This window comes from Chaetodon trifascialis, chromosome 14 (genome assembly GCF_039877785.1).
Source record: "Chaetodon trifascialis isolate fChaTrf1 chromosome 14, fChaTrf1.hap1, whole genome shotgun sequence".
Lineage (NCBI taxonomy): Eukaryota > Metazoa > Chordata > Actinopteri > Chaetodontiformes > Chaetodontidae > Chaetodon > Chaetodon trifascialis.
The window spans coordinates 17,983,433-18,226,175 of record NC_092069.1 but is presented as its reverse complement, the minus strand read 5'-3'; the positions used below and the strand labels follow the sequence as shown (position 1 = coordinate 18,226,175).

Below are 242,743 nucleotides of genomic sequence, written 5' to 3'. Positions count from 1 at the left end.
TTGCTCGGCAGTGTGTGATGCAGAGAGTGCCCACGCAGAGCTCTTAAAAGCACCATACAAGACCCCAAGTGTCAGAGCACATCACCACAGCCTTTTAGAGCCACAAAACCCTCTGACAGGACCAAAATGGCTTCTCTTGCTTTTTTTGTGCTCCAGTCGGCTTCTTATAAATGACCACATTCAACCCCTGTATGGCACTTGACAGGCCGATGGATTCTTCTTCCTGAAAGGCCTGATGCGAAAAAAACACACATTGCGTTAGGGTGCAGTGGGAGGGCAGTCTGTAAGTGCGTTTAGACTTTGTATGAACAACTTAAATGGTTTTCAGCTTGATGGTAAGTTCTGTTTTGGATGTCAAAGAGAGTTGAAAAAAGGTTAAATTGGAACTGGTGGTGGGCAGCTCAGAAGTTGCCAAAACATTATGGCAGACTGTATGATTAATCCAAGCGATTAAGACTGGAACGTTTTCAGTGGCGATACTATATAAAAGTCCTTGAAGATCAAATGTCTGGCCAAAGGCAACAATAAGGTTTGCGTAATGGTTTCCCTAATTACATTAAAGCTCTATTTGTAGTCCGGCAACACATGAAATCTTCATTGTCATTTAAGCCTGACCTGCTGTTTTTTGGTACTCTGGATCTCTGGAGATCTCTCCAGTAGAAGAATGAGGGGAGCAGAAAAGGAGAGGCGGATCAGATGACTGTGGCGATAATGTGTGAGTTTGCCAGTCAGGTCTGTCTTCCATAGCAGAGGGGAGTCCCAGAGAGAATTAGCCATGCTGAGCTTGACACAGAATACCCACCCAGATAAATGGCAAGGTTCTGGCAGGACATATTTTTGGGATTAACTCGCTGACCCAAAAAAGTGATGTCCACAAAATGAGACCACCGGGGACAGCGGAAGAGAGGCAGCCATTTCTTCAGCTGTTAGAGCCAATGTCAACCAGTGAACCTCGATCTTTCAATTACGGTCGTTTAGCTCTCAAAGAGAAGAGGTCCACTTGGGATTATATGTCCAATGTGAAGCTGCCAATTCATACATAAGGCAAGCCAAAGCAAAGGTATGGATAAACCATCTCCATTCTAGCAAAACTAGCTATTCCATTAGCATATAGCACTCATGAACCACTTTAAAGGAGCAAAGTGAGGTCTATTCACTGTCGATGAACCCGAAAGCCGTAAATGGAATGGCCACATCTTCTGGTGTCCCGCTTCTTAAATACGATTTTCATTTGGAAAGACCACCGCTGATGTTGCCATGAAATGCTTCTCTCTTATTCATTGTATCTCTCTCCCTTGCACTCTCACTCTCTGTGGTAACATTCAAACATCACACATTGCAAATGCCCGCATGCTCTCTGTTTCTTTGAGTGTTGTGTTGTCAGTGTTTCATGACTTATTCACACATTTAAGCCCACTAAGGGCATCAATATTTAATAGGGGTGGAAGCCTGTTTTCCCAGGGCTTCAACAAGGATATGGTGTGCATGCACAACACACACACGCACAGTATGCCGATGCATATGTGAGCGTGTTGTCTGCAGCGGTATAACAGCTTGTATTCTCTGCCGTCTCTTCCTGTGGTGAAGAACAAACAGTGTCTTCAGAGTCGAAGCAGCACAAGGGAAACACACGCCACTTCTGCAGTAACCAATACAAATTTTACTCAAATTAGCCGTTTCAATTGTCATTAGATGCAGCATTTTACACATTAACAGATTAACTGTGATTGTGAAGTTTTGTGGATGAGCTCACCCACAGCTGCTCAAGATCTATCACTGTGGTCACGTTTTTGAAACGGGTCAAAATATATATTTCACTGCACTGGCGACCTCCTCTTTCACCACCATCAAAATCCAGCCATAACTTATGAACGATTCCATCTGCGTTTGATCTAACGCTGGGTTTAGCCAGGTAAATCGATTGGTCTAACCTTATGCATTTAAAGGGCAAACATGACTGCATTAACATACTCTGTTACTTGATTAGCTACCGATCGGTACAGACCTACAGCTATATCAATTCCACAGTTAACACTCATCAAATCTAATCTCGGCTGGAAATCCCCATGCAGCTCGCTGTCATATCCTGTTGGCAGGTTGCATCTAAACTGATTTGGCAACCTTTTGTCTTCTCTAATCTGGTCAAATCAATAGAAATATTCGCCCTTGATCCGGCATGGGGGGCTCAGATCAATATGAATATTGATCAATAAGTGGTATTGGATGTGCGGGGAGGTCAGCCAGTCCTAGTAGGGTCGGGGCTAATCAGTTTAAGCTGCCCGCAGGCAGTCAAATGAGGGCTAAGCGAAGTTTAAGAAGTGACCTGGCCTGCAGAGAGAGTCCTTGGCTCCTTCTGTGTCCTGAAAGCTCCCACAGAGAAAGAGAGAGGACTGAAAAAAGCAAACTTTTATTTAACATGTCAGATCGTTGAACGGATTTATGAAACAGTGGCAGTGACTGTCACGCTGCAGTTTCATTTTCGGCCTCACCTGCGCCAAAACAGACTGTTGCATCAACATCTCACTTTTGGTGAGCTAAGAAAAGCAGGGCTGCTTTTTAGCTTTCTGGAAATGCATTTTTCAGGTATTTTCTCAAATATTTTTCAATGGGCTCTCTCTGAATTACTGAGTTTAAGATGTAGGAACATTTCCTCAACCCATGGAGTAACACTTACTCCCTCAGTAACCCTTCCTGAAAAATGCAAATTCACCAAAGCTAACATATTATTTTGTCACAAAAAAGACCTTAAGAAAAACACATAGAAGAGTTTTCTGCTCTGACTCCCCTCTGAGCTGCCAAAAGTGTTCCAAATCATTGTCGAAAAGTAAGTTTGTTTGATGATCTGACAACGCTCTGGTTTGGTTTTGATTAGGTTTAGGCACAAAAACGACTGAGTTAAGATTAGATTATGACTTTGTTAAGGTTAAGGGACTTTTCTCATCATTGTTACAATGATAAACATGTGCTTAAACTTAGATAACAATCATGAGTCATTATGTAAAGAGACCAACGTTGACATGAGTCAAAACACCAGTTTCTCTTTTTAAAGTCCGATGTTTTGTTGACCCCGTCCATCCATCCATCCATCCATCCATCCATCCATCCATCCATCCATCCATCCATCCATCCATCCATCCATCCATCCATCCATCCTGACCTTTTATATTTGGAGGAACATGAGGCAAATTTAAAGTCTTATGTGGGTAAAAGAGGACATGGTGGCGACTGTTAAATCTGACAGATTACACATGGCTCTGATAAATGAGACACGGTGTCAACACACACAGAGACGCACTCATACACAAGCCTTTGGGGGGTAATTAACACCGGGCCAGTGTGTCTAACCCCAAAACCTGTTCCTCTCCTGACATCTTTTCGCAAATTTGCTGAGTTTATGCATTACTTTTCTATTCAACTTTTTCTTTCATGTGCTGAATCTTTGCCTTCCTCCTTCGCCCTTTATCCATCTCCTTTTCTCTCACTCCAGGATGTATGTCCTGACGCCTGACCAAGGTCAAGGATACACAGGATTGTTAGAACAGAAGATACACACAAGAAGGACAAATGAGCCCTCCAAGGGTCACATGACATGAATGATAACGTACCATGTTGTGTGCAGTTAAAACACAAAGACCTTATAAAATAAGAAGAAGAAAGAAAAGAGAGGGAGCGGCAAAGGATACAGACAAGGAGGTACGGGAGAAGAGGAAAACAGGAACATGGTGAGTCGTGGCGGAGTCGGGGCAATAGATGACCTTTTCAGAGAAAGCCCCTTACGCAGTCTTGGGCCAAGGTACACTTTTATTTATAGAAGGTATTTATAGAAGCGATTTTCCCGAGGTTATCCTGAGCAAAATGCCAGTTCTCATTACCAGCCGGGTCCTGCCTGTGCCTCATTTTACGGCTGGATGAGCCCAGGCAGCGGGGGACCCAGCATGCAGCCCAGGGTCACCTATTAAATCCTCATGTCCAAGAGAGCACCGTCATGCACTTCTTGTTCTACACTGGGTGGGGCTATGGAGCAGCAAGAACAGAGTGAGTAAAGGGGTGGCCAGGTGTATCTACACACTCGACTGTGTGTGTGTGTGTGTGTGTGTGTGTGTTTGTGCTTGCTATTGTGTGGAGAGTGATTTATTAGCACGAGTAGTGCTGGAGTTTGCCATTTTACGTCCCTCCTGTTGTTTCAGGTTGTGATGATGGCATTTTAAAGCCTAAGTCTCTCTCCATTTGGGAAAAAAAGACACAAAATAGTTTATAGCACAGTATAAAAACTAATGTTAGCATTTCTGTATGTGGTTCACAACGAGCATCCAGCTTCTTAAAAAAAAGACTTTACACAGTGGACACGTGTGTTTGTGTCTGTGTACATGGGCCTTATGTGCTTATGTGAGTTTTTTGTGTATCTACATGACAGTCCATGAGTGTGCCTGTGTGTATGAATGTGTCTGTGATCAGAGCAGCCATAAGTCACCCTGATGAAGCACCTCAGGCCCTTCTGGCGGGGCCCTGGAGCCCCAGCATGGGGTCATCACAGCCCAGGGACATACAGACAGCGTGGAATGTCAACTCAAAGACATAACCAGACATGTACACAGTCCAGGAAAGGAAAAAAACCCTCTGTCCTCCACTAATGATGGCAAAGAGGGAAGGCTAAATTAGATCCATTTCTGCTGCTAACACACAGGGCACACCTTGTTAAAATAAAGCCATGATGCAATGAATATGACTACGTTGATTACCATCGTGGATGGCTCTGCCAGCAAAACAAACTTCATATTTCTCAACAAGCTTGTTTTTCTGACACTGGAAAAATAGATGATGAGGCAAAAAAAAAATGTAACACACCTGCACATTCCTCTACTTATCTGTCTCTGAGCAGCAGCAGAGGAGCGGGGAAGGTACAGGCTGGACAGATACAGTATGGTACAGGGACAATGGAAACCCAGGGGAATTGCACCCTATTCAGACAGTGCAGCACTATTCCTATTTGTCTCTCATCAAAGAATCTTCTGTTCCTACTTTTTAGTCTTGAGGGAGTCCAAGAGTTATAGCCACAGAGCTGGATGAATAAAGCAAATTGCTCGAAAATTCAGACAGCAAAATGACCTGCTTACCATAATGGCTATTCCTTAAGACATGGCTGCTGCATATGCACCGCATAACACAGCAATCGCACTGGCATGCCAGCTACTGACGACATTTCTCTCTGTAAGTAGCATCTCGACAATGAATTTGATAGTTTGTCACTTCATTGAAAAACAGAACAGGGTTTTCTATTGATTGTATTCTCCCCTCCTTTCCTATTTTCCAACAGGGGATCCTTGTATTCTTCCCCTGCTCTCCCCCTCCTCCGCCTCCTGTTCCTACAGTGCGCTGCTTGTTTGGTGCAAGGTTGTGAGGCTGTCAGGTGAGACACCATTAGACTGGGTCCTGACAGGTTGCAGTAATGACGGCCAATGCAGAGGAGAGGGCAAACACACATGCACGCACGCACGCACGCACGCACGCACGCACGCACACACGTGTGCTATGGCTACAGATGTTTGCCGGACAAGAGTCCAGTTAGTTTCAGGCTTCTCACTATCTGCAGTTATGCTAACTCCTCTGGTCATTTGTATGTGTGTGTGCGTGTGTGTGTGTGTGTGTGTGTGTGTGTGTGTGTGTGTGTGTGTGTGTGTGTGTGTGTGTGTGAGTGTGTGTGCGTGCGTGCGTGCGTGCGTGTGTGTGTGTGGTGGGATGACAGAGAGAGACAGAGAGAAAGAAAGAAAAAAATCTGGCCTGCAGCTGACATATATTTCAAAGCTTTATACAGATTACAGTAGAAGATGTCTAATCTGTCGGTTGCCATTTCCTCCCACTGAGGAAGAAATTTTCCTGGATCAAATTTTTTTTTCTTTTTTTATGTGGGGGGGGGTTCTACCACAGGTTTGACATAATCTTTATCTTACTCCTTGGCCTCATCATCTCACCAGCAGGACTAGATTGGTGCTTGTCAGAGCTTGGCTGTTTCCCCGTACCCCCGTAACAACCCCCCAATGTCTGATTGGCTTATGGGCTCTACTATAGGGCTGTAATTCTTTCCATCCCACAAGGCTCTGTAACACTTAGCACGGACGGAGCAATTCCAGGGGAAAGATAGCTGATGTGAACTTGGCATTGCAGAGTTTTGTTCCTTACAGGCAAATTTAGCCATCCAACATTTATGTGAATATAAAAGGGAGCAAGGACAAAGAAGAAGAAGGAAAGACTCATCTGGTACAAACTGTACTCTGAGCAGTTCTGATGGAAATAACTCTTTGTTAATTCACACAAGGCCAAGCAATAACACAAGTTTGCTACACACGGTAGTTAAGTAGAGATCAGCTGTCAGTAAATACTTACATCCAACCAGAGACCCACTGACAAAGCCATCTCTAGCTTGCTAATATATGAACTGTTTAGACTGAAAAGTGAAAGAAGCATTTTGAATAATGGTGGACATATCTGACCTGACACATTCTAGGATCTGACCTTTAGGAGGCTCAGCCCCTAATGGGAATGTGACATGCATACAGTGCCTTAAAGCCACTGCTAAATCACTCATTTCATCAAATAACAATAATTATTATTTTTCCATGGAAATATATTTAATTTACAAGAAAAATGTTTGCAACAGTATCCATCCCCTTTCACTTTGGCAAACCTCAAATGAATTAACACAGTGCTACCCTTAGAAGCACCCTTATTAGTTGGTGGCCTATTGTTGTATAATATAATGTTTGAGAATGAGCAATCACAGGTTTCAATATAATACACCTGTGTTAGAAAGGACCCACAGTTAGTTAGTGAAACCTGGGGCAAAGATTCAATCATAATGGCCAGAACTTTCCAAAGTAATAAAAGATCAATGCAGATAGGAGGAATGTATAAAACATTATTTCAGTGTTTGAAGCACGTGGGGACTGTCCACCATATCATCAAGCAATGAAGGAAAGTCTGATGTTCTCTCAGCACTTGCTTCCCCCAATTCAGTCCTTACAAATCAGCACAAATAAAAACTGCTATACTGTCAGGCCTGCACACAAAATCAAGACAACCAACAGCCCTCAAATTTCCAAATATTAGAGCTGATTACATATGCGCAGTTCTCTGAGTGCTATTTGATAGCTACAATGATCTTGATAAATTGGCCAACACATTGAATCAACTGCAGAGACATATTGATTAGATGGTGTGTTCTCGATCAGAATGTTCAGCAATTTTATTTCCTAACGTTTCAACTTGGGCTACTTTCTGTGCCATGAAATCCTACATTCACATTACTGAGCTATACCAAAGAGCTCAGTTTGAAAGTGGAGGTGCTGATTTTCAATTTCAGCCCTCAGAGAAGTTCGCAAAATCTAAAATTAAAGAGGGCTAATAGCGATTTCAGAAAATACTAATATTCAATAACAATAATAATTAGGCCTATCATTATTATTTTTTGGGTGCTAAGATGAAATTTAGGTGTGTTTGAGCACCCATAAAAATAGTCTAAAATTGCCAATGCTGACACTTAAAATTACATTTAATAATAAGACAACGTATTTAAATCAGAAAATGTTATGCTGATAAGGTCAGAGTGGATGACTGAAGAGCTTAATTGGATATTTCCCATTCACTGCAAACTGCATGATTACTCCTAACACTGACATTTCCATATGCATACATCTAGATTTACAAAATAATTAATAATGATACTTAAGAATAAGTTAAGTTTAATATACTGCAAGGCCCCCTCAATCTATTTTTTCCACATTTTGTTACAGCTTGTGATGCTACAGTTGATTGCTTTTGATTGGATCATGCTACAGATGTTTCACAGCAACTAGTTTAAACATTATTGTAAACTGGTTGCTGTGAAGTCTAAAGATGTTTTATTAAATAACTAACTATTAAATTACTAAATAACTAGTTTATGCTATTAGTTAAATGTGAGTAAATAAAAAAAAAAGTTCTTGGATTTCCCCCGCCCAAAAAGCCAGGTCTGAAAAGGACAGAAATAGTTTTTCTTAAACCGAAATTATTCCACACATGCCAGTCATTACTAATTCTAACTATCGGTTAATCTATTCATCAAGAATGCCATTGGATGGAGCTTATTTTCCTTTCTTTCCTGGAGTGGTAAAAAGGACAAGAGGAAAAATGGCTGCACGGTGCAAATTTAATCACAGACACATGGTCTGAGAATCTGGCTGCCGGGTCCCACAATGCACTGCACTGGCAAAGCATGACATCTTCATTCCAGTGATCCTCCCTTGTGAGTCTCCCTAAATTAGCTAAAATCTCATCAGCCATCAACATCACACACAGTTTCGACCATCGAGTCCAGGCCCTAAAGGTGAGACCCCCCGCCTTCCCGCCTGTGCGCCCAGCTACCTTTCCAAAGCCACATAATTCCCGGCGTTCCGGTGTTTGGAAGTGAGGGAGCAAGGTCTGTCCCCCAGGGCTGTTTTCCTGCCTGTCTGACATCATAGACTGCGGCATCTTCTGATCCGCCGGCACAGAGAGACGATCTGACAGGCTTAATTTACAATGTCAGGCCTTTCAAAACCATTTCCCCCTCATGCTGACAGCAATCCTGCATTTATAAATTAGCAGAAACATTAACCTTTAGACTGATTATAACGTGTTCTGAGGGAGGCAAATTAACTTCCATTTGTTAATGTCAGATTTTGGGTTCAAATGGTACCAAAGAAAATGAAGTGAGGAGATTGAGAAGATAATGTGATGTATCGTGTGTCCTAAAATGAAATGTTTTGTCAGGTTTTGATGATGAATATGATATTGTTTTTGAGGTAATGTGAAGCGCGTTGCACAGCAGGTGAAGCTCTGTAATTGCAGTCGTGCACCCATCACATGCAGCACAAAGGTCCTATTGTCTTTAGAAAACATGGTAATATGTAGTCATTTTCCATTTCACAACATGTGACCTTATAATAGTGCATACTGAAAATGCAGAAAATTAGAAATACACAGATAATGCTTACAAAATGCAATTAAAAGAAAAGTACAATATTTCCGATGTGATTTATTACATGGGGAAAATGCCAAATGAGATAAATACAAGGTCTCCTCGTTGTTATTAAAATGCAGAATTGCTGTTCAGTTACATCAGTGCAATTGCTAACTTGTGCCTATCAAACCCAGAAAAGTCTTCACACATTGGCATGTAACAGCTTGTCATGAGGAACTGTTGCCGTAATATTTGTGGCTATTACCCTAATTAGAGGAAAGCACACAGATGGTGTTGTTTCACAAACTCACAGGCTGAGAATCAAAATGTCATCACTGCCAAAATTAGTGATGGTCTGAGAAAATAACCTAAAAAAAAACCTTTTTCACAGCCTAGTTTTCATTTTCAAAACTTCTTTCTTCTCTGCAAGTGAAACTGACATTAAATAGCCTTTCTTCCTTGATGAAAAAACAGGGCCTTTAGTGGTGAAACAATGGTACTTGGGTACCATATGCTGCATTTAAACGCTGTAAGACAGCTGTGAAGCCTGAGTGTTCCTGGATGTGGGCCAGCTCCCAGAAGAAGCCTTCCACTGGTTGGAAAATGTTTCCAGCGAGAGCAGGAAGAAGCCACTTTTCATGGAGCAACTTCCAGATGCAGGACACAGAGGATGAGATGAGTGCATCTTTGTGTCTGAGTGTGTATTTTTCCACATGTATGCCATTACTGTAGCACGTTTGTAGTCAAGCACAATCTATGTCGATATCTCTAATGAAGGACTTAAAAAGGTGAGGTTTCCTACAGGTGGACATTATGATTGGTCTACTTTTACTTGTCGTCCTCTGTCATGATTTTATTCCTTTTGGCTGCAAAAAAAATTTGCAAAGAGTCTATTTCCAGGCTGCACTTTGCCTGTGATTATTTATCCAAAGTTTTTTTTTTTTTTACTTTTTATCAAGAAATGTGCATTTTTACCTTTTTACAAGCAAAAGCTGAAAGAGAATATCTTGTATTTTTGTTCCGCCACACAGCAGGTGAAAGGTGGATATGCAGCTGCACTGTTTCTGACTCTGACTTATTACTTACCCCCATAGAAACTGTCTGTCAATCACATCATGCTTCTTCACAGACTAGCCCAAGGGTAGAGTGCTTGTGCACCATCTCAACAATGTAACATTGTTCACTACATATAGCATATCTACCACAGAGAGGCAGAGGATTCAATAAGGAGACCATAAGGTAAGGCGATCCCTTTTGTGGAAAAGAATGCTGAGGATTTTATATTGCTGAGGTTAGCTTTTATGTGATGCTTGAACATGGTTATGATGAGGTGAGAAGTTTCCAATAACTGTATTTTGCCTTCAGCAGGGATTAAACTGAATCTATGCCCAGTGCTGGAATCTCAGATTACAAATCTGGATCCTGCCAAAGGGGGGTTTAACTCATCTTTGTCATTCCACAGTAATCTCCTCACATAATACCTGTTTTGCAGTGATTTTATGTCTTCAACATAAATATGGGGTTTTTAACACGCTGCAGAGACTTGCTCGTTGTTTTGGGGTTTGAGAAAGAAGAGCTTGGTTTGTGCTAGATCCTACCTAGCGCCGATAATTCCCCTTATCCTGTTTGGAAGGGATTTGTTTACGTTTGTTAGACAATAAAAGCGATGGATGAGGCGCTGTTACCACCTATGAACAGAAGGCCTAAGGTCTGCTGCAGGTTGACAGAGAATGAGAGAGAGACAGAAAGAGAATGATATTTTCAAGGGGAAGCAGGTTGGCATCAGATTCACTCCTCGGAGCTTTAATAAAACGTGCTCAGTTAGCCCCTACTCATTACTATACTATGAGTATTGACTTTGGCCTAGAGTCATGACCAGATAAAATGGTGTAAGGGCTTGTCCTAAGTGATTACTCCGAATTACAAATCTGACTGCATGTAACCCAATACAGCCTGTCTGCCGAGCGCTTCACAAAGAACACTTAAACCACACACGCATAAACACTCACAATTTGAACACACTAAGCATGGGTGAATATTTTAAAGCATGCACGGGCATGAGCGCCTCACATACACCTTATGACAATGGAATGAATGCATACTGTACACAAACAAGGAGGCCAGGGAGTGGGGGGGGGGGTCTATTCATCAACTAATGATTGCAAGAAGGCATGAACACCCTTAACACACACACACACACACACACACACACACACACACACACACACACACACACTTCCTCGCTCTTTCTCTGCTATCTCACAGTCACACTCAGTCAACCAGTGTTGGTATAGTGTCTGGTCCTGACAGCTGAGTTTTAATTGGCCAGGGTGGTGCGGCATGGGCCGCTGTCATGCGGCTGGCAGTTTGAGGGGTTGTGGGACAGGCCCCACCGTGGGGGCTGTCAAACGGCCCACGGTCTCCACAGGAACCCCCACCGTGGGTGTCCCGCCTCATTTAGGAGTGCACAGACAAAGCACCAATTAAGGAGGGCTTTAAACAATCAAACAGAGTTCCTCAGGGCCCACAGACACTCCACAGGGCACTAAGAAAGACAGACAGACAGAGACACACACACATACATATCCGTGCCTGATAGTACACATGCGTGCAGACACACGGACGCACACAGACAAAGACAGAAAGGTAAAAATAGACTGATCATGGCTTGATCTGAAGACATAATTAATGCTTGTTCAGAGGACTGCATGGGTGAACTTGTGTGCAGGCATCCCTCAGAATTAAAGTGGAAATTAAAGGTGACTGACAACAACACAGCACTGAATCAATACTAAAATGCTCAGAATAGAAAACACAGGTCCCATATTGCTGTAGTTATTTTCTGCTGAGGCTCATTGGGATTATTCATTGCTTTATACAAATTCTTACAGTTCCCAGATCTGGTAAAAAAAAAACTGCAAACAATTACTGCAGCCATAACTTAAAAAGGGATCAAAAAGGAAACTTGCTGCAATCATGAAAGGACAGCCTGCTGCATCTGCCTGTGTTTGTCTGCCTCCAGTTCCACGGAAGGAAGCGCCACTGACTGATACTCCCCACTAAACTGATGAACCTTGCATTTTTAAGAGCAAAGCAGTGTCTTTAATGTATATCTCTGTCACTCCCCTCCTTTTGCCCCATCTTCTACTATGAGCTTCCATATGCCACTTCCATATGGCCCTGCACCCTCTCCTGACAAGCCCATGGCTAAGGCCCATCCATCATTCCAGGGAGTGCACTCACTTGTTATCAGCTCAGGCTGGCGCTGGGGAGTAGGGAACACAGATGAGAACGGGGCTGGGAATAACAGAATTCAGGCAAATTGCCCAGGTCCCTCCTAGAACTATTTTGTCAAAGAACAGAGCATCGTTTGGCTGTCGGATATTTTATTTTGGATTTCCCCCCCCCCCCCCCGGGTGATTTAAGTGACAGATTTCAGAATCTGCGGCTGGAGATGGAGATGTGCCTCTTCTGCTCTCTCCAGCCTCAGTGCTGAGGGAGAATGGGACTATAATGCTTGTTGTCCTGGAGGGGGAGATACAGGCATGCAATCGAGCTGGAGCACTAAGAAACACTACACCACACTATGGTGGAGAAACGAGCAGAGACATGATCTACACCTCAGCAGAGCAAAGCCTGCTCATGTATACTCTTGGAAAAGGGAAATAATAATAATAATAATCATGAATGTGGCCATTCAAAGCTGGTAAATGAATATATACTGCAACATACTGCATGTGCCAAACGATTCTTAGGGAATGAACATGAACAAGCAGAAATATTGCAACAGAAAGGAATCCGGGGAAAATATATCATCTCTCTCATACAGTAGAAAAATAAACACTGTCCTTAAGACCAGATGCTGGCTGAATTCATGATGTTTATCAATGCAAGTATAAACACGGACCACAGACAGTTTACATTTCAATTAGAGGGTATGTTCTGTGCTCTCTCAGTATTAGAAGAAAAATATATTTTCAAGTATAAGTGGGTGGAAATGGAGGACTGTGCTTGTATTATATTTCAATTGCAAAAACATTTCTATGAAAGTCACAAGAGCATCTACAAGGGAGGGATATTTTTGAAAAGCACAGAGTCAACACACAGCGCGGCTCTATATCTTTACATGCCTGAGCAGTATTTCCTTACATGAGTCAAGTAGGGCTATCAGTCCGCTGAATGCATCTGCTTGAACAGAGTGAAATCAATTCAGAAGGATGATAAACAAAATACACCTCGAGAACGATAGCCTCGGTGGCCGCAGGTGTAATGACATTCAAACACTGATAGAAATCAGTAAACGCTCAGGAGCATGAAAATGAAAAGCAGACAAACGCTTTATTTGTTTTCCGCTGGTCTAAAACAGCCACCTCGAAACATGAGAAAAGGTGTGGGAGAGACGTCCACCTTGAAACGAGGGAAAAGGTGAGGAAGACGATGCGTCTGGAGATAAGGAACACGACAAGGACGAAGTGGAAGTGGAGGCATTGTGGCCATTTTGTGGTATCGCTGGTGCCAGATATTCTATCTGGAGGGACATGTAGCCTCCATGTGCTTGTATGCCACAGTGGTCACACTAGTAGTCGGCTGGGGAGCAGAGGATGAGTAATTTTAAACCCCATTAACAATCACCATATTTATTTATGAGGCTGGGGTTGGCTTGGTATGTATTGTTGCCCGCACTTCCTTACTTACAATGAGTTCAGAGGACAGATGATCCTTGTCTGAGGCTTCCTGGGAGGAAGAGAGGCCTCACTTCCTTGTAGACACTCTGATAGCATGAATTATTGAGAGGGTGTAAGAAAAAGAAGCAACTTAAATGTAATATGTGGCCTTGTTATTGGCTCCCACCTTTGGTAACCTTTCAGCTTTAATTAACGCTGTGGGATAAAGCGGGGGCTGGGGTGGAGGGTGGAGGTTGGTGGATCCAGTAGCTGTGTTACGGATGCAAAAAGCGTGTGTGTCTATGTGTGTGTCCATGAGGTGCAATGGTGCTTTTGTGTTCATGAGAAAATAGCTGTCAATAAGCACGCATTTGGGGGATATTTTCTCCACATTTCCTGCATTTTCCTGTCACTGCTTATTGTTGCGAATACAGTCAACAAGAGCGTGGATTAACACACATCTTTATGACAGGCAAAGGATGGTTCTGATTCATTTCAAATATCTCTGCGGCACCCATTGCATCAAATCAAAAAACCACAGGGCAGCTGTGTGCTCATCCTTCTCTGCCATTACGCTCAGAAAACTCTCCCTGATCAAACACACTGTGTCTGATTCTGCCCATGTGTCTTGAACAACAAGTGCTGCAAATATGGCCGCCTCTCTTCACGCTCCCCGGGCGGGACACGGCATCACCGCAATGACTTCAAAGACCCCACGGCGCGCACAACTGACGGACAGGCGAGGAGGTTGCCCGATGTAAATAAACACTCAAGCATTTTACCATCAAAGGGGTCGAGCCATTGTTGTGGTCAGCGTTGTCTCACACGTGTCATGTTGGATGATGTGGCAGGGAGTGTGTTGGCTGTTTTGATGTACAGTGGTGCTTTTCATGACCTCTTAAAGGGTTGTGGGGAAGGGGGCGTGTGTTCAACCACAGCGCTGAACCTCCATCGATCAAAGTCAAGTGTCAAAACAGACAATTGGATGATATGGTATCAGAGGAGTTTTCTCTTTAAAACAATGGAGAAGGGGCGACGTGTCTGTGGGATTTTAAAGATCTTCTGGCTTTTGCTCTGAGACACAAAGACACGCACCGTACAAATATCTTTGACTTATTTACCGAAGACGCTCAGCTATGAAACAGGGAGGCTTTAACGGGATTATAAAGTATTAAAAAATACCAGATAAAAGAAACAAAAAAGTAAAGATATGTTGACTTGGATCTTGACTCTAGTATTAGACAAACACAAAATCCATTCTTCTACATTCAGGCTCTAAAAACAAGGTTTATGTTTCATGCTTTAGGTCTCCAGGCTGTCATTCAAAGGGTTCGTATTGTAAGCAATTTTTCTTTTGCCCTCTTCCACTTTTCTTTGTGTGCCACTGGCGACCATCATATTAAAACACCTTTGTTTATGTTTTCTCTCCCGAAACGGCCTCTTCTCCCTTTTGCCCAGTTTCTTCAAAAGATGTGTCATCTTTTTACATGATAGGTCTGGACCTGCAGGAAAGCCCTCCCTTGTCCAGCTGTTTTGTTCTGAGGGTAAAGTCTGGGGAGAGTGATGGGGGGTCAATACGGGGGAGAGAGGGGAGGAGGCGGGGGGGAGTGGAGAGCAGCGCTCAAAGGGGAAAATGAGCAGAGGGCTTCTTCTCATCCTTGTTCCGACCATGTTAACCATAAAGACGTGTGTGTGTGTCTGTGTGTATGGGAGAGAGACACAGAGAGTGAGAGCCGGGGCCTGGATATTTCCACCCAGTCCTCAAAGCAAAGGCATTTCCATAGCAGGTGGTCTGGCTCAGCCGCCATCTGGAGGCCTCGATGGCGAGATAACCTTCGCTATTTACAAACCCAAAACTTTGTTTAGACAAACCCTCTAAAAGCCATGTGACGGCCAAAAAAAACCCCGGGCTCACTTTTGTTTTTAACCATCGAGACCTGGGAAAAGGGAAAGTCACGCTGAATTTCCCCAAAACCACAAAGAGAATACTTCTGCTGGGAATACGTAAATAAATAGTGAATCAGAGTAAGATTGTGCAAATTCATGGGCCTGCATATGAAGTAGTTTCCTTTTATATCCCTCCCAAAAACTAAAAATAGTCATTTAATTTACATGATGGGAATATATGAGCGTTTTGTAGCGTGGGAAATGATTTGACAGAGAAGTGCAATGTCTGAGACTATTAAACAGTGCAAAGATAGTTGACATCATGTCAATACCAGATGTTTTTCTTCATTCAGAATTACATTCTGTCTTATTTGCATTTTTTTTTTTTTAGGATTATCTTCATCGTTCCAAATTAGTATTTCCAATTTTCTCATTTTCAGTTCACCTCCAGAACTCCATGTGCAACATCCTTTTTAATAGGCTACAGCAGGTGAGAAGCTGGTTCAGGAGTTTTGTTGGAAACTAGGTCATTTAAATTGGAGATACACCTGAGTTCAACACTCTTTGAATGTTGTTTGAACATCCTTTTCCCTATGCAGCTTCTCAGCTTCTCAGTGATTGGAAGCGTAATACAGGCCGACTGCATTAAAGCCATTTCCGCTAAGTGAAATATGTGTCCCGTCAGTGCGGCTCATTCATTATTTATCCGTTTGCTCACATCTGAAACAAACCTGAAAAAAAAAACAAAGCTGTTTATGGCCCTGTGGGTTGGAGGAGCACTCGCTGATGTCATCCAAGGGATGTGCCGCACGTTGATTTATTCTGAATGTTATTAACCTTTCCCTCCCCGGAAGGCTCCACTCACCTCTGAGGGAGAGAGAAAGGTAGGGGGGGTGCATGACTGAAAAGGGAAAAGTGTATCAAGGATTGGGTTGCTTCACGTTTGTTCGGGTCAATCTGGGCAAACCCTGTTCCTCCAAGTTCAAAGCAGATAGCATGTGGTTTTTCACTGTCCTGTGAGTAATTATGAATGGTAAAATAAAGTCACTATGATATTGCCATAACTGAGCAAGCTCACTGTGGATGATTTCCAGATGTCCCTTACGCAGTAATGCATTTGCTACAGCAATAAAAATACTTTCGATTATATTTTCATTTCAAGAATAGCTGGAGCTATCATTGCAACTGGAACAAAAGCACATGAAAAGGCAAAGGAAGATCAGAGGGAGATGATGAGAGGGTGGGATTCCAGGAAAATAGCATTATTGATAGAATTTTACTATGGGGTGAGAGAAAGGGAAAAGATCAAGAGAAGAGATGGACCACGGCGCTCAGTATGCAAGTAGCACAGAATTTATCGTCTCGTTGCAGGGGCAAGCGAGGAAATTAAGTGATAAGAAAATCAATTGCATACTCCTGGATCCATATAAATGTTGCTAATGTTTAAAATTCCCAGTAAATGTGCAGAGAATGCAGCATGGGGGAACGTAGGAGGGTGAAGTAAGGGGTTGCAAGAGAGGACGTGGAGGGGGGGGGTCGAGGGGCGTGGAAGAGAGGGTCATCAATCACGTCTGGGTGACACACAATGAAATCTGACCGCAGCCCAAGATGTTTTAATACGGCATCCATTAGAGCCCTCAAATAAATTGCAATTTGGAAAACAGAACATAATACCAGCCAAGTTTTCCTCATCCATCTTGCAGTGTGTCATGTAATGTAATTGCGTTGTTAATTTATCCAAGAATTTCCTTGGTACACCATTTCATCCGCATTGGTTAATTTCCCTGTAGAGTATATTTTCTCCCTTTCCCTCAGCCAGCCCTCCCCTCCTCTAGTTGTATAGCTAGCGGGGGCAGAGTAATGTTTCTGCTTAGCATGGCATTAGTCGAAGGGCTAATCAAAGCACTGAAGTCTGTGACACTTTATCAATGCCTGGCTGTGTTGGCTGTGCGCCGGCCGACCTCGCTGTAGTGCAGATCCAATCAGGCCTCCACCGCCTGTCATTATGTCTCTGTGACAGCAGGATCACTCAAAAATGCCTGTGGATTACATCAATATTATTGACAGAGTTTGGGGGCATTTAAAGCTGGGCAGCAGCACCAAATGCATAGCCGAGGACAGACGCTTCCTGCGCTCGGACCGAGGCATTACAGCAAGCCTGGGAGAAGATGAGAATGGAAGAGATGTATGGGCACAACCAGGGTAAATGCAAAAATCAATACACCGCCTAAAATAAAACAGAGGAGTAAAACAAAGAGATGGAGTGCAGGCATGGGCTTTACTTTGATGCGTGAAAATCAAACTTTGCAAACACGTATGTTTAATATTTTAGCCACTGTTTCAACACAATAAAGACAAAAACCTGGGTGGTTTAGTTGTCAGGGATAATGGGCTAAGGACCTGTAATGCAACAATAACACCCTAGAAATTTTGTTCATTCCTCAAATGGCTATGTCTTGATGGGATTGGCACGTTTTGACATCCCCCTACAGACTCATGGCATGATATCCACAGGTGCTGACCCCAGTCTTGGTTAGAGGAATACCACTGACAGTGCATGGAGGGGGGCTGATATGGCCCCTGCTGGAGAATGCTCTCAAACCAGAAGTGTTTTCTTACTTTCTGTCACCTGACTGGGGATCTCGGGGGGGGGGTTGGGGTTGGGGTTGAGGGCAGGAATGGCCCTGCGGGGGGAAAGAGAGGAGGTGAACGGGATACTTTGGTCTCTCCTGGCGCAGTCCTGAACGCGTCTTCTCTCCCATCAGACCCATGAGGGTAGACCGAGAGTGAGGAAGAGAGCAAGAAGCCTGACATGATCAAAGGATGACAGGAGAGCTAGAGGAGGAGAGTCGACCAAAACAAAGGCTCATTCTAAGGTTCCCTCGTGTGGAGTTCCTTACCAGCTGACAGAGAGGGAGAGACATGGACTCCACCCCTCAGCCAGTGCTCATTTCTGCCAGTGGACACATCAGAGGCAACAAACGTGCTCCTCTTAGTGGATTTATCCATCTATTTTACATACAAGGGATATTCAACATACAGTTTGTGTGCATATGCCTGCTGGATGATTTCACAGTCCCATGAAGTCGGGAAATAGTCATTAGAAAAATGAAGGTTAACTCAGTCCTGTTCTTGCTATCGGAAATATAAATGTTTGCACTACACGCACAGGCGTTTAGAAGATCAGGGTTCCTTTACTCAAGTAATAAATAGTAATATCAGTATAAAAATATTCTGAAAGCATTCAAAAATTGTCAGTATTATGATCTCAGTGTACTTAAAGGTGCTATAATCAATATTTATATATTAACAACGAATCATATGACTAGTTGTATATGAAAGGTGTGGCTAGAGTAACGAACCAGCAGAGAGTTATCACCCAATTCTGCAGCTTCTTTTAGCATTTTGCAACTTATTGTTTTGGTTTTTCGGCCCACAACTTCAGCGTTTTGGTTCACTCTCACTACTCTCAGAGCATTATTTTCTGTTTTTAGCAAAAAAGCTCCAAAAAACAACTGTCGCTACCCGCCCAGCACCAAACAGCAGTCAAGGTTAGGGACTGTAGCTGGTGAACATAGTGGAGCATTTAGCAGCTAAAGGGCCATTTAATTTACTTGCAAAGTAATAAGTAAATACAGCTGAAAAGTACATTTCCCTATGAATCCCTATCAGTTATAGTATAAGTAGAATAAAATGTAAATAATCAAGTAAAGTACAGTTACCTCAAAAATGTACCCTTCATCAAGTACAGCTCTTCAGTAAATGTACTTAGTTAGAGTGAAAGACTGTATGATTCACTTGGCCTTCATTTGAAGCTGGTCTGTGATGCCACTGATGTCCATTTAGCTTACAATTAGAAGTCTGTTTCAGAAGACACCACATGGCACCGAGCTGTTGCCATGAGTCCAGCTGAGCTGTCTTCCCTGTGTTCTACAAATCTATCATTAAAACTTCAGTGGTTTACAGAGAGGAAGTATCGCTACTTCCAGATAAATCAGTGAAATAAAGACAAAACCTTTCATGCATGTCCAAAAAGCAGCGGCCCTCCAACCTCACAAACCTCAAAGCCAAGGCTGCAGAAAGACATATTTATTTTCATGGTTTTTAGAGGTATAATCTGATGTCATTATGTGGATTTGGCTGAGCTGAACATCTAAATCTGAGTGGGATGGCTATAGTTTTGAAATCAGCACCTAAAAAGACTCCGGCACATGCAGCCCTTGTATCAGGGAGTATCTGTAGTCTTTAACAGATAATCATGCACTTCAGTTTTTTATTTTGCATTGAACAAATTTGTTTGAGGATTAGATTTCACACATTTTAGGAGACCATATGCTACTTCCTGAAGGATGTGGGTGATCTGGAGGATTGACAAAAAGCACTCAACATTCTCAGCGGAACACTATCATTTACTGATTTAGAGAGTTGCATGAAAACGGTGTTGAATACAGTTTCGGGTTTGGTTTTCTGCCTGCCTGACTAAGACTGAACATGTAATCTTTCTTGAGATGGACCTGCGTTTTCCTGATCTGAACTTAAAGCCAACACCTCCTACCCCCAACCATTAATACCACCTCCACCCACCAGGCTTTCTCTACCCTTCTCCTTTATAGAACTAAATGATGTCTCAAGAGGAAGAAAACAAGGAAGAAGCGCTTGCTTCCTCAAATCCCACCACCTCACATGCAGCACAGCTATACCATGAAGATGTGGGGGGTCCTTGAAATGTGCACTCCGTCTATTTCCTCCATGCAGCCTGTCATGGCCAATGCAGCTGAAGACGACAGGAAGGGCAAACAAGCACTTGTACGTCCGTCACCGTTCTGACAGGTGAAGTAAAAGGTTGACAGGACTGAAATCTAGCTTGGCCCCACAGACGTGGCCCCCTGAGCTCTTAGTCCAGACTGGGGAAAGGTGAGAAATAAATTAGTAATAACATTTTACCCGTCAACAACACAGGCACTCCTGGCTATCAACCCACTTGTGTGCTTAGAGAGTGCAACTCAAACACATTTAACTACAGTCCTAAAGATAGCAATGCACTCAAGAAAAGGCTTCAAAATCATGAAAGTTTGATCCCCATACAGGCAACACAAAGTTGGAGAAGAGTGGAATCAATAGCGTTTGCTATCCTCTCATTAGTCACCATTGAGGTGACCTAGAGCAAGGCATGAGGTATATCACCAGTGAGCGATAATGTCACTTTGACAAGAGTAAAACAGCATGTATTCACAGCTTTCGTCAAGAAAGCAAGGTCTGCAAGTTCTGCCATACAATTTATAAAACTACTCTATGTCTTGAAGTAACTTGCAGTAATGTCAATGTGTGTGTGTGTGTGTGTGTGTGTGTGTATGTCTGCTACAGGGAAGCACTTCCAATGATGATATTTACAAGCAAATTCTGTCTAGAGATAGCAGACACTTCAGGAATAATCAAGACTGGTCCAGGTAACTGAAAGCATTAGTTAGCCGCACAGCTTTTTAAATTACATAGTACCATTTAAAACTAAAGGCTTTTCATTTAGTAGCCTAATCCATAGGAAAACCTCCAAGCTTCAGGTGTATCAGATATCAGCCAGCCCCTGGAATGAGCAAAGGAATCTGCCTAATTGAATTTGCAATCAACTTAGGTTTCGGCTCTGTCTACTTCCATTTGTGTTCCTTGTAGCGCTACTAATAAGTGTGTCCATGTTCATCTTAAAATAATACTTTCTGGCCAGAGTCTTAATTGGTATGATCTGAAGAAAAAAAATATTTTCTCTAAACATCTCTAGTTTCAAGCCACCAGCAATCAGCATTACTGAACGGATAGATGGAGCTCTTTGTCATGCAGCATTCTTGGCGCATTTCGTTGGCCTTTCACAGGACGCTCTCCAAGCCTCTGTTTTTAACCATCAGACTTTCATGACCCCTTAAATCTTTCTGTGGGATTCTACAGGCTGGTAAAATGGTTATGACCTATTTATCTGTTTTATGGACTCCCCGGCCATTTCAGATGGTCAAAAATCAATGTCATTTTTGACTGAAATCAATTGAATTTACTGGTGGTAATTTGAACATGCGGCGGAATAAGGGGACAAGGGAATTGTGGGCTAGAAAACTACTGACAGGGAGATTTCTACCCTGTCAATAAATACAATGGTTGAATATGAGATTGAAGATATAGAAAATAGCAAGAATGGGAGTGAATTTGTCTTAATGTTTTGTTTTAATTCCACAGTTTCTGCATACTTCAGTTTCATGTGAATGCATTTTAGCACATGCCTTCATAGAAACAGGGATACAGCATCCTTTATATGACAAGACAAAGACATCATTGATCATTTTGTTGTGAAAGCCACATCTTGGTAATCCCTCTCTTCCTCTTGCCGCCGCTGCACTGTCTAATGATGCACAGATTGACACTGTGGCCCCTCCTCCTTTGCTTTCCTCTTCTCTGCCCATCTGTGTGAAAGATCCTAGCGTACAATACTGCTTCTGCATGTTCCCTTAGATGTGCCTCCCAGCCTGGGAGAATAAGGGATTAATGAGATAGATTTATCTTTTCTGGTAATACACCCGCCATTGTTTTCTCCATGCATGTCCTAAATGCATCCCAGAGTGCCTTGGGAGAGGGCTGCATCATTGAGCCCCATAGATCAGTGGTGCAGCTTTCTATTCTACATTTCCCTTCAGAGGAAAGCAAGACATGTATGCATAAGTGTATTATTCACAGAGCATTTCAGCACTTTAACAAGTATCTTATTCTGAGTTTAGAAATGAATATTACAAGCGTGAATTTGTAAATGCACAGCTCATGAACATGAATATTACAATGAAGGATGCTTATGCTTGGATACATATCTATAATAAACAAATTATGCGGTTTTATGTATCTAGTTGATGATATTGTCATCTTATTAATGCGTCATATGCTCTCAAACTGATTTTCTCTTTGTTAAATCACTTAAAAAACTTAATTGATTCAAAAAAACTGAACCTAACAGAGAAATCAGTTGTTAAATGCTCTGCTGATTACCCTGCAATCCATATCAATACAAACCATGATTGTACAATCACTAAAACTGCATACATGAACTCATCAAAGAGCAATCTGAAACAACCTGGAGCTACTCATATACAGGGATAGACAATTATGGTTTCCTTAGGAGAGTAGTTAAAAAAGGCTAAGAGTCAATAATGACTTACATGTTCTTATTTGGTATTGTCAATGCTTTTGCCCTCACTGGGAAATTGTTTTGCTGCACTGCCTCAAGGATGATGTAAATTAGCCAAGATTTTACATTACTGCCATGCAGATGAATATGTGAACGCTCCATCTTGGAGGACAATTACGCCATTTATGCAGATTGTCAGCGCAGCACCCATTTACACTTAGATTAATTGGTTATAGCAAAATTTGAAATGAATTGTTGATGGAAATAAAGATTATCTTTACAAGTATTGTTTCATAAAATGCAATTAAAATCATCTCGAAGGAAATTTATGCTTTGCTTAAACTGCATAGTACATCTTGAGAAACACACAAATCCCTGTCAGGGCATATCTCCATCGCATCTGTTTGAAGAGTCAGCTGCTAAAAATGAGAGGACACACACTGTAATTATCAGAGCATGAATCACACACACTAACCTCCCATTGCCATGCATTCCTGCCTGGGTGGCAAACCAGAGAAAAATACACAGTGACCCCTGAGAGTCGGGTGTTCTGCTAACAAGTGAAGAACCAGCTTTCAGCACGCCAGAGATCAAGTTTCTGAAGAAACCCGGTGAGAGTGCGAGCGCATTGATGACTGTTGCACGTTCAAAGTGTGCAAGTGTGTGTATGCATGTGCGTTTTTCTCCAATCACAACAGCCTAGAGCTACTAGAGCACACATCTACCCCCAAAGTCCCTGACCTCCCAGCGTGAGTGGCAAGTGTTTTGGAAATTTACAGCGGGAGTGATTAGCTCATATTTAAATGCAGCTTAACAGCCAACTTCCTGAAAATCTCACAGGGGTGAAGTAGTTGCTGGTATTAAGCCATCCCAGTGGTAGCAAGTCTTCCCGAGCGAGCGGCTAAGGGCTTCCGTAATTACAGATTTAGAACCTTTTCTCTGACCCGTGTGAGACTTCAAGGTGGATAGAATCGGATCACATCAAAAAAAAACATCTGGAAATAAAGTTCAGATGAAACTTTAGCAAGGTGTCCACCCTTCCAGCGGGCCAGATGTGCAGTGGTCTGAGAGTCATGATACATACATACCTTAAAAATCACATCCTAAAAGCTCAGAGTTGAGAGCCACATCCTTGCCCAAACCCTTTTCTTAGGTTTGAAGGCGAAGAGAGAAGAAGAGGCTAAACCTGCAGAACCAGCAGCTTCCAGAGAAACAAATGAGTGATTGCCCCGCTGGAAGACTTTAGCCCCGGTGTCACGGTAATGCACGTGGCTGTCTTAACTTGAAATGGCGAAGCAACTGAAGAGGGCTTCCTCCCCTGAATCCCTCGCTCCTCTTCACACATGCACAGCCATCAGCAGGTTAATTAACTGTGAAAGCTGCTCACTTGAAACCTTAAATCACTCATTCAGCGTTCTGTCACGAGCCGCCAGCTTAACCACGCTGACGAGGGTTCCGCCTTGTTTACCCAACACAGGAGACAGCGGCGGTGGAGGTGGGGAGGGTTGGGGATTTAGGTGGTGTGGTGAAGTACCACGCGGGGGGCATCGAATTTGGACTACGAGGATGGAAGGAAAATGTCAGTGAGTGATCTAAAACCACATGAAGAAATATACCCCTGGGTGTCACTATAAATGGCTATAAATGGTGTGGCTGCTCTTTCTCCTATCTCTGTGATTGCAGACTGACATTCTTTGTGCTGTGTGGAACATAATCTGTCGATTCAGACTGTTTGGATAATAACAGGTGGATTGGATATGAGGGTCTTGGGTGTTTTGGAGGTGAACCAATCCCACCCACTCTACTGATATCCTCCCCGAGCACATGTACACCCAGACACCTCTTTCTTTGTCTGATGTAAATTCTATGCATGTAAAGGCGGTATTCATCCCTCCCTATCTCCCACGCCATCCTCCCTGCTACAGGGTAAGATGGCGAGGAATTCCCAGCATTCCACAGCAAAGGTGGCATGGACTTCTTGGGTGACATCTGTCTGCCGAGAAGCCAGCCCCAAGCTGAGCTCCTCCACACCGTTCAGGGCTTGTATTATTCCTGCCTCCATAGGTCATCCATAATATCCAAATGTGTTTGCTTAGGGAGAAGTGTGACGTTTGCCTGTTTGCCCTCATTAGTCGAAAGGCTGCGGCGGCGTATAGGCCTCTCTTTCAGAGCAAGACCCAACAGAGAGGTTGTGCTCATGTCTGCTCATTTCTCCTTTTAACAGGTCGGACATCTCAGAGGCGCAGGTTCATTTTGTTCTCACTGCAGGGGTATTGACCAGTAATGGCACCCTAGAGAGGACTGGGCTAATATGTAAGAGCTTTCAACAACGGCAAATATGTGGAACACAAATTTGGATTCACTTATGTTGTGAAATAATCTGTTCATTAAAAAAGGATGAGATGAAACATTTTGAGACGTGGCTTGAAAATGGGGTTTTCTCTTTGACTGCTTAAATGCGTACAATATTGACCATAAACAAAATGACCGGCCCTGTTGTGAGAAAGTCCCCCCCCCCCGCCTCCCGCTCTGTCCTTCCTTTGAAACATAGCCTTGAATATCACATCCATAAATCACCTCGCATCCAAATAATCTCATAAACTTTTTTACAGTGTAATTCATGCTCATCAGCATTCTTTGTTTAACATTTGTGTTTATTGATAAATGAAGATAGGTTTAAATAATTCAGAACAAACATTAGCTGTGAGCAAGGAGATTAATAATTGATGGGGTGTGTGAAGGGCTGGGCCACTCTGGGAATAGATAATATTAGCTTAATGCAGGGCTGTGTGAACAGGGGAAGTGTAATGGACCCCACCGCCTTTAACTGATGATGGTTATTGTGGCCTGAAAGTTGTTACAAAAGGGAAGAAAAAGGGTCTGAGTCGTGCAGAGGGGGGAGGGGGTTGTAGTGCGGTCATAGATTTGGCTCATAGGAGCTGACAGTGCAAATTGTGGTTTTAATAGCAGGAGGTTTACACATTCTACAGAGAGGCCCTAATGGCCAGGCCTGTGCTTAGCGTAAAGGGAGAAAAATGGCCCTGTGCTATTAAAATGAAACTTGAGAAGGACCTTGCTCTTAGTTTGGTGTTTTCCTTTTTTCCCAGTCGAACTCTGTCTCTCCATCACTCATTTTGATCCCCTCCTGTCCATTTCCTGCTCGGGGTCTCACTTAAAGTTTGCCCACACACCCTCAACATAGCGGCTCGCAAAGTGATCCAGTGCAATGACCCTGTGTGTGGCAGGCAAGCTCATTTTACACAGAAAACTGGAGGACACGACCGGGTCACTGAGATAGTCTGAGCCTGTGCAGCAGATAATATTCTGAGGATAATCTATTAAATATGAATATATGAAGAGCCTGAAACCTGAACTGGAAGCATTCTTAAGCCATCTAAGGCCAAACTGTTATCCAGACTTACAGGAGTGCACAGTACTGTGCGTAGAACAAAGCCATGTTATCGAGGCGTCATTATTCCTTGTACACAAAAGCAGAAGGCAGCGATGTTAGATATTACCCATATGCTTATGTTAATGGTTGCTCAGTGCCTGCAGGTCAGCCTGCAACAAAAGGGCCTCATTTACTCTCCAAGGGATACTATTCTTGTTGTGCCAGACTAGTAAAAAAGATGCAGAGGGATAATGTGCATCAAAGGCAGAGGAGGACCCCTTCATACTATATTGCTATCACAGCAGCATATTAGCATCTAAACAAAGGAAGCAGAATCCCCTGCAGCGCAGCAGCGTTTCAAGTGGTCACTCACAGCCTTTATTTATTTCTCAATCCGACACATTTTATGCTGAGTAGCAGAATTCAGCGCACTACCCCTCCCCCCCCAAATAAAAATCCTCCTGTGTCTTCAGCACAAAAGTGTCGAAGTTGCTGCTTCTTCTCTTTTTTGCCTCTCCGTCTCTCTGCTCTCTCTTCCTCTCTTTTGTTTGACTTTATCACAGAGCTATGACAGCTGTCATCACTCCTCAGCAGGCCTCAGATCTGCATTTCAAGGTTTGCAGGTTCACCGGTTCACAAGGTTCTGCATGGGCAGACAACACAGGCAGCTCGTCTCAACCCCATCTTCTGATGAGTTCCTCTCATAAACAATAGGTCACACATACATGGACAGCCCCGGCAAACATGTGACACTTCAGGAACATTAGTGTCACCTTAAAGTAAAGAGCTACGTGTGGAACTCATTATTAACAATACACCTTCCATAATATTTCATTTGACAGTAATAGCAGTGCTGTTCTAGTAATGCTACATAAAGTTCATATGTCACGAGACTTAACCTTGTAATCTATTAATTATGAGCATGCAATGCCATTTATTGATGACACATCTGAGGTTTCAAAGGCTTTGGGCTATGCAGAAGAATGTAAACAAGGACATAATAAAGAGTCAGCCTGAAACAAGGGAAAAGGAAGAGAGCAGATCATCTTAAGTGGAGTAAGACGTGATGGAGATGAGTTATTGGTAACCAATTGATGTCTCAATAGCACCAATTAAAGCAACAGTTATATTAATATCTGGAGAAATCCTCCTTTTTATTCCATACATTCTTCCGCTATGTCCAAACCTGGCACCCACAGTGCAACTCCAGTGCAGACAAGAGATTCAGGTGTGTTGTGCTAGTAGCGGCTAATGTAGCCTCGAGCCGCTAGCAGGCTGAGGAGGTCTGGTAAGCTCACATCTTACTCCAAACCCCCAGATTTCTTTCAATTTCATACTGGTAGTCTTCAGCCTTAACCAATGCTGACTCGAGTGACATCACCTGAGGCAGTTTATTCCCTGCCACACGGCTGCCTCTAGACCTTGTTCACATATGCAGTAGCCTGTGAACAGAGTTTTCCTTTAAGTGTGAAGCTGGAGCCAGGAGATGCTTAGCTAATCTTAGCATAATTCCCCATAAACAACATGTCATTTCCACACTTTAGTTTGTACGCAGATTAAACAAATATGAATGAATGTGCTGATTTGTGAGCTTTAGAGGTGCTGATGAGCAGATTTTCTTTAACCTTGGTGTTGAGCCAGGCTTGATGTTTGCCCCATTTTTCTAGTTTTTATGAACTGCCAGGCCAAGTGTTTTCTGGCTGTAGCTTCATATTTAGCATAAATGCATGAGAGTGGTATCAATCTTCTCATGTAACTCCTGGCAAGAAATCAAACACGTTTATCTCCCAAAATGTTGAACTATCCCTTTAACATGATGTGGAAATATGTTAGCCCTGGTAAGCCTCTAATAGGTGAAATACTTCTGCTCATGTGCCACACTGCTCATACTTCTCCTCTAACTTTACGACTCTGACATTTAAAGATTGACAGCTATTACAAACAAGTGCAGTCGATCATTTTCACAGAAATCTTTACAGTTTTCTTTTTCTTTCTGTGCAGTTGAGGGAGCAATCAGGGGCAGGCAAGATTCCACACTCTTGTTACAGCCCTGACAGACAGACTTGTTTGGCTTTGACCCCGGCCGCTCCCCTCTAATGCTGTCACTGTCAGAAATGAAATGCCTTTTAAGACAGGTGTTTGACTGGTCAGCTGGTGACCTGCCTCACAGCTCACAGCTCCTGGATGGATGGACAACATGCTAAGACCGACCCCGCAATTTGGCAGATCTAACTTTGACAGCACATTGAAAAGGATCAATAATAACCTGTCAGGAGGAGGCAGCCATTCCCTCTCATTTAGTGATAAAGGTGAGTTTGTGTTTGACGAGTTGCGAGCAGACAGATGGGAGGAAGAAAGAAAGAACAAAAACTTGCTGGACAAAGAAGTTGTTGGGGAATTTCCACTACACTGGTATTAAAAATACAATGAATAAACCAAAACAGGTCCTTTTCGGTTATGTTTCCGTGTTAATTCTGTTGTCCGAACAAAAGCACAGAATGTCTGAGTGATGTCACCATTGTCTTTAGGTTGGTTTATGACCTCTGGGCACGAGGAGACCTCTGCATATGTAACCAGGCTAATTTACACAGCGCTCTGAGCAAGCTTTACTCCATAATTCACAGGCTTGGTTCGTTTGAACCCTCTTTCTCCCCATCAGACAGCACTAGGTCTGCGGCCGCGCACGACTTCAACTCCCTGACTCATCTGGGTTGCTGGAGGCCTTGTCCCAGACAGATAATAGACCAAAGGTACAAAGGCACACATATCTCAATACATGCATGAGAGGAAAGTGCAGGGTCGTTATGGTAGTCCGGGATGGTCCCAGCCCCATCACTTTCTCTGATGTGTGTGTACAAGGGTGACATGTCATTGTCCTCGTTCTCGGGCCTAAAGCGAAGCCCCTTTGTTATTGTCTCTGAATGCATAAACCCTTCTTGTCTGGACCTAAAAACAGAGGACAGGGCAATTACAGACAAAACACCAGCATGTCTTGAAGTCATCTTGAAACAATCTTCTGTTCAATTTTTTCCAGTTCCTATTTAAAATATGAGCCAGAATCACTGCATGGAACAAGTACATTGATGGATATTTTCAGATATAAATTATCTTTGAAATAACTAAAACACATGCTTTACAAATCATTGAAATTAAAACAAAAACTTGGATTCGAAGGTGCCTGTTAAACAAAATCTTGGTGTAAAACAACCAACAGACATGAAAATTGTTTATTTGCTCCCTCAGCTACAAATGGGCGAATAGCTTTGAGAATATCTTGACATGCTATTCCAGACTAAAGGCAAACTCAAATTTCAGATCATGTGCAGCTCTTTGGCGAGCCTTCAAAACAAACCTCAAATTTCAGATATGTTAGCATGGTTCCCCTGTTCCTCTGTGAGAGTGTGATGACGAGCCGTTCTCCCAGTTCAGAGCGCTAATGGTGTCTGTGGAAGGCATGCAGCACCGAGTTCCAGGCTGGCAGGGACGTGCTTAGAGCGGTACACTTGTCACAGCCCATCATATGAGCGCTCCTCTGAACTACAGCCGTGAATAATTTCTTCAAGATCCAAAAGTCTTTCTTTCTCTTTTTTTTTTCCCACACACTATCTTTACAGAACCAACCATCAAGTCCTTGTAACTATTTCAACACTTGCAGTGGAGAAAGCAAAGAGATGGAATACAGTAGTAGTCTGTCTTTGTTTAACTGAAGAAAGTTTGCAAAACTGGGCTCAGAACTTGACATTAAAAGAGGAGCTTATGCGAGCAGTCAGGCAGAGAGAACACCAGGGCGGCAGGCTCTGAAAGGGATTGTGGGTAGGAGTTAGCTTATCTAATTGTAAACGAGCACACAAGTGTGTGGACACTCATCATGCACTTGTCAAAACATGGCTGCCTGTGATTTTGCTCTGCTGTGGTTCTGCTGTTCGCTAAAGTTTGTTTACATTCAGGCAGGCCTTTCATAATTCCACTTTTGAGAGTACAATTGTAGCAATTACTCCGAGATAGGTGCTGCACAGCTGGAGAAACAACACAATGAAAGGATTTATCGCATGCATCCCTTACAATTATTGCCTCATTCTTAGGCCTTATTTTCCGTCTTTGTGCATCATCTTTGAACAAAGATTTGCAGATACGCACTTTCACCACTGCGGTTTCAGATGTAAACCGCAAAAGCTGAACTGTTCTTCATTTGTTTGCCAAATCTGTAAGTTTGTACTGTATAGCGAAGATGAAGAAGGTTGTTAAAAGTGAAGTGTCATTCATGTAATATGACGAATGAAAGATCCTTTCTGGGTCTGTTTTAAAGATCGTCAACATGAAGGTCGTTCATTAGTGATGTAATCATAAACACAACAAGGACCACAATGGAAATAAAGTCCTGTGACTTTCTTATCCTTGATGTTCTTTTAACTGTGCATATATATCATGCAATTGTCTGTTTAAAACAAATTGTGAAACAAACATAAATAACAAAACAACTTAAGCATTCACAGACTACACTTGCGTATACGGTTACAGTGGAGCTGTGTGTCAGTAAATAATAATATATCTTCTGAGAACAGTGAATGTACTGGAGTATACACCAAATTTCATCTCACAAGCAGAGGGACCTTGGGTGAAATTAAGAGAAAATGTGGGAATGAACTTAAAGAAGAGTCTGCAGCCACGTAAGACTTTGATATGAATCCTTCCATCAGTATGCTAACATACTCACAATGACAACGCTAACATGCTGACTGTTTAGCATATATATTATTTACAGTTTTTATCACCGTAGCGTATTAGCATGCTAATGTTTGCAAATTACCGCTAAACAGGAAGTACAGCTAAGGCTGGTGAAAATCTCGTTAGTTTTGACCAGATGATAGTGCTGATGAATGGTCAGAGGATCACCAAACTTATTACAATCCAAAGTCAGGATCAGCAGTGGGATTATATTTCATCCTCTGGGCATTGATATCTTCACCAAATTTCATGGCAATCCATGAAGTAGTTCTCAAGACAACCTGTTGGTGGTGCTAGAGGAAAAGTCAGCATCACTGTAGTCAGCAGAATTCATCCTCTGAGGAACATGAACATCTGTACAGTCTTATGGCACTCCATCCAAATGTTTTTGATATCTGCCTGGGCCATGGTGGCGCTAGAATGTCTGAAATTAGCTTCCAGGTCTGCACAAAGCTATTTCATGTAAAGGAACTCTACTGGTAATGAGAGGAGGAATGACCCCATGAAGCAGAGCCAGGGAACAGGCAGATGGGCGCAAGCACTGGTTTGAAGTTCGTCTTGATTTCACAGAGGTTGGGGGGGGGGAGCTTCCTCACACAGATGTTCACAAGCTGCTGTCAGAAGAACATCAACATCTCCTCTTAACGAAGACACTCTGTCTAAGCCTGAGAACACCACGAGAGTACACATCTTGTGGTTTTCCAAATATACAGAACATTTGAAGGAGACACGTCCTTCTGCAGTCACTGGAACATCCTCGCTTACCAGGTGTCACTGGTTGAACTGGGGTCAAAGTTGAAGGAAGGAAGAGGCAATTTTGTTTTTCAGCACGGAGCCTGAAACTGCTGATGGATGCACTTCCTAAGTCTTTGCATCCACACACAAGCTGGAACAAATGGTGTAATTGTATGCTAATGTTCTTGCTTGTAGCCATGCATTATCTGCTCAACAGAGCAAAAGATTAAAAACAACCACTGATCGCTTCTGTTTTGAAGAAAAAATATTTGTTCAACAGCGTTTTGCACTCCTCTTTTAAGGCCACAGGGCATTACTGTCAAGTAATGAGTCAGACTAATCCCTCATTGGTTTCTGTGGCTTTGAGCATTAAAACTTGATGCGTCTCCTCACTTTGCTGTAAATGCCTGTGGACCTCTTAATGTGCACGCCAAATGCCCTGCTGGGTTGGAATGACCGTAATGGAGTTGGTCCAACGACAGATATCCAGCTCTCATAAATTGATTTGATCTCTGAGGACACAGAATGAGAGATGATTTTAACAACTGAGACATCAATGGAACGTAGACCACAATAGAGGAGATGGAGAAAGTCAATCCATGCTAAACTGGCACTGGAAAAATCAAACATGTTACTCCAGCAACTGGTAATGGTAATGACTGTATCTCTGAACTCCTTTTATCTTATTTTGTGAGGTTGCAGATTTGCTTAATAGATTCAGTAAATCCGGGACTAATTTAAACCACAAAGAATTTATTTGGAGCCGATACTAAAACTAGCGGGTGAAGTTTCTTCTTGCTTTAATATAAAATTGTTGCTGGAATGCTTTACCTTTGACTTGAGACACTGTGCAAATACAATTATGTCTTCTTATCAACATGTTTTAGGGTTCAAGCTCTGTAATCTATCACATGGTCTATTTTTAAAATCAGTCACTCAGCCAGACAGAGTCTGATAGCTCATAAATTCAGCATCGAATAAAGTGATCAGATTACATTTAATGCATTTTTTTTTCTTTTTTTTGGATCCGCAGGCCTCTGCCATAAATTAAAACCATCTGAAAGCGTCTGGAGTGCATTTCATTTTGTCTTGATTCATGTGCTGTAACATAACCCCTCTCCGATTCCCTGTGTGGCACAGGACAGTGAGGGGAGTGAGCCGAGTGCGTCAGGAGATTAAAACCTAACCACGAGATTGGACTCAGGATGTAGGCATCAGATAATATAGTAGGGATATAATGAAAGTGTAAACAAAAACCTTGCACAAGAGAAAACGCCTGCTCATAAAATCTCCACTCTCACTATTGTCTTTCTTGACAAAAGAGATTCCACAAGCCTGGCGCCCTGCAAGTTATTAACAGTTGACTGAATTACATACTTCAAAACTTGAGGTGAGGTTTGCCCGAGCTTTTCCATTGTTGGGTAGCATGTGTGGGCGTCCATACAAGGGCTGAGGAAACAAGGAGCACTTTGTATGGAAGTGATACAATGAATGTGCTGTTGGGAATCCTTCCAAAAATCACAGTGTAATTGCAAAACTGACCCGCGAATATAATGAAGACGTCAAAATATTCCGTCAGTTTCCCTTCTAGATAGACAAGCCAATTAAATCACTTTAGCACATGCAAGTCTATGAGGACAGATCATGATGTGTAAAGCCCTGTCAGCACACTGCTGAGCCACTCTCCTCTGCAGGCTGGGTTTACACCTTTGTGTCCTTGTGTGCCCGGCTGCTGTAGTGATAGATTGGTCGTCGCTTTTGCGTTGGGAGCAGCTCTGAATGAGACGCCTGCTGGACAGCTGTGCTGGCACAGCCTGCGATCCTTGCTGCCAAGTCACAGAGCCTTTTTACCCCCGCTGCTCCCTGAGCACTGCTCAGTGCTTACCGTCAGCCTCTTCCCTGTCGTGCTTCAATGACAAAACACACGTCAGGCTTTAACAGCTCACTTTGCACTGGCTTGGCGGGCCCAGTCCAGCTTTTGTGTTATTGGCAGGGTCAGTGTCTGAGGTGTGTGCCATGCCAGTGCAGCATACGAGGTCATATTTGGTCTCTATTGCCCATGTTAATATATTGAATTAATCAAGAAGCAGAAAGTGCAGAAACTCATAGACTGCATAACATGGTCAACACTAATTTCCCCTGGCTGGCTGGTGAGAGCTGTTACCATTTTATTTCAAGTCTAAAACAACTCACATTAAACACCCAGCTGGGAGAGGCATCACGGCGCACTTCTGAGATATTGCCATCGGGTTTCGAAGACCTTGAATTAAGATGTACTTTTAGCAGCAGTAATTGAAGGAGTTAACATGAGAAATGTAGAGAGGTGTAATATATGATTAGCATTTTGCTGTGGCACCAGACTGCATTAATAAGAGATGATGAAAAATCAATAGCAGTCATTACACCACTACGCAAGATAAAATATTAACTAGTTTGGAAACTGACCTGAGGAGATTCCTTTTCCTCCAGTGGTAAAGGCTTGATATGGTTATTGGTAATAAACACCTACAATGGTGCAACTGCTAGCTGGGGAAATATCAGATTTACCTAAGAGAGGGAAGATGTGCAGTTAACCTTCAGTATAATTAGGACAACCTGCTTTCTTGTATGTTCTGTCAGTCTAGTGCAGACAGATGAAGGTGTTTGAGCAGAGAACATGTTGGGTAGTACAAACCCTGGGAAATTCAGTTCCTACATTGTATAAGCTTGTATTGACCCCACACCCCCAAACCTCAACAGACATATCTGAAGTATCACGGCTTTGTGCAAACATCTGTCAGCGTCATATCATATGGCACCACATGAATCAAGTTACTTTGATCACTACGAGCTACTTCAAGTGTGGATGCAAAAATCTGTTTCCGTGGCATGTTATGATTGTCTGTATGAAAAGCATAAGTCTGAAACAGGAAGAAAATGATGTCATTAACTTGATTCTCCATACACTGTTCCCATTCTCACTGCAGCAATCCATCCAGCCAAGTCCTCCCTTCACTATCTTTTGTGAATGGATTCCCAGTGGAAGGATCGACATGGATTTCACAAACAATTTATCCTAAATTGCAGGAAAATTGGCTGCAGATCTTAGAGAGAGGACGGGGGGAAAAAAGTAGAACGAGGTTAAGATGATCCACAGGGCATTTATTCACTAAGGCTCTCATGGTCGTTCCTCAGGGTTCTCCCCTTTCAAAATTACCCACAGCCCCCCTTTCCAACCCCTCAATAGCCCCCCCTTTCATTCGCCGTTTCAAATGTATTAATGGGCCGGAACCTTCCTGGATGATCTTGGCCCTCTCCCTAATGAAAACGCTCTGCGGCTGGATCCCAGCGCAGTAATCAGGCTCTGGCCTCCAGAGCACTGGGGCATGCAACATGCAGAGCAGGAAGAGCCTCGGTGTGACCCCCACACTGTGTCCTTCAGTCACCCCATGTTGCCCTGTGCCCCCTCTGGCCTGGGCCCCCTCTCCTCTGAAGCCCTCTGTGCCAGAGGCCACAAGCCTGGACCTCTACAGAGTGAGGAGGAAAAGCCAGCGGTCTGATGGACTAGAAACATCAACCTTTAACAAATTTACTGTTTATGGGATGTCAATGATGTGTAGCACTCCACAGTATCACAGTTTCGTGTTTTTGCAGGCAATTAGAGCTCAAAGAAATTCAAAAGAGTGTGTTTGGATACACTAATATCCTCTTGTTTCAGTTACATTCTGAGACGACATGTCAGCCAGTGTTTACTTTGACATGTATTTAAACGAATCTTATCTCAATGAAGCGAAGTTACTGTTGCATATTTCAAACCATGACATCATCTTGAACTGTGAAGGCTGTGTATACTCTGTGCTTGCCTTTCGGTATCTCAGATGCATCATCACATCAGTACCCTCGGCCACCGTAAACAGAAGCTAGCCACACATTGTAAACACTGAAATAAAAGCCATCCACTTCCCTGCGAGGTGTCATCTTGAAAGGCTGATGGGGACAAAACAGAAGCAGAGACCATGTCTTGGGTCCTCTCTGCGTTAAGCCTGTCGGTAGCCAGCAAGCCTTTGTTTGGTCTGCTCTGACAGGTCTCCTTTAGTCTCCACTGTCTGTCCCCCCAGGCCCCAGCCTTCAGCCTGGAGGTAAGCCCGGCCAGATGTGGCGACCCAGGGTTCTTTGCAGCTGCATGCGTAGCGGAGCACTAAAATGATGGGGCGGTCACCGGGACGTGCATCATCTGTTTTAACTTGTCTGTCTTCCCTGACAGACCCGCTGAGTGCTGTTTTCACTCCCCTTGGATAATATCTTTTACAGTTTCGCAAAACTGTCAGTGAACCTAAAGCGCTCAGCCCCACCTGCCTGCACTGTTGCCCATCACCCCTAATGACAACCAGACACCCTCAAAGACAGGGCACTAAGGTGCTAAGTACCCCACAGAGTTATATGTAGCACACATTTGCTAGCTCACATTTTCCAATTGGGATAGTAATGGGCAGATTTTCTCAGATCATTTTAGGCAGTTCAAGCTCAGTTTCTTGCTTGGGGAAAATTTCACTTTCAGGTAAGTGTAACTCTTTGAATTCACTTTTTTTTTTCCTGCAAGTAAACATGCACCACTTTCCACGCTGGGCTTTGAAAAAAATCTTTCAGACTTTCAGATATTTCTAGAAAACACCGGCTGTGTAATAATCTAATGGAGCGGTGATGTCACTCAAACTCAACGACATAAGATAAACTCCGAGGACCATTTTCTCAAATCATGAAAAATGCCTCTCTGACTTCAGTTTATGCAGGACACATTTATGTGTGAGCACTTTTTCAGGGCAATTTATTTGAGAACAAAAGAAGAGTCAGCCTTCACATGTGTTAGTGGAGCGTGTGACAACTACACTATGGTCTGCATTTGTTTTTCTTGGGCACTTCCATTCTCTCTCTCTGACCTTGGGGGAACAAGGACCGGCGGGCAATTATCTGGTGTCTCGAATACTTAAGTCAGACATTTCGCTGCTCTACAAAGAACTGCAGCCCCTCTAACTACTGAAGAAATTATGGAGAAAAGATAATGAAAGAAAATCTGTCAGATATGAAGAAGTCTCAGCTTTTTAGTGTCAGTGCTCAGCCAGGCATAAAATGCTCCATTTAGACCCCTTTCCAGAAACAAAGCTTTCTGGCACAGGCTCACAGTGATTGTCTTGAGAATGTAGGGAAAGATTTCCATTTCTTCCCAGCCCCCTCCTTCCCCCCCTACACATCTAACCTTTTTTCTCCCCAGCCCTCCCTCTCCTCCTCATATGAGACTGTAACGTTCAGCAGCTCAGCCTGGAGTTGAGAAGCAAACTTGGTGAAAAGCAGCAGGAGATGAATCTCTTTAAGTCCCCTTGAACAACATAAAACAGTCTGAGCTTCCATTATTCAGGGGTCTGTGCTGCTTGTTTACAGTGGAGTGGGCCCGCTGCACCTGCACTCCGGATGGCCTGACAGCTTGATGGGCCCTTTAATGGTGATTCACTGGCCAGATCTATGTGGATAAAAATGGAATTCTGGGAGAGCAATCTAATAAGAAAATAAAGCGCTGAATGGTTGCCATGGCTGTTGGATGGGCTTGTTGGGCCCTGTTCACTGGGCCATGCTGGCTGGAAATCAAATCCAAACTTTGATCTTGGGGCTTTATTACATGCTATCACCTCAGCTATGGGTCCTTTCAAATGGAGTGTCACAGGGTCAAGTAGATGGTACTTTAGTTTTGCTTTTTAAAACTTGGGCTTTAACCTTGATGCTCTGTAAACTGTAAAAATTCAATCCCAGCACTGAAGATTATTTGGATGTCTTTGGCAGTGCGCCTACAGTGAACTGTATATCGTATATAGAGCGAGAATAAAATATTGCACTGATATGTCAACACTATTTCTAAACCACACATCCCATTGTAAATACAATACATTGGATTTACACGACTTTGCTGCACATATTGCATTGAATATAAAGGAGAAGAGACCACATTAGCATTTTACTGATGGTTGCTGTCCACAGAAAACCACCTATCCCCGATTACATGTTCTTTTATGGGAAAATATCATACTTCTTCAGATATATAAACAATTTAAAAACCCATTGACTTATCTGAAATATGCATTTACAAAAAGTCATTGTCATACAAAAAATAGTGTGGTTATAATTTGCCTCATATCAATTTGTAATACTAATAATAATTATTACTTTTGGAGAGTATGAAAGAAAGACAAAAACATTATATATATATATATATATATATATATATATATATATATATATATATATATATATATATATATATATATATATATATATATATATATATATATATATATATATATATAACTCATGGAATTAGCTGCCATGACCTCCAAAGGCATCCCAACCTGCTATTCCCAGCCTCCCTTCCATGAGGTGTAACATATCCAGAGGCAGTCCAGTCTCTATGATGTTCAACAGCATGTACCCATTAAAGGCAGTGCATGGAGTAGCACGTGCACACACATACACACACACACACACAACACAAATGCATGCACACATGGATACATACAAATGCTCGCGTGCACACACACAAACACACAGATCCAGTGCTCTAACTCTCAGTCTGCATTGATCTCCCCTGTCATATATCATTAATGAGGGTATTAAATCCATGTTTAGGAAGCAGAAGGCTGGCTTTAAGTGGGGTTTGCTGAAGCAGCTCATAACGCAAAAGACCCTCACTGCAATCCCCCCCAAGGAAGGGCCACTCTCTGGCTCTCTTTGACTGAGGAGCACATTAATGGAGTGATGTCATGGTGGCTCATATCACTGCTACTGTCCTGGGACAGTCGTGGGAGAAAATTCAAGTCTGTGAACCATAAACTGACCCCAAACCAGCTAATGGTGATGGACAGAAATCAGCAAAAGCATAACTAAATATTTTATAAAAAAAAAAAACAACAAAAAACTGCAACCAAGTACTACAATAATTTCTTTTTAGCTCATATTTGTTTATGACATTTAAAACAGCAAGTAGCAAAATAATGGTCATACAAATCTTGTCACACTGTACACCAGCTGTATTGATCAGTCTAAAATTCTCCCCTATGCGCCTAACCCCTGGGTTATCATCGCATCATTACCATCCGGAGTTTGGGGTGACGCTACAGTATGATACTGTATGGCAAATGGACTTGCTATTGATTTTGTCAGAGAGAACGAAAATGGCAGATGGAGTGGAAGTCAAAAGGGAACATCTGGAAAGGGGACAGGGGTGTGTGGAGGGTGTTAGACGATACAGGAGGAGAGTGCAAGCAACACACACGACACTCCTGTCGAAGGGAAAGTAGAGGCAAGAGGACAAGTTGAAATCTGTGCTGGACCGAAAATAAGCACAATGTGTCTTTCCGCATCCTGTTTGCTCTCATTACACATAATCAAAAAAGACAAACTGTCCATTTTTATCTGGAGGCTGTAGCACTTTCCACTACATTAGAAAAAAGCAACTTTGCTCTGACTAATCCCATTATAAGAGGGAGTTTTTGCTTTGGAGTGCAGCAGAGGTGTTAATGTGATGAGCAGCGTGAGAGTTGAAAAAAAAAACATAAAATGGGGCAATCCTTCCTTTCGGGAAAGGGATATCCTGAGGCACGGCTATATAGACCTTAAGTGCTGACAAAGAAGATATTGTGTTTTTCCAGTAATCCTTTTAAACACCGCAGGGCAGAGGCATACAGTTCATTTCAGAGTAATGCTGTTAAATTTCATTGAAGAAAGACTCTTTTTGTGATCTTATCATTCATTTATTACAAACCAGATGGAACAAGGTGAATATGCACACGCTCACTTGTCACAGTGTGCTTTCACAAAGAAAACATTTTGAGAAAGTGCAATAAAAGAAGCAGTTCTTTCAGAATCAGGCAATCCACGCACACCAAAAGGCCAATATTTTTTCTTCCTTTCTTCCCACTGGCTTGGTTTATTTTGTTCTGCTTGATTAACCAAGAATGCTGGAAACTGTATGTATTGTTTCCGCCACATGAGCAGTGTCTAAAATATTTGCTGTGTATTAAATACTTTAGCAGACAATCAAAATCCTTTCAGCACTCCCCATTACTGTGAATAGGCTTAAGGGAAAATAATGTGCTGGGCATGCCAGTTTCGGAAAACATGTCAACAATTCATCGTCTGTGGAGTTTCTCACTGTCAGGTGGAGCTTACTAGGGGCTACGATTAGCGCGGATTTGTGTGATGCACCATAACCTTGACACTGAACTGTGAAAAAGCTTCACGCAACATTCCAAAGCACCTGTCAATCAGCTCACACCTACAAGGATAAATACCCATCTGCTAAGGCGGTGATTTAAAAGAGGCGGCACAATGAGTTCTGTGTGGCTGTTTTAGTTACATCAGGAATATGTTTGGATTCACATTATCGGCTGTGTTTTGTGCTCTTGCATCACAACTGACATTGTGGCGCGCAAAAGTCAACATTACTGACAAATTGACCCTCACAGTTGTCTGTAGGGATTGAGTTTAGGGATTGTGGTTGACTTTAACGGATATCGTGGAGGAATAAAGTATTAAATATCTAATGCTGCTTGCCCTCAGGGCTTCGCTTTCTCAGTGTGGACCTTGAGAAGTTACAGCCAGCTGCATCGGATGTTGGCAGGGCTGTCTCATCGTCGCCAGACTTTCTGACTAGACTGTCTTTTCATTACCGCCAGCGCAGGTGGATCCTCACTCAGGCCTGCTCTGTCTGAGCTTTGCCTGCTATGAGAGCGTCACCAACAGCAGAGGTTATGTGAAATGTGAGGGAGGGAGGAAACACATTTTTCAATACGTTAATTTTCGGGAAGCATCTTTCACAAATGTCTCCGTTATTAGCTGACCTGCGGGAAGGGGTTGAATGAGTTTCACCCAGCGTTCAAGGTAGGATAGCAGCGTTTAGGAAGGGCGTGGGTCAGAGAGCATTCGTTTTCGTAAAACTGGCTTTAATCACTCCTGTGCCACTTATGTTTTGCTTGAACTGTGATATGTGTGTGTGTGCATGAGTGTTTAAGATCAATAAAAAGACTACGTTTTCCTCTGCTTCCGCTTAAATCCACTTCAAAGCACGGCCCTCTTCTTTAACATTTCCAGCGGATATATAGGATGCAAAGTCAGACTAACTACAGTAGCCAAAAGGAAAACAAAAAGAGCATAAACCAATTAACAGTCAGACATCTGCTTGAATTTATTGCAGTTTTTTTTTTTTTTTTTTAAACTGGACCTTTTCCCTGCCGACAACTGCACATACTGTATGCAATATCTCATGGCTGAGAAATACAGGAAGTCTGGCTGCTTTGCCAGGGGAAACCGGAGGTGTCACTGGGGGCACCCCACTGAGAGGAAAGATGGGCCGAGGTGTGGTGGAGGAGTCAGAGCACCTCACAGGGGACCAGAGAGGATTTCACACCAGTTGTGGCCAATTGTTTGGGCTTATCCCAGAATTTATCCCTGGTTATTAACAACTCCACCTCACTGGCAGGAGTATGGAGGTAACAGAGCAACAGACCTACACTAGGCACTTTAATGTGAAGCTTACACTCACATGAAAATTATAATTATAATAAGTGTAGAATGCTTTTGTGCGCCTCTGTTGTTATTAAGCGAACGCTCGCAGGATTAATACCCAGCCTCGCCTCCCGCCATTCCTGCTGGATTAAGGGTTTGGCAGGGCGGTGAGGCTGTCAGTCAGCAGCATGTCTGGACTCATCATCCACTAATCATCAGAGTTTATAAAAGTCCCTCACCTCTGACAGGTTAGGATGACTGATACCTCACAGCAGCAGGCCCCACTGCCTCAACATGCACTTTAGATCCCATCAGAAGCCTCCAAATCAAAACAGGATGAAATGGCCACACTCCTATCACTGAGTGTTTGGGAATAATTCCCCCATGGGCAGATTAAAGGGTATTTTTTCTGGCTTGTGCCTTGATGGAATTCAACATGTAGGGTTTGACAAAGGCTGGCATTCTCTTTGACGTCTCTTCATTTGGTGCTCTGTGCCATCGGGGCTCTGGAGGGTGGGAGATGAGTGGCATGGTGAGATTCACATTTGCCTGCTGGTGTGACGTAAGGGCAGTGTTTATGCGACATCATAAATATGCATGTTGCTTCGTTCTATACAGGGACATGCGTGACAGTGGAGTGACAGTGTTTGCACTTTCGGAGGTCATTTACCTGTCATCCACTGTGACAGTAGGGATGAACAAGGCAGAGGACAACCACACATCACTTATACGGGACAGGATGATTTTAAAGGCTTTGAGTGGCTGAGGGATCTAAGAAAATTTTAATTTACCAATTTGAAACCAACATACTGCTTTGAATGCTGTCACAAGTAACTTTTCAAATTTTGGGGGATTTCTTTAGATAGTTGTGGCTATTCATAATATGAATGAAATGGCTAAAAGGTAATCTCATGGTTTAGGAATGATCAAGATGTAGTGGCCAGAGAAGAGGGAGGACATGCAAATGGTAAAAAAGATTTAAAAAATTTTTAAAAGTAGTGAAAGAAAAGAGCGTTGTGTTCCTCACACTGTTAACCCTTCTTTCTTTCCACAATGTTATGCATAACCTGATTGGGGTCAGTACACTGGACAACAGCACAGAACTGCACTTCTGTTCCACATTATGTTCCTTACTTTGGGACAGTATGGTGCTACTCTGGAGTATACACGAGCCTTCGCCTCAAAATAATATTTCCCAGACCTAAAGAGCAGCTACAGCATGTGGTATCACTCTGATGGAGGAGTAGTGAGGCTGATATCATCAAACCTTGTGACCTGAAGCTTGTCCTATGGACGTATGAAACTGTTATAAAGATGTCTGGCCTATGACGTGCCTGTTCACCTTCCATGAACCGTGAAGCCAGCAAAGAAGTAAGCATTGCTTTGAATTAATAACCTCTGAATACATAAAGCATAAGCAGGTACGGACTAGACGTTTTGAGCGCTGCAGAATTAGGGAGAGTTGTTAATAAAAATGCTTTACGTACATTAATTAAGACTCTGAAGACATTTAGCATTTTACGGAATAAATTCAACAAACTAATGCAGACAATGTCAAAAATTAGTGGACAAACAAAAAAGGAACTGAACAGAAAACATCAAATATGGCAGGTGATGTCATCTAAGTGGAGGCACAGATGGATGAGTCTTCTCCTTGGTCAACATGAGGTCGGTTTGAGGAGGTGCTGATCAGCCAGAATGAGTTCTGCACATCAATGTACGCGAGCTGTGCCCCCCCCCCCCCCCCCGTCCCCCCCCCCCGTCCCCCCCCCGTCCTGCCTTGGACAGATCATGTGATGTGCAGAGCTATGACCAAACGAACACAGGTGCTTTGATTCGTCCTGCATGTTCCAGCACAAATCCAGGCATCCAGGGAGCTGCGCTACCCCTCCCAAAAGACCATCTGCCCCGGGGAGACACTGATCCCATGGATCTAATGTCAACACCGAGGGGATGTTTGGGAGCAATGGTGGAATCTAAAGTATTGAGTCAGAGGTATGGGCGTGTGTGCAAAAGCCGGCAGGGTAGGGGTGGACTAACCTGGGATAGGTTTTCTTTGCAATCACCGTAAAGGTATTTCACCCATTTTTTTTTCATGTAGAAAAAAAAAACAAGAAAAATAAACAATGTATGCTTAAAGATAGGAAAGGTTTGACAAACAGTGTTCAATTTTTTTGTTTTATATATCCCATCACTACATGTTATCAATGGATAAAAAATGACTGTATTAAGTTACAGTGTAACACATTAAATAATAGAGGCGGATCGGACAAAAAACAGCATAAAGCTATAGAGAGACTACCAATCACATGTGTCAGTAAGTTGAGAAAATGAAAAAGCCCACCAAAACCCAACCCTGCTGTGCGGAGACTCACAATAGCTCACTGTTTCCCTTCTTGGATACAAGTCTCAACAATCTCCTCTTGCTGGGTCAAAGTGTTACATGGCACAAGCCCAAACACAGGCCTACAGTAAATAGAGAGTGCTTCAGAGGGCTCAGAGCCCTGCTGCGGAGGGACAGTGTTTGGATAGGCCCTCCCTGTCTCATCCACATGGGCTGAAATCTTGAATTAATGAGCTCATGTGCGGCATGTTAGATTTATCTCACAGTGCTGCTCCGTCTCCCCAGCCCGACGCTCTCCATCATGCCGTGGGTCTCTCACAAGATGCAACTACTCGCTGATAACTTTGAAGTTTATATGCAAAAGCAAACAACTGCTGGGGCACTTGAACCTTACTCCATGACAGGCGGAAACATTTATATGAGGTTGTCTTTTTGTGTCAGTTTTCTCCTTGTTTACTGAGCTGGGAGGTAGGAAGTCGTAGCCTCGGGCTTTTGCTTGGAGTTAGTCCATTGTCAGTGTGTTATGAGCTAAAAGGATTAGTGTGCGTGCGTGCATTGGAGTATTTGCGTCGCTGTATGTTGAGGGTAAATTGTTTTGGAAAAAATTCAAGTAGTGACAATGCCCGCGGGAGAATGAAGTAATACTTATGTATAGTGTATATATTTACTGTAAAGAAAAACTGAGCAGGGAGGAGGTGGATGCTGAAAAACAATTTCCCCATTCCTCTCACTGCCTGGGGCTGGGGCTGATCTGTCCCTGGCATGGGCCCCAGGCACTGAGAGTGGAGATACACTCCCTAAAATTATCGGCCTGGAGACTAAATACAAGTCTATCATCGCTCAGCTGAAAGACTCATTAGGGCGAGAAGGACAGGGGAAAGACGGAGGAGTCGGAGGATGGTGCAAGTTTGTTTGCGTATGAATGTGTGTTCGAGCAGGATTGGGGAGAGTATGATCAAAAGCGAGGGGGAGGCAGGAAATGATGCAAGCACGGCTGCAAAAAAGACAAACTGCTGGTGGTGCTTATTTTCACTGCGTTCACCACTAAAAATGGGCCGAGGTCTGAGGCCCTGAAAGGTTGGGGCTGATGCCTCGGAAGTGACCCGGCACTAAAAATAGCCCCCCTGCCCAGTTCAAACGTCATTGTTTGAGTTCCGTCTGGAATACAGATAGTTCCTCTGGGGTCAGGATCCCAGGAGATGGATATTTCCCTCATGTCCATATCTACAGAGGAAAGGAAATATTAAACAACTCCACCACACATTGATATTTCTGCCCACCGGTGCTCAGAGGGTTTCCTGACTGAAATCATTCAGACCCAGGAAACACACTGTAGCCTAAAGATGCAGAGCCAGCTATACCCATCTGTTCAGTCTCTATTTAAACAAAAAAAACAGACAGAAATAGAAAGTGATAAAGAAAGAGGCAAAGTGAAAAAGTTAAACAAATAAATACAGAGGTAGCTACACTCTAAAACAGGAAGGTACAAGAGGCGGCGAGCAGACATCAAACTGTCAGTGTCAGTCTATATGCGGCATCTCCATAAACTGCTGCATGCAGACAGGCCCAGCATGAGGCCAGTCTGCAGAGCGTCCCAGTATAGTGAGCCCAGGGGAGTCCTGGGCCAGGTAAAGTACTATCCCAGCCACAGCTCTGTGTTTTGCAACGAGAATCACAACCCGCCTAACGGAGGAGACAGAGCACTTCCACCACTGTCTCTCAGAGTCATTAACAACCTTCACTCAAAAAGATTTATAACCTCATGATAAATGCGTGTGTGACTAAGTACAGTAAAGACACTTCCAAGGATAACAGTTTATTTTTGTTCCAGGACTGGCTTGACTGTGCCTTGCTCTCTGCAACATCGAACAAAAATCCCACTGTTTCATCAGATTTCAGACAAAGCCAACTCATGTGCATCATTTTCCATTTCAAACCAAGTCCTTATACGGCATTTATTTAAAGGGTTGGCTCACCAAAATTGCAAGAGTCATTGGTTTTGCAACATTCGTCTCTGATATTTCTGCCACAGGCCCAAAACAATAAAGACTAATGAATTTTAGTTTGTGTTGCTCACATCATTTAAATATTCAACAGTAAAGATTCTGCATGGCTTGACACCATTAGAGATAAATGAGAAAAGTGCTCTTATTTGAGTATATTTAATTCAACCTTTGCTGAATGCTAATATGTATATATAAAATATATGAGCTGCACTGCTGAACTACGATACGAATGGAAACCCATAAAGTGCATGATGTGCAGCATTCATGTCCAATTTTTAGTAATCTGATAATGACCTCAGCTGGAGCAAACCTGCAGCAAACATACAGCATGCACACAGACACACAGCACTATCTGGTAAAGAACACAGTAGGTAATCTGAAGCAGTTCCAGGAGTTAGTGCTGCTTAGATGGCTCCATGCCTTGAGGGCCTGCTAAACACTGCTCCCTCGGCTTAAGCCCCCAAGAGGGAGAATGAAGGAGAAATCAGTGGCTGAGCTCATCCAGGCCTGCGGCACAGAGCTAACACTAAAGCTAACCCTCACCTGTCCATGAAGATCCCTTTACCTCCATGTGTGCAGTGTGTGTGAGTGTACATGTACTTTGTGTACGAGGGGATGAGGAGCATGTGTGCGCTCGTGAGCGCCAAGAAAGTCCTTGCCAAAAGCACAGCTGCCTTCATTCTGACGCATGGTTCCATTCCATCTGATCTATCTATCCAGAAAATGAACAACCCACTTTTCGTTCTTTTTTCCCCCGTGGTTTCTCTCTCTGACACCACCCCTCCTTCACCTTTCTCTCTCTCTCTCTCTCTTTCAATTCTCTTTATCTCATAATTTCTTCCAGTCCTGCTGTCTGACTCTTCCCTCCAGTCTCAAACTGTGCCGGGACACAACCTGGAGCTCCAGCCCTCCTCTTGGAATGCCATTAATCCCGACATTCCCATCTCCGTCTAAAGTGAGATCATTAGACCGCTTGCCGGCTGTGGAGTTAAGAGACATATTCTGATGAAAACATCCTGCTGCCTGCTCCTCCTTTCTCCTCCCTCTGTGTTTGTTGCTGGTGTGAGCCAGAGGTTCAGAATGGACGGAGAGGCGGGAGAAGGAAAAGAAAGTGCAGTCTGTACCAACACCACTCTTTATATTCACCAAACAACTGCGGGAAAAGCTACTGCTAATACCAACTGAAACAAAATTTGAGTTGTTGTTTTGGCACTGATTACATTTCTAATGATTTTCTCTGCACTGTGTGCAACTCAGTAAATATGTTTGCATTTGCTGGATAAAAAAAGAATACTGAAACTGCAGTGTGTAAAACTGTGGATGGCTCAGAATCCCTCTGGGTGTATTAATTGCAGTGTTTGGTACATCGCATTTGATTGACCACAAACTCAGAAAGGGAAATATATAAACAAAATCTGCATGGCCTCCCAGAGTCGACATTGTTTTTGTATCATCTACTATAAAGAGAGGATGTGATAAAGAGAAAGGTGGAGACAGTGAGTACAGATGAATGTCCCTTAAACAAACCAGATTACTTCAGCTCCCACATGGAGACCGTGGGCAATACAGGGCAGCGAGTGTCTGATAGATCAGACTCCCTGCTTATTGATGAGAGCGAATGATTGAAGGGGGAGCTGGAAGACTGCAGTGTAATAGCCGGAGACCTTGAGGTCCCCCTTTACTCTACAAATGAACTCCCACATTTGCTGAGCTGTCGTCAGCAAGGGTTTTGAGTACAGATGAGAGCGAGTTTCCAGTGACAGCTGCTTGTGCATGTATATTTTGCACTATTGAAGGACATTTCATTTTAGCCACAGCAATGCACTTGCATTGAGATTGCAAACATGCTCTGCACAGTAGTTTCTATTCTTCTTCTGATGCACTTTGTCTCTCTCCCTATCTCTGCCCTTATAATCAATAACTGGCCTGTCATTTTCACTTTTGTGAACATACCTAAATTAAATTCTGCATTCAAAAGACTTCATTAAATGCATTCATTGAAACTAAACAGGATTCCTACTTTCTGACTTTAGGTTTTCAAGCAATCTGATCCTGACCAAATGAACAAATAAAGGCCTTTTACAGAGCACTGCGACTCAATTAGGCCTTTTAACCGAACCACAGCAAATAAATCACTTCGTTGATCAATGTCTTCAATAATTAAATGCTGGGCAATAGCTTTTCTGTTTTGCTGCTGTCAATACTGCTGAAATTTATTTCTCTCTGGCTGTACAGGAAGTCAATTTTTACAACCCTTCGATTTTCGACTGTGAAAGCAAATAATTTGAATGCAGCAGTGAGGGGGGAATTAAACAGTCTGCTGTGTAACCGCAGACGGTGATGTCTTTACAGGGGCTTTGGTTTTTGTTTTTTCTGCAGCAGCGTTAATCAATAGCTGAATTTAGATATACCCTGCAGTCCTAAACCCTGTGCACTACCCTCGAGGAATGTTGGCACACAATGCTGTGAGACTCTGCACCAGGATATGAATATGATATAACCATCCAGCAGTGGTGCTATCCACAGTAGTAATCTAACATGATGAAATACATCCTCTGAAAGCATTTCAGAAAGTTTTCTGCAAGGGTCTGATTGTGTCTCATGCTGTAGTCTCCCTCTGGACAGGACTGTATATCATTATTTTCTCCTAACCTCGGGCTATTTACTGCACTTTACACTGACGAAATAACTTACTTTCAATCGGCAACCCTTGCCCTCTTTGTAAGGTAATTTCCCTTGCTGAGAACGGAGCAACCAGAGGAGGAAGCAAAGGGACAAATTATCCTCAGTGTCTAGACGGGTACACGGGCAACAACAAAGACTAACCTCTACAGAGAGGAGATCTGAAGAAAAGACAGGCACACAGTCAAATCTCTTGGCTGCAACCCAAGGTTTACACAGAGTCGACGCAATATACAGTATCTGTAACTGCGCTAAAGCAAATAATCACAACAAACAGAAATAAATAATGAAGTTGTCAGGCAATGGAAGGAAGAGTACATGAGGAACATAAATCACACAAGTATCACAATGCAGAACCTCCTTCAACGAGATTCCCTGGGGAAGGGTCTGGGCAGACATAGATCCTGGACTCTCTCACAGCTATGTAAATCATACCTGCCCTACTAGACCCTCCACCAGACCCCAACAGCCCCCTCCAGACACTACTCACAGCTCCCCTGCTAAACTGTTAATTCAACCCAGAAATTGCTACAGCCACAGAGCCCGTGGCTCCGAGCTAAGTCTCAGAGGAAGCTCTCTAACCCCAGCCACAAAGCTCCAGACCTCTAACCTCAGCTCGTACGCTGCAGCCCCGAGCCCTTAGCTGGAGTCACAGTTGTGAGGCTGTAGCGGTGGGGTCTTAGTAGCATCTACCTCAAAAATCCCACATTAATCATGAGTCCAAGATCCAGCCCTTCAGTCTCAGTTTCAGTCCCCTTTCAAAACTCAAAGCACAGTGTGATAAAGTGACGCCGTCATGTTGATTTCGGCTCTCTGCGACTGAAAAGACCAAGAATAAATACACAGGTCAGATGAAAAAATTAAGGGTGGGTAGGCGGAGAGGGAAAGGAGAGTTAAAAGTTTAGCTTCAGAGGCCATATTTGATCCTTCCAGACACTTCATTGGGAGCCCAGCAGGAGGAAAAAAAAAGAGCTGTTGATGGAATGCAGCCATTTGGTTGACCCTGTGGCCGTCTCGGGGAGGAAGGCCGGAGACAGGTAGATATATGGCCAGTTTGTTATTGTGAATTCCAGATCCTGTGATTATCTCCAACTCTCAACCTTCTGCAGTTTTTTAATCTGGGGATTCCAGATCACTGGCAGTGGCTGACGTTGCTTCTTGCTCACCTTTCTCTGACCCCCCTCTTGACTACACTGACGCCGCGCACACACACACACACACACACACACACACACACACACACACACACACACACACACACACACACACACACACACACACACACACACACACACACACACACACACACAAGCTGCAGGATTCCCTGTTTCGGAAAAAAAGAAAAGAAGGAGGAAAAAAGCAGTACCTTACAAATTCCAGGGCCAGGGTCAGGTTTCGTTTTAATGTCCGTTTGCATGTGGATGGGGGGCTGTGGGAGCGGCTGGCTGGGGGAAGAACTGGGGTTAGTGTGGAAGGGTGTGGGGTTAGCGGGAGTTCCCCATGGCAGCCGTCCATTCTACACATACAAACCCCCTGATGTCACACACGGCTACTTGCAAGCCGGATGACGAGAAGCAGCTTTTTTACTGCCACTGAAGTCGCTCTCCTCACCGCTGATGGAGAATTTAAAATACCGTTAGCTGTAAAAGATGGTGATGGACAAGACAAACAGGAGACCCCTGATAGCAGAGACTTCTAGACAAAAGGAATCAAGTTTCTGCACCTTGCTCCAAACGAGAGGCGGCTGATTGAAACCAGATAAGGTTCAAATGGAACTGTTAGGTCCAGTAATGAGATTCCCCGAGTGTATGTTTGGATTAGGTGATTACAGACCTCGCCTTCCTCCTCACAGTCACTCTCACATGCACGCTGACACACATACGAACTCATACGTGCATGCAGGCACACACACCAGCGGTGAAACGTTGAGCGTAAGGCTATTGTAAGGGTAAGAGTTCATGAAAATGGTGAAATACAACTCTGTCTTCCTGTCTCTGTACTTTTATAGGGAGGTGTAGCAGAACAAAAGGAAAATGGGTTATGAAAATAGACACAGCTGGCAGAGCCTAAACAATGGGCCAGCTGGTTCTTTTTGAAAGTAATGATCCTCACGGCTTCTCACAGACGTGACAGAGTCTGCACAGTTACTAATAAAAGTACAGCAAAGATTAAAAGAAGAGTAAAACTCAATAACAGAGCCTGCATGTCAGACAGACACCTGCTCTCATGGAGGTTAATGTCAGGCTCAGTGCAAACCGGGGACAAAATCACATTTTTTTTTTGTCTATCCCTGCAAAAGTATTATTGAATTAACAGTATTTTATTTGAATTCTTTTTTTCTGAATTGAATCTGTTTTTGCGCAACCTGAATCTCGGCTGTAAATCTTTTATTCTACCAATGTGCCTTTGCACCCGGGCGCTCTGAAAGTATATTGACATACGTTGAAAGTTTGTAGGCTTAAGCATTCCGAGAAAAAATATGGCGTGCATAATTAGGTGATGTTTCCATTTTTTAACTGCTGGGACAACACTGTCAGAGGCTTGCAGCAGCTCACTTCAATAACGGTGTGTGTGTGCATTGTTCTTTTGAAAAGTTTGTCACAGTGACAGCGTCACCGGGGTTTTTGACATCGCCTGTCATGCTGAAGATCTCTGCTGCCTCTGTTGCTGTCACTCCTTATCAGCACTCATTTCTTAAGTTTATGCTTGCAAATATTCAAAAACCATATTACCATACCTACCGCTGCCAGGGGGGCAGAAATGAAAGGAGGCAATAATCTCTCTCTTTCTTTATCTGCGAGCTATCCTTCAGCAAAGTATTCAGAGCTAGGAATTTTCAGCAGGCTTATATGAGTGAGAAGGATATTAATGTTTTGATAGTCATCTTTTTTTTTCTGAAATGATCCAGCTTGTGTTCTCCATGGCAAACACTCTAAAGTTATTCTTTTAATACTCTGCTAAATTATTCTATTTTACCTCAGGTTAAATGGCAATGTCACAAAAGAGCGTATATAAAATTATTAAATACAGCACACAATAGTTTGGGGAGTGTGGGGGCGGCTTACATGCACATTTAATTGCATTACAAGACAAACACTTAGCACCATAATGCAGAATCACAGCAGTACAATTTCACAGTGCTTCCGCACAAAAACATGCTGCCTGGCATGCATTTTGGCATATCCATCACAATACTCCTATCTGCAAGGTGCAGGGTAACCTGATTTAAGGGCAACTTATTGGATTTGTGGGAGGGACTGAGAGGGGTGGAAGGGAGAAAAGAAAAACAAAAGGGAAGGATTAATCACGACGCAGCGGCATGACAGTGCCTACAAAGGCGGCCATGAAACAGTTGCTTGACGAGAGAATGATTGCAGGATCTGCAAGTAACTGGCTGCCACCGGCGATGTTCTTCCTCCAACTCAACTTGTCAGGTGTAATCATTTTGTTAAGCTTAATGTTTTATGCAAATGCACTTGGGGAGAGTTTTGTCAGGGGGCTGGTTGTTGTTTGTTTTTTTTTGTTTCTCTGTTGTGTGATGTATGTGTGGGTATGTATTGTGGTTAAATGTGTGTACGATGCTCTGTGTGTGTGTGTGTGACGATGATGGGGGGGGTAGTATTTGGCGGAGTGGTGTGCGTGTGTGTGGTATTGTTTTTTAAGCACTCTGAAAATATTTGCATTCCTCTGAACCCTGCCTGTGTTGCCCTGATTATTTCCTGTATGCATCAGGGTTTTCTCTCATGGAGATCACACGGCTCAAGTCACATCACACGCCGCCTGAAGAGGAGGGAGCTGGTGCTCACTAGAGCCTGCCTTCTCCAGTCTGCACTCTTGCAACAGGGAGGAGAGGATAAAAGAATCAATGAGGAGAGGAGGGGAGAGGAGAGGTCCGATATGTTGCTGTTGTTTCTTGGCTGCAGATAGCGGTTGATTTTCCACTATATATTGAAACAAAACTCAATGTATCGGCATGGTCTCATTATGATATATGAAGGCATCTATTTGTGTGTTTGACTGAATCCAGAGTGGACTTTCAAGGTGACCAAGGAAACTCCGCCAACCGTCTCATTTGTCCTTTCAATCGGTGTGTCAATATCAGTCGGTTTTCCAATTCTGTCCCCACTCATATGTTACACTAGGTTTTTTCCAGTGCTATTTATGATGGCAGTGATGACAACCACACTACATTATCCCAGTTTCTAACAGATAACAGGCCATAGATCTTTAGTAATGGCAAGAGAAAACCCACTCTGTTGGAGCCTTATAAGCGCCAGCAGACACAAACATCCAGCCACACTTACTCCCTCAAATCAAAAAAATGTTTCATCCATAAATATCCAAGGTAATCATCTCTAAAAGCCAGCAGAGGGAGAAGAAATGCATTGGCACGGACCAAACCTAACATGGCCCTCAGGTCCTCTTTATGAACTCGCGCCTTTTTGTACTTTTATTGAGCTATATCATTTTTTATGGTTCATCATCATCATCAGAGGATCTCATGTGAGAATCAAAGCCTAATGTCAGTGTTGAGGGAAGAAAGCAGCCAGGCTGAATGCGGTCTTAGCCTCAGGTTTCATTTTCAATCGTCCTTTTTTCCCCCCCTGCACGTGCCTTAATTCGCTGCCAGATGCGATAAAACGGATGTAGCCTGTGGAAAGCGGGGTGGCTGTCTTATCTACAGGATGATATTCACTGCCTTGCCTTTTTTTTATCACCTTTAAAACTCCTCATACTCACACTTTTACACAGCCACCTGAATTATATAGAGCAGGTTCACTCATCTGCACTCTCCTATTTCAGTCAATCTAAGGAGACAGATTGAAATCCTTCTACGCTTTGAATGAAATTTGACAAATTGCTCATTTTTAATTCCCCAAAGAGTATATGCCCCGAAGCTTTCACTCCATAAGTTTAGGTTACATCTTTTTCATCATTGTCTTGGATTGAAACAGCTTTGGATAGGAAGTCGAATGTTGATGATTCGTGACTTTGAAAATTATTTTTGCGTCCAAAAAGGGAAAAAGCTGTATGACCTTTAACCCCCGGTTCTGTTGTGCATCTCCCATGTGAATACAAGTCATGGTGAAAATATTTGTTTAAACTGACATGACCTACAAAGGGGGAATAATAGTGCAGAGAGGAAGAGGGAGGGAGAAATCTCGAAGCCTGTTTTAGTTTATGTTTAACTATTTTCACCCCTTTTTCTTCAGAGACCTATTTTCTCTATCAAAGGGACTCTTGAACTTATCGACATGTGTAATCTGAAGCTTACAATGCTAATCAGAAAAATCGCTCTATTACAGAGCCTATTTGCTGTGCTGTGCGACTAAATCACTCGGTGCTTCAGAAATTATGACTGTCTCAAGCCATTAAACCGCTGGACCAAAAGCTACTGTAAGTCTAAACATGGGTGGTGCCAGAGGTACAGTACACACTGCTCTGTTTCTTATCTGAGAAAGGGTTGTTATGAAGGAAAGGCCACCTCTCAACCGCACATGGCCGCCACGTGCCGTCTGTCCGTCCATTCGTCTTGTCAGCATGGTTCAGTGGGACAGTTATTCAGAGACTATGCCCGAGGAAAACAGTTCAGCAGAGGAAATGATATTCAGTGAATGCCTACTGCTTCTCTGTGCTCTTTGTGTAATCTGTGATTTAACTCTATTTGCATAAATTTTACACATCAAAAGTGTTAGGGAGCACTACCGCACGTGTGAAAACAATTGTCAGATGCCTCTTCTGGATCCAGAGGGAGGTACACAAAATTTGCTAAACTGCCTCAAATGATGTCACTTGTGCCAGCCTCATCTGGAGGCTATGAGTTTGTAATGCAAAGAAAAAAATCTGCAGCTGTGGAGTTAAGAAGAAGTGATCTTACCCTACCTCTGTAGCCCACTCCTCATCTCTGCTCCAGGCTACATTAGCGGCTACTAGCATAACACACCTGAATGTCCGACAAACTGTCGGCTGTCAAGTTCCATTCTGAGCCATGTAGATGCCAGGGTTTGACAAGGAAGACGAATGCATGCATGCTTTTTTTTTGTCCATCAACAGTCCAACAATGTTCTACGAGTGCAATGCTAAAAAGGTGTCATACTCTTTTAATGTCACACATACGGCGGTGTTGAGAATCTGAAAATGTTGAGTAGCAATGACAGTATTGGGGAAAATCCATATAGAAATCCACTTTATAACAGCGATATGCAAAAGTTCCTGTTATTCTGGAACAGGCTGAGATTCAGAGGAGAAACAGCCTCAGGCATAAAGCACTGAGGCAAACTCAAAATCAACACATGCACAAATGCACACAAACAGTCCTTCTGTCCTTGCTCTGCCACACTGCTGTGTACTGGGGTTAATATTCATCCTTTGTGCTAGGTGGTTCTGATGTCCCTCCACCCATAAGTAAGCAATGAATAAACTGCAGCCTCCAATAAACGCTGGGTGGTGTGCGAAGTGGAGCTGAAATATGCTAATGAGAGTGTGTGCGCATATGCACGCACTCAGCTTCGACTGGACCACCAAACCAGACCAGAGAGGACAAGCAATGTTGCAAATGACAACAAAGGACTTCAATACCACTGCACAGGCAACAATAAAATGGCATCCATGGGTGCAATTACAGAATTACTAGAGTGGTGTAGTGGCTCTTTCTCATTAGAATATTACCTCTGGCTCCCAACAGCAAGTTGAACCCCATTAAGATGACCTTCACTGGTGTAGCGCTCATTAAAGAACGCTGAAATGCTCTTTTTCATCTGTGGCCGTAATGAGGGGACCAGTGTACATATCAATATGGAATTTTATCAAGAAAGGCCCAGGCTGCAATTATAACGACCTTTTGGAAAAGTTCACTTCTATTATGTCCCTCTACCACTGGTAATGACATTGCGGCCACACTGGCTACCCCAGTAAGTTAATATCAAATATGAAACCAGATATCAGTGGCCCCAGAGACCGTGTGTATGTGTGTGTGTGTATGTGTGTGTACACGTGTCTGCATGTAAGCGCTACCACAGTGTAAGCAGGCGCGTCCTTCATCACATTGTGTCTTTAATCTTTTGATATTACAAGCCATTCATCATTTCATCCTGACACCTTCATAAAATAAAACATACAGTAATTAATTTTGTTAGACGCAGAGAGAGAGAGAGAGAGAGAGAGAGAGAGAGAGAGAGAGAGAGAGAGAGAGAGCGAGAGGAGAGGACTGTGGAAAGAAGATTTGGGGGGCCTAAATTAAGATTAAATTTATTGATATTTCATGTGTGAAATCTCATACAAATTTACTTTATTTTCAAATTCCAGATGTGTCAAAGAGCAAGCACGCCAATGGAGTCGAACATGAATATAATCTACTGACTGCACGCTTGAAGTCCTAAAATACATCCGATTTCTCATTTACCAATATGAATACTTCAGATTATAATACTGTAGAACTGACAGATTCAACCGCTGATAATGTAAAAGTCAGTTCAGGATATAGATACAGTAAAATCCATTACATTACTGTACTGTATATTATGCTCACCTACACATGTTTCAGGTTTCTTAACAACTGGTTTGTAAGTATCTAAAGTATATTGTGTCATATTATCAGCAAATATTAATCATTCTCTCTGAAGCACAACTTCTGAAATTTCCTGCAGCATATTGTCTGGATATCAGACTCAAGAGCATGTTTTTTGGAAACCACTTGATGTAGAATAGAATATAGAAAATGTGCAGTGAGGACTGTGTTTACAGTATTAAGTATACCTACAGTATACTTTTTTTTCCACCAGATCATTACTCCATCTCAACCCGCTTCTCCCTGTCAGTTGTGGGCAACACATCAGCCTGTTTCACACCGCTTTGCTCTGAACCCTCTAACGGTGCTGCAGACAGCGGAGATGGATGCTTACACTGTGGAAAGTATGAAATTAAAAGGAAGAGTCTGATAAATTGACAGCAGGCACCTCAGGATAGAGAAGCAGGAGATGGAATGATCAACCTGACTTGAGGGTGGAGCGCTGGGCCGCTGAGGAGAGGCTGATGGATATACAGCAGGGTAAGATGCTTGGCTGCAAGAATGTGTGCTGTATTGTGTGTTCTTTGTTTCATTTGGGATTTGCATGTTTATACTGTGTTCATGCTTTTTCATAGGCAGACAATATTCAAAAACCAATAAAACTGAGGTGCATGCACGAATTGCCTTCATACAGTACAACTTTTTTTGTTACAACACAGAAATTAATCATTTATTTATTGATACATGTACATATAAAGAGCACATTTTCCCATGAATGCTACCTTTTTAATGAAAGTTGTTAAAGTTATGATCCCTTCACCTGAAGAAAAACAAGTTTTATAAGCTACTGACATTGCTAAAATGTTACATGTTTCTAATCAAAATATCTTAAAGCCATGCAAGCCAAAAAAAAAAAAAAAAAAAAAGTCAGAATACACATCAAGTGGAGAAAAAATATGAAAATATTCCTCAGTGTAGAGATTGTCTGAAATGCTGCCACAGGCTTATGGATGCCAGAAGCACTGTACTTTTTCCATGTGGCTGTAGGTACTCCTGGAACCTGCTACTACATACAGAGAGAGACTAAAGCCAAAAATAGGTCCTACAACTGTCACAGCAGAGCCAAATCTTTCCTCAAATATTATGATACGGGAAAAGAATGCCTTTGTTTAAATTTCTGACATCAGAAAATGTTGGAGGATAGATAGTATCGGTGCAAAAATACCATCGGGGGACGTAGCTGAATATTGAAGTCATATTTCTGACTCCAGCTTTCCACTGTGCTTTCTCCACCATACCAAAAGCTATAATTCTGATGGTTTCTGCTAATGTATCTGTATATGCCTGAAGCCTCTCAGGTTGAGCCTAAGGCTTGGGCTCTGCACTGCCAGCACATGTGTGTTAAAATTTAAGGGGCAGCAGTCAAGACATTACTGTAACTAATTTCCTTAGACCTCCACTTCTCAGCAGCAAATAGCAAGGATGTAGCGGCCTTTCAAACTGGCTTTTATACCTCCCTCTTGCCTTCCCTTCCTTTTCAAACAGTGGTAAACCCCCCACCCTCCTCCTCAATGTACTGGCCGGCTGCTCACCCCAGCACAGGTGTTTCCCATTGCCAGTCACAGTCCCTCTCGCCCCAACACCAACATTGTTTTAAGGCAGAGGACTCTGGGCTCCTTCCACAGGCTTCTGACAAGCCATCGGGCCCATGTTTATCTGCATGCATAAAACTGCATGCATCACGGTGTCCACTCGCTCAGCCTCTTGGGACAACACATGGTTTTAACATTAGTTCATCCCTTTGAATAGAGTGAGAGAGAATCTGCGAGGCCTTTTGCCATCACAGGGGAGAGCAGATAAATAGGACAGAGGATGAAAAACTGCTAGCCCGCATCATCCACTGTATGAAGTAGCTACTTCACAAATACTACACAGAGCAAGTGCAGTGTGATTAGGCTGTTACCATACCTGAGTTAATGGGAGCAGCATGCATGCAGTCATCTTGATAATTTAATTTGAGTGTGCCCCGAGGTGGAGCAATCTTTATTTCATCAGCTCAGAGCAGTTTATTTCATTAAAATGTCTACTTGTCCATCAGTAAGAACCTGTTCCTTTTGAGATAAGCTGGCGGAGTTCATCATAATTGCAAATGTTTGCCCATAATGTAAAGACCTTGTGGGGTCTAGTATTCTTTGAGATGAAAAAGGTTGTCATGCATACAAATCAGAGCAAGTGACAGTAATTCCCGCCAACATTTTTCGATTAGTGGCAATTCATAAAGAAGTGTCAGAGTTGCTCGGACCTGCAGGGCATTATAATGTGGCCCCACGGTCTGTTTTAAATCTCTGCTTTTAAAAGTATTCCAAACATATGCTCTCCTCCAAAAATACTAAAATGAATTCTTATTTCTGCTTTTGCTTTTGAGTGATGCACATGTCAACAATTTTGCTGGACTTTAATGGCGTGAAAATTAGCCCTCTCCCGCCTTCACTTTTCATTTGCGACTTGTACTTCTCCTGTCTCACACACATTTACAGTACGTACATTATATACGCGCACTGAGGATCACGCATGTACGCACCCACGCAGATGCGCACGTCTACACCCCACTCCCACGCACGTCTCACGGCGTAACGCCTGAGAGGGGACTAACTGACAGAGATTGCTGGGTAATTCAAGCCAACATGATTGACTTTATGATCACTTTAAAGCCCCAACTAGTCTTTATGCTTTCAAGAAATGCCAAAAGTTTCCAGCGAAAAAGTGGCAGGGTATCAGGCATGAAGGGCACAAGAGGTAGAAAAGCCCTACAACTGCTTTCACTTCAGAGCCCACCTCCCTCCCTTCCTTCTTCCCTCAATGTTTCCCCCTTGGCACTTTTAATGGCATGAAATTATGGGCCTGCAAGAGCGACAACAACTGTCTAGGTTTAAAACATAATAAGTTGACAGGACTGACACAGCCATTTTCTCCTCCTCCATTAGCGTTGAGATGTGGCCACCTCCTTTTGCTCTTACAGAACCAACCACAGTGGCAGGCCATAGCTGTCAGACGTCACTTCCTCTGTCATTACCCACTGACACGCTGACTGCTTTCATACTGACACACAGGGAAAAAATATCAAGGAGTCGAGAAGTATTTCAAAAGTGGCTCTCCTTATTGCTGCGTTAATGCACATTAATCTCTAGAAGGACGTGAACATTGGGAATCCGCAGTAAGTCTCAGAACAGATGTTAAATATTTGGGGTCTTGGGTGAGAGCTTAAGTGTCAGACTGAACAGAAAGAAAACGAATTCTTCATGGCATTATTATCAAATGTCGTGTGACTTCATATCTCACCCATCTTGGTAAAAAATGTATCATTTTGTCAAGCATATGCCAAATATTTGCATCCAAAATATGAGTGCTTATCAGATTTTCACTGGTTGCTAAATGAACACCTTTTGGGTTTTGAATGTCACCTTGTGCTTTGGGAAATTATGATGAGCACTTTTTCACTATTCTCTAACATTTCATGGACTAACCAATTGGGTGGATTAATTGAAAAACATAATACATAGATATGCAATATGCTAGCTGCAAGCTAAAATTAAAAATAAATCAACTTACCTTTCAGACTGACATTAACAGGCAGCTGGTGACTGCAGTTATAAAATTAAAAACTTCTTTTCACTTTGCATCAAAGTGTCAGATATATGTTAAACCCAGACAGAGACACACTTTAATGTCTGAGCACCGTAGCCATCAGGAACACTGACCTCTGTTATCATGGCTGCTGTAGAGAAAAACATTTTTGACTGAACTTTGTTTTACTGGTGTTCAAGGTGTAAGGTGACGAGTGCCAGGGATGTAAAGTCACCAAGGGGGGTCTAGGGGCACGTCCCCAGTAGAAAATCTTTCTAAAATGGTGCAGTTTGATGCTTTCTGGCCGTGCCTTTTAACCCCGAAACATGCACAAATCAATGAATCATAAAGTATGCTACCAGTGATGTCCAATTCCTTCCTTACTGAACTAAAAACTATCAAACTACATTTTAGAATAAAAATAACCCAAATATCTGCATTTATCTTCATCAACTTTAAAGGCAACCACACTCTACATCAGTCAATGAAAGTAAAGTTGATATTCTTGTCACTGTCATAATAAATATGTGACTGCACACTGTCTCTTACTCTGTTGATAAACTGACAATCTTTCAGATAACAACCTTCAGTCTATTGCTTTTTCATAATTTGACAGAGAAATAAATGCACATTAAATCAAACTGCCATACTTTGGATTATTTTGGAGAAAACAGAAATCAATGCACGTACAACCGTAGGTGTGGTGTCATTTGTTTAGGCACTGCAGCGCACCTGTGATGTGTGCATGGCCATGGAAGCTCGTTTTGAAGGTTACGCAGAAGTTTACACGAGACAACTATAACTGTGACGAAATATCAGCCCTAATGACACCGTAAATGTTGTGTTGACTGACCTCCTCCCATACCCTGCAGGATCCTAGGCCCAGTCCAAACTGTGTCTCAGCCCTGGTGCGGTGACAATCCAGAGCATGAAATCCATCCCGCAGTGCAAGGGCCTCAGTTTCTGAAACTGTAGCTCTGTCTGTTAGCTAAACATGTCGACTACATTCTGTGCCGGTTGCTTCTGCGGCCTAAGAGAGAGGGAGAGGGATTTATAATACAAACAAACAGGAAGAGGAGAATCACTCATAAGCTGCATTAAAACTTCAGTGGAGAACGTTGGGTTTGTTGACACCATAAATAAACAAGAGCTTTGCAAAGTTCTGGTGTCAGGTTGTCTCTGCTTAATAGGTGTGTTTTTGTTGCTCTAACTATGCTCTCCCTTACATGCTGTGTTGTCCCAGCAGCACACTGTGGCAGAGCCAAAGCCTTTGTTTAGCTAATGTCCTGTGGTGGCTTCTGATTGGTCTAAATGACCTGTGACACCTCATTAGCTCCTCAAGTTGGCCTCTCTGCATCATATTATTAATGGCGACATTGAAAACAGACGCCATATAAAGCACCTCATACTTAATGGTGTTGGTTTTGATTAACATCACCAACACTAAAATGACAGTGAGGTTAATGGGAACTTTGAACAGGACCCCCTAATACACACACATGCTGTAAGTATGCAGGCTTGCACACACACAAACACACACACATTAACATCTCCCCAATCTTGGCTGATATCATCTTACCAGGGATTTGGGTGGTTATCATAGTGAGCATGAAAAATAAGACTGAATGGCCCAGGAAGCCTCCACTGACTTGTCTATATGGAGCCTCATTAGGGACATTGATGGATGGGCTATTGCCACCACCAGGCTCTCCCATGAAAAGCTCTGGGTATTATTAGTGTTTGTGTGTTTATAAACTGACACTTAATTACAGGTGCAAAATCATACCACATACATTAACGAGTTGCGGCCCATTGAGTATAATGCAGCCTGGAAGAGCTGGAATTACAGCACTGTGACCAAGAATTGGTCAACGTTTGATGATTTAATGCTCAAATGACAAAAGGGGAGACATAAATAACGTGTTTGGGGATTTATTAAACCTTTATTGGGCTTTACTGCGGGAAATGTACATTTTGAGGCAGCCAAAATTAGAAACCATTTCTGTTGGGAAAATAAATAAAATAAAACCCTTTGAAAGTTGAACTACAGGAAGTGGAGTAGAGTATTGGTATTCACTCTTTTTATTTCCAGTTGTGGGAAGTTCAGATTTCTTCGTCGTCTTGTCAGAAGTTTTAAACAACCTTTCAAAAACCTGAGAAAATGGTAAAGGTTATATTTCCTGTGAGCCTTTTTTTAAATCATCACTTTCCCTGGTAAATCTAAATAAATCTTCTTCAGCATAAAAGAGCAGAAATCCCAAATGTAATGCACGGCCACTATTTATCCCCACTTATCCTCCGAGTTGCAGCCGTTCAGCTTGAGACCAGATGCAAACACTGCGTCTTCACATTGAGAAAGCTGAAACTGAAAGCTACATCAACGATCAGAAACAGACCTGAAGCTAGTGCTCTTTAAAAAACCTTTCACTCTCAGAAATCTGCAATACTTCTAGTCTCATATGCATCAACAAAACACATTTCTAACATCTTCATTCGAATTTACTGCAAGAAACAGATGATCTTTATTTTATGAGGGAGCTCCATGTCATAGAGAACTCACTTCCCCTCCTCTTCACACACACTACTGTAGTTGTGTATCAGATTTACAGCTGATAGTTTACTTTTATACCAGAGGAGGTCATATGATATGATATTTTCTGTTTCCCAAAATGGCCTCAGCCGAGGGCCCAGACGTATAAAACATACTCCTGACAGCGATACATTTCATGTGATGACACTACTCTGAAACAATCTCGATATTGCCTTTCCCTGTCATAAACAAAACCTGACCACAGTTCTGTTCGCCGCGGTGCATGTGTGTGTGTATTGCTGTCCATTTGTCTATCCAGTTTGTATGTGACAGGGGGAAAGAGACAGGAGGAAGAACGGTGGAGGGACACGGACGTGAAAACTCTCTTATTCTCAGAGGTAGGGGGAGTAAGTAGATGGGTCGACTCTGGGGAGAGCAGTGGGAACGGCTGTAAAATGCACAACTCCATGGCAACTGAAGGAGATGTGGCTCTGCTGAGAAAAGAAACAAAGCGAGGGGGAGACAGGAAGGAGCGAGGAAGGAGAGAGAGCTGAGAAAGGGAGGAGGAAGGAAGAGTGAAAGAAAGAAAGTGAGGGGAAGGGAGGCGAGCAGACAGACAGAAAGGGATGGAACAGACATGGGGGAACTCTGGCAGGTGCTTCATCATCTGCTAAGGCATTGTCGGGCCGCCCGTAAACAGTCATTGGGCTTCTCGAGGGAGCAACCTTCTCCATAACTAGCACAGGTATAAATCTGCCTCTTAGCCACTAAATTAGACACATTCTTGAGAGAGTCTCGCTCTGCAAGTGCTGCACAAACCTGAGGGAAAAAGGAAGACTAGAAAATTAAGCGAATCCACCGAGAGTAGTAAAGGAGGTGCATGAATAAGGTATAGCCTGTGTGAATTTAACCAGATGGCCACTTTGATCCCGATGAAAAATTGTTAATGTTTTTTCGCGCAAAGCTGTTATGAATAGTTTCTTTACACCCCGCAAGAATTAATTCCCCCGCCATCTCAAAGAGCTGTCATTGCATCATGTGTGAGCGCCTGCTGCGGCTCAAAACTGAGGGCCAAGTCCAAGGTCTGCGCTCCGTCACCTCGTCACAGTGTTTATCCTTCATTACGACACGGAAAACAGCAACACACCCATGATTTTTTTTTTTTTTTTTTCCTCAGTGAGATTTTCTAACCTATATGTGGAGTGGTGACACTGTGCGACGACATGACACTTAGATATTGTTTTAACACTTGCAGGGGTTGGCGAAGGGAGGAAAGGCTGGGGTAAAATACACCAAGAGGAGTGATCTTTAGCGTTCTGACCACGTAAAGTTTGTCATGCATGTGTGTATATGTGTAGCCAGGTTTGCATATATGACTGTAAAAGTCAAGCCTGTGAAGAACATTTAATTCCTAAGATAGCAGGACGACATGTCTGTTTTATGAAAGGCAATGTAAAAAAATGTCTATATAAAAACCCTACAAGAAGACACACACACGTATACATTAAATCCCTAAAAATACATGCAGACTATTGCACAGCACATACCTCAATGAAAAAGTCACGTAAGGTAACACAAATCAAAAATGATCCTTGATAAATAAGGAAAGAACTGTTTACATGGCGTATGTTTACATGCCATATCTGCCCCGCTGAATGCTATCTGCTGCTTTGAACAACTTTTCTGAGGTCGGAGGTCAAATTTGTCATCGAAAAGCCCTGCAAACATGACACTGAAGTGCGCTGCTATGTGTTGTAACAGGATGCTAATCTCCTAAACACTCCATCTGTATTTGCTAAAACATTGCCTCACTCACGAGCTGTTTGCTTAAATGGCACTTTACTTGCTCTTATTTTGAAAAGGTATCCTGTGGGTCAAAGGAGGGAAAAAAGGAGGTTCGTGTGGAGGCATTTCATAGTGTTTTACGTAAAAAGCTGCACTGACAAACTTTATGATGAGGCTGTTGTGAAGCAAAAGAAAGTGGGTGATCGCACAAATGAAGACCACCATTTTCATGTATTACTCATGGACAACATCCTTAATCCTTAATATTCTTAAAAAGTTAAATACTATTTGAAATATATCACGCATGATGTTATTCATACTTACAGTGGAATTTGCACATGGACAGCATGTTTGCAGTCTCAGCCAAGGCTTTGTCAGTGCTCCAGTTTAGCATGACTATTTTACTGGTTCCCCTCTCAGAGAGTCTCTCTAAAAAAAATCCCCTCAGGACTTTTTAACATTCCAATAAAAAGATTTTACAGAGTGGTGTGAGTGTGAATTTTGGGGATGATGCCACGGAAAAAAGAAAAAGAGGTGAGCATGAGATTGTTAGTGAGGGACATGGATAATAAAGGCAAGGTGGTGAGCATATTTGTCTCATAAATCAAGAAGACACCAACTCCTTATCATACATGCTAAGTTGGTTTGATCAGGCTGTGTAATAACAAAATGACGCCCAAAATCACATCAGTGCTCAGTAAGTTCATGCTGCTGTGAAAGTTTTAAACAACCTTTCAACTAAAATAAAATCTTATCCCACAAAGCAAAAATTATAAAATCACATTCGTAGTTATTTTGGAAAGTTTCATTAGATTTTTTTTTTTTTTTTTTGAGTGATCACATGCACAATAGTGCATACTAAATCAACCAAGCCATAATCAACCTTTGATACAATAAGCCTACCGCTGACAGAAATAATCCACTGGCCACCTTCTTAATGAATAATTGATGCCCATCTTAACAGCCTAATGAATGAATGTGGTTTGGGTTTGAGTGATAGCCCTCTCGTTGGAGAGCTATCCCAGGAGGGACGGGGCACCGGAGACGGAGGTGCCATCTTCTATAACCTGTATAATTAGTCATTTGACGTGTGTGACTTGACTGTGTGTGTCCGTGCACCGCCAGCGGAGACTGACCCTTTTACCCTGTTGTTTATTAGCACTGTTCCAGGTTATCACACCAATTAGGGCTGGAATAACAGCGCTCAGGAAAGGGAAACAAAACAGTACAAAAATGCATACTATTAGCTGAGGGAATGGAGGATCAGCTCAGCGATGGCAAGAATAAGAGAGTAATCTTTTGCCCTTACTAAAAATATTCTCAAAAGAATAAATAATCGAGGTGTAATTATAGGAGGGCATGAAAAGAGTCGCAAGATGCAAAAAGGTTTTCTTTCAGAAAAGTGCATGCTGTGTATCTCAGCTATAAAAAACAATAAAAGAATAAAAAAATTGGAAAAAAAAATAAATAAAACACAGTGTGGAGAGGTGACACAGCTCCAAGCTGTTCCCTCTGTGCATCTGTGCTGGGCTTGTCCAAACAATCATACTTACATTTTAGCACTATTATGCACACACCCGTTTTTCCACAGGTCTGATAACATTCTCGCTGCAGTTTCGGTGTGGCACTCTGACTAAACAATACCTTATTGACACGAGCTCTGGCCTCACAATAGCCACAAAACATCAGGGTTCCTGTTTTTGTTGACACTGTTTGAGGCTGCCATTGAAGGCAAAGCCACTGTGGACACAGCAATGCATAATTGGAGCGCTCTGTCATACAATACAACAAATCAAGCCTTTAAATGTTTGAGCATGATAAGGCAGAGAGAAGGCGCACAGAGGGGGAGCGGGACAAAGACAGGGGGAAGTCAGGTGAATGGAGGAGTGGAAAGTTGATGGAAATGGAGAGTGAGGAGAGACTGTGGAGTCGAGCACCACTAGGGGACAGTAGTAAGTCACGGACGGCGGCAGGAGCAGTGCGCGTGTATGTGTGTGTGTGTGTGTGTGTGTGTGTTTGTGTATGCATGTGAATGTGTGTGCGGCAAACAGTGAACAAAAGACTTTCTTTGTTGCACTCTCAGATAATAAAAGAATTCAGAAATAGCTACTTGACTGCTTTAGAAAAGATCTTGACAATGCATTGGCCCGTAATGCACAGGAACAGCTCCAGATTTACATAATCATATGTAATGTAAACCACTACGAAGCTCCACAGCCAACAAACAAACTGAGTGGGGAGAGGCTGACAGAGGGAGAGGGATCCGCTTCCCCCGACAGACTTTATATACTTACTAAAAGTACATTTTGCCTCATCTGCTCACAACAATAGGACAACGTTTGCAAATTCTGTGGGCTTGTGTGCTGATGATTCAACAGAAAATAAGCTTCTCAGGTGTTACACCTAAATATACTTCAAGAGCAGAATGAGAAGCACCAGTTTTGAATTTTTTTTTTTATTTGCTTGAAAGTGATTTATAGCTTTAATCACTGCAGTTTCTTAAAGAGGAGTGGACAATTTTGACACTGATTCCACAGTGGCAACGGTTAAAACAGCAGAAATTATATGAAATAAGGGAGCCTGTGTGTTAATGAGACACAAAAATACAGGGACCTTTTCTCTGACCACAGATCAAGATGAATGGCCAGAGGATTTCACGCTGCTGCTTGAGGCATTGCTACTTATATCTGTTCTCTTTGTGTTGTACGTTAAAAAGGGTCATTTGTTTGGTAACTGGTTAAACCAGAGAAGTTAACACCTCCACGTACCTCTGACGTTAGATAGAACTGTCAGGAGGGAGCCAGTGTTTCTTTTTTTTGCTATGGTAACTGAGGACGTATATTCAAAACACCCTGCCTCCTCCTCCTCCTCCTCCTCCTCCTCCTCCAGCAATTAAAAGCAGAACAATAACAATATTCACCAATGACAGCGGCGTGTGTACAGTAGTTATGCCCTTCGTTAGTTTCACAATGTTCCTCATGAATTAGTTAAGTCTGTTAATTGCACATTTATTACACTCAAGGCCACAGAGACATACACTAAATGGCTGCGGAATAAAATAGCACTTGAACACGTATAGGAATCATGAAAAATAAATTAAGCTTTTACATTACAGCTTAACCTTGTGTGGCAAAAAGAAGGCAGATAAATTCTATTTACTTTATTTTGTCTTTTCAGAGGAAAATGACAAATTCTTAACCTTAATCATTTTATTGGGGGTAAGAAATGCTAAATTCCACATTGTGCTTTAGTTTAAAAGTATTGTTACCAATGAGTGCGCTTGTGCAAGACTGGGTGACAAATCAGACAGTAATAAGTCAAATTTAATTTCAGGAACTTTCTTTTCAAGAAAAAAATAAATAAAACTAACAGTCCTAATTATTCCAATATTTACATTTGCAAAACAACAACACTGTTACGATCATATTTATTCAGAGACAAGAAAATAAGGCAAATATCAAAATGATCCGGCTGCATAATCTCTTTGTGTTTACACTTTATCATCGCCTTTTCTGATCTCCGGCGTGTTTCATTATGGAGTGACGTTTGAGTGACACCGCGCCGGCTGTCACAGCCATGTGCTGAGGTTCCCTCTCATTTCCAGCACCAACAATAATAATGACTGTTCTAGTGCTAGCCCCACTATTTGTGTTATTGTTGTGGGGTGTCAGACACAGGCCCTGACGTTTGCTATGCTATCAGCAGGAGTGTACAAATACAAACACATTTGCCTGAGTTATTGACCTTTATCTCCCCACTTTCTTGACAGCCTTCTCCAGTTATTGACAATACAAACACATGGGACGACGCATAACCTTTCATTTACAGAGCACTCTCTCTCTCTTTTTGTCTCTCTCCCTCTCCCTCGCTCGTTCTTTCCCTCAGTCTGTGTCTCCCTGCTCCTGCAATCTGTTTAAATAAAATGGGGCAGACAATGGTACTGCTCATTTCTGCCATTTTTCTTTCACTCCAAATTTCAGAGGATAATATCATTAGACCGATACAATGGCTGCTATTCAGCCTTAGATACACAGATATTTCAAGTATTCAATATAGTTTTGACATGCTGACATTAGGGGAGAGTGTTGTTTCCCTATTTGTTTGCTTACAATGTCGATTCCATCATAAATCTTGGATTCCTACGGCATGATGTTAGTCTTTATAATGTTCATATTACCACAGAAATATACACACGATTGGTGCAATCAAAACACGAATAATATGCAAAAGATGCACAGATAAAAAAAAAACATTTTGAAATACTAAAAATCGCCACTGTTGAAAAATAAATATTTACAGTGCATTGTAGCGTTTACATTTATGTTTAAATACATGGAAAAGTATATAGAGTGTAGTTTTATTTATGCAGAATGAGAAGCAACATAATTATTCTGAAAATGGGACTGAATCCATAAACCCATAATAAACAGAATAATTTACTGCATCTCAATACAGCATTGAATAACAATGGTCATAAAAACCACTAGTATTCCACTAATGATTCTCCTCCAGGATTTATTGTGTTTTTCAATGTGTGTCCTCTTGCATTTCAGCGTGAAAAATAGCATACATAAAACACGGGTGTCCCCACCAGTAAGCCCCTCTGCAGGTACTTCAGAGCCCCAAAATTAAATTTTAAACAATCCAGACCAGTGTTTGGTGACCATGGTTAATCATCAAGAAACAAAGACATCAAACAATATTTGATAATGAGAAAAATGCCTCCAGGATATTAGGGGATGGGGGGAGAGCACAGCGTGAGCCTCGGCAGCAGGGCTAGGTAGAGAGGCCAGACCAGACACAAGCCGCATTCACATGTCTGTGTGCGGTGATGGTGGGTGTCTGTGTGTGAGTGTGTGTGTGTGTGTGTGTGTGTGTGTGTGTGTGTGTGTGTCTGACACACAGAACCCCACACACGCATGCACACATGCATCAACTTCTATCTCATGCACATAAACACATGCATGTACGTACACACACACACCCCCACTCCTCTTACAGAGTTACAAAGCCATTAAAACATTGGCTCTTTTTTTAAAGTTCATGACGAGATAATTAGAATTCAGCGTATGGAGCCAGTGCTGAGATTACAGCTTTGTGAAATTGTGCCACATTTTGAACTTCACTGCATCACACCTCAACCCAATTATCTGCAGTTAAAACGGCTTAGTGAGGCTCCAAACTGTGGCTGCCAAAAAATAAAGACAAACCGGAAAAGTTTTCTTTGTAGATAAAAGTGATCATTTTCCTCAAATTTCCTAAAAGGCTAAAAAGCCAGACTTCTAATTGATGTATTGTTCAAACCAAATATTACCACATTTGGGTGATATTTTAAAAGTGTATTCATACACTGTAAAATGAAATATCTAAATTGAAATGTTCAAGGATTTCAAACCACGTAATTCTTAAAAAAAAAAAAAAAAAAAAAAAGATTTCAAATTTTTACTCTCAGTAATAAATGTAGGAGAATGGTTTCATTTTTCATCAGCCAGTGTAATTAGTGCTAACTAAAATAAGAAGTTGGGCAGACGGGGGAAGCAGGGAGGGGAGGGGGTGTTGGGTAATGAGGAGAAAATGTTTTTTCCCTCTTCCTCTGTCATACTGTTACTGGGTTATCCTTGATTGACGCAGCGTTAACGGTCTGGCCAAATCAAGGCAGATCCAGAAACCTAGTCCGAGCGGCAGCATGTGCAGCCACCTCGGACATGCAAATTGCACCCGGGCAACCCGTTGACTATGATTAATGAGCCTGGGCTGCAGCCTTTGTTTCCGCGTGCAGCCGTTTAGAGTGAAATACAATCCCAAAATATTATCAATCCCCTATTAATCCACTAAATTTGTTCACATTGCACATGTTGTTTTGAGCAATTTACGGCCAAATGTGTGCATGTGTGTCTGCATGTGTGTGTTGGGGGGGTGAGCACAATCGCATTTAATTACATGTCCTCTAATTAAATTCATTAGAGGACAATAAAATAAATGGAACAAACAGCTTTGAAAGCTAGGGTGAAACACATGTGTCTTGTCTTCCATGATGTAAAATATGGATGTGGGATTTTCAGGGGCAGTCATGCTGTTCAGGGGGGAAGGCATGAATCCGATACCTTGCTAATACTACAGGCATTTCCTGGTTACGGCTTGCCTCATGTTTAAACTGTGAATTTTAGAGCCGAGATCTCAGACTCCCTGAAGATTGGAGAGCAATTCTGTGGTGCAGAGGAGTGAAGTCACTTCATAAATGGAAAAAAAGAGAAACATTATGACAGTAATGCTGACAATCTAGTGTAACAAAATGCTCTGTCTGTATGGCGAGTAATATCACTGGATATGGTTAGGAGGTACTAATGTGCAAGACATGGGAGGACTTGCAATTTCCTTAAACTGTGTGATGAGTAAAGGAAATTATACAACCTCACAAATCTTAGATTCATTGACTGAAGATGCTGTTGATAAAAAAAAACACATGCACACACACACACACACACACACACACACACACACACACACACACACACACACACACACACACACACACACTTTCTCCCCTGCACAGCCACACACTTTCCCTCTGCTGCAAGCAAAATGTAAATGTTTTCCAGGCATTAAGGTATATAAGTGCCATTAGTGGCACAGTGCTTAGCACTACAATGGTGCGCCGAGAGCAGTGGAGCAGAGATCAGTGCAGCATCTCCTGGATATCAGAGGGAGACATCCTTTGTAAATTCATCTCCCACTGTGAGCAGGCTTCACAGCTGGTTAACGGCACTGTGTGTACCACTGCCCTGTTTACACGCAGCCTCCAAAGCACTCGTCTTTCCCCCTGCATCCTTTCCATGTATCCTCTCCATCGCCTCGCTCTCTCCTTCAGCTCTCATCACAGCCCACTGTGGCTCTCATAGCCATCAAAGATGCACACAAACTGATTTGTGTGTGCGCACGCAGGGGCACGCACACACACGAGCAGACACCTACACACAACAAAATCTCTGATCCCCTCGCTTTTGGGGCCATTACAGTACACTGCCTTCCAACCCCCTCTCTGATTTTTATCTTTTTATACCATCGCATTACACTGATCCTTTTATACCTATTACACACGCTGCTCCCCACCAAACCCCCTGATCCTCTGATACCTAGATGAGTAAACTGCTCCTCCTGCCCCTGACCTCAGCCCTTTGTAGCAATCAGACCAGACTTCCTCAGAGGCCCTGATCTTATCTGGCCATACCAATCCCACTACACAGCTCCCTTTTGTAGCCACCACAGAGCACTGAGCCCTTTCAGACCCAGGGACTGCGCTGGTGAACACACAGCCCGAGACCTCAGCTCATCTCAGACATCATACTACACTGCCCAACAACAATGAGCTCTATTTTCTGATGCACCACAGGTCAGATAGAGCCTTTCTGCTCACTGATGCATTGTTCACCCACAACGGAGGAAACCAGCAATGTTCATGTCAAAAGAATAGACCATAGAATTATTTGGTATCGTCAGAGGCTGTCAGACAATCATGTCAATTTGAGTCGAGATCTTTGCGCGTTTTCAGGCTAACTATTTGAGGGGACAATATGGATAAAATAATAAAACAAAGCAAACAAACAAAAAAAATATGAAACTCACCATAAAATGTCTTTGAGGCTTCCTTGCATCTGTGTGTAAAGAGAGAGGGTTAGAGAGAAAATCTATTAGACTGAGGGAGTTTTAGTGCTGTTCAGAGACTAATTAGACAATAATGCCTTTGTAAAATTATATTGTTCTCAAGGGATTTATTTGACAAATAAGGTCTTTAAGATTTTAGTCCTATCTTGGTGTTATCTAAAATCAACACTCAAGAACATGAAGCAATCACATGGTTCAGAGGGAAATAAAGAAACAAAATAAATACTTAATTGACTTTTGACTACTTTTCATCAAATATCAGTTTGCATTTCTCACCACTAGATAGCTCTTTCCATTGAAACGCACGCACTTTGGACTACAGGCAAAGCAAACATTTATCCTTTAAATTTAACATTATTCTGGAATTTTTCACAAGTCTTTTCTACAGCAGTTCTTTACAGTACATCACCATCTTCAGTCTGATTTACATATTTCATTCTGGAGGCCCACAGCTGGGGTTGGCCCACAGAAATTTCTGCAGGTTTTAGGAAATAATTAAGAAAAGCCCAGCCAATATTCTCTCAGGAGGTGGGGGGCAGAACTTCTGTCTATGCCCCAGATTTAACAAATGCAAATGTTAAAGAATACCGTACACTATATGCACATTAATGATGTGTCACTGCAGTGGAATTTGTAAAGGAACAGTCAATACGTCACTGGTTTTATCATCAGCTTAACAAGTTGTATTTTGAAGGTGTAATATAATAAAATTAAATGAATGTTGTCTAAACTGTTAAGGGTGCACTTGCACAGAGCTAATGTGTCGTTAAAAACTGACATTAGTGACGGAAACTGTAGTGAGCAGCTGTACGTGTACTCTGCTTTACATACGCATTCAGAAAGGCGCTCCTTTCACTCTCCTTCCCTATGCTTCTACGTCTCTGTCACTCTCTCAAACAGCTCTCCCCGTCCGTACAGTTTCATAATTTTCATTATTTTTCTTTACTCTGTCGGACTTTTCGACGACCACTGCAGAGGAGCCCGCATCTATTCATTTGAGGTACCTGCCTTTGTATCGCATTCGTATTTGTATTTGCATTCGACGAGAATCCCGTGACGCTTAGGAGAAGCAGCGCGTGAGCAGCATGTCTTAACTGGACACCGCCCTCATGCTGCCAAGTAACCAACCACATGCTGATATACTCAGCCCTATGGATGAATTGACCAATCAACGCGCTGCTCACACAAAAGTCACCTCTTCAACTTCCTAGCGGGAAGCCGCTACCGGGAACTATCCACAGGCAGCAGGCATCAATGGTAAACAACCCTTTAACATGCTATTTATTGTCCTAGAGTTATGTCTGACAATGTGTTGCATCCTATAGTCATTCAGCAGTCCTTCGAAGAAAAGACAAACTCTTTTATTTTATGATACGCGTTTAGTTTGTCGCGTTAGCCGTAACATTAAGCTAAGTTTGGTTAGCAATACAAGTACAGATGTTTTTGACAGCTGTCAGATCAGATTGCCACCGCAGCATCCGTTAATCAAACTCTCACTCTCTGCTTGCACAGATACATACAGTAACTAATGAAAGAAAGATGAGACTCTCCCGAGCTGAATATAAGGAGATAGTGAGATGGACCGAACATCTGAGACCCACACGCCAGTGCATGAAGATGTTGAAGGAAAGATTTCCAAAGTAAGTGGTTCCACACGGGACTCTATATCATGTTAGCTTCCTTACATGTGCTAATGTATTGTGTATAGCTGTAGGTGTGAGCGTTTATGTATGACAGTGGGTGAACGCTATTCTGCTGTGCATAAACATGTTTTACCATATTTTGGACATTATCAATAAATGATTAATGTCTGAAATGCACAAAACTAAATGTGCTTAGATAATCATTTATTTACATGAGAGCTAATTAAGGTAAATTCAGTGATGATGTTATCATCTGTCTGTCCATCAACTCCCTATAGCAGGCTCATGTATCCCTGTGTCTATTTTTATTTTTTTTTGTCTGATATTATTGTTTGTAACATCATTTAATTCACTTCTTATGATCACTAATTAATTCCATGCAGCTTTCTGTATAGGCTCCCACCACAGCTTCAGCCAATGTTTTGCCATGCAGCGCCTCCACATCCAGAAATCGAAGCGAGAGGTTAATGGTTGTGTTTGCCTTTCTCCTTGACACTGAGGGCCCTCACTTTATTGAACGTAACATGTGTAATCCCCCAAGGCCACCAGGACACTACGGCTGATCCCGTCGAGGTCACTTACAAAGTCGTATGTATTTGGAGCTTCCTACTTCCATTGTGCCCTAATCACCAATCTAGAAGAAGGTATCAGGTCCCCAAAGGGGGCACAGGGGAGCTTGAGCTTGCCTTTGTTCTTCGCTGTCAGCATTTTACAGAATATGTCATGCATATAAAGTTCATCCAATATCCTGTATGTTTAGGCACCAACACCAGGAGGTCCTACTCATGTTTATTTTCAGTTTCCTTTCCCCGTTTGGTTTCCTAATCCAAACTGTCTTTAACAAACACTCCAAATGCCAGTTTTTTCAAAACGAGGCACTGGTGGGTGTAATAATTAAAGGAAAACATTGGACGGTTTTCATTCCAATAATTCTGCACGATCTCTCTCTCCCGGAGGTGCTTGCTCTTTTGTTTAGTCTTGCTGGTTATTGTTATTATTTCGTTCACCATAACCAATCTTGGGGAGGCCCTTGCTCTTTAAAATCCCTGAGTCTCGTCACAGGGCCTGACAGACAGGCACGGCAGCAGTGTTTTCACAGCCTGCGAAATTATTCTGGTTGTCCAATCAGCTGAGCTGGGCTCTGGAGGGTTAGTGATTGGACTGGCAGGAAATCAGGCTCTTAAGACATAACATATCGACTAGGCCATCCATCATCTCTTAGCATGCGCTCAGGCACGGCAGTCAGCCACCCCCGCCCCACACCCCTCCTGTCCCCTCGGACTGTGTGGGAGCCCTGCCACTGCGTAAATATTGGCCAGGCTGGCGCTGGCAGGGGAGGTGTTGGAGGGGGGGTTAGCGGTTTGTTGTGGACAAGCCAGCGCTCAGGGGGTGGGCAAAAGATCGGTTGGGTTATAATAGTGAGAGAGATAGAAAAGGCAGGTATCTGGATATCAAATCATTTCACATCGTGAGTGATTTCCAAATGATGCAAGCAATGTTAAGTGAACTGTAGATTCTTGTGTTCTCTACCAGGGTCATGGCGGACACTGTGGTATTTTTCAGGGGCATGTGCCATGTTTTTATTGCAGAGGACACGCTTGTTGTTTTTTTTTAAGTGACAATTTTATCATATAATACTGTTTCTGGTATTATTGTGCAAACTTTGTCCAGTCACTGTTTGGAAATGTTCACCAGGGAATGCATGCTGATGGTAATTGGTTGCAATTAATTATCTGTTATTGACTTAAAGTGAAATCATGCTGTGGTGATATCATGGTACAGTGTTATCATTTTAGAAATTGCTCTGACTTAATTAATGTTTCTGAGCAAATTGTAATTAAAAAGTAATACAGAAAGGACTTAAAATATTTTTTTATACTGATTATTATTTGTTATGATTGTTATTATATTATATGTGTGATTATATGTGCAAAGATTCTGCAGCGCAGAACAGTGGAACATATTACATCACTGTGCTGAACATCATTTGTATTATTTTACATGCAACTGCATTTTCCACATCTTAATATCAATTGATATCAGAAAATAAGATTCTAATTAATATCAGTTTTAGCTGTTTCGCTGTCTTTTTTGGAATAAGAACCTTAGATCTGAGTTCCAATGATGCAGATGTATAGGAATATCCTTTGTCCTCAATTCTCTGAATGCTGTATTGAGTTCAAAACCATTTCATTATCATTGCTTTTGATTGGGGACTTAAAGGGAGGAAAATTTAAAGTTTGAACAAAATGATTGCTATAAGCCATTTCAAGGTAATTTCCACGGAAGGTCTGTCATTCTTTCTGTTGTAGTTTGAGTGTGGGTAGTGGGAGGAGAGAGGGAGTGTCCCATAGACAGACAGAAAGAGAGAGATTGCGATGTGGAGTCCCTCATCTGTAACGGCTGCATAACACAGATGTTGGGAGTCATCTGTCAGCCTGGCCTCTCTTGCCGGGCCCGAGCTGCTCTGGGGGGAAAAGAATTGGACATGGTGCTGTCACTTTTTACCCCCACTCACAATGGAGGGACATGCAAATATCAACCCCCATTCCTGCCCTCTCTTCCTTGCCGTCCCCTTAGCCAGCCGTGGTGTCCTGCCTTGTATCTGGACCGCGGCGAGCCACTGAGGGGGGTGGGAGGGCACGTTGCAGGCCGGTGTGGGGGGGAAATGTGACATCAGTCCCATCACGTCCTTCTCTTGCCACGTATTAGAATTGGAAATGATGGGCTGCTCTCTGAGGCTTTGCCTGGCTTCCCTTGGGTCTAGAGGGGACCCCAGTCCTTCCACCCATTGTCCCCAGAGAGAGTCTGTGTAAGACGGGCGAGAAAAAGTGGGAGGGAATGTGAGAGTCCTCTGTGTCCTTCTGTGCCATATTATGAATGAATTTGGATGTAATGATTACCCCCCTCTTTAAAATGCCATTCAGCTCACTCCTCATATGGCTTTCACGGTCACAAAAGTAGGAGGGTGTGCAGAAAGGGGCAGATGCCTCTGTTTTGGAAAATGCTTAAAAAGTGAAGTGTGAAGCATCCCTCCCCTCTAAACACAACCACTGCCTCTCTCTGTCTATTTTACTCACACACACACACACACACACACACACACACACACACACACAAACACACACACACAAAGCTCCCTGGTGAGGAGTCCCTGAACGTTTTTCGAATCGGGCCCTAATGTGCCGTTTTCATCAGCACTGAGGCGGGCTGCAATATGGTGCTGGGGCTCGCTCTGGGAATATGAATGTTGATTAAGCATGCGTTCAGCCTTTTGAAATTCTGAAGAAGTGTCAGAATAATGGATGTTGAGCAAATGTCAAGCATTTGTTAATTTCTCTGTTATTTGGGGTTTATCTAGCATGATCTTTGGAGGGAAAGCGCAGGACAGGGTTGTTGTGGCATGTGCCATTGATATGGTGATTTCTTGGCAGCAGACACTTTGTTTTTGATGGTAATATCTAGGCTCAGGACGAAGCTCAGGGACTGGCTCATTGATTATTTATTGTGGCTGTAGTGTTTATCCCCTTTTTTTTTACATGCTGGTTAAGGGTTTGGTAACAGGCGTGATGCATTAAACTTGCAAGCTCTTTATATGTTTAGTTTAAAGGTGCAATTTGTAAGAATTTGATTTTAAAACATTCAAAAATTAACTAAAACTATGAACAGATTGTGAGGAAATAACAGTCTTGGCATCAACATAGTGCATATATTATATGCACTGTGTTACAGCGATATCTACTGAAGTTAGCATGCTAACCAGCTAGCCCTGTCTCGTAATATCACTTTGGACCTCAAGAGGCAATAGTCCGATAATATCGATTAATCCTCTGGAGGTGGCTGTTGACGATAACGATGCCGGGCTGATTGATGCCCGACCTCGCACTCGCTCCTCTCCCACTTCACGCCTCTCTTGTCCCCACCTGAAGCCACTGTGTCTTCATGGTCCCCGATGTCAGAGTCTTGGTTGGAGCTGCTGTAAATCACCTTGCTACTGTATTCCCTGTTGTCACACTGGCCTCCGTTGGTCTCAGAGGCTGTCCTCCCTGTCCCAGGACTGAAAGCCTCCTCCTCTAAGTGTTCGAAAGCTCCTGTGGTAGTGGTGTAAACACCAACACTCTCCCGGTTCTCTAAACTCCCAGTCCAGGTCTGAGTCAGCTGGACCACTAGCTGCATGGCTAACTGAGCTAACTAACAGCAGCTACAGTCAGCAGAAGTTATTGGTTTGTATTTTTTAAGTACGTATTACACCTTTTAACTTTATAACTCTAAAACTCAGCAAAAGTTGTGAGAGATTGGGAATTACTGTCAACTGAAGTAAAATCAATGTATTTCTGAAAATCTGTTTTTATTCCCTTATGTCATCTTATATTTTGGAGTTTAGGTCATAGTTTTAGGAAACTATTTAAGGTTATTTCTTTATAAGTTTTAAATATATAAAATGTATATGTAAGCATTGCCCAGGCCATATGTCTCAGTTGGAGTGTTTCTACATTTAACTGTGATTTCCACTATTGTCCCTGTGGAGTCAGCTGAGTTGCTCTGTTGTAGCTCTTGAGGAGGTAGAATTCTACCGCTATGTTGTCGCCTGGAAGTGGCAGTGACATTACCCAGAGACTGATCTAGTGCAGAGCCTGTGGGGGCAGCCCCGACGGCCTTCAGTGCACGGCCTCACACTTCTGGCTGCCCATATTGAACAAAACACAAACTGGCAGTTGGGGCTTTGGGGTACAACCCTTAAAGGTTGAGAGGCTGGCAAAATAATTCCACAGCTCTATGTGGTTAGATGAGCAGTGGAAGGGTGAAGGGATGAATGAAGTGTAAGCAGAGAAGAGAGACGTAGAAAGAAGAGAAGCTGTGCTGAGTTTACAACTTCATGTCAGGCTAAGGAGTTCATGAATAATAGATGCAATCAATTACTTGATTAGGAAGCACAGGAATGACTACTTCCTCTTGATATCTAAGGGACGTTGTCCAAGCACGCTCTATACATTGTCAAGGCTTTTCGGCTCATTGGGCTAAAAACACTGAGGTAAGCAGCCTGTTGCTTAAGTAAGGTATAGCAATTATAAGGGTCAGGATAAAAAGTGTGGTTATTGGATTAGACAGAAGAAGATGTTAGTATAAGTATCTGCACCGCAATAAAGGCTGTTGCAAGACCAGCGTCTTGTGCCTTGCGCTGGGCGGTAGCACCAGTGTTGTCCGTCAAACCCCGAAGCCATAACAGCATAGAGTACCACAGTTCGGCTGCCCAGCTATGGTAGAGTCTCTTGCCCCAGGTTTTCTTTGCATACTTGGATCAATTGCAAAAGAAGAATGAAACAAATTGCCCAGAATGGTACAAGTTCCCCAGCCACGCTTGGGGGAGTAGGCAATTGGTCAGCGTAATGTGTTTCTTTGCCAGAGCAGTGGACGCTCGCCATTTGACAGATAACATGGGCCTCATTTTCAATTTCCATGAGCGTTTGCAGAAGCAGCAATGACAATAATTACACTACAACAATGGCAACGCGCCGTAATAGTTATAACATGCTTTGTCACAGGCAGAGTCATGAAGATCCCTATCTTTCAAGAGGAATCACAATTAGGTGGTGATTGTGGGATCTTTCTCGCTCTTTTTGCCACCGTTATATAACAGTTTTGACATCTCAGGGCACCTCAGCAGACAGAAATTTTAAAGGTTGTAATAAAGTGAAGTGGGCTGTGTAGGGGTCATATTTTTCATCTATTAGGACAATAGTAGGCAGTGAGATGCCCTGTTGTGCTTCTGCTAAAGCCATTTCTGTGCACAGTCCCCCGCAGGCTTGTACTTTTGTACGGCCTTCTGCAGAGAGACAGTGGGGGGTCACTATCAGTAAATGTAGTGGAATGTGCTCTGAGTCAGGCTTTTGGCAAAGCTTTCTTTAGTTATGGGGGGAAAAAGCTTGAAAAATGTAGCAAAACTGTTGATTTGTCATATTTTACATACAAATAAAAGAATTAAAAAAACTAGAAACTGAGTGATACATTTGTACAACTACAGTAAGTAAGATACGTGACTGTTGTTGCATTGATTGTAATGGGAAGAAGACTTTACAGCTGTTTTGCAGGAGAAAAAAAAAAAGTAAAACAAATTTGAACTGTAAACACGTGTGCTCCTTGTGCAAGTATTTGTTTGACGCTGCATGACGCACCGAGATTTGTGTTTGTTTCTATCTCTTGTCAAAATATATCACATTTATACATTAACGTGTAAAGATTTTTTTCCTACACATTTGTTTGGCTGCTGCTGACGGTAGGCTTAGCTCAGAAACAGATGTTAGCATTTTGCCTATCAGCATGTGTAATTAGCAGCATTTGCATATCCAGAGTGTTTAACCCACATTCAACTGTTTTTTTCCACTTTATAAAATATTGATCTATAGGAAAGTAAATGCTTAATACATTACTGTCAGCACTTTCGCTTCCTTAGACAAGATATAGATCCTAACTATCCTAGGAAAGTATTAGCTAGTAATTATAGGATAGATGTATGAATAACAATAGAAAACAGTGTTAAAGCTAAGCAGTATTTCCATGCACTTTATGAGTGAATCATTTCATCCATGTCATTCCCTTTTCTTCACTGCCATTAGTAAAAATATGTGCTATGCCTCAATTAGCCAGATCCATGCCCTGAAGAGTCGCACCATGCAACACTCTCTGCATGCAGATCCACCAAATGCTCAGTACTGTCACAGCATATGATACCAATGCCATTAGCCAGGTGGCTTTCATTACCTAAATTATAGCTATTGTTTATAATTAATTATTTGTAAATAGGAAGATTCTGAATATAATTGATAGCTCGAATTCCCCGCATCTCCTATTAATTAGGTTGATGGGAATTTCTCTGCGTTTCGCTGCTGTTTTTCTGCTGTATGCTTAAGACGCTGATGCGCTGTGAACGCACAAGGAGATAAAGCAATTGAACACTCAAACACGAATTTGTCAGATTCATAACCAGTGGATAGCTTAGCTTAATAGAGCCTAAAGCACTGACCAGACAGGCATACCAGCTCAATGACGAAGTGAAAGTCCCTAATTGTTTTTAATTTAATCTGCTGCTTTACTATTTTGGGTGCCAGTGCATATTAATGCTCTGTCTTATGTTGTAAGGAAGGGTAATTAGGTTGAGAGTGAATGATTCCCAAACCACTCTTCTGTCTCCCAACCGTCTGTTTCCCCATGTTCCAAATTATATCCAAGAGGGAGGGATTTTTTTGTTTTTTGTCGTCTTTCATAAAGGTCAGTGTACGGATGTGCTGCAGTTCCACACACTCTTTTTTTTAAATGAATTATCAAACATGCACGTTTGATAACGTTCAACATTTGCTTTAATACATTTTTATAACCAAACTTTCAAACCTTTCTGTAATTCAGAAAATACAATCAAGTAGGCTAAGGAAGCAGGACATATTGACAGATGCACTGAAAAATCATCTGTGCTCAGATACAGTTAGAATTCAGGTTTGCTCAGCTGCCTGCTATCACCAGAGGGTTGTTTTAGGATTAATCCTGAGACGAAATCAAACTAATCGAACATTTAAATAAGTTCAATCAATATAAAAAACTGTTACTTTATGTTATATATCATAATCCTTCTGCCGTGTTCATCATGTGCAGAAATCCAAATACAATACTGCACATTCGCCTTGTTAAAAGCCAAAAATGACAAAGAAAAATGAATGTGGTTTTGGAATATATTTCTTGTATCAGTTTACTTCTTTTTTAGAACCACTGAGATAGGACACAGTCCCTCAAATGCTGGTATTATGAGGTGGGGTGGAGGGGTGGATGTATTACAGTGAAAATGTAACGCTACTGTGCAGCAGGACAGATCCGATCCCCATTGTGAGACTGCACTTGGCTCCATATTTTAGCATGAAGTGAGCATACAGTGCCCAGGAGAGTACATGTTGGATATACATTAATGTAAACCTCGCAATAACTTACTATTAATGTCTGTTAAATGGAAAAAGGGCATAATGCAATATGAGCGCAGTGTAAAACTTGACAGACTCTATAAAACGCAGACAACTCTTGGTTTGGATCCAGATATCTGCCCTCATCTCTTTACATTGCTATCATTATTTTTAGCTTTTTTCAAGTCTTACAGTGTTTTGGTGCTGCAATTATTTTCAGCGCTTTTGATGCTTTTGTCCAGTTTAAAAACTGATTCAGGTGAAAAAGAAAAAAGTCCCCAAAGCTCTTAGTGTTTTTGAAACAGATATGTTTTCCCAGATATTTAGAGCAGTTATGTCCCTTTAAAGTTAACAGGGTATAGATTTAGCAATTAAGCAGTAATCATGTTCATTATAGAGAGTAATCCATTTAAAACCTAACAGATGTCTGTTCCAACAGGGGGATCGTGATGGTCCCATGCCAACAATAAGGCTGTAATGTTGTTGAATGCTCAGGTGCAAGGTTGAAGTGTGGAAGAAATTTTTTGCCTCACTTAAGCGTCCACATGTTGACAGTTGACCATTTAATGGCCCACTTAATTGCAGTTGCCCCTCCGTCCCCAAGCATCATTGTAAATTAATACTGAGGTGGCAGTGTTTTTTCGTAGAGTTTCCGTCCTCTCCTTTTTTTCAAACATTTGTAACTTTGTGGTTGACGAGACTCATCTGTGCAATGCGTCGAGCCCCAGAGAGTTTGAATAGTTGAGAATTAGCCGTTCACCAGAGCTGTAAAACTGTTTGAAACTGGCATCTGGAGAACCCAAGATGACGTCTTTGGTGGGGTAAGTCATTATAAACTGCTGAACTATTCCAGTGGTTGAAATACTTTTCTTAAGATATGGTCACAGCCTGAGACTCCAGACGGAAATCAATGTTCGAGATTCCTTTGGCTTTGTTTACATGTCACATGGTTATTTCATGGTTTATAGTGATTGATGTCGAAGGCCTATGTGGACTCAATATTTCAATGCAGATTGCAAGCTTCGGCTTCTCGTTGGTATTTACATACCACTCTCAGGTGACTTGTAACGAAAAGTCCATTAAATTTAACAATCGAGTGTACTGAGAGTGGTATATGTAGACACAAAGCCGCTGGAGAGCGGTTTGTATGTGTATGTCTGTGTGTACATGCTTCTGCTGCATTTGTGTGGGGGTTTTTTTGTTGTTGATATGCAGGTTGGAGGTATGCATCATCCAATTAGAATAATATCTGTCACCGCTTTAAATATCTTCAACTCAGAGGATGCTGTGGGGGCTGGGGAGGCGTATTGAAGGGGCTGTGAGTCCCTGTTGGAGCTGCCTGTTTTCCAGGTTTGCCTCTCTGCCAGGTGTTTGACATTGACTGGAGCTGGAGATGAATGTAACTTATGGCAACCCATGGAATTGACCGACTCCTGGGACTCCCAGCTTCCTGCAGTGAAAGTTTCCATTTTCAAAGCCCATCAGTTGCAGTGGGAGGGCTCCAGAACGGCGCATATGCCAGCACTGACAGTGAAGCAGGAAAACTTTCTCCTATCTGTGCATTGCTACGTACAAACACACACACTGACAGTGGTCCTGCCTTTGCTAAGAAACACCTACCAAACCAAGGAGCTTAACTGTGCATGCCGTGCTTCTCTTGATTGGCGATTGGACTTGAATCCTATCAGTTATTTGCATGAATGCCATTAATTTCTCTCCAGTGTCCATTGTTTAGTTTGGCTGTGAGTGAGCGTTCTTGCCTTTTGTGTAGTTTTACAACAGCAGACACTGCACTTCAATTAAGAGCAATTTAGCTTTCAGCACTCTCACTGCAGAGAAAAGGGGACGGGAGACGATGGTATGTATGAATGAGCGAAAGAAAAAAGAAAAGCAGGCTATATTTTTCTCATCTCTCATACCACACACAACCTCCCCCTTTTCTCCCACCCCCACGCCATCGTGGCAGGAATCCTTTGTCAGAGGTGTTCATCTGGAACAACTTTGCCACACTTGTTTTCATGTTCTTTTAGATTACAGGGCAGCTGGCCCCAGCTTTGAAGCTCCCCCTCTCCCTTTGTCTCTGTGCAATGCACTCTGGTAATTAACTTTGTCCTTCTTTTATTTGTTCCAGTCACTCGCAGTCCACTCTTCTGAGCATCTTCTCCCTGGAGTACCAGGTTAGAAGTTTTCTTCTTTTGTGAGCCCTGACAGGTGCCTAATTGAATGATGAATGTCCCTTTATTTCTTTGTAATTGAACTGCCAGCTCTCTGATTGGTTTGGAGGATACCCCCCCACACATACCCCCGTTTATTTCACCCCCCCTCACCTCCTCCCCCTCCTCCTCCTCATGTTCTCGTTGAGGGCCCTTGCCTGCCTGAGCCTCAGTGGATGTCTGCCAAGCCTTCCCATCCATCTGTCTAATAACACCTAGCCCCTGCTTATTTGGTGGACCTGTAATAAATTATGCTAAACCATTATTATTCTGACAATAATAATTTCCCCGTGTAGTGCGGCTGCGTGTGCTAAATGTTTGCTGACTCGCACTGTCACTGCTGCTTTCCACGGCTGACAGCGGATGATGATAAATGGCCGCTGCCGCCAGTGGCAGAAGGCAGCACAGGCAGAAAATGGAGTCATTTATCATCCCCCTGACAGGTGTCAGTCACAGTGCCTGTCTCGGTGGAATTACATTTTTTTTTGTGTGTGTAGTAGTTTTTAAATAAGTTGTTTTTAACCAATGCTCTTCCTCTTTTATCCCCTGTCGTCCTCCTTCTCGGCAAAGATGGCAATTGAATTGCATGGAAATGTCAGCATGTGGAATGTGGAATAAGGTCATTGTTTGAATGAAAAAGGGGAAATGAATACAAGGTTTGAGTGAGGGGGGTGCAGGAGGGGATAGGGTATTTGAACAAGGTTGCCTTGGCACACTTTGACCCCCAGCAAACTTATTGAAATTAAATAACTCTGACTCAAGATATCTAGTGCTTGTTGGTGTAGAATAGAGCATGAAAGAGGAACCGAAGCTGAAAACGTCTGCATTTTGTTAAGGTAGACTGTGAAATGGAAAGCTTTTGCCTTGTTAAAAAAACTGTATGGTATGCTAATATTATTATTATTATTACTATCATTATTACTTTTGCTATTATTCATATTAATATTAATACTATTATTGCTGCTGTATTATTTATGATGCCTGTGTTCTCTTTGTGACAGAAACGAACCAAAAGAACAATCTCCAAACACCATGCACCAGATGTTATTGAAAGCCACTACCAAAGGTGCTGTATTACTTGGCACTATGTTACTTTATTGCTCCTCTCTCTTCTGTCCAGCACTCTCTGTTTATCTTCCTCTCATCTCTATCACTGTTTTTCTTATTTATTTATTTTTTTAAATCTGTCTCCCACTCTTGTGTGCTCTCTTTGTCTTCCCTGTTCTCAGACTGAGGAAGGGACTTGCCAAAGTCCCTTCCTCAGTCTGAGAGTAGGTGGGCCACCATGACAGATATAATCTCCTCCAAACAAATCACCACCCTCAGGATTCATTCCAGACCTCCACTTGCACCTGCTAAGCTAACGCTCTGTTCTCCATGTCAAATTGGAAGCAGAAAAACAAATAAATAACCAGCCATTGGACATTTGGCTTACACGGGCTTATGATGGGATGATTATCTGTAATTCAATGAATAAGGAGAAATTTAAAAAAAGAAAAAAAGAAAAACAGGCTGTAGGGGGGGAAGCCTCTTTGCATATTGCAATTAGCCTTTATCTAGCTTATTAGGCCATTGTTCTGGGGAAAACAAGGCTGGATAATGCACTTCTAATCCACTTACAACAACAAACCTCAGAGATGATCTGGGTAACATCTGAGGGGAGCTGCAGTTTTAGCTGGCGAGGGAAAAAAGGCTTTTTGGGCGGCAGGGGTTAACTAACCATCATATGCTTGTCTGGCTTCAAGGAAATTTGAAGCCCTTCAAGCAGTGCTGTTTTAACCGCACTGAGCCTGCCATATGCCACCTAGGGCAAAGTCATCAGGGACATTAGCATGTCTTGGCTAGCCCAGTCGTGTCCCCTCTACCCTTCTGTCTGCCTTTGTGGGCCATGTTTTTTTTTTGTTTTTTTTTCACTGCTGTTGTTCTTCTTTGTTATAATGAAGGTATCTGAGTGAAGCCAAGGCACATCCCACTGCTCCTGTCCTGCTGGAGTTGGCCATTGAGGTAATGGCATAACCTTTAGTTTCTTGCTTTTTTTCTTGTCCTCGAAAAGAAAAACAAACTCCTCAGCCGATGCCTTCTTTTTTTCCATAAATGGATAGGTAGAAGTTTTTCTCCCTTGTCTGTTAGTCATTATCAAAATTGGCAAAATGGACCGCTCCATTATCAATTATTTAATTAGCTCTCGCCTCTATTCAGCAGATGTGAAAATACTTTTTGTGTTGTACTATGTAATTTTCCAAATTGCACTTCAGGCAGAGTCGCCGCAAACTGCGGACAGGTGAGGGCAGGGTCACTGCTTAACTCTCCTCTTCATCACTTCATCACTTGTTTATGTGAGGAGGTCAGCGCAGGATTTGTCCTCCGGTTGATGTAGCAAATGGTATTCACCCATATGATTATATGCAAACTTAAATCCAAGTTAGTCAGGTGATGCATGTTTGTATGTTAGATGTGAAATAGCCGCATGCTGCAAGCACTTAAATTATTCACATGGCCAAGTTTCTGCATTTCACATTAGTAAAGGATTAATCTACTCAGTGGCCACTAGTGTTTCTTACATATTGCTCCGAGTCAGTAAATTATGATTTCCATTAGGGTGGTGCAGACAGTTCCTACTCAGTGGACAAAATGCAGCAAAAGCAGCTGTTGTGGCTGAATTATGATAGAATAACACATTTTAGATTCTCATGTCCTTTCCGTCAGATGCTGGAGTGTTTTCCACATTTCGTTATTTGTCATTTGAATACATTGTTTGTCTTGCAGTTTCCTCTTATTTGGATTATTAGAGTAGGCTGCATAACCTTTTTAAAATATTTAAATGCACATTTAAATTTTTATTGGTGCTTGCAGCAGGCGACGAAATTTGAGGGCTTCTTAATCTAGAGTAGTTCACATGCATCAGTGGCACCTCAAAGCTAACTGCCATTATTCATTCTCCATTTAATTGACACATGATTTTTTTTCTCCAAAGGATTAAATCCAGCTCAGAGATAACTGTCTATGAACCATTTAACTGTCATTTTAATATGCTACTTAACATTTAAACCAAGCACTCATGGTCTCCCAGACCGCTAATTGATGTAGTTTCATCCCTTTATGAGACAATATATCTCCAACGGAGGGAAATGATTAACAATGATGAAAACTATTCATGGATTTCTTTTTTTGCCCCCAGAAGTCTTCATGAATGAGAGGTCTAAACTCGACATTTGCTGTTTTTTTACACGCTTTATGTGGAGCTTTATGTAAAGGTTACTTAAACATATAGGGTTTAGAGCAGGTGCAGTTATGCTGTACTGTATGTGAATGCCACTAGCTTTTTACTAGTGACTTTTACTGAACAATAATTGTTTTCTGCAGGAGTTCAAGGCTATGTGAATCTTAGTCACATGTTAAACACATGAAGTGCTGCGATCTGACGAGAGAATGGAGATGGACTCATGATTAATATGAAAATTAGGGAGACGCAAGTACCTGAACTAATCAGCTGGTCCTTATTCAGGCTGGGCCAGCGGTGGTAATGTCGCCATTTTTCATGTGTCAGCCCTGATGCAGGTTACCAGGAATCTGATGCACTCTCGTTATCCAAAGGTGTGAATGGAGAGCAGGCCAGCAAGCACAAAGAGGAAAGCACTGAGAGGGGAGAATAAGGAGTGAAGAAATGAGAAGGGTTAGGGAGAGGAAAGACAGCTATAGCTGCAAGCCACAGATGCTAAGTCTGAAACGTTATCAGAGGTCTTAATGAAGATATAAACTCTGTGTTCACCCCTTAATTATTATAGACACGTTCGGCCTTTTTTACAAGCTGCCTTCTTAGTGCAGTATTATGGAGATGTTAACAAATACTGCGGGTAAAAAGACATTGTTTAGAAAGCAGCCTCTCTGCTCCCAGCATTACCAGGAAGCATCAGAGGAAAGATGAAACCCACCATTCTCACTATAGGCTGAGGGCAAATTCACTTTTGGTACCCAATTATGCTAACAAGAGAAAAAATGATCTTTGGCTGCAAGAACGTTGTGTTTCCTAACAAGCTGGCTAAGCACGGCAGTCTTCAAGCAATATTTTAATTCCCTCCATACTGAGGAGGCTGTGAAAGTTAGGAGTGAATGACTTAATGTGTGCTCTTATTTGCAGCGTATGCATTGATTAAACAGAGGTCAAATGCAAAATGTTTGAAATGAAATTGCCCCGTACGCCTGGTTTGCCTTTAAAGCTTCAGAACTGAATAACAGTCTGCTGGCCTTGAGAATATCTGGATTTTCACTGCATACCATTCGAACACTTTCATGGTGATATTATTTCTATGTGGAAGGCATCGCGCTGATAAGAATGTGTTCAGATAGACACCTTCAGTATCAGTCATTAGTGCCCCCTTACCTGTCAGGGGATCTCCCTGCCCTCAAACCAGATACACTGCACACCTCTCAAGGTGTCTCTGTGTTCAAAGGGTGCTGCAGCCATAGGTTCAATTCTTCCTATTAAGGACTGCATTCCCACAGTCCCTCCGGTGTGTCCTGTTGGTTTCTGCAGTTTTGACTTGGTGATCATCCTATGATTAAAGCTTTCCATCGTCTCTAGCCTGGGCATAGCGTGTGCTGCTTTTTCATACGAGATGAGAGACTACGGTTGTCCGTTTGACTGAGGCGAAGGCAATTCGGCTGGGTAGCCTGGCTGCGTAATAGGCGAGCCCTTGTTCCTGTGGGAAAGGTTATTGCAAAGCAAGGCTTTCAAAGACCAATTTGCACGGGGATTGTCGAAAGTTAGGTCAAGGTTTGGAAATGCAATAATATCATTTAGAGCCATTACAGTCGTTATTATCTATGTGACATCAGCAGAAGGCACTGTCGACTTGCAGTGCAATTTCAGTGCTATAATTCTAAGGCTTTGAAATATTTTCTCACTTCCAGCTGGATATGTGGGATTTAGTCTGACGGTTTGTAAATGGAGTTATTCTCCAGAGAGGAATTCCACTATAACTATGTTTTGAAGAAGCATTAACTCGCCATTGACGCCATAGCCTGTTTTTTATTAAGGCAAATTCTCTTTTTTTTTGTTGTCCAATCTACGTAAAGGTGGATCTGTCTCCTGCACTGATGGCTCGTATCATCCTGGACAGGTTCCTTCAGGGCCTGGAGGGTGGAATGCGTGAGTAACACTTTTCCAATCCCCACTCTGTCCTTTCTATCATTCCCCCCATCAGTCTTCATTGTAGCACTTTGTCTTGTGAATCTCTTTGTGTTTGAGTCCCACTTCCAGCTCGAGCTGCTGTATTTTCAGCCTGCCCAAGCCTAATGAGAGACAGACCACATTTCGTAGTAGCTGCATCCCAGGGCACATGACTGGCAATTAAACACTGGGCGGACCACCCACCTCTCAACTGCGGTGTGGATCAATGCTGGCTCACCTCATCAGTGTTATTTATAACGCCCTTGATTTCTATCCTCACCCTCTTTCATCCCCCAATGCATCCATCTACCTCCTGCCTTCTCTTCTTCTGTCTTCCCCTTCTCTTTCTCCGTCCCTGCTGGGGTCCTGCGAGGAAAGTGAGTTCAAGCAAAGTGTGGCAGAAAAAGCAAACCATTCCTAGGTAACGCTGACGGACAATCCGCGGGAGAAAATTCCAGACGCAAACATTTTTGTTGAATGTGCTAAAGAGATTGTCCAGAAATTGTGCGAATAATTATCCATGCGCATTCTGGTTAGTGTCTTTTTTTTCTTCCTCTCCAGATCTTTCTTACATCATCTTTTGGCACAAATACTGGCATAAGTTGCAGTTGCACGTTTTCACATGTGACATTTGTTAATTCATAAAGAAAAAAAACCTTTCTCCCTCTCTTTTTTTTCTCATTTGGGAACTCCCAATGTCACATGCACATATGGCCCCATATTATTTCAATATGCCTTATCCTGAGGGGGGTGTGTGTGTGTGTCTGTGCAGTAGTCAGTGCTTTGAGAGTGAATCGCATGATGTCAAAAAGACGTGCTTCCAATTTAATCAAGAAAGAGATTAAAGTGGATGTGTGTTATTTTCAACTTCGCCACAGCACAGCCATTTGTCAAAGTCAAAGATGTGATTGCTTTGGACCTACCCTTATCCACCGCCTGTCAAAATACTAGTCTGAGCAGCTTGTAGAACAGAGCATTCATCCAGGAGAAGCGCTCCGTCTCAGATAATAGCACACTGCATCCCTCCATCTCCATACAGTGAAAACACGCTTTATTATTGCTCAGAATAGACTTGCAACAGATGAAACTTCCTGGATGAGCGTTGTGTCATTTCAAAACATTGTTATAACCATTGCGTATCTCAGCGTTTGCAGGCTAGCGAGGAGTGTCGCGGTTCCTCTCGTAGAAAGCGATTTCACAGAAGCTTGATGGCTTTTGCAGGACGATCATAGATCCAAGTCAGCCTAACTAAGCCGGCGTGCTGTGACAAAACTCTATGATTTAGATCAGATTAATATCTGGTGTTTTATCTGGTAAAGCAGTTTGACTGTTACCTGCTCCATGAGCATGACACATTTTCAAAGGATGTCATTATTCTGCACCTTTCCATTGTGGCCAGCTGTAAAGTCAGTTGCTTTGAGGGTGACTTCTGTTGTGTCAGAGCTCCTCTGCAGTGGCCCGCATGGCTTTGCAAATGAATTGCTGCCCACATGGACTGGGCGGTCAAATCGTCCAATCTCCCTGTGTGTATATTAGAGTCCAGTAATGTGCTGCCATTATGAAACAATGCAAGGATAATTGTCTTTGCTGGCAATTAGCTAACAGGTTGGTTCAGTGCTATTGTCAGGCGTATCCGTCATGCCCCCCTCCAGCACCGGACCGCGCTCCACTGTGCATGTGTGTGTATTTGTGTGTTTTTGTCGGACTCCAGAGGGAGGGCAGGCAGGCGCACCGCAAAGATCAATAGACTTCTATATAAGGGACATTACCCCCAACTGGGTGAGTGGCTTGCTCTGCCTAGCATCGTTTTTTTATTCCCCTTCTCTTTCCCTTTGCATTTAAGAGACACAGGAATGGGGCCTTTGGGACTGTGGAATATATGTACAATCACTAGTGCTGGATCAATACAGAGTTTTAAATTGTTTTCTGTCCCTTCCTTGTTTTGTTTTGCTCGCTTGTTGTTGCCCCCCCTCCCACGCCTCCACCTCCTCTCCATCCCCTCCCTCCCTCCTTCCTTCCCAATAGCCACACACACCACCACCAACACACCTCAACATGAGGACGCCACCAACGAGCTGCCTCCCCCTCTCCTCGCAGCAAAAGTATTGGAGAGAGCGTCAGTCAAGCAGAATGAAAGACTATCTGGTGGCGCTCGTAAATAAATCAATACATTCAAATCAGTTTTATCACATATTGAATATGATATCAACATCCATAATGCCCCTTGTCTCATGAAAACACACCGGGCAGTAGGGGAGGAAAGGTCATGTGCACTTTTACACTCTTTATATCCACTATTTTAAGGTCACCAGAAGCTGAGCTTTTGATGATTTTTAGGAAAAATACAGCATTTTAAACCAGCTGAGACAGCTTCACTGTATACGACTGAATTCCTTTCAGTGTTGTTGGTTATCGACTAATGTCCTAAAAATGTCCCAGGCAGGGCTCATGAATGTGAAAATTAAGTTTAAAAGGCACAAATAAGGTAGTGTATGAAATTGATGAATTGGAGAAGAATTAAAAACATAACACTTCAGTCTATCCAGATAATGATGTCATCAAATTGGTTATTTTCCTGTCTTTTTGCTGTTATTTAGTGTTTATCTTCTATTACCACTGTCTTTTTTTTCTTAAGTTTGCATATGGGAATTATAAAAGACTAAAATAAACTTTTATTATAAAGTGATTTGTACATACAATCAGAGAAAAGTAATAAAAATCATCATATTTGACTGACTGGGACAAGCACGTGTTAAGTGTTTCACTGATTATAAAAGCAAATCACTTTAAATTGACCACTGAAAACTGAGCTGATGTCACTAAAATGCAATGAAGTCTCTAACTGAGATAATGATGTGATTTCTGTTTGTCCGCTGCAACAAAAATAATATTTTAAAATAGTTTAAAATGTTTACGTTGGCAGGGACAGACAGCATAAACTGAATTAAACCTCCATCATGTGTACATGCTATGCGTCTCAGGCCACTTATATGTTCTGTAAATGATAGAATTACATGGTAAACAGCCATGTTGACATTCCAGCTCTCTGTCGGTGGATACTACTGTTCCTCTTTCAAGTCACTAGAAGGCACATTGGGGGAGCTCCAGCTCCTCTCGTCCCCCTCGTGCTATCTCTTCATCTTTCTCTCTATTCCTGCTTTGACAGGAGTTGATGTGCCTCTAGATTTAGACATACTTTTTTGAGGAGGCAATTTTGCTAGCTATTTGACCTTTTCCATTTTCCCAAGGCCCAGCTCCAGATTAGATTGCTGCTCCATGTTTTGTAACTATGTGATTCGACCGGCTTTAAGATTTATTGTCACATTCCTTTACAGAAGCCTTGTACGCAAGGTTATAAATGTCCCGCGTTTGATGTTAACACTGTGAGAATGTTGGCGTCTACTATGATCCTTTGGTTCCTTGACAGAATTCATAATAGCTTCAGTGTTTTGCAGATCAGACGTGTTGATAACTGAATATTGTATTATGTCCCATCCAGTAAAATCCCAACTTCCACTGTGATTGTTATGGTTCCTCCTCTCTTGTCTTCAAGTGCTCCTCTTTTCTCTCCCTCACCTCTCTTCTGTGGTTGGAGCTGGTGTGTATATGCAGCCTTTTTTTTTCCAAATAATGAGAGCAAGGGCACTTCATTAGCAAGAAGGGAGGGAGTAAGGAGGCAAAGGCAGTTTCTATGCGTGTGTGTGTATGCATGCAAGGGGTGGGTGCAAGGGAGGTAAGCAGCAGCGTGGCACTTCACTTGACAAGTATACTAATTACTCCTTTTCAGCAGAGGAGCTCCAGTCAGCCTCTGCCACAGTCTAATGGCCTGACCTAGGAAGCCTCTCTCCATAGCAGAGCCTCCCCAGACCTACTATTACTACACTGCTATACACACATAGCCGTGTGCACACCCACACACACACAGAAATGTAGAGTCTCATCTCACTGCTATCAGGGAGAATCAGGTGGAAGCAGATCAGTTCTGCCCCAGTAACCTCTTCAGGGACTGGGCTCCTCCTGCACAGGAGATACCACTTCATATCATCAACCAGCACCTACACACCACCACAGATAGTTAAAAAAAAAAAAACACACACTCTCTCTCTTACTCTCTCTCTCTCTCTCTCATTCTCTCCCATCTTCTGTTTTTTTTTTTTTTTTTTTCAATACGGGAGGATAAATTTAAAAGGAGTAAATTGGAAAATCAAATGAGGGCTTTAGGCAGCCGCAGAGATTTGCAGGGCTGTCGGCCAGCGTCGCAGAGCCTCATCCATCATGTCCCACAAGTAGTCAATTCCTCTAGTATCTGTAAATGTTTTCAGATATTAGCCAATTTATATGCTCCGAGATTCATCATGGAAAATCAGCTTTAGCGGCGCACATTATCAGGACCTGTCTCTCCCTTGCTCCATGAAGTTTGATGAACGAGTGTCCCTCCACAGCTCAATGGCTTGTGCATGGGGAGCGTGGGGGGGTGTGGGCATATAGAGGAAATGTGTAAGCAACCCCACCCTCCACCCCCCACCCATGGAAAAAAGTGGGTTTTTTAATTAATAAACAAACTTGCAGAGGAGCTCATCAGTGTCAGGGGCAATAACAATCGTCATCCGTTACTGTTTATTACGGTCCTCCCTCAACAAATGTTGCTATCTAATGAGGTTTCTCGACATTTTTTTGTGTTTGAGATAATGACTTTTTCGCCCTGGTGGAGAAGGGAAGAGGAGTTACAAATGACACAAGTAAGCAGTGAGAAATCAAGCCAAGGTTATGTCGCTGTTACCTTGCCTTATATAGTTTATCTTGTTTTGGGGTTGCATATGAAAAAAGCCTTGTGATTTGTTTACACTGGTTGTTTTCTTTAGCAAATCCCAACGGAGGCGTAACGTTTCACATCTATTATTCTCCTCTTCTCTGTTCAGATGTTGAAGGTGTGATATGGTGCCTTAGTCAGAATTTATACCAACATGGGACAATTACAGTAAATTTGGTGAATGTTTACAAGGTGCAAAGTCGTGCTGCAGGGCTTTGTTCCCTGCGTCTGGTGTTCTTCAGATTATGCTTTTTATTTTCCTGCATGTGTTTTATGTGTGTGTGTGCCATGAATGTGTGTGTTTAAAGAGCACGGCGTGTGCGTTTGTGTGGCAGAGAGGAGCTCAGGGTGTCATAGAGGAGTGCTGCCGTGCGAGGCGGGGGCGTCTTTAATAAATGTATGCTGATGTTGGAGGCTGCAACGATGCGAGGGATGCAAGGGCTCTGTTGTTATTTACTGCTGTGTTTGTGCACAGCAGCGAATCCTGGGCCTGCAAATGGCATTACAGCCCGTGATGAATGAGCATTAGGGTAAACTCATTTTAAAAGCATCCTGATTTATTATCGGCCTGGCCTTCCATTTTCATCAGGTCAGTGCTTGGCTGAAATTCCACAATGTCAGCGCCAAGGTCACCTCTTTATGGCTATTTTTAACCCCATCGCTCAAAAAAGAAGCAGAGAAAGGGATCCTATCACTTACTGTGGCCATCTACCAAAAATATCAAAGGTCTGGGTGAACAAGGAGAGAAAGAGGGAGAAGCCTAGTCCTGGAAGTGTGTGTTTGTGTGTGTTATGTGAGAGACCAAAATGTGGTGGTGGTCAACCTCCAATTATGAGTGCTAGTAAGACAAGAGCTTTAATGGCTACCGTTTGCCTTCAGGGAGGTTTATTACACACTACTGTTTTGCAGAAGCAGCGTCAAATCTATAAAACGACCATTAGGAAGAGGGAAAAAATCAATCAAAATGCCATTAAAGTGGAATAAGTTGCCAATATTGCTGATGTGGTTGCGGGTCCTTTGATTTTCCTTCAGATTATTAGGCACAGTCGAGTAGTGACTTTGTTAAGGGAAACCAGTGTTGTTGGGGAGTAATACGTCTCCTGGCTTCATAAAGTTTGCTGCCTCATATTTCCCGCTTTATTGATTATCCATTATCATTTGTCATGAGGTGTCCTAACTCAAGGGGAAAATATAACCCTCTTTCTTCACCGCCGCCCGCGCTGCACAGGAGCATGGTATGGATCTGCGTGTGAAGGTACCAATCTCTGAGAAAAATGAGCAAAGAAATAAAGCACAGCCCTGTGCCTTGCAGCTCTAAGAGGGAGTGTGGGGTTATGGGGTGGGCTGGGGGAGTACCGTGGCTGGGGGAGGCTGAAATGGAGAGGAGGTAGCAAAAAAAAAAAAAAAAAAGAGGTGGCAGAGAAAAGATGGAGACAAAGAAGAAGAAACCGAGAGGAGGGAGTGCTGAATGGGCTTTGTTCTTCTCCACACTCCTGCCTCTTTATTTCATCATAAGGTAGATGAGGGATCACAGCACTGTTTGTCCTCTGTGATAGCTTTCTCAAGAGTCATGCCTACGAAAGAAGCGCAAAGGGGAAGACAGGACAGAGAAGAAGGGTTTTAAAACGTTCCTCTAAATGCCTTTCTATTAATGAAATTCATTTACACGCCCTTAAAAATTCAGTCAGCTTTTGAAAAACTCCTTTTCAATTGATCCTTTTTCATTTGGGGGTTTTTAAATCTCCCTTTTTATCCGTTTGGTTTTTTTTTTGTTTTTTTAATAAATCTTCAAGTAAGCTTTCTGGTTTTTAACAGTTCTATACTTTGCACAGTTTTCTAGATGAGCCTGGGAGTCTCTGGTACAGGCACCATCCATGCCTGAAATGTGAATAGAAACATTCCTTGTATTGTCTGTAATGTTGCAAGTCTGTCAGGACCATGTATCACTAAAATGGTGTGCCTCAACCATTTCGTCACACAATGATACAATCCATTTAATCCAAATCTTTTTAAGAAATGATTTAAGGAATTTTTTGCTGTTGCAGTACCAGCGAATCAATCCAGCAGGCTTTCCTTTCTGATTTATAATGTTAGTAGAGCAAGAATGGGGATGAGAGATGCAGAATAGTCGGCGTTCATAACATAGATAAACTACATGGGGCTCCTGTGCTCTGGACTGAAACATTTATCTATAGAAAGTCTGCATAGACACCAAGCAGCCATCTAATGGACTAGTGTAGAAATACTGCACTAACAGTAGCAGGGTGAATTACAGTTTGTCAAGCCTGTCTTTGTCTGTGTATTTTCACTATTTGCTCTCAATTCAGTGCAGCAATGACAATATATATTTTTTGCGTTTATACGTTTGACAAGCTGCAGCTCTTGATGCAATTTTGCATATTAATGTGATTTTTTTTTTTTTTTTTTTTTGTATTTGTTTCTCTCCCTCTCCTGCCTTTCTGCCTCATTCTCAGCCTCTAAAACAGTCCTCAACGGCATGCTTAAGGAGCCATCGTTAATTCCAGACCAAATTTTAGCCAATAACATCTACCAGGTAAGTGTTTTCAATTTTCAATCAGAACTGGAGTATTATGGGAAATTGTTGAAATTCTTTGGAGTTTTAATTATTTCAGTTCAGTTTCATGTGCTGTCATAAATTTTGTTGCTTTATCTTTCTTCCCTGTAACACATCTCCTGCTTATGTACAGTGAGTTTTTAAGTGATATTGTACCACCTGGCTGACAGACGGCATCAGCCGCTCATGTTTGCTGATGAGGTCACGTGAGAGCCGGCGGTCATGCCTGCCAATCTGCCAGCATCTCCTGTGTTTTCTCCTTTCCCGGCACTGTATGGGCTTCCTTCCCTCACCTCCCTTCCACCCACCCACCCTTTTTCGCACGCCATAATATTTCTTCCCCCTCTTTTCAGTGCACAATAAATGACTGCTGTTATGGACCGCTGGTAGACTGCATCAAACAGTATCCTATCCCATAAAATTTTAAGCCTGGAATTGACGAGGAGCTATTGAAGGGGATGAGATGTGTCTGGCTTCACCTGACATAAAAGTTCTGCTTCACAGAGGAAGTGTTTCATCCTGCCTGCCACCCCACTACCACCGATACAGGGGCTGGAAGGTGATGGAGGGAAGAGGAGGAGGAGAGGATCGGCTGATCTGAATGCATCTCCATGTGCACACAGTGGATCAGACCCAATGTTCTATGATACGAGAAAAAAATCAGTCATAGGCTTCATGGTGGTTAATGTGTGCTTGTGTTTGGTATTTTATTTCACCCAGATGATGTGTTATTTTATGTTACTTACAGAAAATATTAATTATTCTTACCTGCAACATTTTTAAGTCCTTTTTAATTGGCTTTCATTTAGTGCTGATAACCCTCATGAGGTTCAGCACCATGGAGAGTTCTGGGCACGTCAGTCCAACTTGAACATTCAAGTTCAATTGTGCGTTCGTTTTATTGTATTTATTCATGATTCACTTGTACTCCTTGTGTTTCTGGTGTTTGGATTGGAGTCTGGGCTGTTTAGGGGCAAGCAGCTGGGGAGCAGAGCAACTATTTCCTGGGGGAGGGCACTTATTTGAATGAGCATACATGTGAAGGTCTCAATGTTTTTGTGTCTGTCCACGCTTTCGTGTGTGTGGTGGGGTTGGGTGGTTCTGTTCGCAGCCAGTCAACCCTGTCCCGTCCTGCCCCTCTTCCACAACCTTTCTTTGGCTGTCCTCTTGTCAGTGTCAACTTAGAGTTAGTTACTCCACCAGAGCTCATGATAGCCGCCCACTACTGAGAGCTATGTATTAATTAATTAGAATCTGTTTTGAGTGATTAGTGTTTGTTGAAGTGTAATGTTATAAGAACCTTTCTCTCTTGCAAAAAGCAAGTTTGGCATATATGACATATGGCCTCTGTAATGCAGGATTCCTTCAAGAGGCTTGCATCCTGATGCAAAATGACATTTATTCTAAAAGCATTTTTCTTCAAGGATTTTAGAGGAATGAGCGGAGCAGCTCGTCCGGGCGCTCTGTGCATTTTGCCAAATTGGCATTTGTTTCGTCTTCCTCATTTAGGTAATGCATTTTTGAGATTTGTTGTGAAAGCAGATTAAGGTTGAACTGAAAACTCGGGTGGTGCTCTCGCCTCGCCGGGAAAGAGAAGTGGCCTCTGCTTTGCATAGTAAGCCAATAGTGGAGAGGAGCAGATCCTTAACTTTAACTGATGGCTAACATGCACGTTTGAGCTTACCTCACCTCACGTCTGCGCGCTCATGTTGTTACTACTGCAAAATAGTTAGATTCGTGGTTTCCGTACTGACTAATTTTACAGGTGAAATGCCTGCATGCCCGGCTGCTGTGATTTGTGCTCTCATTATTTTTGACAGTTTTATTTAATTATACATTATTGCATTTTAGCTGTTTCAGTAGACGTGTAAAATACTGCTGCTGCTGCTGTATGTTGGCATCCTTGACTCTTCCTCCTCAGCGCTATTGGCCAGGAGCATGAGGTGCTGCTCCGTGACAAACTGAAGGAGAGAAACCTTTCCTTTCTAGGTAAGCCATCTCTTGACCTTGTCATCACATTTCTAAACCCAGTCCGGTCATGGCGGTGTAGCCTTTTTGTGGAGGAAAGGAAGACCTGGTCATGAGTGATGCAGTGGATGTTATCTCCTATTGATTTGCTAACAACAAGGGGCTGTTATCAAATATCCTCGGCTGTTTATGCAGCAGCTGTATGAATATTTCAAGAATAAAAGCTTCAAAGGTCCGTTTTAATGTTTCATTAGATGTAATGTTTGGTCCACTCGGGTTGCTGTTCAGTTTTCTTTTTTCTTTTTTTTTCCGAAAATGAATCAACAAGGCCAGTTTCTGTTTGCACAGATATTATGTTAGCACCGCTCTGTGACTGGAAAGACTTTTTGGTGGGTTCGTGTTTAGCAAAAAGAAACTCCTCATACTCTGTGGTTGTAGTTTCTGATCTTTAACTAGTTATGTTTTGCAATGAAAGAATATTTCCTTAATATCTTCCCCTTTCCTAACACCATCGACTTGTTCCAACAATATTAAATCAAGGTAGAGTCTCCGGGTGTGAAATTGTGAAACAGAATTTTGAACCCTACCATCACCCCCATCCCATCACCATCCCCTAGGTCAGATGAGTGATGAAGGGTAAAAGTCATTCCCTCTGCCATTAAGACCGTATCATTTATTTGGACCTGCAGTGCTGACCTTTCCTCAGAGCTGCACAGAGGACCGTTCTAAAACTGTCAGAGTTCGGGCGGCACGAGGGCCACTGAGGCAGCCTCACCCCATCTGATAAATGGATTGGAAATAAGCTACCCAGCAGCAGGGATGGCCCATTAATTTTAATCAAAGGTGATGTAAAAAGGCGATCAGAGCCACATGACAATGTCAACAGCCTGGTAGGTATGAATAGAGGCTTCCATCCTACCGCATACACATCTACACCCACATTACCACACCCAGGATGCCCCTCTGTACCACAGGCCTCTGGCAGCCTCACTGACCTCACTCCGCTCTCTTTCTCCCCCCGTGGCTGATGCTACCTCCTCACCACTGACACCGCCACCCGCCATCTCTCCTCAATTCCCTTCCATGCCCCATTAGTTGAGCTTGGCTGGAGACAAAGAGGCAGGCCCTTGGAACTGAATGACCTGGTCAGCCTGAGATTTAATGGAGAAATCAGGTGTTGTAGGGATAATGGCCGAAGCGCACCAGAAGTCAAGGACAATGGCTGCGGCCTGTGCAGGCAGGGGTCAGGCTTACAGAGGCTATAATGCCAACCTTGTCCTCTTGCTGTATATTTTATAATGCTCTGGCGAACTGCAAACTGGGGAGCAGCTCTGTAACTGGACTTTACAGGTTTTTGTGCAACAACAGCGAATATGTGACAGCTTTTATTGTGCTTGCTGTCCTCTACTGTTATTCCATCTTTGCTAACACTAAGGGGTTTTGTTACCAGCACGTTGGCGAAGGCTGTAAGGTTACCTGCCTGTTATTGACGTAACTTTTGCAGTGAAGATCATTGCAAAGTAAGAGTCAGGTGTTCAAATTCTGCACTTTATCTCCTGTAGATGAAAACCAACTCAGAGCTATGGGCTACGACAAAACACCTGACATCATCCTGGAGGTTCCCATTGGTTAGTATTCACTTTACAGATGTAAATATTTTCTCTAAAATAACTGCCTGTTAACTCTAGCTAGAGGATTATGCAGTTGTCGAAACACTATCATGTAAATGCCAGATCTTCTTTGATTTTTGTGAATGACGGGGGAGGAAAAATAAGAAAATGTCACCTGTCCCTTCTGGATTTGGCGGCTTTCTCGTCGCTGGTTTTCTGAGTGTTGCTGTGCGTTTCTGTTTCTGAAAAGCCGTGGAGGGGCACATTGTACACTGGATTGAAAGCAAAGCCTCATTCGGAGACGACCAAAGCCATCGCACGTATCTCAACGAGCAGTTCTGGAGCTACTGGAACAGGTGAGTGTTCTCTTTGCAGTCTGTTTTTATTTGGTTCATCTAAAAAAACATATAATGTTGCAACTCCCTTTTTTTTTTTAAACTACTCATATATCCATCCAGCAACGCTAACCACTTCCTCCCTGGCCTAGGCCACACTAACCTCACACTTCCATGGTGTGCATCTGTACATCACACCACTTCCGCATCCACTTCTGCCACTGGAGCCTTTCACAGCCTGTGAGCTTGATTGTTCCAGAGTATACATATTGTTTTGGAAGGGAAGCTCGGAAATGGGTGATTAATCCTTTGCATCTGTTGTCCTGAGAACCTCAGGACAGGAACAGGCCCTCATGGTGTGACCCTGGGAGTACAGAGGTGTGTTTATGTGTATGCTTATGAATGTGTGTGTCAATGAGATGCTCAAAATACATACAGTACATATCTCATTGTCTCTTGAAAATGTCAGCCAGAGTTTCTGTTCCAAAACGTGTCAGCCCACATGTGCTGGAAGATTTCAATATCCTGGACAAATGAAATTCTAGTCAAATGTCATCTGTGTTTATGAACCCTATTTGTCCATGTTTTTGTGTCTAATGGGTACAACAGTTTTTAAAGTTGGTCCTGTTTTGAATGAGAGTGCTACAGCAGCCAGTGCAAAATGGCCTGCAATGTGCTTCGCTCTGGATGTGTGTGCATCAGTTTACGTCCACTAAAAGTGTTTGTTTTTGCCACTGACAGGCTCAGATTGCTTTTTTAAGTGTCTGACAATATATGGAAAGGATCCCTAAAGAGATGCCTTTTTGTTAAAGAGTGAGATCCTTTTTGTTAAACCAGAACTGGCTGCTGTATCCCACTCGCCAAAGCCACCTGACTCCATTTACAGAAACAGCGATTTTATAATCGTAGAACACACTTCATTCAAACTTGACAGAGACAAAATAAAACTCACCAAAACCTTCTTGTTTCAGTTTTCCACTGTTCCTGCAATCACCTCCAGCTTTGGTTGGGTTGAAATAAACCCTGAATTCACCAAGTGAGATGTGACCATATCAGGAAAGGAGCGAGAGGGAGGGCAGGCATCAGAGAAGCTGCTGTAGAGCCAGAGTATTTTCACACCTAACTATGGAATCATTGTAACCAGAGAGATTTAAGTATGTCAGACTTCAACAGATTTCCCTCGTAAAAGAATGGTAATTACTGAATAACGCTAACTCTGGTCCCAGCCAGCGAATAAATTAGACAGGTCACTCTTTCCCTATTAAATCCCAGCAAAATTGGCTGTCATACAAAGTGTCATCAGCCATTATCCAAATCATTTAGCACAATTCTCAGTGTTATATTGACTCAGTTTCAAACTGAGGCAATCAGGTAGAGCGACTTTTGTGTTGAGGCACACAAAGTTGAAAAGGCGCCCACCCTGCCTCCATTGGCCTCGCTACAGCCCCGGCCCCCCTCAGCCGTGACGGCCAGCTGACATGTTGTGACACGGTGCTGCAGCGCCACGACGTTCCAGACCCCAGGCACAGCCAGGCTCTCTTTGTTTTTTGTTTTCTCGGTGCACATACAGTCCCAAATCAGGATCAGACTTCTGGGTCTATCGAGAGCACAGCACAGGAAGAGAAGCCGTTTATCATGCATGAATTTTCATATACGGTTTTTATGCATTGTTCTCCAACGTGAAACAATCCCTCTCTTGTCCTCATGTCAGAGATTAGATAGCAAAATACGTATTTTTATGAGGGCTTTCCTGATACATATAACTGATATTTGTTCATTAGACAATAAACAAACTAAATTGTTAATTTTGGAATGATATCTCCCTCATACTCTACAGGCTCCCTTTCCTACAAATGATGTAAAATGAATCTGTATTTCAAGCAATAACATAACTTTTTAAAAAAAAAAATATGTAAAGACTTCTTAAAAACTAAATGAAAGAGAAATTGTGGCTCCACATTCAGAACATATGACCCCGCCTTTAGATGAGTGACCCACTGATTTCACTCAGAAGCTTTCAGCAGAACAATCATTTGATTTTCAGGGAAGATGACTCATCCAATATCACTGAGCAGTTAAAATGTGAGATATGAGGTCAAGGTCATTATCAATGGTGTGTTTTATTTTCTCAGAGTAACATGGTTTTATTTGGAAATGGTCTGCTTCCACAAGAGAAAGCTCTTTTTTCTTTCTTTTTTTTTTTTAACTATCTGAACTGAAAGTCACTGAGATGTGAATTCACAAAGGCCCGATCCTTGATGCTTACCATCTTTTTTTAGGCCCCATTAAATGTCGCTAAAATAGTTGGTGACAGTAAAAGGCTTTGCTCAAGCTCCAGAAAATTCCTAGGCCGTGTTTGATGGGAAAGATTGCTGTTTCAGTCGGTCAAAGTTAAAATAATGCGAAAAGAGCACTCTTGATTAGCACCTCGGGCAGCATGACACGAAGATCAGATGTCTCCATAAATATTTCACTGTGTAAGTCAATGGTCTTTCTTCGTTTGGATTGAAGAAAGTGTTATTAATTTGTCTTTGGTCTCCCTCTTTGGTACTCGTGGCAGTGGTTTACAATAGGTCAAAATAGCAGAATACTAACAGAGTGATTGGACGGTTAGGGTCCGTCTGCGCCTTACATATTCGCCCACGGGTGTCTTTCATTGATATTCAGTGGGGCGGCCTTGTCCGAGTGTATTAAGGAGATGACAAAGTAGATTCCATCATGTCAGCCAGCAGCCCGGTCACGTAAACATTGTTGTGTCAAAAAAGAAAAAATGTCAGTCCCTTCAGACCTTACCTTTTCCAGCACCCTTGTAATTTTTAATTGACATTTACTGCTGACATTTTGAAAATGTGCCTCATCGCTCTCTTATTGTTGGACCCCATGCATTGTCATCTGCGCACACTGTGCACGTTTGTGTGTGTCTGGAAAGTGAAGGCAGTGAATTTGGGGTCAGCGCTGTGTTGTCACAAACCCATAAACTGGTAGAGGAATGGGGGACAGCAGAGTGATGGGGTGACATCATCCTCCTTTCACTTTTCATTAGTTGGTCGCAGCTCTTGAGACGAGCCCTGAAGGACTGATGTTTAGGGTCTGTGTCCATTCCTTCAACGCTCAAACTTCAGCGCTCGACTCTAAACCTTTCGGTTTTCTTCCCGACTGCCCTTGGAATAGCAGTGTTTGTAATTACTTCATTGCCCCTGATTGACATTTCCAGTGATTTGCTTATTTTTCATGAATTCCCTCTTTGCTTTAACTGAGCTGCTTCACCCATTGCGTGTGTTAATTGTTCTTGGTTTGCCCTCAAGCACTGCGGAGTGAGCTATGGGGACACGTTTTTTGTAGATGGAAAGAAAAAACATAACTAATTTTCCCTCCAAAGCCCTCACCAACTGCATTTATCATCCAAACAATAGTCTTGCCAACACACTAACCCCATAATGAACCCCTCTTCAGTGGAGTGAGGGGTAATGACGCTTCACCTACAATGCTCCCAAGAAAAAAGATAAAAGGGGGAAAAATGGAGAGAAAAAAAAGTGTTCTGCAGAATCAAACGGCGTGTTCAGGCCCAGTGCCTGGATGAGATGGCGAAGCAGCAGCTATTGGTGTCTTCCAGCCATCAATCTTAGCTGGTGGCGTTCCAGAGCCGGCGAGCCCTCTGCTCTGACGGATGTTCAGATAATTGAGTTATCCATCTCGCCCAACTATCAGAGTTGCATAAAAATTATTCACCTGCTGGTGAATATTAAACACATAATGAGCCTCTTGTGTGTTTTAGGAGAAGTGGGTAAGGTTAAACACAGCATGTAATGAAATATGGACCCTTGTGTGGTGCCACCTTAGCTGCCCCTGCTTGATTATGGCGTACTTAAATCAATTACGGTTGGCAAAGTTCCTTCAGTAACTCTCCAAGCAGCAACTGAAGTTCTGCCCTTGTTCTTGTCTGATTAGTTTGTCTTATCAAACACTTAATTCAGATTGCATTCGATTTGTTGGCTTTCTGGATGTTTCTGTACTTGAATAATTTTGATTTTTTTTTTTACCATTGCCTATTGCAATTCTTGACCATGCTACTGTCGTGATCCCTGTGTGGTTTAGTTACTTAATATGTTCTTGTCAGTCTGTGTAATCCTTTTATAAACGCTGTGTATCAGGAGTGAAGCACAAAAGACACCAGAGAAGTTTTGATACTTGATGGATGGACAAATAGATCTATAGATCAGCAATTGGTCCTCGTTGTCAGGAGTGTGTGTATCACGTCTCATACTAAAAAGATACAAAACAAAAATCAGTCAAAACATTAACGTCCTACCAAAGCACAGTCTCAAAGAAAACATCTGACAAAAACGGGTTTCTCTTAAACTGATTTGCATTTTTATTCGTCCGGTCTTTGCTCGTTTCATCGTCTCGCTGCATCTCTTCTCTGAGTCCACTCTTTATTAATTTGTCAGATTATGAGGGATCTTTGCGGGCCTTAATTGCCCTCCATGCAGCAGTTGAGTACCATGAAAGAATCAATAGAGTAAATCAGAGTATACTCTTCACCACAAAATAGCTTCTCAGCGACAAAGCAGCTTTCCGCTGTGCTGTAGCACATTAAAGGGGGAAAATGTAGAGTTAAATAAATGGATTCAGAGTCCGTTCTACTCTTCGCCTGTTTTCCCTCCCCCTTTCCGCCCAATCCAACACAATGGACAGCCTGTGTGGAAATGAGCATGGACGCCAGCACGCCCCCTCCCAAAGTAAATCAGCTGTGAGATTCGTAAACTGCAAATGTGTCAGAGTTGAAAATGTTAGCTCTCTTAATGGAGGCTTGAAAAGGTTAGATCTGATAAAAAGCTGTCAGCCGTCCACAAAAAATGATTTATAGCAATATAATGGGACAGTATGCCTCATTTCTCCCCCATATGAAATGGGGGTTAAGACTTTTGGGTTTGCCATTATACATCATCTGGTTTGACCACTTGGAAATGTGTTGAGACTCGAGTGCACGCACACGCATTCTGTTTCATCTGGCTCTTTTGTTTTAGTAATTTTGAAAGTCATGGCCTGTTGTAATGTGGATAATTTATGTCTTCCCATAATTACCAGCAGAACGTTCTCATGCTCCAAAAGTGCATATCGATCCCCATTCAAATCTGTTTTGGGCCGATGAGATTAGCGCTTTGTCCTTTGTTGTATCACGTTTTTGTTGCACGTAATAGAAGCAAAACTACAATTAATGAGGAAGTCATAACTCTGAAGACTCTCAGCAGACTGTTCCTACATCACTAATCTGCTTGCTGACATCTTGGCTAATGAATAGACAAAAATCTGATTTATGGGATGTTTTATATTAGTTGACACAGCTGCAATTAGACATCTTGAGGTCTTTGCAAACTTTTTCCAATTATATCTGGAACTGCACGCTGTGGATTTCACAGCTGAAATTGCATGTTAATTCTGTTACGTTCTCAGAACGTCAATCCATCTGCGACATGAAATTAATTTTTTGATTCAAGATATTGTACGTTGCTGTCCTTTTTTAATGGACGTGTCCATCATTTTTTGTGGAACTTTCCAAAGCAGCAATGACAGGAATGCTTAATAAGAGGAGTGTAATGAACAGTGTGTTGCAGACATCCCTCATTGAATCCAGCTGATAAACCTTCATCTTTAAACAAGATGTTCTGCCGAGATCCTTAGATGTGCAGTTTGCTTTTAAAAATATGATCGTAAAATTAAGGCTTTCGCTCATTTTTAGAAATACTTGCTTGTGCATAAAGAGTGTACCAAAATGTGTTTGCTTGCAAACACTCAGGCTATATAGTCTCATAAGAGTAGTATAAGCCACAGCAGCAGCAGCAGGGCCATCACAGAGCCAGAGCAGATAGGGGATGTCACCTGAGAGAAGGCGCCCACAGGTCATGGCTGATCCAATGAGGCTGGACATTACAGGGCCATCCCCGAGGACAGGTGCTGGTGCTTCTGGGGTGACAACGCGACACCTCCAAGACCTGTGCCCTGCCATACTTTCCCCCACCTCCCCGTCACAGATGTGCACAACAAAGAAGGGGTGAAAACTGGAAGAAAAAAAATCACCACTGCACCAGTGGCCGTTAAAGAATAACTGATCCAGAATCAGTGATTGATTATGTGAAGAGCAGCATTACTGCTGTTACAGCTGTATGTGCTCCCTGTGCTGCTTGTCCGTTTTCCTTTCCCGTCTTCTACAGCTCTGTCCAGGTCTCATTTCTCAATGATTTGCACCTGGCCTGGGAATGAAGTGCTTAAAAGCTCCTGTGCCAGCATCAGAGCAGAGAGGCTTCTGGCGTGGGGGGGGGGGCAGCTGGTCTTGCTGCCTCTCAGCCTGACATTTTGTGACGCTGTTGTGTTTTGACTCTGTTCCTTTTGGCAGTCTTGATCTACAGTTGTATGTGACTCCTCTGTTAATGAATGCCATGGTTTCGGTTGTTTTTCCTCTGGTTGATTTGGGTCAGCGGTGGGGTGTTGTTCGTCCCATAAGGCAGCCCAAGTGTGGGACGTAACACTTCACCTAGCAGCAGTTTGCTTATTTTCTTATATAAGCCTTTCTATTGTGATGATAATGAGTTGGCTTTTCAGGGTGTTAAAGGTTGCAGAGTTTTTCTTTACTTAATATGCATGGAAAATTCTAGTTAGAGCTTAATTTCCTCAGTTTTTTTTGAGAGCACAATTATCAGTTTTCCCGGTAAACCGCCTCTGACATCGCCTTCCTCCTATTTATAGTTATGGATACCCCATGCAGCGCAGGAACGTGGCCTCTTTTATTGTTTCCTTTGTTATGACATCCTCTGGTAGAATATTCCACAGCTAGAAAAATAGCTATCCACAATGGTGGTTCCTTTAGGGCTTTACAAGTGTTTGTTTTAGGGCACATCAGCACACAGAAGTGCAACGCTGGCCCCCAAAGCACAAGCAACGTGGAATATTAATGGCAAATGACAAGTCGGCTCTGATGCTTCAAGGATTTCATGCTTTTAAGGATGCACATTTGGGTGCATTGTTTAAGGCGTCTGGGGTGTAATCCGCACTCTCAGGTCTCCAGCAGCCTCAGGATTTAGCTCTGGTTAAGCCTCCATGTCTCCTATTTATTTTTGTAGGGTTGTATGTGTGCATTATCCAAATTTGTCATTTACCATTGAGTGTGAGAGCAGCTTTGACACGGCCGCTGTGCGTATAAACGAGGAGCGGGACAGAAAGCGGCACCCCAGCGATACATATCCCTCCTCCTGTCTTTCTGCTTGCCCGTGACACTGTGAGATGGAGAAGAAAGCCTCGAGTAAAATGAGGTGCAAGCATGTCTCCTCTGTGAATTCCCGTTTTGCTATGGAACTTTTTTAAAAGATTAACGTACATTTCTTGTCAGCTTTCACAATTTATGTTATCAGACTTCCAGAGACACCCCCCCCCCCCCCCCTTGCTGCCTCGTTCCCCCTTCTTGTTTCCCCCTCTGCAGTGACCTTCCGGTTTTCATTCCTGGAAGAAGTCAGCAGCATTTGTCAAAAGCTCTGTGAGAGTCGGCAAGGATTTGAATGGCTCTTTTAAAGCTCAATCTAACAGGAGAATTTCGATGGCTGCCTGACCCTCAAAAGACATTCAGGTCCACATTGCATCCAATGTGCCGTTAAACCTGCACCGATATTTTCTCACTGGACAAATAGATCTTGCGCACAATACATGGTGCTTCCTTTGCACCACACAAAGGCCAGTGTGCACATTTCAGAGTCTCTTTTGCTGTGGTTATCTTCACATCTGTGGAAAGTTACGAAGAGAAATGCAAAGATAATTATAGGGATGTCTGTTATCATGCGACAGTTGCTCCCCTGTATTTCGCTGAATCTGTTGTAAAGGCTAAAGGTAGCTTAAACCCATTCTTTCCACGTACACACACTCATTTAAGCTCTGTTGACATAAAGCTACAACACAAATATTTAATGCTTTCAAAGACCTTTGGTTCATGAGGCCTTTTAAGTATTTTATTTCATGCACCTCCACAGCTGCTTCAGAAGCATCTTGAGGCTGCCCAACTAAACGGCTTAACTGTGTCTTAACCTCAGTGTAGAGCAGGTCGTCACGTGATTCCTCCAGCGTCCTCCCACGACCTGAGGAGAGCACTGGACCATGAGTCCTGTGGACTTCTGAGGAAATAAATATGACCAAGTGCTAAAAAAAAGAACATTTTCTTAACTGGTAAAATTCCCAGTTGAATGGAAACCGTCTGGTCTTTTGTTCTTCTCGAACCATCATGGTCCTGGTATTTTTGTTTTAAGCCGTTTGATAAGAGGAAGGGGGCTTTTATTCCACCATGGTTCACATGTATGGAGGAGGAATGCATATGTGCATATTTTAGTTCTGGACACGCGATTTCATGACATGGCATGTGTTTAACAGCTTCTTGGGAGATTATGATTTCCTTGATTATTTTTTTTTTTTTTTTTTTTTTTAATCTGCTTTATTTATTTTATCGGGTTGAGCAGCATTGCTCCATGCACGGTATAGCATGGTGTAGGTTACATGTGCTCATCTTTCACAGTATACTTCAAGATTTAATTGGACCTTACATCAGTGGTCTTTTACATGCTGTAAATTAAAGGTTTATTTTAGACAATTTATCTTTAATTTATATGCTGGTCTGCATTGTCTTGTTTATTTCTGTGCACGAAAACAGTAAACACTTGTTCTATTTCAGACCAAGAATAAATAGAATATTTTTTACCAAATGACAGCCACGGAAACAATGCTTCATATTTCTGCCTTTGTGTTTAAAGAGCAGCTCTGTGTGTACCAGATAATGTGCTGGTACTCGTGGTCTGTGGAGGCCCATCAGTCACCGTGTGGAGCTGGTCGCTTGTGATAAGTGGTTCCTTATAGATAATCTAGACAGTGGGCTTCTTTTTATAGGCCCTCTGTCCCTCACGTAACCTTGTTTTTTTTGTTGTTGTTGTTTTTACCATCCATCCTTATTTTCTTTCCTTTCCAGAGATTTCACCTTCTCGTTGATTCTCTCTGTAAACTCAAATCTTTTCCTCATCTTATAAGTCCCGACATGTGTTCAATGAGTTTCTGTGTAAATAATGTTAATCTGGAACAAATGTATTACTAGCAGAAATATAATCCCATATAAAAGATAGATACACACATACAGTTGGAGTACATACTCCTGTGTTTATGGTACTGCAGTGTTCAGTATAGTGCTATCCTGGCTCACTTTGACCCCTGCGTGTACTGACTGCAGAAAGATCCTGATAAAAAGGCTTTTTCTGATTCATACTGTACATATAACAAAGCCCCGATATTCTGACAGAAAGATTTTGAACAAATCTGCAGAAGCCTGCGTCGGTAATCAGCTCCTGTATCCGTTCCACAGCGAATGACGTCAAAAGCAACAATACTGTTCTCAATTTGCACCCATCATTCTACATTTAGCTAAGTAGGGATTTAAAATTTTTTCCATTCATCGTCTGACCTCATTCATGTCCCAGAACAGCACTGATATATGGTTTGAATTGTTTGCTTTGCGATGTAGGACCTTTATCTGATTGTACCTCATGACAGTCATCTTGACTGATGTACCATTAATACCTGAATTTGAATCCCAGATGAAGAGCCATTTGTTTTTGTGAACTTTGCTTTATATCTCTGTATGAATTCACTTCACTGCGTCGTTGCCAGCAACGCTGAAAGAGATACAAGCACATCTGAGTCTTTCCTTACCGGCCTGGCATTTGTTAAAGAGCTTCGTCAGGACCCTCTTCCCCCATCTTTGTTCCCAGGCAGCCCTCTCCCGTCTCTGGTTTGAGTTTCACGTCTCGCGGCGGTCTGATTGCCTGATAGTTTAAACATCTCTGCCTGCCTATCCCTTAGTGGGAGTGTGTAATCAAAGACACATGAGCAGCCTGTGTCCAAGTGCTGACCTTCTGATTTTGCTCATCAATTCTGGGGGTTAATGTGCAAGATCTATCAGGTCAACAGATTTGTCTCCACATGCTCTGTCCGGTCTGTAAATGATTAGACAAAAAATGCATTTGGTCACTGAACCCTATTAAAACTTCTTAGAATAAATGTGCACTCAATATGACTGCTAATATATTCTTTCCACCCGCTTGTGTTAATAATGCTAATATGTTTTTTTTTGCTCTCTGTTATCTATTTTAAATGAGCACCATCAACCAGACCTTTGTGACAAGGGCTTAAGGAGTGAACAGGGTAATCATATGATCCGAATTCCAACTCCGTCAGCTGTCGATGTAACGTTTCATCACAGGCGGGAAGTTGAAACGATACTCAATCCTTTTCCTTTGGACTGATGCAAGATAACAGTGGCATACATTTCTGAACAAGTGAAATATAAACTCCATGCAGAGTTTTGGGCTTTGAGCCGCCCCCTTTGTACGGCCGCCACGAAGACGTCGGAGCAATCTATTCCTCATTTTGAGTGATATCTCTATCGGCTGGCACGTTCGCACCATGAATCCCCCCCACACACATGTTAAACCCGGAATCTGTCTCTTCAATGACGGCTGTGTGTTTTAAATGACCGCTCTTATTTTTTGTAAAAGGCGTCTGTGTGTCACGGAGGTTACAAGTGAAAGGGCAGAATAGAGCTGTCTGGCGAAAGGCCTCTGATAGAAAGTGCCACTTCAGTTTGAGCACAGCTGCAGCTAAGCCCGGGCTGGCTCACTGTCCGGCCCGACACGTCACATTCTCTTCTCCTGCGACTGGACTGGATGTGAAAACTATTAACTTTACACGGAGTTTTGGCCTGACCAGTTCTGATCCCTTCGCTCGATTCATTGTTTATCTTCAGCCTGTTTTGTCAGGAACGCGCTCTGACAAAGATAGTCCCAGACACCATTTACATTTTGTTTATTTAAGTTTGCTGACTCCTTGAAGGCCTTGTTTTTAAAGCTCGGGCTCAATGTCAATTTTAAAACAAAGCCGGAGCTGCAATATAGCCCTGCAAAAAAAATATTGTTACATATTATAATGTCACGCAACGTTAAATTACATCTTACTTTGCTTTTTATAATGCTTTTCCGTTGGAGAAGCCATCGGACTACAGACTACACCTCTCCTAATTTGGTGATGAGGGGGTTTAACAGTTTGAGGAACTCTATCCCCGGAGCTGCTGACAGTCCTCAGCCCCCCTGAGTCCCTGCTAAGGATAGAGCTCGCGGTTAGAGAAAAGACTACTGGCTCTGTTTTAAATATTCGCTGTGGTTTGAATTAGAAAGGGGATAAATTCTCTGAATAATGATCGCAAAACGTTTAGCTTCAGCTGCCCGGGTGAAACAAAACACGCTCAAGTGAAACTTTGAACTGCTCTTCTTTCCCCCCCTCCGTCCCCCTTAGCCGTTTTGTTTTCAAATTGTAGCGCTGAGTTCGTGGGAAACTCACTCCGAGGTTACCTGCGCCCCTGCAAACTGATGGAAAGAAAAAAAAAAAGGATTACGGCCACAAGAATGTTTTTGCAGTTAGCTGAAATATTGCTAACCTTGTCAAATGTCATTTTGAATGAGAAAGCAAACATATTTTAATCAGGCTTTTAAAGGCAGAGCTTTTCAAACTGGGGCTCTCGGAGAAAGGGGTCAGCTAATTGCAACATTTGATGTCATGTTTGGTCTCTCCCTCTCGTTCTGATGCGACTGCCTGGAAGCACGCTCGCTCCCTCGTACTGCTCTCCGTGTCTCTCTATATATCACGCACACATACATACACACACTCAAATGAAAAACTACTGAAAGGTCTCAGAGTTCTCAATGTTGTAATCTTCATAAAGTCTTCGCTCAGCCCTCCTCTCAACTTCCAACCTCTCCCTGCGTGCGTCACTGAAACACAGACCTGCCATCGGTGAAATTTAAGGATCTTATTCATAATTTTGTGAATGGATGTGTATGGGCATGCCAGTGCACCAAGAGGGGGGGGTCAGTCTGTGACTTAAAATGTGAACCCCACTCGGGCCAAAGATATGTGCAAAGCCCTCCCACCGCACCGTCCTGCAACAGGTTAATCTTCCAAACACACAATCCCAAATCTCTTTGGTTCTCATAATTACTGTTTTAACAGCACCAGAAGAGGGGGGAGGGGTGGGGGGGCAGAGGGATATACATTGTAAATTATGTTTGACAAGGTGGGGTTAGTGGTTTTGTCGTGGCTTGTCTTTAGTTATTACTCACACTTCCTCCTGCCATAGATAAGGTCTGCTGGTGAACATACCAAGGTGAGCGCTGGCGCAGGGCTCTTATCGCCAGCATTGATTTAGGGCAAGAGCCCAGTGACAGAGGTCATTGTGCAGTAAAGCTATCCATCATTCACGTTTGATTTCTGCTCAGGCCTGTCTCCAGGTTGTCTACACATAGACGAGTCACAAGGAGTAGAGGCCACGGGAGGGGTGGAGTGGTGGGAGGCGTGATGTGGACGGTGCATCGAGGAGCTGTGGGTAATGCTAACTGTGTTAAGAGATGACAAGAATTAAGCATTTTAAGCCTGTGATTACAGGTTGAGAATGATGTTTAGATATAATTTGGAATTACAGTAACAGGGTAAACTTAATTTGATCCTGTAATTATTGTATGGAATCCACAAACTGTTTGTCTAACATTTAAGGCTTTGACATGCTCCAGAAAAAAAAATGTAGCCTTGATATTTTTTCCACCGGTAGCTGATTGCCTGTCTTTCCACAGTTTATTTTGCATCTCACAGTAATTCCCCACGTGTCCCAGGCATTTTTCAGAATATGTGTTTGAGACACTCATATTTTCCCCCATTTAAAATTCAAGGTAGTTCTCAGCCTGTGGTAAATAAATTTACAATCATAAACACAGTTTTCCCCCATTGCAGGGGTATTTTTTCAGATGTCTGAAGATGGGTATTTATTGCTGTTAATGTTGTTCATGGCCTTCGTGGCTAGACTTGTAACTTTTGGCTTAAATGTTCTGTTTATCCTGGCATCAGATCGACGAGCTCGTACTTTCAAATATGCCATGAGTCATATTATTGATTTGTCATGAAGATTATTTATTGCACTTTTTACTCCACTAACTTCTGCAAAAGTTGGAAGCTGTCAGAGATTCTCCAGGAGTGATTACATGCAAATGGCTGTAAACTGGCTGTGCTGGATCTTAAGGGTAAAGGTATTCCTGTAGTATCTAAAGGTCTCTTTAGTTATGCTTGAATAGCTAGCTACGGCGGTGGGACTGCTCACTGCAACCTACCAGAGGATAACTTAAGTAGCTAATTACACTTCAGCCTGTAATCAAACCCATGTCAGGTTGTCTGAGAACCTGGATTTGTGTGGTGGATTTCAGTTAAATACAAGGGCAGCTTAAACATTTTATGGTTCTCTCCTCAAATTAAAGTTTTTTTTTCTGCAATCCCTTCTAAAATGTGTCATATCCCATTACACAAATTTGGATATGGTAAATTAGCGAGGAGAGTGCTTACGCTATGAATATGTTGACTTTTTTGTGCTGTGTGCAGAGGGTTGGCTTGCTGGGGGTTGGGGGTGTCTTTAACTCTAAAAAGTTGTCTTGAATTTTCTCTCCTCGCAAGATGATGTGTTTTTGCAATTCAAATATTTGCTCATTCTCCTCTCCATTGCAAAGCCCCCTTTGAAGCGGAAGAGTTCTATCAGGACCAATGACAGCGTGAGTGTGCAGCGTGACAGCGCAAGAGGCAGTGCTGGACTATTTCTAACTGCATATTTAAATAGCAAGGAAATCCAAAATCAAAAATGTATGCAAATGATGGCATGTTTTGCATGCTGATATTTTTATGATTTGGGGCTTGCATATTCAGGTGGTGTTCAGTACGTGCCTAGCTTCAGCAACATTAATCAGAATTACTTCATGTCTCCACCACATCCTTGATCTTCCTCTAAACAAACATTTCTGGGGGTGGAAGGCCTGCAATTTGGCAGATTTACTTTTAAGCTTTGCTTAATGTTTTTTATGGACTGTTTTTAATGGAAAGATACTTAAGGCCTTAGGCTTCAGAGGAAAGTGTGTAACCCAGAAACTCTCCATACTTGCCTCTTAAGATGATTTTTCCTCTATGCCGTGCTGTGGAATACCTAACTACCTTTACATTCATCACAGCTATATATAGATAATTTTTTTATTTACACATATATATATATGCCTTCCTCTTATGATGTGGGACGCTTCTTTTCACTTCAATAAAGATTTTAGATGTATTCATTACATTGCGCATATGCACCATGACACTGTGTGTGGGTGCTTTGAGCATTGTGCGTGTAGCTGTTTATGCAATGATCAACATATCAAGACAAAGCCCCTCGAAACGGACCCGAAGCCTGTCTGCACTCCTTAAGGTATAGAAAATACAGCATAAAATAATTAATTGAATTGTCATTTGTATGAGCAGCCCTTGCTCTCTGCACCCTATAATTCCAACCTCTTTCTCCCCCTTCCCCTCGCCACATTTTTTCCCTTCTTTTTTTTTCTAAACAGCAATTAATCTCATTTTTAGTCCAATTTCCAGCCCTCTGCTGGAGTCAGAGCGAGTCCCCTGTTTTGTTCCTATTTGGCTTGGTTCCTCTGCATAGTCATTAAGGGCCCAATTAATGTCACCCTTTAGCTGAAGAGTGCTCATTTTTATTGGGGAGCTGACAGTCACCGCCATGAGTGCCGCAGTGTAATATGCATTAATTGCCCCGTAACACTGGTAATTACCAGTTCTTCAAGCCTCTCAGTAAACTGTCATGCCCAGACACGACTGCTTTGAAATAGATTACTCATTAGGGGGACCTGCCCTGTTTTCCAATGGGGGCTCGCTGGGTTGGCATAAAGATGAAAAAAATCTGGTGCTTGAACAAATAGTTGCCAAGAGCAATTTCCTATTACAACTTCCCGGTGACGGCTTTTCTCTTTCTTTCTTTCTTTTTTTTTTCTCCTCAGATGGCATTCCAGCCGTCACTTGAGGTAAAGATCAGAAGTAGAGTTAGATGTCCATCACAGATCTTGCTGATAGCACTTGGTTTGTCTGTCTCGTCCCAGTTGGACTGAATGAAAATGCGTCTTGGGATTTCCCCGTTCGACATATTGCCTTGGTTTTGACTGAATTCTTCAGCGGTGATTGCATTTTGCTCCCTCTTTTTTTATTCCTTTCCTTTGTGCAACGTTGCCCTGAATGCCCGGAGAGTCGAGTATAAGCCGTGCATTGAGAGTGTCAGCGTTGTTGCTTAATGTGGGGCATTTCAAGGCCTCTGTACATAAGATCAAGGCAGTGTTGATGTCAAGTTCTTGTTCAAATATTGATGCTAACTTTGCTCAGGTCTTGTGTTTGCAAACTGTGGAATCTCTCTTTTAAACACGAGCTTATGCTTGACGGTTCCTGAAACCTGTCCTGTGTACCTCCAGAGAAAGAAATTGATAGTGAATGCAAATAGATGGATTTAAAGAAACGGTTAGGGGACAAAAGCACGGGGATGTAGTGTGGGTGTCGCCGTTGCTCTGCGATAAGATATTATAAAGGAGAGACCAAATCAAACAATGTTAGCAATCACACATCTTCTGCACAGAAAGGTGTTGGCCTGTTTAGTCACGCTAGAAACAATATTTAGATTTCACCACAGCTTTGTAAACGCTCCCAGTGCGCTGTGGGCCGATTCCTTTCTGGTCCCTGTTCTTTCTTTCTTTTTTTCAAAAGCACTTTTGTGTCATTGCCCATTTACCATAGCGAGGAAGAGAACAGAATGTGAAGACCAGGGAAAAGCCTGGCACGCACACACACACACGCACACACATGCACACGCGCGCACGCACACACAGAGCTTCTCAAAGGTGCTGCTTTTGTTTTATCTCCCTTATAGCACCTGCTTCAGGCAATCTGCTCCCACTCGTCTCAAATGAATTTTGTCACAGCCTTTCAGATTCTCAGCCAGCGATGCGCTAATGAAAGGAGATGGTACAATTTGAACTGACCAGGTAGCAGCCAGCAGTGCACAGCTGAGAGCAAAGGATGGGGACACACCACTCCCTGAAACAAAAGACAAGTCAACCGTCCGCTGATATACCCATTACCCTTCTCATTAATACCCCGCAGACCTCGGCGTGTGAGTGTGTGCATCTGTGTGTGCCTGTGCGTGCATTTATCTGTTTGTGTTGGTCGAGCACTTATCGAATTGTTTATGACAGGCCTAATTGGGCTAATTGAAGACATTAAGATTACCTGTCAGCTGTGTGTATCCAGACTCCCTATCTGTCTGACAACTCCTGACAAGTGAGGGACCCCGTAGCATCCGTCATGATGGAGCATTCCCAGGCCGTAATGGGGACAATAGGGGCCACTCTAATTTGATGTGGACAGCCTTAGCTACGCGTGTCCGCCTCTGTGTGTGTGTGTGTGGGGGGGGGGGGGGGGGGGGTGGGGGGGGGGGTGAAGTATAAGTGAGAGTTGGGGGGCTCTGTGCATGGCCAGGCTAATGGAGTCCCCTTTGGCAATGTGACAAAGCGATGAGGTAGTCTGAGGGGAAAAGTGAAAGGGGTTTTCAAGTGTTTAAGGACATGAGAGGGAAGGCGCTCGGGGTGACGGCCTTCACCGACTGAGTGACAAGAGAGGAGCGCTGACATCTGTGTGTCTGTGTGGTTGTGGACGTTCACCCATGCTTTATCAGAGACGGCCAAACTTTTTGACATGGGGAAAGACCAAAATGTAAGGGATGGGCCCACTTTGGTTGCGTGCACTCACACATTTACAGAACGCCGTTCATGAGAAAATCATGCATTTGTTCTAAAATGAAAGTATTTTCTGAATTCTTTTAAGGTGCGGATATTCATGGTTCAAGCTTCCCAGATTTTAAGCAGAGCACAGTCCTATCTTCTTAGGCTTAAGGAATGTGCCTCTGCATATCTCTATCAACCCACCCTCCTTCCCTCCCTCCCCTTCCTCCTCACTCTCCTCCCGTGTGGGCATTGTGTGGGGCTTTGCAGTGTCATCGCTATGACAGATCAACGCTGTCAGCCCAGGAGATCCCTCTGTTTGTTTGTTCTCCTCCAAAAGGGGTTAAACTGTCAAGTTGACAACTCGCAAGACCCTTAGACTTTGCTCTACTGCCTCTCCCTCCACCTCTCTCCCCATGGCTCCCTCCCCCGCCCCGTCCACCTTCATCCCCAAACGAGTGAAAATCAATACCAGATTGCCTGAGGACCACTGTTTGGTGTGGGCCTGACCCCTAGATGTCCCCCACTCTGCTTCTTTCATTACATGTAGCTCAGTATTTAACTTCCACCCTGATCCTTCGCCTAATTAGTTTCGATAAGCTCTGAGTCTCCCTCTCTCCCCTTCTCTCTTACACATGCACTGACACACAAGCGCCGCAGACACACATGGACATCTTGCTTCCTTGCCCTTTGAAGGGACTCTCTGGGCTGGAAGTAATAAAAAGACAAATCCCAACACGCACACAGAAGCCCTCAGCGACTCTTGCGCTAGGATTATTGTTTTGTTTGCATAGCAGATTTTTAAAAACTACAATGAAATTAGATTTGCACCCCAGATCATCAGTGAAAACACTGGGGATATCCTGTGTTGGCTAAAGCTAATGGCGCTCTGTGGTTGGCCTGTTAGCGAGACTACACCCTCACCGCTGTGGTTTTATGCAAGGCCCCAATGTTAGCTTGCGTCTCTCTTTAGTTGTCCAGTGACAGACAAAGCAGCCATTGATATTATGTGGAACATTAAAATTTCTTAGAACTAAACCTGATAAATAATTGATTAGCACAAACATAGCAGTTCCAGTGATTAGTCTGCTGGAGGTCTGCGCCTGTGTGTGTGTGTGTGTGTGTGTGTGTGTGTGTGTGTTTTTGTGTGCCACCCACATGTCCAGGTGCCGCCACTGCGCCGGCTGGCCCGTCGACCACTGACAAGCCCCAACGACATGACGGCCCCCCCCTGCTCTGCTCCCCCCTCAAAGGGCTAAAATTACCCTCAGGAATGTAAACAGACTGCCGAGTAAGCACACGGCTTTCTGTGGCCCTCCGCCTGCGTCCGTCTCCAAACTCACCCCCCAAACTGGGACAGTTCCATTTTGGACTGAGAGGCCAAGGTTGATGGCAAGGATTTCTTAACCTGGCCTCGGCTGTTTTGTCACAACAGTCTTCTGTTCAAGCAGCAGGATTAATACACCGTTTCTGTGTCATCATCACACCGGTGGGCTGCACATGCTCTATGCAACAGCTGAAAAAGAAATATTTGTCCTCTTTCTCCTCGTATCTCCTTTTCCCTTTTCATTGTAGCAGACAGATGGGCATTCACACCAATTCATTAGGTGTGTGGGGTAGCTGTAAGCGGTGGAGTCTGGGTGAAGAAGTTCACTGGGCCGGGCGCTGACATGTTGATTTAGTGGTGGTAACACGACTGCACTTCCAAAGGTGCTGACTTGGACGAAAGCCAGGCCTCTTTTTCTCCCAGGGAGACATTAGAGGCCACACTCTAATTTTGGGGCAGGGTTCTGCTCATGGATGCAGAGGCCAGGAGGCCCTACACAACAAACATTCACACCTGCCTCTCCGTGCCTAACTTTTGATTCAGCCCTCACCGCAGTGGCAGAATTTAAGATTTAAGACTTATTCCTGAACTTAATTAGCCAGTGGATCATGCGGCTTTTTCAGAAATGAAAGTTCCTTTTTTTCCTTGCTTCATTACTGTTAGATGTTCCCAAAATAACGTGTGTTTAAAAATAGAGCGCTGACTCTCATTGCTTTTGTACATATTTATCATGAAATGTGTGTGTTTAGTTTGTGAAATGACTTTATGCGCAACTTGCTCGTGTGAGAGTCTGCTTGTTGCGTGCAGTGTGGATGTTTCTGTGTTTGTTTCAATCGCATAACAAGATGTGGAAGACAAACAGCCAAGTATCAGGCACACATCCTATGACCTCACGTATAAACATGATATCATCCATATATACACACATAACGCTGTTCCTCTGCTGGACGCACCAGGTTTGCAGGCGCCCGGTCAGGCTGACGCTGCCCTCGCAAGGGCAGATAGGGTTACAGTACAAACTGTTGTTGATTAGGGCCGTGCCTGTAGTGGGGGATCATCCTAAATTGAAAACACATTAGCCGCCAGGGTTAAGGGCAGGGCTAGGACCAGGGCTGCGCGGGGCGAGGAGCCACGGCAGACACAAAATGGCTGTCCCTATGCCCGCCTTTGAATGTGTTTCCCCAGAGACAGGTGGCAATTATCGGCCAGGGCTGCTGGGAGTTCACAATAACAGGTTAAAGGAGCATGTATCCCCCTGACGCTGTGGTCCTCTCCGTCTGCACAAACCCCCAGCCCCCAGCCTGCGCGCCTGCCACCGCGGGGAGCTTCCTGTCTCCGAGCAGAACTCACAGACATGGGGACTCATCAAAGGCCAGAGGGACTCGCTGGACAGATCTCCAAATTAGCACTGTGGCCAGTGTTTGGCTTTGGAGACTAATAAGCCTCATCTGAAAACAGTGAAAGCCTTGGAGACGTTTTGTCTGTTATTTTTACTCCCCGTATCAGATACAATGAAGGTCGTCTCAATCCCGTGCAGTGCTTGCGTGTAAAATGTATTTACACACTCAGATTATTGCCTACTCATGATTTCAGTCGAGTGCTTGCAGAGGAGACACCATTTGCAGCCATCGCCATAATAGAATTTAATAAAATCAGCATCAAGTGTTAATGAATACCCACTCAGTGTGTCATAACTGAGGAGATCAAGCCATTTCCATGATATAGAGGGTCATTATAGAGGATGGGGAGTCGATATCTGAGAAAAGATCAGGTGAGCTCTGACCGCCTGAATGTTCGCCCTCTCACAGGCAGAGAATAACACAGAGGGAGTGCTCTTATCATTGCATTCATATTACAGAGGCTGGATTTAAAAGTGACTCCGTTTGTAGGAGAACGATGCACAAAGAGGTTTTGTCTGAAACCGTTCTGTGACTCCAGCTTAACTTTGATACGCATCATCACGGAGCTGTCGCTGGTTGGTTGTTTTGTCACACGCTGTGTCTCGGATGCTGTTTGGACCCACGTCAGAACACCAAGGAGACAAAGCCAAATCCAGACCACACCTTGTTTGGTTTCGCTCCACATCCAAAGCAGACCGGAGTGTGTCAGAGCGCGTTGGACCGTGACGCCGCAGATCTGACGGGGGACCAGCACACATTACACACACAACACACACTTGTCCCTCAGATATGTGTTGCTAATGTGGTAGGCGGCGTGCTCAGTTAGGGGACTTAACGAGTTCCAAACACTGATTAAGACTCCTCCCTTTGGCTGGAGGATGTTTGGGAAGCACGATATTGTACAAGCGGCTCCTAAGCAGGACCAAATGGCGCTGCGAGGCCGTGCTTTCGATGTCTTGCTCTTGCGCTGTCAAAATAGAAATAGAGCTGACTCGTATTAGCTCATGCACTCATTCACATGATCATGTGTTCGCCGAGTTATCAATCAGTTGATTGATATAGAGTCTGTCAGACTGTGTGTGGTGTGTGCGCAAGGTGATAAGATTTAGGTTAATGTGAGTCGGTGGCCGAGGTGATAGGAGGCTGCGAGGGAGACGGAGGTCAGAGAAAGTGATAATTCGTTAGAGGGAGATAAAGACAGCACTGTTCCATAGTACACTGACTGCGTTTACATGCAGTCAATATTCGGGTTATGGTCAATATTCCGGTTTCTGAAACATTTGGAATAACCTGTTTACATGCGTGACAAACAGGGGTAATAAATTGAGATATCCCGATCAAAACAGCTTCGCACGGACAACGTGTCGACGCACGGAGAACGTCATGACGCAATGCGCGTCATTTCAGCTTCTTCTTACTGTATCCAAAAACAGCAACAACAACAGCAGCACGGCGGATAATGAACAGCCCGAGGCCGGTGCTGACCCACCACCAGTACTTGACACTATTCTGTCTCACTTTCTTCATTCATGGAAGGCAAGAACGTGAAGAAATAGGAAATGGAGCCGGAGCTGTGGCATCCATATCCATGCTACCTGCACTCAAAAGACCAAGATTCCTTGCGAATAGAACATGCGCAGAACACAAATTAATGTTCTGTACGATGGGGATATTCCGATAGGCGTATCCATGACCAAATATTCAGGTTTGAAAAGGAGTAACCCAGGGGTCATATTCGGGTTTTTAAAAACTGGAAGATGAGCATATTTCAAAAGGGTTGTTGGTGTTTACATGGCCGTGCGCAACCGGGTTATTGCTGACATTCCGGTTATGAAAGGGTTACTTGACTGCATGTAAACGTACCCACTGATCTACGGGGTAAGTGTAAGTGTGTTGGGAGCTAAAAGTTATTAATACAATAATTATAATGAATTTTCATTATTAATTATTCAGAAAAGTCAAATAACTAGAGTGCAAAGCTTAGATGAATTGTAAGCAAAGGTGACACATAATACATATTTTGTCATCAAATGCAAATCACTTTTATTTCTCAAATAATAATAAAAGACTTCTTATAAAATACTGTCAGGTTATAGATTTAAAGGAATACAGGAAGTCGTTTATACCGTTGTGAGTTTAGAAGGGGATGTTACAGTCGGCATGGCTTCCCGCCTCCTGAGCTAAAGGCACACGGTGTTGAGCGTTGACTGATGATGCGGTGGGATCGGAACGTGGTTGCTATGGTTACCCCATGAAGCACCGGAATCCTCCGGTCTCCGCTCCGGTGTCTCGCATCAGTGAGCGTAAATTAGCTCCGAGTGCAACATGCAGCTCACAACACACTGACTCGACCTGACCTCCCACGCCCTTCATAGTCACACATTACACCTCCACGCCTCTGTGTTAAAGCTAACACTACACCACACAAACATGCATACGCATAAAACGCCTCCAACGGCGACAAAGATGAACCACATGCACGCCACGTTCCATTTCCATACCCCATTGACAGAAAACATAAAAATGTCGGGGAGAATTACACCTGGCGTAAGATGCTTTACTCTTTATTGCCCTCTATTCCGCCTTAATTACGATGCTTGTGCAGGTTTGGGCGTCTCATTTAACATACGATTGTGTGCCATGGCCGCCTTGTATTTATGTTTAACATACCTGAGCAGAGCCGGGACTTTTCCTTCACCACAAAAACAAACAGGGAGGTGGAGACAGAAGAGAAGGTGTTCTATTCTTAGCTCTGTGTTAATAACTCGTTCGTGGGAGGTTAACTCTTCCTGTTATGTATGGACAGGTGGATGTATTGTTTGCAGCGAGGGATTATTTACCGCACTGTTCGTGGACGCCCCTCTGGGCAGTCAGCCTTTAAATATCCTCTGTGTGCGCGCAGAAGCTTGTGTTATAAGGGCGTCCTCATCATCAGGCTGGTTGATTTGCTATGAACAGCTACAGCGAGGCCATTAAAATACTCTGGTTGTAGTGATGAGCTGCGGGGCCATATCACCTGGCATGCAGGCTCTGGGTCACTGCCCTCCTCTAAAACTCCACACATCACACAGCCATTATCTGACCCAGTGCATAACTCCTATAGGAAGTGTTGGGAAGGTTACTTTTAAATGTAGTAGGTTGGAGATGACTAGCTACCCTGTTCAAAATGTAATAAGCAATATTACTTTTGTAATTTTGGAGGAGGTGCTTCATTTTATGTGACCATCTGAGGTTATGTGAACTCACCTGGAGATGGTTCTTCAGGTTTGACACTGAGTATTTCGACATTCAGCATTTTCACAGCTGGTAAACAAGCTTTAACAAGATTTCATGAGGCAAATATTGTCCAATTTCCCGCACTGAAAGGCAATGACGTACTCAGCCGCCTTGATGTGGTCGCGTGGCCGCCTGGTTGCAGACGTGGCAGACTCAGGCTGCCTAGAGCAGTGAGCATTGATTTGATTGACAGACAAGAGGCGATGCAAGTTTAAACAAGAGAACCAATCAAAAACAACTCTCAGAATTTGTTGTAATTTGCTTACATAGCTGTGACAGATTGCATTTGTTTTGTAATTTAACACAATTAAAAGTAACTAGTTCCTCCCAACGCTGCTTGTCAGGAGCACACTGTATGGACTGACCACAGAAGAACAGGCCATTTGTCACTAACACACACATTTTATCTCTGTCTTTCGTTATGTACACAGCTCCTCTGTCTCCAACACAGAGACTTTTATTCCCACGTAGCTCTCACCCCGATCACTCTCGACGCTTTCTGTCTTAAAAGACGTTGAGCAGGTTCCGTACCTGCGTTTCAGGGAGCAGAGAAAAGACTGACTAAAGCTAATGTTTGGCAGCGCTTTACGGGGCCTACCTTGTGACCTGATGTATGGATGCTGAAAACAAAGAGGTCTTTGTGGAGAGACCTCGGAGACACAGAGTTCACCCTCAGGTGGAGGCTTATGCTGTCTAAATCATTGCTGGGGCGTATGTTTGAAATGGGTCTGCGCAGTATGTAAAATGAAGTGACGGTGTTTTAAAGTCGAGCGTGAATTCGTCTTGATTTTATTGATAATTCATCATGTTGTGTAATGGGTTTTGGCAGAGGTGCTCGGCCTCCAGTTTTACTGAAGCCTTTTCTCACCGAATGTGGCAGATCAAATTAGCCTTGATCTGTGCGTTCGGTGGAAAGGTTTTTTTTTTTTTGGGTGGGGGCTTAAGGGTCTGACCTTCATCAGCATCAGCCTTCTCAGAAGATGAGAAGGACATAAATCAAATCAGGGAAGCACGTTTGCACTTTTCACATTCTTTATTTTATTGTGCTTTTTTAGTTTTTAAGGTTAATATTTTAACTGGCGCTCTGTGGATTTAAGATGCACAGATTTAATTTAGTGCTCAGCTTTATTGACTTGCTGTGTGTGTGTGCGTGCGTGCGTGCGTGCGTGCGTGCGTGCGTGCGTGCGTGCGTGCGTGCGTGCGTGCGTGCGTGTTCCCGAGCACCTTTGCTCTCATTAAGCTGCCATAGCGAGCTGCTTGGCACCTGCTTTAAATGCGACCGCCGCCGCCCGCTCATTAACACTAACGAAAGCGTGGCTGGCAGCCGCCATCCACGCCCAGGCTCGTCAAGTGGCCCACTTGCTGAAATTAGCTTCATTTCACAAACAATTTCACCAACTCGTTACGTAGTTAGGTGTTTATTGGAAGATGGCTGACTCTCACTTGAGAGGAGCTGTGTGTAATAAGCACACGGCAGGTTAAGATGAGCCAGCCCACATAATAAACCATAATTTGCCAACAAATTCAGACTGAACTTCCAGTCACTTCACCTCGAAATACGCACACTCCAGAGGGTCTGTATAGTCCCTTAACATCATATACTCTATATTTCTAATTGCTCTTTACAGTGCTAAGGTGCTTAGAACTTTTTCTTCTCACACTGTAGCCATCAGGCTCAGTCTTGGACCCCTGACCGCTCCCTTCCCCCTCTGTGTTATTGTTTGTATTCCCAGTCTCAGGTTTTCAGCTCGGGGTCCCTGTAGTATTAACTCGTATTAATTCTGAGTAGGATTCAAAGTCCATTTATTTTCTTTACGATATGGAAAGGCCGTGGTGACATGGCTCCCCTGTGTTTAAAATTTTGCTTGTTTCAATTTGTGCTCGGCCTCCCCAGACAGACCTGGGACATGATGTATCGCACGCCGCCGCCTTATCTGTTGATGTACAGTTTTAACCTTTTCAGAAGGTTGCCTCTCTCCACTCCGCGCACACCGCTCTCCCTTTTCTCCCCTTTTCAGCCTCACTATCCAGAGCACAGGAAATACATAGAGCGCGGAGGCTGAATGAAAAAGAAGAGCGTAACCCCTTTTCCAAAGGCATCTAATGTAAATGTTTAGGTTTTGTTTCCATAACATTTCCATATTAAGAGTTGGCGACCATGTGCAGCGGCGGGCCGTGGAAACGATGAGAGTTCGGGGGCTTGAGCTTTGTGCGGCGCTGAGAGGCTGAGCTATGTGTGTGACATTGCAGTGAACTTTCAGTGTGCATCTGTGGGCTTTCTCCAGGGCTGTTAGCTTTGGCCTGTTTGCTCATAGATACAGCACCGTAAATCACACTCTGTAAAATGTAGAATGCGGGGATGGGGTGCAGAAGCATGTACTGCAGCAAGGGCCTCTCTCCGAGGGAGGGGCGTAGAGTCACATATTTCTTTGTGCATGTGTCTCTTTCCATACAGGTACTGTATGTAGAACATGCGCTGCCTCAAGGCCCAGTCAATAGTACACATATAGCTGTGAGCTCACGTTTAGAATTTATGTGTTTCAAATACCTTGTTGAAGTTGTAAGGTCAACCATCAAGGTATTTCTAATAAGCTCATAAATAATGACCATGCAAAAGACTGAGGATTTCTATAATTATTATTAAAATGACACCATGGGGTGTGCGAGTGTGTGTTTTAATCTGACGTTATTGATTGCAGGTTCAAGGTTTTATGAACTTTACCTTGGAGCTGAACTTCTGGTGCTCTCCGTGGCCCTTTGGAAGCTTCCTGTCTCGGTCTCCAGAGGCCCCACAACACTGTTAACTGTCTGAGGATAGAGTGTCTGGGACCGGAGCACTGTCAGCCCCCTGAATCTGGTCTTGCATGTGGGGGCTGAGGTGCTCTCTGCTCAGAGTTCAACTGTGACATGTCTTTATGCATGGCAGCTAATGTTCAAAGAATAGGTATGATCTATATGAGGCAGAGCGGGGCCACCGTTGGCTCTTCGGGGCATAATAAATAGCTTGAAAGATGATTTATTGGCTTTGTGAAGAGAAGTAGTGAAATAACGTTGCATGTACCCGGTGAAGAACTGCTCCGTTTTAATTGTTTCCGCAGCTTTCAGCAGACTTTCAGACGTACAGTAGCTTCAGCGTCTGTAAGACACAATGGCAACAAAATGATGAGAGGGAAGAGAACAAAAGGTAGAAGTGAGGGGAAAAAAATCACCTTATGTTTAAATAGTCTCAACCTGACTTCTCAGTTGTTTGGCAAGTCATTATTTATAGCTTTTAGTAACAGCGGTGCTCGCCAACTAAGGCAAAGTTGCTCTGGCTTTCAAAGCGACTGTGAATGAAGCAGCTGGACACTGTTGGATTGGCTAACGTGAACCACCAGATGCAGTGTGTCTTAAGTCTCAGACCGTGTTGAACTCTGTGCTCAGCTATGTGCCAAAGGCTTCCGATGACAGGATGCGGAGGCCTCGGTGCAGAGCTTTGTTATTTAACAGATTATTGTTATTTCACTGCCATTGTAATGTGATCGAGTGTGTATCACCCTGTCAGAAAGATCTTAATCTTCCCGGCGGCTTTTTTTGTTGTTGTTGTTTGATTGAGCGCAAGTTTCCTGGATGGTGATCAAAGAAAAATACCTAAGTGACCTTATCTCTCGTAGATCAGTCTCGCCAGTGTCCTATCTTTCTGTCTCTTGTCTTGCTTATTTTTGCTTCTTTCTTTTTTCTTTTTTTTTTTTGGCTTCCAAAACCAAAGCCAACAGCCGTAAGCGTTTTGCAGATATCGATTTAAAAGGTATAACTCATTCATAGCCACTTCAGAACTCTCTGAGATGACAGCGGTGATGTAAAAGACGGGTTTGTTTCCTTTGTTTCGCACCGCAGGTTTGGTCCAGGCCTTGTGATCTACTGGTACGGTTTCATAGGAGAGCTGGACTGCCAGAGAGACAGAGGCATCCTGCTCAAAGACTGCTTCCCCACAGACATCGTCACACTGTGCCACGCCGCCCAGCAGGACCGAGCGCCGCGAGAGCCAGAATAAAGACAAAGAGCGAGGAAAAAGTAAGGAGTGGAGCGAAGAAAAAACAAAAAAAACTAAAGATGGAAGGAAAGAGAGCGGAAGACGAGGAGGCGGGGAGGGGTGGATGCCTGGATCCGGAAGCAATTTGGCTTTCCTGCAGAGTGAGACTCCTGGCAAAAATCTGCCCTGAACTCCACCTGACCCTCTGTTTCTGTCTGTCTCCCTTTTTGCCCTCCCTCCCTCTCCTTCACTGCCCCAAAGCTACCACATGTGAGTACGTGCCAGCATTCTGTGTATCTGACAGCACAGGGTCACATTCATACCTGTGTGTGAAAACACCGTCTTGGAGGCTTTCCTGGCTGCGTTCGGCTCCTGGCCCCTGGATGGCCTCTCGCAGCGGACGGCCAACGTGAGAGCCGGGGCCAAAGCGGGACATATGGCCCTTCCTTATCACACCCGAAGCCCTGGCCTTTGTCACTCCTTCCTCCTCTGCTCCATCGGCAGATAAGAGAGGTGCGGTCCGGCGGCTGGGTGGACGCCTGACTCTCACCTGCGTCACTCGGTGCCCTCTCCGTCACTCTGCAGGGGGGTAAACAGGATCATTTCTGATTAAATCTGCTCTCAGTGACCTTTTTCCACTTTGCATTAGAAAATCTTTTGAGCTTTTTATTTTCATTGTAACCACAGTGAGTGGAAGCAATAGTTCACACCACAAATATGTTTTGTCAGAATTATTATCAAACCTTTGTATCTGCTTCTTTAGAGTAATTCATTATAGTTACTTAAAGCGCGACACAACAGGTGACGTTAATCAGACAGAGAAAGTAAATTGCCACACATGAAGCTTGTTCTGTCTGTGGACTGATTCGTTAATGGACGATCATTGTTTACAGTGTTATGTGTTGTATCCTGTAGCTTTTTGCTAACAGCAGCCTGAAGGTACAGTGTCCTCCACACAAGTGATTAAGGCATCTGTTGAACCAAAGAGCTGAGATCACAGTCAAATAAAACACTAATTAATTTGGCCTATATGTCACCACAATGAGTGCACTGTAGGATTGTAAAAAAAATGTCAGTCCTTGTCACTGTGATCATTTAGAATATATGTTTTTTTACTGTACAGTGCAATTTTATGCATGTGTTGGTTATTCATTAATAAATTTTGATTCACGATTTTGTATTAACAGCATAAGCTTTAAACTCTTAGTACACACTTCTTAAGCTGAAGTTACGTGAGGGCCGACAGGTATATATAAACACTTGATTTCCATGTTAAGGTGTGCAACTGTCCAGCAATTGTCTGTTGCACTTCTTTACAACCCCAGTACCTTTTATGAGCAGACACCAATGGAAGAAACACAGTCCAGCTAGGGGAACCAGAAGTGAACATAAAGTTGAGTGATGCTTTTAGAGGCAGATATGCGCTGCCTATAGAGTTCCCCGTCGTGTCCTCTTCTTTATGGAGCAAAAAACGACAAGAGGAAAGAAAGTTAAAGGGTGAAGAACCTGCCACCACCTAAATGAGTGCATCTTCTAATAATAAGAGGGCTCATTTTACATGCGTTGTTCCCCCCTAACTGATGCAGTATGCAAAATAGTAGACAATACTACTAATAGACAGTTTGGCTCCTAATGTCGCAGATCACTTGCCTGTTGTCCTGCACAGACATAAATCAAAGCATCTCAGGTGAAAGGTGTAGAGACACAAATGATCTTCTCCCTGTATTCACTGCAGTGTTATGATTCCCAAACCTGACCCGCTCTGCTTCTAGTACAGAGAGTACAGAGCTCCCCCATATAGAATAAAAATAAGTGTTTCTATGTTTGTTCTGCACAGTTATGCACCGCTCACGCAGTTAGAGAGATATGGTATGTGGGGGTTAAATACCACTAAAGTGTTGCTTGATTTGTTACCCTTAAACCTCTAACCCTCAGCCGGCTCCCATCTAGGCCTTGATCCCTCCACGAGGAGGCCAGTGGGTCACCACGAGGTCGCCAGGCGGCCATGGCTTCCTCTGTCAGGCCCCCCTGCTCCATGTGGTACAAAACAACTGTCCCCATGTGTCCAGTTAAACTCAGCCCTATTGCCTGGCCGTGGAATGCTTAGACATCAGTTTATGGCTCCTGTTGGACACAAAAACAGAGCTATTTTACTCGGGGAGGGAAAATTCTCTGTTGAATAAGAACAGAAAAAATGGAAAACAGCAGATTCAGTTCCTCTCAAGTTTCAAGCCTTCCTGCCATTGTTTTCCAAGATGGCTGTCGCACAAAAGAGGAGCCAGGGTCAACTCCTATAAATTAGGTTCTGCACACAATGCAAACTAAATACGGCTTTTTTTAAATCTACTTCAAAGGCGAGGGCTGACATCGACATCAGCTGACAATATTTCCATGATGCGAGTGCAAATATACCAAAAACACACTCCCATCTGATGGCTTTTAAGAGCGAGACATCTTCATTTTGTGTTTTCCTTGCCCTTGTCTCTCAGCTCTTTTTAGATTCATTGTTTGTCACAACAATGGGGCACTCGAGTGCTCTCCAAATAAGGCCAGTTTGGAGAGGTCGTTTCCTGGGGCCAGGAACACCAGTGTTCTGGAGAAATGTGATCCTCGAGAGGCATCCAGCGAGCACAAGAGTCAACATACAGTATTTCTCTCATCAAAGAGAAGTTTGGACTTGCAGCAATATATGAGGATTACTGATAATCAATTTTGCGTGAAGGAGAAAAAGTTGAAAGCATATTATTAATCATGTTTTTCCTCTTACACTATTGCCAAGAAACTACATGCAAAACGATTTAGTTACACATTGTATTCATTATTGTAATATTGGTTACAATTCTTAAATCTGTGACTCCCATGTGTCAGATTAGTTTGATGCAGTTCACAGCATCCACTCTGTCTGGCCTGGGCCCGCAGGCTATTGGAAGTCCACTATCCACTCAGATGTACATCTTGGCCCGATCTCTTCCAGATCCTGCTGTTTTATGCCTCCTCGGCCAAGCTGCTAGATAGACCACTGAGACGCAGAGAATGAGAAAGAAGGACGGAACCAGAGACAGACTGATGGGTAGGTTCTATCCCTCCAGCAGACCACCAAACGGACTTCCTCCACGCTCCTGTGTTATTTATGTGAAGAGAGCTCTGGCCTGTTTCTGCCCCAGGCAGCATAGTGCTTTTAGTAGGGATCCTCTCAGCCAGCAAGACATCACAGGGTGGAAATAAATAAAAGTTCTCCTGGAAGAGTCAGAGCAGCCAGTTTGAAATTAAAAAAGGGTTTTTTTTTGGAGGGCTTGAGTAACAACACTGGGAAAAAAGCAGCCTCTCTGCCCTGAGCTGAGGCAGATACGAAGAGATTTCATATTTATTTTTAGGAAGCTCTGCCTGCTAATCAGAGGCTGTTATTTTAAAACAACAATGGATCATGAGAAAAATGGTCTGGGGGATTTTAAATGGCAAAGCAGTGGATGTTTGATTGACAGGATGGAGGGCAGATGGTATGTTTGAGGGAAACTGAACAGCTATGACACATTAATCCACTCTGAGGGGTGGGGGTGGACGTGGGGGTAGTTTAGTTTAGAGATGTATGAGTCACCGGTAGCGCCGGACAAGCAGAGACACGGCCGAGAGCTTCGAAATGCAAAAAACTCAGAGCTCTGAACACCCTGCAAAAATCACTCCTGACACTGATGCGACATCAGATCACATGCACCCAGGGCCCGGCCATTGAAATATTCCATTTCTGACAGCCCTAAATGAGCAACTGGAGCCACTTTCTGTGAAAAGGAACAGCTTGGTAGTGGAAACCTAAATATCTTAGATGGTGTACTGTGTTAAAGAGCAAGGTGTTGACTGGGCGTCTTGCTAATTGAGGTATTCAATTTAGAGCCAAGCTCCCATTTGTGAGTGGTGCTCGCCGTGTAACCCACGCCTTCAGATAAATCCAGGAAGCATATTTGGAGTTCCTTCCAGTGAGACCTGATACAGCATGTGTCTGCGGCCATCGGCGAGGCCTGCGTGACGGTCCCGAGTTTAGCCAAGATGTCATGCATCAACCTTATTTTACAGTGGCTATTTTGGCCTGTCAGCTTTGATTCATCTGCGTTGTTTTAACATGTATCGCCACTGATGAAAAGGGGGAGGCGAATGCAACAGAGGAGCAGGGGTAAAAAAAAAAAAGGTCTGTCAGGGAAAAGGAGGGAGCGAGCGTTTGTGGTTGGAACCACAGGGGTGACAGCCATGCACGGAGGCTGCCTGCTCCAGCATCGGCCACCGGAAAAGGTCAGCCCCCCTGAGTGGCATTTGGACTGTGACAGAAGTGACCCAGAAACTGTGTCATCTCCTGTTCTCAGCAAGGGTCCAGAGGAGGCCTGGTAACATCCACAGGTGCAGGTACCAGGGCCAGCGTGGGGACGGGCGGGGGTGAGGAGAACAGCAGGGTAGAGGAGAGGTAGAGGAGGAAGAGACAGCAGCGGCAGACGTATGAGCACCAGTGACATTCGAAAAGATTAGAGCCGTGTGGTAGGAAAATATGACTGTGGAGGTAATCCGGGGGTGGGGGGTGGGGGGGGTTGGTTTCAAGAGGCTGGAGACGAACTCTGATTCAGCCAAAACAAACCCCGGCTCACCCTCCGCCTTGTCCTCTATTTGTGAGCATGATGAGAGCTGTCGCAAGCTTGTTATTATGAAATAAGTGCACTTAGGAGGAGGTGGGGCTACTGTGCTGGGGTGGCTGTGACCATGGAGATGAGCGTAGCTACTATGGGATGCACCAACCACAGGTTTTGATTGGTGCTGAGGGCAGAGCTTGAATCCAAGGCCTAATCAGAGCCAGTAATCCAGTTGATAACAGCGGATCTGGCGCTGCACGCTGCGCCGGCTCGTTCACGAGTACCCTTGCATTTGTCAAAACAAGCCTTATGATCATTTATCACGCCGCAATAAATCCTGGCATGAAATCCTTCCGCGCAGATGAGACGACTCCTCCATTATGTACAGACTCAGCTTAATTTTGGAAATATTTGAAAGAGCAGATGTGATTGGTTATTTTATTGAATTGTTGCCACTGGAAACATAATATTTTTGTGCTGGGAAATAGCGGCGGGCAGGGATGGGAGCAGCCGGAGGAGCCGAGGAAAGGAAGAAGCAGAGAGAGAGTGGACTGAACTTTTGTGAGTGTGTGTGTGTGTGTGTTTGTGATGCTTTACGAGTATTTTGTTGGGCCTTCACAGTGCTGAGCAATTAACTGTTTGGCTGAAAGCACAGTGCCAGCTCCAGTGCACCTCAGCTAGAGAAATGGGGGCAATTTATCACTTTTACAACTCATTTTCACCCCAAAACACTCCACTCTTGGGCTGGATACAACCTCACCGCTGCCGTGCCCTTGAGCTCCTGGTGACAGGTAAATATACACTTCCATCCAAACACATGTCCCACAACGTCTGGATTTGACTTACGGGAGGTCAGCCTGCGAGGGATCGATGCTGTACCTCCTTTTTAGAGGCTTGATGATGTCATGTTGCAGTGCACCATGGGTTATGGGTCCAGCGGACCTGTTGCTGCAAGCAAGCAAGCAAGCAAGCAAGCAAGCAAGCAAGCAACAGCCACGAGTGTGAACTTTCCGCGCGCACTCTGAGACAAACTTGAATGAGCCGAATCTCTCTACTGTAGCTCCAGCACGTCACTCCGCTGACAACATCCCAGTCCCGCAGGGATCATCGTCAGGTCACACAAGAGGGAGGAATGAATGGAGCGATGTGATGTTGTCATTCAAACGCAATGGATCACTTGAACTCCTTTGCCCTGTTGTAATGACCCTGTGTAAGGCCCTGTAATGTGGTTTTCCCATTGGGTTTGAGAGAAACCCTATGCCAGGCCATTCAGGTGCGCAATAAAGTGCTTTTCACTTTCTGAGGACTTCCTGTCTCCAGTGGCGTTCTCCATTAACTCCTCACAGACAGACAAGAGCCTTTCTATTGGCCCAGGCGCTCTTTATCGCAGCAGTTATTCCCCCCAGGTACGGCGCTACCTGGCCCGCAGATAAGATAGGAAGCCGGCTGCCTGTCATTATTGGCAGATGAAGGCTATCTGAATATTGACAACAGTTTACACTCCTTGTTGAGAAACAAAGTGGGACTTGTGAGACAGTCACACACAGGGCTTTTATTGTGCAGGGGAGATATGAAAACCCAGGTTCCCTGTGGTCACACACCCAAATAGCCTTATGTCACAGCTCCCCCTCTTCCCCCCCCCCCCCCCCCCTGCTGCTGCTCCTCTTCAGTTGGCTACTATTTATTCCCACCAGCTGTAGTGATGTGCTAAAAAAGTTCTTGACACCAGCTATTGCTTTTCATCACCGCAGCTTCCGACTGCTAACAGGGGCCATGCTAGCTTTTCTCCTGCCTCCCTCACACGCTGCGTGCTGCAGGAAACGCTCTCACACAGAGACAGAGACGCACACCTTAAAGTTTATTGCAGAGAGCTGCAGGGCGGCAGGAGAGGATGCGTTCCTGAGGGGTCGTCAGTGTTTTCGTGCATGAAACACCTGAAATGGCAAACTAAACCGGATAGATTGACCAATAAATAAATAAATAAATAAAGACGTTTGGTGGACTCGTTTACATTTTGTTCTGGGACACGATCCGAAGGGACACAGTTACAGTTACAGTCGTTACGCATCTTGAACGTTTCATCTAAATTTGTTTTGCGCTTTTGCGTCTTGGCCAAAAAGAACAAGTTAAAAATGTAATCAAACAAAAGAAACACGAATGTAACCTTTTTTCCCCCCCTCCTCTAAAGATTAATTTTAGACCACTGCTCTCTGCTTTCCCGTCAATAAATTTTAAGTGATAATCTTTCCAAATTGTTCCTAAAATATGTCGAAATATTGACAAAAAACCGTTTCCGTCTTTTTTTTTTTAAAAAAAGAGATAAATAAACAAACCAATTTCTAGATGTCGACAGCCTTCTTTGCACTTTAATGTCAGTAGAAAACGCGTTTAATTTAATTTTCAAACGAAATTGTTGCAATTCGTTTTTAATTGTGATAGAATTTATTATCCATATTTTCAAATCGTGTCTACAATATTATGATTCTAAGTTGTAACTTCTATACTAATTAATAAACAAGCAATAATAATGCCCACATATTATTGTTATTATTATAAGAATTATAACTATTATTATTATTATTGCTGCTGCTGTTGTTGTTGTTGTTGTTGTTGTTGTTGTTTACAGAGGTTTAACAGAATGATGAGTCTTCTCTGTCTGAATGAAGTGGACCACCTCTGCGTCTCCTTCACGTCTCCTCCAGAGGAAACGTTGGTCTGTAACTCCATCCCAGTGACACCGGCCTCCCCCCCCTCTATGCCATTACATTGTTTTGAAAAATAAGGAGAGGTTTTAACTGCCATCCGAGACGATAATGGTTACCGATTCTATACTTTCAGTCATAATCTTGAAGTGGGCCGTGATTAATGATGTCAGTGTTCGCGGGGTCCTTCAGGCCCCTGGCTGGATGACTTCAGCCCTGATGCCCCCCTCCCCCCTTTAAACACACACATAGTCTCGGCCGTGCACAGCTCTTGCAGGGATGTTGCGGTCGCGTATTATGAATTGCTCATTTCTCTCTGTGTGTGTCACACACACACGCGCACAAACACACACACTCAGGAAGGGGAGCTGGGCAACAAGTCCCCAGGTAGAAGCGTAATATTGACCCTACAATCCATCTTTATTGATTTTACCATCAACGCGGCCGCCTAATACATGCATAAGGAGCTTTATACCTGTGAGTAAATATGAGATGAGAGTGTTTGGAGGTCACGTTTGCTGCAGCGGGTCAGGGTCTCACCGTGTCAGAGGATGGAACAGGGTGGAAAAAAAACATGGCGGGAGGGAAGTCCCTTTTCTGCACTGAGGTGGAAAAATGAAAATGAAGGAGCGGAGGAGCTGATGAAGCTTCTCCATCTTTAAAGCAGAGGTATGAATGGAAGCGTCACAGCGGGCCTCCTCCTCCTCCTCCTCCTCACTCTTGCTCTTCTTCTTTGAACACATTTACTTTGGCTTCCAGAAGGGGTCGCCATCCTGTAATAACAGTGCGCCCAAGGGTGTGGTGGGGAGGGGGTCTCCATCTCTGTCTCTCTCTCCAAAAACCAACGACCATCTATTATATCGAAGTTAAATATTGACTGATTTAGAAACGCGCACTGTTCCGATAGAAATGTGCACATGGATCAATAACCCATAATTCATATTTTAGAAAATCCCCCACCTTCCTCTCTTCTTTCTCTCTTCTCCTCGCTCTCTCCTCTTTCTCTCTTCTCCTCGCTCTCTCCTCTTTCTCTCTCTCCCCTCTCCCTCCCCTCCCTCTTTCTCCCCTTCTCTCTCTCTCTCTCTCTCTCTCTCTCTCTCTCTCTCTCTCTCTCTCTCTCTCTCTCTCTCTCTCTCTCAGCCCTCTCTCTGTTATTTACAGTTCTTGTGAAATGTCTCACTTTGCTGCCCTCGGCTACCCGCAAGATATTTCTAACCTTTTTTTAAGCTCTCAAAATAAGCGAAAGAAATTAAGAACAAAAAAAAAAAGTCAAGTCAGGACAGCAGCCCGTAGATGAGCGCCAGTCGATATTTTCGCCGCTCACTGTTAGGACTTCCGCTTCGTAATGGAATAACGCCAGATTTATTTGCGAATCTTATGGCTTCTGCTGCCATAAAGCGTGATTATTTCACTGGAAAAAACGGGCAAATGTTGGCAACCTTGAGGCCGCTGTAACACAGCGCTGGGGAAGGCAACATAATGAGAGAAAAAAGAGGCGCTCAGGCCTGAGGCTTGCCTAATTAAATCTTAACTGATTGAAATAAAGGTTTGAGTAGCTCAAGGCTTGACTAAACTCCGGCTATTTTCCTTTTTATTGCGCTTTATTTATTCTGCACTCACATGCCCTCTTTCTCTGCTGCCTCAGCCCACTGGCCGCTGCACTTTCCACTTTCTGCTCCCTCCAAAAGCCCACAGCTACACGCTTTGACTAATTATGATTTTCACATCATTAAGATTTATTTTTGCGGGGGTGAGTGTGTTTAGAGGTGGGGGGGGGGCGGACTGTCACTCATTTTTAAGAGGACAAGCACCGCTGGAGTGTGAAGAAGAGAGAGAGAGAAAAAAAGGCCTGTAATTCAAGCAGTCGCGCGTACGCGCAAAAACTCCCGAATATCATCCATCCGGTCAGATTCCAGCACTACTTAAAACCACTTCAGTGTCCTCCGGTCGGTCTGAAATTGGACTAATAATGTATTTCCCCTATTTCGTCTTTTCTTTGTATGATTTGTCTTTTTGAAATGCCATTTTTCTTATTTTAAAAATGCCCTGACATCAGGTCTCATTTTAAGCCTAATTACGCATATTTATAAAATATTCCCGTATGTCAGTGCGTAATTTTGTTTTAAGATAAAATCCCCGTTTTCTATTTACCAAAATGCCATCGAATAAATGAGGAAGTGCGCGCTTGCGAAAGGCCAGTGAAGAGCCATCAGTGGGACTATCTGCAGGCGCGTTTCTTCCTCCATTGTCTGAGGAAATACTATCAGAAATGATAAATAGATAATGGAGCTGTCTCCTGCAGACACGTTCATCAGCGGTAAATGGGAGCTGGCGCGGAGCACCACGGAGAATTAAGGCGAAAGAGTTTGCAACATTCCTGCAGGGGATAAGTTGTTGACAATTAAAGAACACACACACACACACACACACACGCACACACACACACACACACACACAGGGAGAGAGAGAGAGAGGCAGAGGGAACGAGAGGTCAGACGTGCGTTTACTTGGCCGCCTTTTGGGGATATTTTGTTTATTTCCGTGTTGTAGTTTTGCTGCTTGACCAACAAAACAAGACTTATTTCTGTTTACTCCACACTTTGAGGCTTTCTCTTCGATCTCTGGACGTGTTGCTGCCATTTGAGCGTCGCTTTTGCCAACGAGATGCAGACAATAATAAATCAGAGAATGAATACGTGTGTGTCGAGTTACGCATTAACTAGCTGCAAGGTGGTTGGTGGTTTGTGTGACTTCCAGTTTAGCTTAAAAAAAAAAAAATCAAAGAAGACGTGCATGCGCGTGGGTTTTAGTCTGTTTGACTCTACTAGCTGAGTGGGAATGTGTATTTTTCTATGTCGAGGAAATGAACTGTTTGCTGTTTGAAGAAATAAAATCACATCGAGCACCAAACAGCTGAAAGAGAAAGCAAACCAAGAAAAAAAGCAACGTTGAAAAAGAAGAAAAACATTAAATCTGCATCCAGATGAAGTTTTGCGTCTTTCTCGATTATCTTCTCTGAGTTTGGATTGTGCAGATCAACCCTGCCTTTTATTAAAAAAAAAAAAAAAAAAAAAAAGAGCCAGTCCCCTCCTAAAGAAAGCCTTTTCGGTGGTGCTATAATAAACCATTTTCCCTGGGCTTTATTGATCAGTCACTCTGAGCTAATGTAATTATCCTCATCAATAGGGGGACTGCAGGGAGAATCATTATGCGGCTGACATTGATAAATGATCAGCCAAATGCGGCCCTTTTCTCCCAGGGACCCCCGCCTCTGACCCGCTCACACAGGCCTACATAACGTAGTCATAGAAACACCTTATGGCAAGAGGAGAGAAAACTGCTGAAATGTTTAAAAAAAAAAAAAGGAGGGCAGCACACACACACACACACACACACACACACACACACACACACACACACACACACACACACACACACACACACACAAACCTAAAAACTGTCCCCCAAAGCAAGCCATTTTGGGGAGAGCCAGCTGCAAAGCGAAGGACACTCAGCCCCCGCGTGCGTCCGCTTTTATGACCACTATCCAAATCAGCATTTTGAAAGAAAAACAAAGCACAGACAAAACTTCTCCTCATTTTTTTTTTCTGAATGCGTTTCTTCTTCTTCTTCTTCTTCTTCGCTGCCAGCAGATGCACTTGTGCGTCTAAAAATAAAAACATTTGCGGTCCTCTCTCTCAGATCATGCAGCCCACTTTGCCAGATGCTCTGCAGAGAGAAACACAGCCAATAACATAAGCATTATTAACATGTTGCCTCCGTGACGCGCGTGCGCGTGTGTGTGTGTGTGTGTGTGTGTGGGGGGACTTTTAATATTGTTGCACGGGCGGAGTGAGTGTCTTCCAGAGGACCGGGCTGCATTGTGCAGCAGTGCAGAGGGAATATATTCCTTATTTTATTCCTGCAGCAGCAGCCCGGACTGGCTTTGACAGGGAGGAGATGAAGGGGAGGAGTTGTTTAGCTCGGCTGGATCATCCATCATCCCTGTCACACCGAATCGGCAAAAGGAAAGCAGCAGAGGCAATCTACCTTCTGTCTCATCGGGGAAGAGGGGGGGAGGAGAAGGGCGGGGAGGGGGGGGAAGAAAAAAAAAAAAACTATTAATATTAAAATCCTCTCCATCCACAGTAATCCTCACGTTTTCTCTCTTTTTCATCTGATAATCTCCGCACAAAACGGAGGGCTTCTTCCTTCCGTTTTCTCCACAGAATAAAAGAGCACCAGAAAAACAAAAAGGGCCTTTTAGGTTTCGAATAGTTGAGAGAAGAAGATGCATCATTAAGGAGAGTCTGGTGTAACAGCGATAAATATCTGCGACCTGCGTGAGGCCTGACCTCTGCGTGCGTGTGTGTGTGTGTGTGTGTGTGTGTGTGTGTGTGTGTGTGCAGAGAAACTGTTACACAAAGATGAACTGTGCAGATTTAATGTCCGGAATTTCAATAAAAACAACCTTCAAACCAAACGCTAAAAATAACCTGAAGGGAAACGATGCTGTGACAAGATAACACATGAAATAAGTTCTGTTAGTTTTAAAAAGGCGCCTTCGATGCGGGAAAGTGTCCAGGAGACGTTTAATGTGTCCACGTGATTTAAATCATTCATAGGTGTCGTTGTGATTTTCAGCTTTTTCTTTTCTTTTCTTTTTTTTTAACAGAAACATAAAAATGTTTCATAAATGCATGAACAGGCCTTTAAATGCTGGATGAACAAATGCGTGTTTGCAGAATTTTTAAAGAATTAATACTCATTTGAAATTGTTTGAGATTTCAAATAAATATACAGAATTAATAAATAGAGGATCTGGTCATATTTAGGCCAAGGTTGGATTTTCTTTCAACTAATTATTTGAAAAGAAGAAGAAAAAACTTTCAGAGGGCCACGTGAGAATAATCAGAATAAATTTATAAGCGTAAATCCAGAAGGCCAGTTTGTTTCAGTGCATTAAATACAATTATTAAAATATACATCCATTCTATTATTGTTGCTATTATTATCAATATTATTCGGCTCTTATTATTATAGTTTGTGTCACGTATTTGTTGATTCACACATGGGACTGACTCATTGAGAGGCAGAGTTCGGACTAAAAACTCAAAGAAATAAACGAAGAAAAGCAATATTTAAGGCCTTCAGTCCGACACATCAATGCTTAAACTTCCTCGTGATGGACATAAAAATATTTCAGGCGAAGTGACGTTGTCGTTTCTGGTTTAAGGCGATGACTGGGATGGCCGCGGGCAAACACAGGCGAAGAGTCACAGAGAAGACAGGAGATAGCCTATCAAAGCCCATCTGAGCAGCAGCTCCTGGACGGCGGTGCCGCGTTCTGCCGACAGGCGGCGCTGCAAAACGGCAGAAATGAGCCGAGCGCGCTCAGAGAGGGCCAGCCATGGCTCTCACTACAGGAGCAATTACACTGGGGACAAATCCTTGTTCTATTGTTTGAACGCCAGGCAGAGAGTGAAGGGTAAATCCATCTGAACTACATTAACTTTCCCCCCAAATTAAAGCAACCATACATTTTAAAATATTTAACATTATTTCATCTACATTTTATGAATTAGTATTTATTTCTGTGAATTGCACATTGGGATATTTTCAGGAAAATTAAGCGTAAAATAAAAGCTCTTCAGAAAACCTGATTTATTTCTGTTTATTCTGCCTTTTTCATGCCTGATGTTTAAGAACTGGAGGCCACAGCTGGCCTTTTTTTTTTTTTTTTTTTATTAACCACCACCTCACTGCTGACAGTTTATCTCTTGCTCTCAAACTAAGGTGGGCTGGTGTTAAATTCCCTCTGTATTTTGCCCTTCATTTGCATTTCACTGTTATTAATAATTTTGAGGACGTATTTGTGAGCCTAAATAAATTGTCCTGGTGAGATACGTTTTAAAGATTATTTGTTGTTGTCATTTTTAAGGGGGCATTCAATAAGCCAGTGGGCAGCCTGGCTAAAAACAAGCTTTTGAATGCGGCGAAAAATAACTGTAGGATTATTATATTTTTTGAACATTTGCAAAAATAAAATTAAAATAAGACTAAAATATGACTTTGCTATCAGGTTACAACGCACCCAAAATATGTTTTCTAAATAATAATAATGAGAAAACCAATTAATCTTCTTACTATTAAAAAATGGAAATGTGGGCAAAGGCTCTATTTATAACACAGTTAATCACACAAAAATCTAACAAAAATCAAAAATGAAATATTTATTACAGCATTTGTGACTGAACACCTTTTAAACATTACGTCACAGTCCTCATACAAGTATTTAATGTATTTTTGACAAAGCTTAAGGGAGACGGCATCTTATCATCTAGTGAGGAACACGTGCTGAAAAAGGAAGGAATTCATGGACATACAATATCAATGCCACAGCAGATCTGAAACTAGCAAAAACATTCTTTTTCAATTGAGGTAAACACATAGAATATCTAACATGAAACAATTAATAGACTGAACTCTGTACGAAGTTTGTTACAATATTCTCTCAGCTTTTTCCCCCCCAAAAGCATTGAGTTCATAATTTAAGTTTTTTTTCTTTTTTTTTTCTTTTTTTTTTCAGTTATAGGTTTTTTGGTGCATCAACCATCAAATGCTTCTCCAGTGCCACAGAATCAACGTTTGTGTCAGTATTGTCCTTATGGCAAGAGTGTTGATCCGCAGGTAAAGAAGCGCCGTAGGATGTTGCTTTTCCACTATTAAGCTTCCTTCAATAGGCTCTTAACGACGAGAGTCCAGGGTACAAAAAAATAAAATAATATTAAAATAAAAATGTATAAAACCAACACAATCCAGTGCTTGGGCAATTCAAACAAAGAACTTTTTTTTCCTTTAAAACCTACAGGGCAACATTCATTCATGAACCAAAAAAAGAGGGGCATGACAAATGTTCAAACTGAATCTTCTGGAGAGATCCGGTGTCATTTAGCAGCCTTTTCCCATCATGCCCTGTTCTTGTGAGGGACAGGACCTGATCGCCCTCTGTGGTTTGGAGCCTTTTTGAGATGTTCCATCTTCTTATTGTTTTTTTTTTTTCTTTCTTTCTTTTATAGTGCTGTGCTGCGAGACAGTTTCTCCTCCAGGAAGGAGCACACACAGTGTGAGAGAGAAAAGGTTAACCTTTAATTCTAAAACTAGCTCAGGAAACATAAACCATGTGATCAACGAAAAATGCACAAGTTTTAACTTATTTATCTATACTTTTTATACTACAGTAGTTATAACTCTTGGAGTCTTTCTGTTGTTTCTTTTTTAAATCTTCCAGAGTGATTTTATTTTAGAAGCGTTTGTCACGTGAAAGTGTACTGAGCATGTTTATGACGGTGCGTGAGTGTGCGAAAAGTGTGTGTTTTTTTGAGTGCGTGCATCTGTCCGTCCTTTGCACGCGTGTACGTCAAAACATCCGCTGCTGATCTTTACCAAAAGCCCAAGACTTTACAAAGTGTTCTTGTCAGCTTGGTCCTCCGTTTGGATGAAAGTAACAAAATTGACAAGTCTTTAAAAAAAAAAAAAAAAAAAAAGAAAAAATTATCACAGCTCATCTGGAATTCTGTTTCTTTAGTGTCAAATTCTGGTCAAAAGGGTTCGCTTTTTATTCTTAAAAATAGTCTCAAAATAGGATTTATTGTGGGCTGCTGCTTTCTTTTTTTTTAAACTGTTTCCTTGTAGTAGCTGCTGTTTTCTTGGTAGCAAAGTTCCCTTATTCTATTGGGCGTGGATGTCCAGGCCTTGTCCTCCAGCACTGGGGTCAATGGGAGTGAGCAAAGGGGGTCTCTGTGCAGGCATGGTCATTCCTGGGTGCGACGAGGGTCCTCCATGCATCAGCATGGCGTGGTGGGGGTGGTGGTGGTGAGGGTGGTGGCCGTGGGGGTGGTCGGGCAGGTACGCGTGGAGGGGGGGTCCGTGTCGGAGCTGGGAGGGGTGAGAGGTCATCTGATGAGGGTTGGTGTAAGTATGCGGGGCCATGCTCATGCCCATAGGACCACTCTGAGGTACGTACTCCCCTGGCATGCCTGGCAGACCTGCAAGAAAGACAAAGCGAGAAATGAATTCACGCAGTCGACAACACTATTTTCTCACTGCAGCTTTCGCATTCTCCCGCCATTAGCAGGCCTCCATTCAATTCTAAAAGAGCTTAGCGGATTTTATGACTGCGTACGGCGCTTTTAGCTCCGACAAGTAAAGAGAGACATTACTGCACCGCGCTATTTTAGGCCATGGTGAGTGGTTTACAATGCCCAATAGCGTTGTGGTCAGGTCTCAGGTTGGAAAATGATCCTCAGTCATCCACAGACACTGCAGTCCTGGAGGACGTGAGGAAAACCAACCAGCCGTATTGATGTGGAGGAGTGCTAATACTTTTACAAGTGGAACAGTCAATTCCCCAGCTGACTTCAGTGACAAACCGAACGGGCGTCCTCTCAGGGGAACGCGCCTCTGTGAACATATTTGATTTAGAATCCCTTAAAGAAGTTATTAAATAATTTAGGACTTGGTTAGCTGCGTCACCGAGGCAGCGAGCATTAAAGGCTTGGTTCCACCCCCGAATGAAAGCATTTTCACGCAAAACAAAGTGCTGCTCTTAGATGCGTGGAGAGCGGGTTGTGGAAGTAGAGAAAGAAAGCAGCGAAGATGAAAGGAAGTAAAGAGAGATAAAAGAAAGGAAGAGCAGGTGGGGTGTATTGATGTCCCTTAAGATGGGCTCCACTTCATATGTGTAGAGACCCCAGCATGCTGGCATCTCTCATACTGTGACAGGACCCAGGACACAAGAGCTGGCTCAGCAGTGCCACTGTTGGGCTTTTCTCATGGCTGTTTGTTGTAATCAGAAAGGAAAAAAGTAAGATGTGGGGGGGTTGTTCCTGGAGCCAGGGGCTGGAGTATGGGAACATGGCTGGTCTAGAGGCCTGGACCTTGGGGAGAGACAAGTGAGAGCAGGGGGTCCCGCTGGAGCCAGGGGGCCTGGGTCTGGGATTGGGTCTGGGCCGACCTGCTTTGTAATGTGAACCCCTGGGGGATTAGAAGCTGTAATAGGAGGGGAGAGGTCGCTGCAAGGTCACTAGGCATGCTCACTCTCTGCATTCCTCCACCTTAGTACACTGCAATTAAGAAATTACACTGGAGGGCCCCGGTGAGGGGAAGAGGAGGAGGAGGAGGACAGAAAGGAGAGGGGAAGAAGGGACAGCAAAGGCCAAGATTAATGACCAGTCTCATTGGTTGAAAGCTGTGCCATTTTCTAATACTCTCCTTCCATGTCAGTTCATTTGAAATGCACATGTTTGTCAGAGCAGGTCTCTTAAAACCTCACTACTGGGGTCATAAAATAAATAAATCACTCATGGTGTTGGGGTATGATGGGTGCCCTCACCTCCATATAACCCACAGCAGCTCCTGTTAAAAGGCCCAGCAGATGTTTTTGACACTGTAAGCTGGTAATCTCCAGTCTTGTAAGCTGCAGTCATTCCGTTAAGTAGATCTGAGACCCCCCTCCTTTATTAACAAGAGTGGTAAAACCATGTGAAGACAATAACTGAGGACAGACCGGGGCCTCTCTCTCCACCTCTGCATGCTCGCCTCCCTTGCTGCACTTCTGTTATGGCACAGCAGTCCTGCTCAATGGCTGGCCATAATTAAGTACCAAATATACCATATTGTGTGGCTGTGTAATCAAATCAAGAGAGGATAATATTCCTCTGTATTAAGCTATTAATGTAATTGGTCATGAAGCATAAAGTATGTTACGTAATTAAATAGTCTCAAAATTATATAGCCCTATATTAAGAATTAGCCAACCTGAGCAAATGTTGTCTCTGTGTGGCTGTTTTAGGGAACATTGCTCCTGATTTTTTTTTTTTTTTTTTTTTCCTGCTGCCATTAGCAAAGACAGGAGGGATGAGAGAGAACGAGCGAGAGACAGAGAGAAGCAGGGGGAGAGGGGGAGAGAGAGAGAGGAAGCAAAGACCAGAGGGGTGAAATGATCTCTGTCGGCAGAATTGCCGCTGTGACCCTTCAGAAAATCCAGTCTCCATTTACATATAAAGGGTTCTTTTAATCAAGGTAAGTGTTATTATATTGTGCCTCATTGGGCAAAGGGAGTTTAGGTGTTAAAATAAAATCTCTTCTGCCCTGCCGCCTTTGGGATGTGATATGTCTTGATTTTTCAAATGTCAGCACTGTGGCACTAGCGGGAGGTGGAATGGCCAGCTTAATCAGACTGCCGCCATTTAGCTGTATGAGGGTTGTGCGTGTGTGTGTGTGTGTGAGAGAGAGCCAGAGACACAGAGACTGTATCTGTATGTGTGAAAGCGATCGCCTCCTTTTAGATGCAGTCATGCTTGTGTCTACAACCTTATAAATTTATCTCAGTGTCTCCCTGCTCTTGTCTGCGAGTCTCAGGTCAGGCTAGTCACTGGCCCCCGCCTCCCCTTAAATCGTCTCCCTCCAGTAAAAAATAATCAAAACACACAGCGCACCCCCCCCCCCCCAACACACACACACACACACACTCATTCCTCCCTTTACACAGCTCAAACCAAACCCCCAGTGAAGGATCGGCCATGTCACCCACGGCCCGTATATCTCGCTCAGGGACCGTAATGTACTGCGGTGTTCCCGTCTTTGCATATAAGATAATTTGGGCATCAATCCTTCCCCAGACAGATTTATGTCACTCGGAGGACAGTTTCACTTCTCCTTCTTTATCGCTTCACTGGAGCCTGCTTAATTTCTCCCCGTCAGCCCCTTCCCCTGGAGATGTTATTTTTTCCCTAAATGTCCAACATTTGCATTGGCTGTCCGGGATGGGGAGAGCGATGGGGCTGTTGTGATAAATAAATTCGTGCACGCCATGCCAGGTTGTTTCTTCCCCTCCTTCTTCTGTTGTTGTTCCTGTTGTCTGGCGCCACAAGCCGGGTCCTGTCTGTCCCAGGACGGGTTCCCCCTTTCTCCCAAGTCTTCAATTCATCCTTGGCGACTGGCTCCCTCTGCCCCTTAAAGCATCTTGCTACAACACCCATGCATGCTAGCTCCTAGCTGCTGATGCTAAGGAGGAGGGGGCTGAAGCTTGCTGCAAATTATAACCAGGGTAGTGCTGGTGATGTGGAAGGGAATTGTGGGAGAAAAAAAAACAAACCCCACAGCCCCAGAGTGTAAAAGACAAGGAAAAGAGCCCAGTACTTACTTCCCCCTTTTCTTTGCGTTTTGCTTTACAAGATGGAGGTTACATGTAGTGCCATTGCCCATCCATGCCCATATTCATCCCCATTCCACTCATAGGCCCTAGAAAGAGGAGATAAACGCCAGAAAAGGGTCAGCAGGAGTTTGAATCACGGAGAGGTCAGAGGAGACCCACTGATGGAGAGGATGGTTAGCTTCAGGTGGAAAATGAGGAGGGCGGGGGGGAAGTGAAGGACGGTGGCATAAGTGCTTTAATTTTGCAATGCATCCCAGAAATCTCTTTGTCATGATCATTTGTGAGAGATTTTGTCAAATTAGAGGAAAAAAACAAGACAGGCAACAGACAGTCTGGTGAGAATTTTAAAGAGAAGCGTTATCGCAGCGGTTGTTAGTATTACGTGGCTGACTTGTGGACCTGCTCCGTGCTGAGGTCACTAAATCTCATGCTACAGACAAGAGGATCGGTGCTGATCAGCTCTGCGGTAACTGAAGGTGAAACTGGCAAAGCAGGCATGACGGAGGGAAGAGGGACGGAGGAAGAGAGGCGGACGGACTCACCAGCTGGTCGGATCCCCATGTGTTGCTGACCATCCAGCACGAAGCTGCCCATCGGCTGGCCCTCTGGACTGTATGCTGCTCCTTGGCTCACTGAAGGATCAAGAAGAAAACCTGATTGTAGTCAAAACGTGGACATGAAAAAGGGAGGGGGAAGAAGAAGAGAAAACACACCAGACAATCAGCAATTGTCCCAGCTTGAGCCCAAACATACTGTAAGACATTGTGCTCATGTTTGTGGACAGCATTGACTGACACGTGGCATGCAAACACGCATACAGTAGGTTCCCCATGCTTGCAAGCGCTCTCTCACTCACACTCACACACACACACACACACACACACACGCCACCAGTGTCATTCAAAACCACACTTACAGGAGAGACATTGTTCTCTAACTGAGAGAAGAAAGCATGCAGTTTGACAGGATGAGTAGAATTTCTGCCATGGCAGGCGATTCCTGCAATCAGTGCTCAAACCAGCCGTCATATACTCTTAACTGGAGCTGCATTTTCCCAACTTTTTTGACATTTCATAGACTAAATGATTAACAGATTAATCATGGAGATAATCAGCAGATTAATCGATAGTGAAAACATTCATCAGCGGCAGCTCGGATCTTAAAACACAATTCTAAACATGTAGATAATCCCAAAGGGGCCAATATTACGAGTGATTATCTGTCATGATAAAGAGGATACAGTAACAATCAATTTGCTCAGTTGTATCTTGTTTTGTCTCTTATTAGCCCTAATGAATTAATGCTCTTTGGAGACTGTAGAAAACAGTGTATTCTAGGACTATAACAGTATTATCTTGGATAATCTGTAATTCGTAAAGATTAGGGGGAGCTCTTAGTCATGCTGCTGCTGTCGAGTTTGCTGATTGGCACGCATTTGTTGCATGCTGATAAATATTCCAGGAGCGCAGTAATTGTAGAAAGAGTCACCCACATTTCTCATTTTGCTGATGTTCATTGGAACAACGCCGCCCGGTGAGTGGGGACCTTTTTAAGGCGGAAAGCTTGCTAATCAACAAAAACAGCTTTTCCCTCCCCGAGACAAAATAATTGGCTTCTTTTTGGTAATGCCATAGTCAATGAAGCTTAGGGCGGCTGAATCGTTCCACGGGATCACATGGTGGCGCGTTTGCTACTCAGTTTGTGCTTTTTGGGATCTGACCACAATAGACATGGAAAATAAATGATGTGCTATCAATTAACAATATGAAGCTTTCCATAATCTGTTTTAACAAAATGGAAATCCCTCCCGGCACTGGCGTCAAAGCAAAACATCAGATCTGATTTGATCACGGCGTCATGTTAAACTCATTCTCCCTCCTCAGGGCAGTTTTCATCACTGAAAACACATTCATTGATAGTGTTAAACTGGAAAGTAGCTACGCAGTGGTCTTGATATTTGAAATGTGCTGAACGACGACTAAAGATCAAAATTCGGAGCAGTGATTGCTCTGAATGTGAGGGAATTCAATTAAAACGCAGCAGAAAAGCTGGGGGAACCCCTCCCTGCCCCCACCAACCCCAACCTTGGACTGGAGCAAAAATTAAAAACAAAACAGCCCCCAAAAAAAGGAGATAACTCATAAAATGCTGCTAGCATTTCTGGCACTCCTCTTGTGTCCAATTAGTAATTCACAGAGAGAGTGCTAATATACCTCTCTCCCCACTTAGACTGGGAAATCTCCAATTAGAGTCAATCAGCAAACGGCCCGCACCACTGCCGAACGCTTCTCATAGAGAGGGGGGATGAAGGGAGGGAGAGGAAGAGGAGGGAGCAGATGTAGGGTGCCCCTTTAAAAAAGAATCTGGGCTCCAGGCATGATATGCATGCCAGTGAAGGATTTGGGAAGGGTGTCTTCATGCTGGGGAAAGAAGGAGAGAGAAGCAGCGCTCTGCTGTACATCAGCCGAGTTCTTTACCTGCTCGATTTGACTGGTCAATCATGGGCTGTACTATTCTTCTCCTGGCGTTAATGAACCTGGCAGAGAGGAGAAAAGAGAGAAACAGAGAGGAGAAAAACAAACGTTAAATCACCCTGCATTCACACTCGGAGAGATTCATCACAAGCCACCACAAAGACAAAACAGTTTTGCATGACTTAATGGCAACATTAGCCGCCGAGTCCTTGAGAGAGGCGCTCGCAACAAAACAGCAACAAACAAAAGGGCAATTGTGTGCTGACTTGGGAACCCAGTGAGGGATACTTTTAATGTTCCTTATGATCTATTCCCCCCTCTTTTAATAAAGCTTTTGATTATGTTTGGTTGCTATGGGCACCAGGGAGACATTCCTCAAGTATTAAGTGCAGCTCGGGCTCAAAAGAACCGTCATCATGGCACATCCTTCTCTCTCCATGTCTCTCTTAGTCGCTCCTGCAGCAGCACACAGCAGCTTCATACGCAGGGTGCAGTGTCCCGTCTGCACTTCCTCCTCCAAAACAACGTTATTTCTGGGGTGAGCTTTAAGTTAGCAAAGTGCAGGGTACAAATGGTTCCTTTCATTACTCCCCTCCATTCCGCCCCCCACCTCCACCCTTCCCCTCTGTGGGACCCCACTCTGGCTGCATTGTAGGGGGTTCTGCTCCCCTTCCAGCTGTCTAGAAATGAGGACCAGGCATGGGCCACTCCGTGCTTTCACAAGGTATTGTTATGTCAGCGAGCCCATCAATTAGGCTGTCTGAAGTTTTATCACCACCACAGCAGCGAATAAGTGCAGCTCCACAAAGCCTCCCCAGCCGGCCCTGCTCCTGTGGCTTTTCCAGTGTAGAGCTGGAGGTCATCTGGAGGTGACTGCCAGCCAGGGGCAACCTTTTTAACTTGGAATGAGATGCCTTGGGCTGTATCAAACGCAAGCTGGCCGCTCAGGTCGAGCGAGCTCTCCACCTTTCTCCTTTCCTTCAGATTTTACCCAAGTTTTCTCTGTCTGTCTTTCTCTCATTCACTTTCACGTACTAAAAATGTAGCATGGACATAGCGCTACAGGTACCACCATGTGGTTGATATTAAGGAGGGGTTTCAAATCACGTTGGAGCTGTCCAGCATGGAGTCCTTTCCTGGTTCCAAAAAAGCAGAGGAGAAAGAAAAAAAAAGGCCCCACCGCCCTCTTCTAACGTACGGGCCACGGCACCATCAGCACGGCTAAAGAACTGGTCATTAGAAGGAAGGGAGAGCTGGAACCAATTTGGGCTCCTAATCCCCCATGAAGCCCTGATACCTGCCCTTACCTTCTCCAATGAACTTAAACGCCTGTAATCTGCCCGGCTCAAAGTGACATGGTTAAACGTACAAAATGCACGGCTGGGAAAAGAGAGACGCGGTGCTCATTTGCCAGGGGGCATCCAGAGTGCAGGTACGCAGGGGTGCGGCGGGCCCCCGAGAGAAAAAGATGAAACACATCCATATGAGAATGAGAGAGAATGCCAGAGGACGCTTGGCGGAGTGCGCGAAAGAGAGAGCTGGATTGGAAATTATATGATTGTAACGCGTGATTTGTGGTTTAAGAGATGAATCAGGGTTAACGTTTATTAACTGTGAAAGTATTTTTTGATGGAACAAACAGGACAAAGTATTCTTAGACAGCTATGCTGTCAGAAATGCCTGCAGTGTTTGAGATAGAGACACGCTTGCAGCATCAAAACCAGCTGAGCAAGTAAACAGTAAGACATTCCTGGTAGCGCACTCACTCTTTTAGCTCCAGTGCAAGGCCTGCCAAAATGTATATCCTGCTGTCTGCCTTTCTAGATGCACCGAGGAGCTCGAAATCACAACCATGTGCATTTTTACCTATTCTGAGACATAACCATAAACACATAATAGTAGGAATGTACTTCCCGGGTGCTAAATTTGCCTATGCGGCCTCCAGTGAGGAGAGGAAATACTCTATGTAGAGAGAGCATGCTGTACGATCAAAGTGTCTTTTTCTTCTAAATGTTCCTTCAGGTGTCTTCTTCTGGTGTTTTTTTCCTGCCTCTTACATAAAGCGTACAGGAGAACGTTCAGCTTTTACTGTGTTTGCATTGAAAAGGTACATTTTTGAGTATGAAAACAGGTCATTGCCATGTACACAAACACATGGATATTCAAATATTTTCCCCACGAGCTGCTTCTGAGATGACCTGCTTCTTGTCAACATTCCCCATTGGCCAAACACAACCATATCGCACACACCCACACACACAAAAAGGCTGTGTTTTTGACAAGTTGCCACAGTAACCAGGGGGCGATGCAATGCGCTGGAAGGAGTGGGGGTGACCAGTGGGCCCCTCTGGTGGCCTTAGAGCACCTTTTATCAGTCTGAGTAAAGCCAATTGAGATTATCAGACCCAGGCCTGATAACACTGTTTTCCCTCGACCCGTGAGCTGCTAATGGTGTGTGCTTAGAACAACACAGCTAGGAATCCTCCGGAGATGAGGGCCAGTCAACTGGGATGGACGGATAGATGGATGGATGGATCTGAGGACCCAAGGCCCTGAGAGAGACAGAGAGGTTGACCACAGGGACTCAGAATTCCCAACCACTCGCTAAAACATACATGCACGCTGTAAATCCACACATCGACACCATGGACATGACCACAACCACCGCCAGCGTGACTGTAGGCTAACCAGAACACAGGAGGCTCACAGGGGACACTAGCTAAAAACCAACCCGAAGCCCATGTTTTATTATCTACATCTGGTGGTCTAGCTTATTATGGCCTGCCTCTGCTCAATGTTAGAGCACAGAAACACCAACACACACACACACACACACACACACACACACACACAGTACACAGAGTACCGCTCAGCATGGGAACTCCATGCTGTCTTCAAACAAATAATTAAAGGCAAGGTTAGGAGGTCGTGTGGAGGTCATTCCTTGGGATACAGCTCAGAATGTGTACATTACCCCAGGAGAAAGCGGGCCGGTGGGGGCAGCGGTCCACTGCTGTTTAATGTGGCCAACTGGTTTCTCCTGGCCAATAAGCCTTAAACACATTTTCAAGTCGCACATCAAAAACTCCTCTTGCGGTGCTAAGAATGCTTTGGAGCGTGCATGTGAATATGTATGCACTTGTCAGCCAATATGTGTGTATGTGCATGTCAGCGCATTCTTCGCACAGTGCTGCCAATTGGCCAACACTAGCACTTCCCGCTGACATACCCTGAAATGGCGTGAGCAACACGTGTGTACAAACACATGTGTATGCGCAATATGCGTCTCCTCTGCGAGACTGAAGAGACAGAGCGCTGGGTTTGCGAGCACTCTGAGTGTTATTGCTGTGCAAGGCGCACAGGAAAATAACAGACAGATATGAATGATGGAGCCAGGACAGCGGGAGTCCACTTGACACAGGGTCTCCGCTAGGCTGGATCAACACGGCATCCCTGGTTACTAATATCTGCTCACACACACGGGGGGGTGGGGGGTGGTTCAGAGAGTGTCTGCTTAGGTGTTAAATACCCTGGCAAGCATACAATGTTATGCTAGACCCAGTGTGTGTGAGCGTGGGGGGACTGAGGGGAAGGAGTGGTCAGAGACAGCAGACGAGACTTATAGGTCTAATAGGGAACTTACATAATCCTAAAACATGCAATGTGTCTCCAGTGTATGAAGTAGAGACGTTCAACCTCACTTTAATGCAGCAACCCACATCAGGGTTGTCCCAGCAAATCTCAACAACACAAACAGGCAAAGGTCAAAGAGTTTCTGGTAAATTAAATAAAATAAAGTTTAAAAGAAGTTAATGTTAGTTACATGCTGTGACCCCAGGTTCTACGACTACAGGCTTTCAAATGCTTATCGTGTTGCCTTTTTTCATGGATCTGTGTGTGGGCAGTGGGGCTCACTCACAAAGTTCAATCACTGACCATGGACTTCAGTTAACCTGACAGGTATGCAATGATCTTTTGTCTAATTTCAGAAACTTGCCAGATGTTACTGTGGTTAACTTAAAAGGTTGGAAGGCCCTGGCATCATCATCTTAAAAGAAAGGGCCTTATAGGTTGACAGAAACTATGGAAGGTTACTGGAGGTTGGAAGATCAACACACCATCTTCAAAACACCAACACAGCAAAACCAGTCTGTCTGACTCAGTGCTCGTATTCAGGCTTTTTTTTTTTCTTGCTTCCTCATCTCAATCTGTCAGAAAGGCCTTGTTTCTGGTTAACTGACTTGCAGCCACACCTGGTAACTCGCTCCTGTTGTCAGCATTCCTTCCCTGAGAAATCGTCATGCCAAACCACCCTACCCTGGAGTGCGGCCAAGACGAGAAAGAGAGAGAGACAGAGAGAGAGAGAGAGAGAGAGAGAGAGAGAAGGAGACAGCCTCGACGGCTGGCTGGCCAATTGCTGCAGAGATCCGACGGAACCCAGCCAATCAGGAGTAGGGTCACTTGTTTGACGAGTTTGTGATGAAAGAAAGAAACCGAGCCAGAGCCGGAGAGAGAAACAGAGAAATACTAAACATGTCTTCTCCGAGAAACGAGCGGCGGAATGCTCCAAATGTAGCCCTGCAGAGCGAGAGAGCGAACGAAGAGAGGAGGCCGCTTTGAAATTGTGACACAGAAATTGTTGACAGTTTATTGCCTTCATGGCTGACCTGCACATGCCCATTTTGAGGGCTCATATGCCAGGGACAGGGGGGAAAGTTTCCGTTTTGTCAGTCAAATCCCCGGGCCCCTGTCTGTCTTTGCAGGAAGATTAGATGCAACACAATCTGAATAAGAACGTGCTGAACTCAATCCCCGATCGCTGCTCGCAAACATGACTGTCCTCTGGTTCCTATTAAAGCTCATTGCTTCCATACTTCTGCTTCAGACAGAAATAAAGATTCCAAACCTCCAGCGACTGAGTCACAACTCAGTGGAATCAAAGGAGGAAGGCTTTAGTTTGACCCCCCCCCCCCCCCCCAAAAAAAAAAAAAAAGAAAGACGGGCAGAACGGAGCAAAACACTGAGTGTCCTTTGACCAGGAAGTGCATGTAAATTAACCCCATGACGAGGGTGTGTTTAGTATAAGCAAACACTAATTATGGTCCGGTCAGACAGTGGGGCAGTCTGGGGCTACTGAACCTCCAACACTGATCTACTGTAGTGTCAACAACACTGATTGAATCAGCTCACATGGCCCGAACAGGCCCTCTGTAACAGTTTACACATAGCTTGCCATCAGACTGAACCTACAGTATCTGTGGATTTATCATAAACTATCACAAAGGAGCTTTTCACAGGCTCTGCTCCTCCAGGATGGAGATAAAGGGCAAGCAGATAGGGTAGGAACGAGGAAGCTTCCTCAAGCTCATCCTATCAGAGGCAGAGTTTCCCTTTTTTCGATCCCTTCTTTAAGTTAAAACAGGAGTCAACAGACATAAGCGAACATTACCTCACCCCCGTGTTTGATTTAGTGCAGATGTGAAGCGGAGCGAGGCGGGATCGTTTTTTAGGAACGTCAGAGAGGGCCCACGTTTGGGGCAGCCACTGTGTTTACATAGTTTTACCTCTGTCTCTCTCTCCCTCTCTCTCATCCACAGTGCCTGTTCCATACCCCCCTCCACACTCTTTTGTCTGCCTCTCAAAGGGGGACTGTTTCACCTCTCCTCCATGGACTTTCACTGACCTGTTTTTCTTTCCCTTTTTATTACTCCACTCATTGCCCTTTTGTGGCATCCCCCACCCCACCCCACCCCCCCAGCCCTATATGAGTAACATTTGCACTGCTCTGTCAGTCTAGCTGCAGAAGTTATTCCTCTCTGAAACCCGGGGAGTACGAGTCATTAAGGCTCAAGTGGAAAATCAGACAAAGAATTATATATTTGTGTTGCAAACTGACACGATTTAACGAGCAGCTAATTAAAATAAATCAATAGCACTGCGGCATGCTCGCTCTCTGTCTGTCTCTTTTTTTTGCTCTGATTTTCTGTCAGCACCAAAGAGGGAACACTGCAGTGTGGAGTGCAATGCTATTCTAGTGATGGCTTAACCCTTAAACTCAGGCTCATACTGCCGCCTATGCATTATGATGAATAAGGGAGAACTGGGGGTCAAGTCATGAGAAATAAACACCTTACAGCCCGTCGATTTGAATGATAGGAATATGCAGTAATAATCCCAGACGTGGCTCTCGAAACTACAACAGCAACACAAACAACAAAGGAAACAAACACAGACATCTCTCCCTCTGTTTACCCTCCCATCTAACACCTTCTCCCCTCTTCCCCCTGTCCAGTGAGGGCATGTCACCCCTGGGCCTCGCAGTCCAGCGGCCTGACCCCTACATGGCGGGCTGTGCGGCCCCAGCTGCTGACTGTCCGTCAAACACCTCCAGAGCAGCGTTGGGCCAGGAAGACCACGCTTGTTGCCCCTTTGATCCGGCAAGCAGCAGCTGCTGCTCCACACAGCAGCACTTTGTTCCTCTGTCTCCTCACCACACTCTGTCCTACGGCACAAAAACACTGTGCAGAAGTGGAGGGAGAGAGAGGAGATGAGGAAAAAATGTGGGGGTTATGAAGGGGGAGAGGTTTTTAAAAAAAAAAAAAAAAAAAAAAAAAAAAAAACGTGCCCGTTCTTTCCTCCACTAAAACATCAACAAGCTCTGACAACGGCAGCGGGGGTTTTTCTTGGCCCCGACACAGCTCTCAGGCATCTCCTTCTTGACGCTTCACCCTCCCTTCTCTTTTAAGAGATATGATAGTTATTGTTCAAATCAGCCAGGGTGAATGGAATGGACCGAGGCCAAGCCTGCCCCAGGCGTCAACACACCTGTATGAAAGAGACCTTATTGTAGCAACCCAGCATGGCTAACCTGCCCTAGCTCTACCAGTTTTCTGATGTTAGGAGGGAGGGTGGAATTATCTCCTCTTTTTCTTTCTTTCTCCCTCTCTCCGACAGTCCCCTAATATTTCCTGTCATTAACCTCCCTTTCCTCAGAGGCTGGCACCTCTGCCCTGGAATGTTTTTACTAACGCTGTTATTTTTTTTTCTTGAATATCACCACCAGACATGAGGATTAAGGAACAAGTTGATCCACATCTCCCTTGTTAGCGAGGCCCCTCTTTCTCTCGCGCTCCCTCCCTTATGACAACACCTTATTAACGCGCATAGGTGCACAAAAAAAGGTATCGCCTGCCTGCCCAGAAGCCGAGGGACCAACAGCTGTGTTTCCCGTTGTTTGAAGAGCATCTGAAAACATCCGAGATATGTCAATATTATCCCCCGTCAAAGGTTCCGGCACATAGCGCATGACAGGGGTCGTCAGCGCTGGAAGGTAGCGCTCATTCCTCATAAGCCAGCTTCTCACCTTTTGGGTGGGTGAGGGCTTTGTGCTTTCATGCAGGGCCAGCGAGAAATAGAGCAGAGACATGCTGGCAGGCTGGCACACACACTCAGACACACACAGAGCAGAGAGAGGGGGAACAGAAAGCAGGAGTGAATCCAGCACTATCATTACCCCGGCCTACCCATCAGCCCTCCTGAGATGAGTGGGTGTGCTTACAAGATCGCCCCATTTTCTCAGTTGTGAAGACTGCCACCCCTGTTACCCAGAGTTCTCTTTTTCCCACAATGCCAGGCCTGTTGGGCTCCTTTGTGCGTCTCTGTGGGGAGGGCAGGTATAATCTCCGTTTCCATCCACTTCTCCCCGCTATCATACAAATGTGTGACTTTTTTAGCCTCTCTGTCTCCCTCCTGCACTATCCTTCCATCTCTATTTCTTTCACCCTCTCTTTGTCTCTCGCTCCATCGTCTTCTGCTCCCTTTCATTCTCAACTCTTTTTTCCCTCTCCGCCTGGTAATCGAGTGAGAGATTCCGCGACTCTGTGACTCCCCCTTATTGTCAGATATCAAACAGGGCGGCTTTGTGGATTACCAGGGGAAGCTGATAATGACATGATAGAGGCGTGATATTTCAAACAAAATTGAGTGTCAATTGCCTGAATCGTCTAGGCAACACAAGTGTCTGCGTTGCAGCAGCCAGGAAGGAAATAAGGCCAATCTATTTCCTTTGCTTCATATCAAACGTCTCTTCGCCCCCCTCCTTTATAAGACTATAATGGGTTCAGCTCAAAGAGAAGAAGAGGGGGCCTGCCAAGAGGGGCTTCAACAGTTACGTCCTTACGCAACATGCATACATACACGCTTGGGTAGACTTGTGAGCATGCGTGTGCTGTACGTGTACACACACACTTGCAGACATGAACTTGTGCTCCTGAATCTCAGATGCCTGAGCAGAAGTCAGAAAGCAGAGCCAATGGGAGGTTGTGCAGGGGAAGGTGCCCCCATTTCACCGCCCCACCCCCAAACATATATACACATGCACATGCTCTCTCTCCTCCTGCCACTTTCTTTTCTCTCCTCGCACTGCTGCACTATGAACCATGAATTTGGGGCAGTGCAAATGCACAGCAGTTTGAGCAATTAAAAAGTGACACCTAAACCTAGAGGATAGACTGTCGAGATTCTCTAATGCCGGGGTTTAGGTGTCGTTGCGCTTGGAGTCTTTAAGAATCAGACTACTGGCGAGCACAGGACTCAGAGTCTGCGTGTGTGTGTGTGTGTGTGTGTGTGTGTGTGTGTGTGTGTGTGTGTGTGTGTGTGTGTGTGTGTTTGGAAAGGGATTCTCCCTCCCACTGGGATGTCATCATCTTCTCATCATTGTGTCTCTGGCGTGCCAGTGAGTGTTTCCACCAAGCACGTTTCCATGATGCCTCTGAGTAAGTGTGTTTGCGTCTAGCACATATTAGTGACCACGAGAGTCATCGGTCAAATGTTGTCAGCTCGTCTCTGACTTCCCTGCTGAATTATTAATCCCAGTTTCAATTGCACATAATTGCTTTGACATACATAAGCGCAAACGCAGGCGCACAGGCGCACATGCGCAGGCACGGTCAGGAGCAGAGTTTAGGGCTAAAAAGCCCAGCAGCAGGCGAGTGATATAAATAGCTGTTGTTTGTGGAAGGGACTGCTGGCAGAGGCAGCACCGACACTGTGGAGCGGACCACAGGGACTCTGATGTGCCTGGTGGCCTGAAGCGAGCCCTCTGCCTCTCAGATCAGCTCTACCGCTGGCTGTGTACAGCCCTGACTGGCCTCCTTCAAAATGTGACAGCCTGAAACAAACACAACAATCTCTCGGTCTCGCAAAAGCCAAACTCCATTCAGCCCACACTGCAGAATATGGTCCTTGAATGTGAGTCTGTGAACTGTCATGAGCGAGTCTTCCTATAAAGGGTGTACTAGTAACCCTTAAACACAGATGACCCCGTTCTCAAAAATGCTCTATTATGTAGGTTAAGCTTTCCCGAACCAGAGATGACTGTCACGTCGATATCTGCTGTAACCTCAGAAAAAAAAAACTTCTCACATGGCAGATATATCATTTTGGAAACTTGCTATTTCTTCACCTTATGTCTGTGAGAAAGCTGAAGAAAATCTCACGTACAGTATAACAAGAAGATGATAAAGCAGATATGTCTGGGGGGGCTTACAGGCGGGCGCCCTCCACCCCCACTAGGGAGAACGCATTCCCGCCATCCTCCCTCCTTGGCGCACATGCTCACAGCGTCTACCAATTGAAACATCATCGTCGGTAATGGGAGGGATAAATATTCATAAGGCTGGGAAGTGAGAAACCCTAGATTAGGGTAATACACTCCTCATTGTTCTCCCCCTTCCTTTCTCTCCTCCTCTGTATCTCTGCATCTTGTTATGCATGTAATAGCGTTGGCTAATGGTGGCTAATTCCTCCAGCTACCTGTGATAACTTCATCCAAGTACACGCACATGTGTGTGTTGGTGTGTGCGCGGAGACAATGCTTATTTTTCACCTCTCCCAAATTGCAAATTACCACGTTTGATATGTTCAAGATTTTGGGCCACATTTGAATTAATTTGTTTTTGTGGAGAGGCCCTGTGACTCCCTCCCTCCTGCCTCTCCCTCCCTTTTTTCTGCTTGGCACCGACTCCACTGATATCTCATCCATAACAGGCCTGAACTGGGGCAGAGCATGGCTTAAACAAACAAAAGCCTATATTGATTTATAGGGTCTTCTATGATGGGCTTATTGGCCTGCACCTCAAAGCCACAGAGGGCACAGGGCCATGAATCACAGCTTCAGAAACACACACACACACACACACACACACACACACACACACACACACACACACACACACACACACACACACACACACACAACAGGTAAGAATAATACATTGGAGCATTGTTAAGGATGTGGTTACAACCCTCTCTCTCTCTCTCATATCCAAAAACACTCACTTTCATTGTGTCTTAAAGGCGGGGGAGGGAGGTCAGCGGCTTTTGAACGCGACACCACACAAACAAAGCGAAGACGGAGGAGCGTGCTTATTTACATGCTGTTACTGTATATCCAAACGCAGGGATAGAGGGAATGCAAAGTCAAGAGAAACAGAGAGAGGGAGAAAGAGTGAGAGAACGAGCATGCCTGGACAGAGAGAAAATACCTTGTGGAGGTTCACAGAGTTTAAAGAGCTCAGCCAAAGAAGGAGCTCCTGTCCTCTCTGGCTCCAACACACACACACACACACACCCTCAAGGCCATTCTGTTACACCTGGTCACCTTTATCCCTTTTAGTCCTCCCACACCCTCACCCCTCCTTCCATACACATACACCATCCACCTAAACACATACACAACACTCAGCCGGCCGAAACACATCGCAGGCGAGATACGCGCAGCAGCACCCTGTGGCCAACACACAGCTCCTCTGGCTACCTCCCTCAGCAGATAAAACTAATTATTCCAAATCTAGTCTGTCAGGTTGTCTGATCCTCTGGGGCCTCAGTTTAAATCTCCCTCCCTCCCTCCCTCCCTCTCTCTCTGTCTCGCTGCCTCTCTCTCGGTCATAAGCCACAAAAAGACCAAGAATCTCTGCCAACTGACCTCCAGAGTAAAAACACAAACAGAGTGACGAGCCATAAAGACACATATAGCGCCGCAGCAGCTGAAGCACATGGCTTGCTTTGTGAAAACAGGCCACTCTGAGCGACGACCACACCGACCTGAAGTTTGATTTTTCTTCAAATGCGCGACTACAGAGCTAATCAAAATCCACCGGGAGGGAAAAAAAAGAAGCAGCGATCGAGCCTGGTACTCTAAACAACTTTGAAAAATCACAAAAAATGCATGACATCATCTAGCATACAATCCAAAGGACTTATGCACCTATTCAGACGCCTAGTCCCTCTGTTGGCACTTGCCGCTGGCACCCATGTTAGGCTTTAGAGCTAAATAACAGGCCAACATCCCAGGCTTTCCAGCTGCACGCCCTGAAAGCCCATGGAGAAACCATTCGTCCCAATGAGCTCTAAAGGCAAATGGAAGCTCATAAACAGAGACTTGACTGTATAGACTTTGCATTTTATCTTTCAGCAGTTTCCCCTTTTATGAGCCAGGGAGCCTTATAACAGGGGGAGGATCGGAGGGATGAGCACGATGGGAGGATGGCGGGGAGAGAGTAAGGGTGACAGTGAGGGTGTTCGGGAGGAAGACGACGGCAGAAAGAGCAGAAGAATAAGAATGAGGTACAGGTTGCCAGGATGAGACAGAGGAGAGCCGGGGTCACAAATCTTGCTGCTATTCCAGTACGTGACACCTCCGCTCGTTTGAGGCTGCTCATTAACAAACAATACTGCTGTGAAATTGGTTTAATGACAAAGTAATAAAATTGCTATTCTGCTCACAGATGGCCTCAGGCACAGGGAGATTCTGGCAGGCTTACTGTGGCTGCCCGTGTGCATTAAGCTGCTTGTTCATGAAAACAGCATCCTACACTTTCGTTCTCACTATCACCAACCTTATTTTTTTCTTTTTAAGTTCTTTCCCTTCCTGCAAATGAAATAAATTAACCTACTTTCCTCCCTTGTATTCTCCTTGAATTCTCCCTCTCCCACACTCTCACCCTCTTGCTCTCCCTCTCTCCCTCTCCTCTCACTCTTGTATTGTCTATCTCGTTCTCTCTCTCTCTCCCCGGTTCTCACCCCTAGTACAGAAATTACCATCTTAAAATAAAAAAAGGAGGCTCGCCCACGCAAACGCAGCTCGACTTCATTTCAAACGCAGAGCCCTTGTTATTAAACGACCCACCAATAAAACCAAGCCGTTGAGGAATGAAAGAGCCAAAAGGAGCAGAGAAGTACAAAGACCTCCCTCCTCCCATCTCTCTCTAATGCTTTCTCTGTAATGCCTCTTTCAGCTCTTTGCCTCTCTATCTTGCCTCGTCTGGCTTCGTTCTCCTTGCATGCCGTCTTTGCTGGGAGAATTCCACAGCCTTGGAGAGTCTTGAGCTTGTAATGGGAAAACAAGTAAAAAAGCATTCATTTTTGTGCATGATTGCCCGACACTGCCAATCTTATTAAAGCGCCACCTGTTTTTCATAAATCTGGACTCACACAGAGGTGGGCACTGGGCTGCTCCATGGCCGCGGTGGGTGTCCATGCCATGCTATGACCCAATGTGCCCCCAGTGCCTGATAAACTAGGAGTGGGCCCTGTTAATCACACTAAGCGTTTCAGCAGCGGCGGGTGCTCGTGTACTTGCAAACGGCACATTTACTGTGAGCGCACGCGTAAACAGAGCGGCGCACATTAGCATCAGCTATTCAAGACTCCCATGGCTTATCCTGGGAGGGCAGCATGTGTCTAGATTGCGCCGCGAACAGATATTTGGATGTGTAACAACTGCTGAACAAAATGAAAAACAAAATGAAACCTACTGCAACAGGGTGTCTGCTCTATTTTACTCTGCCAATGATGAAAATATGTTTTTCCAAATGTGCTACTCCCGCCAAAACAGATAAAATGGGATTATTATTACAGTATCAAGAAAGCAGCCAGATCAAATGAACTTAGCGGGTAGGGGGTGTTGGTAGGGGGGCTGGCACTTGGGATCTGACAACAGAGTCAATTCTGCTAATTAACTGCCAATTAGCAGTCCCTAAATGAGAGGGATCATGATGTCTGTGTTGGCAGCGCCTCGATACTCCCTCTCTCCCTCTCTCTCTCTGTCAGACTCACATATACACTCATGCACGCACACACACACACACACACACACACACACACACACACACACACACACACACACACACACACACACACACACACACACACACACACACACACACAAGAGAGACACACACAAAAAACGCACACATAGCCGCAACCTCTCCACACTCCAGCTGTATATTTAGAAAGCCAGGGGCATAAGATGGCCACTGCCGGGAGTCCCTGGTTGCAGCCAAAAAAAGGCCTGACATTTCCATCTGGGTCAAAGTTACACAGATAACCAGCAACTTCAGTCAACTCTCCCACCGATGTGGCAGAAATGAAGGGACGGGTAAGTAAGGAATAGGCGGTGATATAGAGAAGAGGAAGGAGAGGGAAAAAGGACCTCAAAAGCCTCTGTGTGAGATTCATAGGACTTAAATACTTAGAAAGAATGTGGAAAAAAACAGGCGGCTGGGCCAGTTTCATAGCACGTTACATTTGGAAAATATTAGTTATTATTTTGCATTTCATAATGGGCTCGCCCGCCAAAACCGGAGGATCATAAAAAATCATAAAAAAATCATAAAAGCCAGTGTTCCTAAGTGTCTCATTGGACTGAGGGAAGGGGGGGGTGGAAAATGCTTCGCTAAGTGGAGGAACAAACTTGGCTTCGGTCTTTCTCTTTCTTGTTCTCAGATACTACAAATAAATGTGCTTGACCGTTAATAGCATTTTGCATGTGAACCTGCAGTGCAGCATCGACGTGTTGGGCGAGTTAAACTCTGAGAACTCTGGAGGGATCCATGGAGAGGGGAGAGAGAGAGGAACAAGGAGGATTTGAGTGGGAATGGGGAACATGCTGTGAAGAGAGCTACAGAGCAGTCAGTTCAGAGCTGGCTGAACTCAGTTTATCTGCACGCTGTGCTACAGCAGCGAGCAATCTGGGATTCTACATAGATAGGCAAAAGTTGTAAAGGCACGTGAGTGTAATGACTTTTTTTTTGTAACTGTAGTGTCCTTTCGACCTCTCTTTTTATCTCTTATTCTATTTATTCCACCTGCACACCTGCCCAATTACTGGACAGCGACATGTCTTTACCATTGGTTGCATATGCTGTAGTTAAAGATGGAGTTTGTCCTCCTAAGCAGACAGATCTCAGAAAAAAAAACAAAAAAACAATCAGTGCACCATGGTCTGCCCTGAATGGCCGGCGAGATTGAGCCTATTTCATCTCCTCAGTGGGCACAGGCCGCTTGGCGCCGTCGTCTGGCGGATATCCTTCTCTTATCATGTGACCTGTGCTCTGACAGGGGGCAAAGGTTGGCTGCGATCCGCCCCTGTGTCTTAATAACTCACTCATTGTATTCCTTTCTGCCGCTAATTAGAGCCTCTCCCCTGTGTGTGTGCGTGCGTGTGTGTGTGTGTGTGTGTGTCTGTCTATGCATGTATTCCCCCCTGGGCTGTAGAGAGGAGGCAGAGATGTAAAAATAGAGTGTGGCTTAGTGCCCTCTTTATTGTTATTAGTGCTCCAGTGGCACAGCAGTCAGTCATCATAGATGCCAAGAACTGACAGATTCGCTCTCTGACTTGCTCTGCCTCTCTCTCTCTCGCTGTCTCTGCCATGGAAATGACCAACTGGCTGCCTGTGAGACGAGGGAATAATGAGGGGACGATTTCCTTCCTTTTTTTAGATGCTGTTTCTCTCAGTCATCTGTCATCGGCGTCATCTCTCAGGCCCATGCAATAATCCTGCATGTTATGTGTGTCGAGTGTGTGCGCGTGCGTTGCCGCAGTGGTAAATAACGGCAGGATAGCTGGTGTGTGTGTTTATGGCAGTGAGTGAGAGCACATCGTGCTGGGTCTGACGCTGAGACATGAAAGGATTCGGTCAGGCCCCATTTAGCCCAGACTGATAGCAGGACACCAGGAGCTGCTGAGGCAGGCAAATATACCGCTAGATACTGTAAACTGTAAACGCTCCTCCAGCGAATAGACACCTGAGTCTGCTGTTTCACCTACTTCATTATCCCAGAATGCCATGTGTGACATGGCCCTCACCTTTTCCCGCAATCTTAAACAAATGCAATTACATGTCAGACCACGCCCCCATTCTGTTAGCATGACGCCAGTTGTCTCAAATGTAAGCAGAGCAAACACACTACCTAATGGTCAACTAATGGCGTCCTGACAAACTGTACACACATACCATCTCTGTACATACTGAGAGAGCACAGTTGACCATTAGTAATAACGTGCATAACGTGCACATATGCACACACTTATGCACACAGGGGACACTATTAGTTGGATAATCAAGTCCTGCTCCTCATCCGCTCAACACCAGCGCAGTGAGATTGTGGACTTTAACCTGTTCCTTTGTCCCTTATTAACATTAGACAGCTAATGGGGTGTGGGCTACAAACAGGTGAGGCTGCCTGCTAATGATATAGTAGATACAGAACCAGGTGGAGTGTCTCCAGAGGTACAGAGACAAAAGGTTTCCAGTTAGAAGTGGTCTGATCTGGGTTTTGTTTTCTGTGTGTACAGGTGAGCTGCAGGTAAACGTAAAGGGAGGTGTCGGTTGGAGGGTATGGTTTGGGGAGGTTTGATGGGGCAAGTTGGGAGAGCGAGATGCACTGTCTATTGACTATCACACAGAGCACCCTTGTGCCCTCGCTAGGCTGCGATTGTGCCGGCGGACAAAGCCCTGATTCAGCACATCCTTTCCCCGAGGGAGAGCTCTGGAAACCGAAGACGGCGGCCATTCCCTCCCTCCCTCCCTCCCCCCCACCCCCCTCTCATCCTCTGCTCCTGTCTCTCCCTCCCTCTGTCTCTATCTCCCTCTCTTTGGCCAGTAACATGGCAGCGGCCATGCATCAAAGGGAGCTACAGAACAATGCAAGGGGCCAGCCAGGAATTTGAAGAGCTTTTTCTTTTTTGAAACAGGAATTTCATACGGCAGAGTTCTGTCATATCCTGGGTGGACCGTCTCAGCAGCCGCTGGAAGCAGAAACCAAAAAGAAAAAGGCGAGGGCACAACCCAAAACAAAGCGATATTTGACTGTAACTCGCTGACCTGCCTGGTTAAGCACCAACAGGGGAAAGAAAACTTCAGCATCCTCTCTCTTTCTCAGCTTTCCCCCACTAAAATAGCCAATAGCGTGGCAGCATCCGCCTGTTCAAAACACCCAGAATGTACCAGAGATAGACGAGCAGAGGGTAAGCCTCTCTAATGACTTTATTTGTGAAAATTGATTCCTGGTGTGTTTTTGTTAACACAGCTGGTGTAACATTAATACACAGCTCCGTGACCACCTCTGTGTATGTGTGTGTGTGCGGAAATACGGTTCATGAGGATGTTACCCAGCACGAGATTCTTTCAGACCTCTTTATAAATGGAGCTGAGGCATTTCAGCGCCAGGCTTGGATTTCATGGCCTCTGAGAAGGCAGGAACTCTTCCTATATCTATCTCTGTCTCTGTCTATTTCTCCCTCTCTCCCTCTCCTTGCAGGTTTGCAGACTATTTCTGCATTAATCACCATGACACAGGCAAGGCAACTCAATTTTCTGCTCCTGTAGGTAAGGTGCGTGGCGTCCCGAAACGGTGGCACGAGGCATGAAACAGGCAAGCGGGGGCTAATCTTTGGTTACTGGTGTAATTGAAATGCTATCCACACTGTAGGGTGCATTAAAGTCTGATAACAGTGGTTCCTGTGGCCAATTTAAGTAGCTTGACTTCCTTTGGCTAGAAGGGAATAAAGAAAAGGGTGAGAGAGAGAGAGAGAGAGAGAGAGAGAGAGAGGGAGAGAGAGAGAGAGAGAGAGAGAGAGAGAGAGAGAGAGAGAGAGAGAGAGAGAGAGAGAGTACGTCAGGACGAAGGGGGGAGGACGAGGGAGGGGGCTGATAGATAAGGCCGACAAACCAGGCTAATTCTCCAGGCATGTTTCTCATTGTGATCCAGAAAAATGAGAAAAAAAATGTATCACAGAACCAAAAAATCAATTGACCCTCGGGTGGCTTGTCAGGCTGCGAGTCTGATAAACCTAAAAGCTTCGTTAATGTCGGCCTGCCTGTACCCAACAGATAGAGCACTTTGTAAATGAACCCGCTTTGATAAATATATTAAGGAAAGCTGTGAATAAAAGGCACAGACTTGTCATTTGTAAATAGAACCCCCGCTACATGGAATTAGAATGATAAAATGGGGTTCCATATAATTAAGTTTGTGTAAGACCTGAAATCCGTGCAAATACCTTGCCGGAAATTTGAAAGGAAGCTGTCAGTTCAATTAATCTGAACATCACCCTGAGAATGTACTGAACAAAATTAAGCTGCAGATAAAACCTGGGCTAGTATTTTGATAAGTAATTCCTGTATCATTTCTTTGCTTCTGTGATCATTTTATTTAATCCACCACCCCCAGTTATGTGCTAAGCCATCTACAAAGGCCCTGCTGGCCAGGCCACCAAAACCTTAATCCACCATATAGCTTGTGTAAAACGGGGAGGGGGTGGAAGGCAGTTTTGCCTTTTGTGGGGGCACCAGTGGCGGTGCTAGGTATGGTTTTGGATGAAGGGGTGGGGTTGGTGTGGGGGCTGTAAGGGTAGCTTATGATCTCTGCCTCTCTCCCTTAAAAATATCCCTCTGAATACATGTGCATCAAACCACAAAGACCACTGACTTAGCCGCAGAACACTTCGCCGATAACACCGGAACATCCTGGTAGCTTACGTATAATAATGTTACAAAGGTTGTCAGTGTGTGTATCTACGTGCGCACCTCTGTATGTGTCTACATGCGACGGGGAGGGCTGTACATAAACGGTTTTCACACTTGGCGGGGAGAGGGAGGCGAAGGCTTTTGAAAATGAAAGGCAGAGCGATGCTGGTGGTGGAGATAGGGCGAGCGGAAATCTTGACTCACCAGTTGTTTACTTGTAAGATGGTGAGGCCTGTGTCTTGGGCTAGCTGCTTCTTCTGCTCTTCAGAAGGGTACGGGTGCTGTGGGAGCAAACAGAGAGAGAAACACACATGTCAGCCTCTTTGACATACAGATTAACATAAATATTCACGCATGTAAGCACTCATAAAGAGAAGTGCTGGAAGGCAACACATGCTCCGAGTCAAGTTCCTGGCTGCCGCTTATTACTGTATGTATTCAATATGTTCTCGTGTTTGTTGTATTGTGTAACATAAGACTGCACCTTCTTGTGACCTCCACCCAACCCTGCCCCTCCCTTGCACAGTATAGACATTCAGAGCATACACATATCCACCCACACATCAACACACACACACCTCTGTGCTAAACCTGTCGGAGCTGGCCGAACAAGTTTGTCAACTGTGATAACCCCCTTCCTTGTCCCCACCACGCCCACACACAAACAACATATAGCGCATGTACCAAACATATGCACCACGCACAGGAACAAAAAAAAAAAAAGAAGAAGAAGAAGAAGCACCTCCGAACACACACAAACAGACAAACAAGACTTTCGAGCGGGCCTTACGCAGATACTGTGGTGTCTGGGAATCCTTTTATAATACCAAGCAACGGAGTGAGTGGGTGCAGATTTGCAGTGAATACATTTATCTTTCCTTGAATGTCTGACATGTATCCTGGTGGCGGCTCTTTCATAGAGAGCAGCTGAATGCAGACGAATGCTAAAAGAAGAGAATGCTGTGAAATCTCCTCCGCAGCCTCGCCAAGATTTTTACCTGAAAATGTAATTCTGCGACCAGGGCTGCAATGATACTATTTGTGTCAGGTCCAATCTAGAGAACATGGGCTGATATAAATGGCAGACCTTGGGCTGCCTTGCTCCCCCTGGGCCTGCTATGAAGCATGACAAAACAACAGTGATCGCTGGTGACAGATGTCTTTAAGGGCCAGATTAGGAGTCGGGGCGCACGCAAACGAAACAAATGAGACACTATGTGTTTCATTCAGCCATTGCAGACGGAGAGCACGCATGCACACACAGTTGCACGTTCACACGCACAAGCATGCGCAAGCAGAAATGCATCCGGACACAACCAAATATTCACCTGCAAACATTACACCTGCAAATCACAACACAGAAGAATTCCTTTTAAGGCGACACTTAAATCCTCAGCTATTTTCGGGTGGTTTCAGGCTCCATTAAGAGACATTCTTCCCCCTTAAGGAAAAACACCTTTAGCCTCACCACTTATTTCTTCAGCTTCCTCCTCCATACTCATTGAGGGAGCAAATTCCATAAAGCTGGTAATGTCTGCCTGGCTTGTGCTAATTGAATTCAATTTTAACACGCAACGATAACAGTTGCTCAAGGACTACTTTCTCATTTGCTGCTGAAATAATTGATCTAAGTAAGGTTTCATATCAGCGGAGAAGAGGATTCCTCCTTTCAGGTGGCACTGCCTGTCTAAATGCAGTTTATTTTAATTAAAGGAGAGATGAAAAAATGGTTCGAGGAATGTGCTCAATTAATAACAAACAAGGCTGAGATTGGACAAATAATGAGTGCTGGCTGCAGAGAGGGATTAATCTGATTTGTACTTGTGTACGTAGTTCCTTTTAATATGCTAAAATCATTAACAAAGGAAAGATAATAATGCTTGAATAGAAATACATTGTTTGATTGCCAGGTGCTGACATTTTCTTGGCTGGGGAAGACAGAGCAATTTTTATTGCTTACCCTGTGTGTGTGTGTGTGTGTGTGTGTGTGTGTGTGTGTGTGTGTGTGTGTGTGTGTGTGTGTGTGTGTGTGTGTGTGTGTGTGTGTGCATGCATGTGCGTGTGCTCATACAGTACATATGTGTGCACAAAGAACAGATATACATATCTATATCCCTGCGTGTGTGTGTTTGTGTGTGTCCCCTCTGGACAACAACATGTAATAAGAGTACGGCTTCTCGTTCCCTCCCCCTTACACTCCTGGGCTTCCTCGGCGTTTTCACATTAGCTCTGACCTCGGTCGCCATCAAAACACGCTCGCAAATATAACAGAACACACACTCCCTCCCACTCTTTTTATGCATGCGCACTACACAAACATGTACACACATGCACAGACGCACGCACAAATTGAGACGTAGCTAAAGATGATGCGGTACGGAGGTGTGGGGAGAAGAGCAGCCTAAATTGGAAATGGGAGTGGGTCATCTACATTGTATTAAGGCTTCCTCAGCCTCTCAGGCCCAGACCCGGTCATCAATCGCCTACTGTCAGGCAGAGCGCGCTTTAGCTCGGTGATAAATACGCCGGCCAGCAGCATGGCTCGTCCAGCAGCCACCGCGTAATGAATGGTTTGAACAAACAAGAAAGATGTCTCATCAAGGAGAGTGGGGACGTTAAAGCCCCCGTCGCACACAAAACCCCTGAGTAAGGAGATTTACTCTGACCACATAGACACGACACTAAAAAAAATCCTATTTCGTTGGGCTCATACCCCTCCCAGCCCTTGCTCATTCCCCCACTCCTTGCCTTCCTGTGTCAGATGAGAGTAACCCCCTGCAACCCCGAGACTTGCATGCACTTGCACATATGCACAGCCAAGCACACGTACACACACGAAGCAAATTTACAAACACACACGGAATACGTCTGTATACAACCTTTCCTCATCCTCTCATCTGTCCTCAACGCTCTCTCTCTCGCTTTTCTTGCTGACCCCCCTCCCCCCCCCACCCGACACACACACACGTACTTTTTATGGCTGCGACTGCAGGCCACCCACACTTTACGCTGTGGCAGCTTTGCTTAAAGCATGGCGCGCTGAAATCTCAGCTACAGAAAATGGTGTGCGGTGGCAATGGCGGCACACACACGCGCGCACACACACAGACGTGAGAAGCAAGCCGGCGTGGTGAGCCTAGAGGTTGCAAGCCTGCAGCAGCCGTGAAATTGGAGAACGGCTATTTAGACCTCTGAGTAACCTCTTAATGTTAATTGCCTCAGTAAAAAAAAAAATATGTTAGTAAATCAACCAATGAGCACAAAAAATGTGATATGAAGAGCACACGTGAAATGAATCTGAGGATAAATATTAAACAGAAGACGCAAAGCCAGAGAGCTAAATGTCTTCTAATGTGTTTCTTCCTGGAGATGTCCTTCACTGCCCTCAGGAGACAGTATGACATGGTTATTTAATGGGTGAAACACAAACACAGAGCAAGATCAAAGATGGTATTGATAATCTCCCCACTAGCTTTGGATTCGCTCAATATGTTCAGTTACAAACACCAAGGCCAATATCCTTAAAAGAGGATTGACCGCAAAATGCAAAACAGCAAGCCAGAAATGAGCAGCTTCAATTTGTCGTCCGGGGCAGCACTGGTCCGCGATCGAAGCGGCTCTGTTAATTACGCTAAAGCCTGTTAATGTGCACAGGCGTGCACTATCCTGCTGCAACACACGCTGTTCAATTCCTGCAATCTGACCCGAAAACGCACAGGCGAACCAAATCAACATGAACGCATAAACACAAACACAGGCGCATACGCAGGTGGATCACATTCTGCCTGTCATTGAGAATCGAGCCGCGTGAGCGTGTATGTGTGCGTGTGTGTATGTGTGACCGACTGCTGGCTAAATTACAGGGTGTGATGTGCTCTGTGCTCTCTGATAGTGCTGGATGTAATGGCCCCTGTGGATGCTGAACATTACAAGCTGAGGTAGCTCCATCATCTGCTGCGTACGGTCCTTAAACCCCCCCTGAGCCCAGCTTGGCGTTTCCCCACATACAACGACCACATCTACGGCAGGACCACTCTTACTTCACACCACACCTCTCGCTCACGCTGACTCCTGTCTACTCTTTCAACATCCAGGTCGCTATATATCAGATTCATACTCTCCTGACACCTATTTGCTGCCCTCGTCAAACCCACAGCCTGATCATTATCCCGGCCGTTCCATTCAACCCCCACCGCTTACCCGGCTGCCCCTTCCCCTCCACTCACAGAACCTGCAGCCCCCTTGAATGAGAAACTGGTGGACCCCATTGATGAATGACATCATCAGCGTGTGACATGAGTTATAGAGCCAGGTCACAAGGTTGCAGTGGCTTGCAAACCTATTCCATGCTAATGACTCCCAGGAAATCACAGGCCATTGGCTGTTTACCCCGCTGCCATGGCAACACAAAGGATTAGCTGATGATGATTGGTGTGATTTAGCCCCAGCTATTTTGTCTCTGGGACAGGGTTATTAGACAATGTACATATATATTTTTCTTTATACTATAAAGCCATATTTTTTCTTCAATAAAAAGTGCTAAACAGACATAAACAAAAATAATGTTTTTGCATGTTTTGATGGGTTTTATTGTGAGTTTGTGTCTAGTTTTACAGCAATATTGTATCTCGTTGTTCTCTTTCATATATGCCTTCTTGGCATTGATTGGAATCTTATTTGTCTTTAATCAAAGTGACTGGAGGACTATAATAATATTCACTGTCAGAAATAAACGCAATCAAATATAGGAATGACATTTTAATATGGATTCTGCATCGAGCTGGGGTAAGATTGGCACATTTTAAATATCAAGTTGCCGCTCTTATTAACGTTACAATTGGCTTCTTTGACAAATGACAATGAGATTGAATGCATATCGGCATTACTGGGAGATCCAACAGATATGACAAATAAACCCCGTTGGAGTTTTTGAATCCATTTTGAGTGTTTACTATGCACAGAGCAATATCTGTCAGTATTTTAGCTGCGGCCTGGTAGATTTTGTGGTTTAAATCGAAGGATACAGTTAATTACTTCCATCTGTGCACATCAAATAGACTGACAATTGACAATTAATAAAAAGAGGAGCTTCGTATTTTTATGACAATGACAGAATCGATTTTTCAAATGTACCAGTATGAACTACAAAGAATTATATGTATCATGGGCAATGATTAGTTGAAATGACTAAAAGACTGAACAGTGTTCGTAAGTTACACTAAAAAGAAGTTGTTTTTATTTTCCATCACCATCCTGATGCCATCTCTGTGCTAACTTCTCTATCTCCATTGCTCTCTCTTTCTCTCCCTCTCATTGTGTGTTGATGGGCGGGTGGAGGCGGGAGGGAGTTTTGGGTGTTTGTTTTATTTTACTGGGAACTACACTGCTTCCTGACAACAGTCTGAAAACAGGCAAGAATGCCACATGGCTTAATGATCCAACCCTGCTACTCTTCCTCTCTCTCTCTCACCCTCTCTCTCCTTTGATCACACACACACAGACACACACACACACACACACACACACACACACACACACACACACACACACACACACACACACACACACACACACACAGATACAGCCAACTTATAAACAGAACTCACATGATGCCAACCTACAAACCGCACACACTGCATGCCAACCTCTGATAACAGCAAATAAAAGTACATCCATATCTACACCTCACACGATCTGCATTCAGAACATACCTCTACACTTCTGTCTCTCTCGCTCCAGACTCCAGAGCTTCCACAATAAGCATGAGGGCTCTCAGCAGACTGCCCTCTGACAGTAAAACGGTGATGATTGCAAATACAAGGCAGACTGGCGTGGCCCCCGGCATCTATAATAGAGCAAAAGGGCCCCGAGTCTGTCTGTCTGCCTGCCCCTCTGACTGGCTGGCTGGCTGGTTGGTTGGCAGTGCATCAGTACTACTACTGCTGTTGCTGCCATGGCCCGCCACAACAATCGCTGGCTGGGCTCCTGAAGCCAGCTCTTGGCCCTCAGCCAACAGCCTGTTTGCTCTACACCATTAATTTATGTTCACTGGAGATGGTGCAAGGTTGTAGAGAAGCTCTACGGCATAACTGCCCTGCTCGCCTGCCAAGCTACAGTAACAGTAAAGTGGGTGAGGGGAGTTGGAAGGAGCGAGGAATGAATGGAGGGAGAGGGTGAGGAAGGAGCCCTGGAGGATATGTGAGATATAGGCATCTGATTGTACCAAGCTCCATGAGGCTAAATAGCAATCACTCCCACACAATCCCAATGCACCTCCAGACTTAGCAGATCGACCAGAGAAGAGAGAAAGATGCTTTTCCACATGCTATCATGCATAATGATAATAAGGTATCACTTCTATCCAATAAAGAAAATAAAAAAGGAAAAAAAACAGTGTTCATTATCTACACAGAAATCCACAAGACTTCCAAACAAGGATCGACTGAACGCAACCCATAGATCTATTGGAGTTTGCCAACAGTTATATACACAGACTGTGTGTGCTGTGCTGTGCTGTGCTGTGCTGTGCTGTGCTGTGGACCTGGTCTCGTTTGTGGCCTGCAGCCATAGAGATGTGCCTATTTAATCGTCAGATCGGGTTCATGGCTTCTTTTTCCACCACACGGCTGCCCCGCTGCTTTCAAGAGGAGGAATACCATCCCTCCATCTTTACAGTGGGGGCCTGGTCTCCTCTCAGTCTCTCCCTCATTTCTGTTGATCTCTCCTTCTCCTGCCGTACTCCGGGCCCCAGCAGCTATCCCTTCCCCGCTCCACGCTAACCCGTCTGGCCTCGTCTCGTATCCTCTTCACTCCACCTCCTCTCCTCTCCTCTTCACTCCACCTCCTCTCCTCTCCTCTCATCTCGTCCCCTTCTTTCAGAGTTTCCGCTCAAGCTTTAAGCCAGGTCCTAGAGGGCAGGAATTTGGCCTGGTTTTGCAGACCAGTCTGTGGGCTTTGTTGTGGTAACTGCCTGCTCAGGGGCACCCAGCTCTGTTCTGCTCCGCTCTCCGCCTCGCCTGATGTCAACACACAGCCACGCTCGCTACTCGCTCTCAAGAAGTCTTTAAAACATCTTATTGCAACGGCTGCAGCTGAGCCAAAACAGCCTCCTCCTGCCTTTTGTTCCTTTTAAATTTCAGCGAGTTAAAATCATTCTCTAAAAAAGAATCACCTGTTCTTTTATCCTCCGCGATGCTGCTTGCTGGGGCTGTGAGGTATTTGGTCTCCTGCCTTTGCGAGGGACTTTTAGGGCCTATAAGCACATCATTAGAAACCTGGTGGGCCTGTCAAAGCAGAAGACCCACCCACTTTGAATGCGTCGGAAAACCTCACGTCCACACCACTTGTCACTGTTGCCGGCCATAAAGTCATTGCGAGCACACGCTATGGCTAAAGTGTACTGAACGAACTAAGCCTCTGAATAAACACCGGCACTGGTTTAATGACGTATGTACACATTGTAAAAACGCAATGATTTTCTAAACTGACGGAGTGAGAGACATGTCCCAAGGAAACCCCTAGGGTGGGTTTTGAGGGTGGATTTATCTGCAAATCCCCCTAAGAATGATGTATATAACTCAGTTCATATTAAATTCCAATGGGGAAAATTCTTCTAGTGATTCCAAAATTAATTGATGAAACAATACTATCACAACTACCTACTTAGGCATAAATGTTCTGCATCAAACAGGTCTGCGTTATTAGACGCTATTCTGGCATACTGAGGCTTACAAGCCGCTCTCGTAAGCTTGAACACACAGGGGGCCGATGACAAGGCAGTAAAGCACTTACAACCTGTTGATAAAGTCTGTTGGGAAAAGGACTTAATATTAACATACAGGGTCCCTTTAAGTTTATCCTCTCTCTCCATTGTGTTCTCTAGACTTTGTTTAACTTCTCGAGTCAGAGTAAAGTGGGGCTGATCTTCAATTGAAACAGAAACAGATTAATTTGTGGAGAGATGGACAGACTGAGGGAGAGAAAAGCGGGTGTGTTCCCTCTTCAAATAGAAGCTTCTGAGAGTTTCCACTTGACGGTTCTCCCTTTCATTGTGCATTAACTTAATGAGCATAAGCATTCAAATACACAACCGCAACCTCTTTTAGCTCTCTCCCTCTCTCTTTCTAGTCTCTCTCTCTGTCTCTTTAAGGCTCCACGTTCTCGAGAGAAAGGCCAGTACATTCTAATAGCGAGCCTGAGGACACAACAACAAGAGCACAACCACTTACAGAGGACAAACAAGAAACCCCCGGGGCCAGCTATGGAATGTCAAGCCAATTTGGAAGATATCACAGGACATTTGTAATGTCAATTTTTGTTTTTCAGGTCAAAAATCAAAGGCAAACATGGTGGGTAACATTTGTCCATCACAGTGCGGGCAGGAACACCCCCTCCCCGGCTGAAAAACAGCTGCAGGGGACACTTCCTGTTTGCTAATGATGCTAAATGTGTTCAAGTCAACCATGTCAAATTTTCTCAACCCTCTGAATGGACAGCTGGGGTGGAAAGAAAGATTTTCTCTCCTCTCCTCCACTGTCTCGCCTTTTCTCTGTCCTCTGCCAGCGAGAGAAGCTCTTAGGCCCATGACAGACAGACACTTCAGATCATGTCTCTGTCAGTGAGACACAGGAGTGTAGCTGATGGTAACCATAGGTGCATTCATCTGAGATCACAAGTACTTCCATGGAACAAAGCCAGCCAAGCCCTGATCAGTCACCACCTCGTCCCTACCTGTTGTGTCTGTTCTCCTTTACTGAATGCCGGTTTTTATGCCTTTCAGAAATGCACGTCTTCTGAGCTCTCCTTTCATCTCAGGGTGTATGAGTCAAGGAGATATCTCCTGTCATTGCTCAACACCCAGGGGCGGCTGGCTGCATGGGGCTGTGTGGACTGACAAATGCCCTCAGGATCTTTTTCGCTTTCTTAATGTTCCTCAAAGAGTCAACATGTGACAGGAGTTAAAATGCCTTTGTCAAGAAGAAGAAGAAGAAGAAGGAGAAGGGAAGAGAAGAGAAGAGAAGAGAAGAGAAGAGAAGAGAAGAGAAGAGAAGAGAAGAGAAGAGAAGAGAAGAGACGTGGTAAGGCAGGGATATAGCTTTTAGGCCTGGTTAATAGCAGCCAGTCTTTAAGTGCATTCTTCCATCCTCTCCCTCTCTCTCCTTGTAGTGCTCTTAGGCTCAATCCTGCCCGGGGGCCGAGGTGACCTTTGACCTGGCTGGCCTGCCCAGCTACAGCCCTCTCGTTTGTTAGGGGCTTTATCCACTGACAAAGCAGGCAGGAAGTTGGCAGCCACCCAGCAGCCCCATGGGAGGATGACCATCAGCTAGCTCAGCTTACCGCTTATTACAGGATGGTGGGGAGCATGTGTGTGTGTGTGTGTGTGTGTGTGTGTGTGTCTGTCTGTGCACCGGCGTGTGTGTGCCCTTGCGCTCGCATGTGCGCTGCAATATATGTGTGCATGCATGCTTGTTTATAAATGCACTTGTGCACGTGGAATTGCAGGCACGTCGGACCGTCGCTGCATGCTCCTGTTTGTGTGCACATGTGTAGAGGAGCGACAGAATCAGAAATGTGGCTGACCTCTCTCTTTTCGTGCCGGCAATTTTTACAATGCTGGCTAATGACACGCAAAGAATAAGCCTGGAAGCAACAAACGTCCCTGTCTCCGAGCTAACCCGATCAGCTACGCATGTTAGCAACAATCAGGCAACCTTCCAGCCACTGGACTCAGGGGACCCCAGCACACTTCGGTCTCTCTCTCTCTCTCTCTCTCTCTCTCTCCACTCTTTCTTTCCTCCTCCTCTCCGCAGTCTGTTCATCAGAGCGCTCAGAACAGCTCACTAAAACATTATATCATGAGACACTCCAGTTTCACTCTCGCCACTCCATAAAAGTCAGGTAATTCATACTTCATTTATATACCTTCCCATTAATAAAGCTGATGAACTTTTACTCCTTAAATCTAATGGGCCATTTTGCCATGACTGCCAGCGCTTGCCGTTTTCTGTCTCTCTCTGTCTATCTCTCCTCTTCCCTCGACTCCACTGGTGCTTTAGAGAAAGCACACTCGCTCAGCCACCGCTCACGTACAGTGTTTTATGGGTGAAGGGAGAAAGAGAGGGATTTGCAGATTTTTGAGGCTTTTGATTGACCCCTGCCACAGACAAGCAGTGACACGTACCGTATGGCGATTTGTTGTAGCTTTTGGTGGTTTTCGCTCTCTCTCTCTCTCCCTGTTTCTTACTACCTCTCTCTATCTGGGTGCAACAGAGGGTCATTGACCTCTGGGCCTAAAGCAAGGCATGATGGCTCCCCAGCTCGGAGGCTGTTGACAAGCGTCTGTGTTCTTTTCAACAACTCGTTGAACCGCTCCCCCCTCCACCCCTTCCCTTCTCAGGAATGTAACACAACCGCTCACTGAGGTAACCCAAGCCCCTCCCCTCTCCCATCCTTCATTTACAGAAAGAGAAAGAGACAGAGAGGGAGAAAGAGTGAAAGCAAGACCAACTGGGGGTGTTAGACAGCTGTCCCCCATCTCCCCATCTAACTCTTGCTCCCTCTCTATTTCTCTTCCTCTCTTTAGATTTGCTCCTAGCCCACTGCCTGCGGAATAATTAATGATGCAATTGAGCCGAGGAGAGGACTCTGACCAGCAGGGGCCGGTCCTGAATGCCCGCGTAGCCGTTTTATGGAAGACCGGAAAATAGAAAGAGAGAAAGACAGGGGGAGACAGATAGGCAGAGGAAGAGAGAGACATAAAACGGTCAGACAGTGAGAAAAAGGGATTGTTAATAGTCTGTTCCTCAATCAGCCTTAGCTCAGTCTTCCTCTCTCTGTTTTCGTCCCCTCTAGTCTAATCCTCCTGCCCCATCCCCCTCTCTTCTCCTCCGTCCTGATGGCGGGATTGGGGGGCCTGACCTGTCTGGTGATTGATGGTAATGTCTCAGGAAGTCATTTTCCCCGACAGCACCCTGCCGCCTTTCACCAGGCCTGGCGCAGAGGTGAGCCCATCACATGGACACTTTTAACTCTTTGCTCACTCTCCGCCCAGGTCTCTCTGACTCATCTATCTCACACGCCGCCCCCCCCTCCCTGCCCGCTGCACCCTGTGCCAACCAACTCCATGAGCCCCCTACTGCTGACACAGCAGAGAAAAAGTTACAGAATGAATCTGTCAGAAAATGAAAGCTTAAAAGTCTGTAGAACAGCGAAAACAAGGCGATCTTGACAAAAAACACAAGCCATCTTGAAGTGGATCTGCCAAGTGGCCTCTAATTCAGGTTGCCGGGGATGGATCCCCACGACTCCATTACTGTCAGCGCTTACCACCTCCATTATGGCAATTAGGACGTGGTTCCAACACTAGGAATGTTTTGCCCTGCTCTGGAATTGCTAACATCTGCCGCGTCTCCGCTCCATGTGTCAGAGTAGAGTTATCTTTTCTTAAACACACATCTTTTTACAGTCACACTCTGTCTCCTCTTTTTTCCTCCTGTTTCTTCAACACTGCTTTCCACATTTATTTTCTTAATTCGACTCAAACTGTGCCTTAAAGAGATCCCTCTCTGTTTGAGTCCAAATAACCTAAAATGATCCGTGAAGAGCCTCACGGTTCCCGTTTTCAATAGGCTTCATTAGTTTTTAATATCTAGCCAAGGAAAGGAGGGGAAAATGGCATGGAGATAATCAATGGAAAGGGACCGGTAGCCTATTAATCTCCCCCAAAGGATTGTGGGTTAATACACGCTCTTGCATAGGCAAACATGGCTGTGTGGTGAACACATCTGTCTGCCTGGATGGGCTACTTAATGAAACAGCCAGCGTTTGGCTGCTGAGATGGATGTCGTTCCCCCAGTGAAAAATGAGTTCTCTCTCCCTGTACGCCGAGCCACACATGATAGGGCTCCATTCAATTCACCGGAGACCTGACTGCGTCCCCTGTGTGAGAGCAGCTTAAACAATGAGGGTGCCGGGCAGGACAGGCAACGCATGGCCACTGGAGCAAATCTTCATGGAGATCATATCAGGGAATCCTAATGTGAACAAGAGTCTGACTGATCTGGGAATGAGAGAGGACAGAGAAAGGCTGGAAGAGGAGTAGTACAGTAGACAGATAAAGAAGAACAAGGGAGGAGAGAGATGAAGGCTGAGCCACCTGGGATCGATAAGCAGGCTCAATGTGTTTGAGCGACAGCGTTTGCGTGCGAAAACTCTGGTCTGTGTGTGCATGCATGTGCAAGCATTCTGCCAGGACATGCTTCTGTGCGCGCATGTGAGCGCATTCTGACAGTGTCAGAGGTGACCCCCGGTCAGGGAGTCCTGTAACAGGAGCTCACCTCCGGTTCTGCGAGCTCTCCTCTCAGTGTGCTAAACAGCCACCTGAAGACAGGATTAGCCATTGTGACCTGGCCCCAGAGGTAACCGAGATACACCTCCGGGGACAGACGTGAAACACACACTGTCACGTGTTGCAGAGCCACAGCCAGGTGGTAGCAGACAGACACAGGGGAAGATAGAGGGCTTAAAAGAGGCTATAAAATGGAGACAGGACGGGACAGGTGGTGGCAGGGATTGTAAGAGCAAACTGGACACCTATAAGAGGATGACTGCAAGTAGGATACAGTATAATATCAAGCAAGCTAAGGGGAAGGTGTCACTGGTGTTTGCTGTTGTCGAGTGAAAACAAAGCACCACAGCATAAGAGGATTGGACGACCTAACCCAGTGCCTTGGGGTAGCTGAGATTTGTGCCTGTATGGAAATTGATGCCTGTCAGCCTGTCTATGACTCAACTCTGACAGCATGCATGCGTGTGTGTGTGTGTTTCTGTGTGCACATACAGGCGTGCGTGCTGTGCTGTGACAAATGAGCTGTGCTTAATTTGCGAGTGATTATGCGGGGCTGCTGGTGCCCTAAACCCCTTTGAACTTGTAATTGCCCCTGGTTTCAGTAATGAACATTAAGGAGGATTCAGAAACGTGTGGCTAATTACACATTTGCCCCCCTTTTTAATTTCTTCGTCTTCATGCTGGATGAGAAACAGGAAAAGGAGGAGCAGGAGCGGTAGTAGGAGGATGAGAGCCAAGGAGGAGGTTCTGGGTTGGGAGGCATACATCGCTGTTGTCGCCCTCTTTATCTAAATAATTGTACAAGCTGGTTTATGGGCTTTAGAGAGGTGCTTTGTGTGTCATTCGCTGCAGCCCTGGGGATATGGGGGACTAGCTTTCCCCATGATCAATATTCAGAGAGATTCACATCTGGAGCCAAGGCCTGCTCTGCCTGGATTTGGATTTATATATATTTATTTTTTCTTTTTATTTGATTTTTTTCTCTTTTGTTCTCTTCTTCCTCTGTCTATCTGTTTTCTCTTATCAGTGTGCAGTACAGCTATTTTTTGATACAGGGGTTGCTATCTATCACACGTGCTCATTTGTGTAACCTTACACGATCTTTGAGGGATGTGGCTGCAGCGAAATTCAGAGGCTCGAAGAAGCTCTGCTCTATGTGGAGAACAGACACCAGCAACACATGGCTCGATATATATGCTAGGCATAACTGCTTGAGCAATGGAGCATTCTGGGTAAATGGCTGCGGTGCAGGGAGGGTCCGCTGAGGCTAGTGGAGGGGAAGAGTTGGGGAAAGGAGCAACAAATTGACCCGCTCAGCCTCAGTCTTTGATGTGGACTGGGCTCTCTCTTAAAAACCAGTCCATATGTTCAGAGGGGGAAAGAGAGAGGATATCAGTGGGGAAAAAAATGAAAAGGTGAGGAAGTGGGGGGAAGAGGTGAGAACAAGAGACATGGCTCCCAGTTATAAGGACCCCACTGTGCAGGAATCCCACTGCCTGCCCCTGGACTGCGCGCCGGGCAAAACAAAAGCATGCATTTGAGAGGAGTAGGAAGGGAGGGGAGAAAAATCACACAAAATGGCAGGAGTGGGATTTGGTGCAGCCAGGGTCCCATGACAAACCAAACAGTGAAACACAAGGTCTGTTTTTGATTTCTACTCAGTGCCTCCATCCCTCAACCTTTTCTCTTTCTTCGCCTCCCTCCCTTCTTTAGCCTGGTTTGCTGTTTCCATGCCTGTGCTGCTCCTTTTCCCTTTTGCATTTTCTTCTCTTGGTGTGAGATGAATATCAAAGCACTGCTGGGGCAGCTTGGAGGCCTGCAGCAGAATCTCATTGGCCTCCATGGTCCCCGGCATGCAGCAGCCACCGTTCTAGCAGCTCTTGCCACAACCCCGCAATCAACCGTGGGGGGGTGAGGCTAGCCTGCAGGGCGGTACCCCTGGAAGGGTAAGGGGTAATTTAAGGAAACTAGCTCTAAGATGTGAAACCAAAATCCTCTTATACATTTTGTTATGAGTAAGATAACCCCAAAAGTGTAGAAAAGGGAAAACGGTGCAGAATCAGCTACCACCATCTTAATAACCCTGCTTTTCCACCAGGGGCATGTGTGCTATCACAGACTACCTTGCGGGGTCCCTTAGTGCACATGACGTCATTCAGCCCTGTTTCTTACAGAGTCAGCTCAGCCAGCGGATCAGTGTTATGACTACAGCAGCGGTGGATCAGGCTGCTATGCTAACGGCAGGGGGACGTTCCCAGGCTGGGGACTATTCTGAGGGGAGCGCAGGGCCTTAAAGAAGTCTCCTCAGCCCGTGTTCTCGGAGGAGTCCCTCACTGTTTAGAGCTGTGAGTTTATAAATCTGACTGCCCTCCACAGGCCTAGCCCTGTCTGCATTCTGCTGCGGTCAGAGCATGTGCAGTCACCTCTGCAGGGGCCGGTCAAACTCATGCTGTGCTCTTGGTCTTCCATGAGGACACCCCTGTTGTAAAACCTCATTTAAAGAAACGCGCGTTGCATCACATTTCAGGGAACACTCTCCTCTTTTGTTTTTCCCTTGCTGTTGTCTGACTGGAGGATATGTTGCGGGTTGCTTTTTTTTTTTCCTTTGGCAAACACTGGAGTTTCACACAGCTTAATCACCTCCATGCAGTGGGAACGTGCCGTAAACAGTCCCTTAGCGAAAGCACTCATTTCTGCTACTTCATTAAACAACCTGCATTAAGATGCAAACAGCAGGAATGAAAATTAACAGGGAGGGAGGGGAAAGGGAGGAAAGAGGAGGTAGAGGGAGGAGAAGTGTTGGGATTATGCAGGAATCGCTGCACTTCCACGTGCACAATAACATAATGTTCATCTTGAGGATAAGCGAGCCTACGGAAATGAAAAGAAAAAACAAAACAAGACAGACAAGAAAACATGGCTGCTCTTTTTACAGGCACACACACACACACACTGCATAGTGTATGCAAGGTTAATGTGCTTTGCTTTATGTCAGTGGATTCCACGTGGGGTTATTTGGCTTTGAAGTGGAACTACACCAGATCTGGATTAGGGGGCAAAGTGTAAAGGTCTGATGTCGGAGCATGAAACAAATTAGGGCTTATTACATTCTAATGCAGCACTAAACCTCTGGAACGGCGACCAGCTATGCCAAAGCACACTGTAAACAGAGCTGTCACACACTAACACTTGGAAAATACCACAAAGCCGCTGTGCAGTGAAAAGGCAAAGTTGATGCGGCCTGTCGTATAATTATACAGCCTGTGAAAATGGGAAGTCACTGGATCCCCCTTCTAAACTTTCGCTGTTTTCTGCTGCTACAAAAAAAAAAGCATGTTGTTGTTTGTTGATGAGCTCTCACAAGGAAGACAAGCTTCCTGTGTGAAATAAAGAGTTTCATTTCACTGCAGTGTCGCGGTGGCGGTGTTTCCCTGTGAGGTCTGCCCATGCTGTGGTGGAAGAACAGATGGCAGACTGAGGTGGCTTGTGTCTCCGTTTTCCAGGGTCGCTGAGCAGCCAGCATTAGAACACAGCGACCAGACAATAGCCAGGCACCAAACCTCGACCCCCCTACAGATCTCTCCACAGTCATTATCAGTGACTTTCAATGACTCCGATGCTAAACATCGCCAAACTATGCTGTCATATTGTCACTTAGGTCTGTTTCGTAAACACACAAAGCAATGGGTATTGTCCCAAAAGTAAAGTGATGACTCTTTTTCCCCGCGTCTCCCACTGATAGTCACACATTTGGACAGTGGCAGTGAACCAAACTGTCGCCTGGGTTGCTACGGGTGAGTGGAGAGCTGACTTTTGGGCTCCGAGGCAAACGAGCACATGACAGATTAGTGTGTGGGCCTCCTCCAGGCTTCCACCTCTGTGACCCTTAGGAGCCCCCTCTTTACCCCCTCCTCACCCTTGCTCTTATCCCTAAACCCCCTCCTCCTTTGTCTCCACCCTCTCTTCATCCAAACTCACGCAACAACCTAAGGAGGTGGAAAGTAAACAGATTTTCAATGTACATCACTGACACATGGCGTAAAGCTACTCTATTTCATGCTTTAAAAAGTTCATTTCTACTATATTCGATGCCATTGCCAAACATGTAAAATTCAAATGAAGCAAAAATGTAGTCGTAATGATAAGTGGGTGAACTAACTCAGTAACTATGGACAGAAAACACATTGTGCCATGTGTACTGGGAAGATAAACGGGCAGCAGCAAATATGGAATAAACAGCTTTCAGCACTTTAATGTAAAAGGAGAAAGGGCTTGGGTATTTCAAACTGTTTGCAGATGTGTGTCTCCACCAGTTAAATGCTGCTTGTACTGGAACAACACACAAGGATTAGAAGGACTAGAGGAGCTTAAACAAAACGGGGGGATACTACAGAGCTGTTTAGTCTGCTCAAACAACGTGCCCTCTCTTTTTGAGGTATGGACTCGTACACTTGTTTATCGCATGGGACAAACATCCGTTGCCAGGGTTGGGCCTCGCCTGCGCCTATGTCTTGCGAGTGACCCGAGCTGGCTCTTTTATGCGCGTCTATAAAGGGCGGTCGAGAGCGGCGAGGAGGGCTCGACCTGGCGATGACACCCTGTTGTCATGGAGACTAATGCTACGTTGGGCTGGGATTGGCAGGGGGTTGGTGGGGTGGCAGCCACTGTCACTAGCGTCTAATGATGTTTGCAGCGCAATTCACTCATCTCCTCACAAAGTGTGATACGTCCTCACTCTGATTATCGCCTGTATTAGGGGAGCGTCTTTTGAGCTCTGCACAATCATTTTCATCTTATCAGTTCAGTCAAACAACAACTCACACCGTTGTTACGTTTAAGAGGATGAAAGACTCTAATGTATCCAATCATTATATTTAAATACCATCGAATCTTACGTAAACGTCTCTCATCTGAACACACAACTCTACCACTCACAGTCCAAGGACTTTCCAGATGACCAAGGGATATATCGCTTCCCTTTCAAGGAGCCCAGGGGACCAATACACCTGGCTTAGCAGCTTAACAGAATTTCCCCCAAACACCCAGGCCAAAGGGTGGCCCGGCGCAAAACCTGAGACGCTTGATGCTTGAGAGGGCTACCTACTTACTCATCTGACTGACCACTCTCCCTCCCTCCCTCCCTCCCTCCCTCCCTCCCTGCCTCCCACCTTCTAGCCAACACATACACACGTGTGCAAACTCTAAACGGGCCTGGTTTGCTCCTGAGGTCCCTTATTTATTTTCATAGGTGTTTGAGGGTTTGCACTAGTCAAAAGACAAGACCAGAGCCCAGAGTGGTATCTTTGGAGTTGAGTGCTTCCTGTTTTCATTGCAAGGCCGACCCTTGTCTTTATGGGGGTGAGTGAGGGCTAGCAGGGGGCTAGCAGGGGGTAAGAGGGAAGGAAGGCCAGGGGCACCGAGGGGCTAATTGTAGATTTTAGAGTTTGCTTTTGCCAAACAAAAGGGCATCACCTCGTGCAACAATAAGCACAAGCTCCTATCTCTGTGTGTGTTTCTCTGTCTGCCATCCTCTCTTTCCTCTTCCCCCTCTTCTCTCCCTCTACCTATCCTTCCGTGAGACTCCCGTTTCCTCTCCCGGAGTTTGTAGTCCATGCTTTTGAAGTGCAGTAGAACATTTTACCCCTAACAGTGAAGTTTACCTTTCTGATAACATAATCTCCCTGTAGTATTGAAAAGCTTATACCAACAGTCTGGGATTTTCCTTCCCCTAATGTGGCTGGAAGACATCCAGAAACTCTTGGGGTGGGGGTGGAGGGGTATTAGAGAGAGAGTGGGAGGGAGGATAGAAGGAGGGAGTGGAGAGCATGTCTGACCCTCTTCTGCCAGCTAACACCAGCTGATCTGTCCAGCCATTTGCCAATTACATATGGGGCATTTAAGGTTGCCAGCTCACGTGCTCCTCGGTACATGTGTGCACGGGTTCAGCAGAGGTCGGGGTGATCGCAGCTTCTCCATTGAGTAACTGTGGAATCTTTTGCATATTTTGTGAGATATTTATGGCGCCAAAAACCGTATTTTTCCCCTCAGCTGGAATGTTGGCACGGTATGATTGATGGTAAATAAGAGTTGAGAATGTGGTTACGCTCTATGTGAGACTGTCGTGAAGAAAACCATCTTGCGATTTCTCCCAAGAGAGTGTGAGGTCAGAGCAAAAGCAAGGGAGGGTGGGAGGGGAGAGGGAGAGGGCAATTTTCTTATACTGAATCCAAAAGCCAACAGTTGTTACTATTGGCCTGTGTTGTTTTTCTGTGTGTGAAGGGGGGTCCTGTCCTTTTGAGCCTTTCAGAAGATGTGACAATGGCTGGATGTTGAGAACATATGTAGAGAGACCCCTGCGGCTCATGGAAGAGGAGCTCCATGCTGGCCCCGCAGTTTGAGAAAATACAAGGCCGCTCCTTTCACTCCTCACCCCTCAGTTAATGAATGCATGAATGGCAGAATGCCGCTATAGGCCATTCAGGGGCCAAAGTCCCCAAGAATTCACCCTTGCACAAACGCATCCAGCAATAGCAAATACATTTGCTTAACAAATTAAAAGAAAGGAGAATGGCTAATGGGTGTGAGTGTGTGTGTGTGTGTGTGTGAGAGAGAGAGAGTGAGAGTTTATGGGTGGGAGAATTGGATGGTGAGAAGAAAAGGGGGATAATTCAATTAGTCCTCTTCCTCAGTGGAGAAATGAAGGCAGGTTAAAAGGGAGGGATTATTATTTGTACAAGACTGGCCAGGGCCGCGCACAAAAGAAACAAATAAAGATTGGAGAGAACATCTACAAGCAGGGGATGTGATAAAGGAGAGAGGGACAGAGAAAAAGAGGGCCTTGAAAGCTCTGCTCTGTCTGAATTAACCAGCTCTCTGAAAAATGCGCCTGTGCACAACATTGAGCCCCCCCCCCTTTCCTTTCCACTCTTTCAACTCAATTTTAAAACAATTCTAAAGAAAATTGTTGGCGACTCCTCTAAAAGCTCTCTATGCCATCATGCTGTATTTCTTTCTGCATCTTTTATACAATGGAGTGCTGCAGCTGAAAGACGCCACATTACGATTTTTAGCCTGAACTCACATAACGGTTCCTGTATTTTGTGCACGCGTGAATAAACATACAGTAAATGAAATTTCAGTGAAACATTCTTTTTTTTGTTTGTCGCCTTCACGTGCAAACAATGCATTACACTCTAAGCCCAGGAAAGGAAAAAGGCAGAAAATTCCTCTGTTATTCTAATAATAAAAAAAGTTTAGCTTCCCTCCCGCCTTCAGCCTCTGAATGAAGCCCGGTCTGCACGGTTTGGTGAGAGGTCTCCAGTCAGGGAGCGATGGAGCCGTGAACAGCTGTGAAGTCATTTTGATAATGATGAGAATAATAAGCATGCAGACTGGCGTGGTGGAGCCGCTAAGGCCTGCGAGGCTCAGGGCTTTGCTGTTGCAGCTTCACTGCTCCTGAATAGATAAAAGTGATTAAAGCACTCCTGATTATCCCTGACCAATATGTAATGGATTTACAGCCCTTTCAATTAGGCCGTATTTGCTGGCCACACATTACTTGGGCTTTTGGTTAGGTAATCAGGGTACAGGGGCTTTGGGCAGAGGAGGGCACTAGTGAAGGGGGTGGGGGCACAGGGTGCACCAGAGGGGCACCTGACCTCTTAAATGAGCAGATGATCCATAAGGCTGAAGCTCTAAACTTGAGTCTCTTCTACTTTCTCTCTCTCTATTCTTTTAAGTCCCCCCCCCTTACATTGTCCCTCCATCTCTGGGACGGGGAGCCACGTGCTCAGCAGCTTATGTGTCCTGGCGTGGCCACCTCCTCCTGAAATCTGACCTGCCTTGCAAAATCAATACAGCCTGATGTTCTGATAATGTCCTGACATCAGCGAGGGTGGGGGGGCGGACATGTGGTCCATCCCCTTATACTTGACACACACAGACGTAACAGCAGACTGACACATAGAGAAAACAGCTAAGCAAAGAGTGTGTCTGAGCCTCTGTGGCATTTGAATATTGAATCCAAGCCATAGTGCATTGCTGTGTGAACTGACTGACTGAACTGTTTGGCAGCTTGCACCACCTCAGCCTTAAACATAAGAGAGAATATCACAAAGTCAGACGGATTTCAAAATGTGATGCTGATCAAGAGGTCATGCTCGCTCCAATAAAAAAAAAAAAAACTTTTTAAAGACATGGCTGCAGGCTTACATATTTGCACCACAACCATCGATGCACCTACACGGAAGTTACTAAATCGTTACACACACTTATGCTCACAATGCTTCTCCAGTAACCACCACTCTTAATCTGCCCCAGAAAAACATTTCTCTCCAGGCCAAACAAACAGTGCAGCTCATATTAGAGTAAATGCTGGGCCATCTCCTTCTTACTCAGAGTGCGCTGAGCACAGCAAACAGTCCAAACTGATTAGATTGACCTGGTCACCGTGTCCCTCTGACAGGTGGCTGACAGGTGAGCATCACAGCACTGCCGTCACTCACTCCCTCAGTAACGACTGTGTGACAGGTGTGTGTGCTTGAGTGGGATTTTTCCCGGTGTGTGTGCGTGTTGTCATACATGTGTATCTCCAAAAAAGTAATGGCCGTGCTTACCGTGAGATGCTGGAACAGCCACGCCCGCATGATGTTAGTGGCCACCTTGGGGAAAATGCCACGCTTTTTCTGCCTCTTCTTGTCTTTGTCCGGATCATCGTCGTCCCCTGTGCCAGGCGATGCAACGCTGTTGTCTAAGCCATCTCCTGGACAGAAACCAAACCCGGGGTTAAATAACATCCCCGGACCACACCACTGACTCAGAAAACACTGGAAAAATAAATCCCGATCTCAAAATTCTCAAAGCCGAAACAGAAGTCAGGAGCAGTCAAAGCTGAGTTTAAGGCTCATGAAAGATGGATAAATGGACAAATACCACAGATACCTACGAAGGAATTCAAAAGTGCACTGAGGCCTAGAAAATCACTGCTGCAAAGCCAGCGTTGTGTAGTGGAGATATGGAGGAAGGGGGATTTAGATGGCCTTAGACGAAGGCCTGTACAGAGAGTGAGGGGTTTACACAGAGGCCTAGCAGCGTTGTTCTATACCCCAGAGCACGGGAGAGGGGAATAGAGGTTAATGACTCTAATGTTATGGTTGGACGCTGAAACGCTAGGTTCCTCATTCCAGTTCTACAGTAGGAGGAGGAGGAGGAGGAGGAGGCAAGAAAAAAATGGAGAGAGATGACAATAAAAAAGGACAAGGAGCCTTCACGTACAGTAGAGGCTTGGACTCATGTCATTAATTCAATTACATTTGCATGCCTGACATAATGTAGAGCATTTTTTTTTCATCTTTTGAAGAGAGCCAAAGGGGACAGGAAGGAGTTACGCGGACACACACAGCAACACTCCCGACATTCGTGCATTCGCGCTGCGTGCACAGACACATGCTCACACACAAACAAAACTCAAAGGCGTGGATAATTCACGGCATCCAGTTGAGACGCATGAGTATTAAAGCAGGGATGTGATTTGGGGTGGTTCATTGTTGCAGTTCGATGCACATAATGGACTCGTCTGCTCCCCCCCCCCCCCCCCCCCGCCCCACCCCAAACTCCGACTCTCTCTTAGTCCTCCTCTCCCGCTCCCTTCCCTCCCAGCGACCCCTCCCCATTCCGCCACAAGATTAGCATGACAGGCCAGCGGCGGCTTCGCCTGCATTAATGTCCGTCAGCGTTTGATTTTCAAGAGGAAAACATGCACATACCCCGGCATGAATTCTCCTTTAAATCGAAGTTTCCATCTTTGTCCCTTGCCTTTTTCTTGTTCCTCTTCCCCGGCATTAATTGTGCATTAGCAAAAATGATTTACTTTTAACAGTCATAGTTATTTTTTCTTGCCCCCGGGCACAAATGCCTTGAAAGCCTTCCTTGAGGGCATCTAAATTATGTATCTGAAAAACTCCTCCACTAAGGCATAGAAGGACCCTGACGTTCTCAAAATTCAGACTCACATGTCCTCCTGTTTTTGGGGAGGCGTCAATCACAGCCACCTATACAAGCCTTAATCTCGCATAAATATTTGAACTAATAACATTAAAAAGGGGGAAAGAAAAAGGATCCGACTGGTGGCGTAATCAAATGCAAAATAAATGAAGAATACAAGGACAGCAGGGGCCCTCTCTTCTAACTTTTCCCCCCGCTTTCTTCTTCTTTTTCCTCCCCCCGTGTTTTTCCCTCTCTTTTTTGTTCTCTCTCTGTCTTTCTTTTCATTCTGTGCACAGTGTTTTCCTTCCACATCATTAGTGCGGAGCCACACGAAAGAGGAAAACAGAGAAGTGCCGACTTTGCGCTCCCTGTGTGAAGTTGGAGAAGCAACAGCCCTTCTGAAGGACATATGGGAACGAGGACACAGACTAGGGGTGTTGTAATCTTAGAATGGGCATTCATTAGTGGCAAATGCCGTAAATCCCAGGCTAAGTACGAATCCTTGTTCAGGAAAGCCTAAAACAATAAACTTTAGTCTGGCCGTAGCCCTACCCTGACTGTGAGGGGTTTCCTGAGAAATGCGACCCAGACGGAAGTCAAGTCTAACTCCCTCAGTTTGCTTCCAAACTTCAATAACAACACAACTAGTGAGCTGTGAATTTTAACCACCCTCCCCTTGTTTCTCCGCTTTTGAGCTTCACTGAATAATGTTGATACACACTTTGCTTGTTTGTTTGTGTGCCGCTAGGTTTTGTGTTGATTTTCGAGCTAGTCTCCAAATCCCTCTCCTGCTGTGAGCAGTCAGGCTCATCCAATAGAATCACACAGTGGCCAAAAGGCTGGCAGATTAATTTTATTGACGTTTCCATTTTCACTGCAATGCGATAGCCTCCCCCCTGGCCAGGGCCAGAGCGACCCATGCGTATTTACAGACTGACCTGTCACTTCATTACCCAGCATGCTCGCTGCCTCCTGCCCTAGCCCGCAAGGGTGAAACCAGACTCCGAGGCTTTCAGCTCCTCTCTCCCTCTGTCTTTCTCTCACGTGCACATGGATACTGTCATGTGTACACAGATCAGGCGTGTGGCAGTACTAATAGTTGTTTTTTTTTACTTACTATCGACATGCAGACATATGTGCACTCTAAAGGGAGGACAAAGGAAAATCAAGTGTGGACAGAAGGCGAAAAGACAGAAACAAAGGAGGAAGAGGAAGAAGAAGAAGCGGGAGGAAGAAAAGAAGGAGTGGAGAAAAGAATAAAGACGACCCAACTTGCACAACCTCATTACATCTAAAGGAGAGCTGGTGCTTTGCATCCACCCCCACTCCTTTCTTATGAGCGAGAGAAGGAACGCTGCAGGGCAAATTGTCCCAAACGCTAATGGCTTCTGACTGTTCCCTGGCAACTCTGCCATTCTAACCTGCGTGGATGTGCACTCTGAAAAAAATGGGGAAAGGAAAAAAAAAGTGCAGGGCAGAGCAGGGGGAAGCGTCCCATCATCTGGCCATGTGACACAGATGGGGGTTGGCTATTAGGAGGCAGCCGAAAGGCCTAGGGGAGCCGAGGTGCTGGAGTGTAGCCCCAGGCACTTTTGGAAAAGCAGCGCCCTTGGAGACAGAAAAAAAGACATGCCCCCCCCGCCCCCAACTCTCCCCACTCCCTTTCTGTCTTCCCTCACTCTTTGCTCCTCTCTCCTTCTCCCTCACCCACTCTATCAATATCTTGACTTAAAGTGCTTGCAATGAAAGTTTGTGCATATTTTTATATATGCACAGGAACCCAGACGGTGTAATCAGGCAAGATGGAAGACAATGACCAGATGCAATGAGGGCGAGAGAGCGAATGAAAACACAAGCAAACAAACAAGCACAAGTCCAAGAGCGCATTACGCTCACATACATTCCCCCTCTCATCACCAGTGGGTGGTTATTAAAAATGCATTCAGATATATCTCCCTGTGAGTAAATTGGTCTCAGGGCTGAGCTCATTAACGGGTTGGGAAAGGACTGTAAACACGCTGCAACTCTGCTTATCTAACGTTGGCACATTCACGGCCGCTTCAGGATTTTGGGCACAAAGAAATGGTTTAGCACAAAGTGTCCTGCAGTCTCTGCAGAAAGTAAAGGGAGTCCTAATGACACTTCATGCCTAGGACGCACCCAGCCCCTCAGGGAGCCACTAAGGTCTAGTAAGCCCTGGAAGCATTATGGATATGACCATGAGTAACACATCTATCAGTACACCGCGTATGCCCTCCCTCTGCTGCTCTACCATTCCAATATACCCATGCATGAATGAATAATGACTTGTCAATAGTTGGAAAACATTTAAACCCAGTCATGGTTAGTTATCAAATAACACTCCAGACTTATTGGTCCCTATACTATTAATACACCTACAGAAAAGCCCCCAGACGAGCTTTAGATGTTGTGTGTGTATTATTCTAAAGGCTGTGCAGTGATTTTGCACTGGGAGGCCCCGGCGTTTGTTTCAGGGTAATGAAGCAAGAGTGTAGAGGCAGTGGCTTATGGAAGCTGTGGTTAAAGTGACTAATTACAACAGACCCCCCAAGCCCCCTGTCAGCCCAAACTAGTCAGGCATGTTCACCCAAGCTCACCCAAATGAGGAGAGGAGAGGGGAAACTCCTGAGGAAGGCGAGAAGGAAAGAGGAGGAGACGGGGGAACAGAAGCTAAGAGGTTTGTTGTACCAGGAGCTCCTTTGGCCTCCTCTACCTTAGCACACCATAGTGACCAGGCCCTCCAACCCTCCCTCCAACACCCTCCTATTACACCACCTCTAGCCCTGCAGGCTTGGCCGCAGAGAATGAAGAGAAAAGAAGAGGGGGATTTAGAGCCTCCCTTTTCCCTCTTTTTCTCCTCAACTTTTCAGCCAACATAAGCGGCGTTTAGCACATTCAGTCCCCCAAATGGCAGCGAATGAGAGAAGCAGTGGGGGCTCCTCTTTTGTCCGTCTGGTTACCCCTTTTATTTACTCTGGATTTACGAAGGGGTCTTTGCCGGCTCTGGGACCACATGCTCTCGACGCACACACAATCTCTCTCCCATACACACATACACAAACACGTACTGGCTCTATTCACACTAGCGGAATGGCCGGCCCTCTGTTGCTCTGTGCTGACGGGGGATTACAGGTCTTCTGGCTATAACCGCATGCTAGCAATATGCTTCGCACTCACGTAACACACAACACAGACGAGCACTAACGAGTAGAACATAATCCCTTTAATGATAAAACACACACTTGAGTGTCCAATTTCTAACAGCGAGTAACCCATCAGTGCGTTCGTGTGTCTTCGTGTGGCCTCACCATATGGTTTACTGCGCTCATTCAGATCCATACAGTAGATGAGGGCTCTAAACCGAACAGTTTTAGTGTGGCTGCACCACTGCAGCCAGTGTTTTACGCTGATTATTTCCTGATCTGTGCTTAAACAAGCAGCAGCCCCTTGCACTGGACCATAAAACAACAGCTTAGTAAACAGCAAGCATGCTGACAAATTGGTAGCGCTCAGGCCGGAGTCATTAACAGCCCTAAAACCTGTCAGAGCAATTACAACAAACTCTCTCCTTCAGCAAGTCTGCCTGCCAAACTCAGATGTCACTACCCGCCTCCTCCTAACCGCCCCCTCTCACCACCAGGACACTGGCTGAAGGTGAAGGAAGACGACCACATTTTCCTCTCCCCTCCGCTGGCCGTGACACCCCAGAGAAATGAGGACAAACACCCATCTCAAACACAGCTGTATCTGCATCCTGAGCGCTACGACTGAGTGGTTCCTTTTGCATGAGAAGTAATGTGTAGTTGTCTCCCCCCAAAAACACATCATTAAGTGTTCCCTTAAATGAAGTGGAATAAGAGCTTCTAATTAGATGGTTTTTTTCTACGTGTGGGGAAGCGAGGCAGTCAGGCAGTAAGAAAGGCAGGGAGGGAAGGAAGGAGGGAGGCGAAGTGGGGGAGAGGGGTAGTTGCTCAACAACTCCTGTACCTCCTCTCCTCCCTCCCTTCTCCGCCCCTTCTCTAAGCCCCCTAACCCTGCCATCAGGCAGATATCTCTCTGTCATCCCTGGAATGCTGGAGATAACTATCGCCTCTTCACCGATACAAGGCCTCTCTCCTCTCACAGTCACAGTGCTGACCCCGCTGTGCACATCCCTACCATAGAGGGTGAGGTTGAAGTGGAGAGAGCGGAGAGAAAGACAGGGGAGGGGTGAGGGTGGAGGGTTGGAGGTAAAACTTGTTTTTAACAGCCAGTTAGGCTATTTTACCTTTTAACCCAAAATAAGGGCTGGAGCAAAGCCACCCTCCCCTTTCAGCTTCTCCCCTGGAGCCAAAGAAGAGTAGTTCGTCCAGAAGGGAGAGGGAGGAAGAAGGGGGGGGGCAAGGCTTCCTGGTTACTGCCTTTTCTCCAGAGTCACTGCCTACAATTCTCTTGATCTTTTCATTAGATCATGTTTTGCCAAAAACCTAAAATTTAGCATTGGGTGCACAAAGTATGGAAATTGTTCAAGGCTTTGGAATAAACTAACTATCGGTGCAAATAACCTTCTACTTATTACTTCTTATTTTCTTACTGCATCATAAACTGGGACTTTGGGGATTGCAAAATGCCTGTTTAAGCCTCCTGACATCTTGATTTTTCTTAAACTTTCCTCTGTGCATATATATATGTATATGAACACACAGAACAGTGCTACTTTTACACAGATGTGGAGTGTGTATAATGTCAGCTGAGACAAGACTCCGCCGCCTAAAGGGGGCTTTATTTGAGGAGGAAAAAAGACCCGAAGAAAAGAGATGGAATAAAGATGTATAAAAGAAAGGAGGCAGGCTGTTGCAGATGTCAGGACCCAATTTGCATGAATGGCAAAGGGCTAAATTGCAGGGGATGGGGGAGCTACCCCCCCACCCCCCCACCCCACTCTTTTTTGGGGGAACTAAAAGGGAGCTGTGATGCCCATGACTGCTCCTCACTCAGCAGACAGGGATCAGTGGCTAATGAAGGGCTTTGGGTCTCCACCAGACATTTCACACTCTCTGCCTCCCTGACAACTCCACCCTGCTCCTCCTGCACTCCAACACTGCCGCCGCTCTTCCCTTAGATTCCAAATCGAACGGGGCTAATTGGTCTCACAGGTAATCTCGGTTCACCCCTTGTTTCTTAATAAACAACTTTACAAACCTGCCAATGCACCTGTCCAAACCTGCTTCTGTCTACCCACACTTTGTCCTTCTTTATTCCCTCACCAAATATGATGCAACGGAGCTATTCTTGATCTGAGCGGTCAAAATTGAGTATATTGCCACTGCTCCGTCTATAATTTATAATTACTGCCACAGAAAAACAGGGCCGGGTGCCCACAGAGAAGCACACCTAAATCCTGAGGTTTGATGCTGCATTAAATATTAAAGAATAGGTATTTCCCAAAAGCAAGTGGGGCTATGTTGAATTGAAACAAGCACGATCATTAGTAAAACAAGCTGCTTCCACAAGTTGCTCTACTTTGGAAAGATCAGGAGCGAAAGCGGGGAATAAAAAGACGAGACAGGGCAAAAGAAAACAAAGAGACGGAGCGCACGCAAACGCGTCATCCATCTGCTCGTGGAGAAATGGCTTTACAATCCCCGCTAGGAACTATTGGATATCAAAGTCTTCTACCTAAACCACCAGAAAGAGCAGCTGTATGCAGTTCGCCAGTTTTAACAGAGTGTGGTTTGGTGATTCAGAACAGCTTACACCGTTTGAGGCAACGTATGATAACAGCATCAGCAGCGACTCCCTCTCTCTCTACCCTCAATTACAACTTAAAGCCAAACAAATAAACACTGTTTTTATGCTGAGAGAGGACTTGGATTTGTTGCAGACATCTTTGCCACACCTGATGGACAGTGGCATCAGAGGTTTCTACATAGAGCTGAGGGGGAGAGCTCGTAGAGTAAATGGATTAAAAGGTTTATAAATCAACAAGTCAACCATCAGATTGTAGCCTCTGCTCAGCAGCCCTCTCATCAGCCAAATGCCATGAAGTTTTTTTTTTTTCTTTCCTCCTCGCTCTCTTTTTTTTTCACACAAATGTCCTGGAGGCAGGGAACAAAGCGAGCAGAACTGATTACTGCGCTGCTGCCCCGCTCCGCCAGTCTAAACTCTGTTTGGCTTCCTAATGAGCTCACTAAAAACCCAATTCATCACCCATAACCCCTTCTCAACCTGCCTTGAAATCCCCCATTATGAGGAGTCAAGGACAGTCCGTTTGCAGGCTCTGGGCTGGGGTCAAGGGCTGTGTGGGTTGGATGGCAGCGGTCGTGGCAACAGCGCGGCCAAGGTTATTTTGACACAAGGGGTACTTCCTATGCGGTCTGGATCTAAATGTGTTCACCATACGGCATGCATTTAATTCCAGCCAATCCTCTCCTTTGATTGTCACACTCCATTGATTTAAAGAAAAAAAAAAAAGATTTATTTGGACTATTTGAGCATGGTGGGTTGTTTTTAGCAGCCTACACCAACCTCCTCCAATCCCCCCCCCCCCTTTCGCAACACCAGCGGTGTCCCAGCCTGAGCGGAGGAATGTCCGGCTTGATGGCTGCAGCAGCGGGAATGTCCCATTCCAGTCAGCATTCGCACCAGAGATTTCAAGTTTAATACCCCTTCGTCCCATCCCCGCAAAGACAGGAATTTGGTGGGAAGGGAATGTAGCGGGATGGGGGGGGGCGAGAGAGTGGAATACAGTTGGTCTATTAAGGATGGGGCAAGGGAAGAGGGGGAGTGTAAAAAGAAGAGAGAATATTGTAAGTGGATGACAAACAGCTGAGAGGGCAGGGAATGGGATGAAAAAGAAGGTGAAGGGGAGGAAAATATCTTGACGAGGTGGTGTAGGATAGGAACTGGGTGTTGGTTGGAAGGGGGGGTCAGGAACAGAGAGGTGGAGGCGGAGGACGGCAGAGGGTTGGGGTAAACTCCCACAGTTCCTCATTACATGGAGCTGAAATGATCCTCCTGACACCTGAGCTGTAACCAAGAGATTACAGAATTGATGAATCCTTGGTTTAAAATGCAGCTGTTTTATTCTGCTTTAGTAATTAATTCTTTTTCCGATAGCGTATTGATTAAGCGTAGCCCCTGATAAAGTTCAAACTGAGAGAGATCCCCCCAGGGCTTTGGCTTGGCCTGCTCTGGAGAGTCAATGAAAACTTCCTCCCTCCACCTGCATCTCTCTCTCTCTCTGTCAGCGCAGTTTACCCTCATAAATTAGTCAGATCAGTGAGGAGCGAGGCTCTCGCTTGGTTGATACTTGCTTTGTCTGCCCTCTTGCTGAAGCAATTCTGTTATTTCTAAATAATCACACCTACACAATGATGCCCTCGCTGAGGAGTCCATGTTACACAACTCACCAAAACATTCTTTTTTCTTCTGGCATACTGAGATACTACAGCTGATTCCTTCGCCTCCTTCTCCATCATTCTCACCTTAAGAGGGAATCACGGCATTCACAACCTGAGCGTCGTCTTTCACAAAACCATTCTTTCATTCCTTTTATCGCTGCGTTTTTCTATACAGCTGTGAGTGAGAGTCTGATCAACAGAGGGTAGAGCGGCTCTCTCCGGGGAGCCAACTAGCAGAGAAATCAGATACAGCTTTACAAGAGAGTCAGCCGCTCATGTCTTGTCAAGACCCCTCACCTACCGGCTCCTTTACAAGTCAATAACCAGGGCCCAGTGTCCTCCGCTGGGCCTTGGCACACATTCACCTCTTTCTATAGGCAGCAGAGGTGGGGGGAGCCCACAGTTATGTATTCCATGGGGCAACCCTTAATGCTACATTATTCTATATGATATCATGGAAATAACATTGTATTTCTGCTTTGTTCCCAACAGATAAGGCAGTACATTTCGACTGGACGCTACATTCATCCCCAATATACAACACGGACTCCTCTGACATTCCGGTAATACATAGTGACAAATAACTGGTGACCCCATGAGGCCGTAAGAACCAGTTAAAAGCCTTTTTCAATATTAAGAACTAATGAAAGAGTGAATGAATTATGAAGGGAGAAGGGAAAAATATAATTAGAAGGTGGAAGTAGTGCTTAATACATTTACTTGAGACTATTTCCTTTCGTTAATGGGACCGCAGCATGCAGTGAGAGGGTTTTGACGTGGCTAGTATTGACTGTCCGCCCTGCTCCTTAAGGTACATCCAGCAGGTCATTTCATTAAGGCCCAATTCCACGGCACTAATTTTGATTTTAGGGGCTTGACAGCTGTTGGCTGGTGGAAATTGCTGTGGCAGGAACAGTGAGAGAGAAGCCTATTACTGCTGAGAAAAATACAAAGTGCAAAGCCTTGGTTCAAATTACTGCCAGTCTGCGCCACCAAATGTTTCGTCACGTTCCCGGGCCGCACTTTTTGATTAACCGCATGAAAAGAGGGAGGAAGAACGCGCAGCAATCTATTTCAAAATAAGGGTACAATCTGACGAATGCAGAGAAACTAATGCGTGTGTATATATGCATGCCCACATGTACTGTAACTCTACACTGAACACCTCTATATTGTCATAAAATGCATTGCAATAGCTTTGCAATAAATATGTCCTTACTTATAAAGCTCTGTTTTTTACTTATTTGGGTTTTATTCAGTTGTATGCTGCACTGAAGCTGTACTTCATGCTGATCTTGTATTGCACTGCATTATTTTACACATCCCGCTTTCATATGGGAGAAAAAAAACATCAGAAAGCCTCAAAATGACCACAGACATGAATCAACACTCGATGCAGGTTCGCTTGTTTGCTTTGTTATCTTCTAAATGAGACGTTACTCGTCCTCCTTCATATAACATGGCTACTGTGGGTTGGTCTGGCAGCGAGATGGACCTGACTCACAATGCGAGCTCTTAATCGCCTCGCCTTGCAAGTTAATATGCAGCATTAAAGTTCCAGAAGGAAGGAAAAAAAAGGTCTTCCTCTGATGCTATTAATTAGCAGTGCTCTATAGCTCTCAGCTTTTTGAAGCCCTCCATCTCCTTTTGTTTCACCCTCTCTTTTCTTTTTTTTTTTTTCCGTGCGGCCTTCGTTATTGACTTTTCAATTTTCCCCTCACATCCACCCCCTGCACTAACAGTAGCACCAGCGCTTCTGCGGCGGTGCCCAGCCCAACAATACCCCCAAGCCCACTCTCCGAGACGCTGGCTGGGGAGCCCGGAGAGCTGGGCCAGCCCTACAGCTCCCACCAGCCCACCACTCGCTCCCCACGAGACCAAAATCAAAGAGAGAGGCCCTTAAAATATAACCATGGGTATAATGAGGGTGCTCCAAAGAACAATAAGCATATACACCAAAGGAGAAAGGAGAGTAGGAGTACAAAAGAAAGACAGAAAACTATAGGAATGTTGGCCTGAAAGTCTTCTTGGGACGTGAACAGCAGACAGTGGATGAGAAAAAAGCAGAATGATACTGTGCTTTGGGAGAGAGGGCAAAGGGCCACAGCCAGTGGTGATGGTAGCCGGGGCCACGCATCTATCCAGCCACGTATCTGAACCCAAAACAACAAGGGGGTCTGCCGCATGCCTCTGGAGCCGAAGGGAGCCAAAGGGAGCACGACTAATTTCTGCACAACAATAGGCCTGGATGGGCGCCCACACAATGGCAGGTGCTTTGAATAGCAGCAGGGCCCTTGCAGCAGGGATCTTCTCCTCTCTCACTCCGAGGGCTCGGGCTCTGGCTTGTGTAACCTTTCATTTTCAACCGGGCTTCCTTTTGACTCATAAAGGATGAAAATGATCTCATGGGGGAGGAGGGGGGGGCAAAGGAGCCAGGTCTGTGAGGCACAGTTCACATCAAGTCCGTCTGTGTTTTCTGCACGTTATCTGCCCGTCTCTCCCTCTTTTTCCCTATCTCTATTGCTTTTTCTCCACACTTTTCCACATTTTTTTCACCTCATTCCCTCTCTTTCTTTTTTTTTAAACCCACTGTTGGTCCGTTGTGTTGTTATTTTCTGCAGTGTCTGTGTTTGTTGTGCGGCTGCTGGGCTATCCTGTAGGCCATGATGCAGTGGTAAAGGCAGTTTTCCCCCCACCTTAAGAGCATTCTTTCCGGGGTCACAAGGTCAGGCTTCACAGATGTCTCCTGCAGACACTCAGTTGTCTAAGGACTGCATCCCTGGGAGTAAGCATTCGTACTAAACAATGCAGCCCCCCCCCCCCCCACTTTGGAAAATGTTAAATGTTTTTTCTGTGTTTGTCTCGCTTTTTTTCCTCCCTCTCTCTTTTCATTGTTTTATTTTTGAATGAAGCTATAGTGTGACTACAATTTTTCCAAGGTGGAGGTTTTTGTGTTTAGATAATAAAAGAAAGCACTGGTTATCACAAGATAGTGGTGTTTTCTGGCTGCTTTCATTCTTTTAAACACTCCCCGTCTCCCTAAGTTTCCTCCAATTGTTCTAATGGGGCCTTAGTCATCCTTGCCTGATGGCAGAGGGAAAGATGCTTTAAAAGGTCTTTTTCTTCTCTCAGCATGTGTTGCCAGGAGAGAAAAATGAAAACATGTAGTAACTGTCCTGAAATCCACACTGAGAGACAGATACAAGAAACCCTTGAGTAAGCAGGGCAGCAGCCAAACAAAGAGCGACCCTAAATGAACAGAAAGACAATATTTGAACTAGAACATCTCCGTGTAGCCTCAATCTCAACAAAAAATGTGTAGAAGAGAATTCCTGGGCCAAATGGCTTTCATTAAAGGGAAATCAGCTTCTGCTTTTTTAGGGGGCGGAGCGTGACAGTGGTAAAAGGGAAGAGATTGCAGCATTTAACATGCAAGTTCTGCCTCAGAACATGGAAAAGTGTGTAATTGGAACAACATTTTAAAAAATCCAGGCACTGAGCTATCCTTGAATATCTTACTCCTTTTCATCTCGCCTTCCCTTGTTCCTTTTTCTCTTCCTTCGTTTGATATGGTGTTCTTACTTCCCCCTCCAAACATCTCCTCTGTATTCTGCAAATTGATAACCCTCTAAATGAATTATGGTAAATGCATAATGAAGGTTTTCTCAGCCTCAGCCCTGCAGCCAGCCAGGATGGAGCATCTCGTTTGGCATGTTTGATTCGTTTTGTTGCGCATTTAGCCCCAGTGTTCCTTCAGAGTGCTCACTGCTTGGGGCATGTAAATAAGAAATTATCCTTGCTGACTAACATGGCTAATACCTCCTCTGGGGTAATCAAAAATTATTAGACGCTTGCTTCCAATAAACATTAGGGCTCATGGCACTAACCACTGTCAAATCGCTCACCTCCGCCTGCTCCCCAATAGCCATAAAATGGGTGAACAAAAGTGATCAGGTGTGGAAAAAGCACTCTGACTACATGGAAACTGAGAGACCGCGGGACTGCTATTATGCCTAAAAAAGCAGCCCCTGGCTTTAAGAGTCATTAAAGCATGTACTAGAGTGGGAATCAGACTAGAAAATGAGCTTATCTTGCATAATGCCCTCAAAAGCTTTGCATAAACGTGAAAGATGTGCGCGTGAAAATCAGCAGCAGAGAGGAAGAACTCGGATTGTAACACACTTCCTTTATCATCCTCCCACTCTCTTGGACGGTGGCAGCATGGTTAAAGCACTACCTGTAGGGTATAGCTGCTCTGCTCAGTTTCACATATGCTTCAGCGTGTAAACCCCGGTTTACACAAGAGAAAACCACACAGCAAGTGAACAAGCTATAGCTGGCCTTGCTGAGCCACTCTCCTCAAACCGCTCGCTGTCTTTTGGGAGGGACCTTCGCTGTGATGTGGGGTTCGGATATTAGGGGGAGGAGAATTGGGAGGGTGGGGGTGGTGGAAGAGATTAAAGAGCCAAGGGGAGGCAGAAGAAAGGAAGGAGAGTAAAAGAGCACAAGGCCCATTGGTCAAACACAAAGGAGGAGAGAGGGAAAGGACATTTGAAGTCAGGGTTAAACTCCAAATAAGCACACCTTAAACGGGCCTGTGTGAGCTGGCAGTCAGGGTTTTTGGAGTTTCCCTGCAGGTGTGCCTTTGACAGACTTGGCCTCCATAACCTCTCTCTGATCTAGAATGGGGCCCGGGGTTGGACACAGAAGAAACCGGTGGCATCTTGCTGCCTCTGCCTCCCATTCTATGTCTATTACATTCACACGCATGCTTGCACTCTCTGTAAACACACACACATACACACACACAAACACAGTGCCAGACAAGGGGAAAACAAATCTGGTGAGGACTAGAGCAATTGGATTATCACCTCTTAAGGGTGACTTCTTGGCTGACCCCCTTCAGGCTAGCCTGCTGAAACAAGACAGAAAATTTCCTGGGAAAACACTCGCCCTTTAAAGAATCGAAGCACTGTCATCCTTGTGAAAATACGGCAGCGGCGGCATTAATGGACGCGGGGATGTCCTTTGGGGCACGCGCTCAAATCCCTTTTAGCCATATTACATCAGACCCCTGTGCACTCCTCATCATCGCCACATGCGTTGGCATAATCAGCAATGGAACATGGGTGTGTAAACCCACAGTATAATGAACCGATACAACAGCACTGCACTCTGCCCTTGTTTTCGGCCCAATCCTTTGGTTAAAAAAAAGAAAAAAAGACGCTCCCCTCCCTTTACTGTACTTCAATCATGATTACTTCCCTGCAACACCTTTTCCTCTCTGCTTCTTAATTATGCTTAACTCCCTTCCAGATAAGCTGGTCTTCATCTACTTCTCAGAGAAAGACAGAAAGAGAAGAAAAGAAAGAAAGAAAAAAAACCCATCTCCCTCAAGCTTTCCCTTAATGGCGCAAAACAGACATTCTCCTCAGCTGCTGTCAGAATAATCTGGGTAATTTTTTCCCTATGTTCTCCAAACATTAGTTTGCACATTAGGCTGACCCAGTTAATGTGCCTTTCCTGCTGTGTAGGACCCAGTTCCTGGCCATGCTGGGCCAGGCTGGGCTGGGCCGGGTCGCGCCGGGGGCCTGTTCATGATTACGGACCAGAGGGACCAGGCCCCAGCCAGAGCTGAGGCAGAGGAAGAATGAGAGGAGGAGACGATGAGAGGAGGAGCGGGAAAGAGGAGAACTGCAGCGTGGATGGAAGGGCATGGAGTGGTGGTGATGTTGTGGGTAGAGGAGTACGTTACTGGAAGTGGAGCTGACTCTACTGGCAGTCCTCATCCTTTTGCAGTTCCTTTGCTTTTGCTGTTTTTGTGTTTTTTTTTCTCTCTCTCATGATCTATAGACTCCAAGAACCTAACACAGGGTCAGAAGAAAGACAGAGAGACCTAAAAAAGGAAGAGAGAGAGAGAGAGCGGAAGGGAGGAAGGAAGGAGGGAGCTGAGGGAGCTGATCATTCTCTTTAATCACATTTTGGATGAGGGCCAGGTAGTCTGCGGTACTGAGAGCGAGACAGAGAGGGGTGAGTGCGGAGAGGAGTGTGAGGGAGACAGTAAAAGAGGGAGGGAGGGGTGGGTGGGTGGGTGGGAGAGAGAGAGGTAGAGAGAGAGGTGGAGGAAGAAATGGAAAGAGAGGGAGAGAGAGAGAGAGGATGAGAAAGGGACTTATGGAGAGGGGGAGAGCAGGGATGAGCCTGAGAGCAGAGCCCCTTGAAACAGCTTGAAGTGCAGAAGCAAGAGTGCACATATGTCCACACATGCTATGTCTACGTGTGTGTTCTTGCATGTGTGTGTGTGTGTGAGGGAGAGTGACAGCCGTTCCCGTAAATGCCCGCGAATGCTGAATCCAGCAAGAATCTGGTGTTAGCGGCAAGAGGCAGGGAGAGATCCATTTTAAAACTATGTGCATTAACTATACTTTTCCCCATAGATTAAGCACTCCGCATGAATAATTTAGCCTCTCTTATGCTAATGGGATCATGAAAGTATCCCCTCCGTACCGTGTTTTCTCCCCCTCCACAGCAACTCCTCTCAGCTTTCAACAATGGCCCTGCCCCTTCCCAACAAACCATCAGACAGACACACTGCGCTGTTTTCACAACAGACACCTGACTAACATGGGGCTGACATGTAGCGACAAGGCCAGAGTTGCACACAGAAGCTTATTGAGAAACACTGCAGCACTGTCATCCTCATTAAGCATCTTTAGCGGAGCGCGGTCCACTCGCTGATGGCGACATATTGCAAGTTACAGGCTGATGCACGATTCATTATGGCTGCACTTTGTTTAACGTTTATGTGATCGCCGTTGAGCTGGTTTTGTAAGTAAGCGGCGGCTGAGGCAGGCTGCTCCTCTTACGCTTTCTGATTGCTTCACTGTGGCTCTCCGTGTTTTCTTTCGAGAAGGGGAAGTGGACATATCCTGTGTATTTATGCTTCTTTGGCCTTTTTTGTGTGTGTGTGTGTGTGTGTTCAGCCTCTGCCATCACGCACTAAAATACACCCGAGCATGCATTTGCAACACATACACACCCTTGTTGCTTCAGCATTGTGTTGTGGTGAGGTGGGGGCACTGTGTGGAAATTATCAGTGCTCCAACAGCTGGGAGTGAGAGCCATGAAACAGCAGGGCTTGGGCCTGCTTTATTGTTTATCTGTTGTTTATGGGCCAGTGTTCAGCTTTAATTACTACACTAAATTAAACTCTAACAGGCACTTAGAGGGAACCAGCTAACACACGCACATGCATGCCCTCACACACACACACACACACACACACACACACACTGTATATTTTATATACACAGACACACCTCGCTGATCACTCCAGAGCTGGAGTATTGGCTACTAAAACGCAACAAGGCTTCCATCTTGCGTTTAGCACCGACTCTGCTTTTCTCTCTGTTGTGGTTACATTTTCGGCCTTTTTTCTGCCTCGGCCTTCTGTCTTCTTGAGCACTAAGTGTGGCTGTACAGAAGAAAAAAAACCCCAAAGCCAAAGGTCCGGAAAATGCCAGATTCAACAGGCCTTGTTCATGCTGGGACTGTCTGGGCGGACACAGGCCGTCGTGTCCCCACCAGGATTGACCCCCCTCCAGTGAGCTCAACCACAAAGACCTTGCTGAGTGGGGCCCCTGGCCTGGGCCAAGGGAGCTCACCACACTCTCCATGCGCACACACAGACACACACACACACAAATGTACCACAATACCATCAAGCGCAGCATGCTCCCTTGGAGCCGAACACTCAAGCTCTGCCTCTCTTCCTCCCTTTCTCTCCATCTCTGCCTCTCTGGGGCTCTCTGGGGAGTCTGTCTATCCGCAGAGCGTGGGGATTGTTCAATTGCTGAGAAAATGTACAAAATGCTTTCTCCTCTCTTCTGTTGAGCCTTTTCCATCTACCGTAGAATCGGGGAATTGCACAGAAAGCCCCTTTGCTCGCCACTCAAGATGTCAACGTGGATTTGGTCTTCATGCATAGCTAATAATTACAAGTGTGGACTGGAGCTTAGGCATGCACACACACTCAGTCAGACGCACACATATGCAGCAAGAGGGGAAAAACGGTACCTACCGTGCTGAATCAGTGTGGGGATTTACAGTTCATGACTGAGTGCATTCGACTCTACTGTGTTTGGTGTGGGCAAATGTGCAGAGTATTTCATCACGCTGCTCCATCACACCTTGGGTGTTTAACGTATTATATAGACAGCAGCTTGGAAACGAGTGCTATCTTAAGGCACGCTCATTCATCAAGTTTAACTCCCTGCAACTGATGTCTCTGATGTTTCTAGATAAGCTTGGAGGACTTCCAGAGGACTGTTAATCAAAATGATGTGCAAGCAGAGCCACTGAAGTTATTGTGTGTTACCTTCTGAACCATCTCTGCTAACTGCTGATATTTGTTTATCTAGCCAGAACATGGGGAGTCGCTCTCTGAGAGTCAGTAAGTGAGAGTGCAGAATTTGCCCTGCGAGTGATAATTCATATTTTCTTTTTCTGGAGGGAAATTGTGAGAAAATGAGAAGCAAGAAGAAGCCTGTTAGGAACAGGGGGAAGGGAGAGGATGCAGATCTGAGCATTGTGCTGAAACCTTTCTCACATGTGTCGGAACCTTAACTGGCAATCTTTACTGACAGCTATGAGCATGCTTCACCTTGGTTTACTGCTTGACAATAAATTATTCCACAAGAGGGGCAGTACATATTTGCGCACTTGTTAAATTGTTTTTTGGCACAGGTTCAGAGCGATGCTCGATGCTGAGATACAGCCCGGAGATTGAGGAAGTGAATTTTGCTCACAGCGACCGTCTTGAGTCCTGTATGCGCCGTGCAAACACTGCTTTTTGAAAATAAGATGCGTGAGCGATTCTGCTGCACATCCCCCTAACATCAGCCAAAGGGGAAAAACTTTTTAGCCTTCAAAACAGATGGTCACTGTCAGATACGCTTCACCATGTTTGGGAGAAACGGAGTGGAGTCACATATTCAACACAGGGATGCAACGCACCTTTCGAGATGGACGACGGCGGAAGAAAGTTGGTGTTTTTCTTGGCAGCTGAAACCAAAAAGCACTGTGGGTCTCACTCCTCTCTCTCACTCTCTCCCATCCATTCTGTCTTCCTCAACTGATCCACATCGTCACCCCTTTTAACAGGGGCCAAGCTGTTAAAGACCCCATTACTGAAGTGAAGCACACATTTCACATTTTCTCTGTGGACTTGAAAGTGTGGACTACAAATTTTATGTGGAAATGCATTGAGATAGGAGGCGAGTTCATGCGTGGAGTGGAGTGGAGTGGAGTGGTGGAGAGGAGGGGAAGGTGGAGAGGTTGGGGAGGGAAGGGTCTGTCAGAATGGAAGGGCCAGAGTCGGGAGTCAGCGAGCGCTTCAAGCGTTAACGTAATTGCAAGAATGTGAAAAATGAGGCGGCGGGGCTCCCGAGCGGAGCGAAAGGTCAGAGCATGCCTCACACAAAACAACTGGCTGGAGGACGGCCTCATTAGACCATTAAATCAGCTGCCCTCTTTCTCTCGTCTCTTTTTTTCCACACTCTGCCTACTTTTTCACCCTCGCCACTCTTTCACCTCTGTGCTTCAACGGCCCTTCCTTCGCCTTCTTTCGAATATCTGCCTCTGCTCTCACCGTTTGTTGCCATCAGAGGTTTTGAGCTGCTGGATCCAGCATTTAGCACTCCTCAGAGCAGGTCAGGCTCTGGCCCCGGTCTAGCCCGGGTCCATCTTGGCCCAGCGCACGGTGCTGTACCGTAACTGTCTTTGGCCTGTATTGATCCGCTGTTACTGGATACGGTGGGGAGAGGAGTCGATAAGTGCTCTGTGGATTACAGGTCACTTGTACTTATGTGTGTAAGATAATCAATAGGCAGTGCATTTCTTTCTCTCATCCCCCCTCCTCTCTCTGCTGCTTCTCCAGTCTCCATCTCCCATGCTACTTGCATTGCAAAGAGGAGTGTAAATACTATGCTTTGTGCTCTGACCTGCAATCATACAGTGTTTTTAAAGAATATTATTAACTTCCATACCAGAAAATCCACCAGCTAATTTACAGCAATTTCTCTCTTATTTTTGCTAAAAAATAGAGGTTTATTGGCTCTAAAAGCCCATCCTATGGTGACAATGTCCTGTATTGTATGAGGGTAAGTCTGGTGACAGTGACCCTGCTGGGGTGTCCTTGAGCAAGAGACCATTCTATAACTGTCCCTTTGCTCTGCTCACCATGGAGGGGGCAAGCAAAAGGGGAATTATCCCTATCAAGTTCACTTAAGTGTCATATTATTGCAGCCCATTCCTTCATTATGTTCATAATGTCAAACAGACATATCCTGTTGCTTAGCCAAGGCCTAGCTATCATCAACTAGCCTGACAACAGCCTGTGATCCAACTCGTCCTGACACGGCCAACCACAGAGGTCTGCTGCGGCCCTCGGTCTGTGGTCAGTGATGTTTCAGAGGCGAAAACTGCTGCAGCTACTGTCTGAAGAGGAAAAGACGATTTAAACGGCCCCACCACAGACAAGCGTCCCATCGATACATTTGATCGCTTATCGGCAAAACGATAGCCTCGAACGGACACAGCAAGTGGCTTCACTCTGCGAGCGAGCTGCTGTAAAGTGCGTATCTGAGGGTTTGTGTGTGTAGACGGTGTGATGAAATTTCATGCAAAACCATGGACACTGCCAGAGGGCACACACAGATACAGACAGAGATCCACACACACACACACATACACACACACACACTCTGCCGCGAGTGAAAGGAGATCTTGATACATTCAAAACGAGGGGAAGACGAGAAAGGAAAGGCCAAGAGCTCATCATCTGTTCTCTCAGCACTGGCAACAGTTGCATTTAATAAACAATTTTAACCTCACAATGTGTCGATGCTGCGCCTCACCTCTAAATTCAACCAACAGCACACGCTTTTGATAATTTACATGTCAAATTTGATGCGGACCGTGACAAAAACACAAGGCAGATAGCTGTGATTTGCCCACGCTGTCTGTAATAAATTCAAATACGTTTGTTTTGAAATGCATTATTGCTGTTTGGCAGGTCACGTACCAGATAACACAAGGCTCACTGAGACATAATTAGGGGCTGTTGTGCGAGCAAAGTTAATATGGTTTAAATGCAAACAAGAACTGGCAGAAATATACTATTAATCACCAGCTTTTGTTCAGCTCTCTAAATAGCAACATTTTGGAAAGCCCTTTGGTTGGTGTATTACAGTGGCTGTTGCTTGTATTTGCTTGTAATAGTGGATAAGCGGGTTCATTTTTAGGTGTGACTATGTGTTTACATGGATGCCAGTCAAAAAGCGGGATAATCCAATGTGCAAGAGGAAGGACTGGGATGCATGTGTGAAGAGAGATGTGCCATCTATTGACAGTAGATCTCACATTAGACAGGGTTAAAGTGAAGTGTTGGCAACTCTACCCATGCATGATGATTAATATGTCCCGCATGGATCTGTGCCTGTATCTATGTATGTTTATGTGTTACTGCTTGAGTGCACAAGTGCATGCATATGTGTGTGCGTGTGTGCATATGCATGTGCATGCCCATTTCTGTGCTGGCTCACCTTGCTCACTGCTGTTGTCACCGCTCTGCGAAGCGTGTCCCCCGCTGGAGGGCCCCGGTGTGCCGGCTGAATGTGTGGAGGTGGCGTCATCATGGTCTCTCCAGGAAGCTGGGTTCTGAGGTTTGAAAAGAGAGAAAGCGAGCGTGGGATCCATCCATCCATCCGTGCATCCATCCACATTCCCCCGTCCAAACCGCAAACCAGGAGCAGAGAGAGCGGGGGGGGGGGGGGGGGGGGGGGAGCAGGGGAGGAGAGGGAGGCAGAGAGGGGGGAGATACAGAAAGAGAGAGACCATATGAGTATGCTGGAAAAGTGAGAGTGACATCTGTAAGAGTCTACAGGCACTGTGAGGGTCCTTGGCCTGCTTACATTCTCCTGGCAAGGCGAAGAGCCCCACTGACTGTTTCCTAGCTAGCAGACAATCAAGCATGCCACTAAAATCACAGATGAAAAGAAAGAAACTAATGCACTAAAGCAGCTGGCAATAAGTCAAAACACTGTAATCAAAGTGCTTCATTAATGCATGAGAGCAAAACGCAGCACTGTTAATGTGGCGTTTGATTTTGAACGTTGCGAGTGGAGCACTTGTGAGTAATTGTCTAAACACATATGGCAGAGCCCAGCGGAGTTCGTTTATACCATAACCAATTGAGACTTCCGTGTCAAGTGAGAAATATAGAGGTAAAAAGTCCAAACACACCACAGCCGCCATTAATCATTACCACTGTCAGAAATGAAAATAAGATATGACAGTGATTCTCCTGCTAATCTGCCAAAAATGTGTCCACGCCCACTCTGACATACACACACGCCCACAGAGGCTCGCAGAAATACACTTACGCACACATGCTAATGACATAATAGAGCAAGAAGTATAAACACACATGCACACACACTCACTTTTATATATACAAACACACGCTGAAAAAAAAGTGTTAAATCTCTGCTGGCTAACTTCAAAGAAATGTCCATAAACAAATTCATAGCTTTTAAGACGTCTTTCTTTTTTCCTTCCCTCCCTCCCTGCAGCTCATTTTCTCTCCTTCTGCTCCTCTCCTTCCTGGTCATTCCCTGCCCTGTCGCCGCACACAGGGAAACAGGATTTTCTACTGTACAGGAAAGGCTTTATCAGTGCCACATGAAGGCAGGCTAGAGGTGGAATTTCCTCTGCCATTCAGGCAATACAGCAACAGACCGATCACGTCATTTACTACACTCGCGCCTGCAAACACACAGCCTCGATCAAATACACCCTCCAAACATCGCCTCACGCAGAGTTGATGCAGCTTCGTGGCTCACACGACCCGAGCTGGTCTTTCCCGATCGAACCTGTCACCTGAGCGCGGTGACAAAACGCTGGCGAACGTAAGCCCAACGTTGTCTGGGGCCCCCGAGAGAAGCAGCCCCTTGAGCAGAGCCCAAGCCAAACAAACACAGGCCTGCACCAAGGCTTCCCACAAACCTCAACCCACTTCTCAGTTCCCGCTATGGGTTTTTTTTTCTCCCTCAGACATACATAAACACATATACATATACATAGGAGAGCAGAAGGAAAATGTGCACGCCGCAGAATATTCCAAGAAAGAGACCGTTTTTACCATTTTGTCTAATTTCAGTGGAGTTCCTGAAGAACTTCTTTTCCCTCAGCTCCCGCCAGAGAGGAGCCTGCCTGCCTGCTCTGGTGCCCCAGTCAGAGTGAGCTGTACTGGTGGAGGACAGACGGGATAGAGCCTGGAGACTAGTGGAGGTTTGCAGGGGAACAGAGGCTATAAGACAAGCGGCTGCCGAGCTCCCCTGGGTGCGCAGTCCTGATGTGCTGCTGCTTGTTCGGCTGCGGAGGCGAGGCTGCTGCTATGCCTGTGAGCGAGGCCCTTTTATCTGCTAAGTTTTTTGGGGAAGGAGGGCTGTTTTCTCAAACAGCTCGGAGCTGAAAACAGCAGACAGAAACACACAAGGCCCTTCAGACCCTCCGCTCCACTCAAGGCCCTCTCAGCGTCAGCTGTTCACCGGATGGCAATCAGATAAAGAGCTCGGAGAATTACCCAGAAGAGGGGTAAGAAGACAGGGTGAACAATAGCCCATGCGTGGGTTGTAGCCCTCCACAGTGAGCGGTGGGAGAAGTGTCCCTGCTCTGAGAGGGAAGGATGATTGTGATGTGCTCGCTCTCTGGGCCACTGATCAACACATGGTACACTTCATGGGAACAAGGTCTGTAGTTACAGCAATTTTCTGTTATTCTCAACGCAGCGTACGCCGAGTAAAATCACTAATGTGGCAATCAGCTCTCCGAAAACAGTCTAATTCTGTCTGTGTCATGTGGCACAAGGAGGGAAGGAAGAAAGAGAGGTAAAAATTCCAGACTCCCAGAGCGCATAATGTATTTAGGCAGAGCTGGGCTCGGTGCTCTCCGAACGGGCTGTTGTTGTTCCCAGAGAAGAAAATGACTGGGTTCTACTTCCTCACAATGAGACACCCACTGCCGGCAAGATGCAAGACAGACCTGAAAAACTATGCTCGCTGCTCTCACACAGTCTCGCTCTCTTGTTCTCTCCCTCTCTCTCTCTAACACTTGCCAGCTATGGCCACAGCATGGTTTTAATGCAACAGCTGAATCGATAGGACTTAATTTAGCTATCATTGCAGAGTAATGTGTCATTTTTAATGGGGCTGGCACTAAATTAAATTCAAAGACACCTCAGCTAATGGTGTTAAAGGGAATGATATTTTGCTGTGATTTGCTACCCTGTGGGTTTAATGGGCCTGTATGCAGGGATATAGATAAGGCTTCGTTAGTTTGTTTCTCATAGGGCAAAAAAAAGCAGACTGCAGCACTTTAGATGACCTAATAATAATAACACAGTGCATACTGGGCCCTGTGAATATGCAGTAGATACCTTTGATGAGGCACAGTCCCCTCTTTTAGTACCTGTAAGTCACCTCTCATTCATAACCCTGTCTGCAAAACAAGACAACAAATACCACAACAAAAGCGTTAACTTTCCAAGCTCAACAAGGCGACAAAAGCAACAGCCTTTCCTCCCCATGAATAATTTAGTGCGCCTCTCTGAGCTACGGAGGGTGCATCAACAGACACCGCACCGCACAACACAAACACACACAACCATTTTGTCACAATCCTCGTGGGTCTGATAAAGTTCAAACAAGTTGGGGGGAAAAAAAATCATGTCACCCAAACAGTCTTCTTCAACCTACACAAGAAATAGAGGAAGAAGCAAAAGAGGAGAAAAAAGCCCTCTAGCCCATGTGACTATTCCCTAAAGCTGGGCATAATTAGGAGTCAAACATGGTTCACTCCATGCTCTTCACTAATTGTGTTAAAGAGCAGTGTTACCAGGAGGAGGAGGAGGAGGAGGAGGAGGAGAGCGCCAGAAAGCTAACACACATACATGTGCAGGCGGGAATGCACACGCACACACAAACACAATAGGACTAGATGGAGAATAAGATACAAAAGAAGCGTGGTCTCTGGGGGCAGCCTTTTCTATTTGCTGGGGTTAGCAACTGGCAGCTGATAATACAAGTTGTAATTAATATAAAAGCAGGAGACAATATGGGGAGGAAGGCTTGCAGTGGAGCCGGGCCACGGGAGAGCAGGAGAATGCTGCCGTCTCCTCTGCTCCTGTCCCCTGTTTCTCATTTACAAACACCTGCCTGGCACAATCTCACTTCCCTCCCCGCACTCTGCCTACATCCCTAGGAATTTCAAATAAAATTGATTTAGCGGCATCATTGAATTTCCCTCAAATTCCCCTGGAAGCAGGAGGAAAGGGAAGAAATCTGTTGGTGTAGTAGCGGTGTAAAGTAGGCTGAGAACAACTACTCCTGTGTGTGTATGTGTGTGTGTGTGTGTGTGTGTGTGTGTGTGTGTGTGTGTGTGTGTGTGTTGCACGAGCAGCTTCAGGGGTCCTGTGCTGAACATGTACAGAATCGCTGACACACCAGAAACATACAGGACCGTAAATCACAAAGCCAGCTGACACTTCAAGACACATCTTGCCACACGGTATAAACAGAGAAAAACTCCTCGCACATTTTTGTAGGGCTGAGCGCGTAATTATACACAGTCACTTTAGAAAAGTGTAGGTGCACCTCTATTGAACAACTGAGTATTTACAACACCCTCAATTACCCCGAATATAAAGAGTCCTTAATTTAGCAGCTAATAATTCACAAGAGCATGTTTTAACAGACACACGGGATTGACTGATTGTATTTATGTTTCGAAACTTTCTCTGGGGCAAAAACAACCCTTTTCACTGTAGTGAATGACAGATTGCATGTACAAGTATGACTTGAGAAAGAGGAGATTAAACAAAAAAACAGGATTTCTAGGCTGATTCATGGCTTTGGTGCTCTTGAAAATGACAGAGCTTTTCCAAAATACAAAATGACATAAATATAAGACATTATATGTAATTCTGCTTCCAGTTATTCCTTGTAGCAAATAAACAGAAAATACGGGCTTTCAAATGAGTCTGTAAATATGGACTCAGAGGCCACTTTACTCACACACCTGTGCAAAGTAATGCACTCCAAAACAACTGTTCTGCCATCAAGGCTGCTCTTATGATGCCTTTAATGTTCACGTTTGTGAACACTGTCATAGTTAAAGGTGTGTTGTTAAAGTGGTGTTTCTCATATGTGCATGGATGTAAATAGGAAGGACAAAAACACCCCTCAATACAACGTAGCCCAGCACACCATCTTTAACTATGACCTCAGCCATAAAGGTATCATTGAATTTACATATTTCTGATAATGTTAACTGAAACTATATCATAAACCTCATAAAGGTGGAATTTATGGCAGAGCTGTTGCTGTGAATTTGCTAAAGATTGTACAGGTGTAACTAATAAAGTGGCTACTGAGCGCATGTCTGGACTAACTTTAACTGCATGTTATTTGGATACAAGTCAACATACATGCATGTCATGATCCTTAGATGACTGAGCAGCAACTGTTTTTTATTGCAGTCATTTGGAGCATACATGCAGCTAAAAGAGGCAGAGTGTGGGAGATGCAACAAGTGAGCCTAGCCTCTCTCCAGCCACGGTAGCGGTGATTAGATATGCCTGCCAACAGGGCCCTGCCTCTGAACACTAATCAAATAGGAAATGTTAGGCCAGACATCCCACCATCACAAAACAATTGTGTGGAACAGAGAGAGCGGTCCAAGTCAACGATGCGCTGTTTTCACGAGGAGGGGAGAGGGGAGGGATCCCAACGCGGTCGGTCCCCGAGGAGAACAAAGCTAGTTGAATTAGAACACCTCCAAAACTGAGAAATTCCACGGTTCAGCAGGTCGGCTCGGCCCGAGGGCTCGCTGTCCACAGGCGGAGAGGGGAGACGGAGCGCTGTGCGTGCGCTGCGCCGTGCACAGTGACACACAGAAGCAGGACATTACTGAGCACCCATCTCCACCGATACACACAGTAAATCAATGCACGGGCACAAGGTGAACTATTGCACTGACATCACCGCGTCTGACCAATGGCCTGCAGTGCTCAGAGCCTGCACCAGAGAATCAAATGTAAACAGAGAAAGCTTTTTTCCCCTTTTCCCTTTCCAGCCATGCACAGTCAAGATAAGCTCCGCCATAACCTCTATGGGAACTACTATCACTCCCTGAGGAAAGCTCTCCAAAACAAAGCGCCGGGACCTGCAAATCCTACAGACTTTCTGTATAACAAATCTGAAACTATGCAGAAATTCAAAGACAGTTTTAAAAGCGTAATGCATATGCATGGAGGAAATGAAAAGCCTTCTGCTAATATGTAAGCTTGACTGAAGAAGCGGCACAATGGCAGGAGAAGACACAAAGGCTAATTCATTAGAACAGATAATATTCAGACACTGTTAATTCTATTTGCCTCCCTAATTGGATGTAGCACAGAAGAGACAGAAATTTTATTCATTAATTAAAAGACAAGAGAGCAAACCATTGACAAGCGCACACACATACTCTACCAACCGTTTACAAATGTGCACCGCTCTGTTTTTTCTTTCTCCCCATCACCCTTCATGTGTGATACAACATCTTTTTTTTCTTCCTTTTAATTGGGATGGGGTTGATCTGAGGAGGGGCGATGGGTTAGGAAGCCTTGGGTGGGCTACGTGGTTGTGATAGTCACCGCAAGCGAATAAGGGGAAATCAACAGTGTCAGCAAGGACCCATCCTGCACTCACTATACCATAATCCAATCATCTCTGAGACAACGCTGCATTCAAGTGTAAATAAAACTGCGCTTATTATGCTCCTCTTTCAGGTATGAAGAGGGGAGAGGAGGGAAACAGAATGAGGGAGAAACGGAAGGAAGCGCACACACGCAAACACGTAATGTACACACACACATACGTGAAAAACAAGCTCAACATGCGCCTCCTTCACAGTGAAGAGCCTCATCATCTCCAGAAAAACCAACTTTCACCAAATGAGATGTAGCCCAGGGCTATATATTAAAAATGCATATCAAAGCAAAGAAAAATGGACGTGAGAGATTCTAACTAAATAAATTAGCATCTCTAACTATCAAACCGCCTTCCTCTCCTCAATGGGAAGCGAGGACCGAAATGAATAATAAAATAAAGCCAAATACAAATGAATGAATAAAATAAATAAATCAAGACAAGTAGGGCAGAAATTGCTTTCCCTCCAGCGGCACAGTTTTGCAGCCAAATGCATTTTTTTTTCCCTTTTTTGTCCATTGTTTCCAGTATTCAAAGCACATTTTGGGCATGAAAAGCTGGACTCCTTTCAATTAGACATAGAAATTACTGCTGAAGAAGTTAACTATTTACTTCAAGGCTTTTAGATCTGCTCTGCGCACACTGCCACCTCAACAGTTTCACTTTCTCCAAATATTATTTAGAGGAAAAAAAGAGGTGCACACACGCTCTCAGGCGCTGCACAAAATGCATTTTCATTTATGAAAAAGAAAAAAAAAAAACACCTATAAACTGGAGTGTGTGTATTTCCATAACATGTAGCACTCAGCTCAGACAGAGCTCTAAAAGCAAACAAGGGGGAAGAAAAAAAAAACTTCTGCTTTTGTCAAATTGAGCCCAGCAGTTAGCAATAATAAAAAGTTCATTGGTGCCACAAAAGAGAAATAAATCCCTCAAAACTTAAATACCTAATGAGGTGGTCAGTCCAAATGAGTCCAAGATAAATGACTTGTCCTGCAACCCTCTTTGTTTATTGCTGCTCCTGATTTGCTTTATTGGCATATCTAAATTTCTAATTATCAAAATATTTCTCACAAGTGGACCGATGACAAAGCTGGTGTCTGAGCACTGGAGGCACCATTGGAAATTGGCTTGAGTATCAACCATCTGCCATGAAACTAAACAGGCTAGTTTATCTAATCTCTACAATATAAACAACAGCATGCCTCATTTCTACACTTGTGCTGGAGGACCACAATATTGCCGTTTTGACCGTTTCTCAAAACCAACATCGGTATCTTCGGTCTAATTATGCTTTAAGTCACCTTGTGCGGTGCGCTGCGGTGCGCTGCGTGGCCCCGTGAAGGCGACGGGCTTTCAAAGGGAATCCACCGCTATTAGGCCTATAGCCAGACCCAACAGATGCAGCGCAGTGACTTTGCATAACACTTAAATCTGCTTTAATTCCTAATAGGCTTGGCCTTGTGCTGCACAGATATTAACTAGTCACTTTGTTGCAAGAGCCCGATCATTTTTTCACCCCCTCACCAAAACATTAGCTTTATCACAGGCATGCAAGACGCAATAATTCACAGATATCAACTCAATAATACACTGCCAGCTCAATCCATATCGCGGGGGTGGGGGGAGGGGTGTGTGTGTGTGTGTGTGTGGGGGGGGGGGGGGGGGGGGTGTTTATTACACCGAAAATGCACGATTTAAAGCAGGGAATCGATCTCCAAATTTAAAGCTACTGTACTTCAGGTGCATATAATTGAATTCAGCATTATGGAGCCTGCAGCCATAAAACGGGGAGCAGAGGAGAAAGCCACTGCAGAGCAAACCACACGGCAATCAATACGAAACAATTAAACACATTAACATCAACAGCAATGGAAGGCCTCCAGACGAACCATCATATGCCTTGTGAACTTGACATTGATGCTATAAGCCTTTAGCTCTGAGATCTATTTCAATAGGCTACCACTTTCTCCACCTCTGCAGCAAAAATCCACAGCTTTGCGCACAGGCCATATCCAGCTCCCACAGCCCCCAAATATAAAGCCCTTTTCTTTTTAAATATTGGCCTAAAGCTACAGCTTACCGCTGATACCCTGCTTTAACGTTAAACCTGCGTAACAGATAATTGCCTCACGTTTTTTTTTTTTTTTCAGCGTGCAACTCTCCATAATGCACGGCAGCGATTTACGCACGCGCACCCTCCTAATGCACACACACACACACTTCAATCTCCAGCAACGCAAGCAAGCTCGGACGCATTATGCACACATGACTGCCCCTAATCAAAAGACTAAAACAATAACTCAGTCTATTGTATCGCATCTAGCTTTTGACCTTAGAACATCGATCGGCAGATTTTCCTTGCAGAACAGAGCATGCTCTATTTGCTGATGGCACAGCGGGGTCACACACTGAGCAGAGGCTAAGCAGCACAAATGTTGGCATTATGAGACGCGTCAGACGGATCTGATCATCTGAAAACAGCCGATTGTTCATATGCAAAAGTCTTAAAAATGCCATGAGAGCTCGGGTGTTTTCCACCAGCAGCAGAGGCGCATGCAGAAAACCAGCACACCGCATTATGAACGTAATAAAAGCTCTGTGACTTACGTGATCTGCAAGGTTAGTCGACGATCCCGAGAGTTCTTCGTGATCTGATTTTGAGCTGCCATCCCGCTCGTCAATAACTAGATCTATTGGCATTTTTCCTTTCAAACAACTGATGTACCGGTGGCAAAAATTGTCGCAGAGCTCGTGCACCTAGAGGGGAAAAAAATAAAAGAGGAAAACACCTTTTTTTCAGGATGGGGAAACGCTTCAGCCAGTCCAACAATAACTCCAATTAAGGGGCATTATCGGCGGCGAGGAAACAATAGTGAAATTGTTGCAGTGCTTATTATTCTCCTGAGACTGGAGCAACAAGTTGAACGACAACAAAATAAACAGCACGCCGTAAGCTGGGGGAAATGATGAGATGAAACTAAATCTGCGGATCGATAACAGCGTGCAACGTGAGCACAGAGGGTCCAGCGGATTTTAGCAATAGTCACATGAAGAGTTGGCTAAATAAAAATTGAACACCTGAAACTTTTCTCCCACTGCACGCCGGGTTATTTCTAAAACACGGCTGCAGAGCTGCACCTTTAATAATATCAGCTGCATTAAAATGCGGGCTGTTTGGGCAGGTGGTCTAGAATATATAGATTTATAATATTTACCTTTTCTAATTCCAAGAGGTGAAACCGTAATACTTGTATGGCTTGTATCATCTGAAAAAAGAGCAAAATAAACACAATCCACATCACAAAATTCACACTATTTTTATAAGACTTATAACATTTACACCCCCCCCCCCCCTTTTTTTTTTTTTACACTAGTGCGGACTTATCATATGATCATCCGCCCATCTTAACACTATGTGGCGCACTGGCAGCCAAAGAGGGCGAAATATTTTTTTAACTGCAAAAGGAAAAGCTGCATTTCACAATCTAATTGGTCATCACACACACTGGTCAGCTGGGCCGGTTAGATGGGAAGACTGAACAATGACAGCGGCGACTGTGGTCACACAGCCTCACTTCCAAACTGATCTGACATCTGCGCGGAAGTTTTAATCATACGTTCACATAGTGACCGTGTGATGCTGCGGACAGTCCAGAGTATCCCAAAAACACGGCAGGGTATAACCGCACCGAAGAGGCAATTATTGAGAGACAGAGAGGTCAAAGTGTGCGCTTACCAAATTGTCCAACTCTGGATTTGATGAAAATAAAGGTTTTTCTGCTCGGACCTAAAATAACACACCAAATGTCAAAGTTAGTTTGGCATGAAATGTGCAGAGTGCGCGTCTGTTTCTACCCTGCAATGTAGCCTGATAATACAACTTCAGTGGAAATCCTGCAGAGACACTATTCTTTAATCACATCAGGAGAAAGTTTTTTACTGCTATAAAAATATGAAGCAGGCAGAAAACTATGCAGCCACAACAACACAAGAGACATATTTTTAATATTTCGAAATTGACCTGTTTGGCAAAGACTGCAATGTCCTCATTGAAGGAGTCTGAGGAGCAGACATCGCCGCCTGCTACGCCGGGCTCCCTCGGAGTACACGTCGCCAACTCGCACTTCTCAAAAACCAGTGCGAGCAGTGGGAATAAAGGGTGACTGCAAGAGGGGAAACACAGCCTGAGTACAAGCGGCACACCGGCTCCACCATGCCCACTGCAAAAAATGTCCAATCAACCTGCATATCTGTCGGCTCCATGCACCGACAATTCTGACTTCTCCTCCAGCAGCTGAAATCTAACACAGTCGGATGAAGAGCATTTTATTTTTCTTTTTTTTTTTTCCCCTGCTGGGTAGTTTTCAAACACTTTTCTCTAAACGAGTGGCCGCTTTTAGAAAATACAAAACAATATATCTGGAATCAAGACGCTTGTTGTCAGAAGCTGCTTTGAGTTGGAGTCATGGGTAAATACGCATCTGGAATATTTTACTCCTGGTTTCGGGGCATTTGAGGATTTTAGACTCAGTGTTGATATGCATCGACTTGTTGAGGGTGACATTTCTTGCAGTGCAAACTAAAAACGGCTGAGAAGTCAAAGAAAATGCACAAAACAAAAAAGCAGGGCTGGCACACACTGGAGTGGACACTGGGATTTTAGAGAAATTATGCAAAAATAAAAGTTGCGATGAAATAATAATTTTGCAGTTACACGAAGACGCACCGAGGATTTTACTTTTAGAACTAGAGCGTTTTTAAAAGCGAGTGTAAAATGGCTAAAGTCTAACTTCCATGCGATCTGCATCATGAGACAAACAGGCACCAAAATAATTTTTAGAGACTAAATGATAATTTGAGAATAAAACGCTCTTTCCAGAGCAAACGTTCCCTTCACAAAACTGCCATCCCTTTCTCAATTTATGTCGTTTAGATTTGTGTCGACACAGAAACGAATATTCCGCGTGTGTGAAAGAGATGAGGAGGATTTTCTCTGCACTCCATCCCAGATTAGAATGATACACCGCGGATTACGGCACTTTCTGCGCACGTGTGCCGGTGAGTAATTTTTCCTGAGAACATTTCCAAAGTTTTGCAATCGTCAGCGAGGGCGTCCAAAGGCGTTCTGTGTCATTGTAAGAGAATAATCAGGTGAAAGGGGAATTGTGGAGGCACACGGTGCGTTGTAACGCGCTCTGTGCGTCTGGGTCCCTGCAAACAGCGTCTGAAAACATCTGAGAAGTTTTTATTTGCAAGCAGCAACGTGAACGCTGAAATGAGTGGAGGCTAATTTCAAAAAAGGGACAAATAATAGTGGGAAGTAATATCAGATCAAACTTTCTAACATGGAACAATTGTTGTGATTTTGAAAATTTTTTTTTTTTTTTTTTTATTCACTGTATTTCCACGCAGGCTGTGTCGAGCTTGGGCTGCGCGCAGGGAGCTTCCATATTATTTTATAGCTTGTATTTCAAGCTCAAGGCTTACTCGTACTTACTGCAGGCTTCACGATGCCTTCTACAATGCGTCTAAAATTACACGTCAACAAAAGTCCCCTGACCGACAATAGAGCTCCAAAATTGCGGTCAATCCTGCACAAAACACTATTTAAATGTAGTGGTGGGAGAGAAACTCCAACAAAACTAACTTCTAGAAAAGCTGAAAACTTAGAGGGGAAAATAATAATTGTAGGCGTGTTTGGTTCATGCAAACCTTACCCATAAATTTGATCTTTATCCCTCTTTAAAACGTCGTTGACAGCGGAGCCCATGCTGGTGGGCATAACGTTTGGATGGGGAGCGTGGGTTCCGTAGTGCTGGCTGGCGTGCAGCGGCGGTCCGTGGTTCAGATGGTGGACCTGAGGAAGCGGCCGGGGAGCATGCGGGTCCCCGTACATCGACGCCGTGACTCCGTCCATCCCACCGTAATGGGCCAGCTCATCGTACTGGGAACAAAATCAGAGCAAAAGTCAGCGCGCTGCCCGGTTACTTTTTTTTTTAAAACAAACGTGGAAAGTACAAAAAGCATGCCGCCTCGTTGCGAACACACGCAGAGGAGAAAGCTGCTGAAAATGCGCCGCAGCCAGGGCAGAAAAAGTGCAATATATTCTATGTGCTAAGCGGTTTGTCATTACCAAAAACATTCTAACTTAGGTGCTCCGCCGAAGAGAGTTTGGTGGGTGAAAAGAGCGAATTAGTTTGGAGTCTCCTGCGAAACTGCTCCACGACTGTCGTGGAGTCTGACGGCAAAAGCAGAGGCTGTCACTTTGCTTGAAGAGCAGGGGCGCTGCAAAAAATGTCAGATATAGCGGCTTTGATATGAATACTTTGTAAATTTGCCACCACCCGACAAGAGGTTATCGATACGAGGGCCTCCCTACAGTGGATTTGAACAGGTAAGTGTAGGAGATTTAAAACCTACCCTTTGCGCCATCAGGCTGCGCTCCAATAAACTCCTGAATCTGTCGTATATTTAATATCCCAGTCCCGGTTAGAAAGTGATTTAGAGGCAAGATTCCTTTTTCAACCAACTTTGCGACTTCTCCTATTCGCCAGTGCGGCTCAGTTGAAATCGTAGCATCGGGGAGTTTTGCAATTTTTCTCGTTTTCCCTCTTTCCTCGAAAAAAAAAGAAAAAATGCGCCAAAGTGAAGGTTACAATCGGCCCATCAACAACCTGCATGTAACTAAACTGTCGTGTCTCATGGCTTTTTGCCACTCCAGCTGTCAATCAAAGCCAGAGGTTGTCAAGGTAATGAATGAATGACGGTTGGTGATGATGTTCAAGAGAAGGACGAATCTTTTTAGTCCGTTTTCATCCCGCAAGTCCGCGTCTCCTTTAATGCCTCCAGATCGCTATCTTGTTTTATTATCGCCGTAAAAAAGGAGAAAAAAAGCAGTAGAAATTAAGAGATTGCGATTCAGATCTTTCCTTTCTTTCCCCCGTAGGTATTTCGTCTATCTGGCGAAACTGAGATGAGTGAGTGTCAGCGAGTGTTGGCAGGTTGGCTGCTAGCTTGCTTATAGAAACAGAGTCAGTTCGCAGCGCTGAGCGGTGGGCGAATGAAATGACGGATCCCGGAAGTAGTGGTGGCCATAGCCAGTCCTACAGCAGCTCCAGAAAAGAGAGAGGAGAGACCAAATCTTGTGATATGCAGAGTATATGCGAGGCGCAGGGACGGCTTCAACTCCACACTGGGGGTAAAAGCCAAACCAACACAGCTCCAACTCCCACCCAATTCCTTTTCGCAGAGGAGAGTCCTAAAGAAAAAAAAAAAAAAAAGAAGCAGAAAAGGCTGAATGAGGAAGGTTTACCGGCGCGGACACTTCGGCTGCAACTCCTCAGTTAAATTAAACACACCGCTGACTGAATTATATTACATGAATCGTGATTTAGAGGAAGAAAAAGTTCATTTTAAGGCAGAATTACGCATGACGCACCCAAACATTTACGCACAGATAAACCATAAATATTTCAACCGCCATCCAGCCTGACGTTAAGTGACAGAAGTTAAACAAAGGATTATAAAGCATCTTCAGCGAGAATTATCAGGACATCTTATGAATGCTGAGTTTGACATATGAGCATGACGCTTACTTGTTATCTGTTTTGTGGCTATAAGCCGGTGTGCCTAATATCTCAGTAATACCTCCTAATCTCACAGCTAATTATTGCTCTGGTCGTTTTTAGCAAATTAAACGACACGCAGCACCCCTCTAAGCCCAGAATGAACTTTTCCAAAAAGGAGGGGAAAAAAGCTTTTGAGGAGAAAGTAATTTTTGTATGTTTCTTTCGTCCAATCCCCTCTCTTGATAGAAATCCGTGCCTTACCTCAGAGTAGTCAATTATCAAAGCTCCCCAAGATCATCAATCATGTGAGGAGATTGAAGTTTAGAGGAGGAGCAACGCTCCGGCCATCGATTGCAGAGGAGCCCCTTTTTTGGAGTCTGGGCACTTTTACGCACAAAACAGAAGCAGGCCATCTATCCCCTTTAATATTTAGCTCCATCAGTGCTAATATGGCATCATGGCTGTATTGACAGGTTCTCATATAAAGGCTCCATTTGTGGCTCCGTGACATTTTTGATGGTGGGAATTAATTATTCACAGGTTAGGATTAAGGTGGACACACGCTCAGGGAGATGGGCTGTGGCTACTGTTGGAGGGTCAATAAACTCTCCCAACAAACAAAACACCGTGCAGAGTTGCTCTGGGTCGATTGCAGAAATAGCCAGCTTTTTTTTTTCCTAAGAAAAAAAGGAAAAAGATTTAATAAATGAAGCCGTGACAACAGTTATGTTTGTTGGCATAAAGGGGGGTGGGAAGTGTAGGACTGCAGGGTTTGACAAACGGCTGTGTGGACATTTCAACGTGCAATACCCCGGGAAGGAGCTGCAGAGCGGTGCGCAGAGAGCCAAGGCATTCACCGTCTCCAAGTCTCTCCTGCACTCTGTAAACACAACCAGCCCGGCAGACTCTGCTATTGAAGACTGATATTTTCATAAGCTAAATACTATCGTTCACATTGATTTGTGCACTAACGCTTGACTTTTTTTTCCCATCCTCCTCCTTTGGACAACCACGGTAAGTAGCAGAAACCTTATACTGTATCTACCGCTTTGTTGTGAACGCGCGTCCCTTCGCGGCGCAGTAAAGGGAAAGTTTTGAGGCTGGACTATAAAATAATGCAGAATATGTTTTCCTGTACGCGTCGGATCCGCCGTCAGAGCGCACACCGTCTCCTAAAAATCCAAACGCTGGAGCGCTTTCTTAAATACTTCTAGATCTTGCAATTTTTACCACATTTATAGTGGAAATATGTGATTTGCCCCCGAGGAGAGTGATGTAAACACCCGAAGAGCGTGTGAAAATAGCAGAGGCTAATTATGCGTGTCCAATGCACGGCTCCGCAGAAACACATCCTTCCCTATAAAACTTCCAGCGACGACTCCTACAACGACGTGAAATTTCCAACTCCTTCTTTTGTGAACTATTTATTTGAGTAATTAATGGAAGCTATAAACGCAAGACATCACCATTAACAGCATTTGGAGTTGTGAAACGGCTTAATTTCGCGTAATAACGGCGGCTGACGCGACACGATACGAGTCGGCGTTTCATTTTCCAATTTTATTTTAATCATCATTCACTCAATAGGTAATTAAAATTAATTTTCCTCGTAAACAAGACCTGTGCCAACTTCGACTCCCCTGCCTCTAACCTGGCCGCGCTCACAAGCCAGACAGCACCAAGAGGATCAGCCACTATCACAGACAATCACACTCTTCAAGTAGTTTTTTATTTCTCACAAGTGGCTTTCACGTCGCGACCCTTTTCAGGTGCGCACACAACTAGTGCGCGTAAGAGAAAGAAAAATCAGTGGATGGCATTAACAGGCGGTAAAATTTCATCTGGTGGTGTCAAATTGAGGTCAGTTTAGGGTTAAAGCTCTCGGTGTCCGTGTGGGACATGGCCAGCTGCGTTTGGATTCATTAGTAAGGGAGGGGAGGGAGGGGAGGGATCCATTTCAAGGAAAACACTACTGGGACGATCACCAGGCTAAAGATCCACTGCATGTCACATCCTAAAAGGTGCACCAGGACCGCCTGCATGCGAGCGAGCACCGGCACTGAACTTCCACTCACTCCTCTGTGTTTACTCTTTTTGCAGGACTTACAATCCCTCTGCACCCCTCCCTCGCCCTGCAGGGTTCGGCTGTTCACACACACACACACACACACACACACACACACACACACACACACACACACACACACACACACACACACACACACACACACACACAAGCCTGTTGCTAAATATGGAGAGAAATGCATTGTTGATTTAATTCCCTCAAAAAGATCACTGATATGAAACGGGCTTCAAATCCTCTTAGTGACCTTAAACACTCCTGGAGAAACAATTGGCGCTCAACCGCAGGAACAAATAAAATCGCCCTAATCTTGTTTGTAACTTTGTTCTTCTTTGGCCCTCTTCAGTATTTGAGATTATGTAAATCAGCTAAGCTAATGTATAGAGGCGCCGAGATAAGACTGGATCATAGACTGGCTACTGGAGAGGTTCGGGGGGTACAAACCTTGCAGCCCGTCCATTAAAAAAGGGGGGAAAAAATAAAGAAATGCGTCTGCTGATGCGTAATTTAAATTAAAAGTTTTTATATTTGCACTAATTAGAAGTAAGGCGTTGTCTCGTGGTTCCCAAGTGTGAAGAAGGCAACGGAATAAATCCAATTAATCTCCACAAACCGCATTTCATTTTCCTCCTTCACCTTTGACATATTTTCTAGATTATTTAATTTCTGATTTGTTTATAATAATCCGGCTCCTCGGTGTTTTGCTCGTGCAGAAAGCATTACCTCAGCCGTCTAAATCTGAACTCTTTTTGACCCCGGAGTGAAATGTGACTATAGGGTTTCAGAAAGTGGAGTGAGCAAGTCAAATACTTGTAAAAGTTTCGCGACTAACTGTAAATTCTTCAGCTCCAAAGCCTCATTTTCCCCTCCACCGATTCTCAGAGTCTGGTGTCAGAGGGTTAGTACAGGGAGGAGGGAGTGAGAGGGAGAGAGATAGAGGAGGCCAGCAGTAAATGTAACTGTGGCTTCTCCCTCTGCAGTCTCACCGGCGGCCGTGTAGCGACACCTGGCGGCCGCAGCGGAGGCCGAGCAGTCGAGAGCTTTGCAACAAATGAGAGGAGGCCTACAAAATAAAAGAAAAAAAAAAAGAAAAAGAAAAACTGGCTCAAATATCACCAAATCTGCAAGCACGTGTCAACAAAAGCGTGTTTTTAAATTACAATTAAAGAGATTAAAATCCAGTCATTATTTTCCCACAACATGTAAACGCAGCCTTCGTGTAAAATATCTTGTAAAAAGCGGATTTTGTTTTGGGCAGTTTGTCTAAATCGAGCGCCGCGTGCATTTGTTTCTGATCATATTTAATTTATTCGCTGGCAATGCTGTGGCCATAAATCCGGTTGAACTGTTCACACCCTTCACATGTGATGCTGTTACACGAGTGGGATTTGTGTCACACAAACCAGAAAAACGTGGCCTTTATTAGTCCTGGTTTGCCTTTAATTACGTGTGCGAAAATTACTGTGAATATGCGAATTCGTGACATTTATTCTGTTTATTTTGAACGCACGTCAACACTCATTGGAACCCGGGAAAAAGATGCTTTTATTAACATTTTAATATCAAATATAATCTGGACGTTTTTTTTAATGATCTGCCTTTATACGCATGTTAAAATAAGAAATGAACAAACGAAAGCAGTGAGAGCTCAACTATCACTCAAGATGAGCCCAAAAATGGAAAAAATAAACATTCAGTCGATTCATATTGATCATCATTATGATCAGAAAATATCCACGTTTGAAACTCTTCAAAATTCTTCACGTCCATTAAATTCTTTCACGCGTAAAATATAAAAAAAAATGGCGTTTTTGCTCCCAAACGAATTTCAAATCAAAGTGCATTTTTCCAACGTGTGCAAAAAGAAACGTCTCCCTGTCCAGGCTGCAGCCTGTGTGCCGCGTCTGCGCCGCGTCTGCAGCCTCTGCGCGCAGCCTCCGCTCGGCTCGCCTGACACACTTCGAGCAGGTCACCGCCGAGATTAGAGCCCGTCGTTAACGCCTGTGCCGATACACCAAATGCTGATTTAATGAGCTTGCGTTGGGTGTTTGTCCTAGAATACCTGGTGTGCATGTGTTAGTAACGCGGCAGACTGTAATCCCTGTGTTTGCCCCTTAACACGTGGCTTTAGGGACAACCTTAAACATCCTCAAAGGCGCCTGTGCAGATTTGAGTATGATTTCTTTTTTTTCCCCAGTTAGATTGAGCAGGTCGAAGCCTATAAGGCCCGTATCCAGCCACATTACCAGATGTAATTGAGAGAAGTTTAAGTGGAGGCCGGGAAACCGAGGAGTTAATAGCGGTGACCCTCTTGCTGTGCCTCTGTCGCTCATCATTTATCAGGCTTAAGGGGCTTAAACAGGCAGCACAGACCCACCTTTTATTACATATCAAACCCTCTCTGCCTTATCTACATTATAGGAAATACATGCATCGTTGCCTGTTATGCGGATTTGGAAATAGAAACATGTCCAATAAAGTCGCCCTCCTCCGCTGATCAGAGGAAATATGGCTTTAGGCGCTGCAGAGACAACCCCGCCGCTTTAAGCCTTTATTAAATTGTCTTAATTCCCCTCTCCGCTTTGAAATGAATACAAATTCCCCTCTCGCGTTGTTTGTCCAGTGCGGGAGCGGGGGAACGCAAGTGCGGATGTTTTCACGGTTCCAATATGATTAGAAAGTGAATAAAATTGCAGTTGGAGTTGAAAGCGTGCTGCCTTCGAGTGTCTGCAAACTTGTCCGGATCAGAAATAAGGCACGGAGCGCGGAAACTCAGGGAGGGGGGATCAGGGACGTTTAACAAGGCTGTACGGAAAAGAGATGTGCATGTTTTATCCCAAACTCACGCCGGAGATGTGAAGCAAAAGTACCTGCACGAATGGGAGCTGCTTTATTCATGCAATTAATTAAAAGGTGAGAAAAGGACAAAACGTCTTAGTGAGAAGTTGGGCTAAATTTATCCTTTCTTCTGTGACTTCCGTCATCCACCTTTATTTATAGCCTTAATGAATTTCCTTTATAGGCTGTATAGCTTTACCTCAGTGCACATTTAACCTAAAGGTTTATTTTAGAGATTTAAAAATAGACTTTAAAGTTATTTTTTCACAGCTAAAATTCGTTTGTTTTTTGTTTTTTATTTCATGTTTGGATACAGGAGTGCTTTTTTTTTTTTTTTTCTTCAAGAAGAAGAAATGCTGGCACAGTGTTTCAGTGAAACTTCAGGGCCAAGCCTGAGTTGTGTGCTGCTTTCCTCCAAGGAGAGCTCAGTCAGTCAGCCTGAACGCAGCTGCATTCACATGGAGTGACGGGTTTTGATATTCTAGTCACACAACAGAGTAAACGCTGCTCTCCTATTCAATAAACATCATTGACAAGGTTCCATATCCAGCTATCTGAAACAGAGCTTAACCCCACCGAGCATCAGCATTTGTTTTTATTTGTAAGTGAAAGTTATTTTTATTCCCCCCTTGTCTTTTTAGTCTGCATCTCGTGCTTGTTGTAACAAATCCTGCTGAAAATCTACTGTACATATTGTAAATTTGATGTTTTAATGTAACGCCATTAAAATATTTTGAAGCATATCTTTCTATCTTTTCTTTTTTTTTTGCAAAATGTGGTGTTTTCTGCTTCAGCACACATGCAACACACACACACACACACACACACACACACACCACAGAGGCTATAAGCTAGTCGAATGACTGAACCCAGGAGACTAAAGCTATTCATTTGAGTTCTAATAAACTTGCACTTAGTGTATCTTCCCTCTGAGGTAACCCTCGGTGCCTGACCTCATGCTCGCTCCCCTCGCAGCGTGGGACAGACCCGGCAGAAAAACCACGGGCGAACGTTTAAAAACACGCACAACTTTCTTAACACAACACACTCTTCCTCGCGACTCCCATTTGTTTGAGATGCTTGCAGAAAACAATGCAGGTAAACAAATGCAGACGGTTTGTTTGTGTTTGCGTGTTTTGTTTTTTCCCTTGTTTACGTGTTCCCGTTTCCATCTCCTCTCCGATACCCACAGCCCAGCCCCCCTCCTCCCCCTTCACTCCCTCCTCTCCTCCCTCCCTCAACTCTGGTTCTGCAGGAGTTCACATGATCAAGCATGGTACCCAGGTAATTACCTGGCATTGTCAAATAAAGCGGCCACTGATTCAAATGAGGAGTGAAATATCAAAGACCAGCGTTGCCTTTGCAGCCACTACTTATCCACACAGGAGACAGAGAGGAGATCTGAGAGCTCGGGGACCTGCAGGGAGGCAACAACAACACTCAGCCTTCCCTTCCTGGATAAATATCACCAATGGAGGTAACAGAGCCAAACATGCCCAGGTTCACAAGTAACAGCGTATTTATTTGTATTACATGTCCTACATGTCCATTAATAGCTCGTGGTCTCCTTTACGGCGGCCACGGTGCAACATGAACAAGAGGGATTCTTGCTTTACTCCCAGATCTTCCTGATGTGCGTCCTGCCGAGTCTCCCTCAAAAGGTCAAAGGCTGAAAATTCGCCAATCCGACTGCGCTCCGAGGCTGCCGCAAGCGGAGCGGTCACGCAGTGTTTCCTATCTTCTGTCACGTGGCGTTTATTCTATATTTTTGGATCAGATACAGAGGGAGGAAGAAAGAGAAGCCAGTCGCCGAGATTAGAACTGAGTAGCGCATTAACGTCTGGCACAGCGAAAGTCCAAAGTCCTCAGCTCTAATTAGCTCCGATAACCGCAGCAATCATTTATAATTTGCGGAGTTTGTATTTTATTTTCCTTTTACCGAAAGTTGTGTGAGCTCAAATGAACTTTTTCAACGCGCCGCACGATTCTACATTTACAACATATAATCTAATATTCTGTGTAATTTCTCCCGCTGCGTAATGGGGCCTTGATTCGAGAAGGGCTGACAACAAGACCTTTGACACTTTGACACAGTAAGTGGAAGGTGATCTCAATGAACAATGTCACCGCTCTGGAAACAGCCCCCACGAAAACCTCATTTCGGCTCCCTTCACGTTCGAACTAGACAAGCGGCGTCCTGGGATTTCAGTTGAGCACAGAGAGAGTACCTGTAATTTGACTTGCCACGTCTAAATGGAAGTTGAATAGGTTACATTGTGCAACAACAAATAAAATGCTCACAATGCTTTAGCGGCTGTTTTTCATGGTTGGAGGCGAAATAGGGTTGGTGATGATGTTTGAGTGTTTAATGCTATAAACACACAGACTTCCCTCCCTCTGGCATATGGAAGGCTCCCAGGGACACTTTGCATGTAAATATTCATAGGGCGATGGGATGGGCTATTAATTATTAAGCACAGTAAAGAAGTGTAATACTTCAGCATTTAACACGCAAATCTTATTTCTTATTTGCTGCACCCGAGGATGAACATTTGGAGGTGAAACGAGACATTTTTCACGAAATGGTTCTTGCCGTGCGGCTGAAAACGTAAGTGTGTGCTTAATAATTACGACTTCAGAGAAATAAGAAGTCATGATTCTGAAATAGAGCGCGGGGATGTACGCGATGAACATCTGGGCGAAAAGGCAAAGTCAGTTAAAGTGATCGCAGCAGAGCACAAACGCATTCGTCTCTTCGAGTATATTTTTGATGTAATCTTTAAATCAAAAGCGGTGGCATGACCACTGTAAAACGTTAAGTGTTAGCCTTTGATTTCTCACATACCAAGTGGAACTTTGAGCGCCTCGTGTGGAACTTTCCAGGTGAAGTGCATCGGCGCTCATTCCTGCAGCTCTTTTCCTCGCGGCCTGACAGACTGTCACAGTGTGATGGAGCTGGAGTGGGGCCACCAGTGAGAGGCGGTTAGAGGTCCATACCTGAGCTTCACACTCCAGACATTTGACAACTGAGGACAGAAGCGGTCCTGTGCGACTGGAGAGCCAGATAAGGGGAGAAGCGGCAAACAGTGCTATGCTACACTTGTGGTATAATATGGATTCTGACAGAGGGGAGCGTGTTTAAAGACGCCGCCTTTGGCACCATTATTTGGATGCACATGTGTTCGTCTTCCTCCACGTTGGCTGCGTCTCTGAAAAGCTGCAGATATGAAACAGAACAGGCTTTTCAATTGCGAGCAGGAGGAAAAAAAATGACCTGGATAGCATCAGGTCTTTGAGAGTTCACATCCTGTTGTGCCACTGACAGAAAGGAGCCAGCGATCTCCATCATCTGTGCTGACACGAGGCAAAATCAAAAAGGACACCGCCATCCTGGAAGATCCCCGCAATCCAATTCAGTTCATTTGTGCCCTGGAAAACTCGGCATCATCTGAGTGGAATTGAATTAACAATCTCCCCAGCTGATTTGGTCTTTTTAAAACCCTCATTACACAGAAGCATTGTATATATTATGGGATCCCTTAGAGGAATATGGAACGAGGAGTCTATGTTCATCCTATCATCACCAAGTTGTAATATTATAATCAATTAGCATGGATGAGCTAATTGTCCAATCTCTCACTTGCTAATTAACCCTGGAAATATAAATGGGACAAACTAATGCGCCGCTTTTTAAAGGGGATGCACAAATTGAGCTTGCGCTTTAGTTAACGTGGTCGGTTCCTTCAGCGGGTCGTCAATATGTATGAGCTACATCAAAGCCTAGAGACAGAAATGAGGCCTGCACAAAAGCGGGAACACATTTCAGATCCACAGTATGCAAATGTGTTGGTTTTTGTTGAACTCTGGTGTTTGCATAACTTCGCTTGACACAGTCTACGAGAGCTTTTCTGTGCCACTTGCGCACAGAGTACAAAACACACTGTCCTCTGGGATATTTTATTTTAAAAAGGCACACTCGCAGCTCTGCATAAACACACTGAATTTCAATGCATTTGGCAACACGGCTCTTATTTTCCAAATTGCCGCAGCCTAAATGTGTCTGAAATTACATAATAATTTGACGCGGAGGAGGGGGCGTTTGATGCGAGCTGATCGTTATCACTCAAGTCACACGTGAGCGCGATCGCTGCAGACAAAAGGGTGTCGGCGCTTGACCAAAATTGATGCTGTAGCAGAGCAGCAGAAGTTCACAACGACTCCAGACAGCAGTGAAATACTGAATGAAACACTCCAGGAAAATCAGGGAGATGTTTGCCTGTGTGACTGCACACGCTCGAGTTTCCAGGGAGTCGCCCTCGACTGACTTGCAGCGTGATTCGCGAACGGAAAGCGGGAAACAATAAGCCTACTGTAAAAGCAGCCAGTGATCGAATGTCATTCGATTCAAACTTAAGCATGACAAACACAGAGATCTGAGCAGCTTTGAAATCCGCTGACGTGAAGATATTTCCTTTATTGCAAAGACACTACCATGTGTTAAAAATAAATGTCGCGCTCATACAAGGCCGCTTTTTGTTCACTGCGATGAGCCCGTGATAAGAAACCGGCCCAAAATGGCAGCCAACTTTTTTTTTTTTGTTGTTGTCGCTCCTCGGCTCCTTTGTTCTGCGTTGTTGTCAAATTTGAAATTTAATACTATTTTCCACCTGGCTCCATCTGTAGAAAAGATATCCTGCATTCTCCTTTAATATTCACTGGTTGTTAATTATTAAAGGTATGTATTTGAATTATAAATATACTAGTTATACAGAAGTAGGCAAAGCAGGCATATAGCCCGAGGCTAAATTCCTCCATTACCCATTATTTTCCAGCCTGCCGTCTCCATATGCCTGCCTCCTATTCCTATGTCATCTCAAAAAACACTGAGGCATTCCTTTGTACTTACCTACCCCTCCCCACTTTGGCCACCCGAAAAAAATCTCCCCCTCCATACTTATGTGTGCTGCTTCCTTGAAGTAGGATGTCACACTTGTCTTAAATATAATGAATCACCATCTTCAAGGCATCCCTGGATCCCAAACACTCCCCACAGAAACCTGCCTCGTCCTCCCCCGTTTCGAGCCTTCCTACATGTCACAAATCATCGGCTGTGGAGGGCTCTCCACTAAATCATTAACATTGTCAGAAGTGACTGGGCCAAGAATGGGAAGAGCCCAGAGATGCAGCACAGGCGTACGTATGTATGATGGGAATATGGAATGGTAAACAAAGAGACGCAGCCTTATACCCGCGCTTCCCTTTTCCCCGCCATTCCCCTTTGCCTCCCCTTTGGTTTTCTTTTTTTTTTATTTCTCTCCTCCTCCATGGGATTTCGGAACAACAAGAAAGAGGCGCAGCGCGAGGAAAAGTAAAGAAACTGTCAAAGAAGTTTAACAACTCTTGCGAAATTCTCTACCTCTGTTCTCTTAACTGCTGCGGAGTTTCTCCTTTTTCCTTGGAGTTTCTCCTAAAAGCTCTTTGTTGTAAACAGGCTGTAAAGAACTGCGCTGCGCAATATATGAGATTACGCCTCTGGGCTATTTCGATAACAGGTATCTATGGGTCCACTGTTGATCAAAAATACGACTTCTTTTCCTCACTCGGCTTGTCTGAAACTGTCGCGGCTTTGTTGCCACAGATAATTCTCCTGTCATGCAGCATTATAGTTTGTTCTGTCTTCCTATGCAAGCTCCTCGTGTGACGTTACTTATCAGGCGATTTCCGTTTAATGCTACAGCCACACTCACATCTTCCGCACACTCCTGCCTATGCTATCATCCATCAAAAGGATTACTAATTTTCCTTCAGTTTCCGTAGCTCTCCTAAGAATCTAAAGGATGATTGATAATAGATGAAGGAAAAGCACAGTGGTACTGTTTTTAACCTTGCTCAAGTCATTAATCCGCTTTATACCCATGAAGGTAGTAAAGGAGACAATGAATTAGTCATTAAAGCACAGGTCAGTTTATTAGAATTCCTGATTGAACTGTAAAACGACTTCTCCCGGGCTGCCGGGGCGGACGGAGGAATCTGCGAAACCAGGGAGGAAAAAAAGGAGCTGAGGGAAGCAGAAGGTGGAATTCCTGCACGAGTGCATTTTCTCTTGAAGAAAATGACAGAGGGGTGTATGGGTAGCCATCGTTCACCCGATAAAATAACGCCTAATTAGTGCACGCTGCGTATCAGCACATAGACGAATCACATGCTGAGGATCGTCTGAAAATGATCAAAGTATGGAAATGATGCCGGCAAGGCAGATGAGGAGAGCGCACACACATGTAAACACACAAAACCTGCACTGACCACTTATTTGTCTGAACTTGCTCCGTGTCTTTGCTGCCGTGTAACGTAGCTGATGCGAGCGCTGGCTCATGTTTGTCACCATTTATTAAGCCATGTGGTTGTTGGCTCCACTCCACAGGAAAAGTTCAGTTGGCCTCGGATGTTTGCTGCTCCCTAAAACGGAGTAATGAGCTAATGACCGGTGGGAGGGGGTCGCGCTGGGACCCGGCTGAGAGGATGTAATGGATAGGATCAAACCATAACATGCCTGGAGTTGCCACTGTTAAAGAATGGATTCAGTCTGCGGGAGCATCACCACATGGATGCCATGTCAGAAAGGGTAGAAATAAATTGAAATTTAATCTACAATTGTGATCAAGAAACGTCGCTTTTTAAAAATCTATATCTATTAATGTTCTGAGGATGATCACAGGAGCACCTTTCACATTAATATTCAGAAATCACTTTGTATAAACAAGTGTTACGCGTCACAGTTTGTAAACACCAACTTCCACTCCCAAATAGCCGACACACATCCCAGTTATGAGAATATGACAACTGAGATACGCCATTATTAGCCTGAATTCTCAGGCATGTAAACATCTTAGTCCATTAAATGGTGATTTTTGTGGCCTGTGTCAACTCTGTTTCCATGGCACAAATGCAATATTGTTTATTTATGTAAACAAGAGTGTTTGTGAATGGGATATGAAGCACAGTATAAACAGCCTATGCTGATATCGCCGTGCATCATGTTAAGCATGTAAGATATGCTTTAAATTCTGTTAAAAAAAAAGTGTGTATTATATACTCTGCTTGAATTGTGAGCTTGTTTTGAAACCAATCACAGCCCCCGAAGGCTTTCCAGAGCTGATCGCGAGATGTCATGCGAACCAGGAAGGCCACTTGTCACAGTGGTGGGCTTCAGACGAGCTGGCGGGGCTCGATGTTTTGTCTACGCCGCAAGAACCGAACTGAGTCACTTTCAGGAACGCTTGAATCAGCCACACCAGGTGCTTCGTGCACGTGGGCACGCGGCCTCCACTTCCACCGTGGTGATTTCTTGTTTACAGTCATGTCTGCAGACTGTCATCCCGGTCTGTCTTACTCTCTAACTAAATGGAACTTTCATTTCCTGGTTTGCAAACGAGTCTCTCCCTCTGCTTTTGTTTGATATTTATTTATTCAGTTTATGTGACAGGAACAATGCACATTAATCAACATCTCAGCTTTCACATCACTGTAAATGTGTCAGGCCCTCTCTCTCCCCCCTTCTCCTCCCTCCTCCCCTCCTCTCACTCCTGCTCCCCTCTCTTTCCTCACAGCAGAGTAGCCTCAGCGCAACTCCAATCAGCAAATCAGCACCGTAACTCTAATGAGTGAAATTGCTTATGAGGGGAATCTGTTTCCGATGGTGGGCCCGATGATTAATGCGCACTGACAACGTGTCTTTCCTCGAGGAGCTTTGCTGGGCCATGGCAGCTGTGTGACGCCACCTCCTCAAAGATGCCCCCTCTTCCTCTGAGAGGCTGACATCCCACAGGGAGAGGGATAAACTGGAGATGCTGCCGAGGATCTACTGAGGACATTATACACCACAGCTCCCCACCGAATACCATCGTAATGGTAGAATGTGCTCTTTAGAGTTGTGATATGCTGGCATGAAATATGTAAAGGTTGCTTTCTAGGTTAAGCTGAGATGAGATAAAACTACTGTACCTGCACAGCCTGATTGTGAAGATGAGCTGCATGGGTCATAAAGTTTGTGCAATTTTACTGTTACACCAGTTTCAGAAAGATGGAATTTGTTATTTAAACCTCAAGTGCGAACTTTTGTCCCCCCCTTCTGGCAGTGGGAGCAATTATACAAACACTGTCGACAGGATTATGACTCCGTGCTCCTAGCGGCTGTAGACTCCGTCCCTGTGGTCGTTCTGCAAAACCAATCAATGCTGGTTGACGTGAAACACATCGCTACCAGGGTGCTAGCATGCAAATGTTAGTGAGATAAACATTCTCAGACACTAAATAAAAATATTAAACACAAATCCATAGGATCGTTGCATCGTCCAGGAGAGTCCTGTGTTTCTATGTCAAGTAACTTCATGAAAATAATCATTTGAAATGGGAATACAGAAAGGGGAAAAAACACATCTGGAACCAGTAGCTCCTCCCACTCTATGGCGGGAAGTGATCATGTGACATGATTGGCTGGCATGACATGCCATTTTGATTGGCTGTTGCAAGAACAAGAAGAGTGTAGTGTAGAAGAGTGTCCTTTAATCTTTCAGGTATTTGCTTTGCATCAACATAAACAGATCCTGTTGTATTCATTCAACAATACATCGACCGAACATTTTTCAGCAGTGGCTGTGAGTGTCCCACCACAAAGTACTTCATATGAGGGAGAAGTGGTGGCCGCAGTTCACCTCTGGCCTCAGCTGTCCAGCTGTTTCCATTTCATCATGGGTGTACATTTCACCAGGCTCCCGCTAATGCTGAGAGATTGCTCACAACTAATGGACATTCATGAACGTCTTATTAATGCTACATGAAATTAGCTGTTGTCTGGACAATTGTTTTTAACATGTAAGATGATAGCAGCAACAGTCACACCCCTCTACTGACCGAGTGGGGTCTGCAGTTTGAAAAGATGCATTTATCCATATATTATTTGCCATGAAAGTATCCTGCATACGTCTGAATCTGTTCACGTTGTAACCAGTGCGTTGGCTGTACAGCATGTGACGAGTCTGGATTAATAAGGAACGATTCATCTCCATACTTCACACCTCAGGAGAATTTCTGATCTACCATAACCATTCTGTAAATTACATTACACAGACTCTGAAACACTTATCCTTGGTTTGTAAGGCTCTAATGTAACATGCACCATTATCAAAGAATTTCTACCTAACGACCCAACTAACCCGAACACTCCTTTCCTCATTCCAAGCAGATGAGATGAGACCCCACTGAGCCAATGAGCTTCAACAAAACTGGCTTGATTGCCAGGGCTTTAGCGTCAATGATCCTGGAATAACAAGGAGCATATTGTACCATCAGCACAGGGCTGCACAGCCAGGCCTGTTCCAGGTTAACAGGCTCTCAGATGCCTGGGCTCAATGATGGAGGTAATGACATTCTCATGATCCAGCATTACAGGTGAATAGGCAACCATATGGACAGAGGAGACTGGAGAGAGGCAGGAAGCTGCGCAGCAGAACAACTGGACATCTTATACGTTTAAATAATGTGTGAAATTACCCTGTGATAAGAAAAAATGGGGCTAATATAATCCTAAATCACAGTACATGATGAACGATCTTTATATGATATTCTCTGTTGACTGTAAAGTTTAACAAAACACATGATATTTTGATCAGGAGTGACTAATGGTGAGAGATTAACAACCATAAATATGCTTTGGCACCGTGTCTATGAGGCACATGTACGTTATCAGCTTGCAAGCAAGTCATTATCACAGTGAGACCACTGATGCTGCAAAGCATCCCCGTCAATATTTTGAGTGGCGCAGCAGTACTTTGCACAACTCTATATGAAGCGCATTGTCACTCATTTTCGAGCACGGAAAATCCAGTTCTTGTCATTTCCATTGTAAAGACACCTCATCAGCTTGTCCCCGCCAGATGCTACAGGGGTGGCAAATGACTGAAAAAAGAATAATCGTTTCGATTATTAAGATATGACTGACACCAAAACAAAGCGCAGTCACAGCGCATTCATTTTTAATTTTCCACAAGTTTTTAATCACAACACATGACATCTGTTGCTGGGAGGCCTCGGATGCGAGCAGGATGGAAAAAGCACATGTGGCTCCATTTGCGGCGTGTGCGTAACGGTGTGTTTATATGTGGCTTCATGCATGTGTGCATACATGACTGCTTGCACATGTGTACTGTTTGTGTACATAAACGCTTCTATATATGTTTTATTGTCGTGTCTATGGTAAATTTAACAACATACAGGCACTCAGCTGCCAGTTTATTCGTTAAAGCTGCTGCAGTCTGACAGCAGTCCTTTAATAAATTCAACACCTCTCTGAAACAGCTCCCACAAAAGCCGTGAAGGCAGGACTTCTTGCACCACTGCTGCCTTAGACTGCATTACTTTGAACAAGGCGTACCTAATAAACTGGCGACTGAGCGCACATGCACCTGGCTTGACAGTGATTGTGATCGTACAGAGGAGAGGTAGCACTATCATTGCTTTACATATCTGCCTGTCTGCTACCACCGCTCATGAGCTCCGTCCCCGTCGCTAGCCGCCATGGGAGTTCAGATAATGTTCCTTGGTTGGCAGAAGACAGGTTGATAGCTGTCAGGGACAGAAACAGAATAAATGACAGGGTTTCATTGGGGCGCCTCTAAGGCGCATTAGGGACCTCGGGAACCCTATCCCCAAACACGGGATGAAGAATCATTTTGTCACAAAGGCGCAGGGTCGCCCATCACTGTCTAATGCATGTCTTGATTAATCGCAGGGATGGATCAACATTATGTCCTATTCAGGGTGATGCTTAATTGCCTCCGCCATCCAACTCATCCATTGCCCTAATGATTGTGCGTCTGCTCCCTTGGACACATGGTTAGTCTGGTGGACTGTAGCTTAGCAGGACAGGACTCCCTTAAACATCATCACCAGCTGAGAGCTTACCCTCACCAGACACCTTTACCTCCCCCTAACCGTGAATATGTGGATAAATGGAGCTGGCTTCATCGCCCGCAGCCCTGTGTTTATATTCTCAGCAGAATGTCTGCGAGTGTTAATGTATGTAGATTTCATTTCTGATGAGTGATTATTTGACTGCTCATTTTGCCTGAGATTTATGGCACTCTCTCTATCTCCTGACTGCAGTGCCACTCTTATCTTTAATAAAAGAGATGAGGACATTAATCAGGTTTTGTTGGCGGCCCTTACTAAGACATTAAATGTATTGTATGGGGTAAGTAAACACGCTTCACATCCCTCTCTCTCACAGTCAAGAGAGAGGGAGTGAGGGAAGGAGGGTGCGGGACAGAAAGAGGCGAGCGAGGAGGAGAAAAAAAAACCCTCATTATATTTATCATAATTTCACATCTGCTGTTTTTGAAGCAATGTACCATGAGCCCATAAAGTGTATTACAACTGTGCATAAATTCAACTGATTTGTGGCTGGAGTAGCTAATTCCTTGAGTACATTTTAGAAAAACAAGCACTGAGCCCTGAAATTGCAATTCCATAAAGGCTTTAAATTACTGAGTACAGAATCAAGAACTTGCCTGATGTGCTGCGCATGGTGACCGTGTTATAGGGAAAAGCAGCGCTCCCCGAGATAGAGACAATAAAACCTGAGATGAGTGAGCCATATACTCAAACAAAATAAAGGAAGAGAAGATGGGCTGGCTCTGTGATGAGGGGGAGTGACTGTCCCTGCATCTCATTTTACCCTTTTAACCATGAGGACGCATTTGAGAGGACACATTTCGTTTTTTTTTTCACCCCCCTTGCCGCCATAATATCTATCTCTTTCTACTTCATAACTGTGGAAGAGTTAGTGGATGGATGCCAGCGCTGCATGCAAAGCCTCATTCTGAAGCAGTTAAAATGAAATGAATCTCATCATTAGCAGGGAGGGGAGGATGTGTACTGTGGGACACTCCCTGACAACAGACAAGAACGCTACCAGACAGACACACTCACAGCTATGGGAAATTCATACTCTCCACTCCAACTGACTTGTATGTCTTGGCAGCGGTTTCTCCGCAAATCAATAAAAATCCTGGACCCACATTTGATACAAAGCCTTATTTTGTTATCATGCAAAGTTCAGGTGTCACGCTGGCTCCGGTCGTATTAATATTTCATGTCATTCACTCCAGCCACTTTCTCTCCCTCCTCTCATGCACTTCCATGCCATCACCTCCTCTATCCCCCTTCGCCGCCTCTCACCTCCCCGCTTTCTTCCTCCTCCATCTAGAGCCATTTGGGATCGGCACTGAACAAGATTTTCATATCAGGTAAATGAATATCTTTATCACAGAGGCAGGAGCCGGGATGCTCGGGGAGTTGGAGAGAATAATCACACAGAGCAAACAGTCTTGGGGCAACAGAGAGGCACTCAGTAATAACAACCTCTCTCAGCCTCCCACATTGCTCTCTGTGTACATCTAAATAGCCTGCTTACTGCAGCGGATGCTGCAGGATCAATGGCCTCGCTGTGGCTTAGTGCTGACCTTTGACCTTTCATAAGACTATAGGAAAAAAATGAAAGGCTACAGCTGCATTCCGACTGTCCTGACATTTCTGATCAACTTACAAAACACAAGTGTGAGTGTTTTTGGTAGAATTGAGACATGTTGGCCACATTTTTAGCCATGCTAGCAGCATAGCTCCAGGGATGGTGGGCCTGCCTCCCCCTGTGGTCCAGACTGAAATATCTCAACAGCTATAGGATGGATTGTTATGCAATTTTGTACACACCCTCCTCTTCCCTATAGGATAACATCTGTTGACTTGGCTGACCCCTTTGACTTGAACTTTTATAGTGAAATAGTTCAACAACTTCTCACTTTTTCTTTGAAATATCTGAACGTCTAGCAGACAGATTGGCACAAGAGTTTGCACAGTCATTCATGGTTCCCAGAGGATGAACCCTAATGACACTGATGATCCCCAGAGGTTGACATTTTTGGGTTCAGAGAGAAATTTCTCAACAACCACACACATTCATGTCCTCCTCAGGGTGAACTGTAAAACTCTGACTTTTCATCTAGAACCACCATGAGGAAAAAAATGCATTTCATCCACTCGTAATACTAACTAATTACCCTCAGCTGTAGCCTTCTTTGTGTTTTAAGCTTGTTGATGTTCAAAGCATCGCTGTGCCTACTTGCAGCCTCACAGAGCCACCACCATGGCAGTAAAATGTAGTTTAGCTCCTTGTTTTCACCCATTTTTCACACATTACATTATTTATGACACCGATGTGTGCATTTCAATAAAACAAATGTTTAATGAAACCTAATTAGTCATCCAACACTGGAAGACTAAAATATTTCATCACCACTGTGGGTAATGTTAGTCAGCATTATGGAGGTTTGAATAAATATGCTAAATCAGTTTGTTTAGATTTTACTGGTTGGCTGACGTTTCATTTACCTGTGAGAAAAAAATCGGGCGCGACGAATTCTTTTCCGATGTGGAGTGCAGAACAAAAAGCAGGCTCTTTATTACAATGCCCAATAATAGTTGATTTAATGGCAATAAAATGTGTTCATTAGAAGGTTATAGTTAAGAAATATTGAAAGTATACCTAAAAGTGTCAGTTTTATAGTGAACGAACAGGATAATATAATCTAAAAAGGGTGTGATTATATTCAAGTCTTGTCCTCCAGCATTATCTTGGAGCTCATAAAGAGATGAAATTTAATATGATGCTTTCCGTCAGTTTAATTGAATTTTAATTGCCACTTTGGACAGAGGGTTTAGATCCAATCAATAAAATATTTAACTTTTGGGGCTTTGATGTGGAATGGTCTCCCTGTCGCCCCCGGTGCAATGCATCCTGGGACCGGCGGGTATAAAAAGCCTGTTTATGAGCTGAGGTAAGCCAACACCTTGCTGTTTTCTATAGTGTTTCGACAGAATGCAGTGGATAAATAAGACACGGCGAACAAGCTGAGATTCCATTAATTACACCGGCGTGGAAGAGCGGTCGGTCACCTTCAAAGGAAGGCCTTTAATGTGCCAGAGCTATAAATATTTTGAAATGTCACACCTTGGGAAGACAGCATCAGGCCAGAGCCGGGGTGATAAATCAGAGCCTGAGAAGAACCAGGAAAGAAAAGATGGCTCTTTGGTATTTTAGAAATAATTACTGATACAAAAGGGGTAATGAATGAGGCCATAAATTATGCTAAAACAGACCATTAGGAGAGGATTAGTTTATAAAACTCGTAGCTGCTCCTTAAAATTACCCTCTCAGAATATCGCCTATTTTACTCCATCCATAATTCATGGAAATAAAAAACATGTATGCACAATATCACATTCTGTTGATTAATGCTAAATTAATTGATTTTGTTCTGCTGCTTTTAATGAGGATATTGTTCTTCCAAAGATGCCAGATATGACATCATCATAACAGTTTAATGCCAATGTAATAATGTCCATGGTCAACTTTTATGGCTGCTACTAAAATCTGCAATAAATCAGCGCGTCCTTTACTTTTTTCTGAGTTTGAGCAAGTTTAGAGCAGGTTTTCTCCGAGCTGGAGCGGGTACGGCCCGGACAGAGACCCATGTCCTGTATGTGGGCCAGTCAGCATCACCACTATCACACACAGTTATAAATCTGAGGGAGCCTTGGTTAGCCTGCTGCACGGATGGAAGGAATTTATCCTCATTCCCTATAGAGAGAGCCTGGGAGAGAAAAATGACACGGCCCATCCTCTAAGGCTCATAAAAGTCTAAATTAAATATCAAATGGAACCACTGATGGATAGCGTCCCTTCCATGGATCCCCAGCGCCGCCTCTGCCTCCACTCTCTGACACGACAGGTGCTGCTCACATGACTGGAGAGCCAGACAACTTTGTTAGCGGGATTGTTCTCGGTTCAGTGTAAAACTGCGGCGTACAAAATGAGCGAGTCGGGTAAGTGAACGCAACAAGGCGCCATTATTCCTCCCTGTTTCCTGCCATAGCTGGAACCTCCCTTCCTTTCACAGGAGTCTTAAATATTGTGCATGTATGACTGAATGAGGATGTTTCTTCAGACGCCTTAAAAGTGCAATTTGTCACATATCTGAATTACAGAATATATGATTCTCTGTATCCATATTTATAAACTCATGATTCTCCCATCCTCAGCAGAAGAGCACTTCTAAAGACTGCTGTCAGGCGGGAACACCTCATTGGGAGACACTGTAATACTAATGCCAACACCGCCACAATAGCTGGCGCTATCGCCTGGCTAAAACTGTACATTATGAATCATCAATTGTCGCCCTGCTTTGTATTATCCCCAGAGAAAATCCCAATCTGGGCTTGAGCCCACGGCTGATGGACACCCCATTATTCACTCGCGCTTCTTCAGCTCTGAGACAGGAGTGGGGATAGGCAGTAAAACGACGGCCTTAAGATTAATCCTCCGCTCTTTCTCCTGCTTCCCGAATCAGAATGAAATAGAACATTCCCTTCCCTTAATCAAAAAGTTTTTATCATCTCCCCCCCTCTCCAACTCAGGAAGTGGGGATAATGCTCGTTCCATTGCTCGTCCTGTGAATTGACATTGGGGAGGGTGATGAGAGGGATCTGCTCTTGCTGCCTTTTGTACTGTAACAAGGGAGCACAATTTAGATGAGCCGGTGGTCGTCGATCAATACGTGTATTATGTCCTGTACGATGCACCACACAAGCCTTAATAATGGGGTTAGCAATCCCTGCAAACCTTCACAGCACCCACGTCACTGAACGGCCTTCACAATTAAGATAATAACACGGTGGAAGTCAAACAGAGCAGAAGTTCACGGTGCTGCCGTGCAATGAGGAAGGACTTAAAAATAAAGGCTTTTGCTGCAGGTTTACGTCAAATATTGCACAAGAACTGTGCTCATAGACCAATTATATCAACCAAATAAGAGCTTAACACTTCTTTTTTCCCTTGCTCGTAAGGTGGAGGATGTGTAGCACCAAGTGAGATGTGATTTGGTTCTCAGCGAGGTCACAAGCATCAGGTGAGCTGTGAAGTTGTGGTCACAGTCACCTGAGTCTCGCCTCACGTGGCCAGCCTTGACGAATCCTCGATGCCATCACGCCTGGCCCCGCATCACTTAGCAGAGGGGTGTGAATTTGTTTTCACCCAGGCGTTAATGAACTGTGGGCTTTGTGGGCTTAATGAGAGCGCGCTTCTATTGAGGAAAGGTACCTGGGAGGATAATAAGAGCTCGCGATTGAGGAGCGTCTCCCTTTCAGCAGTTTAGGAAATGTTTTAACAAAAAAAGGGGCTGTTGATCGCTGCTGCTGCTGCTGCTGCACTTCATCTCTGACCTGCCAAATCAGCGGCGTGAGGAAACAAGACTCCGGGAGTATTCGTCATCCATCAAGAACACGCAGTTTTGTGCCACGGCTCCTGGCTTCCAGCCAAGTCTAAAGCGACTCATTGTACAGCAGCCAAAAGACAAAGGCAGCTCCCCCTCCGCTCTGCGAGAGCAGTGCGTGGAGGTGTGGGTGGTTATGCAGATCACTAATTGTACAGGCCACCGGGGGAAGAGAGAGGGGAATGGCAGCCTCTCTGCAAGACATGCCGAGGGAGGGGAGGGACGGACTGGTGTGAGCTACCCTCCCTTCGCCGTCTCCCTCTCTCTCTTTCTCCTTCTTTTTCACTCTCTCTACCCTAAATTGGCAGCTGGCAGGCAAATGAATGCGGTGTGAAGTGAGCCCACTGAAGTGCAGGGTCCTGCTGTTCAGGCAACAAAGGAGCTCCATGCGAGACATCTGCTGTTCAGTTATCAGAATACATTTAGTCACGTGCCTCCCTTCCCTCGCTCTTTCTCCATTCCTCTTCCACCGCGGCCCCGCAACATCCATTCTGTCAACCGAGAGCTGAGCCTTTTCTTTCTCCCCACTTCTCTTCACCGGCATTCTTCTTCAGATCACTCCTCCGCTGACACTCCCCCCCCCCCCCCCTCGCCACCCCATCCCTTTCTCATTCTCTCATTTGCCACCGTAATCCCTCTCTCCACCTCTTCTTTTGCTGCCTTTATTTAAACAGTTTAGGTCTGGCAGATAACCCCGGAGTGCTTCCTATCTGGTCCAAAATGCGTCAGCCCTGTGTGAATGATCACAAGACGGCCTGAGGAAACGGCAGGCTGAATCTTAATGAGCCACGCTCGCACAAGCAAAAGTAAATTGAGCTTACCACCATGATAAATTAACCTAATGAATGCAATTGTTTTGTGGCACGCTAGCTTGGGCTGGAGCCAGATGGTCAATACTTAGTGCTGAGTTTTGTGGCTCCTGAGTTTCTTTCCTGCTCAAGAAGGCATAAAGAAATAAAAAGCTTTAAAAAATATCTATTTTATTTAGTTACTTTTGATATTTCCTTTTCAATTCTAAATTGTCTTCATTTTTTCAGTTTAACACCCGTGAATTTGTTTGCTGTCAGTGAGCATCCATCCGGCACCTTGGACCAGGGCCCTGCAGCTGAGTAAAACAAGCAACTGTGGTGGCATGACAGGGGTTTGCAGGGTGTGCATTTCTCCCCATTTCCTGTCCTAACTCACGATATCCGTGTTTACTTTAACACCTAATCCCTGTAAAGTGTGTCATTTGGTTTGCACGCTCTTCACTCTCCACTTCGTCCTCCATCCTCTCCCAGTGGTGCACGCTAGCATGAAGGTTGCACATCCAGGAAGGGACAAACCCCCT

The 242,743-nt window shown here is 44.5% G+C and overlaps 2 protein-coding genes across 9 annotated transcripts; one reads left to right on the top strand and one right to left on the bottom strand.

The window, feature by feature from the left end:
- The first annotated feature begins 72,399 nt into the window (after nt 1-72,399).
- On the top strand, nt 72,400-127,370 carry cdin1 (CDAN1 interacting nuclease 1). Its single transcript, XM_070980101.1, has 12 exons — nt 72,400-72,457; nt 72,713-72,840; nt 82,918-82,963; nt 84,001-84,065; nt 84,943-85,003; nt 88,076-88,148; nt 95,454-95,533; nt 95,908-95,957; nt 97,476-97,543; nt 99,085-99,150; nt 99,383-99,488; nt 126,047-127,370. The coding sequence occupies exons 1-12, from the start codon at nt 72,455-72,457 to the stop codon at nt 126,201-126,203; spliced, it is 903 nt and encodes a 300-aa protein (XP_070836202.1). The 5' UTR covers nt 72,400-72,454; the 3' UTR covers nt 126,204-127,370.
- Nucleotides 127,371-141,159: 13,789 nt separating this feature from the next.
- On the bottom strand, nt 141,160-219,733 carry meis2a (Meis homeobox 2a). Of its 8 annotated transcripts, none has more exons than XM_070978736.1 (13): nt 218,963-219,733; nt 218,260-218,486; nt 216,564-216,705; nt 216,279-216,329; nt 215,758-215,808; nt 215,150-215,299; nt 206,333-206,447; nt 185,958-186,103; nt 165,201-165,277; nt 147,190-147,248; nt 145,255-145,344; nt 144,701-144,798; nt 141,160-141,542 (listed from the first exon to the last, which is right to left on the bottom strand). In XM_070978736.1, exons 1-12 carry the CDS (start codon nt 218,972-218,974, stop codon nt 144,740-144,742), a joined length of 1,179 nt encoding a protein of 392 aa, XP_070834837.1. In that variant the 5' UTR covers nt 218,975-219,733; the 3' UTR covers nt 141,160-141,542; nt 144,701-144,739. The 8 variants fall into 8 exon arrangements, with proteins under 8 accessions (XP_070834837.1, XP_070834833.1, XP_070834835.1 ...); XM_070978732.1 differs by having other exon boundaries at nt 145,255-145,365; nt 218,963-219,678; XM_070978734.1 differs by having other exon boundaries at nt 145,255-145,365; nt 185,958-186,100; nt 218,963-219,660.
- Between the last annotated feature and the right edge of the window lie 23,010 nt (nt 219,734-242,743).

Excerpts from the sequence above, each read along its gene's own strand:
- cdin1 (XM_070980101.1), top strand. Across the intron at positions 84,066-84,942 it reads ATTGAAAGCCACTACCAAAG|GTATCTGAGTGAAGCCAAGG; the intron begins GTGCTGTATTAC and ends GTTATAATGAAG. Across the intron at positions 85,004-88,075 it reads TGCTGGAGTTGGCCATTGAG|GTGGATCTGTCTCCTGCACT; the intron begins GTAATGGCATAA and ends ATCTACGTAAAG.
- meis2a (XM_070978739.1), bottom strand. Across the intron at positions 215,300-215,757 it reads ACCTCTTGGAATTAGAAAAG|GTGCACGAGCTCTGCGACAA; the intron begins GTAAATATTATA and ends TTTCCCCTCTAG. Across the intron at positions 145,366-147,189 it reads TGACCAGTCAAATCGAGCAG|GTTTTCTTCTTGATCCTTCA; the intron begins GTAAAGAACTCG and ends GACTACAATCAG.